At 50.3% G+C, this 232,855-nt stretch overlaps 10 protein-coding genes and 1 pseudogene across 24 annotated transcripts in view; 5 read left to right on the plus strand and 6 right to left on the minus strand.

Moving 5' to 3' along the window:
* The window catches only part of Sema4a (semaphorin 4A), a 24,647-nt gene extending 8,080 nt beyond the window's left edge, over positions 1 to 16,567 (minus strand). Inside the window, exons 1-12 of one of the 7 annotated variants that reach the window (XM_057794171.1) lie at positions 16,528 to 16,567; positions 14,575 to 14,873; positions 11,500 to 11,628; positions 10,660 to 10,826; positions 8,956 to 9,116; positions 8,042 to 8,104; positions 7,727 to 7,825; positions 7,413 to 7,518; positions 6,664 to 6,780; positions 6,177 to 6,301; positions 5,889 to 6,061; positions 3,750 to 3,900 (exon numbers count right to left, since the gene is read on the minus strand). In XM_057794171.1, coding sequence (XP_057650154.1) covers positions 3,750 to 3,900; positions 5,889 to 6,061; positions 6,177 to 6,301; positions 6,664 to 6,780; positions 7,413 to 7,518; positions 7,727 to 7,825; positions 8,042 to 8,104; positions 8,956 to 9,116; positions 10,660 to 10,798 — 1,134 coding nt within the window. In that variant the 5' untranslated portion in view covers positions 10,799 to 10,826; positions 11,500 to 11,628; positions 14,575 to 14,873; positions 16,528 to 16,567. Of the gene's footprint in view, positions 1 to 3,749; positions 3,901 to 5,888; positions 6,062 to 6,176; positions 6,302 to 6,663; positions 6,781 to 7,412; positions 7,519 to 7,726; positions 7,826 to 8,041; positions 8,105 to 8,955; positions 9,175 to 10,659; positions 10,827 to 11,499; positions 11,913 to 14,444; positions 14,539 to 14,574; positions 14,874 to 16,243; positions 16,325 to 16,527 lie in introns of those variants that run through there. The other 6 variants (XM_057794174.1, XM_057794173.1, XM_057794175.1 and 3 more) reach the window with 6 other exon arrangements.
* Positions 16,568 to 25,711: 9,144 nt separating this feature from the next.
* On the minus strand, positions 25,712 to 26,093 carry LOC130890068 (elongin-C-like). The gene has a single exon (XM_057794012.1). It carries the CDS (start codon positions 26,091 to 26,093, stop codon positions 25,755 to 25,757), a length of 339 nt encoding a protein of 112 aa, XP_057649995.1. The 3' UTR covers positions 25,712 to 25,754.
* A 24,621-nt stretch (positions 26,094 to 50,714) lies between these two features.
* On the minus strand, positions 50,715 to 79,269 carry Lmna (lamin A/C). Its single transcript, XM_057793675.1, has 13 exons — positions 79,181 to 79,269; positions 70,750 to 71,548; positions 58,287 to 58,443; positions 56,875 to 57,000; positions 56,547 to 56,717; positions 56,269 to 56,394; positions 54,790 to 55,010; positions 54,483 to 54,705; positions 53,553 to 53,660; positions 53,351 to 53,470; positions 52,805 to 52,894; positions 51,868 to 52,134; positions 50,715 to 51,630 (listed from the first exon to the last, which is right to left on the minus strand). The coding sequence occupies exons 2-13, from the start codon at positions 71,103 to 71,105 to the stop codon at positions 51,604 to 51,606; spliced, it is 1,992 nt and encodes a 663-aa protein (XP_057649658.1). The 5' UTR covers positions 71,106 to 71,548; positions 79,181 to 79,269; the 3' UTR covers positions 50,715 to 51,603.
* A 22,183-nt stretch (positions 79,270 to 101,452) lies between these two features.
* On the plus strand, positions 101,453 to 110,121 carry Mex3a (mex-3 RNA binding family member A). The gene is made up of 2 exons (XM_057794260.1): positions 101,453 to 102,005; positions 105,009 to 110,121. The coding sequence occupies exons 1-2, from the start codon at positions 101,552 to 101,554 to the stop codon at positions 106,109 to 106,111; spliced, it is 1,557 nt and encodes a 518-aa protein (XP_057650243.1). The 5' UTR covers positions 101,453 to 101,551; the 3' UTR covers positions 106,112 to 110,121.
* A 564-nt stretch (positions 110,122 to 110,685) lies between these two features.
* Positions 110,686 to 117,847, minus strand: Rab25 (RAB25, member RAS oncogene family). Its single transcript, XM_057793398.1, has 5 exons — positions 117,610 to 117,847; positions 114,254 to 114,449; positions 112,087 to 112,280; positions 111,402 to 111,482; positions 110,686 to 111,082 (listed from the first exon to the last, which is right to left on the minus strand). Exons 1-5 carry the CDS (start codon positions 117,647 to 117,649, stop codon positions 110,955 to 110,957), a joined length of 639 nt encoding a protein of 212 aa, XP_057649381.1. The 5' UTR covers positions 117,650 to 117,847; the 3' UTR covers positions 110,686 to 110,954.
* A 1,059-nt stretch (positions 117,848 to 118,906) lies between these two features.
* On the minus strand, positions 118,907 to 121,626 carry Lamtor2 (late endosomal/lysosomal adaptor, MAPK and MTOR activator 2). The gene is made up of 4 exons (XM_057793399.1): positions 121,459 to 121,626; positions 120,990 to 121,152; positions 119,281 to 119,370; positions 118,907 to 119,063 (listed from the first exon to the last, which is right to left on the minus strand). Exons 1-4 carry the CDS (start codon positions 121,524 to 121,526, stop codon positions 119,007 to 119,009), a joined length of 378 nt encoding a protein of 125 aa, XP_057649382.1. The 5' UTR covers positions 121,527 to 121,626; the 3' UTR covers positions 118,907 to 119,006.
* A 690-nt stretch (positions 121,627 to 122,316) lies between these two features.
* Ubqln4 (ubiquilin 4) lies at positions 122,317 to 142,866 on the plus strand. 2 transcript variants are annotated; one of them, XM_057793552.1, is made up of 11 exons: positions 122,317 to 122,486; positions 124,151 to 124,302; positions 124,627 to 124,826; positions 125,231 to 125,493; positions 133,820 to 133,978; positions 137,701 to 137,926; positions 138,929 to 139,068; positions 139,455 to 139,538; positions 139,627 to 139,742; positions 140,107 to 140,290; positions 141,221 to 142,866. In XM_057793552.1, the coding sequence occupies exons 1-11, from the start codon at positions 122,379 to 122,381 to the stop codon at positions 141,371 to 141,373; spliced, it is 1,785 nt and encodes a 594-aa protein (XP_057649535.1). In that variant the 5' UTR covers positions 122,317 to 122,378; the 3' UTR covers positions 141,374 to 142,866. The 2 variants fall into 2 exon arrangements, with proteins under 2 accessions (XP_057649535.1, XP_057649536.1); XM_057793553.1 differs by having other exon boundaries at positions 122,354 to 122,486; positions 124,215 to 124,302.
* An 8,197-nt stretch (positions 142,867 to 151,063) lies between these two features.
* Ssr2 (signal sequence receptor subunit 2) lies at positions 151,064 to 157,548 on the plus strand. The gene is made up of 6 exons (XM_057793389.1): positions 151,064 to 151,117; positions 151,328 to 151,482; positions 152,039 to 152,137; positions 152,940 to 153,048; positions 155,448 to 155,525; positions 157,031 to 157,548. The coding sequence occupies exons 1-6, from the start codon at positions 151,097 to 151,099 to the stop codon at positions 157,139 to 157,141; spliced, it is 573 nt and encodes a 190-aa protein (XP_057649372.1). The 5' UTR covers positions 151,064 to 151,096; the 3' UTR covers positions 157,142 to 157,548.
* A 4,825-nt stretch (positions 157,549 to 162,373) lies between these two features.
* On the plus strand, positions 162,374 to 215,099 carry Arhgef2 (Rho/Rac guanine nucleotide exchange factor 2). Of its 8 annotated transcripts, none has more exons than XM_057792947.1 (27): positions 162,374 to 162,568; positions 171,893 to 172,191; positions 173,754 to 173,889; positions 181,855 to 181,927; positions 182,832 to 182,874; positions 183,871 to 183,964; positions 196,819 to 196,963; positions 198,952 to 199,019; positions 199,264 to 199,327; positions 200,142 to 200,271; positions 200,455 to 200,564; positions 200,707 to 200,853; positions 201,822 to 202,072; positions 202,517 to 202,642; positions 203,521 to 203,638; positions 203,767 to 204,015; positions 205,814 to 205,890; positions 206,671 to 206,840; positions 208,269 to 208,336; positions 210,894 to 211,094; positions 211,420 to 211,536; positions 211,646 to 211,713; positions 211,850 to 211,885; positions 212,099 to 212,149; positions 212,328 to 212,771; positions 213,561 to 213,744; positions 214,317 to 215,099. In XM_057792947.1, the coding sequence occupies exons 2-27, from the start codon at positions 171,914 to 171,916 to the stop codon at positions 214,388 to 214,390; spliced, it is 3,522 nt and encodes a 1,173-aa protein (XP_057648930.1). In that variant the 5' UTR covers positions 162,374 to 162,568; positions 171,893 to 171,913; the 3' UTR covers positions 214,391 to 215,099. The 8 variants fall into 8 exon arrangements, with proteins under 8 accessions (XP_057648930.1, XP_057648932.1, XP_057648931.1 ...); XM_057792949.1 differs by having other exon boundaries at positions 199,264 to 199,321; XM_057792948.1 differs by having other exon boundaries at positions 182,835 to 182,874.
* A 5,218-nt stretch (positions 215,100 to 220,317) lies between these two features.
* On the minus strand, positions 220,318 to 223,114 carry Rxfp4 (relaxin family peptide/INSL5 receptor 4). Its single transcript, XM_057793804.1, is given in 3 exon segments — positions 220,318 to 220,775; positions 220,777 to 221,615; positions 223,010 to 223,114. Coding segments are annotated over 3 exon segments (1,116 nt in total). The 3' UTR covers positions 220,318 to 220,603.
* An 8,517-nt stretch (positions 223,115 to 231,631) lies between these two features.
* LOC130890186 (RNA-binding motif protein, X-linked 2-like) lies at positions 231,632 to 232,149 on the plus strand (annotated as a pseudogene).
* Positions 232,150 to 232,855: the final 706 nt, after the last annotated feature.

The following is a 232,855-nucleotide window of genomic DNA, read 5'->3' on the forward strand; positions in this document are numbered from 1 at the left end:
AGACCTTATTTGGATCTTGAGTCAAGTAAACAAACCACATTTTTAAATTTTGGGGGCTGGGTAGCCAGATGGGGCAGAGGCAAGCAGATCTTAGAGTTCAAGCAAGCCTGGTTTACAGAGTTCCAAGACAGCCAGGGCTACACAGAGAAATCCTGTCTGAAAAAAGAGGGGGGGGGGGGGAGGGGAGAGGCTGGGGAGATGGCTTAATCAATAAATATGCAAGCATAAGAATCTGAGTTTGGGGGGCTGGAGAGATGGCTCAGAGGTTAAGAGCACTGGCTGCTCTTCCAGAGGTCCTGAGTTCAATTCCCAGCAACCATATGGTGGCTCACAACCATCTGTAATTTGATCTGGTTCCCTCTTCTGGCATGCAGACAGAACACTGTATAAATAATAAATAAATAAAAAAATTTAAAAAAAAAAAAAAAAAAAGAATCTGAGTTTGGGTCCCCAGCAGCCCCATAAAAGCCAGGCGCAGCGTGCGCCTGCAATTCCAGTGCTGCCTAGGGCTTGATGGACAGCCAATCCAGCCAATCAGTGATCTCCAGGTTCAGTGAGAGATCAGTCTCAAAAACAAAGCAAAGAAAAACAAAACAAACCAAGATGGAAGGGAGCTGGAGAGATGGCTCAGTGTAAAGAGTACTTAACCGCTCTTGCAGAGGACCTGAGCTCAGTCCCCAGCACCCACATAGTGGCTCACAGCATCTGTAACTCCAGGTCCAGGTCCATGTCTGGACTCCTCGGGCAGCCTCTGAAACTGTAAGCAAGCCCCCCAATTAAACATTTTCTTTCTTAAGCTTCCTTGGCATGGTGTTTCCTCACAGCAATAGAACGGTGTCTGAGGTGAGGAACACAAGGATATTTCTTAGAACTGAAGGAAATAAATAGAAGTTCCTGGCTAAAGAGGTCACTGGGTGACCATGAGAGCAGCAGGGACTGGCAGGTGGCTCAGCAGGAAAAGGTGCTTGCTGCCGAGCCCGAGGATGGCCTGTGCTCGTGCTGTCTCCCTAATGGAAGAAGGGAAGTGACGCCTGTAAGCTGACCTCTGACCCCTCACACAGAACAAGCAAACAACAGAACAAATGCATAATTTAAACATTAGAAGAGTCCAGTGAGACAAGTTACATCCAAAGGGTTAGGTGCCCAAACAGCTTAGGACATTTACAAAGCAGCTCTGGAAGTTACAGGTAACAGAGTGAGCCTTGCCTGGTGGTGGTGGCGCACACCTTTAATCCCAGTGCTCAGGAGCAGAGGCAGGCGGATCTCTGTGAGTTCGAGGTCAGCCTGGTCTACAGAGCGAGTTCCAGGACAGCCAGAGCTACACAGAGAAATCCTGTCTCAAAAACAAACAAACTTTAGAAGCAGAATGAATCTTTCAAAGTTTGCAGGAAATAGTTTCAGTTCCAAAGTTACATATTCCTAGCCAAACCATTAACCACAAGAGTGGAATAAATGTGGTTTTCAGCATCCAACATCTCCAAAATCTCAGCTCCTGCATCTTTATTTTGTCAGAGTCTATAGAGGATGACTTCTACTAAAATGAGGTAGTTAGCGGTAGAGGGTGGGGACAGCTCAGTTAGGAGAATGTCTGCCTAGTATGCAGGAAGCCTTGGGTCACAGGAACCAGTCCTGATGGTGCCCGTTTACACGCCCAGTACTCAAGATGGAGACAGGAGACCAGAAATTCAGGTTATCTTCAACTACATAGAATTCAAAGCCAGCCTGAGCTACAAAAATTCTGTCTCCAAAGAAAGAAGGGGGAATAAGCCATGGTGACGCACGCCTTTAATCTCAGGACTTGGGAGGCATAGGCAGGGGATCTCTACAAGTTTGAGCCCAGCCTGGACTACAAAGCGAGTTCCAGGACAGCTAAAGCTGTTCTGCTGTTACACCACAGAGAAACCCTGTCTCAAAAAACAAATGGGGGAAGCTGGGCGGTGGTGGTGCACGCCTTTAACCCCAGTACTCGGGAGGCAGAGGCAGGCGGATCTCTGGGAGTTCGAGGCCAGCCTGGTCTACAAGAGCTAGTTCCGGGACAGGCACCAAAAGCTACAGAGAAACCCTGTCTCGAAAAACCAAAACCAAAAAAAAAAAAAACCAAAAAACAAATGGGGGAGAGGAGGAAAAACAGAAAAGGAAGATGCAGCCCTGGTATGCGTGCAAGAAACAGAAAATTGGTCACTGGAGAGTGACCAAGGGAAGAGGAGGAAGTCAGCAATCTCAGCTGCAGCCAATAGGTTTTCGTAGAGACTGGAATTATTTAGAGCCAACAGCCTGACTTGAGGTCAGGAAGGGGTTGAAATGAATCTAAGAGCATAGAAAAGGCCAGCAAAAAAGATTAGGATAACTACTAACCCCAGGAAAGCAAAAAAGTATATGAAGAGGAAAAGAAATTGTAGCTTACTACCTGGCTCAGCTATGGATATATTAATATATATTATTAATCTCGCCAAAATTACTATGATGGGAGCAGGTGAGATGGCTCAGGAGGTAAAGCCGACAATGGCAGAAGGAAATACACTCCCTAAAATTGTCCCCTAATCTTTAAACATACGCCACGGCACACATGCACCTATACACGCATTCACAGACATCATACGCCACGGCACACATGCACCCACACACGCATTCATAGACAACAAATAAATAATTAACTGAAAAAAGCTACAGAGAAACCCTGTCTTGAAAAAAAATAATTAAAAAAATTACTAGGGGTGGTATGTGTGGCTCAACGTTAGAGCACCTGCCAGGCACACGGGCGTGTGCGAGGCCCTGGGTTTGTGGCTCAGCATTAGAGCCCCTGCCAGACGTGTGCGAGGCCCTGGGTTTGTGGCTCAGCATTAGAGCCCCTGCCAGACGTGTGCGAGGCCCTGGGTTTGTGGCTCAGCATTAGAGCCCCTGCCAGACGTGTGCGAGGCCCTGGGTTTGATTCTCATCTTACAAAGCTCGCACAGAGGTTAGGACCAGGACACTGGGAAGGAAGGGACTGGAAAGCTGATTTGCAGAGTTTGCTAATTTCCAAGATGCACACAGCCTTTAAAATGATTTCAAGCTGCCAATGTTGTGACACAGCAGCTGAACAGGAAGGAAACTGGGAGGGGCGCAGCACTTGATGTTGAGGTGGGAGGTGAGTCTGAGGCCAGTCTGGGATGGGACTGGAGGTTCAGCACCAGTCCGGTAGATTTCCTTGATTTTGTATTTATTTACCCATTCTGTCATCTTTGGGATAGAATCCTGCTGTGTAGCCTGAGTTTGCCTTGATCGCCCTGCTTCAGCTTCCACTGGAGTGCAGAGACTACAGGCGTACACCAAGCACTCAGCATGTTTGACTCTTGAATATGCACACACAGAATTTAGAGTTTTAAAAAGTTACAGGAAAATATGCAGGTGAAAAGCTGGGCATGGTGGCACATGCCCGACATCTAGGCATTTGGGAGGTGGAGGCAGGGTAATCAAGAGTTCAAGGCCAGCCTGGGTTATGTGAGACCCACTTTGGGAACAACAAAATGAGGGCAAACTGCCTAGGACTGTGCTTAGCGCCCAGCCCATGTGCTCTTAATTCCTCGGCGATACAGCCCAGCATCTGGTGTTCACTTAGCACTGAAAAGAGGTGACCCTGGCGACCGTTCTGGACGTAGGGCGGCATGGGACATCTGCGGCACATGGGTTGGTGGGTGGGCATTTACCGTGCCAAGGTGTTGCTTTTACGTGTATTCCGGGAGGCTCTGGGACAGGTAGGCGGTACTCACGCTGCCTGGCCTCGGGTTGGCCTCCGGGCCCCTGTAAGTGGTCCATCGGGAAGTTTCCTTGTTCAGCTCCTTGAACTTTCCTTTAAAGACATGCTCGATGTCGGCAAGAGAGAAGGCGCAGACGGCTGAGCTCCTGGTCCCACCAACCTGCCTGAAGATAGTGGGAGCAGAGAGCACTCAGTAAGGGTTCCTCCCCTTTACAATCCCTGCCCTCCAGCTGCCCCCCCCCTCCCAGAGCTCAGTGGGATCCCAGCAGGCCTGGAGGGCAGGAGACAGGCCAAGCGCTGGAGGGTTCCCTGGCTCTGGGTTGAGGCCTGGCTGGAAGCCCATCACAGGATCTGAAACATGACTGTTCCTAATGAGGATTAATTGGGGCATAGGCCCTGGGGTGGCCCCTGCCTGTCTTGCCCAGGCTGTGTCCACAGGAAGAGTGGTAGAACCGGCTGCAGGCTGGATTCACAGGTAGCCTTCTTTGGTCCCTGGATTTTTGGTCCTCAGAGAATGAGCCACAGCTTTGCTAGTTCTTCTGTGAACTGAACTGTGCTGAACCACAGGCCTCTCAGTCTGTAACACACTGGGCTCTCAGCTCTGCACCTCACTTCACCAGACCCTGCACACCAGAAACCTTTGCTTCCTGGCATATGATTGGCAGGTGCCTAAATATGGTGATGGCAGACCATGGCTGTGGTTTGGCAAATCAGTTAACCTTTCTTGGTCTGTAAGCAAGGCCTTCCTGTTGATTTCAGTCATAGCAGCCTCCCTTTCGGCTCTGGCCAATAAGAAGTTGTTCCTAGTATGGCCACAGAATTTGTGCTACACAGATCTTCTCCCTGCCTGAGGGTGATTTCCTTTTATTTCCACTTCTTTACCTAATTGATGGGGTTTTTGTTTGTTCGTTTGTTTTTGAGACAGTCTCCAGTAGTCAAGGCTCTCCTCACAATGCACCTGAGAACGACCTTGAATGTCTGATCCTCTCGAGAGCCTTTTCTTCCCCCAGTCTTTTGTCCCACTACCTCTGACTTATGTTGTATGTCCGAGGATCAGGGCTTTGTTGGGGATTATTATTTTAAGGTACGTTCCTGTTGTTTATGCTGCATTTGTTTAACTCTGTGAAGTTGTGATTCTTTGCCCCTCTAAAACACCTAAGGGTCTAATGAAGAGCTGAATGGTCAAAAGCAAGGAAGGAGCAAGGTTAGGCAGGGCTGGCAGGCAGAGAAGATACAGGAGAGAACTGAGGAGCAGGAGGAGCTACGAGAGAACAAGGAAAGACGTCAGGGGCCAGTAAGAGCGAAAGTAAGATACACAGAAGTAAGAAAAGGAAAAAGCCCAGAGGCAAAAGGTAGTCAGGATAATGTAAAGTTAAGAAAAGCTGGCAAGAAACAAGCCAAGCCAAGGCTGGGCATTCCTAATAATAAGCCTCCATGTGTGATTTATTTGGGAGCTGGGTGGTAGGCCCCCCAAAAAGCCAAAAGAGTAAACCATCAAATTACAGGTCTTTGTACACGCTAGACAAGCCCTTCACCGGCTGAGCCCACTGCAGTCCTTGCTTATTTCGGAGACATCAGTCCTTGTACTGAACCTCCTCTCTCACCACCCAGTTTAGCGTTTTCTTTTTTCTTTTTTTTTTTTTGTTTTTGTTTTTGTTTTTTGAGACAGGGTTTCTCTGTGGTTTTTGGAGCCTGTCCTGGAACTAGCTCTTGTAGACCAGGCTGGTCTCGAACTCACAGAGATCCGCCTGCCTCTGCCTCCCGAGTGCTGGGATTAAAGGCGAGCGCCACCACCGCCCGGCTAGTTTAGCGTTTTCATCCATGTTTCGTTGGAGACAAGCTCCCTCCAGACTGGCCTCCAATTCCCTTATTCTCTTGCTGAGATTACAGGCATGCACCACCATGCTGGGTATATTGCTGATTTTTAGTGTCTGCCTTCTGTAAACTTTCATCCTTTTTTGGAAGTAGCCAAATAAAGCTAGTCTCTGTGCTTGTTTCTCCTGATGCATAAAAGACAGCAGGATCCCTGCACCCGAACACCTTTGGAAGGCTCAAAGCTTTCCTGTGTAAAGTTCAGTGTATAAAGTAGACTTTCTCCAGATCCCGCCTCCCTGGGATCCCGGAGCCCCCTTTGCCCTGCCCCGCTGCTCACCACTGGGAGGTAAAGACTGCATAGATGCGGGAACCGGAGGAAGGATCGGCGGGCAGCAGGACCGCGTGGCGGATGATGTTGAATGGCAGCTGGCCTGGCTGGGTGCAGAGCAGCTGGGCCTTCAGGAAGGTGGTCCACTTCTTCTGCAGCAGCTTTTCACCACCCACGTCGTTCTAGGGGAACCAATGGAGTCACGGGGGTGGTCTTTTCACGCTTGGCCCTGCACCCGCCTCTCCCCACTCCCATTGGCTCCGTGGCAGCCAGCCCTCCACCAGACCAGGGGCAGACCTTGCAGACTCGAGCCACCCTGGATATGTACAGCTCCTCAAAGAAGTCAAACTCGCTGGCTGTCTCCTCGAAGAAGAAATAGACGACCTGGCTAGATGGGATGGCTGCCACGAAGGAGGCATCCGCTGTGGAGCAGGACAGACAGGCTTAGGGGACTGAACATCAGGATGCTCAGGTCCCCTCGGGGACACATTAGGTGGGCTCTGAGGCCAGGACGGAGATCGCCTCCCATTCCACCGCTGAGACATATGTACTCTTTCTTTTAGAGATGGTATCTCACTATAGCTTTGGCTGGCCGCCCTTCAGGGTCCACTTGCTGCTGCCTCTGCCTCCCAAATGTTGGAATTAAAGTCGTGCGACACCCCAGCCAGCTGTATGTACTTCTTTGATTCATTTTCCCAAAGAGAGCTGAGTGAATTAAAGCCAATCGCAGACCCAGGGGCAGGAAGGGGTCCCAAGCTCATGCTGACTGGAGTCAGGGCCTTACGGTGCAGCCAGCGGAGGAAGATGTCAGTCTTGAGAACGGGCTGGGAGCCCAGTGTCCGCATCAGGATGGGCTCACTGCCCAGGAAGTTGTTCATGGTGCCAGAGTAGAGCATCCCATCTAGAACCGGGGAGAGCAAGGAGAGGCTGCCTGCCCTCCTCCCATCCTGTACCCTCTGCAGAACCCCGAAGCCCAGCTCATACTGTCTCCACACACACAGCAGGCCACCCTTAGATCGCTCTAGCCACAGTGGCCTGTGGAGCCTTTTTCTGGTCCTTCTTTAAACACCAATCCCAGAATGACTGTCTTGTGCTCCTACACCCTGGGTCCCTGCATATATTTTAAGTCTGCTCAAAAGACAATGGTCATCTCCTGTAGGAAGCCAGGGTCGGAAGTCTGAGATTCTTTGTGTCCATGGAGAGACACATGACTTCCTTGTAGCCCCTCAGTACCTGGCTCAATGTGGAGAGCGTTAGGAGAGGCCTTCGCCCGTGTACAGATAAACAAGCGGCTGAACCTCAGGGCTCACCTGGAGACAACCAGACCTGCTATCTCCCCACATGAATTTCCTTGCACCCCTTTGGGGACGGTTTCAGGAGGGGTAATGGCTGGGTTTTCTGGCTCTCCCTATGATCTTGCCCTCCGAAGCTCCTGGTCCCCCAGTCCGTTTCTTTGGACAACTGTCGTGCCTCGCTTTTCTCAGTGACTAGAAAAGGCAAGTTTTAGCCTGGTTTAGGAAGCCTGGTACTCACCGACCAAGACAGCTGTGTGCTTGTGAGCCGGGTCAAAGGGGCTTTGACCCTTCCCGTCCATGACCTTGTCCTTTAGGATGGGCAACAGGTGGGAATCTTGGAGCTCCTAGAGGGGGGGAAGAGGCTGGGAGCCCGGAATGCCAGGGTCGCACATCTCATAGATGAGGAGTACAAGGCACAGAGAGGGACATTGGTCTGGGGCCAGGAATCTTACGAGGGTCCTCAGGGACCCGAGATTCCCAAAGCTATAGGGCGGGGTGGGTGAGAGACACAGGTGCTGGGAGCCTGTGAACAAGCCGGCTCAGAGAACTCACAATGAAGGCACAAGCAGGGCTGAAGGCAAAGGTCCCACAGGCGTAGAGGTGGGTGGCGTTGAAAGAGACCAGGACTCGGATGAAGTTGAAACACTGTGTCTAGGGGAAGCAGAGAAACCAAGTTGCCTAGCCTGTCACCCCAAACTCCCTCCCGGGGGGTGGGGAGGATGGGGGAGTGGAGGGTGGGGGTTGGGGGGTGGGATGTGGGGGAGAGGATAGGTGGGGGAGTGGGGTGGAGGGAGGGGATGGGTGGGAGTGGAGTTGGGTCTTACAAGCTGCTCCCCCATGCGCAAGGGTCACCCGCACTTCACTCACCTCACTGCTCTTCTTCTTAAAGGCACAGTCATTCTTTTTTCTCTCACTAGCTGGCCAGGATATCTAAAGTGGAGAGTTAGGAGGAGCAGATGAAAGGAAGTGAGGTCTTTGGTTTTTCTATAAGCCACCATCCTCTCTCCGGCTCTGGTGTAAAAATACCAGTAAGGTAGGTAGTGGTGTTCTGGTAGGCAGTCACAACGCCAATTGGATTGGAACTATAGCTTCCAGGACATGGCTCTGGCTGAACCGGACAGATCAGAGTTCAAATCTAGACTCAGCAACCAACCGACTGTGCACTCTGGCTCAGGTCACAGGCTGCTGGCGGTTGCAGTTAGATGGCATGCGTAAGTGCCTGGCATACACAGCAGTGGTTATAACCTACACGTTTCCTGGGGCAAACTGTCAGCTCCTGAGCCACCCATTAGAGATGCCACATAGGGGTACAGATATCAAACTCAGGGCCTTCCGCACTCCAGACAAGGTGCTCTGCCACAGAACTACATTCCTAGCCCAGGACTCTGCAAGGTTAACATACCCCATATGTGCAGATGGCCAAGAGACCACACACCAGGAAGAATCCACACCATAGGCCTTCCTCCCCTCCCTCTTTCCCTTGTCTTGCTATCATTGGGGTGATGATAGCTCAAGAATCAAGGACTTCTCTAGTAGGTAGGTGCACATCAAATTATCTGAGTCACTGATTTGAGTCAATGTTTTTCTCTTTTGCCAGTGATTTCCGTATCAGCCATTTCAGCAGCTAATGTTACTCAATCGGTATTCAGGGCCTCGATAAACAGCAAGACCACAGTGGTATTTCCATCCTGTCGCTGCTGAGTCAGAGAGTGGCAGGTGCTCTTCTCAGCAAGCAGAATTGTCTTTACTTTCAGTCAGACCCTGAGCTCCAGCCTCCTCACCATGTTCCTCAGCTGGGGGATTCCTGGGCTCTGGATATTCAGGGCCAGGATGGCCTCTCGAGCTCCCACATAGAGAGTGTTGCCATCGGCACTCAGGAGCAGCGTGTCAAAGTCTCGGAGGCCTTTTTGGTGGAAGAAGCTGAGGGCTCTGTGCCCATCTCCTGTTGGGGCGCAGTGATAAGAAGAGAATGGGGAGGAACTGTGAACAGCAGCCCATTCCTGAGGAAAAGGTGGGGAGGGGTGGCAGGCCTCAGTAGTTGGGCCAGCTCTTATGCCCACAGCCCCCTTTTCCCTGAACCTCCAACAGCAGACACCTGTGCTTTGTGTGTTGAGTCCCCAGAAGAGAAGAGTGCCAAGGACATGGTAGTGACAGCCTGGGGCTAGGGGGTAGTGGGGAAGCCTGCTCAGACACAGACGGGAAATGAAGTGAAGTTAGACAATGCATTCTCAGGCCTGGCGGGGCTGCAGTGAGGCAAGCAGGGATAACAGCTGACAGGTAGACACAGGAAAGAGTTCTCAGTCACAAGCAGCAGAGGTGACTACTGTCTGCTTCAAGACATGTCATGGTTACGGACCCCCGCCACCTCCACTTCCCCTGTTCCCTTCTCTTGCTCTGTCATAGGACTCGCCCACCACCAGCAATACCGTGATTAGAAAGGCCTCATCCTCTCCCTCTTGAGCCCAGCAGTGTGGGCATGCCTCAATGCCACTGGGACAGGCTAAGTATGTTGGTTACTAGGGCCCATTCACTGCCTACTGTGGTAGCATGTGTGCCCTTGCACGTGTGTGAGTGTGTGAGCCCCCACTGAACTGGCACATCAACCAGGAGTGAGCACTTTAGCCCCCCCCCCAATTGACACATTTGGTTAGATGTGCACAGCCTGTTTCTTACCATGTTGGTATCAAGGAATCTTAGGACCAGGAGGAGTCAGAAGACCAAGTGGGAAAGGTACTCATGAGCTGCCCTGCCCTGAACTCAGTGCTCTCCTCATCCTGAGGCCTCACCGGCTTCCCCTCGAAGCCCAGTCTTGCTTGTGTCTGCACTCCCATCCACCTAGGGATGCCCCTCTTTCCACCGACACTTCATCACCTTTGCCGTTCTGCCTCGGAAGGCTGCTAAACTGTGAACAAAACTGCCTAATTTCTACACGGATGGTGTGTGGAATGTGTGTGTGTGTGGTGTGTGTAACACTTCCCTTGGGGTATTTCCTAGAATAAGAGGGTTCAGAGCCCCACAACCCCAGCAGGAAACCACTGAGGCTGGGTGCCATGCTCCAGCTCACCCCCAGATGAGCTGGTGCCTTCTCTTGGTGCCCCTCCTATGGACACAACCTGGCCTTGTATGATCTCTGCAGTTGGCTTGGAATGACCAGTTCCATAGACGTTTAGCATGGGCTTTAGCTTTGGGACACCTGGAGCTGTGAAAGCAGTCAGGAATTTAAGGTGTCTTGCTTGGTGATAGGAACACTTGAGAAGAGGAAGAAAAATCACTGGCTTAGCAGAAGAAGGGTAACGGCAGCCATGTCTTCCTTTCCTGATCAATTTGTGCCTCAAGTGGTCTTCCCTTCTCCCAGGCCCCCCACTGCTCCCTGGTATCTCTGTTTCTCCATTCCATTGCCCTCCCTCTGACAGCCCCTTCCCCCTTCTTGACCCCTGCATCTTTATCACACTAACATCCATGCCTCCCAGTTACCAGGCGCTTACCTGCGTGATATCTGACTCTGGGCGTGGGCCCCTGCCCTCCAGTCCCAGTGGCAGGTGGCAGTGGCAGCATCAGGAGCAGTTGGAAGAGAAAACCACCCAGGAGACGCCAGGGGTCCGGGCCCGGGGATGGTAGGGCCATGGTCAGAGGAGACTGTCACCAGATGGCTCTGAGGAGACAGGCACTTTCTGGGTGAGCAGTGCTTACCACACCCTTCCTGAGGGCCAATAGGAGAGCCCCAGGGGGTAGAAGTTCCTCTCTGGAAGGGCCCTCAGAGTCTCGCTTCCATTCCATTCCCAGCCTCACTGCTGCCTCCCCCTCTCCTCTAGATAGGGGTGCTGGCATGGCCCATGCTGTACCCCTGCTCTCCTCTGACTAGAATCCCACCTCTCTTTTCTCACCTAGGAGTACCTTTCCGCTCTTGCCCCTTAGCATCTCCTGCCCCCATGGTCCAGAGCCCTGATCATTCCTGGCCCTGGATAAAAGGCATAAAGTTCCTGTTGAAAAGGGTAGATCCCCAGGCTGGCCTGTCACTCAGCTGTGGCTACACATTTTGCCTGCTACTCATCCCAACCCAGACAAGCAGCCCACTCTTTCCCTAGCCCCCAGGGGCTCTACTTTTGTTTAATATCTAGCCTTCTTCTTCGGGGCACGGGCATGCCAGTTTATCTGCCAGCTTGGCCATCTGCATTTCCTGGCAGTGGCCTGGGCAGGAGTCCCTGGCAGACTCCCAAACTCTACAGCCCCCTTGTCTCTGTGCCTCTGCTGTCTGGCTCCCTGGAGTGTGGCATCACCCTCCCCCATAACCACCGAAAGCAAGCTGCCCACCTCATCCCACATACCCTTGAGCCAGTCACACTGAGAAGTCCCGAGTTCAAAGCCTGAAGCATCCAAGGCAAAGGAGGGGGTTCAGGCAGATAAAGAAGGCTCAACCTGGCTGGAATGGGAGTGCGGCCCTCCAGGCACCCATCCTGCGAGAGCCGAGAGCCGCTGTGGGTTCCAGGCCAGGGAAACCTGAATTTCTACCTCGAGTTGTGACAGATCCTGGCTTGGGCGGAAGTTGATGAAGGGTGGATCAGGGCGGGGAGACTGGAGGAGGGGGAGGCTCGCAGGCTCAGTAGGAGACACACCTCCTCCCCAGCTTAGTCTATCAAGAAATTAAGAGTTTCTCCTAAGCCATTTCAGTGATGCCCCGTCTATCACTTTCGCTCTAGACAGCCCGAGCTGCGGTCTCCTCTTGCTCAACACGCTCAGTGTGACACCATCTTTCATATTCCTCTTTTTCACTGACCCTGGAGTGGGTCCCCCGCTGCCACCTACTGAGAAGTAGCTGTAGGGGCCCAACCTTGGCACCTCCCACATCCTCAAAAGGTAAAACATTAAAGCCAGGCATGGTGGCGCCCGCCTTTAATCCCAGCACTCAGGAAGCAGAGACAGGTGGATCTCTGTGAGTTCCAGGACAACCAGGGCTACACAGAGAAACCCTGCCTCAGAACAAACAGACAGCAGCAACAACAACAAACTTGGGTCTGTATTTGTGACTCTGCTGAGGACGCTCACCGGCAGATTGATCTCCCCACACTTAGGGCAGCATCAGGCCAATGGGAACTTCGAGAATTTCCCATTTGAGCTCATGCCTCATAGGATACATGAGGCGCCCAGCTGGAATGGCGGCTGGTCTTCCTCCCCAGAGGCTTCGGAGTAGGCCTCGTAATGCAGGGTTAATGAGGCACCAAGGGTTCAGAGGCCAATAAAGAGTGGTTGGGCTCCCTCCCACTCATCCAGGTCAGCTGACTTCAGGTTGATGGGCACAATGACCCGGACTGCTCTGTCTCCAGTAAGTACTCCATCTCCATCCTAAACGCATTGTTCAATGCCAGGATGGTCCTTCCTGAAGGAGGACCTCTACCCTGCCAGCTCCGGGAAGAAGCATTCCTTGGTGGAGAGAGCGTCTCCTTCTGCTCCCATCTCTGCCATGGCTCAGGAGCTGGGCTCACACAGACCCCTCATGAGGACTAGTTCTGTCAAAACTTACTAAGACTCCCCCAAACCCTGACGCTGATTGTCACGACTGTGCCAATCTCTCTGCTCTCCTGACATCGTCTTCTGAGTCTCCTTGACCTCCAGCTTAGGCTTGGGAAGCCACCACCCAGGGCCTCTCTTTGGGGACAGACTGGCCTATCTGGGTCACAGGGAGGAGCTGTGATGGGGGAGCCAGAGAAGCAGCTCCAGCGCTCTTCCTATCTCTGCTCCCCACAAGCCCCAGTGCCCTCCTGCTCCCACTGAACAGGGTGAGGCATTGAGTGGGGCTGCAGGCCTCCCAGCTTTCACAGGTTGGGGACGCTGTCGGCTGGCTCCCACTTCCTGCCCTAGTGGGTTAACTTAGCTCCCATCAATGGATGGAGTAAGCAAGCATCAGGGTGGAGGGTCAGGGACTCTCCAATCTCTCCAGTCACTCTGGGATGATTCCTGACTCAGAAGGAAGAGAAACCTCCTCTAAGAGAGGCCATCTGATCTCAGCCCAGGTACTTTCTGTCCCGCGGTGCCACCCACTCTCTCCTCACAGAGCCTTTCAGGTCAAGCTGAGAGCAGAGGAAGGTGGGAGAAAGGCACAGAACCCCAACAGCACCCCTCACCCTTGAACCTCACAGTTTCGGTCACATAGGGCTCTGTCCTCAGGAGAGGCTGCGCTTAGTAAGCGTGGAGGCTCACTTCACTGCTGCTGTCTTGAAAGTCCTCAACGTTTTCTTTTAAAGAGGACTACATTTTCATTCATGCTGGGCCCCACAAATTATGTATTGGGTTCTGCTCCCAGGAAGTTCCCAGCTGGGAAGCCACACACCCTCCCTTGCTACACAAATGAGGAAACCAAGGCCAGTGACCGGAAGCATCTGAGCCAGGGCTGGCGTCAGGCAGCAGGCGGTCTGTAGAGGGAAACACCATCTTCACTGCCCCACTCCTGTTCCAGCAACTCAATTCTCCATAAGGCCTGGAGCTCAGTCTGGGGAATCCCCAGGAGTATGTCAGCCCCCGGAAATAACAGTATTAAACTTAAGCTTCCCCATCAAATTCCAGTCCCCCCAAGTCCTCCCACAACCCCTAGACCATAAAGGAGAGTAGCTACTTCCCGTGGGACTTGATCAACAAAAGTAATGGACACAGGAGTGAGGAGGGAGGGATGCTGGAGGGTTGACTCCTCACCCTACCCCTGCCTTGCACTGAGAGAAACCACTCCAGGCTTCACCAGTGACTGACAGGTCCAGTTTTCCCAGCCTCCTTTTCTTCCTAGCCTTAGGGGCAGCCCTCAGGAGAGCAGGGTCTTGGGGATATCCTTTTCCTGCTCCTCTTTCAACCCATGGCCCTGACCTTCTCTTATGATTATAAATCAGTCAAATCAACTTACATGGATTGAGTGCCTTCTCTCTCTCTCTCTCTCTCTCTCTCTCTCTCTCTCTCTCTCTTTCTCTGTGTGTGTGTGTGTGTGTGTGCTTGCACGCATGTGAAGGCACTAAGGATGTCCCCAGACCATGTCCCCATCAGCACCCCCCACCTTTTCCTGTCCCTACAGGTCTCCAGCATTCTTACCACCCTCCCCACTCCATCCGCCTGACCCCTTATCCAGTACCTCTAGGATTCCCTCTCCCAGTCTGGCTAGTGCTGGAAGCTGCATTGAGCATTACACACAATGGTCTGACTTCTCTGTTTTCCCCTCCTCAGGGCAGAGTCAGCGCCAGACAATGGCCCGCCCCTCTGTTCCGCACTGTCTGTCGGCTCTCCCGCTTCTTACCTGGAGCTGAGGATGCCTTTGAGCTTCCCTCCCCCTGGAATGCCAGGCGGCTTGGCTTTCCGGTCTCCCGGTGCCTCCTTCCCGCCACCCTCCCGCCACCCTCCCACCCCCATCCCCAACCCCATCCCACCTCACTGGTCCTTAGTCACCATGGCGACCGCATCTCTAAGTGGGAGGGACTAGAATCTCCCCATATTCTTCCTCCTCCTCTCCTGTCCCGCTGTGCCCCACTCCTGTGGCTCCTGGATTCTCATATGTGTAGGCAGGACTCCAGATGTGGCCGGGGGGGGCATCCTCTAACCCCCGTGGTCCTTACTCAGCTCCTTTGTCACCCTCAGCCGTCACCAGTGTGCAGGTATTGGGCTCAGGAGACCACTGAGACAATCCCCTTCATGGCCAGTTTGTCTTCATCTCCAGCTTTCCGAAGTACTGTGAATGCATCAGGAAGATGCACCTGGATGCTAGCCAGTCACCGACAACTGGAGTTTACCAATGAGGATGTATACAAAGACATATATGGATGCAGAGGGTCTCCACCAAGATGCTTAAGAGACCATCTTCACTGATACCCTGACCTCTGAGGGAGGGGCTACTCTTCTCAGGTTCAGGTACTGCACTCCCTTCCTGAGCCACCTTACAGCCACCTTACAGGAAATGGTGTCTCCAGAAGTCATCAGTTAACCCCCTGAGCCCCAAGGTCTGTGTTGTAAGAGGTGGATAGGAGGCAGACCAGAAAGAACTTCCCAAAAGTCTAATGGTAAATGGGAACAAAAGATTAGACACAGCACTCCTCTGGACTCTTTCTCATTTGGAGAACAGCGAAAGCAAGCAGAGAAGCTTTAGAAGACGCCCTGCTCCTGAGTAACCCTGTCTTCAGAACTCCTGTCTCCGCAGAACCTCAACTTCTTCAACGAAGGGAAGAACTAGGAAAGACCCTGCCGGTTGGCTTTCTAGGAGCTCAGAACTGCCCACTGGGCACCATGGACCTAGGAAGCAGGGTCTTTGGGTGCCAGCCTGACCGTCTATAACTTTCTATGTGATCCTAGATTGGCCCCTTGCCCTCTCATGCTCGCATAAATAAAAGAAGGGCTCTTCAGGCCACCTGCCAGCAGCCTGGCCCTGCTGCAAAAGTCATAGTATTTTTAGGAAAGGGGAAGTGAGTGCCCTGGAGGGGCCAGGCAGGGCAGGAGGTTTTACCAGCCAGTGCTGGTTCCTTGTGGGTCTAGGTTGAAATGGGTAAACATTGCCTTTCAGGGTGGGACTGCCAAGGAGGAGATGCCCTGTGCTGAAGGTAGAAGTGGACTCAGCAGGGTCACTCACTGTTTCTAACCTCCACTGTCACCGTCCCTGCCATACTACATGGGGCATGAGTCCGCATGGCTGCAGGTACTAGCCCCAGGCACTTGAAAATCTGTAGTCAGGGCAGGAAGCAGAGGTTGAGGCACAGAAGGCCCCATCCCCATCCAGGTCCTTGACTCTGCTGCCACCACCTTGGCTCTGAGGGAGGTGAGCCCAGTCTCTGTGGCAGGATTGGAAGGGACGGCCTCCATAGCAATCCAAGAAAAAGGGTGCCTACAGGTCTACTCAGCCCACGGTGTCCCATTCCTCCCTGCTTTACCCTGGAGCTAAGCTTCCAAACAAGAGAACAAGGCTTTTAGTTCCCGTGTGGCCGTGGTTGGAGAGGGGACCAAAGGACTGGTCGAACACCTGGCTCTCTTGTTGACAAGGAAAGGAAAAAGCCATTGCCTCTACTGCTATGAATGCAGTTCCCTCTGATTCTTTAGCCTCGGTTTTCCTACCTGTGGGAAGATGGAGTAGCCGCCATTGTTGATGGTGGGAAGGACAGCGAGTGGCTGGTGGACTTTAGCAAATGAAAGTCCCTGGGGGAAAGGAGGTGGGGAGGGAGGTAAAGAGCCCCAGGCAAACGGTGGCTCCTGGGAATGCCCTGCCCCCAAAAGAGGTAGGAGAGACAGACTTCACCCCACCATGGCACCCTGGCTGGCACACAGACACTCCATGCTGTGGCACCCACCCCCACCCCCAGGGATCATGGTCCCCTCCCGAGGACCACTTTACACCTTACCCCCTGCAACACAGACCCTAACCCAGGCGACCGAGACTTCCAGCAGAATCTGTACCCGGCAGGGGCGGAGCAAGGGCAAGCATGGTAGGGGAGAGGGCCTGCCAGCCCCCTCCAGTGCCCCAGTTCCCAGGCAGCTCTTAAAGAGACCAGGAAGAATTAGCCACAGGCAGCTTAAGAGGTGAATGTAGAGGAAAGGAGACAGCAGGGACTGGGGAGCAGTGTGAGAATTTGACATCACCCCACCTTCCCTGAAAGCCCCCAAACTTCTCTACCGGTCCTGAGCCTCACTCCATGAGGACTGCCATGCTGGCTACCCAGTTCTGACCACGGCCTCCCACATCCAGGCCCTTGTTCCCCTTGGGCTCCTGCCGACTTCCTCCCCTCCCCCATATTCCTGCCACCTCAGTCTCTAGTGAGGGATGCCAGCTGGCACTGACTGGAACAAGATATGGAGAGCAAGCCCAAGAAGTGGAAAGACCTGGGACCCAGCGTCAATCTGGAGCTGGCATAGGCACTTATCTGTCCCTCAGGCAGAGAGAGGGGAGACCCTGGGTAACCCTGCTTCCTACTTCTGATGACCATCGATGTTGTGACAAGTGAGGAAAAACGAAATGTGGCGTAGAGGTACAAGCCTGTCACCCCAGCTCTTGGGACGTAGAGGTACAAGCCTGTCACCCCAGCTCTTGGGACGTAGAAGCAGAGAGACTAGTATATGGAGTGACACACACCCCTATTTCTAGCAGGCATAGGCAGATCTTTGTGAGTTCAAGGCTAGCATGATCTACATAGTGAGTCCAAGCCAGCTAAAGTGCCTGGTGAGATGCTGTCTCATGACAAATAAAAAAAAAAAACAAAAAAACCCACAACAAACAAAAAGGGTGCTCCAGGCCAGACTGAGCTACAGGAAACCTCATCTCTAAAGAAAAGAAAGCTGAGGAGACAGCTCAGCGGGGAAAGCTATTACCGTGGAAGCGTGACTGCCTAGCACCATATGAAAAAGTCAGGTGCGGCAGTGTGCTCCGGGGAGGAGGAGACAGAAAGTCTCTGGGTCTTGCTGGACAGTCAGTCTTATCCAGTTGCTGAGCTCTGGGTTCACCTGTCTAGAAAACTAAGACAGAGAATGAGGCTGGAGAGAGACGGCTCTGCAGCAGGGACTGGGGAGCAGTGTGAGAATTTGACATCACCCCACCTCCAGAGGACACAGGCTTGATTCCTGGCACCCACATGGCAGTTGACAACAGTCATAAGAGAATCTGATGCCCTCTCCTGGCTGCCACAGGCACTGCATGCACATGGTACACAGACATACAGATGGGAGAGGCAGCCCATATCTGTCCTCTGCTCGGGTGGTTAATTCTGAAGCAGGTTTCGCACTTCCTGCCTAAGGAGACAGTTGTAGTACCATGGTGCCCCTGTGCACTCTGGGCTCTGCCTCTCTTTAAGTTCCTGTTGAGTCTGTCCCCGACTTGGCATGCCTCTGCTTCCCTCATTCAGCTCACACCCAGCGCAGAGATCCTCTCCCTCTGCAAATCCCCCCACGATTTCCCCACTGTGCTTTGGATTGCCAGAGCATTCTGCGAGTCGGGCACCCTGAGGGACTTGACAAGCCCAGTGCATGCACCCTGTTGCCTCACTTAGAAGGCGCAGAAGCAACCAGTCTACCAGAGCTCGCTCTTTTCTTTCTTTCTTTATGTTGTTTGTTTGTTGTTTATACAAGGTCTCGTTATATGGCCTGGCTGTCCAGAAACTTACTCTATAGACTGAGCTCCGCCCACCTCAGCCTCTGGAGTGCTGGGATTAAAGTCCAGCGTGACTATGCTGGCCAGAGGCAGGGTTTTATGTTCGTCTTTGCCCTGCACTGTCAGAACTGGAACTTTTATACTGTGCCCTTTGAGAAGACATTGAGGACTTTGAGCAAACAGCCGCCGCGCCGCCCTGCTGCCCAGTGAAGACTAAACTGCACGGGGGTATGGCTAGGGTCGGGTTTAGGAGACTGGGGTGGCGGTTCGGGTGGTCGTGGTGGGAGCAGGAGAGCAGTGAGAATAAAGTGCAGTCCCCGCGGATGTCAAAGATAAAAAACGGGATTTCGGTTGTTGGCCTTTCCACCTACTAGTCCACTCTCATTCTTGGGAACATTTTCCCTTTCTTAAAAAGCTGTCTCTATGTCTGTTCACTTAAAAAGAATGACTTAAATAATGGCCTGGAGTTGGGCATGATGGCACATGCCTATGGGTCCCAGTTACTACGAGGGTGGAGTAAGAAGATCTGTTGAGTTTAGGAGATCATTCTTGGCAACAGAGAAATCAAATCTAAAAAGTGGAAGGAGGGGCTGGAGAAATGACCCAGTGGTTAAAAGCACTGGCTCCTCTTCCAGAGGCCCTGTGTTTGATTCACGGCACCCAAATGGTGGCTCACAACTGCCTGCACCTCTAGTTCCAGCGGATCCAACACCTTCTGTCCTCAGGTCCCAGGCACACGTGTGCCATGAACCCAAACCATAAAAATTAATAAATATAAAAATTAAATAAAAAAGGAGGGAAGGATAGAATAAAATAGGAAAGGAAGAATGTTTTCTTAGAATTCCTAGGACCCTGACCTCAGGGTCTAGAGCGATAGCCCAGTCAGTGGTTTGCCTTATAAACATAGGGACCTGACTTCCAACTCTACAATCCCGGTAAGAATACCAGTGATGCATGCTGGTAATCCCAATGCAGACGGAGGGGCGGGACTCTAGATATGCCAATCTAGACCAATTGGTGAGCTGTAAGCCAGTGACAGACCTTGCCTCAAAGGAGGTGGACTGTCTTCCTGAGGGTGCCACCTGAGGTTGTCCCTGGCTCTATGCACGTATATGCACACAGACACACACACACCAATTCCCAGCACAGAAAATAGTGCATACTGCTCTTCTAGAGGACCCCAGTTGGGATCCCAGTACCCACAGCTGGTGGCTCACACCATGAATCATGACAGCTCCAGGGATCTGACACCCCCTGGTCTCCACAGGAACCTATATGCATATGTGCATATATTCTTGCATATATATGTGTGTGTGTGTGTAAATAAAAATAAAATAAATACTTTTAGCTGAATGGTGGTGGTACATGCCTATAATACCAGCACTTGGGAGGTAGAGGCAGGGGGATCTCTGAGTTTGAGGCCAGTTTGATCTACAGAGGGAGCTCCAGGACAGCCTGGGCTGTTACACAGAGAAACCTTGTCTCAAAAAACAAAACAAAACAAAATACAGATTGGTTTTTCTTTTTCATTATTGTTTCTTTTTTTGTATTGTTTTTTCAAGACTGAGTTTCTCTGTGTAGCCCTGGGTGTTCTGGAACTCACTCTGTAGACCAGGCTGGCCTCCAACTCACAGAGACCCACCTGCCTCTGCCTCCTGAGTGCTGGGAGTAAAGGCGTGGGCACCACCGCCCGGCCAGATTGGTTTTTAGTGAGCTCATATTGGATAGAGGAGGCAGCAGAATCAAGACTCTGGGTTCTGAGCCTAGGGGGCTGGACAGAAGGGCAGGGCCATTGGTGCTTGTGGGGTGATTAGAAGAGCATTTGAGGGACTGGAGAGATGGCTCACAACCATCTGTAATGAGATCTGGTGCCCTCTTCTGGCCTGCAGGCATACAGGCAGGTAGTACATGGTATACAAAATAAATCTCTCTCTCTCTCTCTCTCTCTCTCTCTCTCTCAAAAAAAAAAAAAAAAAAAAAAGAGCATGTGCAAGTTGGGGATCAAGACATCCTCTAGGATCAGGGACACTTAGCATTTTTATATTTGTTTAGATTTTTCTTGGGTGGGGAGTGTCTCAGACTTGTTCTGTAGACACGGATGACCTTCAAATGCCTGATCGTCTGCAGCCATCTCTCATGCACTGGAATTACTGTGGGACCCATGATGTGGCTTGGTCCCATTAACTTTCACATGCTCTTAGGTCTTCAAGTGGACAATCTAGGTCTTCAAGTGAGTACTAAAGCAAAGGAATGGCCCGAGAGTTACTGCTGGATGCGTGATATTGAAAGCCACTAGCCTGGGGGAAGCCTCTTGAATTTGAGCGTGGACAGAAAACTTAGCCTGCGTGCCCCATACTCCAGTGGCCGGGGGGTGGGATCGGTGAAGCTGTCTAAGAAGGATAAGTCACTTGGACAAACAAGGTCAGGTAAACTGAGGACTGAGAAGTGGCCATTGGGCTATTGGGGCATTGGGGAACTTGACAAGGGCACAGGAAACAGCATCAGTCAGTGAGGATGGGGAGTCTGAAGAAAAGGGGCCCAGGGGTATAAACGCCTGAGCTAGTGATAGCAGTGCCAAGAGAGTGTGCTCAGGACTGAAAAACCAGTCAACTAGCTGGGCATTGGTGTGGGAGGTCCTTTTGGGCATTGGTGTGGGAGGTCCTTCTGGGCATGTGTTGCTTTATTGGTTGATGAATAAAGCTATTTTGGCCAATGGCTTAGCAGAGTAAAGCCAGGTGGGAAATCCAAACAGATAGAGAGAGTAGGAAGAGGCAGATGCCATGTAGCTGCCAAAGGAGAAGGACATGCCAGCTGGAACTTTACTGGTAGGCCACAGCCTTGTGGTGATACACAGATTAATAGAAATGGGTTGATTTAAGACATAAGAGCTAGCTAGAAATATGCCATTGGCCAAGCAGTGTTATAATTAATATTGTTTCTGTGTGATTATTTGGGTCTGGGTGGCTGGGAAATGAACAAGCAGTCTCTGCTTACCAATTTTTCTGAAAAACTATAATGGAGATAAATTTATTTGAGTAACAAATAAAAAGATTTAAAAATTGTAAACAGGCCGGGCGGTGGTGGCGCACGCCTTTAATCCCAGCACTTGGGAGGCAGAGGCAGGCGGATCTCTGTGAGTTCGAGACTAGCCTGGTCTACAAGAGCTAGTTCCAGGACAGGCTCCAAAACCACAGAGAAACCCTGTCTCGAAAAAACAAAAACAAAAACAAAAAACAAAAAAAAAACAAAAAAAAAACAAAAAACCAAAAAAAACCAAAAAAAAAAAAATGAAAAGGCCGGGCGGTGGTGGCGCACGCCTTTAATCCCAGCACTTGGGAGGCAGAGGCAGGCGGATCTCTGTGAGTTCGAGACTAGCCTGGTCTATCTGGTCTATAAGAGTTAGTTCCAGGACAGGCTCCAAAACCACAGAGAAACCCTGTCTCGAAAAACCAAAAAAAGCCGGGCGGTGGTGGCGCACGCCTTTAATCCCAGCACTCGGGAGGCAGAGGCAGGCGGATCTCTGTGAGTTCGAGACCAGCCTGGTCTACAAGAGCTAGTTCCAGGACAGGCTCCAAAACCACAGAGAAACCCTGTCTCGAAAAAACTAAAAAAAAAAAAAAAAAACCAAAAAAAAACACAAAAAATAAAAATTGTAAACAAACCCCAAGATAATTGCAGACAATGTTGCCATCCAGGAATTTTTTTTTAAATAAATTTATTTATTTATTTATTTATTTATTTATTTATTTATTATGTATACAATATTCTGACTGTGTGTGTGCCTGCAGGCCAGAAGAGGGCACCAGACCCCATTACAGATGGTTGTGAGCCACCATGTGGTTGCTGGGAATTGAACTCAGGACCTTTGGAAGAGCAGACAATGCTCTTAACCTCTAAGCCATCTCTCCAGCCCCATCCAGGAATTTAATAACCTTTTTGTTTCATGGATAAAATTCTTCAAGGATTATGTGGTCTTCCTAGTACATCCATTTTTGTGATCATGGGACTTAGCCTTGTTCTCCATATTTTATCCTTAAAGAAATGGTTTGATAGGAGAGTAAAGAAATGATACAGTCTCTACAGACTAAAAGTGAAATGCTGGCTGACAGGATTTATACCATTGAAAATCAAAAGTTAGATGAAAAATTAATGCCATTGAAAAGGATAACGTTAATGTGACAGGCACAATCCAATCCATGTCAATGAGTTATGAAACCTCACAAAACGGTAGTGATCCGCAGTCATTTGCATGTGTCGGGAACTGGAACCGAATCCAGCAGCCATGAGGCCCAAACACGCTTTACGTCTGCATTTATAGTACGTGAGACCATGCCAAGAGTTGCCTGGTATCTTAAAGGCTATTGGCTGAAGGAGTTCCCACAGCAGGGAGTGGTGGCTCACAACTGCCAGCAGTTGGGAGGCAGAAGCTGGTGGATCTTCATGAATGTGAGGCCAGCCTGGTCTACAGAGTGAGCTTCGTGCCAGCCAGGGCCACATAAGGAGACTGTTTTTAATAAAGGAAAGAAAGAAAAATAAACGAAAAAGGAAGAAGGAAATTCAGCAACAGAATTGTCAGGATTCTGTCCTGCAAATTTACCTGTCATAGAAATGTGTGCTCGTGTGTGTGTGTGTGTGTGTATGTGTGTGTATATGTGTGTATGTGTGTGTATGTATGTGTATGTATGTGTGTATGTGTGTATATGTGTGTGAATGTGTATATGTGTGTGTGTGTGTGTAGCAGAAGCAGAGAGAGAGAGAGACTGTAATGTAATGAGTCTGTCAAATTCCTCCTTAACATAGATTGTATAGATTACTGTTGTTGTAAAGCCTTAGTTGGTCCTATAGGGAAATGTTCTTTTTTATTATTATTATTTTGTTTTTGTTTTTCAAAATAAGGTTTCTTTGTGTAACAGTCGCTCTGTAGACCAGGCTGGCCTTGAACTCACAGAGATCCACCTGCCTCTGCCTCCCGAGTGCTGGGATTAAAGGCATGTGCCACCATACCTGGGGGTAAATGCTCTTTTTGGTAGTGAGGAGTATCCTGCAGAGACTCACACTGGTCGGCTCCTAAGACTGAGTGACTGATACTGCGCCACAGCTCACTACTGGGCCACAAACACCCTTCCTGAGGAAATGTGAGATGTCTGCTCGCCCCAAATAGGGGATCAAAGACAGGTCCAAGTATGACTGGCACCGAAGTCCGGCTAGGTGAGCAGACGAGCTTTACCAGAGGTTTCAGGGTTACTCATCACAGCGAGGGTGGCTCAAAATCTGGGAAGCTGAAATGCATTCACAACCTGTGCAGTGCAACATCTTAGAGAGGGTCCCCCACATCGTAACTGAACCCCTTACATCTTAGAGAGGGTCCCCTACATCGTAACTCAGCCTGTGCAAGCCCCCTACATCTTAGAGAGGGTCCTCCACATCGTAACTCAGTCGGTGCGAGTCCTTACATCTTAGAGAGGGTCCCCCACATTGTAACTCAGCTGGTGTGAGCCCGCTACATCTTAGAGAGGGTCCTCCACATAACCCAATTGGTGCGAGCCTCTTACATCTTAGAGAGGGTTCCCCACATAACTCATTCGGTGCGAGCAAGCCCCCTACATTTTAGAGAGGGTCCCTCCACATCGTAACTCAGTTGGTGCGAGCCCCCTACATTTTAGAGAGGGTTCCCCACATAACTCAGTCGGTGCGAGCCCCTTACATCTTGTTGTCGCCCAGGTTATGCTGGGCTTCCCAGGGGCACAGGTGCCTTTGAGTTACCCATCCTCCTGTAAGTAACCCCAACGAAACCATTGACTGGCCAAGCTGGACTTCGCTGGAGTCATTCACTTGGTCTGTTGTTGATTCCCTGTCTGGAGCCAGTAGATCTCCCTGGTGGAAGAAAAAATTCACACAATGTGCTGTAGGACCAAAAAACCCAGTCCAGCATGATAGACCATGAAAAGTCCTGGCCTGGATCTCTGTGAGCCATTCTTAGGCAGCTGTGTGGGTCTGCCAGTCTCCTCTGCCCAGCTACTGTTACTGCCTATATCACCTTGGGACGTTGCCTTGTCAATCTTCTGTGTTTTGGGTGCTTCCTAGGACTTGTGAGTTTTACTTCCTGGGTCTTAATGAGTTTTCAGGAGGGAAGGGATGTTTCAGCTCTGAGTAAGTAGCCACCAGCATCTCACCGCCTCCGTCTCTTACACTCTGTCTTCCTCCTTTTCGTAATGTTCTCGGAGCTTTAGACAGGTGATGGAAATGTTCACTTTTCCCCCACCTGTTGCTCAGTATTGGACAACTAGCTGCATAGCAGTGACTTAGTCCCAGGAGCTTGACACATTAGGAGTCTCTGTAGGACACCTCTCATCCCCCCAAAAATAAGTTTCTTGGGGCTGGAGAGATAAGTCAGTGTTAAGAGCACTGGCTGCTCTTCCAGAGGACCTGGGTTAGGTTCCTAACACCCATTGAGCAACCCAGAGCTCTAGCCCCAAGGAACCAACAGACTCTTGACTTCTGAGGCTACCAGGCACACATGTAGCACACATACACACATGCAGAAAAAGAACCCATACGACAAATAATTTTTCAAAAATAATTTTTTTTTGCAATTAAACAATACTGCAGTTTATCAAAAAACACATAAGAAATTTCAACTCTTATTCTTTGAGTTACAGAAATCAAGGTTTAGCTAAGTTATAAACATGGTTTTTTTGTTTTTTTTTTTGTTGTTTGTTTGTTTTGTTTTTTTTGAGACAGGGTTTCTCTGTGGTTTTGGAGCCTGTCGTGGAACTAGCTCTTGTAGACCAGGCTGGTCTCGAACTCACAGAGATCCGCCTGCCTCTGCCTCCCAAGTGCTGGGATTAAAGGCGTGTGCCACCACCACCCGGCTTATAAACATGTTTTTCTCATGTAATTATTTGCATAACTCTAGTAATGCCCAGTGGCTGTTAAGATCAGAACTGGTTCTTTTTTTTTTTTTTTTTTTTTTTTTTGCTTTTTTGAGGCAGGGTTTCTCTGTGGTTTTGGAGCCTGTCCTGGAACTAGCTCTTGTAGACCAGGCTAGTCTTGAACTCACAGAGATCCGCCTGCCTCTGCCTCCCAAGTGCTGGGATTAAAGGCGTGCGCCACCACCGCCCGCAGAACTGGTTCTTAAACAAACACTAAAAACATAAAAATACTTAGCCCCTGTATTCACCTGTAGAATATGCTCATTTACGCGTACTCCAGGATTTGCTATGTTACTTATTATTGTAAAGGTCACATCCAAAGGAGAAAGCAAACCACCTACAAACTGGCATTATTTGTTTATTTCTTGGCTTGTAACGTCCTTAACTTGTTGATGTAGCAAACAAATTTCAACTCTGCTATGCAAATGACAGAAGGAATCTGCTCAGCAATTAACTTTGGAGTTCATAAGGCAACATGCTATATGTGAAAAATTACTAACTCAACTACAGGTATTAAATACTGAAAAAATTAACAGTTTATTATAATTTATTTTATTTAACAATCTAGGAAGTTCGCAGCCATGAGCAGTTCCAGAGCTATTTCAGGTGCAATTGGGAATTCAGGAATCTTGGTGGAGCTGTTAGTGTAGCGGACCTTGTAGGTAAAGTACATGCACACTTTTGAGAGCACGTGCGAAGGGATTGCTCTAAAATTGACCTCATTGGTTTCATTTTCGGCAAATTGACCTGGTCCACTCAACATGGCCTTTATTGTTCCTGATGTTAATGCATGTTCTCTTTTTACAATAAATTCATGGCCATCAGAAGATATTAATTTGACGTACATGGCGTCAGGGCCTTCACAGCCACCACAGGTTTTCTCTTCTCCATCCATTATGTTCTTACAGAATTCTACTTGACCCCACAGGAACTTCAGCAGTTTCCTGGCGAGGCCGAGACGCAGTTGGCTCACAGCTCCGTCTGGAGGAAGTGTGTTGTTGTTCTCGCCTCAAAAATAAAATTTTAAGTTAAAAAAAAGCTAGGCAGTGGTGGCACACATATTTAGTCCCAGTACTCAGGAGGCAGAGGCAGGTGGATCTCTGTGAGTTTGAGGCCAGCCTGGTCTACAGAGTGAATTCCAGGACAGTCAGGTCTCCACAAAGAATCCCTGTATCAAAAAACCAACCAACCAACCAACCAACCAACCAACCAAAAAACAAACAAACAAAACAAAATAAAAATACAAACAAAATAAAAACTCTCAGCAAAACCAAAAAGAAAGGAAAGAGGCTGACAGGAACAGTAAACTATGAAGACAAATACTGAGAGGCATTTTGGTTTTTATTTCTTGTGTACTACTGTTACCTACCTGTATGTATGCAAACAACCTCAGGGCCCCTTGGTCGACAGCTCACAGGGCCGCAGCCTTCTCCGGCACCACTCGCACCCAACAGCTTCGTTCCCCACTCACACAGTGTCGTCACCACTGTTCTGCTCTTCCAAAGGTTTTACCAAATCCGTAAGACGCTGAAGAGATAGAGTCACAGTGTTGGGTCCGAGGAAACACTGAAGGAAGAGCCTACACTCAGGTATTATGTAAGAGCAATACAGGCAGGCTTGTTCACCTGTCAAAATGGTGACAGCCACGAGAAGGGCGTGAAGGCTCCTTTGAAGCACAGTTAATGGGAGTTTCGGGGACAGTTAGGTCATCTCAGATATAATCGGTTATGCCGGCTGATAGCTGCATTTTAATTGGCTGAGGTTATGGTTTTACCATATTGGGCATACTTGGGCAAGCTGGGGTGTGTTTTCAGGAGACAACAGGAGCTGTCCCTTTGGTCAGTGCTTGAGGTACTGTGGGGGCTGACTCAGCACTGGTGTGTGTCATCTCCCTTGCTGTCCTTTTAGGAAACTGAAACTCGGGCCCAGCTGTTAAACACGGAAAGTTCAGACCTTTCAACATAAAGAAATGTTTTGCTGGTCATGGTGATACACACCTTTGATCTAGCTAAAAATATGTCTAAGCTATTGACCAAGCAGCGTTAATAATACAGTTTCTGTGTGATTATTCAAGTCTGGGCGGCCAGGAACGAATGAGCAGCCTACAATGCTGGGTCCAACCTAGCTTCCATAATCCATAGACATTTTCCACAAGCCATCTGGCCTGCTCCTTCTGCTAAAAGGCCACTGCACATCTTTCCTCTCTGATGGTCTCCACAAGGCTGGCTTGGACTGCTCAGCTCAGACGTGCATACCTAATCCAGACTGCAGTGCGCAGACCTAACCCAGGCTGCAGGGCTTGTCTCTGGAACACCCCCCCCCCCCCCCCCCCCCCCCCCCCCGTTTTCGTCTCTGGCCCGCTCCTCTGTGGCCCTTCGCTTTCCGGCAGCGCCACCTGGTGGCTGGAAAGGTCTTAGTCGAGCAGACAATCTTCATCCCCACTATACTTTTTCTTAATTTTATTTTATTTTAAGGTTTATTTATTATATATACAGTGTTCTGCCTGCATGTATGCCTGCAGACCAGAAGAGGACACCAAATCTCATTATAAGTGGTTGTGAGCCACACCATATGGTTGCTAGGAATTGAACTCAGAACCTCTGGAAGAGCAGCCAGTGCTCTTAACCTCTGAGCCATTTCTCCAGCCCCCCACTATACATTCTTCTTCAAAGAATCACTTCTGCTTTATTTTATATCGTTTTCTGGGTTTTATTTTTGTTATTATTTTATGTGTACAGCATACTGTATGTATTTTATGCTCACGGAGGCCACAGCTATACAACTCATTGTAAGAGCCTGAACCTGGATTCTCTGGAAGGGCAGCATGTACCCTTAACTACTAGGGCACCCCTACCCCAACCCATATGCTTTTTGGTTTGTTTGCTTGCTTTTGGTCTTTAGTTTTTCAAGACAGGGTTTCTCTGTGTAGCCCTGGCTGTCCTGGAACTCACGCTATAGACCAGACTGGCCTCGAACTCAAACATTTGCCTGCTTCTGCCTCCCTAGTGCTGGGACTAAAGGCTGCACCACCGCACCTGGCTCGCATGCTTTCTTGCAAGGAAGAAGTATACATGCTGCATGCACTGGGGTGATAGTGGTCCAGTCCTAACACAAGCTAAACCTTTCTTTATGTTTTTAAGATTCATCTTATTTCAACTGTGTAGGGGTAGGTACACAGGAGTGCAGCTGCTGGAGGCAGTCGGAAGCGCTGGGCCCTGGTGCTCAGTTACATCACTGATGTGGGTGCTGGACATCGAATTAGGGTCCTTTGCAAGAGCTGTATGGTTCCCTATCCTCCAATTCATCTCTTTAGCCCCCAGGCGAAGTCTTTACTTTTTACTGAGTGTGTGTTTGTGCCTGTGTGTGTGTTTGTGATGCGTGTGTGGGGCACACCCATACCATAGTGCCTATGTGCAGGACACTCTGGCGTCGGGGCTCTCGTTTCACCAGTGATAGAACTCAAGTTGTTGGGCTGTGAAGCAAATTCTTTGCCCACGGAGCCATTTTTAAAAAAAGATTTATTTATTTATTTATACAGTATTCTGCCTGCACCTATGCCTACAGGACAGAAGAGGGCACCAGATCTCATTACTGCTGGTTGTCAGCCACCACGTGGCTGCTGGGAATTGAACTCAGGACCTTCAGAAGAGCAGGCAGTGCTCTTAACCACTGAGTCCCATGGAGCCATCTTGATGGCCCATGCTTAATCATTTTTACCTGTACAGCTTTCTTTTTTAAGGATGAATTTATTTTATGTGTATGAGTGTTCTGCCTGCATTATGTACCTGTACCACATACGTGACTGGGGCCTTCAGCGCTCTGAGGGGCATTGGATGCCCTGGAAGCGGAGTAGTGGAGGATTGGGAGCCACCTTGTGGGTTCTGGAAAGCAAACCCAGGTGCTCTAACTGCCGAGTGTCTCTGCAGCCCTGCTCTGTGCTGTCTTGTTCACCCACCCGTGAACTGCTGTGCAGGTTGTAAGTCATCCAGTGACTTTGACTCTATGCCCCACCCCCGCCCACTGCGTAGGTCCTCCAGCTTGACATCACATTTCCTTCTGGTGAGCCAGACAGAACCTTGTCTGAGTGGCCCCTCTCTAATCCCTCCGATTGCTATACATTAGTTTTTCTTTCTGAAAGCGACACAAAACTTTAATTCCAGCACTCAAGAGGCAGAGGCAAATGGAACGCCAAGCCAGCCAGGGCTACTGCCACAGTGGCCATCTCAGAAAAAGAAACAAGCAAGTGGGACCTGGTGACATGGCTCAGCGGGTCACATCCATGTCCCACAGCCTCATGGCCCAGGTCACGGGAGCTCTCCCAGTGCTTCTTTAAGTTGTTTTAGCCCAAGCAGCTCAGAGCCGAGACTTCCCTGCTTATCACAGTACTGGACCACTACTCATGCCCCATCGCAAGCTGAGCCATGAATGTGTCTTACTCTGTATTAGAGCTAAGCCCTGAGAAGTTGAAACAACTCGTCTCTACCATATTCTCTTCTTCCTCGACATCTTAGTTAGGTTACCGTTGCGGTAATAAAACACCAGGACCAAAGCCTCATGGGAAGCAGAGGTTCTATTGGCTCACACTTCTGTGTCACAGTCCATCCGTGGGGAAGTCAGGGCTGCGACTCAAGCAGGAGTCTGGAGTGAGGGGCTGAAGCAGAAACAACAGAGGAACGCTGTTTACTGGCTTGCTCCTCATGGCTTGCTTAATCAGCTTTCTCACACAGCCAGGACACTTCCCAGGGATGGCATCCCCCACAGGGGGCTGAACTGACCTGAGCCTGCAGGAATAACGGTCCCTGAATGGCGAGGTGTTGAGTGGGAAGACTGGATATAAGAAATAAAGAAGACAAAAGCAATAGCCGGGACCAGCAGATCTTCCCTGGCTGGTGACTGTGCCGAGAAGGAGCTCTTCCGTGGCTGGTGGCTGTGCCAAGCAGGAGCTCTTCCGTGGCTGGTGGCTGTGCCGAGCAGGGTTATTAGGAAGTACAGCATCATATATACGATTTGCAGGGGGCGGATAGTCAAGGTCAGCATAGAGCTGAGTCAGACGAGACGTTTTCTCAGTTGAGGTTCCTGTCACAGATAACTCTACATTGTGTCAAACTGACAAACCACAGCCAAGATACTCAGTATCTGGTTCTTTCTGAGTTCCTAGTTTGAAGTCCCAGGAAAGGCTGTTCAGCACAAGCTTAAATGGCATTCTCTGCCCCTTGCATCCTGCTGGCTGTAAGGCATGGCACACAGCATCTCATGCTGTGTGCCCCCCCGCCCCACGCACTTCCTGCCATGTCAGAGGCTAAGGCAGGGGACAGCATCTGATGGTTCTTTCCTGTTGTAAACCTCCCTTACACAGGAGCACATTAACGTCTTCATCTGGGAGTACAGATGTCTTTTTCCTTTTCTTCTTCTCTATCTCTCTCTCTTTTGTTTTTGTTTTTGTTTTTTGAGACAGGGTTTCTCTGTGTCGCAGCCCTAGCTGTCCTGGAAATCGCTCTTGTCGACCAGGCTGGCTTCAACCTCACAGAGATCCTCCTGCCTCTGCCTCCCGGGTGCTGGGATTAAAGGCGTGCGCCACCACTGCCCAGCCTCCTCTTCTCTTTTTTATATCTGTTTATTTTATTGTATGTATGTCCCTGAGTGTATGTATCACACCACATGCATGCAGGAGCCTGCAGATGTCAGAAGAGGGTATCAGATCCCCTGGAACTTGAGCTGGAGGTAATTGTGATCCACCCACCGCATGGGTGTTGGGAACTGAACCCGGGTCCTCCGCAAGAGCTCTTTACCACTAAGCCATCCCCCAGCCCTGTTTCTGGTTTGTTTTAAGTGTGTGCATGTGTGTGGCAGGAAGCTTGGTGGCAGCAGCAGACACAGTGCTAGAAAAGCAGCTGAGAGTTCTACAACTGGATCAGCAGACAGCGGGGAGAGAGCGCGACACCGGGCCGGGCTTGAGCATTGGAAACCTCAGAGCCCAGCCCCAGTGACACCCTTCCTCCAACAGGGTCACACTTCCTAATAGCACCATTCCCTATAGGGCCATTTTCTTTCAAACCACCACACTTTCTATTACTATAACTACGATCATGAGCAAAAGCAACTTGGGGAGGAAGAGTTTATTTGGCTTACGATCCATTCTCAGGGGAAGCCAAGGCAGGAACTGAAGCAGAGGCCACGGAGAACGCTAATACTGGCTTGCTCCTCAAGGCTTGCCCAGTCTTCTTTCTCACACCACCCAAGACCAACTGCCAATGGTTGGCACCCCACAGTGAGCAGGTCCTTCCATATCAATTACAAATCAAGACGATGTCCCATAGCCTTGCCTACAGGCCAACATAATAGATGTAGTTTCTCCAGTGAGATTCCCTCTTCCCAGACAGGAGTAGGTCTGTGTCAAACTGACGAAACCTTACAGCATAGAAGAGAACATGTGTCTCCCACTAGAGCAGCACACACCCTTACTCACCAGGCAGTCTTCTCCACCACGTTGTCCGGTTTTGAAGTGACATAGCATGTCTTATTGCTCACAACTGCTGCCAAGGCCTGTGCTCATCCTGTACCATATGTTACTTTTAGAGTGGTAATATATTCTCTAGTTCACTAATGGTTTGGGGCGTCACCATAGTCACATGGCATCCCATTCATCAAGGAGGAATATTACGTAGAGAACAATTGCACTGGGTGATACCCCACACACACCACAGCGGTGCTCCCCTCTCGGCGACCTCGGCTGCTCGCTTGTTCTATCACCTAACTCAGGGAGCGTTGACTCCAGCCAATAGACACAGCACTCCACACTTCGTGAGGGAAGGGAGCACACGTGGAGTGCTTCCAGGGATGATCCAGCTTTACACGGTTCAACCACATCTTCCTGCAGGACACACAGAGCTCCTTGTGCTCGCAGAGAAGCACTGGAGCCTGAAATGTTAAACACACAGGGTTATTCCTCCAGGGGAAGGAATGCAGCGCCTTTTCTGCCCAGAAGACTGGGAATAGACAGTACCCTGGTGACCTTTGCTCTGTCTGCGTGGCTAGAGACTTTTATCCCAGACTCTTATCTGTCTATAGAACCTATCTTCATGAACCTTACACAGAGTTTTGATGTAGTCCTATCTAATGTGCATTTAGCTTACTTTGTTCCTCAAAGAGATTCAGGTGTGCTTTGGGATTCAGGTGAACTTGGGATCGAGTTAATTATCACCAAAATAAGTTTTTACCAAATCGTGCTGTACTTAAATATGCCTAAAATAAACTAGTTGGAGTTGTACTCCAGAAGTGTGAGCCGGCACTAGCTGCTGAGCTGTGCTGAACCCAGCTGCCGGCTTCCTTCCCTCGCAGCATTATTCTGCTGGCCGTGGTGCTAGCAGAGATCCCAGAGTTTCCCAAGCACTCACTGCAGGGGCTTTGCGACCACTTCACCACAGCCCATTGTGCCGATCATGTTGTGTGGCTTTTCCTGGAGAGATGCAAACAAATGACATAAACAAGTGTTTGTTCACCGCAGATTTAGCAATAAGGACAAAGGAAATTGCCAGGCACAACGGTATATTCCTATAGTCCTAATAATTGGGAAGCAGAAGCAAGTGGATCTCTGTGAGTTCAAGGCTAGCCTGCTCTACATAACAAGGTCAAGTCAACATGAGCTACAAAGTGAGACCCTGTCTCAAAAAAGAAAGAAAAAAAGAAGTTAAGTCTATTTTATTGAGGTTACTTACAGAACTAGGGAAGAGAGCCCATAGTCACAGAAGCGGGGTGGGAGGGTGATTCAAAGGCAGCTGCATGAACTAAAAGTCACCACCAGCTGGGGAGAGGACTCGGGACAGTTGCATGCCTAGAACTCCATGCAGAACTTGCAGGCAATGCAGCAGGTCTGCAAATCTCTTCTGCCCATCACTACTGTTTATACTGCTTTGTGAAGCTCCTAAGTTTCAGGAGCTTCCTGAGAACTCCAAGCTTTGCTTATTGCCTGAGTCTTATTTCATTTACTTCCTCCTTAGTAAGGAGCCTTCTTCCAGGAGGGAATGCTTCAGTTTGGAAAAAATAACTGAACAACAGTTAATTAGCTTGATAATTGTTTTACAGTGATTACATATCTTAAAACCTCACATTGCATGTCAAAATTATTAAACTATGTCATAATTATTGTCTGTCAATTATACTTCAATAAAGTTGGGAGCACTTCTGAAACAAGCATCCTTTATGAAATGTTTGCATGTGTGTAGTTAGATAAAGATACACTCCAGAGGGGAAAATCCTCTCTTAACATGAAAAACAAATAAACTTCATCATGGTGGCTCATGACAAAACTCCCAGAAGTCAGGAGACTGAGGCAGGAGGATCAGTACATGTTGCAGACCAGCCTTTGATCAGTGAGGTTCTGTCTTACAGAACCAACTGTATTAGTTACTTACCTTATTGACTTGCCTTGTGACTTTGACAAAACACCTGGTAAAAACAACAAAAGGCAAGCTGGACGGTGCTGGTGCACGCCTTGCCTTGTGTTGTTTTTATTCCTAGACAGCCAGGGCTACACAGAGAAACCCTGTCTTGAAAAACAAAACAAAACAGACAACAACAATGAAACAAAACTCAATTTAAAGAAGGAGGGGTTTAAGCCCGGCGGTGGTTTGTTGTTGTTTTTGACAGGGTCTTACTACTTAGCCCAGGCTGGCCTGGCGCTCTTAGAGATTCTCCTGCTTCTGTCTCCAAGTGCTGGAATTGAACTGTGTGGCATCGTACCTGACACTTAATTTCCCATCGACATTGTTCTTCCTTCATGGCAAAAAGTGACGAAAATTCTGGCATTGGAAAGACTTCTTGGGGAGTGTGATCTCTTCTGGTAGCAACCACAGAGCCCCGTTTTCTTTCTTTTTGGTTTTTCGAGACAGGGTTTCTCTGTAGCTTTGGTGCCTGTCCTGGAACTAGCTCTTGTAGACCAGGCTGGTCTTGAACTCACAGAGATCCGCCTGCCTCTGCCTCCCAAGTGCTGGGATTAAAGGCGTGCGGCACCACCGCCCGGCAGAGCCCTGTTTTCTTTTTCTTTTTTTTTTTTTTTTTTTGGTTTTTCGAGACAGGGTTTCTCTGTGGTTTTGGTGCCTGTCCTGGAACTAGCTCTTGTAGACCAGGCTGGCCTCGAACTCACAGAGATCCGCCTGCCTCTGCCTCCCGAGTGCTGGGATTAAAGGCGTGCGCCACCACCGCCCGGCTAGAGCCCTGTTTTCTTTTTTTTTTTTTTTTTTTTTTTTTTTTGGTTTTGGTTTTTTGAGACAGGGTTTCTCTGTGGTTTTGGAGCCTGTCCTGGAACTAGCTCTTATAGACCAGGCTGGTCTCGAACTCACAGAGATCCGCCTGTCTCTGCCTCCCGAGTGCTGGGATTAAAGGCGTGCGCCACCACCGCCCGGCCTAGAGCCCTGTTTTCTTATAGGAAACTGTGGGTGTCCTGTTTTATCAGCAGCCTTTACACGTTATCTTCCAGATTGTTTTTCGTCGTTCTATTTAGCGGAAATGCCTAGACATGTGGAGAAGTGTGCAGTTGCATATCCCAAGAAACATTTTTTGTTTATTTTCTAGTGCTGGGTGATGCCTAAACAGTCTGACAATGGTCTCTCCTTATCTAAGGTCTATTCCGGCTCACAAAGACTAATTTAAGAATATTTCTTCTAATCTTCTTACTTTTACTAACACTGGTTAGCTGTAACTGATTGGGCAAACTGTTTGTCCAGATTTAACTTACATATGCTTCCAAAGTTAAGCCTAAGCAACATTTGTCTAATTCAGATATACCTAACAGATAGTTATACCCTATCTTTCATCGCATTCAGAGAGATGAGAATATGGCATTAAAAAAAAAAAAAGCTTTCTACGATAGCAGACACGCCAGCTCCTGGCAGCATCCTGCCTCTCCTCCAAGAGGACGGATGGCAGCAGGACAGCAGAAGAACTTCTACCTGCAAGCTTGCTTTATAAATGTAGCAAAGTCAATAAAGCAGCAGAAAACTGCTGCCGAGATCCTGTCCAGACTGAGCAAGAGGAGCAATGCGGGACCGACTGTCCTTCTCTGCCAAAATCTACTCAAATTCCAGCTCCACAGAGAAGTCTGTCAGGCCTCCTGGCTTAGCAGCTAGAGGCAAGCACTGCCTCTGGGACGTGTCCCCCAGTGACCATGGAGAGATTTGGGATTGCCGCCTAGATAGCTGGAAAGCTGCCTCACTGCTGCTCAAATTTATCTCTCTCAGATCTGATGGTGTTTGATGACTAGGGTACCGTCAGGTTTACCAGTTTAAGAGCTCTCCTCTGCCCCCAAGGCAGAGTACTTTGGTAGCTCATTAGTTTCCTGTTAAAAGTACAGATGGGGGGCTGGAGAGATGGCTCAGCGGTTAAGAGCATTGCCTGCTCTTCCAAAGGACCTGAGTTCAATTCCCAGCAACCACATGGTGGCTCACAACCATCTGTAATGGGGTCTGGTGCCCTCTTCTGGCCTGCAGGCATACACACAGACAGAATATTGTACACATAATAAATAAAAAAAAAAAAAGTACAGATGGGTGTGCCTCATTGACAGGCTTCGTAGCCCAGTATTAACAGGTTTCAGATATAACTTCAGAGGTTCAGAGTTTCAAATTTCCTCTGGTTGTCTTCTAAAAATGTTCATGCTTTTTTATTTATTTGTTTTCAAAGCAAGGTTTCTCCGTAGCTCTGTAGACCAGGCTGGACTCGAACTCACAGAGATCCACCTGCCTCTGCCTCCTGAGGGCTGGGATTAAAGGCGTGCGCCACCACCACCCAGCAGCAACCCTCCTTTTCTGGAAAGCCAGGAGGGCAAGGAGGCCGACCTGTGAACCAGTGCATGGATCACAAGCCTTTCTTTCTTTCTTCCTTTCTTCCTTCCTTTCTTCCTTCCTTCCTTTCTTTCTTTCTTTCTTTCTTTCTTTCTTTCTTTCTTTCTTTCTTTTTCGTTTTTGTTTTTTGGTTTTTTATTGATATTTATTGAGCTCTACATTTTTCTCTGCTCCCCTCCGTGGCTCTCCCCTCCCCCTTCAACCCTCCCCCAAGGTCCCCATGCTCTCAATTTACTCAGGAGATCTTGTCTTTTTCTACTTTCTACTTCCCATGTAGATTAGATCTTTGTAAGTCTCTCTTAGGGTCCGCATTGTTGTCTAAGTTCTCTGGGATTGTGATTTGTAGGCTGGTTTTCGTTGCTTTATGTTTAAAACCCACCTATGAGTGAGTACATGTGATAATTGTCTTTCTGTGTCTGGGTTACCCTCACTCAAAATGATGCTTTCTAGCTCCATCCATTTTCCTGCAAAATTCAAGCTGTCGTTATTTTTTTCTGCTGTGTAGTACTCCATGATGTAAATGTACCACATTTTCCTTATCCATTCTTCGGTCAAGGGGATTTAGGTTGTTTCCAGGTTCTGGCTATGACAAACAAAGCTGCTATGAACATTGTTGAGCACATGTTCTTGTGGTATGATTGAGCATCCTTTGGATATATACCCAAAAGTGGTATTATTGGGTCTTGAGGAAGGTTGTTTCCTAATTTTCCGAGAAATCGCCACACTGACATCCAAAGGGGTTGTACCAGCTTGCATTCCCACCAGCAATGCAGAAATGTCCCCTTTTTCCCATAAGTTGTCATCAGTGTTTTTGATCTTGGCCATTCTTTCAGATGTAAAATGGAATCTCAGAGTTGTTTTGATCTGCATTTCTCTGATGACTAAGGATGTTGAACATTTCCTTAAGTGTCTTTCAGCCATTTTATATTCCTCTGTTGAGAGTTCTCTGTTTAGGACTATACTCCATTTTTTTTATTGGATTATGTATTCTTTTGGTGTTCAATTTCTTGAGTTCTTTGTATATTTTGGAGATTAGACCTCTGTCTGATGTGGGGTTAGTGAAGATCTTTTCCCATTCTGTAGGCTGTTGTTTTGTCTTGTTGTCTGTGTCTTATGCTTTACAGAAGCTTCTCAGTTTCAGGAGGTCCCATTTATTGTTTCTCTCAGTGTCTGTGCACTGGGGTTCTATTTAGGAAGTGGTCTCCTGTGTCAATGCATTCAAGTGTACTTCCCACTTTCTCTTCTATGAGGTTCAATGTGGCTGGCTTTATGTTGAGGTCTTTGATCCATTTGGATTTGAGTTTTGTGCATGGTGATAGATATGGGTCTATTTTCATTCTTCTACATGTTGATATCCAGTTATGCCAGCACCACTTGTTAAATATGCTTTCTTTTTCCCATTTGATATTTTTTGCTTCTTTGTCAAAAATCAGGTGTTTGAAGATGTGTGGATTGATATCCAAGTCTTCTATTTGGTTCCATTGGTCCTCCTGTCTGTTCTTATGCCCATACCAGGTTGTTTTCAGTACTGTAGCTCTGTAGTAGAGTTTGAAGTCAGGGATTGTGATGCCTCCAGAAGTTCTTTTATTGTACAGGATTGTTTTGGCTATCCTGTGTTTTTTGCTTTTCCATATGAAGTTGAGTACCATTCTTTCAAGGTCTGTGAAGAATTTTGCTGGGGTTTTGCTGGGCATGCATTGAATCTGTAGATTGCTTTTGGTAAGATTGCCATTTTTACTATGTTAATTCTGCCTATCCAAGAGCAAGTGAGATCTTTTCACTTTCTGGTGTCCTCTTCCTTTTTTTTTTTTTTTTTTTTTTTTTTGCTTTTTTCGAGACAGGGTTTCTCTGTGGTTTTGGAGCCTGTCCTGGAACTAGCTCTTGTAGACCAGGCTGGTCTTGAACTCCCAGAGATCCGCCTGCCTCTGCCTCCCAAATGCTGGGATTAAAGGTGTGCGCCATCTGGTGTCCTCTTCAATTTCTTTCTTCAAGGATTTAAAGTTCTTGCAGGGTGGTGGTGGCAATGTGGTGATGCTCTGAAATAAGTTGTATTCCTTACGAATGATCCTGTTCCAGTAGGTACCATGGATTCTACTCGCATGGCCAAGGTAGTAACATTTATGGCCGATGCATCACTACCTGACCCAGACCCTTGTGATGTTCCTGATGCTACCTGACTGAGTGTTTCACTCAACATATTTTTCCCTATCTTGCTATGCACCAAAGGATCCATCCAATTAGTAAGATATTTACGTCGGAGCCAAATGCAAGGGGGTTTCTTATCTAAGGAAAAGCACATGGTTCCATTTAAATCAACTCTGGTTGCATTGCATTAAACTTTTCTGATTTTGGTTCTGGGCTAGGTAAACAGGGTGCATCCATATCACAGGAGGTGGAGAATAATGTGGGTAAAAGGGATGAATTATCATGAACTGGTATTGGTACGGGCCATGCCCTCGTCACCGCCCAGAGTGTCATCTTCTTCACATCTGTTTGAGTCACCCACAGCAGGGTGATCAACATCCACTGGGTTGTCTTCATCCTCCGCAGTGATCTTCAATTCTCTGGTCAGTCTTACTGGCACCCAGATTGGGTCCTCCTGGTCCTGTGGGAAAACACAAACAGCTCCCCTGGATCTGGCAATCACCAGATCCGGTCCACTCCATTTATTTTTCAACACATCTTTCCACTTTACTAGGGTGGATTCTATGGCGCTCATGCTCGCATGTTTATCAGCAGGTGAGCGATCTTTATCATCCAAGGTTAAAAAATTCAAGGTAAATGTTGCCAAGGATATAGCATTCCTTGGTAGTAGGCCATGGCCTATTCCTCCTTTTTGTTTTTGTAAAAGTTCCTTCAGGGAGCGATTAGCTCTCTCTACTATTCCTTGTCCTTGTGGGTTGTACGGCAGGCCGGTATGATGTTGAACACCCATGCGTTCACAGAAACCTTTAAATGTTCTGGATGTATAAGCCGGGCCATTGTCCATTTTTAAACGCCGGGGCTTGCCCCAAGCGGCCCAAGCCTCCAAACAATGTGTTACCACATTGGTGACCTTCTCCCCAGTCAGGGGTGTGGCATGAATAACCCCTGAACAAGTATCTACTGATACATGAACATATTGAAGGCGCCCAAAGGCGGGCACATGGGTGATGTCCATCTGCCAAAGGTCCCCAGGGTTAAGACCCCTAGGATTGACTCCAACATGGGGAGGATGATGAAAGGAAACACATGCTTCACAAGCCTTAACTACTTCCCTGGCATTTTGTCTGGTTATGCCAAATTTTAATCTCAAGACTTTAGCAGACACATGATATAATTGATGGAACTGCTTTGCGGCCGCTAAGGGGTCCATAATTAAAGATGGAAAAGCTTTTGTTGCATCATCAGCTTGCGCATTAGCATCTGCCAAAGGGCCGGGCAAAAGGGAATGAGCTCTAATATGGGTAATATAGAAGGGATATTTCCTGCTCCTAATCTCTTGACGAAGAGCCAGGAAAACACAGTATACAGGACTAGTAGTTGATATTATTGCTGAGGCCTCTAGACAGCGGACCACATTAACTACATAAAGAGAATCCAAATAGATGTTCAAGGGTCCTGGGAAGTTGCGAAACACCTCCAACACCATTTGACACTCAACTATTTGCGGTCTGTCGGACTGGAAACACTTCGTCACTGTCTCTCCTCCCAGGATCACATAAGCTCCTTTGCCTGTGCTGGAACCATCAGTAAAACCCGTAACCGCTGCCTCCAGCGGATGTGAGACTGTCATTTTAGGAAAAACCACCGGATGGTGCGTAATAAATTGTAACAATTTATCTGATGGATAGTGATTATCAAATCTGCCATTAAAAGTGGTAATCAACACGGCCTAGTCATCTACGGTGGCACATAAAATTTGAATCTGTTTAGGATTATATGGCTGTATAAGCAATTGAAGCTGTATAGCAAAATATGTCAAAGACAATTTTATGCCTATCATAGCAATTGTAGCGACTGCAGCAGGATAATATTGAATAACCTTAGGGATGGAGGTATGGGCATGGATCCACAACAAAGATCCCTCCTGCCAGAGTACTGCAGTAGGGGCTTCTTCAGTTGGCAAGATACACAATAGTAAGGGTTTGTTGTAGTCAATGTGTTGTAATTGTGCCTCTTCAATAGCCTTTTCCACCTTTCTGAGGGCCAACCTAGCTTCCTCAGTTAGATATCTGGGAGAGGTAACTCTGGAATCCCCTTCTAATATTTTAAACAGCGGCCGGAGTTCCGCAGTGGTTATTTTGAGGTACGGACGAAGCCAGTTTATGTCTCCCAGGAGACGTTGAAAATCATTTAATGTCTTTAAGTCACCCACTCTTAGCTGTACCTTTTGAGGGCGTGTATACTTTGGACATATAACAGCTCCCAAAAAACGGCCCACGAGATCTCTCTGTACCTTCTCAGGGGCTATTAACAACCCTCTGGCCTTAAGAGCTTCTGCTGTACTGGCAAATACTGTTTCCAACACATCATTGTATGGAGCTGCTATCAAAATGTCATCCATATAATGGCACATCCTAACAATAGGGTAAGCCTTTCGAATGGGCTCAAGTGCTAATTGGACATATAACTGACACATGGTAGGACTATTGGCCATTCCTTGAGGTAGACCTCTCCATTGAAACCTCTTGTCAGGTTCTTCATGATTGACAGATGGAATGGTAAAGGCAAAACGCTTACAGTCCTCCCTCGCTAGCGGGATGGAAAAGAAACAGTCCTTAATGTCAATAATAATTGTTGGCCAGTCCTTAGGAATGCTATAGAGTAATCCTAACACCCTGCGGAGCCTGAGGTTGCTCTTCTGGCTTCTGTGGGAAATGTTCTGTCTGACCCTGCAATGCCCCATACATTTGAGGGCCCTGGGGACGAGGGCCCCGTTTGCCATTTTTTGACCCAGGTGGTGTTGTTATGGGTCGCCCATTAATGTCCTTGACTGATCTGCATTCATTGGCCCAGTGTTTCCACTTTTTACATCGAGGGCATAAGCCTGGTTGACGGCCTCCCTCACCAATTCTCTGGCCTCCATTTGGGCAATTCTTTCTCACGTGTCCAGGTTTCCCACACTTAAAGCATGCTCCATTCTTTCCCCCTGTGGTCCTGGCAGCAGCTAGTACTGCGGCCGCTATGCCTGCGTTGGATAGTGGCCCTCCAATTTCTCTACATGCTTTCATCCAAGCCTGAAGGCCCTTCCCCTTCCAGGGTGTAATAGCCCTCCGGCAATCTTTAGTGCATTGCTCGAATATAAGCTGTTCGATCAAGGGCATAGATTGATCTGCGTCTCCAAAAATTCTTCCTGCAGCCTCCATCATATGAGCCATGAAGTCCGAAAACGGCTCTGTCGGCCCCTGAATAACTTTAGTCCAGTTGCCAGACACTTGCCCTCTATTGGGCAAAGACTTCCAGGCCCTAATGGCCATTTCATTAATCTGCTGATATACTTGTATTGGAAAAACTGTCTGGTTATTAATCCATTGCCCTTGTCCTAGCAACATATCAGCCGTCCAAGCGGCATTGCCATTAGTCGCATTAGTGCGGGCCTGTGCGATGGCAAGATCACTATATATAGATTTAAAATCCAGGTACTGTCCTAAAGAAACACATGCTTTCACTGTGCTCATCCAATCAGCGGGGGTCATAGCTGACTGCCCTAAATGCTCCACCAACCCTAGAGTAAAGCTGGCTGATACTCTGTAAGTCTGTGTAGCCTCCGCCAAATCCCTTAGTTGTTTATATTCTATTGGCTCGTGATATCTCTGTCCAGTATTGGGGTCTTGAAAAACAGGGTAAGTGCTGGCCAATTTGTTCCAGGTACTATGCTTGATAAAGGAAGCAGACGCCGCTGAAGGCGCCGTTGGTCTACGACAAACATCGTAGGGCGGAGGCTTAGTATATTCCAGACTATACCGTCTCTCTCGCACTGTGCCGCTGCTTCCTCTAAGTCTTGCTCCTCCTCCTCATCCAACCAATCCTCCTCATCCGAAGATCGGTCAATAGAAAAATTAGCAAACTCATCCAAAGGTGGATATATACTTTTCTTTTCTGGGGTTGCGCTATTCTGGAATTCCTTTTCTCCGTTCCGAGAGCTATTTGTCGCTCTCCTTGGTTTCTTTCCTTTTAGGTCCTCCCTTTCCTTTTGATTCTGACTCAGACATGCTGTCCTGGTAGGCAGAGAGTGCTCTGCGGCCTTCCTTCAATGCCTCAACACACTTACCTTCCTTCAGACAAGCCCTCACTAATCTCCATAGGGGAAGTGTCCCCCGTCGGAGTGTGCCTTGTTCTTTGGCTGCCTCAAGATCTTTACCCAATTTCTCCCAGCAGGGAAGATTAATGTCCCCCGAACCGGCGAACCAAGGAGCTGCTTGATACACGTCCTCCAAGAACTTCCTCAAAGTTCCCTCCGAGACTTTCAGGTCTCGGGTTCTCAGTAGTCGCTGGAGTGGACACAAAAATGAGCTCACATTCGTTGAACCGGAGGCAGCATTCCCCATGCTGTGTGCTTACCTATGCACAACTTATACACGGGGGAAATGCCGACCTATCTACGCCGGACTTACTTTTGCTTTGCCTATAACAGGTTCCAGCGGACACACTCCCGTCCCGGCTTATGACAGGATAAGAAGAAACAGCACAACAAAACAGCGATGAGCGCAGGAAAAGGGCCAGAGCACAGATCAGTGGATCGACTCCCCCATTGCACGTCAGGAAACTAATTTTCGGAGGACTTACCAGAGCCACCGCTCCGCACGTCCAAGTTCTGAATCCTCTCACTGACGCGAGGGTCTTTTGCCTGGTGCCTGGATGTCAAGGTCCCCGGTTTCAGCACCACTTGTGGCGCGCAACTCCGCCAGCAGAGAAGACAACCACAACAGGATTCTTCTTGGAACGTACTTTATTGGAGCACAGAAGACTGAAGATAAGATGGAGGCGAAAAGACCCTGAGCCTGACCGCTCGGGGAATATATACAGTGCCTGGTCCGCCTATGATGTGTCATTGCTTGATTGGCTCGGCCCACACTGAGGCGATCGCGTGAGCAAGACGTGTGAGCAATTGATAGGGGGAATTCAAACCACTCTTGGGCCAGAGGCAAGCGTGCGCAGAAGTTGTTTACCACTAGGGACAACTAGCAAATGGCGGTAACGGGCTTAGTGCCAGACCCTGAGAACATGACAGCGCCGTGGCGCGCAGAGCGCTGTGGCATGCTACAATAGGGTTGGCTTTAAAAATCTATTTTTTTCTCCTAGCAATCTGCCTTCTCAGCTCCCTCAAGAAACAGATGCCTGCCGGGCGGTGGTGGCGCACGCCTTTAATCCCAGCACTCGGGAGGCAGAGGCAGGCGGATCTCTGTGAGTTCGAGACCAGCCTGGTCTACAGAGCTAGTTCCAGGACAGGCTCCAAAACCACAGAGAAACCCTGTCTCGAAAAACCAAAAAAAAAAAAAAAAGAAACAGATGCCTGAGGTCTCCGGGATGGTGGCTAATCGAATGCTTCTCCATCCATACCTCCCACTGATCCCCGACGTCCCCCGCCATGTCACTCCCTTGTCAACAGGAAGCAGCCAGACTTGAACCTGTACTCCAAAAGATTGGGTTGTTGGGAAGCTCACCCAACCTCACTCCTCCCATTCCAGACCCCTCCCCTGGAACTGCTCCAGACTGCCTATAGGATATTAAGACCCAGCCCATAGATCTGCCACGTACTGTCATGCTCTCCCTCCTGCCTTACCGAGAGTAACGCAGAAGTGATCTGCTTTGCTCCACTCTGCTTATTAAATCTGGATTTAGTAATTCAGTTTGATCTGGCTATTACTTTGGTGGAAGAACCCAATAACTGGGGGATCCAATACTTATCACTGGGCACAGAATCTTTTCTCTTTTTCTTTGTTTCTTCTTTGTTTTTTTTTTTTGTTTGTTTGTTTGTTTTTGAGACAGGGTTTCTCAGTGTAGCCCTGGCTGTCCTGGAATTTGCTCTGTAGACCAGGCTGGCCTCAAATTCACAGAGCTCTGCCTGTCTCTGCCTCCCGAGTGCTGGGACTGAAAGGGTGTCCCATCACACCCAGTGTGATGATCTCCATTGTCACCTGCCTACATCTGGAGTGACCTCAGATCCTCTGGGGTGTGCAGAGTGGGATGGTTCTAGAGATGTTTAGCTAAGGCGGAAGCCCAACCCTGAGTATGGGCATCCCCCCTAAACTGAAGAGAAAGAAAAAGGACAAGGGGTGAGGTTGCAGCTCAGTAGAGTGCTTGCCTAGCACGCACAAAGCCCTGCATTCGACTCCCAGCAGCAAGTACACCTGTGTGGTGGTATGGAATGCCATCTCCCAGGAAACAGAGGTAGGAGGTCATCCTCAACTGCACAGTGTGCTCTCAAAGCCTGAGACACAGGAGACTGTGCTGGATGAGCACTAGCTACAGTTCTTCTCTGCTTTCTGACCCAGAGTGAGCCTCTGCCTCCAACTTCTCCTGTTGTGTCTGACTGCAGCAAGGGACTGCACTCTCAAACTGAACCAAGGGGAGGGCTGGAGAGATGGCTCAGTGGTTAAGAGCATTGCCTGCTCTTCCAAAGGTACTGAGTTCAATTCCCAGCAACCACATGGTGGCTCACAACCATCTGTAAAGAGGCCTGGTGCCCTCTTCCGGCCTTCAGGCATACAAACAGAATATTGTATACATAATAAATAAAATAAATAAATATTTAAAAAAAAAAATTGGGCTCAAACTGAACCAAGGGTACAGTAGATGGCTCAGAGGTAAGGGCACTTGCCACCGAGACTGATGGCCTTGCATTTGATTCCCAGAACCTACATAGTAGGAAGAAAAAATTGACACCCACAGGGCGTTCTCTGACCTCTACGTCTGTGCTGTGGTGCCTCCTGTCTTCCTAAAATAAAGAAATAAATGTTAAAACAAAAGCAAACAAACATACAAACCTGGGAGGGGCTGGAGAGAAGGCTCAGAGGTTAAGAGGCCTGGCTGCTCTGCTAGAGGACCCAGACTTCTTGCCTAGGACCCACATGGCAGCTCACAATTGTGTATAACTCAGTTCCAGGGGATCTAACTCCCTCTTCTGACCTCTAAGGGCACCAGGCACACACGTGGTAACAGACATATATGTGGGCAAAACACTTATACATAAAATTTTAAAGGAATAGAATCTGTGAACCAAAAATGAACCTTTCTTCCCTTAACTTGCTTTCTCTGTTGTTCTGCTTTGGTTTTGGTTTTTAAGACAGGGTCTTCGCAGGTAGCCAGGCTGGCATGAAGCTGCTGTACAGCTGATGGTGCCCATAAAATCTTGCCTCCATACCCCACAATCACAGCCCACAATCACAGCCATGTGCCATTCTGCATACCCACCCTTAAACAGCTGCTTTTCAGGTGAATGTGACTAACAAAGAGCTGGAAATCTGCCGCTGTGCCCTGACCAGGAACCGAGGTGGTGTGCATGCACACTTGAAAACTGAGAAGTAGGGGCTGGAGAGATGGCTCAGTGGTTAAGAGCACTGGCTGCTCTTCCAGAGGGCCTGAGTTCAATTCCCAGCAACCACATGGTGGCTCACAACCATCTGTACTGAGATCTGGCGCCCTCCTCTGGCGTGTGGGCATACATGGAGGCAGAATGTTGCATACATAATAAATAAATAAATCTTAAAAAAAAAACTGAAAAGTAAACATACATAAAATGCTGAAATGATTGCCTTTTTTTCATTTTTCTACTCTCTATCATGGCAAAGTATCAGATGAACAGACAGGAAAAAAATAATAAATTGTTGGGGGTATTTTTGTTTTATTTTTGTTTGTTTGTTTTGAGTCTGGGTGTCATGTGACCTAGCATCAGACTGGAATCAAACTTGATATGCCCCTAAGATTGACCTGGAATTCCTGTTTATGTCTCCCAAGTGCTGAGATTCTAGACACAAGCCACTATACCTGTCTCTGTTTTAAAATCATGTTTACAAATTTTGAACTAACACTGCAAAATGAATATTCCTATTAACTGAGAAAAGCACAGTCAAATTCAATCCACAGTGAGACAGACATAGTGGTGCAGGCCTGTGAGTCTGCCACTTGGAGGTAGAGACTGGGATATCAGAAGTTCAGAACCAGAGTTTGGGGGCAACATGAAACCCTGCCTAGAAAAAAGATTAAATCACAATGGAAGGAGGCATGGTGGTGCATACCCACCAGCCCTCACCAGTGTAAGGAAGAGGAGCACACGTCCACTGCCAGCTGCCTCTAAACAGACAACTGAGTTTCACAGCAGCTGCGTACCAACACTAAGGGGGAGATAGGCGTTCAAGGCCATCTTCAGCTATACAACCAGCCTGAAGCCAGCCTGAGCTGTTGATTTACACACACACGCGCGCGCACACACACACACACACACACACACGCCATTACCCCAAACTGCAAACCAGACGGAAAAGAGAAGCCAATGAGCCCTGAGCCAAGTACACAAACCTTGAGGGAAGCCATCAGTGGCTTTCAATAGGTGATTGATGAGGATTTCCTCACAAAAGATTTACCTATGTTTATTTACATATATGTGTGTGTGCATGCGTTTGTGAGCACCACGGTCGTGAGTGTGCGCCCAGGCCAGAGCATATTTTATTTGTAAAGAGAAAAAGAAAAAAAAAAGTATGTCAGATTTAAAAGTTGCATTCTTTTTCTTTGGTTTTCTTTATTGGGTTTTTTGGGGGGTTCTTCTCATTAATTTCTTATTTTTCTTACTCATTTTTTTTTTCAATCCAAATATGCTGCTGCTTTTTCTTCCTTCCTTCCTCTCTCTCTCTTTCTCTCTGATTTTTGAAACAGGGTCTCTCTGTGTAACCACCCTGACTATCCTGGGACTCACAGAAATCCACCTGCCTCTGCCTCCCAAGTACTGGGATTAAAGGCATGTGTCACCAATGCCCAACTCTTTTCTTTTTTAAAATATTCATTCATTCATTCATTTTAGGTTTTTTTTTTTTTTTTTAGGCAGGGTCTCACGCTGTAGTCCTGGCTGGCCTCAAACTCATGGTAGTCTCCTCCCCACCCCCACCCCACCCCCTCTGCCCACCTCAGTCTTAAATGTTGGGATTACAGACATGAGGACCACATGCTGTTCTTTTCCTTTCTTTTTTCCATGCTGGGGATGGACCAGAGCAGCCAGGATGTTACGCAAGTGCTCCTGCCTACAAGCGGTACCATGGCACTCTCAATGAAATAAAGTGAATTTTTAAATTACATTTATTTATTGTGGGTGGAGACATTGTATAGCAGTTTCCTTTGAGATTAAAACCTTTCCTCTTGGGGCTGGAGAAATGGCTCAGCAGTTAAGAGCTCATACTTCTCTTGCAGAGGACCTGCGTTTGATTTCCCACATCCAGCTGCGTGTTAAGTCCAACCTAAGGAATCCAGCCCACTCTTCTGGGCTCACACAGAGACATGCACTCACATGTATGCACAAGCACACAGGCACACATACATACACAGTACACACTTCAAAATAAAAATAATTTTCAAAAAAATTTTCAGCAGATAGGTGATAGTGGCGCACACCTTTAATTCTAACACTCAGGAGGCAGAGCTGGGTGGATCTCTGAATTTGAGGCCAGCCTGGTCTACAGAGCAAATTCCAGGACAGAGAGATTTCAAAGCTACACAGAGAAACACTGTCTCGAAAAACAAACAAATGCCGGGCGGTTGTGGCGCACGCCTTTAATGCCAGCACTCGGGAGACAGAGACGGGCGGATCTTTGTGAGTTCGAGGCCAGCCTGGTCTACAAGAGCTAGTTCCAGGACAGGCTCTGTAGCTACAGAGAAACAAACAAATAAACAAACAAACAAACAACCTTTCATTTTGGAGGGAAGAATATTAAGACACAGGATATTAGGACTGGGCATGGTGACCCACATCTTTGATTCCTTTGATCCCAGCACTAGGGAGGGAGAGGCAGACACACCTCTATGTTCAGGGTCAGTTTGGTCTATGTAGGGAGTTTCAGGGCAGCCAGAGCTACACAGAGCCATTGTCTCAAAAAGGAGGTTGGGGGTAAAACCATAGAATGTTCAGTTTGTCTAACAGAAGGTGAAATACTTGCTCTTTGGGCTGACGAGGGAGGGAGACTTGATCGGGGGAGGGGGCGGGAAATGGGAGGCGGTGGCGGGGAAGAGGCAGAAATCTTTAAAAAATCAATCAATCAATCAATAAACAAAAAAAAAAGGTGAAATACTCCATCTTGTGTGTGTGGAGGAGAGAACTTGTTGAGCTCGGGAGTGTTGGGATAGTCTTTTTGTAATCTATGTGAAGATGTATCTCTGGCCTTTCTCGCCTGCCTAAGGCACTTTCTGATTGGTTTAGTAAAGACCTGAATGCCCAGTAGCTAGGCAGGAGGGGATAGGAACTCTGGGAAGGAATCTGAGGTGCAGGGCATTGGCCAGCCAGACACAGAGGAAGTTATGAGCCGTGTGGCAAAATGTCGATTAATACAAACAGGTTAATTTAAGTGCTAGTTGGGAACACGCCCAAAATAGGGCCAAGCTTTCACACTTCATAAGACATCTCCATGTCATTATTTGGGAGCTGGTGATACAAAGAAAGACCCAATACATTTGCCCTGATACAAGGACATAAACAACCCAACAGCTTCAGGAAGGCCCCCAAACTGACTGGTTTCACAGGCTCCTCCCTCCTCAAGTATATGTGAGTAGTAAGGACTACTCAGAGAATCAGTCAAACTAAGCTGCCTGAGAGAGGCCTGGGCGAACTGAGCCACCTAGAAAGGGCCTCTACAATCTGTGCAGCTCCCTGAAGTTAGGCAGGGGCTCCAGGTCTCTAGCTCTTAGGAGCTGTCATCCTCCTGGGCATTGGTGGGGCAGCCATCTTTGATTCATTAACTCCACCCATACTCTACCAGTTACCCCAATAAAACTCACTTGTTCACCAAGTTGGGCTTTGTGGTTCCTTGCTTTGATCTGCTGTCATTTCTCTATCAGGGGTCAGGGGTTGCCAGTGTCACAGAATTGACACATGCCCATGCAGGTCAGCAGGCAATGTGCAGGAATCACTAGGTGGGTCTTAGGGATGGAATTTAGGTTAGCAAGTGCCTTCACCTATGAAGTCATCTCATTGGCCCTCGACGTAGCCCCCCACCCCCACCCCCCGCCTGCTTGTTTTAAAGACAGGACCTCTTCTATGCAGCCCTGGTTGTGGAAACTTGCTAATATATAACAGGTTGGCCTTGAACTCGGAGATCCACCTGCCTCCACCTCTGGAATGCTGGGATTAAAGGCACACAACACCATACCTGACTCAATCATTTCTTTAAAAGAGTTTGTTTAGCCGGGTGATGGTGGCGCACGCCTTTAATCCCAGCACTCGGGAGGCAGAGGCAGGCGGATCTCTGTGAGTTTGAGACCAGCCTGGTCTACAGAGCTAGTTCCAGGACAGGCTCCAAAAGTCACAGAGAAACCCTGTCTCGAAAAACCAAAAAATAAATAAATAAAAATAAAAGTTTAACTCGAGTATTTGGGGGTGCATACATGAAGCAGCTGTCCTCGGGGACCTGAAGACTGTTGGATGTCCTAGAGCGGGAGCTACAGGCCGTCGTGAGCTGCCAGGCAGGAGTGCTGGGGATCAGGCCCAGGTCCTCTGCGAGGGCAGAACAAGCTCTTAACTTCTGAGCTGTCGCTTCAGCCTTTTCTTTTTGTTTTGTCTTTAGAGATAGGGTTTAGAGATAGAGTTTCACTGTATCTTTGGAGTCTAGCCTGGAACTACCTCTGTAAACCAGGGTGGCCTCAAACTCAGAGATCCACCTGTCTCTGCCTCCCAAATGCTGGGATTAAAGGCGTGCGCCGCCACCACCTAGCCTTCCAGCTCTTCTATCTAGGAAATGCTAACATTTTTTTTAAAAGATTTTATTTATTATGTATACAACATTCTGCCTCCATGTATGCCTGCAGGTCAGAAGAGGGCGCCAGATCTCATTACAGATGGTTGTGAGCCACCATGTGGTTGCTGGGAATTGAACTCAGGACCTCTGGAAGAGCAGCCAGTGCTCTTAACTGCCGAGCCATCTCTCCAGCCCGAAATGCTAACATTTTGTTTTCAAAACAGGGTCTCATATATCCCAGGCGAGCCTCAAACTCACCACACCCCGGCCTTTTCCTCCCTTTCTTCTTTTTGTGATGCTTGGAACTCACTATGTTGAACTTGTAGCAGTCCTCCTGCCTCTGCTCCCAGGTGCTGAGACCACAGGTGTGAGCCACACCTGACCCCCCCCCCAAGCCCAGAGTCTCAGCCAACCAGGGCGCCACAGCATCTAGAGCGCTGGACTACAGGCGTGGCCTCTTGTAAGGGAAGCTCTGCCGCCCCCTACCCAGTCGCTCCACCTGTGTTCCTGTGTCTTCCAAGTCACGCTTGAGGGCCCTGGTTAGAAGGTACTGGCTCAGCGCAGGGCGGACGAAGGTGAGGACGGAAATGCCAGTCTCCACAGACGCCCCCTACGGTGCCCAACATGCACCTTCACATCTTCCTAAGGCCCCAGGTAAGGGGGAGCCTGGGTAGCATGGATGCGGTGACGCAGCATCTGTGTGTGCATGTATCTGCCCCTCAAAACACACATGACACCCAACAAAGAGACACGACAGCATCCGAGAGGGAAAGAACTAGTGTATTGATTTGGAGGGAGAGCAGGGATGCAGATGGGACATGGGGCAAAGGGCTCCTTAGTGTTTGCTGTACCCACCAATCACCACACCCTCTATGCACCGGCCTCCCCTGTAGCAGGACCCCAGAAGGCTCTCGCCCTTTCGAGCACCCTAATTTCTTGCTCTTCCCTGTACCCCACTTGACTTTGCCTTCCAGTGACCGGACAGGGCCCACCAGGCTCTAAAGCTGGTAAAAAAAAAAAAAAAGGTGGGCTCAAACTACCCTCCTTCCTCCTTCTACCTCATCCCATCTCTTGTCTAAATAAAATATAGAAAAAGCAAGCAAGGCAGAGGTGCCTGGGAGAATCCATTGACTCCAGGCTCGGGGTGGGGTGGGGCAGGAAGAGGGTAAGGCAGGCTGAGCCTCTCAGCCATCCCCTCTGCATTCCTCTTCTCTGCAGCTGGCATGGCAGTGGGCCAGCTGTCTGGAGGAGGCTGATGAGAACTCCGCGCCTGCCTCTCACGCACCATATCACAGGGTTCCGGGAAGAGCGCGAGGCCAAGGCAGCAGGACAAAAACTAGACTCTATAACGGCGTCCTCGCCCTGGGCTCCGAGGAGAAGCCCTGGGGTTTTAAGGCAGATACAGAGGAAGCAAGGCAAGGACTGAGGACTGAGACAGAGGCTTTTCTGCTCCTGTTTTTCCTTCAGTATAAAACCACTGTAGAAAATAACTTCTCTTAGAAAAAAAACATAGAAGAAAAAAACCAAAAGCAGGGACTAAATTTTTCTTTGGCTTCAGGTCTGCTCCCACAAGGTGCAGAGCAGGAGGTGGGCATGAGGTGAGGAGGGAACAGGTGGCCTCTGCCCCCACCCCTGCCCGGCAGGTCCCAGATTACATGACGCTGCAGTTCTGGGGGCTCTAAGAGAGAAGAGAAGGAAGGCAGAGGTGTGAGCACAGTGGCGACCCTCCTCTCCCTCCCCGACCCCAACCCTCACACTCTGGCCCTGGCTCTGTCCTCGGGTCTGGGGTTCAGACAGGAGGGGCAGGGTGCCAAAGGGGCTGCGAGGAGGAGGGTCCCACTCCCGTGGCCTGCCCTGCCCGGCTGCTCAGTGAGCAGTGCCCTGCTGTAGGGGAAGAGACAATGAGAAGACTCACCTGGGTCCGGGGACTGGAGTTGCCCAGGAGGTAGGAGCGGGTGACTAGGCTGTCCCCGAAGCTGCCACCCCCACTGCCCCCCACACTGCGGTAGCTTCGAGTGACTGTGACACTGGAGGCGGAAGAGCCAGAGGAGATGGATCCGCCCACCTGGGCTCCCGAGCCACCGGCAGCCTTGTCGGCAGGCTGCCCACAAGTCCCACACAGCACGGTGCGTGAGCGCAGGTTGTATTCAGCGGGGTCCCCCGAGCTGCTGCAGTGGGAGCCCTGGGAAGGGAGACAAGGCTCAGGAGGTGACTGCTTAGGACCAGCACCCAGGCTCTGGGCTCATCTGGTTTCCAGGCTATTGGGCAGGAAGGTGGCCTCTGTACCCGGAGAGCCAGAGTGAATAGGGACTTGGGAGGCTTGTGCCTGGGAGAAAGGACATGGCAGAGGAAAACAGCCAGGAAGGCTTCGAGATGGAGAGGTGTGGCTTTCACTCTCTCTTGAGTCCTAGAAACTTACAGGGGAATTGAGAGGGAGATCAAAGGTGGAGATAGTTAATTTGTGAGGGGACAGGAACGAGAAAAGACATTGTTGCAGAGAAATCCGGGAAAAGAAGCGTGCAGCAGCAGGGGAAGAGGGGACAGAGAGGATGCAAGCAGTGGCAGTGGGGAAGAGGGCAGGGCTGGGGCCATCTCTGTCCTCCCCTCCTCTCCCCAGAAGACAAATCAGATCCCTGTCCACTGCCACCGTGGGAAAGTTCCCAGTCTCTTCCTTACCAGACACCTGGGTTCCCTGTTCAAGGTAAAGGAAGGAAAGAGAAGAAAGGCCAGGGCAGCGAGTGGCATTCCAAAACATTTTTTAATGAAAAGACTTTGGCATGGTGGCGGGAGAGCTGCCCTAGGCTGGTAGGGCTACCCATGTGGGCTGGGTCTCAGCGGCGGCTGCCACTCACGTGGTGGTGATGGAGCAGATCATCTCCATCCTCATCCTCATCGTCCTCAACCACGGTCACTGAGCGCACCAGCTTGCGCATGGCCACTTCCTGTGGGGACATAGACACAGGCGCGAGAGTCAGGGGTGAGGGCTGCGCTGCCCATCTAACTAGGCTCTGCCCTCCATCTTCCCGGGCTGCGCAGCCTATCTTCCCAGCTCTGCCCTCCATCTTCCCGGGCTGCTCAGCCTATCTTCCCAGGCTCTGCCTCTATCTAACTGGCTGTTTGCTCCGAACTAAGGGATGTGCTTGTACACACGTGTAGGAAGGACACCACTGGGATCTCGGTGCACTTAAGGCTGGAGTTTGTGGCTAGCACCATTCACTGGCTGACTTCCACCCATCATCCTACTGGGGAGAGATTTCTAGCTTGCTTCCTGGGTGGGCACTTGGGCTCAGGAAAGCAATCCTAAATGGGCAGGTTGCATTGGGTTTGGGGTAGCTGGCTCCCATTACGGCCACCAGGGGGCGCCTCCTCCAGCAAGAGGCCGGCTGCAGCACACTCACCTCTCCGGTGGAGTTGATGAGGGCCGTGCGAAGGCTGTTCCCACAGCCCCAGGTGTTCTGCGCCTTCCACACCAAGTCAGTAGGAGGGCTATGGGTGGCCCCAGCTCCTGAAGCCCAGATCTGGAAAAAGACAGTTTAAGAAGGGTGCTTACTGTTAATGCCAACTTCTCCCCTCCCGAGTTCCAAACGCCCTTCCGCTCACCGTCACCACTTGGCCAGCCTTTAGAGTGAACTTTGGTGGGAAGCGATATGTCATCAGCGGGTCATCACCATTCTGACGCTTGATCTGCCAGTTGCCCATGGACTGGTCCTGCCAATGCGAGAGGAAGAACAGGAAGGCTCAACCTGGTGCTTGGCTTTTTTCACATAAGATCGGAAATAGGCTAGGTGCCATAGCGTACACCTATAGTCCCAGCTACTATGGAGGTGAGGCTGAGGCAGGGGAATAGCTTAATCTTAGAGAATAGAAACCAGTCTGGGCAAGATCCCATCTGAAAGAAAGAAAGAAAGAAAGAAAGAAAGAAAGAAAGAAAGGAGGGAGGGAGGGAGGGAGGGAGGGAGGGAGGGAGGGAGGGAAGGAAGGAAGGAAGAAAGAAAGAAAGAAAGAAAGAAAGAAAGAAAGAAAGAAAGAAAGAAAGAAAGAAAGAAAGAAAGAAAGAAAGAGGCCGGAGGTGATGGCGCAGCCTTTAATCCCAGCACTCGGGAGGCAGAGGCAGGCGGATCTCTGTAAGGCCAGCCTGGTCTACAAGAGCTAGTTCCAGGACAGGCTCCAAAGCTACAGAGAAACCCTGTCTCGAAAAAAAGAAAGAAAAAAGGAAAAAGGAAGGAAGGAAGGAGAGAGAGAGAGACAGAGACAGAGAGAGAGAGACAGAGAGAGAGAGAGAGAAAGGCAGGACTGCGACCACCATCTCCGGCCTTCAAGCCCTCCACCCCCTCTAGCCTGTCCCTCAAGAGTCACGCTGTGACCATGTGGACATGTATGCTGTGCCACACACACTGGTATCTTTCATCTTCCCAACAATGTAGAGATGTAGGGACTGCCACACGCTCCAAAACCCAGACAGAGACGGATGCTCCACTAGCACCAAGGTCTCCCAGCCACTGAATACAGGACCCTGATCCAGAGGCTCACCTCGTTGGACTTGTTGCGCAGCCGCACAAACTTTCCTTCCTCATCGACTTCCTCCACAGCCACGCGCCCGCTAGTTCGAGCATGCTGTGAGAAGCTGCTCCGGCTCTCAGAGGACTCCAGCTTGCGCTTTTTGGTGACGCTGCCTCCACCCTGGGATTGGGATGAGTGGGAGGAGGTGCGGCCACGGCTGCGCTGCGAGGTAGGGCTGGGGGACAGGCGTAGCCTGAGAAGGTAGAGACAAGGCGTTAGTCGTGGTAGCTGCAGGCCAGGGGCTCCTCCCAACGTCTCTTGACCCCTCCTGGCTCACCTCTCCTCCTCGCCCTCCAGCAGCTTTCTATAGGCATGGATCTCCATGTCCAGGGCCAGCTTGATGTCCAGCAACTCCTGGTACTCGTCCAGCTGCTGTTGCATCCTTGCCCGCATCTCAGCCATCTCTCGCTCTTTCTCAGCCAGCAGCCGCCGGCTAGTATCCCGCTCCCGGGCCAGCGAGTCCTCCAGGTCACGCAGCTTTGCCTCCTTGGCTGCCAGCTGGGAAAGGCAAGGTGTGATGAGTTCCCAAGGGCCAAAAGTACTTGAAGAGGGAGGGGTACCAAGGATCTGTGGGCTCTCGTTAGAACACTTATCCAGTGGCCAGGAAGCTCTTTCTAACATCTAACTGAAACCTCCCATTCTGAGGCTAGACCCCCATCTTCTTTGGTCACAAATAGCACAACCATCTAAAATAATATCACTTGTGACATTGCACACCACAGTGTTATGACAGACCTGTGAAATGGGGAGAGCAAGAACAGCTTTGGAGCCTGTTCTGGAACTTGCTCTGTAGACCAGACTGGCCTCAAACTCGCAGAGATCCGCCTGCCTCTGCCTCCTGAGGGCTAGGACTAAAGGCGTGCGCCACCACTGCCCAGGCTGGCTTCTTTTCTTTGTTTGTTTGTTTGTTTGTTTTTTTTTCGAGACAGGGTTTCTCTGTAGCTTTGGTGCCTATCCCAGAACTAGCTCTTGTAGACCAGGCTGGCCTCGAACTCACAGAGATCAGTCTGCCTCCCGAGTACTGGGATTAAAGGCGTGCGCCACCACCGCCCGGCAAACAAGGTTTTCTGTTTTTTTTTTTTTGTTTGTTTGTTTTTTTTTTTTGGTTTTTCGAGACAGGGTTTCTCTGTGGTTTTGGAGCCTGTCCTGGAACCAGCTCTGTAGACCAGGCCAGTCTCGAACTCATAGAGATCTGCCTGCCTCTGCCTCCGAGTGCTGGGATTAAAGGCGTGCGCCACCACCGCCCAGCTTCTTTTCTTTTTTTGAGACAGACAGGATCTCAAGTAGTCTAGGCTGGTCTCAAACTTGCTGCATAGTTGAGGATGACCTTGAATCTCTGCTACTTCAGCCTGAAAGGCATGCACCTCCATGCCCAGTTCTGCATCATGCGAGGGGTAGAACCAGGGCTTTGTGCATGGTAAGCAAGCACTCTACCAACAAAGCTGCAAGTCCAGTCCAAGGTAATCTCCGTTTTCAAATAGGAAATGAAGCTGGGACTTTAACTCAGTTAAAACAACTGTTTATCATGCACGAGGCCTCGGGTTCAATCCCCAGCATGCACAAAATAAACAGGAAAAACCTTTCATACACAGATGGTAAAATGGAGGCCCTGAGGATCAAGGTAAGCTTACGGGAAACACCAGGCAGGCATCAGACTCCAGAGTGTGTGGTCCTGGGGTCTTACCCTCCACTCCCCTCTTCCCAGTGGGCTTCTGCAATATCTGCTCAGCCCAGTGCCCTAGAGGAAAAGGTTCACCTGTTTCTGGAGCTGGCTGAGCTGGGCCGAGAGGCTGTCAATGCGGATTCGAGACTGCTGGAGCTCCTCATGGGCAGCCCCCACTAGGTTGCTGTTTCTCTCAGCAGACTGCCTGGCATTATCCAGCTGCAAGGAGCACACAGTATTAGAACAAACTTGAGGATGGTGTCGCGCTGCAGCCTCGGGTCCTGTCCCGGCTACCCATCCCCAGGCACAACCAGCATGGGTAGGATAGGCTGCTGGGGCAGCACTAGGAGAGGATGGGGTGAAGCCAGCACCTTGGCCGAGTATGTCTTCTCTAGCTCCTTCTTATACTGTTCCACCTGGTCCTCATGCTGGGCCCGTAGCTCCTGCAAGGCGTCCGCCAGCCGGCTCTCAAACTCACGCTGTTTCCCGTTATCAATCTCCACCAGCCGGGTCTCATGCCGGCGCTTGGTCTCACGCAGCTCCTGAAAGAGTTCAAGACAGGAATGCACATCAGAATGGCTCCTCAGAAGCTGAGACCCCGAAGCCCTTGCCTTAACCACGGGCAGCCCTCCATTAGCCTGGGAGCTGGGCTGCAGGCAGGTTAGCTGCAGCTCTCTGGCCCATGCTGCAGGCGCTCACCTCACTATAGATATTCTTCTGGAAGTCCAGCTCCTCCTTCAAGGTCTGCAGCCTGTTCTCAGCATCCACTCGCCGCAGCATCTCATCCTGAAGTTGCTTCTTAGCCTCACCTAGGGCTGCCTCAAGCTGAGAGGACAAAAGCTGAGGTCATGGACATACCAGAGAAGCCAGCCGAGGGAGAACGGGGCTACTCATGGTAGCCAGGGCGCTAAGAAATCACAGGTGAGGCCCAGGGAGATGGCTCAGCAGATAAGGATGCTGGCCGTCAGACAGCCTAAGTTCTATCCTTAGGGCCCACGTGGCAGAAAGAGAGAACAGATCCCTGCTGGTCCTCTCAACGTGTGTTGTGGCATCCGGGAGCCCACAAAATAAAAGAAAAATAAGCGAAAAGACAAAAACTTCAATAACATCAATAATAAGCTCCCCTCTCGGATCTCCCTTTCTTGGTGCCACACAGCAGTTAGAGGGCCACAGGGAATGCAGAGGGGCAGGAGGACAGAGCCGGTGTTCTGGGGAGGAGCCTAGCTCAAGGCTAGTGAGTCTGGGGCCGGACACAGTAGCTGCAGGAGCAGCGGCACACAAGTGGGAAGGCACGGGCATCATCTTAAGGTCAGAAAGACCAGCACTGAGGAAGCTGATGGAAGCTGATATGCGGCTGGGGAGAGGGGGTAGGACCAACAGGCAGGGGCAGGCCAGGAAGTACCCTTATCTGCCCTGGAAAAAGTTCCCGCAGGAAGCACAGCTAAGCCATGCATCTTGGAATGTGCAGGCTGGTCAGCGGGCCTGGAAGAGCTGGGGAGGGAGGAGAGGGGCCAGCTTTGGCTTTGGAGTCAGCCTGCTGGCTTTTCCTGTGTTTCAGAGTGTGATGGGGTGAGAAGAGGACCAGGAAGGAAGAACACCGGGTGCCAGCTTGTCGTGGGCTCCAGGCCTGGCCCACTCCGAGCAGGCAAGAACATGATACTGCACCACTAGCTCCTTCAGTCCTGTCCCTGTCATGGAGTCTGAGAGATGAGAGGACCAGAGAGGAGTGCTTCGGAAGTGGTGGGCCCTGGGCACACACAGCAGTACTGACCCACACCTAGGGATAATGAGCCATCGGTGCTCAGCTATGGCCTCTGAAGAGGTTAGGCAGTCTAGAGGAGACAGGCAGGAGGGTCTAGGGCTATGCAGAGCACACTCTGCTGCTAAGTGGAACTGGTTTGTGGATGGTTTAAATTCACTGTGCTATGTTCCCTGAAGGCCAAAGAAGGATGAGCAAAGGTTTAGACTAGCTAAGTGACAATAGACAGGTGAATGGCCTTGGGACTGGGTGACAGGTCAGACCCCTCCCAAGGGCAGGCTAAGGAAGAGTCCATATCCATCCATCAGGCTGGGTCACTGGGGTCACAGGAGGGCCCCAGACAGTGGCCTACCTTGGCTACCTGCCCCCGCAGGTCATGGAGTTCACCCTCTAGTGTGCGCTTCTCGCTGAGAGCGGTGCTCAGTGCAGCTTCCTTGGAGTTGAGAAGAGCCTCCAGGTCCTTGAGCCGAGCCTGAGCAGCCAGCAAGTCGCCCTCCTTCTTGGTATTGCTAGAAAAGAGAAGCATTGGTTTCAGGACCCTGCTTGGCTAGGACAGGACCACCCTGTGGTCCTCCCAACTGTCAGAAGAGGGCATCCTTATCCTAGCTTCGGGGGCTGGGTTCTCACCTCCCAAGATTTCCCAAAAGCCCCTTTTTGCTTCTCTACCCTTCCCATGACTCAGGGCCCAGGAACGTGCCTGGGGCCAAGAGCAAAGCGAGATCCCATGATATAAATGCTGGCCCTCTTCCCTTCCCATTCCCTCTAAAATAGACAGGGCACCTTTGTCTCCCACCCCCTTCCCACACACAGGGCCTTAACCTTTTCCTCCCCTGGACTCCACCCGGCTCCCATTCAGTTTGCTTCCCTCCCTGGGTGCAAACAGACTGGGAGTGTCTTCTTGGCCACACACACACACACACACACACACACACACACCAAAGCCCAATACCTCTTGGCCACACACACACACACACACACCAAAGCCCAATACCTCTCAATTTGAGTTTCAAAATGGTCTAATCCCTTTTGCCTACATGGGACTTTGGGGAAAGCAAGTCTGGCTAGGGAGACCAGGGACAAGGACAAAGAGGCACAGCGTGAGACCATTCTCTTCTTAGGACTTAATCTTAAGGCCCCTGCTCCTCCATCAGAGCCATGACAGAGGCTAAACCTTCTCACTCCAGATGTAGCTCTCTGGATCCCAGGTCCATGGGGCCCAGTCTGGAGCCACCCCTGATCTGTAGCTTTAGCAAGACTCTACCATGGGAGGCTGCCTCCGCCTCTCCCACATTCCTGATTCTTTCTGCTAGTGAGCGAGAGAAGCAGAGAGGCCCTAATTTCCTGAAAATCTCTGGAAAGTCTGAGAACTTTCCAGACATAATTCCTTCACAAGTACCAAAGAGGGCGGGGAGCAGTAGACCCTAGGAGTGGCAGAGAAGCCCACTCTCTAGCAAGGACCTGTTGCTAGCAGCCACCTGCAGCTTTCTCAGGTCTCAGCTGGAGCCCGCCACAGAAAAAGGCACACCAGGGGCTGAGGAGGCGGCTCTGGGCAACTCACTTGGTCTGCAAGCATGAAGAACTGTTTGGAGCCTCAGCCACATAAAGTGTGTATGGAACCCCAGCATTATGGAACCCCAGCATTTCCACGGCGAGATGGGAGACCGAGAGCACATCCCTGGAAGCTTGCAGCTCCGTTACCCCCTTTATGCAGCAGCAAACAAGAAACCATGTTTCAAACTGGGTGAAAGGAAAAGGGACCAACACTCCAGGCTCCTCCAACCTCTACCCCAACTAGGCAACTAGGCCAGTACTCATTTGTCATCCCCCCCCCCCCAGATTAAAAAGGAAAGAATGTGGGGAACCCACTCCAGCAAGAGCAGCCCTGCGGGGAAATCCCTCAGCAATAACTGGCCTAGCAGGAAAGAAAAGGCTAGACCTGGGGAGCTACAGACGGGGAGCCATACCCTCCCACTGGGCTCTACTGATCTGGGAGGGGGCAGAGGGCCAAAGAAGAGTGTGAAGTCCCAGAGGGTGTGGTTGCTCCATTCACAAGGCAAAACAATTTATTTAATGTAATAGTGTCTTTCTCCTGCAGAGACCCTTCCAGAACCAGAGACGACTTCTCCTCCATCTTAGCACGAAAAGCTAAAAATAAAGTCAAAACCCAGCTCAGGTTTTGGCTGCCATCCGGCCAGCTCTGGCTAGAAGCACAGCCCCAACTTTCCATGACTTCAGAACTTTTCCAAAGCTGAGGCAGCTGCAGGGGAGGAAAGAAAATGAAAAAACCCGGGTGAAGCAAGTTGCAAACCAAGCATCTGAGCTCCAAGGCACAGTGTCCCAGAGGGGCCTCTTCACCATGAAGGCCTCTGCTGGGCTGCTGCTGCTGAGACTCACTCAGGAGGAGTCCTTTCAGAGAGGAGGACACTGAGGCCCAGAGGAGGGGACAGCAAACAGCGGCAGGGGCCACGTTCTCACGGATTTACCCTCTACCTCACTGCCTTCTTTTTTTTTTTTTGTTTTTTTTTTGTTTTTTTTTTAAATATTTATTTATTATGTATACAATATTCTGTCTGTGTATATGCCTGCTGGCCAGAAGAGAGCACCAGACCCCATTACAGATGGTTATGAGCCACCATGTGGTTGCTGGGAATTGAACTCAGGACCTTTGGAAGAGCAGGCAATGCTCTTAACCTCTGAGCCATCTCTCCAGCCCCCTCACTGCCTTCTTAAGCCACCAGTGTATAAAGAATGAAGAAATAAGCCAGGAGAGAGAAGAAAGCAGAGCCCATTGAACAAATCCATCCCTGATGGGGATGAGGCTGCTTTTGGAACACACTCCAGGACACGTCCTAGTTCAGCCTGCTTGGACACCTAGAGGGGGAATTCCCAGGGTCCCCCTTGTCCTTGGCTGTGGTGCAGCGGCCCTGTCTTCCTCCTGTCCTGAGTTACGGTCTGATATGCACAGGGTTGGGTTTATGATAATATAGTCAACTTAACAATGGAGTGGGTTGTGAGTTGTTAGTTTCATCATTATAGAAACATCAGAGTGTGCTCACACAAGATGAGAGAAAATTTTGGGGCCCTCCTCATATGTGACCCGCCACTGACAGAAATATTGTGTAGCATATGACTGTAACAGCAAGTACTTCTATGGTGGGCACTGCTTGGCCCATGACAGCGTTAACTCCGCTAATCTTCATAGCTGCCCCTGGAGACAGTCGCCATCACCAGTGTGATTACAGACAGGGACAGCAGCCTGACAGAGCTCCAGCCAGGGCCCTGAGGAAAGCAGGGTTTGAGTTCCTCTCTGTACCAATTCAGCACATGCCTTCAATGAAACCAGGACTGTTTCCCTTCCTCTGCCCAGCACCGAAGAGACTCCATTAAAGACTAAGACACACCCTGTAGCCGAGGGAAACCTCAAGCAGATGGAATCAGGGAAGAGCTTTTGTGGTTTTCTTCGTCAGGCATGGGGAGCCTCATCTAGGGGAAGGAGCCAGCCACTGTCACCCACAGGCTCATGACTCAGACCTTAGGAGCTTAGTAGACAGAAAGCCACAAGCACACCCTAAGAATGTGGGGGGGACGGGACCAGAACCCACCCTCTTCTCTAATCCTTTTTTTTTTTTTTTTGAGTTTTTTGAGACGGGGTTTCTCTGTGTAGCCGTGGCTGTCCTGGAGCTCACTCTATAGACCAGGCTGGCCTCAAACTCAGAGATCTGCCTCTGCCTCCAAAGGCTGGGTGGCATTTGTGCGCCATCAGGGCCCAGCTTATCTGGCTGGCTCTCTCTCTCTCTTAAAACCCTTTCTTGGCCGGGCAGTGGTGGTGCACGCCTTTAATCCCAGCACTTGGGAGGCAGAGGCAGGTGGATCTCTATGAGTTCGAGACCAGCCTGGTCTACAAGAGCTAGTTCCAGGACAGGCTCCAAAACCACAGAGAAACCCTGTCTCGAAAACAAAAACAAAAACAAAACAAAACAAAAAAAAAACCCAAAACCCTTTCTTAAGTCTGGCATCGTGGTGGATACTAACTTCAGCTCTCAGTGCTTGGGAGCAGAGGCCGGGATCTCAGTGAGTTCCAGGCCATCCCGGTACACCTAGAGGGTTCTGGGCAGGCCAGGATTACATAGTGAGATACTGTTCTAACACGTGTATCTCTGAGTTCTAGGCCACAAACAGAAAAAGAAAAAGAAAAAGAAAAAGAAAAAGAAAGGAAGGAAGGAAGGAAGGAAGGAAGGAAGGAAGGAAGAAAGAAAGAAAGAAAGAAAGAAAGAAAGAAAGAAAGAAAGAAAGAAAGAAAGAAAGAAAAGCATACTTTATGGACAGCAACACAATTTACATCTTTAAATAACACTATAACAGAATTGTTTGATATTATTTAAAATAGATAAACAAAAGAGAGAGAGAAAAGTCTCGAGTTACATGACTGTTCTCTACCAAACACTATTTCCTTCCTAGGAGAGGAGGGCCTCAGCCTGGACAGGCCTTGAAGACACTGGACGGGACTAGGCCTCTGCGGCTGGGCGCTGCCGTAGAGGTGTGGTCCAGCTCCTGCCCACTGGGCGTGGTAGTGGGAAAGCTGGATTTGTGCTGGGTTGGTATGGAGGACTGGGTGGGGCGACCAGGGGATAGAAACCGGGGCTCCTTGGGTGACTCATGCTCAGACCCACAATAACCAGGGCAGGGGGGTAAGCCGTCCAGTGCTCTCAGGGGCAGGGAGACCTGCCTGCCTGCGTCCTGTTCCAGGCCTGGTGTCATACGAGTGTTCTGCGTGAACAAAGGAGTGGCTGCATCCCCACTGCCTCTGGGGGTCAGGGGCAAGAAGGGCTGGGTATCCGGTTTAACTCATCCCAATGGGCAATCCTGGCTCAAAGAGGGGCGTGGGGGAGGGGAGCAGAGCAGCCAAGAATAAGGTAAGTGAGAAGCCTTGGGGTGGTGAGGGGACAAGGCTGGGGTCCCGGGCTGCTTTAGGGAAGAAAGACAGCAGTGGCAGAGGGGCTGGATGGGCACAGGGCCAGGCTCTGACCCGCCCACTGAGTCATCCTCCTCAGTAACCTCAGACGCCAGATATGGAAGCCGCGCGGCCTGTTTGGCCTGGTTGCCGGGAGCAACAGCCTAAACCCAGAGGGAGTGGCCTGCATTTCCTCCTCTGTCCTGGGGGAGGGACCAGTCGCTCAGACTCTACACTGGGCTAAAAATAAGGCGCAGGAGGGGAAGACGGACCGGCCCACGCCCCGCCCGCCCGCAGCCAGCCTCACCGGCCCTCGGCGTTCCCCATAGCTGGACCAGAAAGAGCGAGCGAGGCCTCGCGCCCCTGGAGTTCCGGAAAGATCCGGTGACCCCTGTGGCTGGGCAGGGTCCTGAAGCGCTGCTCCCAGATTCTCAAGGGGACAACCCCTACCTTGATAACTTCCGGCCTACCCTGCCCAAGCCCCTGCGCGACCTAGACCCTCACTCGTTTATTTACTATTTATTTTTATTCATAACAGGGTCTCAAGTTCCTAAACTGCCTCGAATTTGCTAAGTAGTCAAGGATGACCTTAAACTCCTGATCCTCCTGCCTCCGCCGTCCAGTGCTGGGACTACATGTGGTTTATGGGGTGTTGGGGATCAAACACAAACCATTAAGTTACATTCCCAGGCCCTATTTTTTTTCCATTAACGACGCAGTGTCCTTTATCTTAATCATGAATGATGCTTGCGCTGCATAAATAAAGAGGGTTCAGTAGCTAACCCTCCACAGCTCCCCACCCATTCCCCACGCCCACTGAGCTCCGCTTCAGTCCAGGTTTTATCTGCGGGATCTTTGACTTTTCTGCATCCCTTGATAATGTAGAGCTCAGGTGCTCGGGGCTTCTAGACTGACCTTTGGCCTTATTTCTGCACTTTCACAGACGTAAGACTGGAAAGCTGAGAGAGGGCCAGGTCCAGACACTGAAAACCTACCCACCAGGGGCAAGCAAAGAAGGGGGCGCGGGGGAGGGGGGGCGGGGGGAGCGCGGATTTCCTGGGTTCAGTTCCCAACACAAAAAGAGAAGGGAAGAGAGGGTTTGGGGGGGAGAGGCAAGAGGATTACTGGAAGGAAAGGGGGAAAAAGGAAAGGAGATATTAGAGTACAATTGGTCTGAGGAGCAACAGAGATGCAGGCAGTTCATAAGGTGCAATCTCTGAATCTCTGTCCTGGGAGATCCCAAGGAAAAACCACCCTTGCCCACCTCTAACGTCTCTAATCCCAGCAGTCAGGAGGCAGAGGCAGGCGGATCAGCCTGGTGTGCAGCGTGCGCTAGGACACACAGTCCCACACCTCCCCACGCAGGCACATGTGCCCACAGTTGGCAAAGTCCAGCTTCCTCATGCCTCTCTTGGACTGCTAAACAGGCCTGGGATCCGAGGCGGCTCAGATCCACTTCCAGAGTAGCCAGGATCTCAGTTGCTCTCGCCAAAGACAAAGCGAGTCTTAATTCCAGGAGGAGGGAGATTCTGGTAGCATTCTGGTGCCCAGAGCAGGCCAGGAGGCCTGTTGACATGTTCAGACACTTCTCCAGCAGAGGCAATGGGCTTGGCAAGGGGCCAGGCCTGAGTCACAGCTGCTATGTGTATCAACGTGGCATTGTACAGAAGAGAAGCTGAAGCCAGAGGCCAGAGCAAAGGGGTCCTAGATACCCAGCAACCAGCTCCACCACAAACTACGCCCTTCTGTTCAGTCCCCTGCAGAACTTCACATCTTTCCAGCCTGTCATTCCAAAAGTCAAGCTTGTATTGTCACAAAATGTCAGGGTGGGGACAGACAAGAGGAGGAGAACAGAAAGGCAAGGAGGGTGGCCTAAGAAAACAGGATGCCCCAAGGGGACTTGAGGGACTCCTCATGAAGTATTACTCAGCAGCGACTTCTTGGAACTTAGCAGCCCTCAGTCTGGTCACACTTATTAACCCTCACTGTCCCAGGTAGAGAGTCAGCCACGCCCAAGTCAGGAAAGGAAGTTCTACTTTGGACTTTAGGTCTCATTGCATTTCAGTGATAACCTGGGAAGATACAACATGGTCTCCCAGCTGCTGAGGTGGCAGCCGCTTCTGTTTCCAGAAGCATCCTCACCATGCTGCACATCCGAAAGGCCTACCCGGCTTCTAACTCCCCGGGCTGGCCCTGAAGAGATTCTGTGTCCCCCACGACTTCCTGCTGTGTTCGATGTGATCCTCAAGGAAGCCCACCTCAGCAGTTTCTTTACCGACCCAACAAGCTCTGGGGCTCCCTTCCCTCTGAACCCTGTACTCCATCATGACTCAGCTCCCCCATCTGGGCCCAGAATCCTAGCCAGAATTATTCCCGGCTTCAGCAGACAGGATTCTATAACTAGACAGTAAGGTAGAGAGACCCCGCCCAAATACTGTGCCCTTTCTTAAGGGATCTGTAAAGGCCGAGACCAACTTCAGGCTGGAGACGCCGATGTGAGTGGCAGGTGAGCAGGTAAGGTCACTGTGCACCATGCACTGGCTGCTGGCATGTGATGTCTGACCCTGGCAGTTGAAGAGGTCACTCCTGTCTTTCCTAGGAGCTTCCCTTCCAGTCCCCCAAACTGGTCAGTCAATGCCAGGGGCAGACTCCCCTGCTAAATGATAGGGCCCTTTCTATTGCCCTGAAGGTAGACACACTAAAATGAACTTTCTTTTCCCAACGGCAGTGAAGGCAGAACCTATGCCAAGTCAGTAATGTCACAATAATTAACCATTTCTAACAAACTCTCTTTGAGAGACAGGAAGACCTGTGGTTTTAATCCCACCGCTGTGGGAAATAGTTCTATAAACAACTGCACTGGCTCTTAACTAGCCTCCAATTGATTGTGCTTGGTTTTATTACTTCTCACGTGGTATTTAGAGGACTTTTCCTCACTTTATGGGTCATTGAACTACTTTGAAACCCAAGGTCTGTGTCTGGAGAGCTGACCTAACTCCCTTTCTTTCATTGTTAGGCACTACAGGGAGGGAAGTTGATCAATTCAAAGTCACACAGCAATTTAGAGACAAAGGTGAACCTAGAATCACAGACACTGAGGGCAGCAGCTGTTTTAACTGTGTCTTCTGGTGGAACACCTTACGAAGAGATAGCAGATCCTGCACATCTCCAGTGTCTCCGTATGTATGCTAAAGCTTGTGGGGCCAAGGAGGAGAGCACAGAAGAGACTCCGCCTAGTGTCTGGGTCTCCAGACAGCCTCCTGGTGAAGCTGTGACAGGTGTTAGAGCTGGGCGGGCTGGGAAGAGGGTGTGAGAGCAGAGGACACAACTGTAGGTGTCTCCTCCCAGCTGTCCTCCCAGCTGTCCCTGGCTTCAGCCTTGACAATGAGCTACTGAGTTGCTCGCAGGGGTGTCATTGACCGCTTGAGGCCGGGGAAGGCGATAGGGGCCCTAGTGAGGAATGGCTTTTCTGTTCCCCTTGGGCTCCTGAAGCACTTTTCAGCCCCCAGGTTTAGTTGCACATCTTTCCTTGTAATCAGAATGTGGATGGGGTCCCCTAGGGCCCAGGTACCCTCAAAGACACCTGTCTCTATCAGTGTGACAGTTCTGCCAGAGGGCACAGCCTCCTTCCAATCTGGGCAGCCAGGTCCCACTCCAAGTGTCAAGACTGAAGGCATATTCACCGTGCTCCCAGAGTTGAACTGTTTCATAATGGTTAGCCTAGCAAGTTCTGGGTCTTTCCAGGTACAGACTGAGGCAAATGTGTCATGGGTCTCAGAACAGGATCTGTAGGCAGCAGAAGTGAGCTGTCTTTCATGCTGGAGAAGGTGTAATAGAGTAACCACCGGAAGTCAGACACTCACATCCTGGCCTTTCACCCCTCGGGGTATGAGACAAGCCTCTGCCGTTGTTCCTGTGACCACAGCCCCCACAGTCTGCACCAGTCACCGGAGCCTGCCAATCCAGGGGCCGCAGCACGAAGGCCTTGGGGGGGACAGGTGCTTCTGCACTGTGGGTCTGACCCAGACCCAGTCCAGCAGTTCCTCAGGGAAGGCACACTCTGGTCACACTCTGGGCCTCTATGTAGCCCAGACCAGCCTTGATTCACCGCACTCCTGCCTCAGTCGGGAGGGGATTACAAGCTGTGCTACCACACCTGACTAGTACTAGAGACTGAACATAGGGCTCCAAGCGTGTTAGACAAATGCTTTACTGAGCCTTAGCTACAACCCAATATACAGCGTGTGCGACAGGGATGGAACACGGCCCGGGTGTGCTAGGGAGCCATTCTAATTTCATATGCTCAGTGCCTGTTCCAGATTCTACCAGTCTTTTTTTTTTTTAATAAAAATTTCAAAATGTGTGTATGTAGAGATTACGATGTATTGTGTGGTTGCCCACAGAGCTGTGGAAACCAGAAGAAAGTATCAGATCCCCTGTCGTCACAGGCAGTTGTGAGTTGCCCTTGGGAACCGAGCGCGGGTCTTCTAGAGTGTTCTTAACTGACGAACCGTCTTTCTAGTACCAATCATACAGTCTTCAGAGTTTGAGGGATGGCCAGGCATGGCGACGCATGTACTTAACCCCACCACTCGAGGCAGAGTCAGGTAGATTTTTGTAGTTTGAAGCCAGACTGGTCTATATATCTGGTTCCAAGCCAGCCAGTACTACAAAATGAGACCCTGTCTCAAAAAATAAACAAACAAAAGAGTGGGGGTGGTATGTGCGCGTGTGTGCATGCGTGTGTGTATGCGTGCATGCGTGTGTAGTGTGTGTGTGTATGTGTGTGTGTAGAGCTGGCTCAGTGGTTAAGAGCACTTGTTCTTACAGAGGACTCAGTTAAGTTCCCGGCACCCACATGGTGGCTCACAGCCAATTTCAGAGAATCTGAGCCTCCTCTGACCTTCCCAGGCATCAGGCATGCAAGTGGTGCATAAACGCAGGCAAAATACTCGTACATCTAAGCATTTTAAAGAGCAGAAGAAAAATAAACGACTAGTTTATTGAGGCTTGGCAAGATGAGTCAGTGAGTGAAAGTGTTTGCTACCACGCCTAACCACCCCAGTTCCACAAGCGCTTGTGTCGTGGAAACAGACCCAGTTCCGGCAAGTTGTCCTTGACTTCCATTGGTGTCATCCCTCACAAAGAAGAAAGAAAAGAAGATTGAGCACTCAGCAAGCAAGCAGTGAGTTGGGAGGAACTACAGGACGGCCAGTATCCTTTTCTTGTTTGGCTTTACTCTTGTTATGCTGTGAGATAGCCCTGACTAACCTTGTAAGTTCAGCTAACCTAACCTAAACTCAGTCCTCCCCGCCTCTGCCTCCCGAGGCTCCCAGGAAAGGAGGCAGGGGACTATCAAGATGGCTTGTGGAGCCTGATGACATTGAGTTCAATCCCCAAGCTCCACATTAAGAATAAAGAGAGAACCAAATTTCCCAAGTTGTGCTCTGCCATGCACACTGAGGCACATATGCACACTCACACATATGCACACTCGCACATGTGCACACTTGCACATACACTTAAATAAAACTAAAGAGGGAGGCAGGGAAGAGGCCCCTGGATGCTTCAGAAGAAAGCAGAAGATGCAGACATTCAGGCCCCTATCCTTCCCTTTTAAGACATCTGTGGTCTACACCCCATCTCCTTCTGGCTCTTATAAAGTCACTAGGGTGGAAGAGGCTACATCTGACTCACCCATGCAGCTATCCTGCTTGGAGTAAGGCCTACTCACCCCTAAGCGTGGAACTGGTGAGCCTTCCCCACGCTTCCAACCGTCCCCTTCTCCCAGTTTAGGTGCCTAAACCCCTTGAGAAGAAGAAAGAGGGACCCTTCTTTCTTTCCCTCCCCTTGAAACTTTTAATCCAGCTGTAAAAGAATGGGCCTGTGGGTGTGGTTGAGAGACCTGAGCTGGGTTGTGTCAAAGACTGTCACAGGGTCTCGCAGACAAGCTGTATCTAACTCCAAGCCTGACCCTGAACTCTGAGCTCCAATTAAACATTAAACCAGTCACCTTTCCCAGCCTTGGTGCAAAGGCTTGGTCAGTTCCTTTCTTCCTCCCAAAACTTCATTCAGGCCATTTTTCTACCTCAGCCTGAGCTCAACAGCCACACCAAGGAGCAGCAGCCATTTGCCTTCCTTCTACAGACAGAAGGGCAGACACCCCATCTTAGCTCCCTTTATCCACCCGGTCTCACAAGCCTGGGCCCAGGTGTGTATGCCCACCCGCCTTCCCGGAAGCCCCACCTCGCTCCTCAGTTAGGATCAGGAGAGAACAGAGGCAGGTGGCTAAATATAACAAGTCCACACATCACCCGGCCCCTACCCCACAAGTGCACACACCACCTGGTGTCCCAGGCCTGGACAGCTGCATGGAGGCAGAAGACAAGATGAACAAGAAGCAAGAGACACCACCCGCCCTGTTTCCGATCAACGCTGTCCCCAGATTCACTACACAGTTTCTTCACTGAAGAGCGTTGGTGGCTGATTGAACGAGTTTAGATGACAGCTAACTACTTAACACACTGGGACTCTTCTAACCTTGCCTCATACATTTCTCACTAAGTTGTTCGTTTCCCTCATGGAAAAAGACTGGACCCATAACTTCTGTTTGCACTTGAGGAAGCGATGGGTCGGCCATCCTTACCCCTGGGATCTAGTAATGACCAACCACAGACACACAGAGTTTTGCCAGAAGATAATGCAAAAGGAGGAAAGAGGAGAAGTTAAAGCTACCGCCCGTAGGTAGGTAGGCATTTTCAAAGCTGTGGCTTGGGTCTACAGCATAGAAAAAAGGACCAAGAGCACAGAAGCAATTGGGAGTCAAGGAGGAAGAATGCGGCCTAGACTTCCCAGGCTTTGGAGGGCCTTTTTAGAAAGAAGGTGGAGTCAAGAAGGGTGGGGTAGGGTGGAGCAGGGATGGGTGAGGCGGGAGTGGCCTGAAGCTCTCTTAACGGCTGGATTTCAAAAATGTCATTGTATTCCAGCAGTTTAATAAGGCAAGATCAAGAAGACATCAGCAGCCGAGAGGATGGGCCAGAGAGAAGTCTGGCTTGGCTAGGAAACTGAAAGTGGCTTGCCAGCTGAGGGAGAAAAGGTCAGAGCTTCCAAACCTTGAAGTCTCCAAGCAGAGAGGCCCTGAAGTGGGGTGCCCGAGACCCAGGCATAACAGTATTTCCTGAGCCATTAGCCTCTGTGCCCAGCCTCCCTCCCCTCCCTCCCTTGCATTCCTGGGCCAGGCAGGCCAAGGGCTGTGGGATCTGCGGGGGAGCAAATCTCCTGGTGTGCTTCTTTCTGGTGGGCCTGAGAGTCTAGGAAAAGTCCCAGACATTCCCAACTCCTAGAAAGAAGCAGGAGGCCATGCTAACACAGGCATGGGGGAAAGGAGATTATGGTGCCTTGGAGAACCCTCTATAGTACCACTGGACAAATGTCAGAATGGGAGCTATGTTTCACCAGACACCATGTGTTCAGAACCACGTTGGGCAAATTGGTATAGTGCCAAGACTCCCAAGAAAGTTCTACTAAAACCCTTTCACCCATTCTGATGTGTCCCGGGTGTTCAGAGTTCTAAGACCCGGTAGAGCCAGTTCTGCCTTGCTCAAGCCCATCCCCCAAACTCCAAATGGCCATAAAATCCCACCTTGACAGAATGAGGCCCTGCCATCAACCACACTTGATCCCAAGGCCCCTACTACTCTTTATATCCCCCACCCTCTCACAGAGACCCCTCCCTTCTGTGTCCTGTCTCGACTATTCCCCTTGGCACTGCCAGTCACCCGCGGGCAGTTCCGGGGAGGGAGGGGACTAGGTGGCCAGTTACTGGTGACTGCTGCCTCTCTGGTGCCGGCCTGGCCTCACTCACCGAGCCTTCAGCTCCTTGAACTCCTCACGCACTTTGCTCAGCTCCAACTGCAGGCGGGCGCGCTCCTTGGCCACAGAGTCGAGGGTCTTGCGGGCATCCCCCAGCTCGGCCTCGTAGGCCGCCTTGATGCCAGACACCTCACGGCTGACCACCTCTTCGGACTCAGTTATGCGAAGGCGCAACCCTGCATTCTCAGTCTCCAGGGAACGCACGCGATCAATGTACACGGCCAGACGGTCGTTGAGCTCCTGAAGGTCCTCCTTCTCCTGCAGTCGTGTGATCCGAGTGGGCGACAGCGGAGTAGAACTGGCCTGCGCCCCACTGCGGGTGGCGCGCCGCTGGGACGGGGTCTCCATGGCCGGCAGGGTGGCAATGCTGCCCGCTGGGCAGGGGTCCCGAGAAGGGCGCGGGACTTGGACAGAAGGACAGAGGCTGCTCAGGGGCACAGCGAGCCGGCGACTGGTTCTAAGCTCGCTCCTGGCAGGCGTGGAGATCTGGGCTGGGCGCTGGCGCACCTCGGGATCTGGGTTGGCTGGTGTCAAAGCTGAGGCTGCGTTCCCGCGAACACTGAGTCACTGACAGCCGGGCAAAGGCTCTAATAGGCCCTCCTTTACAGGGGGTGGATCCGCTGTTCTTAAAGGAGCCATCCCAGAAGCAAAGGGGCGGGGGCAGGTATGGTGAGGAGGGGCCAGGACCGCCAAGCCTCACCCTGTCCAGCACACCGCTTTCTGGCCTGGGGCTTCACAGTATAGGTTCCTGCCTGCTCAACTCTTTCAGCTCCAAGCTTGCCTTTGGCTTTCTGGGGTAAAGAGCAGAGCCAAGGAATGAGAGTGGGTAAGCAAAAGGTAGTGGTGAGGGACGGGGTAAGTAGGTGCAAAGTGAGGGAGAGAGCCAGGCATTGCCATGTAGTCAGGAAATTGGGGGGTAGGGCTGAGGCTGGTGCCCATCAGTGAGTCACTCAGCCCTCTTCCACCACCGCTCCCCCCTCCAGTAGTAACAGTGAGTCACCTCTCCCCCACGCACTGGGACAGACCATTCAGGGCTGCATTTCGGCATGCCAAGAGTGGGATGGCGAAGGAACGTCTGGATTTTTAGGTGGCTGAGGAACTACTTTATGTCCTCAACTTCCCTATATTTCTGCCTTTGAAACCAAGCATTGGGTTTTAGACCGAAGCAATAAGCCTTCCCCAGAGATGGCCAAGAATAGAAGTCAGGAGCTGGTCCCCCCATCTCCTGCCCCTTTCCTTTGAACCCAGACAGTTGGAAAAAGTCTGCTGAAATCCCTCCACTTCAGCCCCTTTCTACAGCTTACCCCACCCAACCAATTCCAGGACTGTACTTATTTTAGTGGCTAATTTAAAACAGATACCAGAGCTGTACACGCATTCATGGCACTGGCCAGGACACCAGGCTCCTTTTGTGACTGGAGGAAGGGCCTGCAAAGAGGACCAGGGTGGGGAGTGGGGACAGCTACCACAGGCTCTCCATCCTGCTTACCCCTCCTCAGCCGCACAAGCCCCCACTGGGCTTGTTACAGGAGAGCCCAGACTGCCTCCCAGAATAGTTACCCTCATCCCAGGTTCAATCTCCAAAGACTCCCCGGATCAGCGGCCTAGAGCTCTCCTGTAACCCTGGTTACACCAGCCCTGTCAACGTCTTCTGCAGTGAGGAGGCACTGGAACATTGATTAGGCTGCCAGTTCCTGGATTTCCAAAATATCAGGGCTGGGTAGGTTCTGGGCCATGAGCTTAAGTTAGAACTCTAAGAGAGCTTTCTCTTTCTTTCTTCCTTCCTTCCTTCCTTCCTTCCTTCCTTCCTTCCTTCCTTCCTTCCTTCCTTTCTTTCTATTTATTGGGCTCTGGTTTTTTGAGACAGGGTTCTCTGTGTATTCCTGGATGTCCTGGAACTCACACTGTTGACCAGGCTGGCCTCAAATACAGAGATTCACCTGCTTCTGCCTCCTGAGTGGTTAAGGCGTGCACCCCCACCACCAGGCTCTGGGAGAGTTCTTACTCCTGTGAGGGTGTCTGGGCAGTGTGGTCAGGATACAGGATGCACCTAGGTGAGGGACCTAGAACACGCCTTCCTCTCCCTGCAGTCCTCTCCCTCAGGATGTGGCACTGACACTCAACGTCACAGACATAAACAACAGCAAAAAAGTTTCTTCTGCCTCTCCTGCTCCTAGTTCCAGTGAGCAAGCCAGTGAGACGTGAGGGCTGGGGCTCGTGCTGTTCCTGCTCCCTCCTTCCCCCTCCCTGGCCTGGCTTCCCTTCCTGGCTTTCCTAACAAAACCACACTTAACCCTTCTTATCCTACCAGTCCCCATTTTTGGGGAAAAAAAAAAGGTATAGAAGAGGGCTTTCACCCCAAACTGTGCTCATTGCTCACCGAAGGATCTGTGTCACCACCATAATCAAGGCGGCCTCAATCCTAACCTGAATTTCAGAGGGCTCTCTTCCTGAGGGTCCTATCCTGTTCTGGCTCTCAAAGACCCGAGTCTGTTCCTTCTCTGTGAAGACATCAGTGTCGATGCTGGAAGCCACAGGAGAGAGTGGGAGGCCAGGGGCATGGCCAGCTCTCATTCCTGCCTGCAGCGTGACGTGACATGAGCTCTGCACTTGCCTTCCCTGCTCCTCAACTGTCACGTGAGCAAAGTAGCCACCAAAGACCTGGGAACTGGGCTCCCAGAGTGTGGAGTTCTCCAAGCCATACCACAAGGCCGCAGTATTACTCAAGGGAGCCTCCCACTGGCAGAGAAGGGTGGGGAGGATCAAAACTAATAGCCGGGGCCGGGCGGTGGTGGGGCACGCTTTTAATCCCAGCACTCAGGAGGCAGAGGCAGGCTGATCTCTGTGAGTTCAAGGCCAGCCTGGTCTAGAAGAGCTAGTTCCAGGACAGGAACCAAAAGCTGTGGAGAAACCCTGTCTCGAAACAAAAACAAAAAACAAAAACAAAAAAACTAATAGCCAGGAAGTGGCGGCACACGCCTTTAATCCCAGCACTCAGGCAGAGGTAGGCAGATCTCTATGAGTTTGTGACCAGCATGGTCTACAGAGCTAGTTCCAGGACAGTTAGGGCTGCTATACAGAGAAATTCTGTCAAAAAAAAAAAAAAAAAAAAAAAAAAAAAAAGGAAAGAAAACAAACAAGAAGAACCTATGGTTAAAGAGCAGCCTGGAACCCTGGAGGTGGTGGTGTACACCTTTAATCCCAGCACTTAGGAGGCAGAGGGCAGAGGCAGGCGGATCTCTGAGTTCAAGGTCAGCCTGGTGTACAGAGTTCCAGGACAGCCAGGACCATTACAAGAGAAACCCTGTCTCAAAAACAAAACTTTAAAAAAAAAAAAAATAAATAAAAAAAAAAGAGCAGCCTAAAACTCAAAACTGGATAATGAGGCCGGGCGGTGGTGGCACAAGTCTTTAATCCCAGCACTCGGGAGGCAGAGGCAGGCGGATCTCTGGGAGTTCGAGGCCAGCCTGGTCTATAAGAGCTAGTTCCGGGACGGACACCAAAGCTACAGAGAAACCCTGTCTCGAAAAACCAAAAAAAAAACCAAAAAACTGGATAATGAGCCGGGCGGTGGTGGCGCATGCCTTTAATCCCAGCACTTGGGAGGCAGAGGCAGGCGGATCTCTGTGAGTTCGAGACCAGCCTGGTCTACAAGAGCTAGTTCCACGACAGGCTCCAAAACCACAGAGAAACCCTGTCTTGAAAAACCAAAAAAAAAAAAAAAACAAAAAAAAACTGGATAATGAATTCCACATGGAACCCAGAAGTCTGGGTGCTGAAGCATTATGGGAATACAACCCTGGAGTCTAAGAGATTGGGCACTTGCCATAGGAACCGGCGGTCTTAAAGAGGGTACTGGCCTCTTTCTGTGACTCCTCTTCCTTCTGGGAGTGCCGGGAGGGACCTGAAGGACTGAGCCCTGCTCACGTGTACTGGCGCACAGGAGGCTCAGTGTCCTCTAAGGGACAATGCATCTAGCCCTGCAATGCATCTAGCCCTGCCATTTCTGGGAGGGCAACTCAAGTAAGTTATCTCATTCGTAGAGTCTCAGTTCCTCCGTCTGTAAAATGAAATGGTTCTGTAGGCAACACACATTGCAGGAAAAGTTCCTTCTGAAGGTAGGTTTGGGGCTGTTACAGATGTGCTGCAAGTGTTGATGGAGAATTTACTCATTCAGCAAATATTTATTTATTTATTTAAAATATTTATTTATTTATTTATTTATTTATTTATTTATTTATTTATTATGTATACAATATTCTGTCTGCGTGTGTGTGCCTGAAGGCCAGAAGAGGGCACCAGACCCCATCACAGATGGTTGTGAGCTACCATGTGGTTGCTAGGAATTGAACTCAGGATCTTTGGAAGAGTCGGCAATGCTCTTAACCTCTGAGCCATCTCTCCAGCCCCTCATTCAGCAAATACTTATTGAGGACCTACTATGGGCCAAGTTTTTCTGGCACTAGGGATATAGTAATGAATAAAACATAAAAACTGGAACTGGGGAGCCAAGTGTGCTGGCATGCACCCTTTTTTTGTTTTGTTTTGTGTGTGTGTATGTGTGTTTGTTTTTCGAGACAGGGTTTCTCTGTAGCTTTGGTGCCTGTCCTGGAACTAGCTCTTGTAGAGCAGACTGGCCAGGTCACAGAGGCCAGCCTGCCTCTGCCTCCCGAGTGCTGGGATTAAAAGCATGTGCCACCACTGCCCAACTGGAACTAGCTCTTGTAGATCAGGCTAGCCTCGAACTTGCAGAGATCCGCCTGCCTCTGCCTCCCCAGGGCTAGAATTAAAGGCATGCGCCACCACCACCTAGCTTTGATATGCACCTTTAATCCCAGCACTTAGGAGGCAGAGGCAGGAGGATCTCTGTGAGTTTCAGGTCAGCCTGGGCTACAAAGTGAGGCCCTGCCTCAAAGTAGACAGACAAATGGACAGAGTAAAACAGAACGAGTTGAAAGTATATAGACAGATAGACAGATGGACAGAGTAGACAGATAGACAGATGGACAGAGTAAAACAGAACGGGTTGGAAGTATAGCTCAGCAGTAGAGCACTTCTGTCACATATGTTAGGCCAGGATTCCATCCCTAGCACCACACACATCCATGTGACACACAGACACACACACACACACACAAAACCAGTAACAACTATGACAAAAACGAAAAACAGTTAAAAAAAAAACCTTCCCTCTTGGAGCTCTAGTAGAGGTAGCTGGTAAATAAAGGACAGAATTCCAGTTAACAAGGCAGTGAGTGTCAAGAGCATAAAAATGCAAAGCGAGCAGGCAGGGTGGCTCACACCTTTCCTTTATTCCTGGCTGGGGTGAAAGGCATGGGCCACCACTGTCTGGCCTGTTTTGAGACAGGGCCTCACTATGTAGCCCTGGATGGTCTCAAACTCACAGAGATCTGCCTGCCTACTGAGTGCTGGGACTAAAGGCGTGCCCCCATCACATCCGGCTCCTACAATTGTTTTAGAATTTCTTGTGTGTCTGTGTGCACCATGTATGTATGGGCACCCATGAATACAGAGGTCAGAGGGCAACTTTATGGAGCAGGTTCTCTTCTGCTTTCATGTGTGCTCTGGGAATTGCTCAGGCTGCCAGGCTTGTGTGGCTATTCCTTTACCTGCCGTCTAGTCAGCCCCTCTATAATTTTGTGTTTTTATACACATTCCCAACATGAACCACAAAGTAACTGAACAGGTTGGACATTCATGCCCTACACTACATGTAAGTCTGCCATTCCCCTAATCAGATAGCAAGGAGGCTGGAGCAGGTCAGCTCGGACACAGCCTCATCCAAACCTAGGCCTGCTTTACTACCTTCTGCTAGGACTTGTGTGGGAGGTGCAGGGCAGGGAGGTGCCAGAGGACTTCTGTGCACAGGTCTAAAATGGAAAAAGCAGAGGGTGTGTCCTGATCCATGGTGGGAGGAGTGAGTCTGGGAGGTGTGAATGAAGGGATGGACAAAGACATGAAGGTGGAAAGGGACCTGATGCTGAGATAGAGTCCTAAGGTGAGGATTCGAGCTGCTAAGTGGGCTTGAAGTGGAGGTGAGAAGGAAAGCATTGAGAACGCAGAGGCAGGGACAGGTGTGGTTGTAGCTACTCAGGAGGTGATGGCAGGTAGACTTCTCGAGTTTTCTGTACATAGGGAGACCCTGTCTCAAAACAAACAAGATGGAGGTACTGGCCTTGGCTCAGCAGAGGCTGCAGGGTCCCGGAGGCAGGGTAGTAACAACTGGTGCAGGAGTGTTGAGGGATGCCTCCGGCTGCTCGGTACCAGGGATAGCTCAGCAAAGCAGAGACGTTATTAGTTCTGTTTGACAGATGAGAAAAGCGTAGTCCTGAGATTTAAGTTACCTGTGTAACACAGGGCTTCCCAACCCTGGCACCACGGCTGCTTCCAGCCAGATGGCCACTTCCCTGTCCTGGGAGAGACTGCACAGAGTGGGTGTTTCAATATCTCAGAATATTACTTACCGAATGTCAAGAGTACTTCTGTCCCCAGTTAGGGCAATCAGAAAACATCTCCAGACATTGCCAAATCTCCCTGGGGGAGGACCAAATCACCCCCATCTAAGAATCACTTGTCTAATGTCATATGGTTAGTAGCAAAACTGGAACTTTAATACAGGTTAGTCTGGCTCCAAAGAATGAGATCGTAACACTAGGCTATGATACTGTGACTCTGGGTCGGAGGCGTGAGAGGTCAGGGGACCTCAGACCACTGGACAGTGGGGCAGGGCTGACTCAGGAGAAAGGAGGTGACGGTGATTTAGAAACCTAAGTCATGGCTTGGGAATCCCTTCAGTGTGAGCTCCTGAGGGCTGTCCTTGACTTATTCTTCCTCTGATTACAGGGTACCTGTGCGCAAACACTGCTGAGTGGTGAACCATGTGTGCACCGGTGATAGTTATAGCCCCTACAGTGGGAGACCTCACCCCTCTTTAATGGCTGCCTGTGGCAGGCTCCCAGCTAGGGGCCCTGTGGAGGTGACCTGCTTAACCTTCACTTTGACCTTGTGACTTAGGCATTGTTATCTGTACTTGGTCTGCCAGGAGCCCCAAACTCTTGAGAGGTTGAAAAACTGGCAGGAAAAGCAGGACTTGTTCCCGCTGGGACTCAGGAGTGATGAAAACCAGCTGATTGGGGCAGAGGTGGGCCGGGCCGGGCCTTTGGAGAAGTGGCTGATGACTGTTTGTAAAGCCTGCAGACCTCTTATCTAACTGGTCTCATCAAAGCTCCAGTTAGTTAAGCAACAGATGCAGAAACCTCACTAGTTGGCCATTTAGAACCCCTTTCTGATAAACCCTTACATCCTTCAAGAGGTCCCCAAACCCCAGAGAATAGGCCCTTACTCTTCATAAGTGGGCTCCTGCACCCCGGCATGGTGCTAACCCTCGTATTTGGACGGAAGCAGCAGAAGGGCTGGGAGTTCAAAGCCGTCCTTGGCTACACAGCAAGTCTGAGGGCAGCACGAAGTAAATTCGACTTAAACAAGACTATTATTCTTCTGTCTTCTTTTCTTTTTTGCTGTTTGTTTGTTTTTTGAGACAGGGTTTCTCTGTGTTTAGCTCTGGCTGCTGGCTGTCCTAGAACTTACTCTGTAGACAAGGCTGGCCTTGAACTCACAAATGTTGGCCTGTACCACCTCCCTGCCAGAGAATCTAACTTAAAAAAAAATTAAAAAGTAAGTTTGATGGTGTCACACCTTTAATCCCAGCACTCAGGAAACAGAGGCAGAAGGATCTCTTTGCTAGAGGCCAGCCTGGTCTATAGGGCAAGTTCCAGGACAGCCAAGGCTACACAGAGAAACTCTGTCTCAAACACACACACACACCAACAACAAAAGTTGGCATCTGAGGGAGGGCTGAGGATCAAAAGACTTGGCCTGGGTGTGCCAGACTCCCCAGATTCCCCCAAGATAGGCTCTGCTCCTTTATCACCCGACCCTAGCAGAGAGGGCAGCTGGCTGGAGCCAGTCCACTACCAGGCTGGCACTGCCCTTCCTAAGAAATTGGAGGCAGCTGACCTCACTGCTCCAGACAGGAGGGTAGGTGCAGCTAGCTGAAGGAGAGGGGTCGATCCACTCACACCTGACACCTGGGTGCGTCTCTGAGTTGGCAACCATTTCACAATCAAAAATCTCTCCAAGGAGCACAAACAAGTACCATCATCCCCTTATTACAGATAAAAGAATGGGAGGCTTGGCCAGGTTAACTGATTTGCTCAGGGCCACATAGCTGACAGGTGACATAAGAGAAAACCCCAAACACTAGGCAGGAACTCAAACCAACAGCAAACTGTGGTGTGCCCAGGAGCCAGCTAGCTATTACCTAGGAGGCTCTGGTCTCTGCGTTCCAAAGCACGTCCCCCTCCCTCCACTTGGGTGCCTCGAGCTACTGTAGGGACACTCACCGCTCTACACAACACACACCAGACTAGATCAAACAAAGATCAGCCTGGGGGCTGAAGGCCTTCCACAGAGCCTGCTTTCCTCTCCCTCCCCGACTCCACCGCACCAGCTGGGAGTTGGGGGTAGGGTGGGGGTGGGGAATATGAACGGAAAGGGCAGGCCGGGGGCGGGGCACACGGCTGTCCGTCCTACAGCCACTGTGTCGGGGCGGGCGTCCCGGCTGCTCCTCGGCGGGCCGCTCCCTCCCCAGCCCGCGGCTGCTGTGCAGAAGGCGAGTGACGCACGCTATTGCGTGTGGGCGGCCGCATGTGAGCATGTGTGTATCTGTGTGTGTGGTTGCTGGGGCCTCCCCGGCCTCCTAAATGGGGGTTTCCTTTCCCTGTTGCTAAGGAAACAAACAGAAGCGCCACAACTGCAGAATGCCAGCAAGAGAAAAGGGTCGGTTCCCCGCAACCCCCAACATTTTCCAGGAAGTGTGTGTGTGTGTGTGTGTGTGTGTGTGTGTGTGTGTGTGGTGGTGGGGGGGGTCCTTGTCTAGGTGACCAAAATGTTTGTGAGGCATGGAACGAGGATGAACAATTGTTCTGTTCTTCTCAGGACTGAGGGGCTTCCTAGCAAAAGGAAGGTTTATGCTAATCTTGGGGTGGGCTGGTCAATTTACGTAAAGCACAAGAGTTTTGTAGGGGATGCCCTCTATAAGAAATAGAACCCTGAAAACCACAGAGAAACCCTGTCTCGAAAAACCAAAAAAAAAAAAAAAAAAAAATAGAACCCTGGTTGGCGCCTTTAATTCCAGCACTCAGGAGGCAGAGACCGGTGGACTCTGCGTTCGAGGCCACCCTGGTCTACAGAGTGAGTTTCAGGACAGCCAGAGCTACACAGAGAAAACCAAAACATAAAACAAAATTCAACCTGGCAGGGCATGGTGGGGCACGTCCTCTAATCCCAGAATTCCCAGGCAAAGTAGGTGGATCTCTGAATTCTAGGCCAGCCTGGCTGGACTGCACATCCCAGCAGGTGGGAAGCTGAAGACCAGACCATGTCATGAAGGCAGTGACTTCACATGTCCAGATGAAGTCAGCTTGGGCTACGTGAGTGATACTGTTTTGTGTGTGTGTTTGTTTTGTTTTGTTTTTTGTTTTTAAGGTATGTGTGTTGGGGAGGGACTGGAGAGATGGCTGAGCAGTTAGAGCCCTGGCTGCCCTTGGAGCTGTCCTGGGTTTGGTTTCCAGTGCCCACGTGATAGCTCTCAGCCATCCAGAACTCGCTTGAGATAATCTGATGTCCTCTTCCAGAAGCCACAAGTGTCGGGCACCCATGTGCAGGCAAGCGTTCCTACACAGAAACAAATAAATCTTTTTAAAATGTTTAAAAGAAAGACAAGCCAGGCGGTGGTGGCCCACACCTTCATCTCAACACTCAGGAGTCAGAGGCAGGAGGATCTCTGTAAATTCAGGACACCCTGGTCTACAGAGTGAGTTCCAAGACAGTCAGGGCGACACAGAGAAATCTTGTCTCAAAAAAAAAAAAAAAAAAGCCGGGCGGTGGTGGCGCACGCCTTTAATCCCAGCACTTGGGAGGCAGAGGCAAGTGGATCTCTGTGAGTTCGAGACCAGCCTGGTCTACAGAGCTAGTTCCAGGACAGGCTCCAAAACCACAGAGAAACCCTGTCTCGAAAAACCAAAAAAAAAAAAAAAGGGGGGGGGGCTGGAGAGATGGCTCAGGGGGTAAGAGCATTGCCTGCTCTTCCAAAGGTCCTGAGTTCAATTCCCAGCAACCACATGGTGGTTCACAACCATCTGTAATGGGGTCTGGTACCCTCTGCTGGCCTGCAGGCATACACACAGACAGAATATTGTACACATAATAAATAAATAAATATTTAAAAAAAAAAAGAAAAGGAAGGAAGGAAGGAAGGAAGAAAGAAAGAAAGAAAGAAAGAAAGAAGGAAAGAAAGAAAGAAAAGAAAAGAAAAGTAACTTTTGGGCTGGAGAGATGGCTCAGAGGTTAAGAGCACTGGCTGCTCTTCCAGAGGTCCTGAGTTCAATTCCCAGCAACCACATGGTGGCTCACAACCACCTGTAATGAGATCTGATGCCCTCTTCTGGCCTGCGGGCAAACACTATGTACATAATAAATAAATCTTAAAAAAAAAAGCCGGGCGGTGGTGGCGCACGCCTTTAATCCCAGCACTTGGGAGGCAGAGGCAGGTGAGTTCGAGACCAGCCTGGTCTACAAGAGCTAGTTCCAGGATAGGCTCCAAAGCCACAGAGAAACCCTGTCTCGGAAAAGGGAAAAAAAAAAAAACTTAAAAAAAGAAAGAAAAAAAAATAACTTTTTTGTTGTTTGTTTGTGCTACCGCTGCCCTAACAACTCTGTTGTTTTGCATCCTGTGCCGACTTAAGACCTTGTGGGAACTGGCAGGCTCCTCTCAGAAGGGCAGAGAGGAGCCCGGGAACCAGGGACTGAGATTTTGCCATTCTAAGTCTCAGGGTCCCTCTGCAACTGTCTTAGCCCCCAAACCCCTCAAAGTCGGCCTCCACAGCTCCCGTTCCTAGAACCTGGGAATGCTATTTCTTCCTGAAGAAATAGGGAAGAGGAGTTGAAAATGGGAGATCAGTAGGTTGGGCTGGGGGATGGGGACCAACAAACAATGTTCACTTCTAGAACACAGAAAGAGCTTCACAGTTGGGAGGAACCCAGGTCAGTGAAGTCCACTGTCCCTAAGCCAGCCTACAGGCTTGCCCCAGAGGGATATCCGCTGGCCATCTCTGTCCAGGAAGCTCCCAACTCACAAGGTACCCTCACCTGAGCACATTGGTCTAAAGTGCACCTCATCACAGAGACAGGTAAAGAAAGAAACACTGAAGAGGTTTAGACCCTAACCTGGGAGTCTGGTCACAGGTGCAAACAGGTTCTCTCTAGCCATGACCCCCAGGCTCAGGGAGGTCCATAACCTCTTGCCTGTGATCCCCTCAAGCCTACCTCAGAAAACAAAGTGGCATTAGCTTTCCTGATGGGGAACTCGGTGCTAGATGGGACTCAGTGCCTCTTCCCTTTCTCGGGAGTGTAATAATAGAGTTGAAAGACATTTGAAGGCAGGGCATATTTCCTGTCGGAGGAAAGAATCCCAGGGCCTAGTGAGCACCAGCAGTGTCAAAGGAACCACACTCAGGTGACGCATCCACAGGCATGTGCAGGGCCAGAGGACCCTCTGACTTGGAGGTAAGCCCTTGCTCAGTCTCTTAGAGAGAGGATGGAGAGGTGAGAGGGAAGAATGGTCAGAGTGGGAAGAGAGAAGGCTGGGGCGGAGCAGGCACGAGGGAGGGAGGGCCAGAACCACATCTGGTGGGCAGGCTCCGGCCTGGAGTGGAGCTGGGTATGGAATTGAGGAGAGTGGCAACTACTCTGGCTGCCGCCAGTGCATCAGCTCCAGATCTTGGTGGGGCAAATATTTACCCTATGACAACAGTTGCTAGGCAGACAGGATGGACGCCAATAGCTAGAGTCTTTTCCAGGCTCCTCCTTGTCCTCCTTTTAAAAAAAAAAATAGTTTGGAAGGTGAACCACACAGGCTTTCTTTCCTCAGGTCTTCACCATAACACTTGGAAGGTGAACCACAGGCTTTCTTTCCTCAGGTCTTCGCCATAACACTTGGAAGGTGAACCACGGGCTTTCTTTCCTCTGGTCTTTACCATAATGCTGGAGGCTTCGTGAGGCCCTTAACGCACCATACCTGGCAACGGGCAGGAGAGCTGGGCAAGGGGAAAGTTTTACCTTTGTGTAGCCTTTCCTGAGACTCAGACACGTTTTGGGAAGCAGAAACTGTATGAGTACCCGTCTCAATCTACTGCCAAGTCAGGACTGGGGAGAAAGCTGTCAGGAAGCCAGGATCTGGTGAGGGATGGATGCTGGGGCACCAGGACTTACTGGGCAGGAGGAGGGAGAAGCATGCTCCATCAGAGGCTTCAACAGGGTAGGGGTGGGAGTCCTGAGGTCTGGCCCCCCAGAGGAAGAGGGGAGAAAAAAGGCAGGGAAGGACAGGGTGTGTCCAATGGCGCCAGATGTAGCCCATGTGATATGGCCTGTCGCTGGCATGGGTGCAGCAACGGCAGGAAGTGCCATGCAGCTGGGAAGGATTAGTCAGTCACTGGGAGGGGGCTGGTCTAGAACCCCTGAGGAGCTCGGGTCTGCAAACCAGGCTGGATAAGGACATGGATAAGGATAGGGAACCTTCTTGAGAGGTCGGCCATTTCCCACTTGTTCAGGTCACCCCGCCCCCATTTCCCGTTCTGAACTGTATACAAAATGGAACTCCTGACTGCTCGCCCTGGGGCTGTGGGATGAGGCACTGGCACAGGATATGTTGAGGGCTATGGGTCCAGGACCCAGAGGGACCCACAGCAGATTCTCTTTTGTGCCTACTTCTCCTGGGCGGGCGGCAGTGTGTTCTCATCCTTGTACCTGGCCCTCTGCAGAGATGGCAGGATGGGAATGGTAAAGAAACTGAGGCTAAGGCTTGGTGGTTTCTAAGGTTTGGCGGTTCGGACAGAGTGACCCCAGTGACAAAGTCCCCAACTCTACTTGCGATCTCCATGTGTCTACCCAGAAGCATAGATAAAATGGGTAATCGGCAGAAGAGAGACTAAAGCTAGACCACAGGAGGGACTTTCCAGAACCCTCACCACAGCCCAGCTCTGAAGAGAGGGAAAGGAAGGATCCTAGCCAGCCAAGCAGAATTCAGAAGTGGATGCAGGCAGTAGTTAGGACTAAGTAGTTAGGACTAACATGGGCAGCGCATAGTGGCACAGGCCTCTAAATCCAGTACTCGATGGAGGCAGGCTGAGCCCTGTATTTCAAGACTATGCTGCTCTAGGCCTTGAGCTCCAGGTCATCAGCCAAAGCTAGAGCGAGACCCTGTCTCAAAAGAGAGAGAAAAAGGAGGCTAGGGCACTGCCGAAAGGCAAATCCCAGCTGGCAACCAGAAGGCTGTTGTTCTCCAAACTCCCATCGGAAAATCTGAAAAATACCCATAAAAATGTGACTCACATCCCCTCCCCATGGGCCTCTTTCCTGCTTTCTCTGATTTCTCTCCCAAGAGTTAATCCACTGGAACCAAAGCCTGAAGAGAGGCTGGAAGTGGGGGTGTATCCTAGGCCAACAGACTAGGGTGTGGCAACCATGGCAGCCTTGGGACTGCCAGGGAGTGGAGCTGTGGTGGAGACCGGAGACTTCAGCCATACAGCAGCCAGCTAGAGCAAACGGCCTGGCAAACCCACACTGTTCAGTCTCTAGTGGGGTGTCCTTCCATATGAGCTGCTGCCCCAGAAGGCTCACCCGTTCCCAATAAGCTGGGAGTAGAGCGTATCCCCAGACTTGCTCCCTTCTGCCCCAAGGCCGTGCCATAGAGTAGCTATCTGTGCCAAACAGGCTTGCCCCAACAGGGGATCCCAGAGATGAAGGAGACGGGAGGCTGGGCCCTGCCCGGAGCTAACTCAGTGCCCTTCCTCTCCTTTGAACTCTTGGCCCTTGCTCCTCTTAGTGTCCTCCATAAATGATCTCAGGGCCTCATATATGTTTTTAGTTTTTGTTTTGTTTTGAGACAGGTTCTCTTTATGTAGCCCTGACTCTTGGACTATGTAGCCCACACTAGCCTTGAACTCAGAGCTCTGAACTGTGATCACAGGCTTAGACCACCACACCATTCAGATGGAGTATCTCAGAGAAAGGGCCTCATGGAGAGCCCAGGGAGCCTCAGACTGGTGGCAATCATCCTACTTCAGCCTCCCAAGAGCTAGCATTCCAGGCATATGCTACTATGCCTGGTCCAGATGGAATCTGTTCTTTGTCCCCATGCAACTCTGCTCCCTCAACCTCATCCTCACCATCTCTCTGGGTCAAGGGAGCCCCAAGTCATGTGATTCTTCCTTCAACTTCCTCTCCCTTTCAGTACCATCTCCAGCCCCCTGGATTTTTTTTGTTGTTGTTGTTTGTTTTGTTTTGTTTTGTTTTTGCCTGTCCTGGACCTGTCCTGGAACTAGCTCTTGTAGACCAGGCTGGCCTCGAACTCACAGATCCGCCCGCCACCACCACCACCCAGTCAGCTACCTGGTTTTGATCCCCTTGGCCTCACCTGGGTGATATACCCTTCTCCTTGCTCCACCCTTGCTTCTGTCCTTTTTTTATTTTTTTCTTGAACATCTGCTAAAGAAAAACTCATTCGTGTTTCTACAAGACTTCAAACCAATAGTGTATTCTCCCTGTGTTTGGGATGAAGTCCAAATTCCTTGGCCTGGCTTACACAGCCTCTGTAGTCCAAGCTCTGCCTGCACCAGTACAGCACTTGCCCTCTGAATGCCAACAATCCCAGCCTCTCTTGTTTCAATCTAAGATAACATTCAGGATTGGGCATATACTTTGCCCTTAGAACAACTCCTACGTTATCCAAGGATGACAAAGTCTAGGTTCAGAGTCTCCACTAAGCCTCGAAACATCCCTTTTCACAGGACAGAAAAGCTACCTGTTCATGCCCCTTCCCCTAGTAGAGCACCTCCCTGAGGGTTGAGGCTGGGTGTCCCCAGAACCTGGCATGTGTGGAACACGGAAGAGCTCAGCACCCCCAGCCAGTGTGCTCAGTGTGCTCTCGGCCTCCTCTCCTCTCCTCTCCTCTCCTCTCCTCTCCTCTCCTCTCCTCTCCTCTCCTCTCCTCTCCTCTCCTCTCCTCTCCTCTCCTCTCCTCTCCTCTCCGTGTCACCCCTGTTTTGTCTGCCTGCCTTCTCTGCTGTTCTCCCCTGGAGCTCTGCACTTATGCCCCACCTAAGCCTCTCTCCACACCCAGCCCAGGTGTGCTCACAATAGCAATGGCTCTAAGAGCCACTTCGGTGTCAGGGCTTGTTCCAGGCGCTTTCAATCCCCTGCAAAAGCTAAAACCCAAATCAAACCAGAGGCTGGCCCAAGAACCTAACTTGTCTGATGATTCAGAACTGTGTTCTGTAGGCACCATATATAACTCCATAGTCGCCGTGGTAAAGGAAATGGGGTGTAATGGTAGGCCTTTGGTAAATGCTTATCAAGAGAATGAGCAATATAATCGCCTACTTTTATAGCAAGTCCTATTGCCAGTAAAACATACTGTCGGGGCAGCCTTGAAAGTGAGCAGAGCCCAGGGAGTGTTCTCATTTTATAGAAGACTCTGAGCGAATGGAGAGGGACCTGCTTCCAGCCACGCAGGTGCCTATGAGTTCTTGTCCAAACTGCAGGCAGAGGGGAGGAGCTATGCCAGACCTGGGGATCCTTCTAGAACATCCAGTGCCTTCAGCCTTCACTGATCATCAAAACTGCTCGAGGAGCGTTGGGGTTGGGGTGTAATTTAGTTGATAGAGTGACTGCCCAGCATGCATGAAGCCTGGCTTTCACTCCCAGCACTAAATAAACTTTTTGTGGTGGTTCATGTCTGCAACCCCAGTCTTCAAGAGGTGTGAGAAGATCAGGAGTTCACGGTCAAAGCTGCTGATGGAAAGGACATATCCACCTGCTTGAGGAAAGCACACACACACACACCAGTGGTCGAGACCCCGCCTATTTGGTTTGGTAAGTAGGGTGAGGTTGGAGGACTTTTTGGTACACAGCACTTTTACCTGTCACCCTAAAGTGAGGAGATGGAGTTCCAGTGTGTTCCCAATGCCAGGCACTGTGGTAAATGATGTTCACTTGGATCCCTGCTCAGAAGGGCTGTTATCAGCTCAGCAGTTCAGGTAAGCAAAGCACAGTAGGCCCAAATCACACAACCAATCCATGGGACTGGGCTTCAAATCTCACACTCTCAACCTTCACCCCATAACAAGCAAACCCAAGAGACCAGTGGGGAGCTCTCTGAATAGTGAGGTCAGAGTACACGTGAGTAAAAGAGGGTCAGAGAGGGCAGGCCAGGCAAGGCCTATGGCTCCAGTTCCATGGCTGCATGGAAGGGGCTGGCAGTGGGACCATGTCCCCTGGGGCCCTTCTTCTACCTGTCTTCCTAATGGGCTCTGTCCAGCAGAGGCTGAGTTATCACCTCCCAGTGCTAATTGGTGTAGCCTCTTAATTGCCCATCACAAGGAGTCCATTAAACCCAATTAGGGAAGCCAGTGCTAATTAGTGCCCAGCTTCCACAGCCTCTGGGTACCCCTGGGGTCTGCAGTAATCTACTACCCACCTCCCCTCCATCCCCAGGGAGGACTGCCTTGAAGTTCATACTCTTTGGTGCTCTAGAGGGACAGGGGTTGGAGACTCTTGGTCTGTGGTCCAGCTGGGTGAGACTTGTCTTCCACCGCATGGCCTTCTTCCATCCCACAGGCCTCCCTGAGAGCCTGAAAATGGGTCGCTTTCACTAGGCTCAGAGGCAATCTGACTGCTTTGATTTAACCCCAGATCTTGTGCTACAGCATCACCTAATGTGCTCCCTCTCCCTTGGTTCCTGAGCCCTTCCTGGAATCTGCAGGTAAGAAGCTAGCTCATTTTCCATGAACTCCCTGTGACCTTGCATGTCTGCTTCCTTTCTTTGGGCCCCAACTGCCGTGAAACAAACAAACAACAACCACCAATATCAAAATATTTCAGAGACAGAAGAAGGAGGATTGCTGTGACTTTGGGGCCAGCCTAGTCTACATAATCGACCAACCAGGGCTCCACAGTGAGCTCCTTAAACAAAGGACCAGAGAAAGGGCTCACTTGGTGGATAAAGGTACTTGTCACGCTTAGGATTGGTGACCCGAGTCAGAACCAATGTGAAAATGGAAGCAGAAAAGCACCTCCACAGAGCTGTCCTCTGACATTCATGCGCTGACTGTAGCGTGTACCCAACCCACATCATGTACACAATAATGATAAAACAAAACAAGGCTTTAAACCAGCCTCATGCCCACAATCCCAGCAATCAAGAGGCTGAAGCAAGAGGACCACTGGGAGGTTGAGGCCAGCCTGGTCTACATAGTGATACTCTGTCCCAAACCAAAATAAAAGCAAACAGACAAAAACAGAACAAGGGAGGCAGAGGTGGCTCAGCTGGTTAAGGTTCTTGGTGCCAAATCCGATCACCCCAGCTACATCCCTGGGACCCATAGAGCGGAAGGAGAGAACTGGCTCCCACAAACTGCTCTGATCTCTGCACATGCACCGTGACAAATGTCCTTTCAAGCGACAAATAAATTTATGTATTATGTATGTATGTTTGTTTTTGTTTTTTGAGACATTTCTCTGTATAGCCCTAACTGCCCTGGAACTTACTCTGTAGACCAAGCTGGCCTCGAACTCACAGAGATTGCCTGCCTCTGCCTCCAAGTGCTGGGATTAAAGGTATGCTCCACTACCACCTGGCATTTTTTTTTTTTTTTTTAAGTAAAACAAAACCAGCCACTGGTGTACCACTGCCTCCCGGCTAAGAATATTCTGAAGGCTCTTCTACCTACATCAGTAATCTTGCTGGGGAAGGGGAACTGGGGGTTAGCCTTCTCTCCATCAAGACTGGGGTAGGGGCTAGCCTTCTCTCCATCAAGACCGGGGTGGGGGCTAGTCTTCTCTCCATCAAGACCGGGGTGGGGGCTAGTCTTCTCTCCATCAAGACCGGGGTGGGGGCTAGCCTTCTCTCCATCAAGACCCGAGTGGGGGCTAGCCTTCTCTCCATCAAGACCGGGGTGGGGGCTAGTCTTCTCTCCATCAAGACCCGAGTGGGGGCTAGCCTTCTCTCCATCAAGACCCGAGTGGGGGCTAGCCTTCTCTCCATCAAGACTCGGGTTGGGGCTAGCCTTCTCTCCATCAAGACCGGGGTGGGGGCTAGCCTTCTCTCCATCAAGACCGGGGTGGGAGGGGGATACTCATTTTGTTCTGAAACAATAGGGGCCCCACTGCTGAAAAAGAATGAAACTGTTTTGACAACAGCTCGGGGAGGCTGGGAACTCCCCGTGCTGTCTACGGCTGGGCGGTTGGTAGGCATACAGACGGGTGACCCCTCCCTTTACCATCAGTCCTGCCCCACTAAGACAGAGAATGTGGGATAAGTGATTTGGGTTGGAGCGGAATTGGGTCTGCTCTCTTGGGATGGAGAGAGGTGGGCTTACTGCAGTTTCCAGTCTTCCCCAAGACGGTGCTCATGCGTACAGGCCAGGACAACTCTCTGGATCCAAACTTTACGTGGCTTCTAGGACTGGGACTCGGGCCTCCGCTCACACGTCGTGCCAGCCCCTTATTTTAGGGTCTATAGTGTGTATCAGTGTCTCGCCTGTGCACCACATGCCTGAGTTACAGATGGCTGTGGGGAGCCACCAAGTCCTTGGGTGCTAGGAATTGAACCTGAGTTCTTCAGAAGAAATCTTAACCACTAAACCATCTCTCCAGCCCCTTTATTTATTTATTTTTTTTTAAATATTTATTTATTTATTATGTATACAATAGTCTGTCTGTGTGTATGCCTGCAGGCCAGAAGAGGGCACCAGACCCCATTACAGATGGTTGTGAGCCACCATGTGGTTGCTGGGAATTGAACTCAGGACCTTTGGAAGAGCAGGCAGTGCTCTTAACCTCTGAGCCATCTCTCCAGCCCCCTTTATTTATTTTTTAATGTGAAGTTAGAGATAGTTTGTTCAGTACATTTTTTTTTAATAAAAAACTTCATTTATGAGTGTTTCGCCTGCACGTATGTATGCCCACATGTGTGTGCCTGGCTATTTCTACAGGCCCTTGTTTTGTTTTTATTTATTTTTTAGTTTCTCTGTGTGGCCCTGGCTGTCTCACTCTTTAGACCAGGCTGGCCTTGAATTCAGCCTTTGTCTCCCACATGCTGGGATTAAAGGCGTGCATCATGACTGCCAGGCTTAATTGTTATAAATTTACTTTATGTGTCTCCATGTATGTCAGTCATGTTGTATCCCCTGGAACTGGAGTTACAGACCATGCTGTGAGCTGCCATGTGGGTTCTGGGAATTGAACTGAGGTCCTCTGGAGGAGCAGTCAGTGCTCTTGACCACTGAGCCACCTCTCCAGCTCATCCCTATGCCCCATTTTGCTTTCTGAGACAGGATCTCCCTGTGTAGCTCTAACTGGCCTATAGCTCATTATATAGACCAAGATGGCCTCAAACTTGCAGTCATATTCCTGCTTCTGCCTCCCTAATTGCTTTTGTTTGTTTATTTTTGTTTTTCGAGAAAGAGTTTCTCTGTATAGCTCCAGCTGTCCTAAAACTAGCTCTGTAGACCAGGCTGGCTTCGAACTCAGAGATCCTCTCACCTCTGTCTCCCGCATGCTGGGATTAAAGGCGTGCACCACCACCGCCCGGCTATTTGTTTTAACGACAGCAATTTCCCGTCTAGTTCTCTTATTTTGCAGGTGTGCCAAATGGGGTTCCCCAGAGGAAGCTGTGTTCGGGCAGGGCAATAGAAAAGTTGGTTGAAGACCCGTGGAGTCCTTCCCAGTTCGCTTGCCTTTGTCTGCTTTCTGGGTCTCCTTAAACGTGGTATGGGCCACAGTGTCCTGGGCTCTTAATCCCAGCTTTACCGCTCATGTTCTCACTATGCAAGTATGGACCAGTGTGACAGTTTTCTCCCATGTCCAGTGGTACAGTCATTCTATTTTTATTTAATTAATCAACTTATTTGGTCTTCCCAAGACAGGGCTTCTTTGTGTAGCCCTCACTGTCCTTGAACTTGCTCTGTAGACTAGGCTGTCCTCAAACTCACATCTGTCTGTCTCTGCCTCCCGAGTGCTCCTGAGTACAAGCCAGTAATTCTAAAAAGCGCTGTGCCGCGGGGGCTGTGGTGTGTGTGGTGGGCAGAGCGCTGGGCCGCTGCCCGCTTCAGTTCTTCCAACCTTAAGTTCCTTTCCCAGTACCAGGTGCGGAAGAATGCAGGAGCCACAGGGCATCCGGTCGGTCCCCAGCACCAGGTCCCTCTACAGCCTTCCTTTCCTGTGGTGAGTCACTGTGCACGGGCACTAGAGACCTAGGAGTCCCCAGCTTGCCGCAAACAATACTGCTGCCATGGAAACGGGGCCTCCCCTTTCCTCTTTCGATGATTGATTTCACCGCATCTTCTCCCACAAAGTGTCTGTTTCCTAGATCTCAGCTTTTGACTCACAGATTGACTTAGGTGCCTCTCATTTCATGTCCCCAAGAAAGCTCGTCTCTTCGGGACTCTCAAGGTCTGTCTGTGCCCCTTATTCTCCGAAATGATACTTCATTTCTTTCTGTCTGTCTTTCTTTCTTTTTTGTGGTTTCTCTGTGTATCCCTGGCTGTCCTGTCTAGACCAGGTTGATCCGGCTACCTCTGCCTCCCGAGTGCTGGGATTAAAGGTGTGCACCACCACCCGCCCGGAATGACTTTTCTCCAGCAGTATCCTTTTCCTTTCTGGGCATCCCACAGCTGCTCTCAGGACCCCATCTTTCCAGAGCAAGCTCAGAACCCTTAGCTTGAGTAGAGTAAGCACAAGGGAGTTGGCCAGGGAAACAAATTGACAGGGACTGGCGCCACCTGCTGACAGGGTTGGGAGAAACTCTACCTTCTCCGCTGGTCTCGCGGTTTTCAGGGAGTCACCCCCAGTGTTGGGTCATTCATCCATTCACAGAACAATGAATATCCTATCCTCGTGAAATCTGTGTGGATCTCTTACTAAAGGGAAGGGAGGGCAGAGACAAGCCCCTTGCCTATTGAGGGATTAAACTGAGGTCTGAATATTAGCCAACACAGGGCTAGCAAGATGGCTGATGGGGTAAAGGCTGAAGACCCTGGGGCTCCCACAAATTTTCCTCTTACCACATGTGACATGTAGGCACCCACATACACAAAAAGAAAAAAAAACTTTTTAAATAGTCAATATAGCCAGGCCAGGCAGCTCACACCTGTAATCCCAGCATTTGGGAAGCTGAAGCAGGGAAATCATTGAGTTTGAGGCCAGAGGAAGACCTTATCTCAACAAAACACAAAACAAACACCAAACTTATTAAACTTTTTTTTTCTTTTCTGTGTAGTCCTGGCTGTCCTGGAACTCACTACGTCGACCAGGCTGGCCTCAAACTCAGAGATCCGCCTGCCTCTGCCTCCTGTGTGCTGGGATTAAAGGTGTGCCCCACCCCCGCCCTACTCACCATGCCTCTCTTACTAAACACTTTCTGTGTACTCAGTGCCTTCAGTACTTTGCACGTTGCTTCTCAATGACCACAGTAATCCCTCCAAATAACTTCTACTCTTATTTTCACTTTTTTTTTTAAAAAAGAGACAGGGGTTTCTCTGTAGCTTGGGAGCCTGTCCTGGAACTAGCTCTTGTAGACCAGGCTGGACTCGAACTTGTAGATCCGCCTGTCTCTGCCTCCCAGTGCTGGGATTAAAGGCGTGAGCCACCACTGCCTGGCTATTTTCACTTTATAGACATGGAACTTGGGCTCAGAGATGCAGAGAGAGTGGTCACTGGTGAGGAACAGGTACCCTCCAGCCTGAAGCTCCTGTTTGAACAGCCATGAAGGAATGAGATGGTGAGTTACATGGACAAAGGAAGGCTAGGTAAGGGAGGGAGGCTAGTGAGGGAGGAAGGCTAGGTGAGGGAGGGAGGCTAGGTGAGGGAAGGAGGCTAGGTGAGGGAGGGAGGTTAGTGAGGGAGGGAGACCAGGTGAGGGAAGGAATGAGGCATTCTGAGGAAACTGACATCAGTAGGGTCAGAGGTCGGAAGTAAAAGGAGTTAGAAACTGAGCCTGAGGGGCTGGAGAGATGGCTCAGAGGGTAAGAGCATTGTCTGCTCTTCCAAAGGTCCTGAGTTCAATTCCCGGCAACCACATGGTGGCTCATAACCATCTGTAATGGGGTCTGGTGCCCTCTTCTGGCCTGCAGGCATACACACAGACAGAATATTGTATACATAAGAAAGAAAGAAAGAAAGAAAGAAAGAAAGAAAGAAAGAAAGAAAGAAAGAAAGAAAGAAAGAAAGAAAGAGAAAGAAACTGAGCCTGAACTCCAGCCTAACAGGGTAGACAGGTCACATTACACAGAACCCCAAGATGTTTGTCAATATCTGCGTGCCTAGCTTTGAAGGACTTGGGCCAATCAACAGTGAATGCTGCCAGAGACATGTACAGTCAGCTACCTGACAGAGAATACAAGTGGTCTGAAGGTATGAGCCAAGTGGCACCAAGCAGCCTCTCTAACTCCTGGAGCTGTGTGCAGGAAGCAACCTGACATCTAACCCTCAGGCTCCTGGGGCAACTGCAGCCAAGCAGAGAAGAGAGCAGAACTAGAAGCTACCCAGTCTGTCTCTGTCTGATGGCTGGCCCGTGTGTGCTAGTGACGGCCCATTGCTTACACCGCAGTCAGTCAGAAGGAGAAAATCTATGTTGGTAACTGACAATTGCTACAAATCAGGCTTTGTCCCTTCCTGGTTGCTAAACACCTGTTGGAGTGCTGAACTCCAGAACAGGACACCCCGTGCTTCTCTTGTCTTTTCTTTTTTTTTTTTTTTTTTTTTTTTGGTTTTTCGAGACAGGGTTTCTCTGTGGCTTTGGAGCCTGTCCTGGAACTAGCTCATGTAGACCAGGCTTGTCTCGAACTCACAGAGATCCGCCTGCCTCTGCCTCCCAAGTGCTGGGATTAAAGGCGTGCGCCACCACCGCCCGGCTTCTCTTGTCTTTTCACAGTAGAAAAATCTACAGTCAGGGCTGTGCGTTCCTAGCCAGGCAGCCTACAGATTCCCTGCACACGGCCGTGACTCCATCACTGGTGTGTGCGGGCTCTAGCTCAGGGTGAGGGAGAAGCCATCTCCAGGGAGTAAGGCAGAGGTACAGAGCAGGACACTGGTGGTCCCCTCTACCTCCCATGCTGTGCCTACTCACCCACAAACACACACACCCTGTTGTCAGAGGATGACAAGAGGCTTGTTCAGAATCACACATTTTTTCTTTCTTCTTTTCTTTATTCATTGACTCAACAAACACATTTGTCAGCAGTGGCTGCCGTGTGTAGAGACACTGCGTGAGGTCCCTAGACAGCTTCTCTACTGGTGTGGCGTGCAGACCATGCGGAGTGCTCTTTAATACACGGGCCGAGTGCAGATGAAGGGCAAGCACAAGGGGCCACAGCCACCTCAGGATACATGGTCAGGTCATCCCAGAGCATGGGATTCCCAAGCTGAGGTCCGAAAGGGAAAGCAAGCCATGCCTACTTTGAGTTTCTCTACCTGCCAGGGCTGAGGGAAGGCTCTAAGATAACTTCTGAGTCATCACCCAAGAAGAATGCACACCACGGATGGCATTTGTAGTTTAGGGGCTGCAGGGCAGTGGGACCCTAGGACCCTACATGCCAAATCTCATGCAGATAGCACCCCCTTGCTGGTCTGAGGGCAGAATGCCAGAGGGTGGAGATTGGGAGGTGCCAGGATGGGAAGAATGGGAGAAAGCATCAGTTGAACATTTGGCAGTAGGCCTGTGACAGGGCATGTTCAAGGAGAGGTGAACATGTTAAGCTTCTATACAGCGAGTGTCTATGTACCCAATGCTGGGGTCACAGGGGTGCACTAGAGCTAATCCCGGCCTTCATGGTGTTCCCAGTGCACTGAGGTAACAGATGAAAGAGTCATTGCACGGTGTGGTAAGCGGTAAGGACACCCAGAAGTGACAGGGGAGATGCCATCCATGTCACGGTCCATCCTGCAAGGTCAACAGGGTATACAAAGGGTAGAGTGGGGGGTTCAGCTGATGGGGATCAGGTCACAAAGGACATTCTAACCACCAAGGAGCTGGACTCAGGGTGTTTGTTCATTTGTTTTTAAATATTTTTGACAGGGTCTCATGTAGCCCAGATGGCCCTCAAGGTTGGTACATAGATACAACATCCTTGAGCTCCTGATCCTCCTACTGTTGGGATTACAGATTACACTACCATACCCGACAGGAAATTGTTTTTTCTATTTTAAATGCATGGTTGTTTTGCCTGCATGTATGTGTGTCCATGAATATATGTATGGTGCCTGGTGCCCAGAGACAAGAGGGCATTGGGTCCTCTGAAACTGAAGCTTGTGAGCCATCACGTATTGGTGCTGGGACTTGAACTCAGGTCTTCTGGAAGAACAGTCAGTTCTTCTAGTGTTCTTAGCCTATGAATCATCTCTCCAGTCTGGCAGGAAATATTCCGAGGTTTAACTGAGAGGCCTTGTTGAAGCACTGGGTACAAGTTATAGAAAGGCAGAAATCCAGATGACTTAGTTTTCAGGCTTGAGCAACCAGGTGGGTGGTGACATCATCTATTGGAAGTTAGGAGAGCTGGGGGTGGGGACAGAGCCAGAACTAAAAGTTGGGGCTTTTAGTTCCTAAGCCAGAGTCTGTTCACCCCATAGGGCTGCTGGGAGAAGTGGTAGTGTGGGGAAGGGAAGTGCAAACCAGAAACAAGCTAAGAACACTAGTGCCAGAGACAGCCACGCTGCTGCTTACGGCACCCAGACACCGCCCCAGTGCCAACCTTCCTCAGGCAGGTGTGGTGGAACATGCCAGAAATCTCAGCATTTGGGAGCTGGGCACAGGAAGGTCCGGAGTTGCAGGTTCAAGGCCAGACGGGGCTAAAAGAGGGCCCCTCAAAATAAAACAAAACAAAAACACACCTTTAATCCCAGCACTTCGCTAAAGACAGAGGCAGGCAGATCTGAGTTGGAGGCCGGCGTGGTCTATTTAGTAAGTTCCAGGCCAACCAGGGTTACGCAGTGAGACTTTGTCCCCAAAACAAACTACTTCAAATCATTTGGCCTCCATTCTCTGCTTTATTGTCTTCATCGTGACTGTCACTACCAGAAGGACACCACCTACTTCTTCATACTCTGCCACCTACCCAGCACCCTATAGAACCCTGGCTTCGGCCGGGCGGTGGTGGCGCACGCCTTTAATCCCAGCACTTGGGAGGCAGAGGCAGGCGGATCTCTGTGAGTTCGAGACCAGCCTGGTCTACAAGAGCTAGTTCCAGGACAGGCTCCAAAACCACAGAGAAACCTTGTCTCGAAAAACCAAAAAAAAAAAAAAAAGAACCCTGGCTTCCCCCCCCTGGGTCCTCTGGGGGTCTGCCCAGTGCTCACTGGTGAGAAACTTCAGATCTCTATGGTAGTTATTATTTCCCTGCAGACCCAGCCAGCTGGACTTCACAGTTCCCCTGAACAGTGTCTCCAAGGGGCTCAGGAAGCCATGGGAAAGAAGGCAGGGTAAACTGCTGGAAGGTCTCTGCTACCTAGGGTTTCCATTCAGAATCTGGAATAGACTGCTATCAAAGTCTCCTGATTCCACGGGTTGAATGTCCTGTCGAAAACGGGAGTGGAGGATGGGGTGGGGGTGGGGTTGTGGCTTGAGACCAGATCTGACCTGTGCAGGGGACAGCACAGAGCAATGGTTCTACAGGGAGGCAGACCTGGGCCCCTGGCAGGCTGACCAGTGGGCAGCCGAGGAGACTGTCCTGCAGCGCCACCTGGTGTCACATATACTCAATGCTTCTCAGAATGGGTGAGAGCAAGCCTCCCTAGCCACCTCCCACACAACCTCCAGAAACACTCCCCACTGCTCTCTTTTCCCGGGACTTTACTCCTTCAGTGATTCCAACAGAGCCACCTCAGTCAGGAAACCTCCCCAAGCTGCCCCAGCTTTAAACGCCACTCCCTCCAAGGTCTCCAAGCACGGAATGGCACTGTCCACCTCTGGGGACCCAGGGCAGGAGTCACACAAACTCTAATTTTGAACAGAGGAATTTCCCCTTAACAGCTGTTGTGAGCCGCGGATATCTTTATGTCAAGCACTGATAGAAATTACAGTTCCATGGAATTATGAAGATTAAATGATATCAAAGGTCATATGAGGTGGCCCAAGGGAGAAAGGTGCTTGATGCCACGCCTAAGGCCTTGCGTTCAATCCCCAGGACCTTTACAATAGGAGAGGAACCCTGACCTCCATTCAGGATAAATACAGTACATGTACACATTAAATACATGTAATAAAATAATGATAGATTAAATACAAAGTTTGAAGAGTCTAAGAGGAAAACCTTCAGGAAATGAAGGAAACAGAATGATAAGGAAACAGAATAGTCTAGGAGGCAGAAGGGAGCCACAGACCCCTTCTCTGGGCTGCATGTGTTCTGCAAAGGGGAAAAGGGTTGGCCTCTTCAGTCACCTTCCCCTTCCACTCTGACTTCCTGCAGGTAACTGTCTGCACTACACATCCCAGCCAAAACCGTCCTCACATCTAAACTAGCCTTCTGCCCGGGGAGGAAAAGTCCTCACAGGGAGCCATGTTTACTGCTTCTGCGTCCCAGGAGGGCAACTAATCCCCTCCCTCATGCAGCCCGAAACCAGAGCTGGCGCCACTGGGTGGGGATCCAAGGACCAACTGTCACAGCTCCAGTGTCACCGCCTCCTACATGCCAGGGCCCAGAATGGAGTCCCAGAGGAGCCTTGTTAGCCAGCTGTCCTGGGGGGCCCAGGCTCCACCCCAGCCCCTCGGAGTTGCTCTGAGGAGTCTGTAGGAGATCAGGCAGAGAGACAAAGGGACCAATGACCTACCCTTCCTTCCAATTTTGGTGGCTCTTCAAGCCCCAAAGGTGATTTGGCCTCACACTTATTCTCTTTGGCCATGTAGGTGAGTTTCTGTTTTCATGAGAGCAGGGATCAAGTCTGAAATCACTTTTACCCAGAATGCAGAAGTTTACCCAATATATTCTCATCAGCTCAAATAAGTTGAGGGCCGGCAAGAAGGCTCACAGGTAAAGGAGCCTGCAACCAAGTCTGGGGACCTGAGTTTAACCCCTGGAACTTCTTCAAGTCTGTCTCTTGGTCTCCCGCATGTGTGTTGTAACACACACACACACACTCCTCTCTCTTTCCCACACATACACTCACAACATAAATACTAAAAACTATTCTAAAGAAATTAGCACACTGAGTACATTCCAGCATAAAGGAGAAAACTAGCAGCACATTCAGCAAGAAAGGCAGAGGCTGGACATCTAGGTATATTTTCAACAAGAGGTATCAAGGAAGGAAAATATGATGCCGGGTGGTGGTAGTACACACCTTTGATCCCAGCACTTGGGAGGCAGAGGCAGGCGGATCTGTGAGTTCGAGACCAGCCTGGGCTACAGAACAAGTACTAGGACAGGCTCCAAAGCTACAGAGAAACCCTGTCTCAAAAAACAAAACAACAACGAACAAACAAAAAGTCATTAAGCCTACCTCATGCCTTTAATTCCAGCAGAGGCAGAGGCAGACAGATCTCTGTGAGTTCGAAGCCAGCCTGTTCTACAGAGCGAGTTCCAGGACAGTCAGGACTACAGTACAGAGAAATTCTGTCTTGAAAAACCAAACCACACAAAAAAGGCCATCAAGATGGCTCAGTGGATAAAGGGACTTGCTGCTAACCCTGAGGACTCACATGGTGAAGAGAGACAGAACCTGTTCCCACAAGTTGTCCTCTGACCTTCATGCATGTGTTGTGGCACGTGCACAGCCATGATATATGAAATACAATCTAATAAAAACAAAAAGGAAAGCATGGGAGGGAGGCTGAACTGACCAGGACAGACGGAGGAAGCCTGTGAGAAATACAGCAACAGGGTAGGGGGATAAACTGAGGCTAGCCTGCTTGGTGCGGCTTCCTTACCAACTTCCTGGTCTCCCTTTCTCCAGGGCTGCGGTGTTAGGTGTGTGCTCCTTCTTCAGTACTTACTATGTAGACAGCCAAGCACGGGTACTCGAGATTGCTCAGAATAGACGGGAAAACGGTCTCACAATACTTTCTACCACACTCCTGTCCTCGGGCTTCCACAGGGACCTTGTCCCACTGGGTCACCTTTCCTGCCTTGCACCCATGCATGCATACATGCACACAAATACTCGTAAGGATTCAACGCTCACAGTCAATTCAACAACTCAATAAGGTCCTTTGGTTCCATAGCATGAAAATAGGAGTCAGGACAGTAGAGGAGGGTAGGAGAGGGGAGAGACAGGATTAGAGACACACAGAGGCAGGAAGGAAAGCTAAGCAGGACCATGCACAGCAGCCCAGACTGGGTGGCATTGGCCTGAACAAAGGAGACCTCAGCCTCAGGAGCAAGAACAGTTTTCTTGTCCCCACAGCTGCTCTTCACCTGCGGCTCTGCAGACACCTGTTCCTGGGGGTACACCTGAGTCCACACACACCTTACCCTCCAAGTGCCGGGTTCGCACTGCCTTGGAGGATGTCTGGAGTCACCGCGTGTGACCTTGAGTGGGGGGTACTAAGACACCCTGAGGATTGATGCATCCCGGCTGCATGGGGGCTTCCGTGGGGTGCCACCTTGCCTACTCCAGCTTTAGTCTGTCCCGTTCTCCTTTAGCAGCCACCCACTTCCCACTCAAGATTCTGCCCTTTGTTCCCCTCCCTGACCAAATCCCCAAGGCTTTTTTGGTCATTAACGTCCTGCCTTAATTGGTTAAGTGGGGAAGAAGACAGAGGCTGGGCAAACTGGGGGGGGGGATCTTGTTTCAGTGAGAGACAGGAAAGCTCAAAACAGCTGTTGGCTCCACTAGTATGTGGTCCCCAATAGGGGTAGGGAGGTGACCCCACTCTGCGGTTCACTCTCTCCACTCCTGCTGGCGGGTATGGACATCCAGCCCAGAAAATGTGTTGATAATCTGTACAATCTTCCATGCAGGGGCAGCCCCTCCCTTACTCAGCTTCCCAGATCCTCTGTCCAAGATTCTCCTTCATAGAAAGGGAAAAGTCTGCCTGCTGGGCATGAACCCTCAGACCCTCCCATCACTTAGCCCTCCCACTTATGGGCAAACTCACTCTTTCCAAGAACCAGTTTAGGAACAGGGCCTAAAAAAAAAAAAAAAAGACATCCTACACCCCGAGGCAAACCTACTTACTGCTATCCAGTTTGGAGAAGGTGGCTCTTAAGAGTTTGACCTCAAGGCCTCTAGACCCTGTCCTATTCCTTCTCTTGGACAAAAGGAAAGCCGAAGAAGATACAGACTAGGGCCGAAGAAAAGACTGCAGTAAACCCAACTCCCTCTAAACTATCTGTCAAGTCTCAAAAACTTAATTCTGATCTCTCTTTATATATTTCTAGGGTCAAAGGGGCTGAATTACTGGTTAATAAAAGAAAGAGGCGGGCATGAGAGTCCTAAGGGGCAAATGACCTCCTCTGTATTCGTGGCTCAGGAATGAAGGGTTCCCAATCTTACTCCCGTTACACCCAAAGTTCTAGGCCCCAAACTAAGTCACACGAAGCCTTTACGGCCCTTCCGGGCTCCCTGCTCAGCCCTTCACCCCTATCCTCTCTCTCCGCGCCTCCTCTTCCACACCCGGTCACTGCACGGTCCACGGGGGCGCGAACTAACTCACCTCCCAAGCCACGGCCTCTGAGATCCTGGAACTGGGGGGCTGGAGGAGGGGGATGATTTACTTAAGAGATGAGGGGGTCCCCATCCTCTACCAGGGATACCTCCTCCACCCCAACGCCCTTTCCCGGACCCCACGCAGCTCAGAGACTCGTTCCTTCTATCATAGCGGCCCGCGGGCTTTGTTTGCTCCGCGAGCGCTCCCCCTGAGGCCTGAGCCTGTGGACTCCGCGATCGCGCGCGGAGGAGGGAGGACACCGCAGCCACGCGGCCGCTCCGCCCCGCTCCTCATTACCATAAGAAAAAGGCCCGGGACCCGCGGGGCCGGGGGCCGACGTCTTTCCACGCCCGCTCCCTTCCCGCATACCGCCGGCTCCAGAAAATTCCCGGACCACGACTCCCCGCCCACCCGAGCTTTGCCCGCGAGCGGTAGGCAGAACCCAAGGGGCGCATCCCCTTGCCCGAATTCGTCCCCGAGCCCGAGGGCGGGAAACTACAACTCCCGGCATGCCCCGGGCGCCCCCGGCGCGCCCCCCTCCCGTCAGTTCCATGCTGCTCCATCCAGTTCATTTAAAACAAAAGAGTTTGAGCGCTGGAAGGGGCTGGGCTCTATTGGGGGCCACTGAGCGACGCTCCGGGACTGGGGCTCGGTGCGGGAGCCTAAGGGGGCGTCTGCTCGGCGGAGGGTAGACACTCCGGGTCCGAGGCGGAGGGGTGGGGGCCAGGGCCCGCAGCCCCCCACCCCACCCGTTACCCCGGAGCGAGAGGAGATCTGCTTTCTTGGTTTTGCTTCTTTTCCCCCACCCCCACCCGGGGGCTGGGGCGAGAGGAGTCAGGTTACAGGGTGCTTGGGGAGGGGGGCTTAGGGGTGGGTCTATCTTTCTATCTCGCTTTCTTCCCCCCTCCCCAGCTCTTTGTTCCCCCTCCCCACACACCCCCTCCTCTCTCCCCTCCCCTCCTCTCTCCTCTTCTCCCTTCCACCACCTCTCTCTCTCTCCCCCAGCTTTTGTTTCGCCATGCCTAGTCTAGTGGTATCTGGAATAATGGAAAGAAATGGGGGCTTTGGAGAATTAGGATGTTTCGGGGGAAGCGCTAAGGACCGAGGGCTGCTGGAAGACGAGCGCGCCCTTCAGCTGGCGCTTGATCAACTCTGCCTCCTGGGTTTGGGGGAGCCCCCCGCCCCCACGGCGGGCGAAGACGGGGGAGGTGGGGGGGGCGGCGCCCCCGCGCAGCCGGCCGCCCCCCCGCAGCCGGCTCCCCCGCCGCCGCCCGCCGCGGCCCCGGCCGCCCCGAGCGCGGCCCCCGCGGCGCAGACGCCCCAGCCCCCCGCCGCCCCCAAAGGGGCGAACGACGCCAAGCTCTGCGCGCTCTACAAAGAGGCCGAGCTGCGCCTGAAGGGCAGCAGCAACACCACCGAGTGCGTTCCCGTGCCCACCTCCGAGCACGTGGCCGAGATCGTGGGCAGGCAAGGTAAGCGGGTGTCCGGACACTGCGAGGGTTGGAGTGGGGGCTTGCTGTCCCCGGCGCTGAAAGTTCATCGCTTCCCTCTTTGCCCGCCTCTGGCTCTGTCCCTTCCCGACAAAGGGGGCCCCGCCCCCTGCCCAGATTCCAAGTGCCACAAAGTTCCCTGGTACCCCTAGTAGGGACGACTCTCGGGACCCTTCCTCCCCTGGGGCTCCGCCCGTAGACAAAGAAATATCCTGGAACTGGGAGAGGAAAGGGGAGGGGGAGCTGCCTCCCAATCCCGGGGTCTGTGCGGAGGGGGTGTCGGCTCCGGGCTGGAAGAACTGACGGAATGTGCAATTACTTGGAAGTCCTTACTCTGGTATCTGCTTGTAGACTGGGGAGGGGGCACTCCTGGGACCTTCTGCCGTTGGAGTTAGGGACTCTGAGCAAGACCCGGTCCGTGAAGCCCGACTGAGGATCTGTCTCTTTGTTGGGCTGAGTGTAGGAATGAAAGGGGGTGTGGCCCAGGGGAGGGTCCCAGTCTGGGGAGAGGTGATGAGGAAGCCCTTAGCAGAGAGGGGTCCTGTGGTCGTCTGCTGGTCCTTGCATGTGTGGGCCCTTGTGTTTGGGGAGGGTGTCTCTGAAGTGGTACCAGCCCTGGCGTGGGCCTCTCCTCCGTCTTGCTTTTGTTCTGGGCTGGCCACGGCCTGGAGCTAAGGGTCTAAAGAAGAGTCTCTGAGTGAATGCGTGGGACAAGGCAGGAGAGGCATGTCGTTGAAGGAGGCAGAGAAACCTCCACTTGGAAATTTGGTGGTGGGTGCATGTCTGGGTGTGCTAGGAGGGGTGTTGGATTAAGCCAATGGAATATGTTACCACACCCTCCTCAGCCCGGCATCCCTAGGTGGGTGGGAGTGTTGGTAAGTACCCAAATTGAGCAACCTGAATCTTGGGGACCCTTCCCCTCCCAGCTTGGGGGGGGGGGAGGAGCGGGATTTGGATATTGCAAAGGGGCTGGGCTGAGAGGTGGAGTGGGGGAGGAGCTGCCCCACTGTGGGGAACAATGGAGGGGCTGCATTCCGCGGGAGTAGAGGAGGAGGGCAGTTCCTGGCGGTTGGATGGGGAGGCAGGCTGTGGCCCCTACTTCATATCCCACCTCATCCACCCTAGTATTAGAGCTGGAGGATTTGGAATGGGGAGCTGAGGGGAGGAGGGGAGCTTGCCACTCCCCTGCACAGCGCCCCCTCCCTCAATCTCTTGGGGTGTCTGGTTTAGAAAGTTGGATTTCCCTCCGTCAGAGACACGGGGGATCCAGAGCCTGGAACTGGATGGGGATATTAATATCTCTGCTTGGGTGAGGTCTTGGAAGGCACCAGAATTTAATGGAGTCCTTTTCTCTTCTGCCTCCTTAGCAAATGTGTCTATCCATCATCAAAGTAGAATTTCTCTTCTTCAGAAAACATGTGTCCTCCCGTCCCCATTCCCGAGTAGGTGGAAGTCGTCTCTGGTCTGCTGCCACAGTTTGAGCATTTCTCTGACTCCGACCTCCTTTCTAAAGATGCTTCTGTGTTGCAGAAGCCAGGAGGACGAAGCTCTGGGTTCTCTACTGCCTGGCCTCTGGCTTTTTTCATTAGTCTTATACCAGGGCTTGACCTCCCAAACTCCCCAACTCTCAAGACACCTAGCTCCCACTGAAGTTTTTGGTTCCAAAACTTAAGAGCCGGAGCCTAGGTGCCCATGAAATGGCATATAAGTTGAGATGGTAGAATGTACTGTGCTTTGGTCCTCCAAGACTCACAGATTGAACCATTATCTACTGCCAATAAAGCAGCAAGGATGTAGGCTTGACAACAAGTAGGACTTCTTAACTGCCAACAGGTCTGAAAAGAAGCTCAGGAGTCAAATTTTCCTTCCTTAAAGATATGTCCTTAGCCCACCGTGTCCCTCCAGTATGTTAGGGCTAGAAAAGACACTATTTGGAGTGGAGAGGGAGGAGAAAGAAAAAACAAGTTCACACAGAGGCCTGCAGTTGAGGGTTGGGAGAGTCAGAGAGTGGGCACTTGTCTTTGGATTGCTAGTGTGTCAGCGGGGAGATGTGCCTGGGGAGCCCAGGGAGTTTGTGCGAACGTGGCAAAAGCCGTACAGTCTGTGTGCTGGGGAAGACTGAGTTAGGGGACGGTCTGTGTACATGTGAAGGGCGTTCTGTCACCCCACGGGATTGCTTGCTTGGACGGATGCACTCTGCCCACTGCTTTAGTATCCTTAGGGACATGTCCTCACACCCGTCTGGAGGACAGCCATTGGGGTCTACAGCCCACAGGCACAGCCTCTCTCCGCAGCCCCCCAGCTCTAACCTGCCACTCCTTCAGAGCAGGAGCGTGGGTCCAGAAATGCCCACTTCCTCCCTTCTCAGCCTCCGGGGCATCTCAACCCTGCCTGGGACAGAGAACAAGAACACAGCTCCTCCTCCTCCAGATGATGCGAACTTGTACTGTTCTCTCTTGAAATTCTCACTCCTCGACCCCCACCCCATCCTGTCCTCTCCCACAAGTCCCACACTGAGTGTCAGGTGCTGCAAACTTTATGACCTGGAGACTCACAGAGAGGATATGGGGCAGATGGCATGGGAGGTCACAGCACACGATGGTCAATGACCCTGGGTGAGCTAGAGGACACTTTTAGTGAATGGAGGTCACACAGTAGACTGTGTGCATTGGAGTTTTGAGCAAAGATCAGGAGAGGTGACTGAGAGGTTGGTGAGGTGGAGGGAACGGAAGGGCGGGTTCTTAGGGGAGAGTTTGTGAGCAGGTTTTGGGTTAGCCGCTTTTCTGAAAGGCTCTGAAGGAGGCGGTTTTGGAGGAGTGTATTTGGAAGGCCCAGAATGGTTGGCACACAAGAGAAACATGGGGTGGCTGTGCGTGTGGCTATGAGGGTGTCACTGGGACAAGTGAAGGGTTCCTGGGAGGCTGAGATTCTGGAGACATCCCAGTACATCCCTGGTCCTGTGAATTTCTTTCCCACTCTGCTCAGGCTGCAAGATTAAGGCTTTGAGAGCCAAGACCAACACCTACATCAAGACACCTGTGCGAGGTGAGGAGCCCGTGTTCATGGTGACTGGGAGGCGGGAAGACGTGGCCACAGCCCGGCGGGAAATCATCTCAGCAGCTGAGCACTTCTCCATGATAAGAGCCTCACGCAACAAATCTGGCGCCGCCTTTGGTGTGGCCCCTGCTCTGCCGGGCCAGGTGACCATTCGTGTTCGAGTGCCCTACCGTGTGGTGGGACTGGTGGTGGGCCCCAAGGGAGCGACTATCAAACGCATCCAGCAGCAGACCAACACATACATCATCACCCCCAGCCGGGACCGCGACCCGGTGTTCGAGATCACCGGCGCCCCAGGCAACGTGGAACGTGCGCGGGAGGAGATCGAGACGCACATCGCTGTGCGCACCGGCAAGATCCTCGAGTACAACAGCGATGGCGACTTCCTGGCTGGCAGCCCCGACACTGCGCTGGACAACCGCTACTCGGACGCCTGGCGGGTGCATGCTCCGGGCTGCAAGCCGCTTTCCACCTTCCGGCAGAACAGCCTGGGCTGCATCGGCGAGTGCAGTGTGGACTCGGCCTTCGAGGCCCCGCGCCTAGGCGAGCAGGGCGGGGACTTCGGCTACGGCGGGTATTTGTTTCCGGGCTACGGCGTGGGCAAGCAGGACGTGTACTATGGCGTGGCTGAGACGAGTCCCCCGTTGTGGGCGGGCCAGGAGAACGCCACGCCCGCCTCGGTGCTCTTTTCTGCCTCCTCCTCTTCTTCAGCCAAGGCACGGGCAGGCCCACCGGGTGCACACCGCTCTCCAGCCACCTCTGCGGGGCCAGAGCAGCTGGCCGGGCTCCCTCGGCGACCGCCTGGAGAGCCACTGCAGGGCTTCTCTAAACTGGGGGCGGGAGGGCTGCGGAGTCCAGGCGGCGGGCGGGACTGTATGGTGTGCTTTGAGAGCGAAGTGACAGCAGCCCTGGTGCCCTGTGGACACAACCTTTTCTGCATGGAGTGTGCAGTACGCATCTGCGAGAGGACGGACCCAGAGTGTCCTGTCTGCCACATCACCGCCACGCAAGCCATCCGAATATTTTCCTAAGCTCCCTGTCCCTGGTCTGGGCCCGCTGCCCAGGGTGACACCCTGGACCTGTAGGGCCTTTTGGAAAATCAGTGACTACAGGGCAAGGTGCTTAGAAATATTCGCTCCCTGGGGTGGGAAAGGGAGGCATGAGTGGCTGGGGGGGCAGCCACTTTCAGAACCTCTGGTTACCCTTTGGGAGGGGGCCAGACCGTAAGTTTTACTAGAGTTACAACTCTGATACCTCAACACACCCTTAAATCTGGAAGCAGCTATGAGAAGCTTTTGTTTAGCCTGGTGTCCACCAGGGCATCCTGACCTTTCCCTTCTCCCCATCCGTGTGTCATTTTGCCCCTTCCTCTGTGGAGGGGTAAGACAACACAGGAGGGGGAGAATTGCCATCTGTAACCAGAGGTGCTCTTAGTGATCCCCGCCCCTCTGGTCCTGACCTCCCACCTCCTAACATAACCCTTTATCCCCTCTCCCCACTGGTATCCTGAGTTCCCAGCAGTATGAGGGAGATGGGGGCCTATCAGATCTGGAGTGAGGAGGAGGTCAATCAATAAAGGGCTCACAACTCATCTGTCTTACAAAGCTGGGCTGGAGAGATCTGGAAAGAAGCTTCCCTTTCCCTCCAACTTTTTGCTTGGCTTCCCCAGCTTTTCTTCTGGGTTTGCCCCTTGCTTTTTTCCGTTCTTCAACCCCCCTCCCCTGGCTGTCCTCCTTGTCTATCTTCCTTTCCCTTTCCTGCCCCTTCTAGCCCAGCTTTGGGGATACCATCCTCCTGGGGAGAAGTGCCCCCAGTTCCTCTTCATGTACTGGATAGCTCTGTCCCCCACTCCTCCAAAGAACCCGTTCCAGTTCTTGATGGAATGTAGCCGTAGACTCAGTGACAGTTCGAGAGGGAAACCGATAATGGGGGTACGTAAGGGTTGAAACCCCTCCTTTATCACCTATGGGCATTATACTTAGGGAGCACTTCTGGGTCTTCTGGCCAAGGGAAGGGAAAATGGGAAGTAGGAAAAGTTCTGGGGCAGGAAAGATATGGATGGACGGCTCCCCCTCCCCCTCACCTGCAGTGGCCTACCCCCTGACCTCGCTGCACCGGCTGGACCATTATTGAATCCATATTAGCCACAAATCATGAAGTCTCTGTCTTACCCACTGGCTGAGGAGAGAGGCCAGATCTTTGGTGAGGGTCAAGCCCAGGCAAAGCATTGAGACGCAGCAGGGCCTGTTACAAGAATCAGGTGTTGTGATAGGGCCTGGCACCCTTTGCTGTTCCCATTGCTCACTTGTCCGTCTGTCCCGCAGCCTCCTACCCTCCTGGTTCCGCTGGCCGGGCCAGGAGAGGATGGGTGATCGGGAGGCCCAGGAGATGCTTGTATATAGTCAGGTGAGCTCTTCTAGCGCAGAAGTCCCATTCTTCCCGGATGGAGAAGGGTGTAGGATGAGGGCACAGAGGGAGGGCCTCTCTCCCCTTTGCCAATTGTGAATTAACTTGTCTCTCCTCAGCCTTCCCTTCCAGACCACCAGCCTGGGAGGGGAGAGGAAGGAGGCTACAGCCCAGAAAACTGGCCTGTGGCAGCTTCCCTCCTCTCCACCAATGTGAGCCATCTTGAGATGTCTGTACAATAGAAACCAAACCAAATGGGCACCCTGGGTTGCCCAGGGGCAGGGGACGGGAGGGGGTGGGAAGAAGGGATGTCTGTCTGTCGACCCCCTCCCCCTCTCCACTCCTTACCCACAAAGGCAAAGACTGTTACAGTAGGGGCTCCACAGATCCAGTCCCACCCTTGCAGAGGAGCCTTTCCTAGAAACTAGCGCAAAACGCAAAAGTGAGCGACAAGAGAGAAAGCAATGAGGGGGTGAGATGGTGACCAACAGGAGAGGAAACAAAAATAGCAAAAAAGAAAAAAAGCAGTTCTTTATAATTTAATATTCTATTTTAATAAAGGCATTTATTACCGTATAAATGTAGCAAAGAACCTGGGCTAATATGAAAAAAAAGACTTTTTATTAGGTAATTTATTATATGAAAAGGATATTTTATTTTATGATAAAGTGATCCTTAAAAAAAACTTTAGAAGGTTTAGAATATATGTAGGGAGAGAAGAAAAAATACATTTGTATTCAGAGTTAAATCTTAAAAAAGTTTTTAATATATGTTCGGGTTTATGTTCTTTTTTTCCCCCACTTTTTTTTGGGGAGAAATATCATTTGCTTTTCTTGGGGGAGCATCCTGGGATGGCTGGTGGAGAGAGGGGATGGGGGAGATGGTCCCTTCTGGGGCCCCCACCAGTAGATTGGATTTCATTCCGTGGGCTCCCCTCCCCCTCCCCCTCAGGGGAGCCGGCAGAGCCAAACAAAGGAAGGGATTAACCAGAAAAGAAGCTTTGGGACTAAGGACTGAGGGTCCTGGGGTGTCCCCTCCTTCCCCTACCCTGTGCCAGGGGCAAGTGAGGGGGAAGGCAAAACTGAGGCCTAGTAGGCCTATGGAAACCCTCAAAGGTGTGAGATTTAACATAAATAAATTTTTTTTTAACCAAAAAAAGAGAAAAAAAATGAGAAAGAAAAACCGAGGGGTTTAAAAGAAGAGAATACTACAAAATCAAATTTATTTCATATAATCCTAGAGAAAGAAAAAAGAATTACTAGTTACTTAGTAGACGATACTCAGATAGCTTAAAGTTTAGTAGCGTTGTGGGCCCCTGAGCCCAGTAGGAAGTATAAAGGTATGGGAAAAAATAGAGGCCGGTGGCTGAGCTGCCCTACCCTGGGGACAGGGCTGGAGCAGGCTGCTAGCTCAGATTGGGAGCTTCCAGTCTGCTGGGGTTGATTCTGAGAATCCTTAGGGTTTTAAGTGTGGGACAGGTACACTTGGGCGTCTGTCCCAAGGTCTTTGCCAGGGTACACACTGGGCATCTGAAGCCAGGTGAGACTGGGCATCTGCTGGGAAACCCCTACTCTTAATGCCCAACCCTCACCCAAGACAGCTTCTCCCAGGCCACACTGAGGAGGTCCTTGAAGTCACCTCAGTCCATCTTGCTACAGGTTGGTTCAAGAGCAAGGTACAGCTGTTCACCAATGAGCGTGCAATGCTTGTCGGCCCAGCTTTGCCCGCCCGTGCCGCAGTGGGAGCGGCAATGCAATCTAGTGCTGTTTTCCTCACAGGTGCAGTGTTCTTTTTTATTTTTTGACACAGGGTCTCTAGCCCAGCCTGGCCTTAAACAAGCAGCCATCCCCTTGCTGCCTCCAATTGCTGGGACTACTAGGCATGCCCTACCACACTCGGCTTTGTGGAGTCTCAGAGAAAGTCACATCCCAAGAAATACTTTCTACTCAGGAAGTAGAGTGCAAATATGGCCTGGGAGAACCTGCCCCCCCAAAGTACAGCGGTTAAATTAAGAAGGGAGCTTTGGTGAGCCCACTGTAGCCCTCGTGTCCTAGCCTCCCTCCTCTGTGTTTAGATAGGGGTCACCCACTGGCCACATCGCATCACCTTCCCTGCAGAAAACTGGAAGCCTGGCTTTTGCATGTGAGAAATAAGCATTTTTAAGCACTTGCCTTGCATCAGCCCCCACTGGCAATCAGATCAGGGTGGGGAGAGGCCTCTTGGCTTTAGTCTGAGCAAGCAGTGCAACGGCTATGGACCCTAGAGCCCAGACACAGCTCCCTCTCCCCAGTTACTCTTTTCACCCCATCTAGAGAGTAGAGGTCCCCCTGCCCTCTTTGCCCTAGGACCCTCGATAGTTTGAGATGGTAGCATCTGGGCAAGGGAAGAATTTGCCCTTGCCTACCGAGGGTGAGTGCTTGAGAGGTCAGGTGGGTGGGTGGAGGCGGCCCTGGGGCAATAGAGTAGGATTGTGGTCAGACTTGACTTGAGGCACCTAGTGACCCTTGCAAATCACCAAGGAAGATGTTCAAATGCAAAACAAAGGTGGGAAATAAAACAGACCCATGAATAATCAAGTCGAAGTGATGCTGCACACCACGCAGAGAAACCAAGGAGGGGGAGGGTTAATGTATTAAATGTGCGATTGAGAAGTTAATTTTATTAAAAGTATTATTACTTAAGGCTCTGTCTTTCTCTGTACGGCAGCTGGGATTGCACTGGGATTGGTACTCTGGTGTGGGAAATGGGGATTTCCAGGGTTCCCCCGCAAAAGATGTTGAGAGACAAAATCCTCCCCTACTCTACAACTTCCGTTCTTCCCTGTTTCAGGATAGGGAAAGGGCTGGATGGGGTACTCCCCTCCCGTCTTAGGCCGGCCCTGCTTTCTAGAATCTCTCTCCCACCTCTTGCCCATGGCATTAAAGTGACCTCAGTTCTTGGCACCAGAGCTTTGGGTACCAGATGGTGCCGGAGGATGGTTTCTTTTGTTTTGTCTTCCAAATACCCCTCCCCTCCACACAATCTTCCATCCCCCACCTGCCCTAGGGGTTGGCAGAGGAAAGGGTGGGCAATTCCTGCCCCCTTGGCACTGTCCCCAGACAGAACTCCAGAAACAGGCCCTGAGGGGCAGTGGAGATGGTAGAGATGACAGAGGGATGGAGAAAGGAATCAGGGACTCAGGAGAAGTCAAAGTTGGAAGGGCAGCACTGACAGTTCAACAAGGGGCAGATGGAAGGCAGCGGGACAGCCAGGCGTGATACAAAACAGCTTTATTTGGGGGCCCTAGCCTGTGAGGGGTGTGGGCGGATGCTAGAGACGTGGAAGGGCATGAGGGTCCTAGCCTGTGAGGGGTGTGTGTGCTTGTGAAGTGGGGGGAGGGAACGACTCAAGGGTAGAGAGAAGTCCTGCAATTGGGTGGGAGGGACCCGAAGGCTGAAGGCAGTGACTCATGGTTGACCATGACTGAATTCAGAGGTTGATGCAGCAAGCCTTCTTCTCCCCAGGGCCAGAATCCTGTTCAGTTTGGGCATTGCCCAGGGTGATGGCATTGGCCCGGGTGCTGTTCTGTCTCTGCTTGGACACCTTTGCAAAGATCTCTAAAGACAAAGGGCAGTAATCAGGCCAGAAGTTTAATGTTCCACCCCCTAACCATGCCATTTCTGAGCATAGGTGGCCACCCCAGAGTTTTTGCTGGAAGGAAGTAGTTTTGACACCTGGGTCTTGTCTGGGTAAACAAAGAGCCCAGACTCAGCCCCCTAAAGACAATGAGGCCTTCTGGTTCCTTCCTTAAACTCTAGGATGAGTGGAGGTATAGAGGTGGGACCAGTGGCTCTGAGGAGGCTGGAGCCCTCAGTGGACTGGAGCTAGGACAGGGTATCCCACCTGAAATGGAGCGCCCAATGTGAGTAGACTCACCTTTGAGGACAGTCTCAAAGGCCAGCTCCACATTGGTGGAGTCCAGTGCTGAGGTCTCCAGGAACAGCAGACCGTTGTTTTCTGCAGGAAAGGAAGCACACGTTAGTCGTGGAGAATGGCAACACTAGTGACTTTTATTTAGGGCTTTCTATGTCTTTTTTTTTCTATATGCAAAACCCTTGGTAGATAGTATCTCATCTAATCCTTTATACAATCTATAAGGTAGATTCATTTAGGAAAGTAAAGCCTAGAAATGCAGAGAGAATGAAGAAGGAGCCGGGCAGTGGTGGCGCACGCCTTTAATCCCAGCACTTGGGAGGCAGAGGCAGGCGGATCTCTGGGAGTTCGAGACTGGCCTGGTCTACAGAGCTAGTTCCAGGACAGGCTCCAAAACCACAGAGAAACCCTGTCTCGAAAAACCAAAAAAGAGGCCAGATGCTGTATATGAGTAAATGAGATGTCCACCAGGAGCCCACAAGGGGCCCTGATGGAGTATTGCAGGATCGAGGCTGTCTTACAATCAACTGTGAACAACTGGGAATGAAGCCAGTCTCACAGCAGGGAAGCAGGGGAGGCTCATGAGTTCCCAAGGGGACTGGAAGCAGTGAAGCACCTGGGGGACAGACCCCTCCGGCCCTAATGTGTGAGTAATGGAGAAGCTGGACTGAGTGGGGGCGGCCCTCACCAGCAAACATGCAGGCCTCCTCCGTGGGCACCTCCCTGGCCTGGCTCAGGTCACTTTTGTTCCCCACCAGCATGACAACAATAGTGGCTTCAGCGTGGTCATAGAGCTCCTTGAGCCAGCGCTCCACAACGGCGTAGGTCTGGTGCTTCGTTAGGTCAAATACCAGGAGCGCCCCTACCGCTCCGCGGTAGTACCTGTGTGGGGTTGAGAGGAAGGGATGGACAGAGCATAGTAGTCAAACTAAATGCCTGACATCAGTGTGCCAGCAGTGTGCAGGGCACTTAAGGTCCCTTGTGCTGCAGAGATGCTGGTCTCAGAGTGCAGCGTCACCGCCCAGCTCCAAACCCTACCAGCTCAAGGCCTCCTCAATCTTCTGCCTGACTTCAGCCTTGCCCACCCACCAATGCCCACATGGACTCTGAGCAGGTATGCACCTGGATCTTCCACTTTTAATGTCCTCCTCACACAGTGGCCTCTTCTTTTGGCATCTTTTCAGGGTGAACCACATGCCTGCCCCTTGAGCCAGTCAGTACCTGGCCTGAATTCCGAGTTCAAAAGGCCATCTTCAGATTGGGGGCATCTAATTATTCCTTGTTTTGTTTTGGGACAAGAACTCAATATGTAGCCGAGGCGTTGGTGGCGCACGCCTTTAATCCCAGCACTCGGGAGGCAGAGGCAGGCGGATCTCTGTGAGTTCGAGGCCAGCCTGGTCTATAAAAGGAGTTCCAGGACAGGCTCCAAAGCTATAGAAAAACCCTGTCTCGAAAAAACCAAAAAAAAAAGTAAAAAAAAAAAAAAAACTCAATATGTAGCACAGATCGGCTTCAAACTCAAGGCAATCCTCCGGCTTCAGCTGTTATTACAGCTGTGAAACACCATGTGTGGTTTATTCATAGTTTATTTATTTCTTTTAAAGATTTATTTATTATGTATACAGTATTCTGCCTGCATGTATACCTGCAGACCGGAAGAGGACACTAGATTTCATTACAGATGGTCGTGAGCCATCATGTGAGTGCTGGGAATTGAACTCAGGTCCTCTGGGAGAGCACATCTCTCCAGCCCCTTATTCCTAGTTTATTAACAAATCAACCAAGTCTTGTTTTTTTGTTTTGTTTTGTTTTGTTTTGTTTTTGTTTTTGTTTTTTTTGAGACAGGGTTTCTCTGTAGCTTTGGAGCCTGTCCTGGAACTAGCTCTTATAGACCAGGCTGGCCTCAAACTCACAGAGATCCACCTGCCTCTGCCTCCTGAGTGCTAGGATTAAAGGCGTGCGCCACCACCGCCCAGCCTCAACCAAGTATTATAAGAGGTCAAATAATTAGAAGTAGTGGGTGAGTGTGGCCCTTTAGTCTGCATAACAACCCCTGCTTCCTGCTTCAAGTCTCTTGCGGTCCTGTCTTCCATCATATACGACAGATCAACCACATCTCAGACAGCAGGACCTGACACTGACCAGGAGTTCCTGAATATGGTTCCAGAAGGCCTAATTCTCTGAAGCTTTATAAACTGCATATTCCAAGCTGGGGATATGGCTACTGTATGGGAAGCCATTCGATTCTGAGTACAATCGATCTATCCAGCCATTCATCCATCCACCCACCCATCAATCAATCAATTAATCAACTAATCTAATTTTAAAAAATAGTGATCAGGAATGGTGGGGCACACCTTTAATCCCAGCATTTAAGAGGTAGAGGCAGGCAGATCTCTGTGAGTTCCAGGCCAGCCTAGTCTACAGAGTGAGTTCCAGACCACCAAGGACTACATAGTGAGTTCCAGGTCTACATGTGAGCTGACTAGCCTGATCTCTAAAACTTACACTGAAGTCCAGCTAGCCCTGTCATTTGTGACTGGACACATTGCCGCCGAACAGAGCACTGAGCTGAAGTCAGGGGGCGCTCTTAGTTCATGCACCTATTTAAACAAGGCACCTCACTTTTTCCTGTAATACTTTAAAATGACGGGTACAAAGGGCTTTGTGTCTTCCTGGGCACAGGAGAGGCTTAGTAAGTAGGGCCATGACTTGCATTAACAGTCATTACATCCTATCTAGCCCTGTTGTCAAACATAGAACTTGTGTCTTCATGATTCCCATCACAGGGAACACACAACACACTCCTGCCTCACGTCCTCCCACATCTCGAGTCCCCCCAGGCCTGGGCTCACGCAGAGGTGATGGCTCGGTACCGCTCCAGGCCAGCTGTGTCCCAGATCTGCGCCTTGACAGCTGCGGTGCCCAGCATTACAGTCCGGGTGGAGAACTCAACCCCGATGGTGGTGCGGCTGTCGTGGCTGAACTCATTGCGGGTGAACCGGGACAGCAGATTGGTCTTGCCCACGCCTGACTCGCCGATCAGCACCACTGAGGAAGTGGAGAGAGGAGAGCTGAGCCAGGGCAGAGCGGCTCTGAGCCTATCTGAGCCAGAGAGTCTGTTCAACAGGAAAGAAAGGGGCTCAGAAAAGCAAGATGGCAGAGGCTGTGGTTGGCCACACTGCATAGGGCATCTGCGGGGGTGGGGGGATGGGGATGGACAGACGGACACAGAAGGCCAGGAGTATTCAAGGCAGTGGCTGCTGAGGCAAGAGTCTGCCTGTGACTCTGGTAACGCAGTGACAGTAACAGCTGTGGGCTGCTCACAGGGGACATGGGAATGACAGGCACGGGAGTTCTGGGGTGCACATTTCCGAACTAGGGGCATAGGAAAGTTGCTGATGTCTGTATGTGAGGTGGAAGGACAAGGAAGGGGGCTTGGGTATGTTATATGCTTACATGTAAGAAGCGAAAGGTTGGCAGGTGACACTTCTGTGAGTGACAGGAAGGTGTGGAGTGCACCTGTGTGTGTGCGTGTGTCACTGCTTTTCCTGTAAAGGTGTGGAGTGCACCTGTATGTGTGTGCGTGTGCCTCTCCTGTGAAGGTGTGGGAGTGCACCTGTGTGTGTGTGTATGTCACTGCTTTTCCTGTAAAGGTGTGGAGTGCACCTGTATGTGTGTGCGTGTGCCTCTCCTGTGAAGGTGTGGGAGTGCACCTGTGTGTGTGCGTGTGTCACTGCCTCTCCTGTGAAGGTGTGGGAGTGCACCTGTGTGTGTGTGTCACTGCCTCTCCTGTGAAGGTGTGGGAGTGCACCTGTGTGTGTGTTTGTCACTACCTCTACTGTGAAGGTGTGGGAGTGCACCTGTGTGTGTGTGCGTGTGTGTGTCACTGCCTCTCCTGTGAAGGTGTGGGAGTGCACCTGTGTGTGTGTGTGTGTGTGTGTGTGTGTCACTGCCTCTCCTTTGCTAGGAGAAGGGTCTCCATTTATCCATCCCCAGCCCTGTCTTCAGACCCAGGGCAAGGGTTTTAGAATTAGACTTTGTGGCCTTTTTATTTTTTATTTATTTTTTTTTGGGGGGGGGTGTTTCTCTGTGGTTTTGGAGCCTGTCTTGGAACTAGTTCTTGTAGACCAGGCTGGTCTTGAACTCACAGAGATCCACCTGCTCTGCCTCCCAAGTGCTGGGATTAAAGGCGTGCGCCACCCGCCCGGCCTGTGGCCTTTTTAAATTGTTTCATTTTAAGATGTATTCATTTTATATGTATGAGCATTTTGCTTGTATATATGTTTTGCTTGTACATATGGGTACTTGGTCAGATGTCATATCTCCTGTGAACCACCATGTGAGTGCTGGGCATTGAACCTGGGTCCTCTGCAAAAATATCAGGGCTCTCCCCTGTTGAGCCACCTCTTCAGCCCCTGCGTGACTTCATCTCAGCAAGCTGCTTACTTTCCTCCTCTGTAAGATGGAGGTGCCAGTTGCTGACAATTTTTTGTTTTGTATTTTTCTTTTCTTTTCGAGACAGGGTTTCTCTGTAGCTTTGGAGCCTGTCCTGGAACTAGCTCTTGTAGACCAGGCTGGCCTCGAACTCACAGAGATCCGCCTGCCTCTGCCTCCAGAGTGCTGAGATTAAAGGTGTGCCCGGCTTGCTTTCTTCACATCGGCCACTATCCAAGCCTTTATGTAGCCTCACCCAGAGGTGCATGTCACCACTATTCCCATTTTATAGACAAGGAAGCCCCCCCGAGTAGGTCTATCACCCCAGTAGGTCTATCACCCCAGTAGGTCTATCACCCCAGTAGGTCTATCACACTGTACTAAACACTAACGTACTGCCCACTCCCACCTTTCAGGAAGAGTTTGCCCCACCCCCTCACTGCACGGGGTGGAGCAGTGGCAGTGACAGTTCAGTGTGCATGCATGAGTGCCGTGAGCCCTCGTGAACATGGGATGTCATGCCTCTCCGGGACAGCTCCCTGTTCTCCATGGCAGGTGGCTACCCTCTGCCCTGTCCTGAGTCCTCCTGCTCATCTTCACATGGTGGCCAGAGTCAGCATAGTCCCCCCCCACTTCTCCATGGTGGCACTGGAACCCCATTTGTGCCAACTGGTAAGTGCCAGAGAGGCCATGAGATCACTCAGAATGATGGACCGCACCAGGCATGTGAAGATAGTTTGGCACTGGGGGCTCAATAGTTAGGAGTCAATATACCACGGCCAGGCCACAGTCCTACCAGTTTCCTTGGGAAAATGCCAGGAGTACAGGCTCCCCAGCTCGGCCAGGGTGGGGCTGAGGTTGGGAGAGGCTACAGGGTGTGGTGCAAAGGGAAGGAGAGTGCCATCAGGCCACTGTGCCATCAGGAAGTGGGCTATAGACCCACAGAGGGACCAAGCACTTGGAGCTGAGAATAAAGAAGTAGGAAGAAGCCAGGCAGTAGTGGCGCACGCCTTTAATCCCAGCACTCGGAAGGAGAGGCAGGTGGATCTCTGTGAGTTTGAGGCCAGCCTGGGCTACAGAGTGAGTTCCAGGACAGGCTCCAAAGCTACAGAGAAACCCTGTTTCGGGGGAGGGGGAGCAGGAAGGATGCACGCTTTCAGAGACAGCCTGGTGGATACCTTCACACAGGCTCAGCGCAGGAGTCCCATGGAATCCATCAGCCAGCACCTCCCTCTCCATCAACTACCTCGCTCAACAATGGTCTCCCTTTCCCCTTCTATGCACCTGCTCAGAAAGATGGTGACTTTCTTCCTTTTTTTTTCTTTTCTTTTTTTTTTTTCTTTTTCAGTTTTGTTCAAGACAGGGTTTCTCTGTGTAGCCCTGGCTGTCCTGGAACTCACTCTATAGACCAGGCTGGCCTCAAACTCAGAGATCCGCCTGCCTCTGCCTCCCGAGGCTGGGATTAAAGACATGTACCACCACAGCCTGGACAGACTTTCTTCCTCTTAAATTGGCTTTCTTCTCCCTCTGCCCTGAATGCAAGTCCTTTCTAAATCAGACTTCCATCTCTTGGGCCTCACCGGCTGACATTCCCAGGGACCCGAGCATTTATTACAGACTATACAGCTTCGGAACATCTGCACCTGTAACACTCCTGCCTATACTCCTAGATTCCAAGTAAGAGATAAAACACAAGAAGACACCCTGTCTCCTCTGGAAACAGCCTCTCTCCCGCCCTCTCTGGAGCTTTCCCTTCGTAAGATCCCCAACTTACCCTTGAAGACAAAATTATAATCATCGTCCTTTCCGGTCATCTCGATTCAGCATGGAGTGAAGGTGTTTGCAGGTGCAGAGCTCACTGTTTGTTTATTGGTTAAATGGCCTCAACTCTCAGCTCTTAAGAGACTTGCACCTAGCTCCCCTCTCACTGGGGTGAGGGACAGACAGCTGAGTTGAGGCCAGGAAGAGCCCCAGAGGCTCAGCTTTGGCGGGTTGGGCTACTCTGTGGGAGCTGAGAGGACGGAAGTTGAGAACAGGAAGAGCTAGCCAGCTCGACTGGGGACCTGGGCACAGGTGGGTGGAGCGAGATGACGTCAGACAGGTTAAACAGGTTAGGTGTCTGCTTTCAGCCCACACTCCCTCAAACAGGAGAACCTTCTAGAGTTAACAGGGGGTGAGGTTGAGCTGAAGGTTCCTAGGGTTTGCAGAAGGGGAGCTGCCACTAGGCTGAGAGAGACAGATTTGTGGTGGGGCACAAGCTACTGGCCTCCAGTTTTCCCATCTCAGGTTCTGGTAGGCATCATACTGGAGGCATCAGGCAAAGGGCTATTAGGGCAAGAAATGCAAGCTGGGCACCGCATCTCTGCAGTGCAGAGTTGTAGGAGCTGCACCAGCGTACAGCTTCAAGCCCTTCCTTAACAGCTTCAGGCCAGGGATGGGCAGCATTTCTCACTCAGGTGGAGCTGGGATGCTACCTGCCCAGATGGGTCCCTTCCTACTTACCTGCACAGCCTCCCCCCTTCCTACTTACCCACAGGGCTCCTCCCTTCCTACTTACCCACACAGTTCCCCCCTTCCTACTTACCCACAGGGCTCCCCCCTTCCTACTCACCCACACTGCTCCCCACTTCCTACTCACCCACACAGTTCCCCCCTTCCTACTTACCCACATGGGTTCCACACCTTTAACCAAGCACTTTAGAGGCAGAGGCAGGCAGATCTCTGAGTATGAGGCTAACCTGGTCTACAGAGTTAAAATTGTTTAAAGAAAAGCAATTGTTTTTCTGATACTGGGAATGGTAGCACACAACTTTAGTCCCAGCACTTAGACGGCATATCTCTGAGTTCAAGGCTAGCCTGGTCTACAAAGCGAGTTCTAGGACAACCAAGGCTACACAGAGAAACCCTGTTGGCAGGAGTTAGATGAGGTCCTGCACTGGAGAAGTCTTGCCAACAACTGCTGGGAGATTTGGTGATGGGGAGGAGGGAATCCTCTTAAGTAACCCACCCCACTCCTTCCCGCGGCCCAAGTCTTCCAGCCAAGAAAACAGCTGAGACACAAGACAAGAATTGAAATTTATTTGGAAAAAGCCAAAGTCCCACCTCCTGTAAGCGGTCCTGCTCCCCCAACCACCATCCCCCCCTTCTCTGACCCCAGCGTCTATCACACTACTATGATGCTGCTACTTGGGTGAGGGGATCCTCCAGGTATTGCACCAGGGCCTGGGCCTGCAGGGAGAGAGCACAAGTCAGGTCATACATGGCTCGTGCTTAGAGGGATCTCAAACTGGCTCCAACCAACCCCAGACTACCCCCACTGCCCTTCAGACCATCCCAGGGACTGGGGAGAGCTGAGAACTCCAGGAATGGGGAAAAGTAGGGTGTGGACACCGGGAACAGGCGCTGTGGTGGGGCCCAGGAAGGTGTGACTGAGGAGTGTACTCACTTTGGCCTTGAGCATTCCGAAGCCCACAGTCTCCTTGGCGTACATACATAGCAGAAGGTTAGCCACCCGAGTAATGGCTACACGGCCCTCCTAGTGGGGATGATAGATTGAGACATTCTGCTTGGCACCCTTAGTTCCTACCTTCCCTGGGCGCCTCTGATCCTAGAGATATTGTCTCCCAAGCATGGCAGAGCAGGAAGTTCATCTAGGAAGCTTTGCCCCGCCCTTCAGACATGGGGGTCTGACACTGGATTCCACCAGCCTCAGACAGGCAATTCCTAATCAAGTTATTCTGGGAAACCAAGTCTCCCAGAAACTGGGGTTTTCTTCTCTAATACTAAGAATTGTCTCGACAGGTAAGGGACCAGGAATAATAACCCAACTTTTTTGTCACTCTTGCAAAAGACTTGGATTCAATTCCCAACGCCCACACTGTGCTTATAACCATCCAGTTCAGGGGACCCAATGTCTTCTTTGAGCCTCCTTGAGGGCCATGCATGTACATGGTGCACATATATAACACCTGGGCAAAACTCTCATACATACAAAATAAAATAAATAAACCTAAAAAAAACTTAAGAGCAAAAAAACAAAACAAAAAACAACCAAAAAAACCACAACCCAATTTACATGTCTCCTCTTTTCCCATAGTATAGCTTTAAATGAAGACCAACTAAGAAGGTTGATCAACATTTAAAATAAAAATGACAGATGTCACATTAAAGTAAGAGAAGTGATGTTTCATGAAACTTGTTTTAGTGTGTGTATCAGTGTGGATACTAGGCTCTGACTCAAAAACAAAACTTGTGTTTCTGGGAACGGATCCTCAGACCCCAAAGTGCTTTACCACTGACTTCACCCTCTGTTCCTTAAAATTCATTTATTATGGCTGGGCTGTTGTGAATGTCTCTGGGCTTCCTCCCTATGGCACCAGCGCTAGATTCAGCACCCAGTAGGAGTCAGCAATGGTTGGGAGGGTGCCTGAATCACAATGAAGAGCTTTCTGAGGCACATTCACCCCAGGACCAACTGATTTGTCCTGCACACCATCAAGGTCCAGGGTGCTGGGAACCAGGCAGGCCTCTTGATGCCTAAATCATGCTACTTTCCCGACTCTGTGACACTCCATCCTTACTGACCTTTGTCCAAGCATCACTCAGCCCGAGGCCCTTTGCAATTGCTGTTCTGTCAGAAATACTTGCAGAGGCCGGGCGGTGGTGGCGCACGCCTTTAATCCCAGCACTCAGGAGGCAGAGGCAGGCGGATCTCTGTGAGTTCGAGACCAGCCTGGTCTACAGAGCTAGTTCCAGGACAGGCTCCAAAAAAACCACAGAGAAACCCTGTCTTGAAAAACCAAAAAAAAAAAAAAAAAAAAGAAATACTTGCAGAGATCTACCTGCCTGCATCAGTCTCTCAAGTGCTGGGACTAGAGGCATAAACCACCATGAACTGTTAGAAATCTTTTCCCAGCAGACAGAGGCAACACATATCCGCTTCCCCTCTCCCATCTTCCTGCAGATCTTTAGCAAATGTCACCTTTTCAGTGAGATTGACCGTCATATATGTCTGCGCCCTACCTTCACTTTTTTTTCTTCCTTTTTAAATATCTATGTGTTTTACTTATTTGGCAAGGTGAGGCGGAGCACACCTGCAATCTCAGTAATCAGGAGGCAGAGGCAAGTTCGAGGTCAGCCTACTTTACTTCATACCATGCAGTCCATGAGGATAAATTTGAGATTGTCTTCATTAAACGCTTGGTTCCCGTTCCGGTCATACGCGGCCCAGATGTTACTGGCGATGGCCGCGGTGACCCGGGCATCTGTGTCCCCATAACCGGAGTAGGCCAGCAACGATCCCTCGTTATTCAGTAGCCTGGCGAAGATGGGGCAGGATATCGATTTTTAAAAAAAGGAAGGAAGAATAAAAAGTCTGGGTTCCTATCTCAATTCCCTCTACTGTCGTTTTTAGAAAGCAAGGATCTGCGCTGAATATATCCTAGAGCATGCTCTAAGCACTCATCGACTTCCCTCTCCGAGAGAGGCCCTCACGTAGGGTTCCCGAAACGACCGCTGGCAGCACTAGCCTCCAAGCGTAGGGCTCCTTCCCTACCCCTACTGCAGGCAGCCGCGCGCCGCCCCATTCCAGCGCTCGCCGCTCGGGTCCTTGCTGTGCACTCACAGGGTGCTCTGAACTCCTCCGGTGTTGGCTTGGCTTAGCACCTGCGTCAAAGCCTTGGGACGCAGCATGCCTGCGTCTCCTAACCCTGATCAGCACCCCAGACAACCCCAGCCACAGCCCGCCGCTCTCCGCCAGCCGCTTCCGCTGGCCCAGCAGCCCAGCGACGAGGCGTCCCGGGAGTTGTAGTCTCCGAGCCTATCCACTGAGGGTCTGGCCCAGTCCCCGCCCCGCGCGAGGGGAGCTGGGAATGGTAGTTTCGTGTTACCTATCAAGGAATTCTGGGAACTATAGTTCGGCTTCCATTTCAAACCAGGAGGCTGGGGGGGTGGAGGGGAAGAGCGGGAGTGCAATGCTAGTAGCAACATTGGAAGAACTTTTAACCCGTTCCACGAAAAGGGCGCCTTCGTGCCTACTGGTCAATCCGCGATTCAATAATAAAGATGTGTATTTGTTAAGCACATCCTTGGCCATGTTTCAAAGCAGTCACAGTTCTGTGAGGTACGGCTGTCTTGACACCCAAGGCTCAGAGAAGGCACGCAGGCAAACTCCCGGTCTCTGAAATTGTCCTTAAGGGCTATTTCTGCAGAGGTGTTAACATCCAGATCCAGGCTCGAGCCCAGGCCAGGCAGAGATTCCGCCTCCCAAGAACACCAAGTTACTCCAGGGAACGGAGACGAGGCGGCGGCGGGAGGGAGCGGCGGGCGAAGACTGGCGGGACCCGGCGCCGCGCCGCTCGGCCCGGGGCCGCCGCAGCTGCAGTGCCCCCCCAGGCCGCCCGGGGCGCTGTGGCTGCGGCTGTCCGGAGGGGGCGGCGGAGCCTCGAGGAGGGCGGGAGGGGGAGTCGGAGGCGCCGGAGCCGAGCCGGGCCGGGCGGGCCGGGAGGAGGAGCCGGGCGGGCTGGCGGGCGGCCGGGCGGCGGCATGGCGGAGCCGAGCGGGGCCGAGACGAGGCCCCAGATTCGGGTCACCGTCAAGACCCCCAAGGACAAGGAGGAGATCGTGATCTGCGATCGAGCCTCGGTCAAGGAGGTAGGACGGCTGGCGCTGGAGGGAGGAGAGCGGGAGCAGTGCGCGGAGGGGTCAGCGCTGAGATGGAGACCTCGGGGCCGGCCTGGCTACGGTACGGGCCCCTGACCGGGGCGGAGCCCACGGGGATCCCGGCAGCGCGAGGGCAGACGAGGCGGGTAGGGGGCGCCCTGCCTGGGCTATTCCAGCCAGCGTGGAGCGGCTTGGGACCGGTTTTGGCCGCGCTCCCAGGGCTGGGGGCGTGGTGGGTGAGTGTGGGGAAGGGACACCTTGCAGGCGGGCACCCGAAAAGGTCTGGGCTTGAGGGGAGAGTGCGCCATGGTTACTGGTGGAGGTTCCAGGAGCTGAGGCACAGTGCGGCTCGAGAGAGTTTGCGGCTAAGCTTCCCCGGGAGAGTCGCGTGGCGGGGGTGCTCTCTCCGCACAGATCCTTCCTGCTTGCAAATCGAAACGGTTGTGTTGTTCGTTCAGTTTTCTGCTGTATAGGATCTATTGAGCGCAGTAGAGGATCAACAAAATGATGCTGAATGAGTGAGGGACTGTTTGCTTGTGTTTCCCCACTGCTTGAAGCTGCTCCAGAATTGCACATTGGGCGGGGCTTAGGATAGGCCATCTGGTTGGAAGAGAGGAATCTTTTGCTTAGCAAGTGCACTGTTTATAATTAGAGTACATGTTGTGTTGTGATTTGGAGGAGCTGGTAGACTCTAGAGAGTCTAACTCACCCAGAGTAGCCTTTGGTATCACTACTGCTCTCCCATGCAAGAATTTACAGTAAGCTAGGCGGTGGCAGCACACGCCTTTAATCCAAGCACGCGGGAGGCAGAGACAGGCGGATCTCTGTGAGTTCGAGGCCAGCTTGGTCTACAAGAGCTAATTCCAGGACAGGCTACAAAGTTTCAGAAAAAAAAAAAAATACAGTTCTCCTGGAAAGGCTGAATTGGAACACAACTCTTATTGAGAGTATGGAGTATTGAGAGATGGAGACATTGATGTACAGACCTGAGTTCCTAAGCCCTCTCTGATCTTAATCTTAAAAAGTCCCAGCAGAGGGGATCTCTGTGAGTTCGAGGTCAACCTGGTCTATAGAGAGAGTTCCAGGATAGTAAGGGTTACATAGAGAGACCCTACCTCTAAATGAACAAGTGATATGGAGATAGTAACACACTGACTTACTCAACATCCATATCTATTATAGTTCTGAGGAAGCTGGGGCTAAAGTGCCGAGAGAAACTGCAAGTCGAGGGAAAGCTGGAGAGACAGCCCGAGCCCAAGGCAAGCTGAAGGAGTTAGGGTTGGGAAGGCTGCCCAGGAAGTAAGCCTCTCAGAACTGGGTGGCGGGCCAGAAGCTGTCGTGGTAGATAGCAGCAGGGACTTGCCAGAGTTGGGAGACTGTCGTGGAACTAATCGAAAAACAGATCTGCCAGGCAGTGGTGGCGCACACCTTTAATCCCAACACTCGGGAGGCAGAAGCAGGTGGATCTCTGTGAGTTCAAGTCCAGCCTGGTTTACAGAGGGAGTTCCAGGACAGGCTCCAAAGCTACAGAGAAACCTTATCTCGAAAATCAAAAAAAATTGTTGCTTATTGCAGCTAGAGGGGCAGAGTTGAGAGTAGAGTCCTGGCCGTGGAGTACAGGCAGCCTCCTAGTGACCTCTGCCTCTTGACCCCAGTTCAAGGAGGAAATCTCCCGGAGGTTTAAGGCTCAGCAGGATCAGCTGGTCCTGATCTTCGCAGGCAAGATCCTCAAGGATGGAGACACACTGAACCAGCATGGGATCAAGGATGGGCTCACGGTCCATTTAGTCATCAAGACCCCTCAGAAGTAAGTTCAGTAAGGGAACTGACCTTGCTCCTAAACTGGGACTTCTCTTCTGATCCTTCTTACCTGTTCAGCTGTGCAGACAGCTGTTGGCCAGGCCTAGCCTGGTGCAGGTGGAAAAGGTCTTTCCTCTAGGGGAGCCTGACTGAACACTCCCAGCTTGCCTTACTGACACCATTCCTCTCTACTGATTGTCCCCCTGCATCTTACCAGCCTGGGGTAAGGGTAGGGTAGGGCTGCTCAGGTGTGGCTTGAACTGGCAGCAGCTACACAGCCAGCTTCCCACTGTTCGCTCTCCGACCGTGGTTTTCTGTTGTTTGTCCTCAGGGCTCAAGATCCAGTGGCCACTCCTGCTTCTCCCCCATCCACTCCTGACTCTGCCTCTGCACCCTCCACCACACCAGCCTCCCCTGCTGCCCCCGCCCAGCCCTGCGGCTCTGGCAACACCACTTCAGATTCTGGCAATGGAGGAGGACCCTCTCCAGTGGCTGCAGAGGGGCCCCCAAGTGCCACTGCATCGATTCTCTGTAAGCCTTTAGGGAGGAGAGCACAGCTTGTATTTATTGGAGAGGGGAGTGAGTGGGAGTGCACAACGGTCCCTGCTCCTACTCCCACGGGGGTGCTTACGCCAAGCCTGGGGGTGGGGGACCAGTTTACGATGGTTTCCAGGATTTTAGCAGCAAAAGGAGAGATGGGGTGAGAGTCCTGGTGAAGAGCGGAGAAGAGAACGGCAGGTGGCTGCTACATTTCTACCTGTGGATTGTGATGCTCGGCTTGACCTCTGCCTTTAGAGAGGTTTCTTTGCTGGAGCTGTGGGTGTGGCTGCAAGAGGGACCTGTGAGAAGCAATGAGGGCCTATCCTGGATTCCCAGGCTCTGCTAGATCTGAGAAGGGCCTGAGAAGTGGACACTGACCCTACTCCTTCCCACAGCTGGCTTTGGGGGCATCCTTGGCCTAGGCAGTCTGGGCCTGGGTTCTGCCAACTTCATGGAGCTACAGCAGCAGATGCAGAGACAGCTCATGTCCAATCCTGAGATGCTGACACAGATCATGGAGAACCCCTTGGTCCAGGATATGATGTCAAACCCTGACCTGATGCGCCACATGATCATGGCTAACCCCCAGATGCAACAGCTGATGGAGAGGAACCCTGAGATCAGCCACATGCTCAACAACCCTGAGCTCATGAGACAGGTGGGTGTGACAAGGCCGGAGGGAGGAATCTGGGGTCCTCTGTTCTGGGTCCCTGTTTCTTCATTCAGCTCATTTTATATTTTTGAATACTTGACACAGCGATGAACAGATACAGGCCAGGAACTCCTTGTCTCTAAATGAAGTGGGACAGATATGCAGGTAGCACCATATTAATAGGTTTCTCCGCCAATGCAATAAACCAGATCAAGCCAAATTGAAAAAGTAAAAGAACAGGTATATTGGAGCAAAGCAGCCAGGTGAGCCTTTCAGCTCCAGAGAAGAGCCGGAGAAATCACACAGCTGAACTACAGCAGGGAGCTTATATACCCTGTAGGCAAAGGGTGCTGCTGTGTCCTCCACAAGCGGGGTGTATGCCCAGTACGGTCAAAAGCTGTCCATACTTTAGGCAGGGTCTCGGGCTCCTGGCGACTTCAGGGGAGGAGCTGCTACAGCCGCCAAAAATGCAGAACTGCTTTTTGGTGCCTTTTCTTTGTTGAAGATTCTCTGAGTGGTGGGGTTTGGAGAGAGAAGAGAGGCTTTCTGGATCAAGCAAGAGTGAGCCAGAGGTTCCAGCCGAACATCTCGACGTCTTTGGGTATATGGGCACCAGTTCTGTCTGCCTGTTTCCTGTTAATATGGGACAGTGTGGGGGGCAGAGTCAGTGGGCTTGTGTTCAGTGGGAGTTACGGGTGAAGACGCATTGGTTAACCACCACTCTGGACACCCGAGGAAGCAGAGAAGGCGAGTTGCTAGGAGAAAAGAAATGACAGATTATTCCCACCAGCCCTCTGAATGGGGCTAGCCATGGGAAGATGGAGATGAAAGAGCAGAATAGAGATGTGCCCTGGTTGTGTTGGTGGAGTGACTCAATACCAGTTTCCGCCAGGCCAGATTTGTGGATACAGTAGCAGCACTCTTTCCCCAGGAAAATGCAGGTGTCTGCATAGCAAAGGCTATAACTTTGGGTTAAAAGGCATGGACATTTTGAGGGAAAAAATATAACCCAGAGATAAAGATGAATGAGCAAGACACAAGAGCAGGTAGGGTGACCATCATGGCCCCTCCCTGGGACATTCTGGAAAACGGAGGGTGTAGGGTCCCAGTTCCTGGACAGACTGTTGATCCTGGGTAGGTGCTTGCTGCACCCTGGAGAGGTGGCACCAGCATTGATGTCCCAGGAGGTTGGCTGTTGTAATATGGAGCGGCGGGGCTGCGTCCCCAGCACCCGGCCGCCCGCATGGCTTTACCCGAAATAACAACACACAAATTGTATTCTTTTGAACACTGCCTGGCCCATTAGTTCCATCCTCTTATTGGCTAGCTCTTACATATTGATCTAACCCATTTCTAATATTCTGTGTAGCACCACGAGCTGGCTTACCAGGAAAGATCTTAACCTGAGTTTGTCTGGAGTATGAGAATCATGGCAACTGCCTGACTCGGCTTCTTTCTCCCAGAATTCTGTTCTGTTTACTCCACCCACCTAAGGGTTGGCCTATCAAATGGGCCTAGGCAGTTTCTTTATTAATTAACCAATGAAAGCAACAGATTAGAAAGAAATCACTCCCACATCATTTCCCCTTTTTCTGTTTAAACAAAAAAGAAAGGCTTTAACTTTAACATAGTAAGATTACATATAACAAAACAGTTATTAAGCAAGAATTAAAGTTATAATATTTATATCTATTTTATCCTTTATCATAACTAAGGAAAACTATAACTAACCATTCTTCAACTCCATCAAAGACTCCAGAAGGATATAATATTTCCTAAACAAACAAGAAATAAGAAAACTCTAGAAATGACAGAGACATTTCGCTGCCTGGACAGTCACCCAAAGTTCCTCTGTATCGTTGGGGCATCCATCTTCGGCCTCCAGTCCCATAGTGTTCAGCAGACATTTCCATGAAGCAGGAAATTTCAAAGGCAGTTCAGTCACTATCTGCTGTGTCCTGCAGAATGTCTCGCAGACTCTTTCATGAGTCAGGAACCCTGAAAGATCATTTCACCTTTAGGCAAGTTCAGCAGTCCTCTCTGCGGGTTCTTTGTGTCCAGTTTATACATCAGTCCAGGCAAGAGCAGTTTCTTGCCCAAATGGCTATCAAACTCCATAAGGAGCCTCTTCGATGCCCATCTCCCTCTTGAAGTGTATTGGTGCTGCCAGTTGCAGACGTGTCTCATTGTCATGAAAAGCCCTAAGTTATTAAAATATTTTAAATGCCATATTCTGCAGTCTTTGAAAGATATGAAGAATGCCTATCTAAAATATATCTATGTACATCTTGAAAATCTAACTAACATGACTACAAGCTTGACTATTATTGATGATTAACAACCTATATACGTTACATTTTTAAATGAACTACACAATCACAATACCTTAATCAATATCAGAAATACATATACATATAACAAAATTGACCTTAAAATCCATACTAATGCAAATTATTCATATCTATATCACTTGGCAGCTGAAGGAGGTGAGGATAATGGTTAGGGTCCCACCTACCGGGGGCTCTAGAGAATTAGGGGGTAACTGCTTGAGCAGTACCAGGTTCCAGGGAGAGTGGCACGGGCAGGCTCAGGGCAGTTGGCTCCGTTGGCGTGGGGGCAGGGAGATAGCTGACAGCACGTGAGCTGAGGAGGGACCTTAGAAGGGAGAGGTAGGCTGGTTGAGGAGGAAACGGCCTTCAATAAAGGAGCTCAAAATGGCCTAGGCCTGTAAGAGAGCATGGGATGACCCGGGGGTGGGTCAAGACAACCGGAGTTCAACAGAGACTTTGGTGAGTTGTTCCATGAGTCCCTTGGCCCTCTCAGCCTTTCCTGAGGATTGTGGGTGGTGGGGGATGTGGAGTTTCCAGGAGATGCTTAGAGTTTCAGGTACTAGCTTGATGGCTGACCCTGGAAGTGAAAGCTGAGCTGTTGTCTGTTTGGATGGTCTGTGGCACACCCAACTGAGGGATGATGTGTTTGTGGAGAACCTGAGCCACCAAATTTGCTGTTTCCCTGGAGGTGGGGAACGCTTCTATCCATCCTGTAAAAGTATCAACAAGAATTAGGGGATAGTGGGGCTTTTTATGAGTGACCATGTGGATGAAGTCAATCCTTGTCTGGTTGGTATCCTTGGAGCTGGTGCAAGGGCTGGTGTGTCTGGAGGGAGGGGCCCCTGTGGGTTGGCCTCAGCACACTTTGTAAGAGGAGTGGACCTGTAAAATATGAGCTCAAAAATGGGTGGGGTCAAAGAGGGGCTCTAAGAAGAGGAAAAAAGCCTTGGGTCCTGTATGTAAGGTTTGCTGAAGGTCTGAGATGGAGAGCACCTGGTCCTGGGGAAGGATGAGACAGCTATTTAAGTAGAACCGTCCGTCCTCTGTCTGCGTGGCCCCTTTATTCAGGAGTTGTCTGTCTCTGGCTGGTAGCAGGGCTGATAGGAAGGTGTCAAAACAAAATGTGTCCTGTGGATCTGGTCTCCAGGCCACTAAGTCAGCCTGGTATTGCCTAAGGCCACTGGGTCCTTGGAGGATTGGTGTCCTCAAGCAGTAGATTATGGCTACCTTTGCAGGGAGCCAGAGGGTTCAAGAGCTTGGCTATAGGGGGGTCAGTTGACAATGGGAGTGCCCTTGGTAGCGAGGAAGCCCCTTCCCTTCCAAAGTATAGAATGGGCATGGTCTATTAAAAAACATATTTAGATAGTTCCAGGACAGGCTCCAAAACCACAGAGAAACCCTGTCCCGAAAAAACAAAAAAAAAAAAAAAAAAAACATATTTAGAGTCGGTGTTGATGTAAGCCCATTGACCCTTACCTATTTGGAGTGTTCTCATCAAGGCAGTTAATTTGGACTCTTGGGAAGAGGTCCCCACTGGCAGGTGCATTGCTTCAACTGTTTTAGTAGAAGTGACCACCACATAAGCCGCCTGGCAGTTTTCTGATCTGTCTATAAGAGAACTTCCGTTGGGGCTGGAGAGATGGCTCAGAAGTTAAGAGCACTGGCTGCTCTTCCAGAGGTCCTGAGTTCAATTCCCAGCAACCACAGTAGAAAGAACACTGTGTACATAATAAATAAATGTATAAATGAATTAATAAATGAGAACTTCTATCAACAAAGAGGGTGAGTTGGAAGTCTGTGAGGGGTTGGTTTAGGAGACCAGGCATAAGGCCTTCACAGCCTCTGGGCAGGAGTGGGAGGGGCTATCAGGAGGAAAGGAACAGGGAACCCGTGAGGCAGTTAAGGGAAGAAGAAGCTGGGAGTCAGAAAAGAGTTTGGGACCAAGGAGAGGTTGGCCCCAAAGCTGTGGATAGCACCAGGCACACGAGTGTGACTGGAAAAGCGTGTGAGAACCCTGCAAGAATGCAGGGAAGTGACGAGGTCTCAGGCAGAAAGGAGGAGTCCCTTCCACTCCCACCCCGCGACAGGGACTTGAGTGAGATGTCAATAAAGAAAAGGTTGCCCCATTTTTAACAGGAATGCGATAGACTTCCCGCTACCCAGAGCATTACTCTGGGCTCGGCCAAGGTGATGGGAGTCTCTGAGTCTGGGTGCTGCCAGTCCTCTGCCAGGCTGAGGAGCTCAAAGGCTGGAAGGGTCTCAGGTGCCTGTGCTGGTGGGGCTAGGCCTCCGTGGAGGACAAGTGCATTCTGACTTCTAGTGGCTGGGCTGCCAGCAGACAGGGCCATTGGCCGAGGGTTGGGGCAGCAATGGGACCAGTGCCCTTCCTGACCGCATTTGAAGCAGGCCACTGGAGGAGTTGACTGGCTGGTCCCCAGTGGCAGAGCCTTGTGGACTTTCCCTGTTATCTTTGTGGGAATGCCGATGGCCTCAGGGCAGTTTCCTAGGCTTGAGCTTGGCACACAGCCTTCTGTTGCAGCCAAGCTGCCCAGAAAGACTCAGCTGCTTCCTCTCGGGTGTTAAAAACCCTAAATGCCACAGGGAGGTGGTGGTGCACACCTTTAATCCCAGCAGTTGGGAAGCAGAGGCAGGCAGATCTCTGTGAGTTTTGTGGCCTACAGAGAGAGTTCCAGGACAGGTTCCAAAACTACAGAGAAACCCTGTCTTAAAACAAGACAAAACAAAAACAAAACAAACAAACAAAAAAATCCTTAAAAGCCATTTTCACCAGTTCCTGTATGAAAGTTTAAGGAAGATTTTCAGCCTCTTTTGGTTTTTGTTTGTTTGTTTGTTTGTTTGTTTTTTCTAGTACCTATTCATCACAGTGAACCGGGACTGTGGCTCCCACTGTGGAGGCTGGATCAAGGCTGGTAGAGCAAACTTTTATGATCTCAGCACGGTAGGGTGGAAGAGCAGACAGGGAAGACAATCAGGGAGAAAGGATCTGTTGCAGGTGGAGTGGGCATGTAGGATCCTATCATGGCTGGACTAAACACTAGGAGAGCCTAGTTAGTAAAAGAGGCAAAACGGGTACCTTTTGGGGGGCCCTGCCAAGGTGTGCCTGAGAGAACACACCAGGAACAACAGAGTTAGTGTGAGAGGTTTACTGGGGAGGGGGAGCGGAGACGTGAGAGAGGCAATGGTTGGACAAACAGGGAGAAGAGAGGTGGGGAATTCCAGTGTCTCAGGCAGCCCAGCTGGGGTGTGAGGCTCAGGATTAGTCCCTGGGTGAAAAGGCCCCTAGAGCTGCCACAACCCCAACCAACAAAACCTGGGCCACTGAGCACTGGCTATGAAGGGAGGGGTGGGAGTGCAGAGCTCAGAACCCTGGATAAGGGAGCTCAAACCATTTGTCATTTAGTGTGAGATAGCCCCAATTTGGATAAATTTTGCAGCAGACACCCCAGGGGTCAGGTTTCCAAGCCTGTGGCGAGGCATTCCCCCACAATAGCCTGGGATGCAGTGGTGGGGGTAGGGGGTCTTTGGGAAGGACATCTCCTTAATACAAAGAGTGCCCTTGCTCCAGAAACAAATTGGGATTGCCCTGGCGAAGTCACGGCTTGACCTGGGAAAGGTACCCGGTATCTCTTTTAGACGGTGGCTGGGAAATGGGTGACCCCAAGTTGAAAGTCAATCAGGTCTAGTGGAGAGGAAGATATAGGGAGAGGAGTGCCCCCCATGGCTGTAGGACCCAGTCTTCCTGTCAGGAAGGCTCAACTCCAGGGTTTTAGCTCCAAGATAAATAGGTTTCTCTACCAACACACACTAAACCAGATCAAGCCAAATTGAAAAAGCAAAAGAACAGGTATATTGGAGTAAAGCAGCTTCCGGGTGAGCTTCAGCTCCAGAGAAGAGCCGGAGAAGTCACACAGGTTCCAGCCGACACATATGACTAGTGATCCCAAAGGATAATCCCAGAATTGCCAGGAACATAATAAGAAAGGGCTTCTGGCCCTACTCAGGGGTGTATTGAAGGTCTTCTAGAAATGTCACCAGGCTGGGCAGTGCTGGTGCACTCCAGAGACAGAGATCTCGTGAGTTCAAGGCCAGCCTGGTCTACAAGAGCTAGTTCCAAGACAGCTAGGGATGTTACACAGAGAAACCCTGTCTCGAAAAACCAAACAAGAAAAAAAAGTTTCACCGAGTTGGGACCCAAAGAAGACAGTGGATGACCAAGGAGAGAAAAATAATGTTCAAGGCCCAAGGAGCCCAAAGGAAGGGCCAAGACAAGGAATCCCAAAGAAAGGGCCAAGACAAGGCCTGGAAACAGTGGCTGGACTGTCCAGCAGGGAAGGACACCTAGTGGAGGTCGACAAGGTTTCTTCATGTAGTCCTGGCTGTCCAGAAACTCACTCCGTAACTAGGCTGGCCTTGACAGAGATCCACCTGCCTCTACCTCCTGAGTACGGGAATTAAAGGCGTGAGCCAATATTCCAGTTGAAGACTATTTACCAGAAGACAAGAGAGATAGCTCAGAGGTTAAGAGCACTGGAAGCTCTTTCAGAGGGCCTGAGTTCAATTCCCAGCAACCACATGGTGGCTCACAACCATCTGTAATGAGATCTGGTGCCCTCTTCTGGCCTGCAGGCATACATGGAGGCAGAATGTTGTATACATAATTTTTAAAAAAAAAAAAAAAAAAAAAAGACAGGGTAGGTGTTCTTACCATCAGGGGTGTGGAGACCAGAGTCTGATTCACTGGCAGGTAACTCCCCTGAAGATAAAGGCTTTTAAATTGTTTTTCAATTAGCTGATTATTTTGAGACAGACTCTTACTATATAGACCAGGCTGGCCTCAAACTCACAAGAAATCTGCCTACCTCTGCCTCCCAAGTGCTAGGATCAATGGTGTGCACCACCACATGGCCATGTCTTTTTTTTTTTTTTTTTTTATGGTGTAAGGACTTTTTGATCATTTGGTATTTTTTTCCTGCCTAGGACCGTACCTGTTCCACAACAGATTCTTATGGGATGATAAATTATAGGACGAGATCAGAGTCCTGTGAGGCTAGGTTTATTGGCCTAGAAAGGTGTCTTAGAGGACAGGAACAGGTTTGGGGAGAAGATGGCAGTCCACAGTACAGGAATAAGGAGCTTGCTGGCTTCACCATGACAGCCCTGAGGCTGAAGTGCCCCTGCCAGCCACTGCAGAGAGCCCTCACCCTCAGTGTTGCAGAGGGGTCAGTTTGGCTGATGAGTGAGAGGTAGGGTTAAGGGTATTCGGCCTGAATCCTTTCCCTACCCAGTTTGATTTACCAATCTCATAGTGTGGTTTGGGTGAGACCTGGCCTAGAAACCTGTGTGTGGTTAGCTTCTGTGTTAGGAGACAGCAGGTCTGTGATCCTCTCTGACGCCGTTGTCAGCTCCCTCGCCTGGGATGGTCATTGTGAGGATGATGTGACTTCGGTTCTAGCTTAGTTAGTCGCTGTCAGTGTCAAGCCTGGTGATGTCATGATGAAGCCGGCAAGCTACTTCTTATTCCTGTTCCTTGGACTGCTATCTTCTCCCCAGATCCACTCCAATCTCTGCAGTACCTTCCTGGACTGATGGAGCTAGCCTCATGGACCGAATCCCTTACCCTAGAATCTCTCGTCAAATAAGCGGTTTTGAGTCACCACAATGGAATAGGTCCAGTTAGGCAGGGAAAAAAAACCTGGGCTTCTTCACATCCTCATTTTCTTACACTCTCTGGCAACTCTGTGGACCCTCTGAGCCTGAGAGAAGGAAAATGCCGCCTAACCGTGTCTAGGAACATCATCCCTCAATTTGAAAAAGCGCAGGTGGAGTCCAGATTACAGGAAGGAGGGGATCTGGTTTGCTGTACTCCCTGCCGCTGTTGGGTGGTTCCCGCATCCCTCATGTAGACCTGCTCCTCAGGTCCCTTTTCCTAGCTTGGTGTTCCTCTGGTTCCAGGGTCCATCTCATATTTTTCCCTTCACCAGACTATGGAGCTTGCTCGGAACCCAGCCATGATGCAAGAAATGATGCGGAACCAGGACCGGGCCCTCAGCAACTTGGAAAGCGTTCCTGGAGGATATAATGCCCTCCGCCGCATGTACACAGACATCCAGGAGCCCATGCTCACAGCTGCTCGGGAACAGGTGGGGCCAGGAGGCAAGCAACAGGAGGGCTGGCTGGGATCGGGATTCCCTACTCCCAGGCTAAGCAGGCCCCAGTGCTTTCTGAGGTTACTTGCCCAGTCTCCTGCGGGCTTGAAGGCATTTCAAGTGCAGATCCAGTGACGGCCAACTCGTTGAGGGCAGAATGAATAGAGGTCCCTAGGAGAGTAGGTAAGGTGGTGTCGAAGGGACATGACATTGTTCTGATGAATTCTTATGCCAGAGGCTCAAAGGTTGGGGGGCTGACCTGGGCTCAGGAGTTAACCAACCCAAGTACAGTGTATCTCAGCTATTACCATGTTTCGTCCATCGGGATCACTTGGGGAAATTTGTTAATAACAAGGTTCCAGAGCCTACTTAGGACTGCTCATCGGGTCAGTCTCTACAGGCTTCTGTCTTGTTTTGGAGACAGATCTCCTTATGTAGCCCTGGCTGTCCTGGAACTCTGTAAAACAGCTTGGCCTCTGATTCATAGAAATCCACCTGCCTCTGCTGCAATTAACTGCTCACTAAAACCTTGTTTTTGTTTTTGTATTTTTTTTTAAGATTTATTTATTTATTTATTTATTATGTATACAGTGTTCTGCCTGTGTGCATACCTGCACCCCAGAAGAGGGCACCAGATCTCATTACAGATGGTTGTAAGCCACCATGTGGTTGCTGGGAATTGAACTCAGGACCTCCGGAAGAACAGTCTATGTTCTTAGCCGCTGAGCCATCTCTCCAGCCCCCTTGTTTTTGTATTTTCAAGACAAGTTTTCACTATAGAGCTCAGGGTGTCCTAGAACTTGAAATCCTCCCAAGTCAGTGTTCCAAGTGTTGGATGTGTCATCATGGTCAGTGGGGTTATATACTTTAAAAAATGTATTTATTGTATATGTTTGGTGTTTTACCTACATGTATATTTGTGCCCTACTTGCGTGCAGTGCCTGTGGAGGCTGGAAGACAGGGTCAGATACTCTGAAACTAGAGTGAACCACCATGTCGGTGCTAAGAGACACACTCAGATCCTCTGAAAGAGCAGCCATTGCTCTTAACTGTCTGAGCCATCTCTCCAGCTCCACACATCTCTAGGATTGGACACTTTTAAAAATGCTTTAGGGCTGGGTGATGGTAGCGCACGCCTTTAATCCCAGCACTTGGGAGACAGAGGCAGGTGGATCTCTGTGAATTCGAGGCCAGCTTGGTCTATTGAGCAAGTTCCAGGACAGCTAAGGCTATACTGAGAAACCCTGTCTTGAAAAACAAAATACAAAACAAACAAACAAAAATTCTGTGTGGAGAATATTGCTCACTGGTAGAGCACTTGCCTAGAGTGTGTGAGGCCCAGGGTCAGTTCCTAGCACCACCAAAAGGGGAAAAAACCAACTCTATGAATATGCGGTGTGGTGTCCCATATCTATAGTCCGGTATTTAGGGAGATCAGGAGTTCAAAGCCAGCCTAACTACATGTAATTCTGTCTCAAATCAATGAATAAAGTAGCTCAGTTGGTAGATTGCCTGGCTAACATGCACAAGGCCCCTGAGTTTGAGCCTCAGCAACACAAATCCTAGGCATAGTAGTAATGTCTCTGTAATCCAGCACTCAGGAGGACCCAGAGGCCATGGCCTCCTCAGCCTCTGTAATCCCAGCACTCAGGAGGACCCAGAGGCCATGGCCTCCTCAGCCTCTGTAATCCCAGCACTTAGGAGGACCCAGAGGCCATGGCCTCCTCAGCCTCTGTAATCCCAGCACTTAGGAGGACCCAGAGGCCATGGCATCCTCAACTACAGACCAGGTTCAAGACACTTGAGAAACATGATATTCTGTCTCCAAAACAAAACTAAACCGAATAGTCGAGAAAGGCAACAGTCCAGCTAATTCTGAGCGCACACAGTGACGCAGGAAAAACACTGGTTCTGCTAAGAGAACAAAGCATTTGGCATCCACAGACCTGGCTTCACACACCTCTTTCCACTTTCTAGCAGTGTGACTTTCTGTGCTCTCCCCGAGTCTCCCTCCCTCCCTCTCACAGCAGTAGTGCTCACACGCTGGTCTAGACGATAAGGTGAGCGTGGATCTTCTGAGGAGAGAAATCACTGCCTGTAACCCCGGCTTCCAAAAGGCAGAAGGAGGAAACCACTAGCTCTGAGGCCAGCTAGGCCTACTGGTGGCACACTCCCCCCCCACCCCAGAAAAAGATGCATTTATACCTGTAATCCCTTTACTCTAGAGATAGAGGCAGGAGGATCAAAAGTTCAAGGCTAGCCTGAGCTACAAAGGACTATAAAAAACGAGCATACGAAAGTTACAGAGGGCCCTGAAGAACTTTGTTTTTGTGAGTTGGACCCTATCAGTATTCACTGCCAGAAACTAAAACCAAAGTCTGGGCGAGGCGAGAGAGTGAGAACAAACTCAGAAGAGAGTGTGGCCTTACCCCAGATATCTTTAATGTCTGATCCTGTAGGACAGTTGCCTTGCTAGGTCTGTATTCATTCCATTGAACATCCCCTACTATACAGCTTTCATAAGAGTAAGGAAAAAGAGCAAATTAACACTTTGTAGAGTTAATGAAAACTTCCTAACCTTACAAGGGTCATAGGGCCACATTTTTGAGAGCTGGCGTATAGAGGGATATTATATAGAATAAATTGCCCAGGCATATAGTAGGTGCTCAATAAATAGTGGGTAGTTGCTCTGGTGGTTCAGGGCAAGAGATTTAGTCTATAGGTGTGCTAGGAAGCACAGAACAAGTTAAGGAGTACAAGTTGTGGAGACACGCCTATTGCAGCAGTGGAAATCTGAAATGGCAGTAGCCTGGTTTGTGAGGCCAGTTAACTAGTCTGTGGAAGCCAGCAGCGTCTGTCCTCAGCTCAGCAGCGTGACTCACTCTGAATGACAGGACGGGTGGGAGGGGCTAAGCCGCTCAGCTGGCGCCCTGGCTTCAAGGTCTTAAGTGAGCCTCTGTGAATCAGAGCAAGTGAAGGAGGGTCCAGAACCACTTGGCACATGTGACCCTCTGGGCATACAGGTCCCTAGAGAGACCTCTCTGTTCTGGTTGCTGGAGGGATCCATCTGATGAAGTACATCCCGAGTAGTCTTTGCCAGCGTGGGAGACAGACTGGGGACTCACCCAAGGGATAGAGGAAGAAGAAAACCTCAAGGGAATCCTTAGCCAGAGCTCCACTTCCCTAGGGTTCCGTCATGACTTAATTAGATAGCTCAAATGCCTCTCGGGGACTGAAAAGTGAGGAAGAGAGTTCTGGGGTATCTTGGGGTCACATTAGCTAGTTCTGACAGCCTGTAGCCATGAAGCTAACCATTCCTTACTGAGTTACTAGTGTCAAAGCTGAGGGTGAGAAGGTGAATCTGACATTACCTCAGCCCCTTAACTACTCCAAAGCAAAAATACCTCATCAGAGCACAGGAAAGCCTTGTGTGAAGCTCTGGGTCCTAGAGGTGAAAGCAGAGGCCCACACTGAGCACATGCAAGGGAAACAACATCGTTTCCTGCGGGCGTTGGCTGCAGTCACCAGCGTCCTCCAGTTGCCCTCTGCAACTGGGATGAGAGTGGAGCTCGTCCTTCGGGACAGAGCAGAGGAGGCTGTCTGGTGTCTCTCCTTTGCCTGGGGAGGGGAGGCTGCTACGTGTGAGCAGAGAGGGAGCCTCTCCTTCGTCCCTCGTTTGTTTCAGTCCTTAACCCAAAACCTTTCCCTCCTCCCAGTTTGGCAACAATCCCTTCTCTTCCCTGGCCGGGAACTCCGACAGCACATCTTCCCAGCCTCTTCGGACTGAGAATCGAGAGCCCCTCCCTAACCCCTGGAGCCCCTCGCCCCCCACCTCCCAGGCCCCCGGGTCCGGTGGGGAGGGCACCGGAGGATCGGGGACCAGCCAGGTGCACCCGACAGTCTCGAACCCCTTTGGGATCAATGCGGCTAGCCTGGGGTCAGGTATGTCTTAGGGTGAAGGAGCTTAGTGGGGTCACACCAGGGCAGCCCCTCTGCCCCAGGACTGAATGGGGTTCACACTGCTTCAGTGTATTGAAAACAGGTGAGACTGAATTAAATCTACAGAAGGGCTGAGCAGCCTGGGGTAATGGCCCCATCCTGTGTAGGAGGAAGGTTTGTTCTGGCAATGTCCCATGTCCCTGGTAGTGACCTAAGTAACAGCTCATGAGTAAACCAAGCCAACCTCCCAGCTCCATGAATACCTCCGGTACCATCCAGTGTAAATGGGTCAGCATGGGAGATGAGAATTCAGGGAAGGGTTGCAGAGGAATCAGACCACATTCAGGGACAGGCAGATGTGATGTTAGAAGAGAAAGATACGCAGGGTTATCATGTGCACAGATACAGGACACACGCTGCTAAGCCCTAGGGAATTCTCTGCATTGGGACAGGACACGTGGCTCTGGGGAACTTTTGGTAGATTCCCTGATTTCTCTGCGTTCCTTCCCCTTAATGTGCTTCTGTTTCCTGATTTATTATCTGTGGTTTGAACGCTATTCCTAAGCGTTGAGGGATCTGGGCCATCTCCAGGAGAGGGAAGGACCAAATAGGAGCCAGCTCCACGTCTCTGTGCTGGCTTCAGTCACACCATTACTGTACCTGAGTGGGACTGGCTTGAGAAGCGGGCCTCTGCTGCTAAGGCAGGTTTAGGAGTCCTCGCCGTTCAGTTCTTTCTGGCTCTCACTGCTCTGAGCCTGAGGCAGGCACAGTCCAGAGGGACGTAACTCAGTCTTGGTTTCTAGCCAGTTAGCTAGCCCTTAGTCAAATCGGTGGGACAGGTCCAGGAGAGGCAGGAGTGCTTGGACCCGTGTCATGTGCTTGGATGCCTATTCACTGTAGCTCCTCTGTTCCTGACCACTCAGTGAAGTAAGGTAGATGAAATGAGGTATCTAGTTTCCATGTGGACCCCTTTCTTCCTGTTTTGTTTCTCCCTCTTTGTTCTAGGGGTGTTCAACAGCCCAGAAATGCAGGGACTCCTCCAGCAGGTCTCTGAAAACCCCCAGCTGATGCAGAATGTGATCTCAGCCCCTTACATGCGCAGCATGATGCAGACACTTGCCCAGAACCCTGACTTTGCTGCTCAGGTATGAGTCTGGTCAGAGGAGGTGCTACTGGGGAAGGGTTCCCTGTGACCTAACAGTTGCCACTCCGGGGCCAGGCTGCCTAGGTTCATACTCAAATTTTGCTATTTTGCAGCTCTGTAAACTAAACCAGTTAGTTACTCCACCTCCTGATCTCTGCACTGGAATGGGTGGCGTGGCTCACGGGAGGCACCATGTGCCGCCCGTTACTGCTGGGCACATGTCCGTTCCTTCTCAGCGCTCCGTATGTGCTTTTGGAGTACTTTGAGATTTCTTGAAATGCTGGTCAGATTTTTTGCAGTGGCGGGAGCACTGAGGAGGGTCTGAAGCTGTGGGGGCTTCTTAGGGAAGGATGACCCAAGCCTCCCCTACTCCCTTCCCTCTGGCAGATGATGGTGAATGTCCCGCTGTTTGCGGGGAATCCACAGCTTCAGGAGCAGCTCCGCCTGCAGCTCCCTGTGTTCCTGCAGCAGGTGAGTGAGGGTCACAGAGGGGAGACCTGGAATCAGGTGACAGGCTATGGCTGCAGCTTATTTGCTCTTCCTGCTCGTTTCCCAACAGATGCAGAACCCAGAGTCGCTCTCCATCCTCACCAATCCCCGGGCCATGCAGGCCTTGCTGCAGATCCAACAGGGCCTGCAGACCCTACAAACTGAAGCCCCTGGGCTGGTACCAAGGTAAGGAGGGTTGTGGGCATTAAGGTTCTGTCTGTCTGTCTGTCTGTCTGTCTCTCTCTCTCTCTCTTACACACATATACACACACGCGAGAGCGCGCACGCCACTGCACCACTTTTCCTTGGGCTGGGTCCACTTTCCTATTTTGTTCTGATTACTTTTCCTTCTGGATCTCATTTTTCTTTTCCTTTTTTTTTTTTTTTTTTTTTTCTTCTCCAGATTAAATGTCCCTTTTGTAGCCTCAAGCTTATGGTCCTCTTACCTCAGCCCCCTAAGTGCTAAGGTTGCAAGCATGTTTCTTCATGTTCATTTCCCATCCTGTTCCAGACTGCTGGCTCCTAACTCTTATTCTTTTCCTGCCTCCAGCCTTGGCTCCTTTGGGACATCCCGGACCCCTGTACCCCTGGCAGGCAACTCTGGGTCTGCAGCCGAGGCCCCCACGCCCTCCCCAGGCCTACCAGGCACGCCTCCTCCCACGGCAGGTTCCAGTGCCCAGCAGCAGCTCATGCAGCAGATGATCCAACTTCTGGCTGGAAGTGGAAATTCACAGGTACACAAGGCAGCCGCCTCGGGCGCCAGGGGAGCAGAGGTGGCTGTACAGGGTTTGCAGGAGGCTAGGCTTGGCTCCAGGCTCTGATCTGCCACTCAGTAGCTTTGGGCAGGTTACCATATGTCCCCAAGTTCAGTGTCTTCAGCTTTAAAATAGGGTAAGAGCAGGCATTGAACACTCAACCCATGCCTAGGAGCCAAATGCTCTGACTAGGGAGTCGTCTACACCATTTCCCGACGTGCTGGTGTTTGTACAGATGGGGAAACTGAGGGCAAAGAGATTGGCTGGCTGCTCACTTACATAGCTGGTTGATTATGAAGGTGAAGGGCAGGGTCTTAGGTAGGCACAGGCGCAGAGATGACTTGGGGGTATGACCTCTGTGACTCTACTGGAGAAACCAGTCTACAAACATTTGTGTAAACTCTGACAGGGCTGGGTCAGGTTGATCTCCAAGGTGCATCCAGTATAACTCTGTGACTGAGAAGCATCAGCATGGCACTGGGAGGGGCTCTGACGGTCGGGCTGGTTGTGTTGTCCTAGGCAAGTATCTCTAGTGGTCGGCAGTGACGCCAACCTGCTGTAGCTGGCTTTCTTGACAGACTGCCTCCCGGGCCTTCATTTGTAATTCTCTTTCCTCATGCTAAGCACCTGGCTCTGCTGAGGGTGGGGCCAGACCAGACAAGTAGACACAAGGGCACCCTTGACCATGGGGTACTAGGGACCTACTGGTGTTGTGTAAACACTCATTCAAACTGACCCTCTAGGAGACAGTGCTGCAATCCCAGCACTCGAGAGGCTGAGACAGGAGAATTGCAAGTTCTAGGCCAGCCTGGGCTACATAGCAAGACATTCTCAAAAAGAAAGGAAGGAAGAAAGGGGCTAGCCCTAGAATTGGGTCCATGCCCACTTGCCAAGGCCTGCCTTCTCCAGGTGCCGATGCCAGAAGTGAGATTTCAGCAGCAGCTGGAGCAGCTCAATTCCATGGGCTTTGTCAACCGTGAAGCTAACCTACAGGCCCTGATCGCCACAGGCGGGGACATCAATGCGGCTATTGAGAGACTCCTGGGGTCCCAGCTCTCCTGATCCCTTGGCCCGTGCCTCCTCCTTCCCCAGCTCTCAGTGCCAGCCTTTAGCTCCTCTGTCAAACCCTACCTTCTCTAGCCTTCTTTGACCTCTACAAACAACAGGGTGATTCTGGAGGCCTGGGCCCAGCCCCATAGCTCTGTTCAAGGGTTTTGATTTTGTTGCTGTCTTATGAAATCCTTCCTCCCGGGCCTCCGAGCAGAACTATTTAGTTTGCACAGTTGGGTCATTTGGCCCTACCTCCTTGCCCACAGTACTTTGGCAATGTTCAGTCTTCTCCCAGGGTCTGAGAGGAGGACCCCCTGTGGCTCCCCAGAGTCTTCCGTCGGCACCACTAGGCTTTAGCTTGCCTTACATTTGCTCTTGCTCTCCTCCTCTCCTCCCGCACCTCAGCCCAGCCAGTGTGTGGATTTTACTCTCTGGAGAGGAGCTGACGAAATGCTGTAGTTTTCTTTCTCTACCCCTCTTGCATATTCACCCAGCATTTTCTCATGGACTCCTTTGGGACTCTTAGGCAGGGAGAAAGATTCCTGTCCTCTTGCCCAAAGGGAGCCATGAGCCACCACTCTGGGCCAATAACATACAAGACCAGCAGAGGCTGATGCTGGGGAGTTCCTGGAGACAGGGACTTGGGGAGACAGCTTGAGCTGAAGGCTGGGAAGTTCAGATTGAGAGTTGGGGTCTAGAAACACCAATAGATTTCAGGTTGGAGAACCAGACCCAGGCCTGACAGGAGAGAGATGGGCTGATGAAATTTGAATTGAAGAGCTCAACAGAGCTGAGCAGTGTGGCCCACAAGGAGCCAGGTTGGTTCTATTGTCTCCGACATATGTGTTTATGCACACACACGTTTCCATGTGCCCAGGACCTACCTCCATCCTCAGGCTCCAGTACTTCTAGCCCCACTCCTAGAAGACACGGGGATTGGACCTTTCTTAGCAGTGTGAAGAATTTGTATCTGCGCATACATGTGCATTCACCCAGGTTGAGGAAAGTGTGTTCTTTGTTGGTTTCTGGTTCACAGCTTTGTCAACAGAGATGAGGGGGTAACAAGGGCCAGTCTACTGGAGAAATACAGCATTGGGAGAGCTGAGTCTCCTGGGTTCCTGGGTGTTTCTCCTAAAGACAGTGGCTCTGACTGAGACCCTTGCCACTATTACTCTTTTGCTGGAAAAAAAATAGTGAGGTTTCTCTTCCAGAGCTTGTGCTTTCCATTCCTTGCTGTTTCCCTCTAGGCCAGAAAGTTCTATCTGAGGAAGGGATGGGAATGATGATGGAACTGGGCTTAGCTCAGCTGGAGTACTGAGAAGGCTCTCAGCACGTCCTCTCTGCCTTGTGGCTTGGCTACTTGGAGGAGCTCTGGCTGAGAGGTAAAGAAGGAAAGGAATCCTGCTCCAGTTGGGGAAGGATCCCAGCAGTTCAGACATGCCTGCCCTTTGCTCTCTTACTCCCATCACCTACCCTGACCTTTGTAAATAAATGATTTTTGTTGTGAGCGTATATTGGTGTTGTTGGTGTTTGTTTTCTGAGGGAGGAATCAGGCTGAAAACAAGGTTACTGTCTTGAGTTTGGTGTTCTGAGAAGGTGCCATTGTAGCCCAAGGTGGCCTGGCCCGTGCAGCAGCCCTCTGCTTGGTGTCCAGGTGAGGGGACGGTAGGCTGAGCCACCACACTTACTTGTGTGCAGTGAAGCTGTGAGTGGAGTCTGGTGGTGTAAGAATGAACCACGCATGGGAGACTATGCTTCAGGCCAGGGCTCAGTACAAGTTCCAATGCTGGGTGAAGGGGGAAAAAAGACTTAAAGCATCCAGGAGCAGGGAGACTGGCACCTAAAGGCTGCCTTTTTTTTTTTTAACAATTGTTTTTATTTAGTGTGTGTGTGTGTGTGTGTGCACAAGTGTGCCGTAGAGCACATGGAGGTCTGAGGTCTGGGAGCTGACCCTCTCCTCTCATCGTGTGTATCCTGGACATTGCAACTTTAGTCATCAGACTTGGTGGGAAAACATCTTTACCCGCTGAGCCACCTTGCTGAGAGGCTAAGCTGTTTGCCTGCAGACTTTGGAACTGGAAGCTAAAAGGACAAAAAGTTAGCACTTAGGGAATAGGAACCTTGATACACGCAGCACTTACACTAGGTGAACTGGGAGTTCACCAGCCATGTTCTGCAACATGGTCAACCCAGGGGTCTCTGGACCCTTAGCCTAAGCTTCGATTGAGAGGTCAGATTGTTGGCATCTGCTTGGTAAAAGTAAGCAAAGGGCTATAAGAAGCCCCCTCCCTCCTAGACCTTGGAAGTGTTACCAGGCTGGCTGAGCATGGTGGTATGTGCCTGTGACCCAAGTGTTAGGGAGCTGGGACAAGGCTAGGGGTAAGGCCCTGTTTTACTCACACGCACAGACCCAGGTCAGAACTGTGAGAGTGATACTTACAGTAATAAGAGGCAGAAAAGAAAGCAAAGGGGCTGGAGAGGTGACTTGGCAGTTAAGAGCACTGGCTGTTCTTCCAGAGAATCCGGGTTTTATTTCCAGCACCCATACAGTGCCCAAAACCTTCTGTAGCTCCAGTCCCAGGGCATCTGGCTCCTGCTTATTCAGGCCTATGCAGGCAGTGATTGTGTACGTGCTACACAGACATACATGCAGGTAAAACAAACATCTTTAAATAAATAAAAGCTGGGTGGTGGTGGCGTACACCTTTAATGCCAACACTCAGAAGGCAGAGTCAGGTGGATCTTTGTTTTAGGAGAGGGAAACTGTTTTGCATATTAAAGGAAATGCGGACACACTAGCACACACCATCAATCCCAGCACTCAGAGGCTGGCAGATCTGCAAAGCTCATAGCCACCCTGATCCACACATAAGTTCCGGGTCAGCCAAGCATACACAGAGAGACCCTGTCATAAAACAGCAAGGTGATAATGGGCCCATAGCTATACAGTTACCAAAAGCTGAAAATCTGTGACAAACACTGAAAGTTAGGGAACAGCATCTTAGGCTACAGGCACAGGACACGGTTGTAAAGAATGACCAGGGGAGGCGTTTAAAGGATAGGGAGTCTACTTTGATATTATACTATGCTCACTGACGGTGGCCGTGAAATATGGAGTCGAAGGTTCAAGACCGAAGAAGCCACACGCTGCACTGTGGTTAAAAGAAAGGTTGCTCTGTGTGGACAGAAGTCTCCCACAGTGGAAGGAGAGAACTGAATCCTGTGTAGATGGAGCTGAGAATGACCTTGAACTCCAGGCAGGCCACTCCTGCAGCTACTAAGAGCTGAGAGTGGAGATCTGCACCACTGGACTATACCTGGCTGGTCTTTTTTGGCATTTATTTATTTATTTATTTATTTATTTATTTATTTATTTTTGCCCATCTTATTTATGTGCGGATGTTTTGTCTGTGTGCTACCTGTGTTCAGTATCCACTGACACCAGAAAAGGGTGTTGCGTCTCCTAGGTCTGAAGTTAATATGGTTATAAACCATCGTGTGAGTGATGGGAGCCAAGCCCTCTTCTCTGGAAGAGCAGTCAGTGTTCTTTACCACTACGCTGTCTCTCCAGACCCTGTACCTGGCATTTGTTGTTGTTTTGTTTTTCTTAATAATAAATTTTAATTTGTTTATTATTGTATGTGTGTGTGAGTATTTCGCCTGTGTCTGTTCATCATGTAGACACTGTGGAAACCAGAAGAAAGTGTCAGATTTGCCCTGGAACTGTAGATAAAGATGGTTTTGACCCAACATGGGGGTTCTGGGAATCTACCCTGAGTTCTCTGCAGGTGCAGCCCCCGCTCTTAACTGCTGAGCCATCAGGAGAATGTCTGTGAGTTCGAGGACAGGTTCCAAAGCTACAGAGAAACCTTGTCTCAAAAAAAAAGAAAGAAAGAAAAACAAGAAAGGTGGAAGCTGTAGCGATGGCTCAGAAGTTCACATCACCTGCTGCTCTTCCAGAGACCTGGGTTTGGTTCCCAGCACCCACATCAGGCGGCTCACAAACACCTGTAACTCCAGCTCCAGGCGGTCTGATGCTCTCTGCTGGCCTCTGCAGGGATCCATATACAAATTCACCCACATATTCATAAATAATATTAAATCCTAAAATGAAAAGGAGTCGGGTACCACCACACGAATGAGTTTTTCTTTAGCAGATGTTCAAGAAAAATAAAAATTAAAAAAAGGACAGAAGCAAGGGTGGAGCCAGGAGAAGGGTGGGACAGGGAGAAGGGCAGAGCCGGGGAGAAGGGCGGAGCCGGGAGAAGGGCGGAGCCGGGAGAAGGGCGGAGCCGGGAGAAGGGTATATCACCCAGGTGAGGCCAAGGGGATCAAAACCAGGGAGCTTCCCAGGTGGCGGTGGCTCATGACTTTAATCCCAGCAGAGGCAGGTGGGTCTCTGTGAGTTCGAGGCCAGCCTGGTCTACAAGAGCAAGTTCCAAGACAGGCTCCAAAGCTACAGAGAGACCCTATCTCGAAAAAAAAAAAAAAAAAAGAAAAAATTAAAAGGGCCAGGCAGTGGCCTCAAATCCCAGCACTTGAGGGGCAGAGGCAGATGGTTCAAGGCCACCCTGGTCTACAGAGTGAGTTCCAGGACAGTCAGACCAACACAGAGAAACCCTTTCTCAAAAAAAAAAAAAATCAATAAAATAAAATAAATATAACCCCAGCAGCACAGACACTGAGAGAAACAATTAATAAATGGGGCCTCCTGAAACTGAAAAGTTTCTCTATAGCAAAGGACATGGTCAACAAAACAAAACGACGGCCTACAGAATGGGAAAAGATCTTCATCAACCCCACATCAGACAAGAGGTCTGATCTCCAAAATATACAAAGAACTCAAGAAATTGGACACCAAAAGATCACATAATCCAATAAGAAAATGGAGTATAGCCGGGCGGACGCACGCCTTTAATCCCAGCACTCGGGAGGCAGAGGCAGGCGGATCTCTGTGAGTTCAAGACCAGCCTGGTCTACAAGAGCTAGTTCCAGGACAGGAACCAAAACCACAGAGAAACCCTGTCTCGAAAAACCCAAAAAAAAAAAAAAAAAAAAAAAAGACCCAGTAATCCCACTTTTGGGTATATATCCAAAGGATGCTCAATCGTGCCACAAGGTCATGTGCTCAACTATGTTCATAGCAGCTTTGTTTGTCATAGCCAGAACCTGGAAACAACCTAAATGCCCCTTGACCGAAGAATGGATAAGGAAAATGTAGTACATCTACACATTGGAGGACTGGAGAAATGGCTCAGTGGTTAAGAGCATTGCCTGTTCTTCCAAAGGTCCTGAGTTCAATTCCTGGCAACCACATGGTGGCTCACAACCATCTGTAATGAGGTCTGGCCTGCAGATATACACACAGACAGAATATTGTATGCATAATAAATAAAATATTTTTAAAAATTTACACAATGGAGTACCGCTTGAATTTTGCAGGAAAATCGGTGGAGCTAGAAAACATTATTTTGAGTGATTTAACCCAGACACAGAAAGACAATTATCACATGCATTCACTCATAAGTGTTTTTTAAACATAAACCAAAGAAAGCCAGCCTATAAACCACAATCCCAGAGAATTTAGACAACAATGCGGACACTAAGAGAGACTTACATAGATCTAATCTACATGGGAAGTAGAAAGTAGAAAAAGACAAGAGCTCCTGAGTAAATTGGGAGCATGGGGACCTTGGGGGAAGATTGAACGGGGGAAGGGAGAGGAAGGGATGGGAGCAGAGAAAAATGTAGAGATCAATAAATATCAATAAAATATAAAAAGAAAAAAATGAAAGGTAAAAATTACTAGGCAAAATTTACAGAGTAATACCTGTACAGGACACAATCACCTAGGTCCTGAGTGTAAAGAAGGACAGCTTTTCTCTCCTTTTTCTCTCCTTTTATTATTTTTTTTTATTTTATTTTATTTTATTTTATTTTTTTGGTTTTTCGAGACAGGGTTTCTCTGTAGCTTTGGAGCCTGTCCTGGAACTAGCTCTTGTAGACCAGGCTGGTCTCGAATTCACAGAGATCCGCCTGCCTCTGCCTCCCAAGTGCTAGGATTAAAGGCGTGCGCCACCATCGCCCGGCCTCCTTTTTTTATTTTATTGTTTTATTCTTTTATTTATTTATTTATTTATTTTGGTTTTTCGAGACAGGGTTTCTCTGTAGCTTTGGTGCCCGTCCCGGAACTAGCTCTTGTAGACCAGGCTGGCCTCGAACTCCCAGAGATCCACCTGCCTCTGCCTCCCGAGTGCTGGGATTAAAGGCGTGCACCACCACCGCCCGGCTTCTTTTATTTTTTGAAACAGGGTTTCACAGTAGCATTGGAGCCTGATCTTTGAGACCTAACACTTCCCAGCAGATTAGAAACTGTCCAGTCAAGCCCTCACACCTGCTCGTTTATCTGGGAACTGCCCTGCAGGAATTGGTTCTATTCTCCTATGCGGGGGTTCTGGGGATCAAACTCAGCAAGTGTCTTCACTGTACTGAGCCATCTCACTGGCCATAAGATTTTTATTTATTTTTTATGTGTGGGGTGGTGTGGGGGGTGTTTGGGCTGCATATATATCTGTGCACCACATGCTTGGTGCCTTAGGAGGCAAGAAGTGGACATCAGATCCCCTGGAAGTGGAGTTAAAGATAGTTAGGAGCCATCATGTTGATGCTAGGAACCAAACCTTGGTCCTCTATAAGAACAGAAAGTGCTCATAACCACTGAGCCATCTCTCCAGCCCCAAGATTTTTTTAAGTCCAATAACATGCTCTAAGCAAAGATCTGAGAGTTAGAAAGCAGGCAAGAGGGAAAGTGGTCTGTCGGAGGAGAAGGAACAGAGTGCTTGGTGAAGAATAGCATTCTCCTTGACAAAGGAAAGCCATTGGTGGGGTTTTCTGCTGAGGGTGTGGTACCCCCTTTGCCTTTCAGGGGAGTCACACTACCTGTTTCCTCCCTGCTGCCAGGTCCTCAAACTCTCTGAGAGCAGCTAGCCCTATTTCTTTCTTTTTTTTTTTTTTCTTTTCTTCGAGACAGGGTTTCTCTGTGGTTTTGGAGCCTGTCCTGGAACTAGCTCTTGTAGACCAGGCTGGTCTCGAACTCACAAAGATCCGCCTACCTCTGCCTCCCAAGTGCTGGGATTAAAGGCATGCACCACCATCACCAGCCCTATTTCCTTTGTTTGTTTGTTATTGTTGCTATGAGACAGGGTCTCTGCTCTGACTGGCTTGTAACTCACAGAGACCACCTACCTCTGCTTCAGAGTGCTGGGTTTAAAGGCGCGCACACTGTGTTCCTCTGTATTATCCCACAGGGACAGGGACGACCACAGTGCTTGCCGGCTTTGCTCTGCACTAGGGTGGGGCTCAGAGGTAGAGCTAGTGCTTAGCTTGTGCAATGCCGTGTATGAACCCCAGCCTCCCTTCACCCCGGGCTCAGTGTCCTAAAGTGTGGCTAAGTGGAGAGGCTGGAGAAAGGTCATTGTAAAGCAGCCAGAGAAAAGATGAAGACATTCCTCTTCTGAATTTGGAGGCAGCTGTTTTTGGGATTTCCGGACAGTGGGTGCTGAATATATATTTGGTTTTATCAGGTTCAAAGGAAATTCCAATTCCCCAAACTCCAAAAGGCAGTCTCAATATCAGAAATGAGTTCAACCTGGACTATAGGAGAATTTCTGGCAGTTAGGTTGGAAGGAAGGAAGGAAGGAAGGAAGGAAGGAAGGAAGGAAGGAAGGAAGGAAGGAAGGAAGGAAGAAAACAGCCAGTCTTCCTCTGTGTGTTCTGGACACCTCTGAATGCCTCTGGGTAGTCTCTCTGTCTCAGTCTCTCTCTCAGATTTATTTGTTTGTTTATTTTATGCATCTGGGTGTTTTGCCTGCATGTGTGTCTGTACAGTGTGTGCATGCAGAGGCTGCAGTCCTGATCCTGGAACTGGAATTTCGGGCAGTTGTAGCTGCCAGGCTGAGAATTGCCCAGTTTACTCGTTCTTATTTACAATAAAACAAAAACAAAACCTTTCCCTTGCTGGGCGGTAGTAGCACACACCTTTAAATCCAGTACTTGGGAAGCAAAGGCAAGCGGATCTGAATTTGAGACCAGACTGGCCTATAGAGAAAGTTCCAGGTTAGGGCTACAAAGAGAAACGGTATCTCAGAAAACAAAACAAAAACAAAAAACCAATAAGATTTTCCCTTAAACACACCATGAAGCATTCACGTTGGCAGTTTCTTTCTTTCTTTCTTTCTTTCTTTCTTTCTTTCTTTCTTTCTTTCTTTTTTTTTGGTTTTTTTGAGACAGGGTTTCTCTGTACCTTTAGGAGCCTGTCCTGGAACTAGCTCTGTAGACCAAGCTGGCCTCAAACTCAGATCCGCCTGCCTCTGCCTCCCGAGTGCAAGGATTAAAGGTGTGCGCCACCACCACCTGGCCAGCAGTTTCTTTAGTGTATCCCACCTACCCACTCCACCCCACTTACGGTTTAGGTAGTTTGTTAGAAATAAGTTCGGGTCTGCAAAGAAAAAGACCCTCATTCCAACTGATGTGTGTGAGCAAGGCACACTTTATTCTTAATTTTTTTTGGTTTTTCGAGACAGGGTTTCTCTGTGGTTTTGGAGCCTGTCCTGGAACTAGCTCTTGTAGACCAGGCTGTTCTCGAACTCACAGATATCCACCTGCCTCTGCCTCCCAAGTGCTGGGATTAAAGGCGTGCACCACCACCGCCCGGCTGGCACACTTTATTCTTGACCAAGGATGAGTGAACACACCAAGACAGGACTGGTTTTTATCTTAACTCAGTTGGTGGTTGTCTTTTAGTTATTGCCTGATGCCCTCTTCTGACCTCCATGAACACTGGGTACTTGCAGAGTCTAGAGCAGTGGTTCTCAATCTTCCCAATGCTGCAGCCCTTTAATACAGTTCTTCATGTTGTGGTTGTGAGAGCCAGCCATGATACGCTAAGTATGGGCAGGTCACCCAAAGGAAGTTCTTTACTTCCAACCATTATCCTGCCATCAATAAATTTAACAAGTGGCCTGGGTCTCAGTAGTTTACCCTGAAGCAGTGCCTGGTTGCAGGAAGAACCACAAGCTGAGATTACCCGAGCACCACCCAAAAACAGATCATCCAAAGGAAATGCCTAACATTCCAACCTCTGTAGATTGGTCCACCTGCCAGCACACACTCACCAGGACACCCCTAGACAAATGTCAGCCAATCAGGAGTCCTGAACCTCAGAAACCCCTCACCCCCACCTTTACTACTATAAAACCCAATCTAACTGAGCTCGGGGCTCTCCGGTTATTCCAATACGTTGGACATGCGGAGAGACCGAGTTTGCAAACTTGATTAAAATAAAGGCTCTTTGCTTTTACATACAGGACTCTGTCTTCTTGTTGGCTTTTTGGGGGACTTCGCGGATTTGGGCATAACAGTGGTGACCCCCAACCATAAAATTATTTTATTGCTGCTTCCGAACTGTAATTTTGCTATTGTTATGAATCATAATATAAATATCTGACATGCAGGATATATAATATGCATCGCCTTTGAGAAAGGGGTCATGACCCACAGGTTGAGAACCGCTGGTCTAGATGCCTTCTCTTGGGTGGCAATTGCCACAAAGGGAACTGTGTGACTTGTAGAACTACAACAACCACAAGGCACTTGGCGGGACATCAGGGTTTCCGGCCAGATCCGCTTCCGGTCTTTCGGATGCTGACGTTGTCTTCCGGTTGTCTGTAGCCAAGGATGGCGTCTGGGGTGCCCACGGTGAGTCCGGCAGTGGCGGTGTGACTGAGGGTCCCCGAGACCCAGGCTGACCCGAAGCGCGGTGCACACAGCTGTGGCTTGGGCCGTCTCCGGAGCCTGCGGCTGCAGACGAAGTCGTGGAGCTGGAGTGTGGTTCCGCACAGGGTGCCTGCCTGCCTGGCGTTTCTTTCCGTACTCGGATGATTGCTCACTCTGCTCTTTTTTCCAAAGATGAGGCCGCTGGCGTTTGTGGTGTTGGCTCTGTTAGCTGTCAGTCAAGGAGAAGAAGGAGCCAGGCTTTTGGCCTCTAAATCATTGCTGAACAGATACGCTGTGGAAGGGCGGGACCTGACCCTGCAGTATAACATCTACAATGTCGGCTCCAGGTAACGGTTTGGGCTGAGCATGCTCCTTCCTGGGTCCTGAGCGTCCACGTGGGCATAGAGAACTTTGTGGAGGAGCGAATTCTCTTTTGGAGCCCTCCAGCATCGGGTGCCGTGAGTGAAGACATGAATGACTCCACTAGAGGGCTTACTTTGGCCGGGTGCTTTTTGGAAGTGAAGGCTTCCTTGAGTGAACTGCCATCTTCCATTTTCGGGGTCTGGAAGGCTTTCAGAGAATGCACATCTCGTCCTAACCTCCGGGGCCGACTCCCGCTCCCTTCCTCCACGCATGAGCACTTTTATTGCTGTTCTTTCATTTTATTTTTCTTTTCCATCTTCATCTTACTTCTCCAGTCCAGAAATTAGAGTCAGGATAATTTGGGGCTCATTCACTTCTGGATATTTGAATATTCTGGTGTTTCTGAGTAACGGAATCCCCAGGCTTTGATCTGGCTTCTTTAAAGCCAAGTTACTGTGGGGCGGTTCTTTTGACCAGCAGGTAGATTTTCTAGTTAACTGCCTTAATTTTATATCCCTTACTCTTGTGTTTGCTTTCTAGTGCTGCGCTAGATGTGGAATTGTCTGACGATTCCTTCCCTCCAGAAGACTTCGGCATCGTCTCTGGTATGCTCAACGTCAAATGGGACCGGATTGCCCCGTATCCTCTTTTTCTAGGTAATGAGGGCTGGGATGGGGCATTGCTTCAAACGGTGGGTGTGTGGCTCATTTTCTTGCCATCTGTGTGGATAAGATGACACAGGAAGGCAGGAGCCAGCTGTGTGAGCGTGCCTTGTGTGGGCTGTGAGCCCTGTGGTCCAGCAGCAAGGTGTAGACATTTATAAAGGTATCAGTGGCCACGTTGAAAGGTGTGTTTTTCTTTGCATTGCTGGAGAAACACTCACGCACTCACACACACTGAGTAAATGCTCTATACCCGAGGTTCTTTCAGAATAGGTTCAGGGCTGGAGAGATGGAGGTTAAGAGCACTGACTGCTCTTCCGGAAGTCCTGAGTTCGGTTCCCAGCGACCACATGGTGGCTCACAACCATCTGTAATGATATCTGCTGCCCAGAACATTGTATACATAATAAATAAATCTTTTAAAAAATGGTAAAAGGGCAGATTCTTAGCATAGAGAAGCTGGGTAACCTGTTGCCCCGCCTCTTTACTCAGTGACTATCTGATTTCTTATTTTTTGATTTTTTGAGATAGGATCTCACTCTGTAGCACTGGATATACTGGAACTTGCTCTGTAGACCAGGCTGGTCTTGAACTCACAGAGATCCACCTGCCTTTGCCTCCCGAGTGCTGGGGTTAAAGGTGTGCAGCACCACCGCCCCACCGTATGCTATGCTTTTAAAAAGTGGGCTTGAAGCATGAAGAGGCGTGCGGTCACTGCAGGTGTTGTTAACTGTTTCATGAATGGCACGTCTTGTTCTACTTCCTTGACCCTGGGCCAGTGCTAGCAATGTCTCCCACACAGTGGTCCTTCGTCCTCTCAAAGCTGGTTATTTCAACTTCACTTCAGCGACTATTACCTACTTGGCCCAGGAGGATGGGCCTGTTGTGGTAAGTTGTCCAAACCTTGAGCTCTGTGGGGCTCTCTCTCTCTCTCTCTCTCTCTCTCTCTCTCTCTCTTTCTCTCTTTCTCTCTCTCTCTTTCTCTCCCCCCTCTCTCTCTTTCTTTCTTATTTCATTCATTTTCGTTATCATGATACATCTCACTACACAATCCTGACTGGCCTGGAACTCACAAGAGAGCCACCTGCCTCTGCTTCCCAAAAGCATGTGCCACCACCTGCCTCTGCTCCCCAAAAGCATGTGCCACCATGCCCAGCCCTGAATTGGTTTCATTTTGTTTTCCAAGACAGGTTTCTCTGTGTAGCCCTGGCTGTCCTGGAACTTGCTTTGTAGACCAGGCTGGCCTTGAACTCAGAGATCTGCCTGCCTCTGTCTCCCCTGCTGAGGCTACAGGTGTGATCCCCTGCACCCTGCTTTATTTTTAATTAACTGAGTGATTGAATTTTTTTCTTTTACTTCTTTTGAGACAGATTCTATGTAGCTCAGGCTGACCTTCTTCAAACTCTAAAGGAGTTTGAACTGATCTTTCTGCCTCAGTTACCCAAGTGCCGGGATTACAAGTGTGCGAGCCCAGAACTCCCTGGTACTTAGTGGGTTAATAGACATGAGAATCAAAGGCTCGCCTGCCCCTGGGAACAGTTCTTCGCGGTGAGCTCCAAACTCTTGGCCCCTCTTCAGACAGCACAGGAATGTGTGGCAGCCCCAGCCCTTCTCTGGTAATGTACATTTGGGTAGGGCGTTAACATTTTCAGAACGCTTCTTACTACTTCATCTGAGTCAGGTCGGCCTTGTGACGTCAAAAAGAGTGTTTTCTCTTCAGGAATAAGTAAATGATTGCCGAGGCCTGCTAACTCCATGATGCACCCTGCCATGCAGACAGACGTGGTCTGTATCTGATCCTGGTGGATCAAGGTTTGGTTTTAGTTGTGTAGCTAGCGTGTCCTGTCTAACAGATGCTCACTGCGCGGGGGGGGGTTCAACTCTGCTGGCTCCTAATCTACTTTTCTCTATAAAAGCCTGAGGGAATTATCTCTCTGGTATTTATTTATTTATTAGCAGTTGTTGTTGTTTTTTTTTTGGTTATTCGAGACAGGGTTTCTCTGTTGTTTGGAGCCTGTCCTGGAACTAGCTCTGTAGACCAGGCTGGTCTCGAACTCACAGAGATTCACCTGCCTCTGCCTCCCGAGTGCTGGGATTAAAGGCGTGCGCCACCACCGCCCGGCTATTTATTAGCAGTTTTTAAAGGCAGGGTTTCTCTTTATAGCTCTGGTTTTCCTGGAACTCACTCTGTAGGCCAGGCTGGCCTCTTACCGATCTGCCTGTATCTGCCTTCTGAGTGCTGGAATTAAAGGCATGTACCACCATGCTTGACTTCATCTATCTTATTTAAAAATTTTCTTTAAAAAGAAAATTTTGTAGATTTATTTATGTATATGAGACCTTTTTTTTTGACTAATGCAATGTGGTTTTTTTTTAAAATATTTATTTATTATGTATACAATATTCTGTCTGTGTGTATACCTGCAGGCCAGAAGAGGGCACCAGACCCCATTACAGATGGTTGTGAGCCACCATGTGGTTGCTGAGAATTGAACTCAGGACCTTTGGAAGAGCAGGCAATGCTCTTAACCACTGAGCCATCTCTTCAGCCCCCTGTATATGAGACCTTTGCCGAATTGTATTCATATGCACCATGTCCATGCCTAGCGCCTACAGAGGTCAGAAGAAGGGCTTGGATCCCTTGGGACTGGAGTTAGAGGTGGTTGTGAGCTTCTTTGTGGGTTCTGGTGACCAAACCCAGGTCATTTGCAAAAACAGCCAGTCCTCTCAACCACTGAGCCATCTCTCCAGCCCTCAGTAGCTTCTTTCCTCCTTTCTTTTCTTTTCTTTCTTTTCTTTTCTTTTCTTTCTCCCTCCCTCCCTCCCCCTCTCCCTCCCCCTCTCCCTCCCCCCTCTCTCCTTCCCTCCCCCCTCCCTCCCCCCTTTCTCCCTCCCTCCCCCTCCCCCTTTCTCCCTCCCTCCCTCCCCCTCTCCCCTCTCCCCTTCTCCCTCTCTTTCTCTCCCTCCCTCCCTCCCCCCTCCCCCTCTCTCCCTTCCTCTCCCCCTCCCCCTCTCTCCCTCTCTCTCTCCCTCCCTCCCTCCATCCCCCCTCTGTCCCTCTCTCCCTCCCTCCCTCTCTCTCTTCCCAGTACTGGTGATCAAAACCGAACCGTCTCCCGTGCTCTATGAGAACTCTCCCGCTTGAGCTATAACCCTGCTCTTTCTGCATTCTCGGCTGCGCCTGGTGGTTGCTCTGTCTAATGCTCAGAGCTCTGTTGGCTGAACAGCCTGTTCTCAGATGAGGTAACTTTGAAGCTTGCCTTAATCCCTTCTTTTTTTCTTTCCAGATCGGCTCCACCAGTGCACCTGGACAGGGAGGAATCCTTGCCCAGCGGGAGTTTGACCGGAGATTCTCCCCCCATTTTGTAAGCCTTTCTTTCTAGTATTGTCTCTTATCCCCTGGTGTGAGAACATTCTATTGGTTCTGGAAACTCACAGTCTCCTTAGAAAGTCGATTAACTTGTTCTTACCTTATCTCTTGCTTTCATATGAGAGACAGACAGAGAAAGAAAAAGACAGAGACCGTTTTAGATACATTCCTGAGGTAATCCTGCCCAGATTTTTGTCAGGTGAGCTCACAAGAGCCAGCACCATGAAGCTGGCCTTGCTTTTTGCTCAGTCTGGAGTGGAAACCAGTCGGGCTCAGTAGACTCAATGGGTCATAATGTTGAGATAGCTGCTTAAACTTAGCCTTGGTTTCATTTTCTTTAGGTCCTAGCTGGCCTGGAACTCACAGAGCTCCACCTGCCTCTTTCTCCTGAGTGCTGGGATTAAGTCATGCACCACCTCACCCAGCTGGAGCTTGGAGAGAATTTTCCAGGGCTGAGTGAACACTGAATGAGGGAATCCATTTATTCATCCAGAAGCTCCAAATAAGACAGTCTCTCTCGTTACAGATTACCTGGCGTGAGGATGTGGCTCAGTCAGTAGCATGTTTGCCTGGCATGCACAAGGCCCTGGGTTCTACCCCAACACTATAAAACCAGCCCTGGGGGCTGGAGAAGTGGCTCAGAGGTTAAGAGCACTGACTGCTCTTCCAGAGGACCTGAGTTCAATTCCTAGCAACCACATGGTGGCTCACAGCCATCTGTAATGAGATCTGGTGCCCTCTTCTGACCTGCAGACATACACACAGACAGAACACTGTATACATAATAAATAAATAAGTCTTAGAAAAGAAAACTCAAAAATAAATAAATAAACAAACACAATGCCGGGTAATGATGGCAAACACTTTAAAAAATTAAAAAAATAAAAATAAAGCCAGCCCTGGTGGCACACCTATAATCCCAGCTTTTGGGGGAATGAAGGCAGGACGGTCAGGAGCATCATTAACTATTTAGCCAGTTTGAGGCCAGCCTGGGCTACAAGAGACAGTATATAACCTCAGCAACAACAAAATTCACCTGCTGTCATAGACTCGGTGAGGCCGTGGCGGGAAGCGCTGCGGTGAGGTGTCACACAGGGTCCTGGAGCAGCTAGGAGCTGGAGCAGCTAGGAGCCGCACCAGCTGTCCCTTTGGGTCCGGAGAGGGTTCAGCCAGTCAAGAAGCAAGGAAGGCAGACTGAGAGCAGCAGATGTGGCTGAAGACCTGGGAGGTCCAGTGCTTAACTAGGCTGGAAAACAGAGCAAGGTGAAGTATGAAGGGTATAGTCCAAACTCCCAGGAGGCTCAACTGTTAGGGACTTCTAGAATTTGAGTGAGGTGAGGATTGGGCTCCACACCCTGAGAAGTAGCCGCTGGTCTGGGCAGAGGCTAGAACTCTGCTGCCAGAGTCCTCTGCTCCCTTCTCATCCGTCATTCCCTTGGTCCCTGTTCTGTCCTGCATCTGCATCCAGACTCCTAAGTGAGCTCTTGTTTTCCTCCACAGCTGGACTGGGCAGCCTTTGGAGTCATGACCTTGCCCTCCATAGGCATCCCCCTTCTCCTGTGGTACTCCAGCAAGAGGAAATACGATACTCCCAAACCCAAGAAGAATTGAGTGCAGCTTCCTCGACCCTTCTCTCTCAAGAAGCCAGGTGTTACTAGACCCCATAGGGTAGCAGATGTGTTCCCTTGGCCCGTGGCCATCTTGTCCTGGATCCTGACTGCAGAGGGCAGACCTGGGAGTTGGCGAGCCTCCCTGTCCTCACTGAAGCCATAAAACAGTACTGCCTTTAGCCACAGCTTTGGGCTTGAGGATCCCATCCGGTGCTGTTGGCATGTTACTGCAATGTGAACTCTTGGGGGTCCAGGAGAGGCCTTTGGACTCTGCCTGGCATCCCCATTCCCTGGCAGCTCCTCACAGGAGGGTAGAAGATTAAACGAGAGCTGTGGGGCCTAAACAGGCCCTGTCTGCCTGCGTTAGGGGCACTCACCTAATGGGTTTTCTAATAAAAACAAATGCTACACCAGTGTGCTTGTCTTGCTGGGAACCCATGTCCAGGGCAAACCCAGACTTTCTGGGCCTTGGGGTATGGTCTGCTCTCAGGGATGCACCTGTTTGCTTTTGAACTCTGGTCGTCTTTTTTTTCTCTGCTTTCACCACACAGTCTCCTAAGTCTTCCTTGCTAGCTCTCCACAGCTGGAGAAGGTTTGCAGAGGCTCTCATGCCCTGAGGAACCTGATGTGTTTACTGAATCTTCTAGAAAACAACCTGTTTCTAGCTCACTAAGTCAGTGGTTCTCAACCTGTGGGTCGGGACCCTTTTGCAGGGGTCACACATCAAATACCCTACATATCAGACATATTATGATTTATAACTAGGAAAATTATGAAGTAGCAACAACATAATCTGGTGGTTGAGGGTCACTGCCCATGAGGAACTGTATTAAAGGGTCGCAGCGTAGGTGGATTGAGAACCACTGAGCCACATAGTGATTTTAGGGATGGAAGAAGCGGCTTAGTGGGTAAGAGCACTGGCTCCTCTTCTGTTGGATCTGGGTTCGACTCCCAGCATCCACATGGTAGCTCACAGCCTCCAGACTACTGGCAGAAGGTACCCAATTGATACAATTGTGATCTTTTTTTTTTTTTAATATTTATTTATTATGTATACAATTTTCTGTCTGTGTGCATGTCTGCAGGCCGAAGAGGGCACCAGACCTCCTTACAGATGGTTGTGAGCCACCATGTGGTTGCTGGGAATTGAACTCAGGACCTTTGGAAGAGCAGGCAATGCTCTTAACCACTGAGCCATCTCTCCAGCCCCCAATCGTGATCTTTTTAAAGTTATGTTTTTTATTTATTGTGTATATAACATATAGCCTGCATGTATTCTTTTTTTTTTTTTTTTTTAAAGATTTTATTATGTATGCAACAGTCTGCCTCCCTGTATGCCTGCAGGCCAGAAGAGGGCACCAGATCTCATTACAGATGGTTTTGAGCCACCATGTGGTTGCTGGGAATTGAACTCAGGACCTCTGGAAGAACAGTCAGTGCTCTTAACCTCTGAGCCATCTCTCCAGCCTTAAAATTACACTTTGAAAAATCCAAATGCCACCAGGCAGTGGTGGTTCATGCTTTTAATCCCTGCACTAAGAAGGCAGAGGCAGGAGCTCTGAGTTCCAGGACAGCCAGGACTATACAGAAAACCCTGTCTCGAGAAACCAACAAAGATAGCTCAGCAGTTAAAAGCACACACTGTTCTTGCAGAGTACTCAGACTTTGAAACTAGCGTCTATGGCAGGTGGCCTGTCTAGTCCCAGTGGGTCCAACACCCTTTGACGGCATCCACACACACACCTAAAAGTAACAGTGCTATTATTAAAGGAAATGGCTTCTCGAGGTTGAATTTGTTTTGAGATGGGGGCTCCATATTGCATAGCTGTGACTGTCCTAGAACTCACTCTGTAGACCAGGCTGGCCTCAAACTCGCAGAGATTCACCTGCCTCTCTGCCTTCTGAGTGCAGGGATTAAAGGTGTGCATCACCACTACCCAGTAATGTTGCCTTTTCAGGCCTGGAAGAAGTTGTGGGTTTCCTTCCTTGGGTCTTCATGCAGCCCTGTGGAGAAGCTACTGTGAACGGACTCTGGCCGGCCCCGGAATGCCGTGGTGTGAGAACACCCTCCCAAGCGGGAGGGAAGCCCAACAAACACTGGCTTTGTTTCTCCTACCAAGTTTCCCCTTTAGATTCCGCTCCTCAGCTCCCCTGCCCAACCGGCTTAACCTTTCCTTCACCCAGCTATAGGCGCCTCTGGGTCCCTGGAAGATGAAAAGGACATGGAGACAACGGGAAGGTCCAGATGGAGTGGTCCTCAGCCAGCTCACATCTTCCTTTCAGGCCCTGCAGCTTGGACACCCCAGCACCAGCCAGGTCAGAAAGCAAGATGCTCATCGTGTGCCAGTGGAACCTGGGAACGCCCAGACTGGGACCCGAGTGAACAGGTGTAGGGGCGTAGAAAGGGGCAGCCCATTTGCTGGGGAGGACCTTGCTGTCTCGTTCTAAGCAATTCATTTCCAGAAAGGGGAGCGCTGTTTCCCATGGGTGAAGACAGAGTTAAGCCATAGGAGGAGGGCTCTCCCTGCCCAAAACAGGATGGATTTGGGCAGGTGACATAAAGCTTTCTTTTTCTTGGCGTTCAGTCTCAGCGGTCCCTTCCGGAAAGCTGGGGAGCTCGCTCCTTTTCCCCCCCACAGCTCAAGGGCACTGTGGGGAAGGAGGTGAACCGGGAACCCAGGAGCTCACAGATGAGGGCAGGGTGAAGGCAGTGAATGTCGGGTTCTTGGAAAGAGGCCAAACAGGAAATTTCATCTCTCGAGATCAGCTGCCTTGGAGTCAGGGTGGAATTTGAGCCTCCCTGGAGTAGAGGCCGCGGGGAGTGTAAGGGCTGCTGGAGTCTGTAGACAGACTCAGCTGAACAGTCGGCTTCCGGACTGCCCGTCTCCGCCTCAGGCTGCCCGGTAGGAGGACAGGTGCCGACAGGCTCCTTCACACACACAACCTCCCTCACAACCTCAAGGCTGCGAACCGTCATCTCAGGTTGTGTGCACATCTGTGAGAGGAGAGGGGAGCACCTCATCACCCCGAAGACTAAGTGCCCAGACTGAGGCTCCACCCTAAAAGGAGAGAGTAATTCTGCAGGTGCCCCGGTCCCCTCTGCCTTCTGCAGCGCAGCGGGCTAGCCCTCCTGTAGCACCCAGGCGGCTCGTCACCTTCTGCAGTGCAGCGGACTAGCCCTCCCTTAGCACCCAGGCAGCTCATCACCTCCACTCAACTTGGTACCAGACGCAGTCAGTTGCCTTCAGATCTGGTGAAGGAGTCTATACTGCAGAGAGAATAGGGCAATCCAGGCACAGGACATTGTCTCTTGGATGCACAGCTGGGCCATGGGGAGCAGCACTGACCACACAGAACAGCTGGGTCCCAGTCCCAAGATGGCCACTAGTGTTAACCTCGCTCATCTCGGAGCCTGCATTCTTATCTGGACATCACAGATTGTTTAATGGATTTCCATGACCCTCCTTGCTAAGATGACAGGCATCTCCCCTGTGTTACCTTCCTGGTTGCTATTGCCTTCTCATGTATGGTTGGTAGGAAAGGGTGCATGGTTCCTTCTGGCAGCAGCTGCCTTCCTCTACCACAGCAAGGACTTCAGAGCAAAGAATGACAAAGGAACGAGGACTGGCTTTCCTGCTCCCGGGCGTGGTGGAGGGAAAGTTTATTACAGATTTTACAGAGCATAGCCAGAGACAGGCATCTCTAGGGGAGTCTAGAGTGGCCATGTCTATACTGAGCTGGGCCGTGTGGAGAGACGGAGGAGGGAGAGATGGGAATCAGGTACAACATCCAGGAGGCCCAAAATACAAAGAGATTAGGTAACCAAATGGTTGGATTATATAGGGAAGGGCAGCCTAGCCCCCCTGGCTGGAGGGTATGCCAGCCAAAAGGGCCTTGTAACAGGGGGCTGAGGGATACAGGGAGACCCTGGTGGCCAGGTCCACTTTGATGTGTCCTCAGCCATTTGTTCCTGTTTGAAACCTAACAGCCATAAGACAGCTAGTTGAATAATTTTATTCAATAGGTCATGAAGGGCAAAGAAAATCGGCCTACCCAAGGATCACCAGCAGATGGCTGTTGGCATGGGTTTGACTCGTTTTAGTTTGGTTTTGGAGACAGGGTTTCTCTGTAGCTTTGGAGCCTGTCCTGGAACTAGCTCTTGTAGACCAGGCTGGCCTCGAACTCACAGAGATCCGCCTGCCTCTGCCTCCCGAGTGCTGGAATCAAAGGCGTACGCCACTACTGACCGTCTGGCAGTTAGCATGTTTATTTTCACTTGCTTTTGAGACAGAATCTCAAAACTTGTCTCTGTATAGACACGACTAGCCTGAACTCACTACATAGCTCAGGCTGGCCTTGCCTGAGAATACTGTGCGCCATCACACTGGCCCATAGCACATTTACTGCGTGGCTACTACAGATCCGTGCTGTTTCCCAGACTGCCCCTCTTCACAAATGGCGGAGAAAGCATTTAATACGAAATTTGTCCAAGGCCCTGTAAAGAAGGAGTTGTCAGAGCGAGCAGTTCTTCCAAGCCCTTTCCAGTAGCCACAGGATCCTTAGAGAGTCACGTTCCTAGTTACCTCAGGAAGCTGAGCTGCCCTCTGCCCTGGAGGAGAAAGTGAGGGTGAGTCCACCACACCCCCTCAGTTACCAAGGAAAGGGTGGGGGAGCTGGCCAAATATCCTGTCGCCTGGTATCCAAAACAAGCTATGCCATGTGTATGTGTGCCAAGCTGCTGGTCACCCTCTTCCTGTGAGACTAGGGCCCTCCTCACCTGGACTGCCTTTGTAATCTCTCCTCCCTGCACCTTATCACATAGAAATACCGGCTTTCCTCCTCGCTACTGTGACCTGCCCCTTAAAGGAACCTAGGAGCAGTTTTTTAAGCCAAATTGAGAGGACAGAGGTCCCTGCTGCCCTCTGGAAGACCTTCCTGTTAAGTCGGTCTCCAGCTGTGACGCCTGCCCTTTCCCTCCTCAGTTTCTCCCTGTCCCCTGATAGAGGGAAGATAAAAGTTCCCTAGTTGGGGTCCCACATCCTGTCCCCTCAGGGAGACTGTCCCCACGGGAGCCTGAGTCCTACAACTGCCCTTTGCTCAGGGAATGCAGAGGGCAGGGCAGTGGCACCAGGAGGGTTAAAGGCCTGGCCACAGAACTGTCTAGTGTGTTTGAAGTAGGGTGGAGAAGGGAAGGGCTTGAGCAGTTGAAGAGGCGGCTGGTCAGGACTGGAGTGAGTGCTCCCTGGCCCCTATGCAAACTTCTGGATCATGAACAGTTCCTGGAGAGGGACCCAGACAGAGGCACCCCCGCTGAGGTGCTGGGATCCACCCTTAGAGGGGCTGTCTGAAGCAGGACTTGCACGCCTATTGAAGTTGCCATCTGAGGGCAAGAGCAGGTTTCCCGTCTTCGGGACCTCTCCCAGGTCTGGTGAGTCTATTCTTCCTCTTCCTGGGTCCTTACTTGACAAATGTACATTACTCAGAAGGACAGATGGGCAGATACTCCTCGGCACCCCAGGAGTGGCAAAAGAACATAGAGTTCTCTCACCATTGTCTGACACTCTCTTCCCATCTGTGATCAGGGAGCAGTGTGTGTGTGTGTGAGTGTGTGAGTGTGCACGAGTGTGTGTGTCTGCATGCGAGTACGCAAATGGAAGACGGAATCACAACAGTGGTCAATGGTTAACACGGCTTGTGTAACAAGTGTTTCTAAATCCTTTCTACATTTTCTCTCTTAATCTTTAGAATCTTGTAGGGTTAACCTACTCACTTTAAATAACTAATCTATGTCAATTAAGAAGTAAGTTGTAGACTAGGTTTTAGATTCAAGTTTATTCAACATTCAAATTCATTGTGTTGTCATTAAGAGAAAAAGCAAAACAAAATCCCACTATCATTTTATGCTTATGGTGCTGGCACCGGAGCCCAGCACCTCTGTAAGCGAGGGAGTGCTCACCACTGAGCTACAGCCCACCTGGAACCTGGAGACTGTTACTTTTTCTTTTCATTTTCTTTTTGGATATTTTGAAATAATATCTTACTATGTAGCTCCGGAGGTCCTAGAACTTACTATATAGACCAGGCTGGCCTCAAACTCACAGAGATTCACCTGCCTCTTCCTGCAGAGTGCTGAGATTAAAGATGTGTGCCACTATGCCAAGCCTCTATCATGTTTCTAGCAGTGTGCACACCAAGGATGGCCACAGGATCTGGGAAGCTGGAGGCTCGAAAGTCCCAGTGACTCTTGTGTCGCTCGGTACTCCTCTCCCGACAGAGAGCCAGGAGATGTTCCATGTCACCTGAAACCTTTAAAAGATTTTTCCCATATTTTGAAAAGGAATCACCAAGGATTACGATGTAATAAGACATGACATTTCCCTTAATTTTTAAGTGTGGGGGTAAGAGGGACAACCAAAACATATTTTGTTTGAAAAATGCCATAATAAAATCTAATTCCTGATAAATCTGTAAATTTTAATGACTGTGTGGGGTTAAGAAGCTGCTGCACATCTGTGAGTCAATAAAAATGAGTTTAGAGGGGAAGCGAGAGCCAGGCTGGGGATGGGGCCTTGTTATAGCATACATAAGGGCTGCAAAACAACACAGGACTGCAGGGCGGAGGTGGCGCACGCCTTTAATCCCAGCACTCGGAGGCAGAGACAGGTAAATCTCTGTGAGTTTGAGGCCAGCCTGGTATACAAGAGCTAGTTCCAGGACAGGTTCTAAAGCTACAGAGAAACCCTGTCTCAAAACAAAAACAAAAACACAACACAGGACCACTCACTCATTCCTAAAGCCAGAGTCTAGACTTCGGAGTCTAGAGCAGTGGTCTCGACCTTCCTCACGCTGTGACCCTTTAATACAGTTCCTCATGCTGTGGTGACCCCCAACCATATAATGATTTTATTGGTGCTTCACAGCTGTAATTTTGCTACTGTTATACATCGTAATGTGAATATCTGACATGAAGGATGTGTGACCTTAGGGGTCGCGCCCCACGCCCCACAGGATGAGAAACACTGGTCTAACCTGTACTACTCTCCTGTTAGGAGTTACCTACTCTGCCAACTACTTTTAGCATTTCCTGGGATCTTCCGGGTTAATTCCCCGTGTCACCTCTGGTCAAAGTCTTCTTAGACGTCTCTGGACCTCACAATTCTTGCCCCACCCTTTTGGCACAGATGCCACAGTGCCTGCTGAGAAACTGGCAGGAGGTGACTCCTTAGGATAGCTTGGCTGCATAGGTCTTTGCTTCCTTATCCTATGCCTTGCTGTCTGGACTGGGACCTAGGGTTCCTGTTGAGAAATTCAGTTACAAGCCCAGGGGTGGGGTGGGGTGGGGAGGAAGACAGGATCCCTAAATTCAGTTTGCAAACAAAACAAAGCAAAGCTGATGATCACCTTCAGAAACGTGAGTGCTGAGTGTTACAGAGCACAGGGTGGGTGGGGCGGGAGATGCCTGCTCAGTGACGTAGTGGAGTGTGTGGTTAGATTAGGGTATGGTGCAGCCTGGAACTTCTGGAATTTACTAACAGTAAAGTCAATAACTCTGCACTGTGGGCCTGGCTGCCAATGGGCAGGGCCACCCCGGAAGCTTCTCTAGGTGGAGGGATTTTAGCCACACAAGCTTCTGCCTGCCCTTACATTGATATATTGGTCCTTCTGGGTCCTTTTCTCTGTGCTGTGTGGCTGCTGGATGAATGGTCTCCTTTACCCCTCACCCCCCACACCATCCATCACCCTTTGGGGGACTGACTGTACTACTATTCCCTGGCATTGACAGGAAAGTCAGAGAAAGTGATGGCTCCAGAACACCACCACTCAGCCTGTCCTAGCCCTGCTCCTCTACTGGACTCAGGGCTGAATCAGGACTATAAGCAACCTGGCAGAGAAGAGTTCATTTCATCTTACAGCTTATATCATTAGAGAAGTCAGGGCAGGAACTGACCCAGAGGCCATGAAACAACACTGCTTGTTCCTCACGTTCCTTGTCCGCGTCCTTCTTTCCTTCCTTCCTTCTTTTCTTTCTTTTTCTTTTTCTTTTTTTGGTGTTTTGAGACCTGTCCTGGAACTCACTCTGTAGACCAGGCTGGCCTTGAAATCACAGAGATACGCCTGCCTCTGCCTTCCAAGTGCTGGGATTACAGGTGTGTGCTGCCACCACCACCCACGGCTTCTGCAGGTTTTTTTTAATTAATTAATTTATTATGTATACAATATTCTCCCTCCAGAAGAGGGCACTAGATCTCATAGAGGGTTATGAGCCACTATGTGGTTGCTGGGAATTGAACTCAGGACCTCTGGAAGAGCAGCCAGTGCTCTTAACCTCTTAATCTCTCCAGCCCATCCTCTGCAGGTTTTTTTTTTCTCCTCTGTAGGTTTTTTTTTTTTTAAAAGATTTATTTATTTATTATGTATACAACATTCTGCCTCGATGTATGCCCACACGCCACAGGAGGGCGCCAGATATCAGTACAGATGGTTGTGAGCCACCATGTGGTTGCTGGGAATTGAACTCAGGACCTCTGGAAGAACAGCCAGTGCTCTTAACCTCTGAGCCATCTCTCCAGCCCATCCTCTGTAGGTTTTTAAAATATGTTAAGACTTACCTGTGTGTGTGTCCTTGAATTTAACTCAAAAGTCTTGGTGACAAGCATCTTTAGCTGCTGAGCAATCTCACCCACCTACGATGGTTACTGTTTTTGTTGTTGTTGTTTCTTTGTTTGTTTTTTAAGACAAGGTTTTTCTATGTAGCCCTGACTGGAACTTACTTTGTAGACCAGAGTGTCTTTGAACTCAGAGATCCCCCTGCCTCCACCTCCTAAGCGCTGGGATTAAAGGCGTGTGCCACCACTGCCTGACTGTTACTGTTTTAATTTTAAATTTATACTTACGTCTTCATTGGGGGGCACACAAGCTAAGGTTCATGTGGAGGTCAGAGGAACCCTTTCAGGAGTTCTAGAACATGTGGTTCTCAGGGATGGATTGTCAGGCAAGGCAGCTTGCTCTCCCACTGCGCCAGCCTCACTGGCCCTGACTGGTTTAGAAGTAGGGTAGGAGACGAACACTGTGGCTTGCTCTCCAGGAGCTTGTGTTCTGGTTTCAGAAGACAATGCAGGCTCCATAGTGTGATGGGTCAGCTTTGAAATCTCACCGCCTGCAGTCAACTGCGTGTGTGACTTTGAGCAAGCCCCTGAAGCTCTGTACCCTGTGCTGACAGTTCCTCAGGGGTAAGCTGTAGAGGTTGCTGGCCGGCACCTGCAGCCACTCCTAAACTGACTTCCTCTGTGGGATATGTAGGAAACAGATATGTTGGGATAATCAATGTCTCCTCCCTGAAACCATTGCTGATTGGTATATAGATAGCAGATCTTTAAGTTTTCTCTATAAAGACCCAGAAAAAAATATTTTAGGCTTGTGAGCCATATGGTCTCTGTCATAATGATCAACTTTGCTGACGATATGTAAATGAGTGAGCATGTTTAAAAAATCCTATGAGGGGCTGGAGAGATGGCTCAGTGGTTAAGAGCATTGCCTGCTCTTCCAAAGGTCCTGAGTTCAATTCCCAGCAACCACATGGTGGCTCACAACCATCTATAATGAGATTTGGTGCCCTCTTCTGGCATGTATGTATACACAATAAATAAATAAAGTCTTTAAAAAAAAAAAATCCTATGAGAAGCCGGGCAGTGATGGCGCACGCCTTTAATCCCAGCACTCGGGAGGCAGAGGCAGGCAGACCTCTGGGAGTTCGAGACCAGCCTGGTCTACAAAAGCTAGTTCCGGGACAGGAACCAAAAAAGCAACGGAGAAACCCTGTCTCGAAAAACCAAAAAAAAAAAAAAAAATCCTATGAATATGGAATTTTGAATTTCATGAAAATTATATATATATGTATATACATATATTTTTTGAGACATACATAGTCTTATGTATCCCACATTGTCTCAAACTCACAGTGTAGCTGGCGATGACCCTGACCTTTTGTGTTCCTGTGTGTGTCTATTTCTGTGTGTACAGAGGCCAGAGGCCCTGAGGATCTGTGTGCCTTCTGTTTTTGTTGCTTGTTGGTTTTTAACTTTTTTTGAGATCTTGTTTATTTTTGTTTATTTCTATTTTGTGTGTAAGAGTGTTTTTCCTGCATGTATGTCAGTGCGCCATGTGCATACCTGATGCCTGCAGAGTCCGTCGGATTCAGAGGGCGACAGATCTCCTGGAACTAGAGTTACAGACACTTGTGAACTAGGAACTGAGCTCCGGTCCTTGCAAGAGCAGCACGTTCTCTTAAGCACTGAGTTCCTCTCCTGCTCCTCTGGTGGTCTTCTGAGACAGGTCATCACTGTGTAGCCCAGGCTGGTCTGGAGCTAGCCGGTTCTCTTGCCTTAGCTGGTCACGTGCTGGGATTAGAAGCAGGTGCCATCAGGCCCTCCTTCAGTATCTTCTTTTTAATTTCTTCAACAACAATTTAAGAAAGACAGGGTGGGGCTAAGAGCTGGGAAGGTGGGTCAGCAGTTAGAGCGCTCACTGGTGTCGCAGACGACTCTGTAAGGGTAGACAGTGCTCACTTGATGTCCACAGTCTTCTGTGAGTCTAGTTCCATGGGATCCAGGACTCTCTTCTGGCCTGCATGTCCACTACACACGCAAGGTGCACATCCATCTATGCAGGTGAAACATTCATATGCATAAAATAAAAATTATTCTTTTTTTTCGATATAAGGTTTTTCTGTGTAACAGCCCTGGTTGTTCTGGAACTAGCTCTGTAGACCAGGCTAACCTCAAACTCACAGAGATCCACTGCCTCTGCCTCCCAAGTGTTAGGATTAAAGACGTGCACCACCACTGCCAGGCACTCCTCAAATTTTTTTTCTTTTAAGAATTATTTAGTGGGCTGGAGAGATGGCTCAGAGGTTAAGAGCACTGGCTGTGCTTCCAGAGGTCCTGAGTTCAATTGCCAGCAACCACATGGTGGCTCACAACCATCTGTACTGAGATCTGGTGCCCTCCTCTGGCATGTGGGCATACATGTAGGTAGAATGGTGTATACATAATAAATAAATAAATAAATCTTTTAAAAAAAAGAGAGAGAGAATTATTTAAACTGGCCGGACAGTGATGTTGCACTCCTTTAATCCCAACACTTGGGAGGCAGAGGCAGTGAATCTCTGGGAGTTTGAAGTCAGTCTGGTCTACAGAGTGAGTTCCAGGACAGCCAGATCTGTTACACAGAGAAACCCTGTTTCAAAAAACAAAACAACCAAAAAAAAAAAAAAAAATAGTTAGGGAGCGGCAAGTCTTGCTAGGAAGCCTAAGTTCAATTTCTGGAGCCCACATGGCAAAAGGAGAGAATCAATTCCCAAACTTGTCTCTGACCTCCACATGTGTTCTGTGTCACGCTTGTACCTGTTTGGATGGTCTCTCTCTCTTTCTCATGCATATACACAAACTAAACAAAATGCAATTTAAAAATAAAGACGGGTCATTGACAAACACAGCAAAGCTAAACACCTGGTCTCACTCCCCAGGACCCACACGGTAGCAGGTTGTCCTCTGACTGCTACAATCACTCCACGGCACTTGTGTGCCCACACATCTGCACAAATCAGTATTAAAAATAAGTATGGCCAGCAAGATGGCTCCATGGGTAAAGCCATCTGCTGAGCGAGCCTGGGGACGTGACTTCAGCCCCCAGAACGCATGGGAAGGTGGTAAGGAGGGGACCGAATCAGCACTGTGGTTCTCTGACTGCCTCCATATACAATAATAATAAAATAATAATAATAATAAGAAGAAGCCAGGAGTGGCTGCAGGATGGCTTGGCGAGGCCTGGGTTCAATTCCCAGCATTCACATGGCTGCTCACAAATACGTTTCACTACATCCTGGTCTGATGCTGTCTTCTGGTGTTCAAATATACATACAGACAAAACACTTACTTACATATAATACATAAATAAAAATTTTAAAAAGTCAGGCATGAGCTTTTAATTGGGGCTTGCTTACATTTTCAGAGGTGCGTCCGCAGGCAGGCAGCATGGCCGCAGGCAGGCAGCGTGACCAACAGGTAGGCAGCGTGGCCAAAGGCAGGCACGCACCGTGCTGGGGCAGCAGCTAAGAGCTTACATCTGACCCATAGGCGGGACAGAGAGAGAGAGAGGCTGGACATAGTGTTGGTTTTTGAAACCTCAAAGTCCACCAGCAGTGATGCACCTCCAACAAGCCACACCTCCTAATCCTTCCTTAAACAGTTCCACCAGCTGGAGACCAATTGTTCAAATACATGAGCCGATGGAGGCCTTTCTCATTCAAACACCACAGTCAGAAAATAATTTTTTCTCTTTCATTTTTTATTTTTATTTTTTATTTTCTTAGTTTTTCGAGACAGGGTTTCTCTGTGGTTTTGGAGCCTGTCCTGGAACTAGCTCTTGTAGACCAGGCTGGTCTCAAACCCACAGAGATCTGCCTGCCTCTGCCTCCTGAGTGCTGGGATTAAAGGTGTGCGCCACCACTGCCTGGCTTCTTTCATTTTTTTAAGACAGGGTTTCTCTGTGTAATAGTCCTGGCTGTCCTGAAACTCACTCCGTAGACCAGGCTGGCCTTAAACTCATAGAGAGTTGCTTCCTGAGTGCTGGGATTAAAGGTGCACACCACCACCACCCAGCTAGGAACATCGTTCTCTTATTTTCTGAGACAAGAAAAGAAAAGAAAAGAAAAGAAAGAAAGGAAAGGAAAGGAAAGGAAAGGAAAGGAAAGGAAAGGAAAGGAAAGGAAAGGAAAGGAAAGGAAGAAGCAAGCCCACCATCACGAGGTTTAGGAAGGTTGTACTTACAAATCTAATGGATTTCAAACCCCAATCACACCCGGAAAAAGCAAGGGCTTAGCTTTGCTCTACAGCACCCCCTGCTGCATCCAGTTACTCTAAGTTATCCTATTACTGTCTGTGAGTCAGTGGTGAGACAGACCATCTAGGGCTGTAGGAGACAGGGTTAGCTCTTTTTCCTGCTCGGCCCGCTTTCTCTGTGGTTTTGGAACCTGTCCTGGAACTAGCTCTTGTAGACCAGGCTGGTCTCAAACTCACAGAGATCTGCCTGCCTCTGCCTCCCAAGTGCTGGGATTAAAGGCGTGCGCCACCACCGCCCGGCCTCTCTTGTAGCATTTGGTAGTTATGGAGGCATTTTTAAATTGTGCTTTAGTCTGAACACATGTATACACACACACACACACACACACACACACACACGTATGAACACCTAAGGACAGAAACCGTATCTGCTCTTCTTAGCATGGTTTCCTACAATATAAATGCTCAATGGGTGGAATAATAATGAACAAACAAGATCTTCTTTTAAAGTTTTTCATTTTGAAACAAGGTTGCCCACAGCAGCCTTGAACTCTCAATTTCCCTGTTCTGCCGTCTGAGCACTGAGATTACAGACATGAGCCACCACGCTCAGTAAAGGTCTCCACTGGACAGAACACTGGACTAGTAGCCAGAAAGTTGTCCTACACTCAACCCTGCATCCTCTGGCTCTGCCACAGCGCGGTGGAGGTGCAAGGAGCTCAGCAGCCTGGTTGCTCTGCATCTCCATCCAGGCTGCCCTTTCTGTCTTCCTTTCTTTTTTTTTTTTTTTTTTTTCGGTTTTTCGAGACAGGGTTTCTCTGTGGTTTTGGAGCCTGTCCTGGAACTAGCTCTTGTAGACCAGGCTGGTCTCGAACTCACAGAGATCCACCTGCCTCTGCCTCCCAAGTGCTGGGATTAAAGGCGTGCGCCACCACCGCCCGGCTGTCTTCCTTTCTTTTTTTCCCAAAGATTTATTTGTTTATTTGTTCTGTCTACATGGCAGGCAGGCCAGAAGAGGACGCCAGATTCCATTCCAGATTTGAGTTGCTGGGAATTGAACTCAGGACCTCTGGAAGAGCAGCCAGTGCTCTTTACCTCTGAGCCATCTCTCCAGCCCCTTCCTTCCTTCCTTCCTTCCTTCCTTCCTTCCTTCCTTCCTTCCTTCCTTCCTTCCTTTCTTTCTTTCTTTCTTTCTTTCTTTCTTTCTTTCTTTCTTTCTTAAGATAGGATCTCACACACCTTTAAACCCCAGCACTTGAGAAGTAGAAGCAGGCAAATCTCCATGAGTTCGAGGCCAGCCTGATCTACACAGTGAGTCCCAGAACTGGCTTCATTGCTACTGAGAAACCCTGTCTTGAAAAATAAATAGATAGATAGATAGATAGATAGATAGATAGATAGATAGATAGATAGATAGGATTTCACTATATAGTCCTGGCTGACCTGGAATTTGCTATAGGCAAGCCACGCTAGCCTCGAACTTGCTGAGACCAGTCTGCCTCTGCTTTTCCAGTGCTGGCGTTGAAGGAATGTGCCAACGACTCACAGCTTCCTTCTTCTTTTTTTTTTTTTTCGGTTTTTCGAGACAGGGTTTCTCTGTGGTTTTGGAGCCTGTCCTGGAACTAGCTCTTGTAGACCAGGCTGGTCTCGAACTCACAGAGATCCGCCTGCCTCTGCCTCCCAAGTGCTGGGATTAAAGGCGTGCGCCACCACCACCCGGCTTTCCTTCTTCTTTTTTAAAAGACAGGGCCTCACCCTTAGCCCAAACTAGCACAAACCTCATCATGCAGCCCAGCTTAGCTGGCCCCTACTCAGGGCCATCCTTCTGTCTCAGCCTCTTGAAGGTCTGTAGCACCATCCCTGGTTCCAAGGTTCTAGAATGCTGCTTACCCTTCTCTTTCTTCTCTGTTCAGAGCTGTCTCTGTGTACCTTCCATGAACAAATCGGCCCCAGAGGAGTCTCTCGTAGGTGAAGGCCCAGTGTCCCAAGGCCACACTCAATGCTGCCTGTCTGAAGTTGAATCCAGAGAGCAGCTGGAGGAAGAGGAGGACAAGGAAGAGTCGGGGAGAAAGAGAAAACAGGAAGACAGTGATGGAGCCCACGCCTCACCCCTTAGAAGATGTGGGGCTTTCCGCACCCATAACCACACCAATGAGTCCTTCAAAAGACACAGTTGGGGACCTGACAAGGATTTACAGGACCCAATGAGCAGGTGAGTCCCAGGTCACCTCCTGACCCTCCCTTCCACTCTCTAAACCTTGGAGAAAGTGTTCAAATAGAGAGATCCCGGTGTCTTCGCCCCACCCCCTTCTCTGCCACTGATTTCTCTGGAGAAACAAAGGTCTCTGAGAAATGACTGAAGCTCCGGAGAATCAGGGCCTGGCCTGTGGAGAGGCTAACCAAGGGCTCTCCATGGTGATAGCTGGGAGTGGGAGGGAGGGAGTGCTGAGTGGGTCCCCTTTGAGTTTCATAGTCCCATTTGATGGTGCCAAAAAATCTGGAGATTATTATGTAACCCAGCCTCTCCTTTTTACAGACAGGAAATAGGCCCCGAGAACTTTAGGTTTCTTGAAGGAAGCTGGTAGTGTCTCCCCAGGCTCCGTCACCCTACTGGTTTCAGGCAGAAGCCGACTCATGTCCTGGATGCAGCTGCAGCCAGCAACACCTGGAGTTTTATGCCTGGTAGTTTGTTAGTTGTTTTTGTTTATTTTTGTGACAGAGTTTCAGGTAGGTCAGGTTGGTTGCAAATTTGCAATCCCCCTAATCTCCTCTCAAGTGCTGAGATGACAGACATAGACCACCATGCCCGGCTGGGGACAGCTGCCTTACTCAGAGCTCTGCATGTGCTTAGCAAGCTTGGGGAGGGGGACCCTTGTGTTCCCTATCTCCTGGAAAATCCCTGACCACTTCCCCAAAATAGAGGAAGTAGAAAAAGAGAAGGTCGGGGAGGGGCTTCTCCCCGTGAGGGTCCAGGGTCAGCCACCACCGAGGCACGGACAAGCCCTTAGCTCTGGTGAGTGGTTCTGCAATCTTCAGTGCTTGAGCATGGCACAGGGGCTTTGCTGAACAGGGGAGATGCCCCCTGAGACTTTGTCCCAGCATTGGTTTTGTTGTTTTAAAAAATATTTATTCATTTATTATATATACAATATTCTGTCTGTGCGTATGTCTGCAGGCCAGAAGAGGGCACCAGACCTCATCACAGATGGTTGTGAGCCACCATGTGGTTGCTGGGAATTGAACTCAGGAACTTTAGGAAGAGCAGCCCCCTCTGAGCCATCTCTCCAGCCCCTCCCCCACCCCCTAGCATTAGTTTTGTGGGAACTTGGTGAGCAGCAATGCCTTCCTACAGGCCTGGATGAACGTCTCGAGTGCCTTTCGTGATGCCTGTCTATAGTTTTTCTGGATGTCTAAAGTATAACCCACCCTTCATGAACAGACGTTAATTCTGAGCCTCAGATGCAGCGGGAAGGAACGCTGGCTTCTCCATAGCTGAGTAAGAGGGGAGGCTGTCATCAGAAACCAAACAAGGAGAATTCCCTTGCCCTTCCCTTCCTTTCTGGAGGACAGTACTGCTTTTGTACCAGCAGGGGTCAGTCTTGTCTGAAGCCCGCTGTGCCAGCACGGAGCTCAGTTTGGGTTTGAGCTGTGCCTATGCTAACAGGAAGGGCTGGGCTGGGACCAAACAACAAGGCTGGGCTGAGGAACTGTTCGTTCCTGGTGCCCATCACTGACTACTGGCTACAAGGGCAGTGGTGGCAATGTGTGTTTCAGGAGGAGACTGCAGTCCTTGGGATGCCCAGGTTCCCAAGAAGACCCCTTTCTGCAGAGCCACAAGGAATTGGACACCTTTCTGGGAGCGCAGCAGCCGCCGCAGCAGCCGCAGCTGTGTTATCAACCCTCCCACCCGGTATGACAGACCCTGGCCAGGCCACTGCCTGGCTTCCCCTCCTGACCCTCCCCTGCCAGGAACCTCTCTGGGCTTCTTCTGTTCCATCAGCTGCTGAATCTCTCTGTGCCCAGACCTGGCTCTGGCTCCATCTGGGTCCATCTGAATCTATCTTCTGTGGCCCTCTGTCTGCTTTGTTGAGTCTGTGTGCGTATCTCCGACGCTTGGGAGCCTGCCTCTGTCTCTGTAGCGCTGTCTCTGTATTGATACGGGTATCTGTCCCCTTCCCTTACTTATAAGACCTCTGTCCCTCTGGTGGCTATAATTACTTCTTTCTGTGGGCCCCACATCTCCCAGAGTTGGAATTGAACTTATTATTGTGGGAATAAACTCAGCATCTTGTACTCTGAGAGACACAGCAACCCTCTAAGAAAATCTCATAGAAACAGCGATTGAGAAAGGATACAGAGCCTCGAGTGTAGGTGAATACCGGAGTCACTGTATATCAAGAGGGCCCCTGGATTTAGCCCCCAGCAACAGAGGAAGGGTGGGAAAAGAAGCTTTCCGAATGGGGAGGAGCACAGCTAGTAATGGTGTTCCCGGCTCTAAGACCACCGAGGCTGAGAGGAACATCTGACACACAAGCCAGTGTCCTGCACTCCAGAGAGGCCTCAAGCCTATGTGAGATCCCCTCCTGAACTATCGTTCCCAGGAGCTCCAATCTGACCCTCAGTGTTGTGAAAGAAAGGGTTGGCTGGGAGAAAGAGACTATGTCCACCCTTTTAGGCAGGTAGCAGGACCTCATCTTACTCCGGCTCCTGGTTTCCTCCACTCTGCTCTGGAAGTTTCCTCCCGACTCTTCCATAAGTGAGAGGATAAAGATCAGGTTCTCACTGCTAGATCTTCTTCACTTGGCAGTTGGTGCATTCATCGCATCTTCCAGCAGCTAAAGCTGCCTTCCAGTTGCAGTTATTAGAAGAAAGGTATTAGGCTGCCCGAGCCAGAGGCTGGCCCTCCGATGTGAGTTCAGGAAATATTTTTTCTCTTCTTTTCCTTTTTTTGTTTCATCCTTCTTTTTTAAAAAATAACTTATTTATTGGTACTTTATGTGTACTGGCATTTTGCCTGCATATATGTCTGTGTGAGTGTCTGTCAGATCCCCTGGAACAAGAGTTCTGAGCTGCCATGTGGGTGCTGGAATTGAACCAGAGTCCTCTGGAAGAACAGTCAGTGCTCTTAACCACTGAGCCATCTCTCCAGCCCCTCCCTTCTCTCTTTTCATCATACTCTCTCCCTTCTTGGTATCACAAGATGTCTTCTCACCCTGGGGCTCCCCTATTTGCTGCAGACCTCTCCTCCCCTCATCTAATCCTTAAGGCCTTGCCTTAATAGTCTTTTTGCCTCAGGGTTTGGGGTTCTGTTTTTCTTCCTTGTGGCATTCCTCCAAAGCCTGCAGACCAAAAGTTCGAATCACTGGGGGTTAGATAGGGGCTGCAGATGATATCTATAAGCAAAATTTCATTCCAAAATTGATCTTTTAACACCGTGTGCAGGTGCACATGCCTGTGAGTGCGGTGCCTGACTGGCCATGGGGTGCTTGGACCTGAACTCTGGTCCTCTCACTTGTGAAGCAATCATTTCATGACTGCACAGCCACCTCCATGGCCCCGAACAACTGTCTCTGCTCTCCAGCTGGCTACAGCCACTGATATATGCTTCGATTTTCCCTTTGTTTTTGGTTTTATCTCATTATTTATTTTATTAGAGATAGATCTATTTTATATAGCAGACTGCCCCCCCAGTCCTCCTGCCTCTGCCCTTCCTAGCTCTGGGACCACAGGACACACCACACCCGGTCTTTTCTGTTTTTTTTTTTTTTGTTTTTTTTTTTGTTGTTTTTTTTGTGTCTGGAGACTATGTAGCATTAGCTGGTCTGGAACTTGGCATGTAGACCAAGCTCACCTCCAATTTGTGACGATTTCCCTGCGTCAAAGATTACAGGCATGAACCACTATCCCAGCCCTGCTTTGTTGTTTTTAGAATATGATATTTACAAGACAAGATTTATAAGGGTCAAAGTCAAAGCTAAAACCCTTCCCATCCCACGACATCACCAACAAACCAAACCCTTCCTCCCTTGCTGACTGCTGACAGGGACTGCCCTGGAACTTGCTCTGTAGACCAGGCTGCTCTGGAAAGGCCTCCCAGAACCCTCAGACTGCCTCTGCCTCCCACGGGCTGGGATTAAGGATGTGTGCCACCAAGCTTAGATTAGCTTTTTTCTTCTTTATGAACATCTATTCATTTTACGTGCCTGGACATGCACACACATGCTACGGTGTCTATGTGGGAACCAGAGGACAGCTTTCTGGTGTTGCGCTCCACCCACTACCCAGCCTTTAAGGCTCACACTTAGGTTAACAGGCTCCACCCATTGAGTCCTCTTCTAGTTCTTTCTTTCCTTCCCACCGTAGGTAACATTATGATGAATATTTATCATTTCCCTTGTCAAAAACTGTCTTAATACGAATGTATATTTTGTCTATAGTGTAATATGTTTTTATTGACGAATTTAAAAGCAATGATGACATGTTTTATAAAAGTTTCTAGATCTTGCTCTTTCTTTTTTTTTTTTTTTGTTTTTTTTTGTTTTTTTTCGAGACAGGGTTTCTCTGTGGTTTTGGAGCCTGTCCTGGAACTAGCTCTTGTAGACCAGGCTGGTCTCGAATTCACAGAGATCCGCCTGCCTCTGCCTCCCAAGTGCTGGGATTAAAGGCGTGCGCCACCACCGCCCGGCGATCTTGCTCTTTCTTGTGTGTTGTGTTTGAGACCTGATTCGAGCCTGTGATCTTCCTGCCTCAGCCTCCTGTGCATTAAACTTCACAGGGTACGTCCTCGTGCCCGACAACATGGCTCACGGTGATGTTGTTATTTATCTTTTATCTCTGTGTTGTGTCAAGTTGTTGCAGTCACTCACTTGTATTTTATTTTATTTATTTATTTATTAATTTTGGTTTTTCTTTTTTTTTTTTTAAATATTTATTTATTTATTTATTATGTATACAATATTCTGTCCGTGTGTATGCCTGAAGGCCAGAAGAGGGCACCAGACCCCATTACAGATGGTTGTGAGCCACCATGTGGTTGCTGGGAATTGAACTCAGGACCTTTGGAAGAGCAGGCAATGCTCTTAACCTCTGAGCCATCTCTCCAGCCCCTTTATTTTGGTTTTTCGAGACAGGGTTTCTCTGTAGCTTTGGATCCTGTCCTGGAACTAGCTCTTGTAGACCAGGCTGGCCTCGAACTTACAGAGATCCGCCTGCCTCTGCCTCCCGAGTGCTGGGACTTGTATTTTATTTATACTTCATTTTTGGGATAGGCTCTTATGTACCCCAGGCTATCTTGGAAGTCTCTATGTAGTGGAGGATGACCCTGAATTCCTGATCTTCCAGCCTCCACCTCTCAAGTTCTGGGATATTAGGCACAGACTGCCATGCCGGTTTTCTCTGGTGCTAGGGATGGGGATCAAGTCTTGGTTATGCTGAACAAGCACTCCACTGGCTGAGCTACATCCTAAGCCCTATACTTTCCCCTAAGTTTATTATTATGGAGGTCAGAGACAACTCTATGCTCACACAGTATTTACTTGCTGATCACTCTTTCCAGCCCTCGTTTTGTTCTAGAAATTGTTCCTTCTATTTTAATTCCTCTTCCTCCTTCTATGGAGAGAGGTCTCTCTATTGTGTATCTCTAGCTGTCTTGGATCTCACTCTGGAGACCAGGCTGGCCTCGAACTCAGAGATCTGCCTGCCCCTGCTTCTTGAGTGCTGGGATTAAAGCTGTGCACTACTACGATGGTCTTAGATTATTTCTTCTTTCTTTCTTTCTCTCTCTATTTTTTTTATTTTTTTGAGACAGGGTTTCTCTGTAGCTTTGGATCCTGTCCTGGAACTAGCTCTTGTAGACCAGGCTGGCCTCGAACTTACAGAGATCAAACTGCTTCTGCCTCCCAAGTGCTAGGATTAAAGGTGTGTGCCACCATGGCCCAGCTCTTTCTCTCTTTCTTTCTTTCTTTCTTTCTTTCTTTCTTTCTTTCTTTCTTTCTTTCTTTCTTTCTTAACATTTTTAATGATTTATTTATTCTTATTTCGTGTGCATTGGTGTTTTGCCTGCATGTGTGTTTGTGTGAGGGTGTCAGACCCCCTGGAACTGACACATTAGTGCTAAGAATTAAACCCAGGTCCTTTGGAAGAGCAATCAGTGCTCTTACCCACTGAGCCATCTCTCCAGCCCCCTTTATTCATTTATTATTATTTTTTTTATGATAACCACTTTGAAAGAGGTAAGATAAAGTCTCAGTGTGGTTTTATTTCCCTGTCCCGATGGCTAAGGATGTTCAACATTTTTTCGTAAGTGTACCATCATTTGTGACCGGTTCACTTGTCCATTTATTGACTGATTATTCTTTTCTTCATGCCTGTTTTTTCTCTTTATGTTTAGATATTAGTCCCATCATTTGCATGTCTAGCTCTCTCTCACTTGTAGGTTGTCTGTTTTCCTCGCTGTGCTGAAGCTTTCCAACCTTCACGTCATTCCACCTGTCCGTTCTTACTTTATTTTCTGTCCTTTACAGAAAGAGAGTCCTCTGCCCGGGCTGAGGATGTAGCTAGAGGTGGCTCAGCAGTTAACAGTACTGGCAGAGGACCAGTATATCTGCTTGCATTGTTTATAACTCCGGCCCCAGGGGGTTTAACGCCCTCTTGTGGCCTCTTTGGGAGCCTGCACACATGTGGTACACACACAATAAAATAAAAACAAACTGCAAAAGTAAAATAAAGTGAAAGCAACAGAATAGAAAACCAACTACAAACAAACAACTAGACATGGTGCTATAAGCCTGTGACTCCTGGCGCTCCACGGACGGGGGGGGGGGGGTCAGCAGCTCAAGGTGGCCCTTGGCTATGCTGCAGAAGACCCTGTTTCCAAAAAGAAAAAGAAAAAGATTTGCCTGTATCTGTGGTTTTTCTTGCAACAGTTTCAAAGTTCTAGTCTTTTTTTTTTTGTTGTTGTTGCTGTTTGTTTGTTTTTCGAGACAGGGTTTCTCTCCATAACAGTTCTGGAACTCACTTTGCAGACCAGGATGGCCTTGAACTCATTGATATCACCTGCCTCTGCCTCCCAAGTGCTGGGATTCAAGGTGTGCGCCACCACCCGGCACAAAGTTCCAGGTTTTTTGTTTTGTTTTGTTTTGTTTTTTGAAACAGGGTTTCACTGTGTAATAGTCCTGGCTGTCCTGGAACTAGCTCTTGTAGAACAGGCTGGCCTCGGACTGACAGAGATCCACCTGCCTCTGCCTCCAGGTGTGTGCCACCACCACCACCACCAGCAAAGTTCCAGATTTTATTTTAAGGTCTATCATTCATTTGACATATCTTTGTGCAGGGTGAGGAAGAATCTAGAACTTTCAGGAACTTTCACGTGGCCCTTGGTGATCTCATTTTCACGACCCTGAAGCAGCCCATGCTCTTTCCTGCCCTGCACTGAATGTGTCCTTTAGACATTTTTGACTATGATTGTTGTGTATCTGATGATTTATGTCAGTTTGGGCTCTGTCTTTCATTTAAAAAAAAAAAAAACTGGAGTTTTCATTTTGTTTGTTATTTATAGCTGCTTGTGGTGGCACAAACCTTTAATCCCAGCACTCAGGAGGCAGAAGCAGGCGGACTTCTCTTAGTTCGAGGCCAGCCTGTCTACCTAGTGAGTTCCAGGCCAGTCAGAGCTACACAAGAGATCCTACATCAAAAAAGAAACCAGCCCTAGGGTCAGATATGGTGCTACAGGTCTGTAATTCCACCACTAGAGAGGTTGAGGTAACAGAATCATGAATGTAAGACCAGCCTGAACTACATAGGAAGATCCTGTCTCAAATCAATCGTACACACACATACACAAACACAAAGGAAGCAAAAAAAGGGGGCAGGATATGGCTTAGTGAGTAAAGACTCCTGATGACCTGAGTTTAATATCTAAGAAACATATTGTAGAAGGAAAGAACTGACTCCTGCAGGTTGTCCTTTGACCTCTACAGGTGTGCACACACACATACATACACACACACACATGCACACACACATGCACAAAATAAAATCTAATTAAAAAAATAGAAAAAAAAGGCTGGAGAGATGGCTCAGAGGTTAAGAGCACTGACTGCTCTTCCAGAGGTCCTGCGTTCAATTCCCAGCACCCACAGGGTGGCTCACAACCATCTATAGTGGGATCTGATGCCCTCTTCTGGTGGGCAGGTGTACATGCAGAGCACTCAAGAAAAAGCAAGCGTGGATATACATATATCAAAACATCTCATTGTGCCCCCCAAAATATAGTCTATATTTCTGTGCTGATTTAAAAAAACAAAAAGATGTCTTGAAAAACCAAAAAAAAAAAAAAAAAAACACAAAAAAAAACTACACCCCAATTTTCAAATGAGCTCTAGTAACACAGGCCTACTGAGGTTGTGGCACTCAGAAGGTAGAGGATTGGCACAGGCTTTTAATTCCAGGACTCAGGAGGCAGAGGCAGGTAGATCCTTTGAGTTTGAGAGTAGTCTGGTCTACAGAGCAAGTTCCAGGACAGCCAGGGCTACACAGAGAATCCCTGGCTCAAAAACAAAAAAGCAAAAAACAAAACAAAAAACAAATTCAAGGTCATCTTCAGCTACTTGATAATCTCAAGGCCAGCCTGAGCTACCTAAGACCCTTTCTCAAAATAGAGTTTAAAAGAAAGAGGTTGGGCTGGGCAGTGGTGGCGCACTCAGGAGGTAGAGGCAGGCAGATCTCTGTGAATTCAAGATCAACCTGGTGTACAAGAGCTAGTTCCGGGACAGGTCCCAAAGCTACAGAGAAACCTTGTCTCGAAAAACAAAACAAAACAAAACAAAAAACAAGGACTGGAGAGATGGCTCAGTCGTTAACAGCACCACCTGATCGTCTAAAGGTCCTGAGTTCAATTCCCAGCAACCACATGGTGGCTCACAACCATCTATAAGATCTGGTGCCTTCTTCTGGCCTTCAGGCCATGTAGGCAGAATACTGTATACACAATAAATAAATAAATCTTTTTTTTTTTTTTTGGTTTTTTTTTCGAGACAGGGTTTCTCTGTGGTTTTGGAGCCTGTCCTGGAACTAGCTCTTGTAGACCAGGCTGGTCTCGAACTCACAGAGATCCGCCTGCCTCTGCCTCCCAAGTTCTGGGATTAAAGGCGTGCGCCACCACCGCCCGGCAAAATAAATAAATCTTTAAAAAGAAACAAAAACAAAAAAAAATAAGAAAGAAAGAAAGAAAGAAAGAAAGAAAGAAAGAAAGAAAAGAAAGAGGCTGCAGACCTGCTCAGCAGACAGAAGTGCTTGTTGTACAGAACTCAACCTGGTTTGACCCCTAGATCCCATGATGGAAGTCGCAAACAAACCCTGAGAGTGACCTCTGACCTCCACACCTCCTGCTATGACACATGCACAATAGAAACACAAAAAATAACAATGAAAAATATACAGGATTGTGTTTTATTTTTTCTTTTTTTTTAAAATATTTATTTATTTATTATGTATACAATATTCTGTCTGTGTGTATGCCTGCAGGCCAGAAGAGGGCACCAGACCTCATTACAGATGGTTGTGAGCCACCATGTGGTTGCTGGGAATTGAACTCAGGACCTCTGGAAGAGCAGGCAATGCTCTTAACCACTGAGCCATCTCTCCAGCCCAGGATTGTGTTTTCTGTCCAGGGTAATGGATAAGCCTCCATCCCAACTATTTCCTGTGAAATAACCTAGATTGGGTGTGGAGAATCTTGGGAGGCCTGGTGGGAGGGTGAACTGTGGGGAGGGGAACACATTTGAGGAGGTGGACAACACGTGGCCTTCGTGTGAGGACTGCACAATTCCAGGGTCAGTGTTCCTGCCTGCTACTTGCTGCCTCTTTGGTTCACTAGGCCCCTGGTCTGCTGCCCAAGGCTGTGTCCATGAGCGGCATCAATTTCCTCTTGGACTGCTTAGATTCAGATGGTAAGTAAAAGTGGAACTCAAACCACGGTAGCCCAGCAGTGCCCAGCAGAGCGCAGCAGAGCCCAGCAGTCCCCAGCAGTGCCCAGCAGTGCCCAGCGGTGCCCAGCAGTCCCCAGCGGTGCTCAGCAGTGTCCAGCAGTGCCCAGCAGTACCCAGCGGTGCCCAGCAGTACCCAGTGGTGCCCAGCAGTGTCCAGCAGTACCCAGTGGTGCCCAGCAGTGTCCAGCGGTGCCCAGCAGTACCCAGCAGTGCCCAGCAGTCCCCAGCAGTGCCCAGCAGAGCAGGCTGTTCTGAATCTCCATCACCTGCATTATGTGTAGTTATACACTCTTGGGGCTCCAAAAATTCCTTCAAGTGAGGGTTCTTATTCAGGACATCAGCGTCCCTGAGACTGTCCTGAGGTCTTTCCAGGCCCCCCATCACTAGAAATGGGGGGCAGTTTCTAGAAGTGCATCTCTGTTCTGAGGATGGCACATGCAGGGGCTGGTAAGATGGCTCACTGGGTCAAGGTGCTTGCCACTAAGTCTAACAGCTTGAGTTCAGTCCCTGGGAAGGAAAAACGTCTGACTCCACATGCCTGCCCCCACTCCACATACTCACAAATAACTGCATAAAAAGTAAAAGATGGAGTTTCGGGCAGCTCCCTGCCGAGCTTCGGCCTCTCCGTTTACCAGTGGGGACGAAGCCTTCGGTCCAGCTACTTCTCTTCAGCTCCTTCTCAAGTTGTTCAGCTGCGCTCTCCTCAGACCCCGCCCTCTGTCCCTGCTCCCCAGTGGCCGCCCTCAGGAATGGCGTCACAGGCACCTGCAGCCTGGGAACCTGATCCAGGTGGAGGGGGTTGGGAAGGCAGCCCTGGGTGCCTTTGTCTGGCTTTTCCTAAACACGTCTCTTCCTTGTACATTAGCAGGTAACTCGTTCCCGTCCTCTGCCACAGACCTCAGCAAATGGTGAGTTTCGGGGATTCTGAGCCCATCAAAGGCCTAGATGTAGGAGTGATGGGTGTGGCCATGGATTTTGTAGCCTTAAAATTCCCCACTGTCCCCATGATGCTTCTGAGGAGGCCTTCAAATAGCTCTCTCCCCGAGCGAGAGAAAAGGAGTAGGAGCCAAACCCTAAGGAATCTAACAAACAGCGAAGAGAGAGAGAGAGAGAGAGAGAGAGAGAGAGAGAGAGAGAGAGAGATTGATTTGCTTGCTGCTGAATGGCCTGGCCACCGGGGTGAGCTGTGGATGGCAGACAACCACTGAAGGAAAGCAACTCGAAGGAGAGCTAGCTGAGGGCTGTAGAATTCCCAGCAGAGCGGCCTGGAGTGGAGCTTAGAGATGGAGATGGATGCTGGACATTTCAAGAACTATACAAATAAGCATGCAAAATCAGCACCTGTTTCTCTGGCCTGTGTGGCCAAAGCCTTGTTAGATGGGGCAGCTCACTCAGTGTGCCTGTGTGAACAACACATGGGCCCTTTAAGAACTGGGCTCTGATTTGTGATCCTGAAATTCTCTAGCTGACACAGCCTTCTGGCTCCGGTTGGGATTAGCTCATGGGATGGGCTGATGAAATCTCAGGAAATTCAGTTCTTATTGGCCTTAGGCCCAGGGGCTTTTTCCAAATAGCAGAGGGTCTACACAGGGCTCTTGTTCTGAGAGGGGGAGATGCCCCTCAAGGACCTTCTCTCCAACCACATCTGATGGAGAACAGTTTGAGAGGGACTGGGCCCACCCATCTCCAGCTGGAGAGGAAGAGGGTGGCTGCCTTTATCTGGGAGGAGCCCGGAGTTTCCTCATAAATAGGGGAATCTGGAAGCTTGAGCATCCTGACCCAGAAGAGGTAGGAGGTGGGAACCGGGGAGTGTGTTTCCAGACTTCTACTTCAATGGCATGGGCCACCTGTGGTCGATTTTCTTTCCCAGTTCCCTCTCCTCACCTCTTCCCTGTCTTTTGCAGTGGTAACCAGCTGGAAGAGGACTCAGGGGCCTGGGCAGGCTCCTCCCTGCGACGAACCTTCAGTTTCCTCTTGGGCATGACAGGCAAGGCCAAGGTAGGAGGCAATCCGAGAAATAGGGGCAAAGCTCTGCTTACCTCCTCACTTCTCTTCCTCCCCCATGTCTCAGCAGGTCACCCCTCCCCAACTTTCCTGACAGAGATTCTGGGCCCGGGCTTTCATTTTAAGAGAACACATGATGTGCCTTCAAAGCTCTGAGTGTCCCAGTAAATCAGCCTTTCTCTGTTTCCCTCCCCTCCAGCTGAGCAGACAGCTGCTGCAGACAACTGGGAGAGAAATAGGGCCGGGAGCTGAGGAATGGCCTAAGGCTCCTCACTTCAGGCCACCCATAGCTAAGATGGGCAGCAGGAGTCTTGCCCATCAGACACAAGAATGATAATTACAGCAACGCCTTTCGCTTATTCATAGCGCGTTAGCGTTTTCACAATGCTCGCACACTCATAATTTTATGGGTGGATACAGCAACCGAAGGAGTTGAACTAAGACCACAGGCAGAGTGGGCGCCAGGGAGGGGTGTGATTGTGTGGCACATGTGTGGCCTTGGGACGCCAGGAAGCGAAGGTGTCCGGTCCGGCTCTGCCTTGGTTGGTACCCTTGACTCTGGTGAGGCAGGGAGCTTTGACTGCAACCCGCCTGAATTGTTCGTTTTTTTCTTTCTTCTTTCTTTTCCTTTTTTCTTTCTTTCTTTTTTTCTTCAAGACAGGGTTTTTATGTGTAGCTTTGGAGCCTGTCCTGGAACTCGCCCTGTAGAACAGACTGGCCTCAAATTTACATAGATCTACATGTCTCTGCCTCCTGAGTGCTGGGATTAAAGGCATGCGCCATCACCGCCTGGCTCCATTTTCTTTCTTTTTAAACTTCTCGTTGTTTTGAAATAAGGTCTAACTCTGTAGCTCAGACCCCCCCTGGAACTCACTATGTAGGCCAGGCAGCCTCAACCGTGACTTTCCTCCCATGTCGGCCTCCAGAAGACTGAGATTCTGGATTTTAGGCAGGAGACACCACACATGACCATTTGTTTATATTTATTTATCTTTGAAGCAGGGCTTTATATAGGCCAGGTGGGCCTTAAATTGTATAGCTGAAGATGACCTTGAACTCTTGATCCTCTGTGTCTATCTCAAGAGCTGGGACCCCAAGCATGCACCACCACACCTAGCTGCAGTGCCTGCCTGCCTCTCTCTCTCCCTCCCTCCCTCCCTCTCCCCTTCCCTCCCTCCCCCCTTCCCTCCCTCCCTCCTCTCCTTCTCCTTTTCCTTCTCTGGCAGTTACTCCCCAGTCCTATAGCCTGGGTTGGCCTTCATTATCCTGCCTCCAGCCTTCTGATTCTGAGCTCCAGGCTCGCAGGCTCTACTTACTGTGGCAACCATAAATCCGTCTCCTTTTCCACTAGTGTGCATGTGCTTTCCAACCCGAGGTGGCCTCTGGTCACTGAGGGGAGCTTGAAGGAGACACCATCCTATTCGGCTGGCAGAACCATGGGTCACTCCAGTCAGGTTGTTACCATGGTAGCCAAGTGCAAAGCAGGGTTCTTGGGGGGGGGGGCAGACTCTGAGGGCAGAATTTCCTCAGCTGGGCAGGCAAGGGAGTGATGGAAGCAGACCCCTTGCTAGGACCTTTTTCCCAGAGAGGGAGTTGAAGGTGATGAAGAGGAGACATGAGAGGACATATCACAATCTTTTTAAATATAATTTATTTTTATTTTATGTATATTGGCGCTTTGCTTGCATGTATGTCCGTGTGAGCTGTAACATCTTGGAGTTACAGACAGCCGTTAGCTGCTTTGTGGGTGCTGGGAATTGAACCTGGGTCTTCTAGAAGAGCAGTCAGTGCCCTTAACCACTGAGCCATCTCTCCAGCTCCTGGCATATCACAATCTTAAAATCCCTGGACATGGGGGAGGCAGGCAGGGTCAGCAATCAGATTGCTTAGAAAACGAAGCAAGCAGAAAGCCCTTAGGATCTGAATCCTGTCAGGACATAGGCTTTGTCAGGCTGTCGTCACCCCCGTCAGGACACAGGCTCTGTCAGGCTATCACACAACACTTGCTCACCCTTGGCCTAGAAGCCTGGTAGGAGACTGAGGAACCTGAAGAAAGGGAACCTGGGTAGAGACTCTGGAGCATGGACAGGGACCAAGAAGAGGCAGCATGGACCAGTGTACTGTTCTGCTTGTTGGCCTGTCTTCACCAGAGTCTTCTCTGTGTCTCTCTTTGAAACCCCATCTCCCTTCTCTACACCCTCCCTGAATGGGTATGCCTACATCATGCTGTCCCTTTCTCCCTGTTCCCAGCGTGGGTACCACTGCTGCATATTGCTAGGGATGAAGAGGAGGAGGTAGTCTGTTCCTCCCCACTTGACTGGCATCCCACTTTTGTAGAGCTTTTTAGGATGGCTGTGGCAGAGACAGGTGATGGCTACACATTAATCACCATTTCACAGACAAGAGAACCTAGGAGCTGGGTCACTTAGGATCTCAGCTTGCTTGAGGAGCAGCACTCATTAAGAAACCTGTGACTCTCTCACAGAACCCAAAGCCTTCCTCTACCAGCTCTTGCTGGGAAGCCACTGTGGTCATGTATGCCTTAGTCATCCCCAAGTCATGTCTAGGGCCCAAACTAATCAGCAGAAAGGTCGATCTGTGGACGATGCGTCTTGAGTCTAGACGGCTGGACGCACTCTTGGTTCCTCGAATGGCCCTTCGGGAATCAGACCCTTCCCTCCCTTCCTAGCTGGCAATGGGAATGGTACCTTTTTCTTTTCTTTTCTTTTTTAAGTTAAATGGTTCAACAAGGGCATTGGCTACTTTTAGATTCTGGCAGAGGGTTTCTTTTTTTTTTTTCTATATAAAAACAATTTCTGAAAGGCTTCACTGGACAGGATCACGTGGGGCTGGAATGAAAGGGCTTGGGAAAAGGGAGGACCCAGGAGAAAGGAAAACATTCATTGTTCCTGAGGGTGCAGAAACCAGAAACTGAGTCAAGCTGATGATATAACTCATTCAATACAGGTGGTTTTAAAGGTTTGGTTTTCAGAGCTCAGAATTGGGTAGCAGCAGTGAGAACGGGTGGGATGGGAAAGCACAGTAAAGGCTTGGGGGTCAGACGCTCCACGTGGACTTTATATACTGGCCAGTCCCTCAAAGGGTCTTGGGGTCAAATCCTAGATTTTTGCTCACTCAGGGTTTGACTTACAACACTTTCTGGCCCGGGCCTTGGAGAAAAGTGAGGTTCCAGACTAACAGAGGTCTCTGAAACCCCAATGGTAAAGACAGGCAGCTAGGAGTCTGTTTTTAAAGTTAGTACACTTCTTAGCCACGGCTGATCTCTTAAAGGAGCGCCAGTCTGGAGTCCCAGAGTCAGATGCTCCTAAGGCCGTCCTTAGGCTTCCTTTAGAGGAAGCAGAATTGGCCTGGGAAAGTCCTTTCTGCTTCTAGGTAGCCTGGCCTGGGCATAGCTCTTTTTTTCCCGCCCCCCCGCCCCCCCCCCCCGGCCTTTACTATAAAAGGATCTTAGCTGGAGAATGGGTGCAGAAGGTGAGGAAGTTGCTAGGCAGGGGATAGGTCAGAGGAATGAGTGGGCGTGGTTCAGGGGTGAGGAGCCCAACCAGCACAGCCGTGGTTGAGGCAGTAGAGCCCAAAATAGCGATGGAGGCTAAAACTGGCACCACGAGAGTACCAGTGCCGAGTTGGGCTGGAAACCTGCAGCCCAGCAGCGTTTTGTCTGGGCAGGCTACGGAGAAGGCCAGGAAGCTAGTGGTCGTGGGCGGGGCCTCATTCCCTTCCCTCGTCTCCATCCCACCACACACCTTTTGGGACTAGATTAGGCAGGACCCTGAAATTTCTACAAAGTTTTGTCCCAGGGTGCTCTGGTTTTTACAGGGCAGTGGGAGACCTTGAAAGTGGAAACAGACTGGAGAAAGAATTTCCCCGATGGCAGGAAACTCAGGTTGACGCAAAAGGTCCAAAGAGATGAAAAGCCACCCACACTCCTTAGCAAACTCCAGCTACTTCCTGACCGGGGCAGGTTGTGTCGAGTCTTCCAGGTCTTGCTGAATTGGCAGCGGCAGGAACTGATGTCCAGACACAAGGAAGGATTTCCTCAGTTAGCCTCGGGAAAGGTGCAGACTTCTCACTTCACTGCCAAAGTGGTTGGTAGAGGTGGTGCTGGGAATGACGGTCTGAGTGTGGTCCCAGAGGTGTGAGAAGCTTGCGGTGGTGGTGGGGAACCCTCTCCTATGGTATTTGAAAATGGCTCTTCCTTACTTTTTTGGAGGGGAGGGAGTGAAATTTACTGGTGCAGCTTCTAGTTCCCTTTTGACTTCCTCCTCCCTCTTGTCACACCAGTCCTCAACTGTAAAAAAGATCTGTGTACTCAAGTCTGTTTGATAGGCCCTTAAGGCTGGTTCCCCCCAGCGACCGACGAGGTAGGCGACAGAATCCTCCAACCGGAGGGTCTTTAAAGAGTGAAGTTACTCGGAATGGGTGCCAGTGTTTTTTTAGGGAGAGGCGAACTAAGAGGGGTCGCTGAGGTCAGAGCGTGTCCCTAAGCGCTAAAGGGAAAAGGCAGAGGACGCCTCGAACCTATCCAAGGACCTTGTCCTCCAGGCGGTAGCAACACTAACCCTGGCGTCCCGTCCGGTGCGCGGGTACCCCGCCCTGCCTCCGCTCCGCCTCCCCCCTTCCTGAGCCCGGGCGAGGGAGGAGACTAGGGTTTGAGGAACTGGCGCTGGGTGCCGGGGCTAGGGGACTCAGACTTCCTGTCCCTAAGGCCGACGCGTGCGGCCGGACCCCTCCCCCGCCGGAGCTGGACGCCCGGGTCCGCCGCGTCCGACCGCGGCTCACGCTGGATTATGTCTCGGATCGAATCCCTCACGCGCGCGCGGATCGACCGGAGCAAGGAGCTGGCGACCAAGGTGGGCTGGCTCTGCGACCGAGCGCCCTGCCGACCTCGGGCCTCCACCCCGCGCCCCATCTCCCCCCGCCGCCCGCTCTGGGGAGCGGGAGTCAGCGCGCAGCGGCCGGACGGGGTGGGTGGGGCTGCGAGCGCGTGGGGAGGGGGCTGGAGGACCGCGACGTGACCCGCGTCTGCAGCACCCGCGCAGCTTCTGTGCTGGGATTCTAGGAGAGCGGAGCTGGGTCATCAGTGGTTCGGCGGGACCGAGTGTTTTGGGCCGCTCGGAAGAAAGTTGCTTTGGTAAGGGACCGGGCGGGAAAAAGGGGGTCGTGCGTGTCGGGCTCCTAGGGGCGACGCTGTTGGGTATCCCTTTCCGCGCCCCAGTTCCGCCCGGTTGCTCGCGGCGGTGCCCCCCAGCGCAGGCTCGGTCGTTTTCCCCTTTGTCCCCACCATCGGTTGGAGGGGGCGGGAGGGGGTGGTTTCCCAGCTCCCTCCCCCACCTTCCCGCCCCTCCAAGACAAAAGTCAGCTCCTCCTCTTCTCGCCGATGGACTTTCCAGCTGTGATTCAGTTCTTGCCTGGGGTGGGCGGGTGGCTGGGGTCAGGACAGCAAGCGACAGCCCATTTCCCCCGCCAGGCCAGACCGACTCCCTCAGGTGAAGGGAGCTTGCCTTTGTGTAGCTGGGATGCCTTCCTCCATCCTGAGCGCCGAGGTGTCTGAACCCAGAGTAGTTCCCACCCTTATCTGTTCCTTCATCTTACAGGCTCCTGGTCCTCCAGTCGCCTTGGCTGACCCACTCCCCACTCCCCTCAGCCATATTTTGATTATGGCCTCGGGTTGGGGGCCCTTCACCTGTCATCGGGGTTCTGGGTGTGTAATTCTCAGCACAGACTGCTTGACGACCCCTCCGCCGCGCTTTTACAAGTGTCCTTTATTCCTGCCTTTGTATTCAGACCCACTCCCAAATGCCATGACTTTCCATACCTCAGTCTCCAGGAAGTGGTGAACCGGAGGACTTGTAGCCGAATGTGAAGCTGGGAGGGACCTGGTGCTGGCAGATGGGGCCTCCCAGTTCCTCAGGGCACCCACATTATAAGGTTCTCAGAAAGGAAAGGCAGGAACAGTTTTAATCTTAATCCCTGTTCTCCCTGGGAGCTCATGGACCCTTCTGCAGCCAGCCAAGCAGATCATTTATTTTCAGGCTGGGAAGCCACTCTGGGGATGGAAACCCCTCTCTCTCCCTTCTTGCTGGTTCCAGGCTTTAGCGACTGTCTTAGTGGTAACCGCGAAGCTGGTCTGTAGGTTGGCTAGCCCAGGGGAGGCTTAGTTTGAGGCTTTTCTTTTTTTGGGATGGGAGTCTGCTAACCGGAAGGAAAGCTAGCAGGACTCTGAGTAGCTCCAGGGTGAGGTGACTGAAGTGTGAACTGTGGGGGTGGCAGACAGGCTCTTATCAACCCCAGCGACAGGCCAGGCCCCAGCTCCCAAAGTCTGTTTATTTTTTCAACCGTTTGAGCGAAACCCTGGAGTAGAGCCAGGGGGGGTGGGAATGGGACCTTTTTGAAAGCACGGAAATTTGGTTCCACCCTAAAAAGGAAAGTCATGGGGGAGCTTGGGGGGCAGATCTGTGACACTTATGAAGACATTCTTGGAGGGCCTTTCTCTAATCCAGACACCTGGCGTCTCATGCCCTGTTTTTTTTTTTTTTTGTTGTTGTTGTTTTTGTTTTTATCATATCATGGTAACTGGTTCTTTATCCTGTGACTAGCCATGGAGGGGGGATTGGGGGATCTGACTGGGACCAGGACCAGAGTGGTTCTGAGAGGGCAGGGAGACCTTGGGGAGGAGGGAGGTTGTCAGTTTGAGCTGGTCGGAAGGGGAGGGACACCTCCGGAAAGCTGTGGTTACCGAAGTGGGGGAGTTGGTTCTCAGCCAACAAACCCTGGATCTTCCCCCTCCCCCTCCCCAAGCACACCAGCTGTCTCCTTTCTTTTTATACTGTGGTGGGAAGTAGAGGCCCACTGGAAATGAGATTATTTGAGGAGCATGGTCTTCCCTGCTGCCTCTGTGGGAGATGGGTCAGAGCAGAGATCTGTTGTCCTCCCCCCATCTCTTTCTTTACTCTTAGGACATTTTCACAGAAGGGAGAATTCAAGCTCGACCTGCCCTTTTTCCTTCCGCAGGCATAGGATCTGTCCGTGCGCCCTCCGCACTTCCTTTTTCTCCTCATTGTTTCTGTCCTGCTGGTTCCCCAGCCCTCAGTAATCTCGGCCCTACTTCCTACCTCGTCTAGCCTAAAGCTGCTCTTTGCATCTTTAGACCCCTCATCTCCTCTCCCGATCTTCCTGAACCCTGACTGTCTTGGCCCTCAGAACAAAGCAGGGGCCAGAGATCAGAGCTCTGGGGATGGCTTTGGAGGCGGGAGCACCGTGGGTTTTTCTGAACCCTGTGTGTGATGGGGAGCCGGGAGAGAGGCCGCCTTTGTTCTGAGTACCAGAGAGGTGGCTGGCTTTGTGTGCAGGACCAGGAGGGCAGGGCTGGGGAAGGAGGGAGAGGAACTAGAATAGTTTGGGAGACTTGAGGAGTTGGGGTTCCTCTGGGAAGCTGGGGTTTGGAGCCATCCAAAAAGATTTTAGGGGTAATGGGTTCCAGGAAAGCACTGAAGCTGGGCATAGGGGGATGAAGCCTTAGAGAGGTCACCTAGGGACTGCAAGATGGTTGCAGAGTACCTAGGGAAACACCCAGGGCACCAGAGAAGGTGGAGAAGGGTCTGGCTCTGTCCCACTGGCCCGGGAACTGTGACCTTGAGTCAGAGAGAGGACAGATGAGATGTGATTCCCACGTGTTTACGTTCCCTGGGTTTGGGGGTGTGTCTCTCCGTCAGAGATGCACAGGGGTGCTTTTTGAAAATTAGCTCTTCCCATGCTCTGTGGACAGAAGCAAGTGGTTCCCATTTTAAAGTTCAGCCTCTGTTCTGATGTAGGATGTGGGCGCTGAGTGGATTTGTCATGGTTTCTGGAACTGGTAGAGCAATGGCTGAGAGGTGCTGGCTCGACCCTTCTGGGTTTGTTTTTGTCTCCTTGGGGAGGTGGGGGTAGGGCTTGAAGGCAGCAGCTACCCCCTCCCAACTCAGCTGGCCTGCCCTGTGCCAGGAGGGCAGGGAGTCTGGCACAGCTATTGTTTGCCTGTACAAATGCCCGTCTGTCTGTGTCTGGCCTGACAGGTGTGGCTGAGGGGAGCAGGCTGGGCTCGGGGGTACCTGGGTCGCAGGGGCTCTAGCCAGATTTTAGTGCCCATGGCGTAAGTGCCCCTTTTCTGCTTCACCTGTGTGCTGTCCAGTCCCCCTGCCCAGTGGTTTACCACCCTTCGCCAAGTGCCTTTGCGTGCTCAGTGATGTCTTTTCCTTTTGTTTCTGCTTTAAGCTTTAGTGTCTGCATTTGGCCATCTTTTCTCAGCTCCCAATCTTCCATTTCCATCCCTGGAGCTTCTGAAGGAGCAGGGCCTTCCACAGTCTATCTAAAGCCCTCCTCCTGGACTCACCTCAGGAATCTTCTCTCTTCACTCCCAGTCTCAGAGATTTCCCCTTGTGGAATTGAAACCAAGTTTGCAAGTTCTGCAGCTCTGACCAGCAGCCCTTCCCTTCACAACCCAGTGACCCTGTGTCTCGGCTGTCCAGGGCGGAGCCACAGGCTGTTAGTCCCAGTGGACCTCTCCTCCAAGAGCCCTCTGAGGTGATTGTGAATGCCACACAATTCTCCCAGAGGCCTTGGTACGGAGAGAGGAGGACAGTGAGAACTCAGGCCTGGGGAGAGCAGCTGTGACACACCCGAGTAACTCTGCAGCCCTGAGGAGCTTGGGAAGCCTGAGTCTAGGTTTCCTTACTTGTCTTGCCTCATTGGTTTTCTTTTCTTTCTTTTTTTTTTTTTTCTTTCTTTTTCTTTTTCAAGACAAGGTTTCTCCATAGCTTTGGAGCCTGTTCTGGAACTAACTCTGTAGAACAGAACTGGCCTCTGTCGGTCCACCTGCTTCTGCCTCCAAAGTGCTGGGATTAAAGGCCTGCTCCACCACTGCCCAGCTATCATTGTTTTCTTTTAGCCTAGAGTACAGAATGGAGAGAACTTGTCAGCACTCAGCTCCCTCCCTGCATGGAAGGAGGTGGAAGGAGGTTTCCCATTGTTGGTGTTCTGACCCCCAGAGGAAACCCTCTTGGTCTCTGTTAGAGGAAGTGGGGTGCTCCAGAGGAAAGACAGGAAAGGAGACTGAAGTTCTTAAGGTTCTCATAGGCTAGCATAGGGTACCCACAGATGACGGTGCTGCTGGAGACCCTGTCTTTTCTTCCTTCTGTACCCCCATTTCTGAACATACATTGGGTGCCTGCTGTACTTGAGGCTTTGTGCTAGGTATGGGTCTATTTTTGAGACAGGGTTTCGTAGCTTTGGTGCCTGTCCTGGAACTAGCTCTTGTAGACCAGGCTGGCCTTGAGCTCACAAAGATCCCCCTACCTCTGCCTCCCGAGTGCTGGGATTAAAGGTGTGTGCCACCACAGTCCAGCTGCTAGGTATGGGTCTTAAGATGAAGGTTGACCTTAACCCCAGCACTTGGGAGGCAGAGGCAGGTGGATCTCTGTGAGTTTGAGGCCAGCCTGATCTACAAGAGCTAGTTCCAGGATAGGTTCCAGGTTACAGAGAAACCCTGTCTCGAAGACCCCCCCCCCAAAAAAAAGACAAAGTTGACCTTGAACTCCTGATTCTTCTGCCTCAACCTCTCAGTGCTGAGCTTATTGGTGTATGCCCCAACCCCCAGCCCTGCTCATTTTTATATTCAGTTAACCCGACATGTAGCGTTAGTCTGGATAATATCAGTGAGCGGGGAAGGCTTTCCGGATCTGTGGAGAGGAAGCAGAGCACACTGAGCTGGCCAGCAGAGGGTTGGGTCCTGCAGAAAGGGCTCTGAACACTGGGTTGGGTGTTTGGATTGGGGAATGACAGGTCTTTCTAGCCTCTGTGGTGCTGGGATTGAACCCAATGTTTCATGTCTACCAGACCCTTGAACCTGGAGCCCTTTTTAGAGTTTTCTTTTGAGACAGAGTCTTGCTAAGTTGCCCGGGCTGTCTTTGAACTGTCCATCTTCTTACTTCGACCTTCCAAATAGTTAGACTTCCAGATGTGCACACCACCCCTAGCTGTGATAGACCTTTTCCTGGTGAACATACTGGGGCCTGGAGGACATGAAGGGCTGTTGTGCTTGCTGTGTTTCCCCTGGTAAGCACTTCCCAGGCCATTGCATTCTCCACAGCTTGAGCCTTGGGGCGGTCTCAGTACAATAGTGCCAGGCAGTGTCAGGCCGCTTGCTGCTGGGCAGTGCCCGTGCTGGGATGTGCTGCTGCTGTGGCTGCTGCCCGCTGCTCACCCACTCAGAACAGGGGCCGCTTCAAGAGAGGGTGAGTGTTGGCAGGTGGAAGGTGGGGACCAGAGCAACTGGGGTCTGTATGGGCAGTGGTGCCGAGAAGGGGAAGGGCTGCTGGAACCCTTTCCTGGCCCCAGTCCCTGGTCCCTTCCCACTTCCAGCAGAACTGTCTAGGCAGGTAATACAGGGAACCATGAGGACAGACTGTGTCTATAAGCACACACTTGTGTTTGGAGTGGCCCTTGCCAGCCAGGCATGTTGTTCTGTTTACTGCTGCTGTCGTGTCTGCTTGCTTGTCTGTCGGACATGCTCGTACTTTCTATAGATCAGTGTCCTTGAGATGGCGGGGAGGGCAGAGAGGTGGAGAGAGGGAGAGTATATGCCAGCAAGAAGAGATATTTAGACTTGGCCTTTGAAGTCCCATAAGGTGAATTTGAGGTGACTTTGATCTATAAACAATCCAATTAAAGAGCTATACTTCCCTACACGTCGGCTGGAGAACAGACCAACGGGACATTTTGCTAGTGATGCAGGCAGGAAGGCAGCTGCCACTAAAGAAGAGTCTGAGGGAGGGGTGTCCCTTAGGAGAGGAGGGGAGAAGTAGTTGCAGGGCTGATAGAAAGAAGTCTGAGGACAAGGAGAGACCAGGGCGGGCAAGGAGGACCGGCAGGACAAGGAGAGAAGCCTGGCCTGGTGATGCATGCCTGTAAGCCTAGTACTTGGACGGCTGAGGTAGTAGGATTGCCTTTAGTTCAAGGCCAGACAGGTTACACAGTGAGATCCTAACTTAAAAACCAGTAGAGTAACTGGGGTAGAGGAGGAAGCGTGAAGAGGAATGGTAGGGAATGACCTCCAGACCACCCGGCTCTGTCATCTCAGGTCACTCTAACTAAGGGCCAAGACAGAAGGATCTTGGTCCAGGACACCTCAAGACCTAGGGCACTGTGGTCCCCTGCTCTCTGGCCCCTGCACTGTTGACTCAGCACCTCCACACTTCCCCTTTCCCCCATCCTCCCCCACTCCGACTGCCCGTGTGGTCAGTGGTGTGGCAGGCCCAGGCTGGCATCCTCCCCAACTCCGACTGCCCGTGTGGTCAGTGGTGTGGCAGGCCCAGGCTGGGTGTTTTCGTCACTGAATTATAATTCTCTGTCTTAGGATGCCCGCCCGTTTCCTCGGTTCTGTTTCAGCTGCCTGCATGGTTTTGTCCTTGTCCTCTAACATCTTTAATTAAATTGATTAACTAATTAATTTAGATGCTGGGTCTCACTGTAAAGCCCCGACTAGCTTGGAATTTCCTATGTATGCCAGGGTGGTCTTGAACTCATACTACTGCCTGCCTCTCCTGAGATTAAAACCACGCTCCAGTATACCGGCTATCTTGCCCTTTCTAATTTACTGGGTATATGCCATGGTTGGAATGTGGGTGTCAGTTCGGTTCTTCCACCGTGTGGGTCATCAAGTTTGGCAGCAGGTGCCTTTGCTTTTCTTCCTCTTCTGACCTGTTTGTTTATTTTGGTGGTGGTGGTGTTTTGAGATTGGCCCTCACATCATCCATATCACTAGATAGCTAAAGATGTCCATACTCCAAGCTTCTCACCTCCACTCTGTAAGTGCTCTGTGTGTGTCTGTGTTTGTGTTTTGGGTTTTTGTTTTGTTTTGTTTTTTGAGAAAGTTGTCTATAGCCCAGGCTTGCTGCAATATTCCTGTCTTAGTCTCCCAAGTGCAGGAATTCATAGGCATGAGCTACCACAGCCAGTATTGTCTTTTCTGGCTCTTGGAAAAGTCAGGTGCTTGGGGAGGAACAGAAAGGAAGTTAAGGACTTTTGCAGAAGCTGGATGGAGTGGGAGAAAAAGGCAAAGGTATTCTTCAGGGACAAATGGGGCATTACAGTGCTTTATCCCAACACTGAGCAGGGGAGGCCGGAAGATCCAAAGTTCAAGGGTATTCTTGGCTACTTGAGCACCCACACACACACAGGCACACACGCACACACAGGTGACCAGAGGTGGATCTTTTGGGCTTTGACTGATTGAGTATAAGTAGAAGAGTTAGAGGTTTGGGGTCCTGACCTCTGGGTTGGGGTGCTGAAGATGCATTCTGTCCCCCCAGCCAATCTAATAAGGGAATCTCCTGCATTCCCACCCCTGTTTCCTCATGACTGCTTTGAAGACAGCAGCTCCAACACCCGTTGTCATGGTTATGAGAGGAGCTAACTCCCATAGATTGGAAAGCGCTGGTGAGCTGGCACCCTCTGCTTCGCTGGTCCTCCCCTCCTCTCTGCGCATCTTCCCCCAGCACAGAGAAAGCATCTAGCAGCCGGGGGCGAGCAGAGCTGAGCCTGGGAGGTGGAGTGAGGACGCAGAGATCTAGAGCTAGGAAGATGAGTGGCAACAGGAGGCAGCCCAGTCGCCGGGGCCAGGTGGGCCAGAGGCCTACAGACCTTAGGGACTGATTGCCCTGTGCTTTGGCCGCTGGGGCCATCCACCCTCTCTAGGCGGCTTTTCCTCCGTGGCTCTGCTTTCAGCCTGGGTCTCTGGAAGCCAGTGCTTTGGCTTCTCCTGGCCTCACTTCTATCTTTCGACCTTTCTGCAGACCCGGGAAAAGGAGAAGATGAAGGAAGCCAAGGATGCTCGCTATACCAACGGCCACCTCTTTACCACCATCTCAGTCTCGGGCATGACTATGTGCTACGCCTGTAACAAGAGCATCACAGCCAAGGAAGCCCTCATCTGCCCAAGTAAGTTGTTGGTCCCTGCAGGTCACTCAGACTGGGTCGTCATCAACCCTAGTCCCTTCCATCTGCCCTTTCCACCCCGGATCCTTAAAAGGGACTCTTTCTGAGCCCCACCTGGACTCAAGTCCCATGTCCAGGTGCCTGGTCCCTCCCTTGCTGCCCTTCCTCTGGGTGGTGGCTGTTGGAATGTGGCATGGTCCGGTCTCTTGGGTGTGGGTTGGCAGAGTCTGGGATTCCTGTCCTTCCAGCTGTCACTTTCTGGGTATCCCCCTTGCCTTCTGAACAGCTGTTGACAGTTAGGGGAACTGTCTGGGAAAGGAGCAGGAATGTGTGTTTGAACCAGGGTGGGAGAGGAGCTAGGGAAGAGGGAAGCTGCCAACCCTGCAGCTGCCTCTGCCCATCTTTCTGGGCCCCACTGGACATTTTCGACTTGGGGATCCCCTTGTTGCATGTGGGTGGAATCTGAAGTCTGCTGATTCAAGGACAAGATGGAATTAGGCCTTGTCTATTTCTTTAACCCTGATAAAGAAATGCAACAGAGACCTGTGTGATGGAGGGAGAACTCAACATTCCTAATCTTGCGCGTATCCAACCTTCACCCTGTCCCAGGGTGGCTCTGTACTAAAGGAACACAGAGAGGAATTGCTGCCTCCTTGGGTCACCAGTGCAGAGGCTGCAGCGCTGCCCTGCCCCCCAGCCCCATGCCTCCTCCTTTAGTATTACAGGGGTGTTGTGGCCTGACTCTGACTCCCTTTATGACTTTGGGAGGAACCCCGGGAAGAACTAATGGGACCTTCCTCCCTACTTCTTTACCACTTGATTTAGAGCTAAAATCTAGATCCCTCTGGAGACCTGACAAAATACTCAGTCCGGAAGCTTGTTGCCAGGGGAACAGGGGAGGTGGGTAGCACTATTTTGAGAGCAGGTGGAAAGCGGAGGTTTGATCCAGAGACACTAGGTGTTGGGGGTAGGAGAAGGGAGCTCCAAGGGTAGGCACTGCCACAGCCCTGCTTCCTTCGTCCCCTTCTGCCTCACCCCGTGAGCCTTGTATTTGTGGAAGTGAGCGTGGTATTGGGCATTGTCTGCACGAGGTAGCCGTTTCCTGTGGTGTTGGGGGGGGGGGTCGGGGTGAGCTGTAGCACTGAAGGAGACAGTCCATGGTCCTAAGCCCAGGCTCTGCTCTTCCTTTTTCCTTTCCTACTTCATGGAGAGGTGGGTGGGGGATGGGTGGAAGCAGATGGAGTGTGGGAGCTGTAGTTTGCCTTAGTGGAGGAACAGAACTTCCCAGGCCTAGAAGGGAGAAGCAGCCTGGATGGAGTTAGTGCAGAAGACTGCATGCATGTGTGCGTGTGTGCGTGCGTGCGTGCGTGTGTGCATGCATGTGTGCGTGCGTGCGTGTGTGCATGTATGTATGTGTGTGTGTGTGTGGTTTTTTTGAAACAGCGTTTCTCTGTGTAGCCCCGACTGTCCTGAAACTTGCTTTATAGACCAGGCTGGTCTTGAACTCTCAGAGATCAGCCTGCCTCTGCCCTTCGAGTGCTGGGATTAAAGGCGTGCGCCACCACCACTGGGCAAGAGTGTGGATTTTGGATTAAGACACACTGAAGTTTAACTTGTAATTCTTCACCAGCTGGGTGACCTGGGCTAGGGAACAGTATCCAGACCAAATTCTTCATCTGTGAAGGGAGCAGGGAGCTTTCCTCAGGGGGTCAGGGCCAGGGGCATCCCCGCTCTCTGCCGCCCTCTGGTCTGGGGAGGCCCCGTGCTCATCAGCCAGCCTCATCTCCTCAGCCTTCTGGGTCGCAGACCCCTCTCACTTCCATTCCTGCTGAAGGATGAGGGAGGCAGGGGAGGGATTGGCATGAGATTCTGGGAAGCTGGGAAGAGTGTCTGCAGAATGCATGGCCTAGGAAGTTGGGTGTTTACATGTGGGTGTGTCTCCTCCTGTGCCACCCAGCCCTCCCTTCACCCTCTCTACCCCACCCTCCCAGCCTGCAATGTGACTATCCACAACCGCTGTAAAGACACCCTGGCCAACTGTACCAAGGTCAAGCAGAAGGTGAGAGGGCAGGGTGGGCCGAGGGTTGGGGGAGAGGGCAGGGATTGCAGTATCTGTCTGTTTTTCTGTTCATTCCCTCCCCTATGTCCCTGTCCTTGCCATGGGGCAGCCCAGACCTGCCCCCTTAGGTCACAGCCCTGCCTAACTAGAGGGCAGGGCAGCCGCTAGGTCCTGGCTTGTCCTGGGTGTGGGGGTCTTTGGGTGACAGCTATTCTTGGTGTCTCTCTTTTGCTCTGTGCCACAGCAACAGAAAGCTGCTCTGCTGAAGAACAACACTGCCCTGCAGTCTGTTTCTCTCCGAAGTAAGAGTGAGTAATTGGGAAGTTCCCATGGGCCCCAGGACCACCGAGCTCCTGAGCCCATGATCTCTACTGCCCCCATGAGGTCATACCCAGGAACAGACAGCTCATTTTGATCGGAAGTGTCTTGGGGGGTGACGTAGGGATGGTCCTTAATCTTGGGGTTACTGTCAAGACAGACAAGTCCAAATAGGTTTGAGGGACAAGGATGGCTGGTTACTTGAGCCTTGCAGCATCCTTTCATGATTGCCGTTTATCTATACTTCATTTGGGAATTGTCTGTGGCGACTGCCACACGTCAGATCAGAAGAAGCACAGCGCCCAGGTTCCTTCTCCAGCTTGTCACTCCAGACCGGTCTCACCTCTCCAGCCTTCGCTTTGCTCACAGGCTTCTCTGGGGTTGAAGAACAAATAAGAACAGACTCCTTTTTTTTTTTTTTTTTTTTTTTTAAAGACCTTTATTTTTATGTATACAGGGTTCTTCCTGCATGTATCCTACCTACAGTACAGAAGAGGGCACCAGATCTCAGTACAGATGGTTGTGAGCCACCATGTGGTTGCTGGGAATTGAACTCAGGACCTCTGGAAGAGTAGCCAGTGTTCTTTACCTCTGAGCCATCTCTCCAGCCGCCAAGAACAGACTCTTAATTCATGCTGAGGGGTTGCGCAGTGGATAGAGACATTCTCTTGATTGGTTTGCCAGTCTCTGTCTGTAAGGAGCAGAAGACAGGCCGTTCACTTCACCTTAGTTCTACTTGAGGAGCCTGGGAGACCAAAGAGCTGAGCAATTCAGTTTTTTCCTGTTTGGCCTCCTTCCTTACAGCAACCACCAGAGAGCGACCAAGCTCCGCCATCTACCCTTCTGATAGCTTTCGGCAGTCCCTGCTAGGTTCACGGCGTGGCCGCTCCTCCTTGTCTTTGGCCAAGAGTGTTTCCACCACCAACATTGCTGGGTGAGCTTCTGTTTGGGGAAGAGGGGTCCCAGCAGGAGAGCACCACTTCTGCCCATGAATTCGGAACTGGAGACAGATATGTGAAAGATAAATTCAAACAGAGTAGCTGTCCTTAGGGGCCCTACCTGGGGAGGGACCTCTTGCCCGAGTGGGGGTGATGTAGATGGCCTCCACTTCCTTCAGACATTTCAATGATGAGTCTCCCCTGGGGCTGCGTCGGATCCTCTCCCAGTCCACAGACTCCCTCAACATGCGGAACCGAACCCTGTCCGTGGAATCCCTTATTGATGAAGGTGAGCAGGCTCAGCATGGAGGAGAGGCATGCTGGCGTGGGGGTGTGAGAAGCCTGGAAGGGAGGAAGGGAGAGGATCCAGGGAAGGGCCCAGGTCCGAGAGGAGAGCTGCATTCTGAGGTGGCTCCTGCACCGATACCCAGGTGCAGAAGTGATCTACAACGAACTCATGAGTGACTTTGAGATGGACGAGAAGGACTTTGCGGCAGATTCGTGGAGCCTTGCGGTGGACAGCAGCTTCCTGCAGCAGCATAAGAAGGAGGTGATGAAGCAGCAGGATGTCATCTACGGTAAGCCCCAGGGACACACAAGCTTCTACCAGATCCTGCTTGACTGCATCTGCCCTGTGCTACCCACCTGTAAGGACACCTTCTTCTGTCCTTGGCCACCATGTCCCTGTGCACCTACTTCTTGGTGCCGTTCGTTTTTTTTCTGTTTGTTTGTTTTTTGTTTTTAATCTTATTTTTCTTAGAGAAGAGTCTCGGGGTATAGGCCAGCCTGGTCTCAAACTCTCAGTCCTCCTGCCTTGGCCTCCTGAGTTCTGGGATTACAGGCATGCACCACTACACCCAGCTCCCAAGACCTCGCCTGGATCTTGTCTTCACTCGGTCCCCAGTCTTCACTCTGCCTCTTCCATGCCCAGCGCCCAGCCCTATGCTGGGAACAGGGAAACCTTCACACTTGGCACACATGATTCTTTTTTTTTTTTTTTTTTTAAGATTTTTATTTATTAAGCCGGGCGGTGGTGGCGCACGCCTTTAATCCCAGCACTCGGGAGGCAGAGGCAGGCGGATCTCTGTGAGTTCGAGACCAGCCTAGTCTACAAGAGCTAGTTCCAGGACAGACTCCAAAACCACAGAGAAACCCTGTCTCGAAAAAACCAAAAAAAAAAAAAAAAAGATTTTTATTTATTATGTATATAGGTTTCTTCCTTCATGTATCCTGTAGTACAGAAGAGGACACCAGATCTCATTGCAGATGGTTGTGACCCACCATGTGGTTGCTGGGAATTGAATTCAGAACCTCTGGAAGAGCAGCCAGTGCTCTATTCCTCTGAGCCATCTCTCCAGCCACCGGCACACATGATTCTTGCCCTCGAATTGTTCCCAGCTTGAAATGACAAGGCATAGAGATACAAACAAACTCGAAAATGACCTAAGATGACAGTGATGCAGGAGTTAGCTACCAAAAGACCCTGGGGCATCATGAGTTGTGTCTGAGGTAGGGTGCAGAGACAGATGTCCCTTTGTCTCTGTAGAGCTGATCCAGACAGAGCTGCACCACGTGAGAACACTGAAGATCATGACACGCCTCTTCCGCACCGGGATGCTGGAAGAGCTGCAGCTGGAGCCGGGAGTAGTCCAGGGCCTGTTCCCCTGCGTGGATGAGCTCAGTGACATTCACACACGCTTCCTCAGTCAGCTGTTGGAACGCCGGCGTCAGGCCCTATGTCCAGGCAGCACCCGGAACTTTGTCATCCATCGTCTGGGTGACTTGCTCATCAGTCAGGTAGGAAAAGGCTCCTAGGTGATGTCTGTGGAAGGGGCTAGGACAGAAATGAGCATTTCTTGCTTTGAGACAAAGTCTTATGCAGCTCTGACTGTCTGGCAACTCGTATGTAGACCAGGCTGGCCTGCAGCTCACAGACATCCATCTGCCTCTGCTTCCCAAGTGCTGAGTTAAAGATGCACGCTAGTGTACAGGGCTCTGTCGTTAAGAAAAATTATGTGCGTGTGTGTGCCTGCACAGGAATGCGCGTGAGCGTGCGGTGGTCCGAGGACCATTCTGGGAGTCAGTTCTTTCCCACCATGTTGTTGGCCAAAGAGTGAGCAATTCTTACCTCCAACCAAACTCTGGTAGCAGGAAGGGAAGCTGAGGAGAATTGGAGAGGAGGAAGCTGACTGTCAGGAGGCCGGAGGTGTGCTGACCTGGTCTTGCTGTCCCGACTTCTAGTTCTCAGGTTCCAGCGCAGAGCAAATGCGCAAGACCTACTCGGAGTTCTGCAGCCGCCACACCAAGGCCTTAAAGCTCTATAAGGAGCTGTACGCTCGAGACAAGCGCTTCCAGCAGTTCATCCGGGTAAGCAAGCATCTCCAGCCCAGGCTCAGCCTTCTCATGGCCCAAACCTCTCCCGCCCCCGGGGTAGCATATGCCCTCTGTGCTTGCGTAAAGGGAGGCACTTCAACACCCTTGTGGAGCCTGTGTGCTCTTAGATCTCTTTGGGTTTCTTTGTTTTTTTGTGTCGGGGGGGAGTGTTTTTTTTTTCTTTTTTTTTTTTTTTTTTTTTTTTTGGTTTTTCGAGACAGGGTTTCTCTGTGGTTTTGGAGCCTGTCCTGGAACTAGCTCTGTAGACCAGGCTGGTCTCGAACTCACAGAGATCCGCCTGCCTCTGCCTCCCAAGTGCTGGGATTAAAGGCGTGCGCCACCACCGCCCGGCGGGGGGGAGTGTTTTGAGAAAGGGTTTCTCTGTGTAGCTTTGGTGCCTGTACTGGAACTCAAGCTGTAGACCAGGCTGTCCTCGAACTCACATAGATCCGCCTGCCTCTGCCTCCTAAGTGCTGGGATTAAAGGTGTGCGCCACCACTGCCTGGCCTTTTTGGGTTTTTTGTTTTGTTCTGTTTTGTTTTGTTTTGAGACAGGGATATGAGCCCTGGCTGTCGTGGAACTCTCTATGTAAACCACAGTGGCCTCGAACTCACAGCGAGTCCCCTGTCTCGCTGCCTTCCATGTACCATAACCAGACCTTGTCAGTTGCCACTCCTCACTGGGCAAGATGACACTGGACTCATTTTCATATCCTATTGAGTTGGTCATCACCACAGACCTGTGACATTCTCTTCCCCATTTCCCAGAAGCCTTCTACCCAGGCCAGCATGGGGCAGATGCCAGGATGGGCCAGCAGCAGAGCTTGGGCTCCCAGTCTGTCTGTCCCCTTAGCCGTTCATCTTCCCTTACAGAAAGTGACCCGCTCAGCTGTGTTGAAGCGACATGGGGTCCAGGAGTGCATTCTGCTGGTGACTCAGCGGATCACCAAATACCCAGTGCTCATCAACCGGATCCTGCAGCATTCTCACGGTGAGGAAGAGCATGGCGGTCAGGGCCTCCCTGGGGAAGGGTGGGGAGCTCTGAGCAGTCTCAGATGGATTGGGGTTGGGATGGCACCAGCTAAACCTTCTCTCGTGCTGGGCATCTGGTGGTACCAGGCATTGAGGAAGAGTGCCAAGACCTGACGGCAGCACTAGGCCTGGTGAAGGAGCTGCTGTCCAATGTGGACCAGGACGTGCACGAGCTGGAGAAGGGGGCCCGCCTGCAGGAGATCTACAACCGAATGGACCCTCGGGCTCAGACCCCTGTGCCTGGCAAGGGCCCCTTCGGCCGAGAGGAACTTCTGCGGCGTAAACTTATCCACGACGGCTGCCTGCTCTGGAAGACAGCCGCAGGTCGCTTCAAAGGTCAGTGGCCCTGCTGGCAGACCTGGTAAGTCATGGTTAGATTGTCTGAACGGGATTTGCGGCCACCCTGCGGGACTGTTTCTACAGCCTTCCACCAAGCGTGAGATTCCGGAGGCAAAGAGGTAACCAACCTATGGTTGCCGAAGTCTAAACTCTGCATTTGACAGTATGGGCCAACAGGGACGTCTTTATCGGAATGCATTCATTTCTGTGGTCTGTGAGTGGCCAGCGAACTACCTGTCCTAACCAAAGGGACATAGAGACGCAGATGAGAAGGAGATTCCTCCAGCCACAGTCCCTACTGCTAAGACAACAGAGATACATCTGGGAGGCCCACAGTGGGGCCTGAACCCTGAAGGGCAGGGAAGTTGGAAAGAGAGAACCGGCTACAGGCCTGCATGGGGGTTGGGCACTCTTCCACAGGCTCCCTTATTAGAACTTATCTGCACTGATAAAGTCCTTGCACCTAAATCAGCACAAGAAAATAGCAACTCTAAACTTGGATTTTAGAGGTCAAGGATGGGGGGATACCCAAAGCCAGAGCCCTTATGAAATTCCAGCTGTGCTGTGAAATTCCTACTCCTAGGGCCTGGGTACTGTCAGTCTTTAGCAGGCTTCTTCCTCCATCCGTTTCTCTCCTTCCCATCCCTCCCACGCAGCAGCTAAGAATATAAAGCATTGAGGGTTAAAAATAGCAAGGCTGGAGAGTTCCATTTCTGAGGGATTAGCAAAAGCCCTCCCCTCTGTGTCCACAGTTTAGTAAAATCCCCACAGGCCATGGGTGGCTGTGTGGTCTTGACTATGGCATTCAGGTCTTTGTAGACTTGGTCATTGGTTCCTCCCTTCCTGGGAGTGCAAGGACCCATAGGCTCTGAGAGCCTGGAAGTGAAGCAGGACTAGCTGGGGTTGGAGATGGGATGAGTCCAGGCTGGTGGGACGGCCTTGCAATGCCGCTTTCCTGGAAGCTAACTTTGTCCCTCTGCTGTGTAAGAGTAAGAAGCAGAACTGTGTCGGTTCATTAGAATACCTAAAAAGGGGCCTTGGGAGATGGCTCAGTGGTTAAGAGCACTGACTGCTCTTCCAGAGAACCTGGGTTCAATTCCCTACACCTACACGGCAGCTCACAGCTGTCTGTAACTCGGGTTCCAGGGAATCCGACACCTTCATACAGACATGCATGCAGGCAAGAACACCAGTGTGCACACCTTTAATGCCAGTACTTGGGAGGCAGATGCAGGTGGATCTCTGTGACTTCGAGACCAACCTGGTCTACAGAGAGAGAGTGCCAGGACAGGCACCGAAGCTACAGAGAAACCCTTGAGAAATCTTTTGTTGTTGTTGTTTTTGGTTTTGGTTTTTGGAGACAGGGTTTCTCTATAGCTTTGGAGCCTGACCTGAAACTAGCTCTTGTAGACCAGGCTGGCCTCAAACTCACAGAGCTCCGCCTGCCTCTGCCTCCCAAGTGCTGGGATTAAAGTTGTGCACCACCACCGCCCAGATGAAAAATCTTGAAAAATCAAAAAATATAGATAAATAAGTAAATAGAAATACAGAAAGAAAGAAAAAAGGAAAACAACAGCAACAACAAATATTTAAACAAACAAACAAATAAATAAAATGATTACCTAAAAAGGTTCTGCATTAGTCAGATGCTGGACATGGGAATTAAAGGCTTAGAATACCTCCCTTCTTGTTAGGGAATCCAGACACTTCTGATTATGGAGCTGGTCCTCGGGAGGAAGGCAAACAGTTGCTTTACCTTAGTGCTGACCATTTTCCAACTTTGTATCTTGGCCAGATGTGCTGCTGCTGCTGATGACAGATGTGCTAGTGTTTCTCCAGGAAAAGGACCAGAAGTACATCTTTCCTGCTCTGGTGAGCCTTCCTTCTGTTCTCTTACTCATTGTTCTTATCAGACCCAAGAAAGATATAAATATCTGTTATACCTGTTAATTCCATATAATAAGTAAGAGCAGCTACCAGGTGTTAGTGCCGTGCACAGGCATGCTTGTCCTGTGAGGAAAGCCCATCGTTAGCATTACTTTGTAGAAATGAAGATAAAGCTCAGAAGCCAGATACAGTGGTACATGCTGTAACGACAGCACTTGGGAGTTAGAGGCAGGAGGATCAGGAGTTTGAGGTCATCCTTAGCCCCATGGTGGGTTCAAGTCTAGCCTAGACTATATGAGAGATCCCAACTCTAATAAATAAATAAACTCTGCCGTGGAATGGTGGAACACACCTTTAATCCCAACACTTGGTAGGCAGAGGCAGGTAGACTTCTGAGTTCAAGCCTATCCTGGTCTACATAGCAAGTTCCACAGTGAGGCCCCGTCTCAAAAAGCAAAACAACAACAACAAAAGCGTAGCTGGCAGAAGCTTGTAATAGCAGTACTGGGAAAGCAGAGGCATGAGGATCGCAACTGTGTAGCTGTCCTGGGCTACATGAGTTCAATACCAGTTCAGGTTATATATTGGGACCCCTGGGGGGATATGAATATCAAGGGTCTCACATGCACTTCTAAATCTTGGCTGGTACTGGCCTGTGATCTTACATACACAGCATTATCTTCAATCCCTTTGATATTCTAGGACTGAGAACCAAGATATGAAGGGCTAACATTCCTAGTCTTAATTCTTCCTTTTCCCTGACAGGACAAGCCTTCGGTGGTATCCTTACAGAATCTGATCGTAAGAGACATTGCCAACCAGGCGAAAGGGATGTTTTTGATCAGTGCTGGCCCGCCTGAGATGTACGAGGTGCACACAGCGTCCCGAGATGACCGTAGTACCTGGATTCGTGTCATTCAGCAGAGCGTGCGCGTGTGAGTGTGTGCCTGTTGTCTGTGTGTATATATGGCCTCGGGGTCTCATGGTCTTAGGTCCTAGGCAGAATACTTCTTGGTAACAGAACCCATCATTAGAGACTGGGGCAGAGGTTGGAGGAAGACAAGATGAGCCAAGATAAATACATGAGCCAGGCGGTGGTGACACACACCTTTAATCCCAGGACTTGGGAGGCAGAAGCAGAACTCTGTGAGTTTAAGGCTGGCCTAGCCTGGTCTACATAGCCAGCTCCAGAACAGGCTCCAGAGCTACACAGAGAAACCCTGTCTAAAGAAGAAGCAGAAAGAAAGATACATGAAGTTATAGTTTATGGTCAGACAACCCTGCTATTCCTCAAAGTATTCTGCACTGATAAGGAGTTACGTAGCTCTTCGTGATGACTTCCCTACCAGCTAGTGATAGTGTAACCTCACTAACAGCACTGGCAATAGGAAAAAGGCTCTTATTTGCATTGTAGCATTTTATCTTTATTTTCTAAAATTGAAAGAATAGGATAATTAAAGCATTGATATTAATGAGTTGAGTATGGTTTATCCATAAATTCCACACAGTAGATTCAAGAAGTAAATCAGTTGTGCTAAAGCAGTAAATCCTTAGGACATTGGATTTGAAGTCATCAGCCAAATGTCTAACTAAATGGGGAAAAAGTAGACGCTCAGGCAGAAAATGTTGAAAAAGCCAGGTGTGGCATGGATGTCTATAACCCCAATACCTGGGAAGCGGAGGCAGAAGGATTCAGAGTTAAAGGTCAACTTTGGTGCATAAGGATTTCAGGACCCAGCCAGACGGTGGTGGCGCACGCCTTTAATCCCAGCACTCAGGAGGCAGAGGCAGGTGGATCTCTGTGAGTTTGAGGCCAGCCTGGTCTACAGGAGCTACTTCCAGGACAGGCTCTAAAACTACAGCGAAATCCTGTCCCGGGAAAAAAAAAAACACACACACACACACCAAAAAAAAAAAAAAAAAAAGGATTTCAGGACCCACTTTACTTGGGCTGAGGTCTTAAAAAACTACAACAGAGTTAGTGATGTAACCCAACTGATAGGGTGCTCACCTGGGAGCCCCGGGTTCCGTCCTGAGCACCACATAAATCTGGGGACGTGCAGAGGATCAGAAGCTGGAAACACTAGTAACAACAAGAAAGTTGACTAATGTGTTCTTAAAGACTGTTTCTACAGAATACCCACCCCCAAGTTAGAGATTGTGTCCAAGACCCAGAGCAGCGTCCTCAGTGCAGGCTCTATCTAACCTTCCGTAGTGGTCGGTGGGGAAAGTTGGTGCACAGCAAAGGGAGCCCCAGTGGGAGAGGCCGTCTCCCTAGAAGGGGTCTGTAGAGTGTGTGCGAAGGACAGGATGGTTGCTGGTGTCTCTTCCACAAACTCAGCCTGCTATTTGCTATTCTGCAGATGCCCCTCTAGGGAGGACTTCCCTCTGATCGAGACAGAGGATGAGGCCTACCTCCGGAGGATCAAGAGTAAGTTCCCTGCAGGGCGTGCGTCGGTTAACAGCGTAGCCATACAAATATGCAGCTCTGGAAAAGATGAGAAAGAGGTTGATGAGGTGGCTCCAAGGTTCAAGAAGTTCTGCATCTCTTTTGGGGGACCCAGATTCAATTCTCAGTACCCACTTGGTGACTTACAATTGTCTGTAACCCTGTTCCAAAGGCCTAATGCCTGCTGGCCACCTCGGCCACATATATTGTGCACATACAATCACGCAGGCAAAATTCTTTTCTTTCCTTTTTTCTTTTTTATTAGATTTATTTATTTACTGTGTACACAGTGTTTTGTCTTCATGTATGCCTGCATGACAGAAGAGGGCACTGGATCTCATTACGGATGGTTGTGAGCCACCATGTGGTTGCTGGGAATTGAACGCAGGACCTCTGGAAGAGCAGTCAGTGCTCTTAACCTCTGAGCCATCTCTCTAGTCTAACAGGCAAAATTCTTTTTTTTTTTTTTTAAGATTTATTTATTTATTTTAAAATATTTATTTATTTATTTATTTATTTATTATGCATACAATGCTCCGTCTGCGTGCATGTCTGCAGGCCAGAAGAGGGCATCAGACCTCATCACAGATGGTTGAGAGCCACCATGTGGTTGCTGGGAATTGAACTCAGGACCTTTGGAAGAGGAGGCAACGCTCTTAACCACTGAGCCATCTCTCGAGCCCTATTTATTTATTTATTTATTATGTATACAACATTCTGCCTCCATGTATGCCCGCACACCAGAAGAGGGCACCAGATCTCATTACAGATGGTTGTGAACCACCATGTGGTTGCTGGGAATTGAACTCAGGACTACTGGAAGAGCAGCCTGTGCTCTTAACCACTGAGCCATCTCTCCAGCCCTAGGCAAAATTCATTTTTTTTTTAAAGATTTATTTATTTATTATGTATACAACATTCTGTCTCGATGTATGCCCGGGCGCCATATCTCAGTACAGATGGTTGTGAGCCACATTGTGGTTGCTGGGAATTGAACTCAGGACCTCTGGAAGAGCAGCCAGTGCTCTTAACCTCTGAGCCATCTCTCCAGCACCCCCCAGGCAAAATTCTTATACACATAAAATAAAAATAAATCTTAGGGGAAAAAACATGAAAGCTTCATGTGGCCTGATATATATCTAGGATTTTAAACAATGTGAAGTATATGCTACAGTTTTGTAAGACTGGTGCAAATAGATATTCGTGTGTATGTATGTGTAAATAAATATGTGTGTGTGTGTAAATGTGTGTATACACATATATACATACATCTATACATATACATGTGTAGATGAATACATACACATGCATACATATATGTGCATACACATACGTAGTATTTATATGTGTATATATGAATATACATGCATACATGTGTGCACGTGTGTGTGTGTGTGTGTGTATGTGTGTGTGATCTCTGTCCCAAGGACATCTGATGCCCTCTTCTGGCCTCTGATGGCACTGCATGTACATGGTGCATAGACATAAATGCAGCAAATACCTATATGCATAAAAATAAATGTTGTGCACACTTTTAATCCCAGCACTCAGGTGACAGAGTCAGGTGGATCTCTGAGTCCGAGGCTAAATCGAGTTCCGGGGTAACCAGGGCTGTTACACACACAGAAACTGTCTCAAAAACAACAACAAAAAAACCCAACAACCAAAAATGGTTACACAATTTCTTAAAAAATGAGAATAGGGTGTGTGATATGCACTTGTAACTCCAGCATTTGGAAGACTGTCTTAATTACATTTATATTGCTGTGGTATAACCCCATGGCCAAGGCAACTCAAAGAAGGAAGGACTTTTTTTGGGATTACAGTTCCAGAGGGTTCATAATGGTAGGAACAGCAGGTGGCAAACGAGACATCTGGAACAGATGAGAGAGCTGGAGTCTTTTGAAACTCCAAAGCTCTCCCTGAGTGACTAACTTCCTCCAGCAAAGCTCCACCCCCTAACCTTCCCCAAATAGCCACCAACTGGGTACTAAGTATTCAAATTCCTGGTCCTTATGGGGGAGCAGAGCATCCTCGAGACCAGCCTTAGCTACACACGAGGCAGGAAGTCGGTCATGTAGCAGTGTCTAACTGCAAATCATTCTGGGAAGCACAACTGAGTGCGCAGGGAGCCAGGGACCAAATGAAATTCTGCGCGGGCTCTAAATGAGCACGGAGAGATTGAGATAGACAGCCTGAACCCTTTTCGCAGGCTTGGTTTTGTTTGTTTTGAGACAAGGTTTCTCGGTGTAGCCCTGGCTGTCCTGGAACTTGCTCTGCAGAGCAGGCTGGCCTTGAACTCACAGAGATTCACCTGCCTCTGCTTCCTGAGTGCTGGGATTCACGAATTTTTATAAACAAAATTAACAGTGATTTATATCACACACAAGGTTTTTGGGAGGTGGGCAGGGGGAGGCTCCAAGTCCAAAATTAAGTCCTGCCCCTCTGCCTGTGCTGACCCTGTGCCCTGGGATGCCCCTTCACAGGCTCTTTGGGTCCTTGGGCCTTTCCTTCCATTCTTACCTCTTCCTGTCCACAGTGGAGCTGCAGCAAAAGGACCGGGCGCTGGTGGAGCTGCTGCAGGAGAAGGTCGGACTGTTTGCTGAGATGACTCACTTCCAGGCAGACGAAGATAGTGTCAGTGGGATGCCCCTGCCCGCCCTGCCCAGGGGCCTTTTCCGTTCTGAGTCCCTTGAGTCCCCTCGAGGCGAGCGGCTGTTACGAGATGCCATCCGTGAAGGTGAGGGCTCTCATTCTGAAATGTCAAGGCTGTCACTCAGACCAGGGCCATCTCAACCCCACAACCTTTAAAGGCCCCTGATGATTTGTCCTGGTCCGGTTCCTGGGAAGGGGGGGCGCGGGGAAGAGCTGACCTTGCTGTTGGATGCCCCTCCCTCTGTCAGGCTTGCTGCCCCTTGGACATCTTTGGGTTCCCTTGGGTGCAACATGGCTGACTGAAACCCCACAGCCTCAATGTTGACTCCCTAAATACTTGAACAGTCACTGTTTGTCGTATGAATCCCACTCGGTATTGTCTCCTGCCCCTGCCTCCTCTTCCCCTTCAGTGGAAGGCCTGAAAGACTTGCTGGTGGGGCCTGGTGCTGATCTGCTTTTGACACCCCGAGAACCAGCTTTACCTTTGGAACCTGATAGTGGCAACACCAGTCCTGGGGTCACTGCTAGTGAGTATAGGGCATGAGAGCGAGGTGGGAGTGGCTAGACGGGGCGGTGGGGGGGTATTATAGGTCCCTAAGGAGGTAAGTATACTCTCTTCTTTCTCTTCTGCAACAGATGGAGAGGCCAGGACTTTCAATGGCTCCATTGAGCTCTGTAGAGCAGACTCAGATGCCAGCCAAAAGGTGGGTTCTCAAGAGAGTCAGGGAGTGGCTAGAGGAAGGGCACAGCTAGCGTGTGGCTGTTCAGTAGAAAGCTACTGGGGACGGCCCCCAGGTGTGTCTGTGCCTGCTGACTCCCCATCCTTGTCCATTTCTGCAGGATCGGAATGGAAATCAGTTGAGGTCACCCCAGGAGGTAAGGTGGGGATTCTGCGGTAGAGGAGATAGAGGGAAAGGGAAACTGGTCTCTATCTGAGAAATCATCCCCTAGTTTGGGTGATTTGGGTGGGTGGGGGGGCGTCTGGACTTAAAGTAAGTCTCTAGGCACTACTGTTTCCGCAGCTTCTTTACAACTTCTGGTCACTTCCTAAGCTTGTGCACTGGTGCATCATCCTTTCTCTGTCCACAGGAGGCGTTACAGCGATTGGTCAATCTCTACGGACTTCTTCATGGCCTTCAGGTTAGTGAGCAAGGGCTGGAATGGGGAAGAAGGGGAGGAGCCAGCCCGAGGTGTCCCTGTAGGTGACAGTCATCCTAACAGGCCTACATACTCCCCCAAGCCGAGCTCTTTGGGTCCCCGGGATTGAGAGACAGGTAGGTGGCTTCTGAAACACCTTTTGGCCTCATCCTATCCTCAGGCTGCTGTGGCCCAGCAGGACACTTTGATGGAAGCCCGATTCCCCGAGGGTCCTGAACGATGGGAAAAGCTATCCCGAGCCAACTCTAGGGATGGCGAAGCTGGCCGGGCTGTGGTTGCTCCTGCGGCTCCTGAGAAGCAGGCAACGGAACTGGCCCTGCTGCAGCGGCAACACACGCTGCTTCAGGAGGAGCTGAGACGCTGCCGGAGGCTGGGTGAAGAGCGGGCAACTGAAGCTGGCAGCCTGGAGGCCCGACTCCGGGAGAGTGAACAAGCCCGGGCCCTGCTGGAGCGGGAGGCTGAAGAGGCCCGCCGACAGCTGGCAGCCTTGGGCCAAAATGAGCCACTCCCAGCGGAGGCCCCCTGGGCCCGCAGGCCTCTGGACCCTCGGCGACGCAGCCTTCCAGCAGGCGATGCTCTCTACTTGAGCTTCAATCCCCCTCAGGTGAGGCTCCTGGAGTGGTGGAGTGAATCTCAGGAACAGGAGAGCCTGCAGAACCCCAAAGACACTTAGTTGTTGGGCATAATCTCCAAGTGACAACACAAGGGACTTGAATGACAATACTAATAGGGCTGCAGGAATGCCTCAGTTGTAAACGTGAGATCTGAGCTCGATCCTTCAGAACCTTCTTTTGTCCTAAGCCTGATGGTGCCTTGCTCACCATCCCAGTGAGGGGAGGCAGAGACAGGCTCTCTGGCCAACTCACCTCGTCTCTTTGATGAGTTCCAAGCCAATAGCAGGCCTGTCTCATCAAACAAGATGAATGCCTCTTAAGGAAAGACCTCTGAGGTAGACCTCTGGCTTCCTCCTTATACACAACTGTGCACACGTACAGACAAAATCATACGAGTTAAACTGAAAAGAAGTTTGAGGCAAGTTCAGTGGTAGAGGCCTGTGCAAATCTCCAGCACCTCAACAAGCAAATCCGCTCTGTTCTCCCCAGATTTCTCCTAGTAGTCTGTGTGGGGCGCTGCGGGCATTGTTATACCTGGAGTCCTTGTATGTAAGCCTGAGGCTGGAGAGCCAACTGGACCCAGCAGTTGTAGAGATGAGCCTTGAAGGAAACAATATGGTTGTCTCGCTGGGAGGAGAGCCAGTTGGTGGTCAATCTACTGATGGGGGGGTCATTGGTGAACCTCAAGAGATGAGGTGTGTTGAGATCCTGGAGGGCTCGCTGCCCTCGCTCACCAGTGCCTGCTCCATCTCCTGGTCTTGTCCTTTTGTTTTCCATAGCCCAGCAGAGGCCATGACCGCCTGGATTTGCCTGTGACTGTCCGTTCCCTCCCTCGACCCTTTGAAGACCGAGAGAGGCAGGAGCTTGGTAGCCCCGAGGAGCGGCTGCAGGACAGCAGTGACCCCGACACAGGCAGTGAGGAGGAAGGTGGTAGCCGCTTATCCCCACCCCACAGTCCTCGAGGTGAGACCCTCTGGGGTCCTGGTCTGGGACTGCGGCTTCTGAAAGTACTGCCAAGTGGCTCCTGAGGTTCAGTTATTCCGAGATGTTCAGGGAAGGTTCCTGCTGTGTGGTGACAAATGGGGGATGAAGCTCTTTTTCTGCTGTTTTTCTTGTTTATTTGTTGAAACTGGGTCTCTCTGTGTAGCCCTGACTGTTCTGGAACTCCCTCTGTAGACCAGACTGGCCTAAATTCAGAGCTGCACCTGCCTCTGCCTCCCAAGTACTGGGACCAAAGATGTGCGCCGTCACCGCCCAGGATAGTAGAACTCTTGAGAGGCAGTTTTTCTAATTGGTTGGTGGCTCCCAATCTTTACAAGTAGAAATTCATTTTAAAGTAAAACAGTTTAAAGACTGCCACCTCCTAATGGAGAGAAAACAGTCAAACCCCTCTCGGGGTTTCGTGTTGTAACAGTGACTTTGCTGCCTGAGGGGTTGGTCATCCCGCCAGGGTGCCCAGAGGCCGCACCCCATGTCTGCATAGGGGCCTTTGTATGAGCTACTCCTCACCACCTCTACCCTGTCTCACTCTCCAGACTTCACCCGAATGCAGGACATCCCGGAGGAGACAGAAAGCCGAGATGGGGAGCCTACAGCTTCGGAGAGCTAAGGGGACCCCACCACCTGCCTGGTGCCCCACTGAAGAACATTAATTAGTAAAGGGGTCAAACCTTGGGGTCCCCATTCTGCCAATAATGAGGGAATATTTGAAAGAACTGCTGATTGTCCTTGCCAGCTCCTGGGATCCTTGGATGCCTATGGCCATGTGGGACTGGGGAGTTAGAGGCCACAGCCCCCAGGTGGCATCCAAGAGCTACACCACAGATGCCAGTTTTCATGCCTTCTTCCCTCTACTTAGGAAAAATTATTTATTTATTGTTTATTGGTTATGTGGGGGAGAGTGAGACTTAAAGGGCCAGGGACATGGGAACCAAGCCATAGGGACCAGGGCCTTTCCTTTCGCACCGCTGGGACATGTGTAGCTTAGCCACGAGCTGCTGCTCCGGGCTAACACCCACTCCAGCGACTCCCGTCCGTGGCCACAGAATCTACTGCCCCTTTAAGGAGGGCTGTGGGTAGGCCTGTGTCCCTTTCCCCACTCTCCTTAGGCTCCTCCTGCTGGTCTTCCTTCTCTTCATCCTCCATGGAAATCCGGCTCCTTGGGGTTGATGGAGTCGAGGCTAGGGTGGCCATGATGTATTGGGGTGGGGGAGGGAAAATCTACAGGGACCAGAATGTTTTGTTTTTGTTTTCTTTTTTTGTACCAAAGCCAACTGCACGTGTTTTATATTTTTAAAAGAAGATTGTAGGTACTTCTAGCCCCATGTCTTTGAACTTGAGGAACTGGGGAGACAGTGGCTTCTTTCACCTACAGTCAGGGCTCTCCTGTTCGGAATTCTTCCTCAGCCATTTGAAAGAAGCTCTAAGGTGGGTTAGGGAACCTCGAACCCACCTCATCTCCCACCACGGCAACTGTGGTTGAAACGTAAGCAAGAAAGGGGGGAGGTTCAATGCACCCCTAATACCCACCAGCAATAGCCATTTGTCGGCCAATTTAATTGTTAAAAGCAAAAAGGGACAGTAACAACAAACAAAGAAAGAAAAACCCAAGCAGGGAAAAAATTAAAGACCTGAAACGCACCAGGGGCTGTCTCTCTGGCCCACTCTAAGGATTGCGGCGCCTGCAGCCAGGCAGTGACCACGGTTTCTATAAAGGGGCTGTCACTACCTCACTGAAGAGGCCACTAAAAAAAATGAAGCTGTCCAAACCCTCGTTAAGATCTCAAAATGTCAATGATGAGAATGAAGCCGCGCCAGGCTCCAGGGGCTGTCGGTGGCTCCAATATCAGAAAACTTGTTCGCATCTTGTTTGTGTGCTGTGCTTGGATGTCACATCTGGCTCTTGCCACCTCTCTAGTCGCCCCGCCCCCACGCTTCATTCCCACAGAGTCAGACTCAGGGCTGAGTTCTCAGAGGAGCAGCCCTGCTCGTGCTGCCCAGTGGAAAGGCAGTAAGTGGTTTCAGTTCTTGGTTTTGGTTCATCCCACTTCCTGTCTCTAGGCCATAGGGCAGGGTCAGTGCATGCACACCCCCACAGCCTGTGATGCAGGGTGAGAAGAAGGGTCTCAGGACCCCAACTAAAAAGGAGGATTGGCATTGCATGGGCAGCAGGGTTTGAGATGCTGCCAATACTCCCCTCTATAAGCCTCTGGCCCTTACGAGACACTTTCTAGCCAATCATGGGATTCTTGGGCCGTAGGAGTTGTTTTATATGTTTATTTATTTACTTTATTATTTTTGAGTCGAGGTCTTGCGGTGAAGCCCAGGCTGGCCTTGGACTCACGTCAATCCTCTTGCCGCAGCCCCAAGTGCCGGAATTGCAGGCATGAGCCAGTATGCCCAGTCCCAGCCTCTGCTGTTTTCCTTTGCAGGACGGGTGCAGATCGGTTGCCAGGCCCTCTGCCTTACAAATAGCAGCACAGTTTCGAGCATTCCGATGGCTCAGTAGCTGCGCTCCAGGTAGCACTAAGCATGCAGAGGTCAAGTAGAGGAGACAGCAGTAAAGTCAGGAGAAAAGGAATGCAACTCCCCAGCATTCTCGAGGGGAGAAAACCTAGGACCTGGAGACTGAGTCCCAGAGTATGAGTTCTGAGAAGCTGGGGTGCTTCTGCTGCCTTATTACCATAATCCCACCCCATTATCAGCACAGAGCCAGCCCCATCCTCTCATCTCTCTGTCCGAAGCCGTGCTTTCTGAACCTGGAGTCTTAATTGTTCTCCCCATTGCTGCCATTTCAAACCTTGGTGGCAGTGTGCTCTGGGGGCCAGGGTTCAGCTCCTTACCTAAACCATACTGCTCCCTTGGAGGGGGCTCTAAGCCTGGGTGCCCAGCTTTCCGTCACCACTCCCCACCCCACCCCCTCATCCTCCACCCCCCTACCCTCCCTGCTCCATCAGAAGTAGGGCCACACGCAGCTACTTGAGTTGGTCTTGTCGATATTTGACCCCGGGGTTCTGTAAAGCAGATGCCCCCAGAGAGGGCAGTATCCGGCCCCAGCCAGGCCATCAGAGGCCCTGCTAGGGCAGTGGGAAGAAAGCTCAGGGAAGGGGAGATTTCTCCCCTTCCTGACGGCTAGTAAAAGGCCTGGCGTTTTGGAGCCAGTTTAAACATTATCAAAAAAGAGGAAATTAAACATCAAGAGGCTAATTAAATCTCGTTCCCATCCTTTAATATGTCGTGAGTTGGGCGACTCCTCAAAGCTTCTGGGCGACTGGGTGGAACGGGCAGTGGCACCTGGAGGTATTGTGGCGTCCCCCACAGGGTGCTGCCTCCCCCCCACACAGGGTGCTGCCTCCCCACACACACAGGGTGCTGCCTTCCCCCACAAGGTGCTGCCTCCCCTCCCCACAGGGTGCTGCCTTTCTGGGATTTTGAGTGACTGGTCATCCCAGAGACTGGTCCTGAAGGGAGGGCCTGGAGTAGGGGGCTCCATCCATCTGTACCTCCCCTTCATTCCAGAAGCAGACCCCAGTAAGATCCCTCCTGGTGGACAACTTAGGTCATTATCGTTTAAATGAAGACGGGAACCAAGGGGGCCCTTCTGCTCAGAGACACTTGCAAAGGAGGTTTTTGAAGGACTAACCCTTTAGTTAGGGTCTCTCTTCGCAGAGTTTGGTGTTGGTTTCGTCTTTGGTTGCTTTTCACCTGGGTTTTTGAGACCAAGTGTGTCCCTGAAGCTAGAGCTTGCTGATTTGGCTAGAGTACTCAGTGAGTCTGGGGCTCCTCCTCTCTTCCTCCCCTGCACCACAGTATCCGTGTCTGTACACTGGGTAAAAGCCACAGCCGGAACTCCAGTCAGGTGCTCCGCATCTTTGCTCCTAGCACCTCACTCACAGCTGCTGCCTGGATTGGTTTTTGTTGTTGTTTCTTTGTTTTGTTTTTTGTATTGTTTATTTTTATTTTCCAAGATAGGGTTTCTCTGTAGCTTTTGGAGCCTGTCCTGGAACTCATCTAAAGACCTGGCCTTGAACTCACAGAGATCCACCCGCCTCTGCCTCCAGAGTGGTGGGATTAAAGTCGTGTGCCACCATGTCCAGCTATTTGTTACCGTTTGTAATTTTAGGAAGTGTTAGTGTGTGTGGTGACATACATGTCAGGGCACATATGGAGGTTAGAGACCAACTTTGCATACTTAGGTCTCTCAGTTCACCTCTATGTGATTTGACAGTCCAACCCAGGTTGCCAGGCTTGTGTGCCAAGTGTTTTCCCTGCTTTGCTTGCTATCTTGCTGGTCCTTAAAAAATTATTTTATTATGTATGTGTTCTATGGTGTGCATGTATGGGTATGCATGACCATATCTCTTTTATGCGAGACTTTCATTATACTCCATATACCAGGACACACAATAGACAAGACCTCCATGGCGTCCTGTATCTGTCAGCTGCCCTATTTCCTCCTTTCCACATTACATGGAAACTGCAAATAACAGTAACACTGCCTCCTCTGGTACTGCTGTCAACAGCCTTTCATTTTTGAGATAGTTTCTACCCCAAGCTGGTTCTGGACTCTATGTAGTTTAGGAATATCTTGAATTCTCCATCAACTAAGATTCTGTCCCAGCCTTTAGAAAACTGATAGAAAGCTGGGCATGGCAACACCCCAATACTTGGGAGGGAAAACAAGAAAATCAGGAGTTCCAGGCCAGCCTTTATGGAGTTGGAGGCCAATCTGAACACACACGGCTGAGTTACTGTGTTTGTCATGCAGCCGTGAGGTCCTGAGTATTGATGGCCCCTGGCACCTACAGAAAAGCCAGCTGCAGCAGCACCTGGTTCTCACTGCTCAGCCAGCTGCAGCAGAACCTGGTTCTCACTGCTCAGCCAGTCAAGCCAATAGGTCAGCTCCGAGGTCAGTGTGAGACGCTTTCTCAAGGGAAGATGGGGCTGGGGAGCTAGTTTGGTAGTCAAGAGTGCTTGCTGATTTTCCATAGGACTGAATCTGGCTCCCAGCACCCTGGACTGGGTAGTTTACAGCTCCCCGAAATAAGCCCCAGAGGAGCTGCTATCTGGGCACTCACACACATTTACATAATTATTTTCAATTAAAAAAATTTGACAGCCAGGTAGAATGACACACACCTTTAATCTCAACACTCAGAAGACAATGGATCTCTGAATTCAAAGTCAGCCTGGTCTACAGAGTGAGTTCCAGGACTGCCATGACCACACAGAAACCTTGTCTCAAAACAAAAGCTTGGTTTTGGGGCAGGGGTTCAACAGGGTCTGGAGAGAGCTTAGTGGTTAAGAGCACTGGCTGCTCTTCCATAGGACCCAGGTTTAATTCCCAGTACCCATATGGCAGCTCGTACCTGTCTGTAACTCCAGTTCCAAAATATCTGACACCCTCACATAGACATACATTCAGGCAAAGCACCAATACACAAAAATATATATTTAAAAAGGAAAACAAAACCCAACAAACTACTATTCATGCAGGCAAACACTAATACACATACAAAAAAATTAAGAAAAAATACTTGAGCAGGTAGAGGTCCTTGCTACAAAGCTTGGTAGTCTAGATTCAGTCCCTGAATCTCAGATGGCAGAAGGAGAGAACTGACTGTAAGCTGTCCTCTGGTCTCCACGTGAAAGTAGCATGTCTCCTTGCCCAAACAAGTATAACTTGTAAAAGGAGAGCAAGTGTGGCAACACATGCCCATAACCTGGCACTTGGGAGGCATAGGCAGGTGCATATATGGACGGCATAATGAATTCCAGGAAAGTCAGGGAGATGTAGTATGACGCCGTCTCTGAGAGAGAGAGACCTTACATCTGCTTCTGGCGTTCACATATGCAAGTGTGAGCACACACATGAAGGAGTAAAAGGAAAGGAAGCGAGAATAAACAACTGAGAAAGCTACATGTGTCGGCACATGCCTATACTTCTAGCATTTGGTCAAGATTAAAGAGTTCAAGCTACCCTCAGCTACACAGTTTGAGACCAGCCTGAGTCATATGAGACCCCACTCCAACTTAAAAAGAAACCTGAGGTGGGCACGCCTTTAATCCCAGCACTTGGGAGGCAGAGGCAGGCGGAACTCCATGAGTTCGAGGCCAGCGCTGGTCTACAATGTGAGTTCCAGACCCAGGGCTACCCAGAGAAATCCTGTCTTGAAAAAAGCAAACAAACAGGAAGAAGCTGATGTATAGGTGTAATTCGCCCAAGGGGGATGGGTTAGACCACAGGCTCTGGCATGCTACTGAAACTCAGCCTCTGGTTCCTGATTCTTCCTGATCCTTTAGACCTCTTCTGTACCCCTCACCTTTGCCCCACCCCACCATGTCTTTCCCTTGTAATTGCCTCCCTTCCGTGCTTGACTGAAGGACATGGATCTATTCACTATTCTCACCAGGCTACACATCCAGGATCTCCTGACTGGAACCACAGGTTCCAGCAAGCTCCGCTCTGGCATCTTCCTGCTACAAAAGCAGAGGCTTATGTGTCGTTTCTTTGGCTACCCCTGAGATGATAAGAAGCTGAGTGGCCAGAGAAGGCATTTTTGGTTTTGGTACCAAAGAGGGATTAAGGGATGCCCTGTTTTGAAGAGAGTGAGACAAGGAGAACCCGTGTCTGATTTGGTCTAGACCCCATCAGGGAAGGTATCCCGTGCTGTACCGGCACAAAAGGTCAGACAGTCTGGATGATGCAGAGGTTTAGTCCCTGTTTCTCTTTGCCATCTCTAGGGACAAGCTTTGCCACACCCACTTTCGGCCTGGGCCCCAGCTTCTAGGTCCTGCCACACCCACAGTTGGTAATCAAAGATCAGACTTTCCCTGGGGACCCTACAGACTGGCAGAGAGCACGGCTTCTCCCCAGAATCTGTGGGTTCTGCCCCCCGTAGAGCTCAGAAAAGGGAATGGGACCATCCAGGTGGCATCCTTTATCCAGGTGTCCCTTTGTGTTTCTGCTTGTCGTAGAGAGTCCACTCTCTGGGTGCTAGCTACCCATCTCCCACTTCCACACAGGCCTTGCTTTGGGGCCACACTCTTGACCAAGGGTCCCTGAAGGCACTGCTCAGAACTTGCTGAGGCTGGCACCGGAGGAGACATAGAGCAGGGTTGAGGCAGCTTTTGCTGTGTGCCAAGCGGGTGATGACAGGAAAAAAGCAAGTATGGATGATGTAGAAAGTGCTGTCCCAGGGCACCAGGTAAAACACTACCAGAATGCCCCAGAGGGTGACTGCATGGTTGGGAAACCAGCAGAGGACGAAGGAAGCCACCAGGACACAAACAGAGCGGGCTACCATTCGGCTGTCCTGCCACCGTGGAGGCCTGCATCACTGCGGACTCTGTAGAAAAGCCAGCAACAGCAGGTAGCTGGTGGTGATGGTGCCCAAGGACATGACGAAGGCCAGAACCACCCTCTGTAGCTGGTATGCTCCCAGCCAGTATCTGCTGGGGAAACGCAGAAGGCAGAGGCACACACCCCACAACCCACCCTCAGCCCCAAAGGTTGCTCTGGGCACAGTCACCAGGGTAGCCGCCACCCACACTGCCAGGGTGACCATACTTGTCCAGAGAACAGACAGGTGCCTGCCTGGTCTCACAACCATGGCCAGCACCCAGTATCTGACAACACTCAGCGCTGTGATTAGGAAGGTGCTGGCATGGATGCTGAGGCCAGGGGTCAGGACTACCTTGCAGAGGGCACTTCCGAAAGGTCAGTGTGAGTCCAGTGCTGACTCAGTTGCCCAGAAAGGGAGAGTGAGGGCCAGCCCCAGGTCTGCCAGAGCCAGGCTGAAAACAAAGGTATCAGAAGGTGGCCCAGGCACATGCTGAGCACAGTTACCTGGTACTCACAGTGTTGGGTAACAGGGACAACTGTGCAGGAAACCGACCAATGTCTGAGCACCCTGGCTCCGAACCCAGAGACCTGGGACAGGGAGAGAAACATCTTCATCCTTGAACCCAGGACTAAAGACATGTTTCCTGGCTCTGAAACTCGTGTCAGAGAAACACACTTTGTCACTAGAATCAGAGCCAGAAATATGCCCTGGTCCTCAGATTGGAGTCAAAAAGCTAAAAAGAACCAGTGAAAGAAACACAGTTTGGCCATGAAGTCAGAGCCTTCTCTGCCTCTGACCGGCTAAAATGACCAATCCCTGAGCAGGGAAAAACTAACCAATCCCCCTTCTCCCTGGGAAAAAGCCATCCCTAAGAAGTCCTATATAAGCCTCTTCACCCTTCAGTTAAGAGCTGCCAGTAATCCCTCCCTGGTAGAGGCAGCCACCCTCTTGGACTCCTCCTTCCCAAATAAATCTTTCTCAAAATTTTGAGTCTTCAGTGACAACCTTCATTCGCCAACGCTGAGCAGGAGAACCTGGCTGGGACATCCCTTAGGGAACTGAGCTGAAAAGCCTTGCTGAGACACTCCCTAGGGGGCCTCAGCAAGGCAGAACAGAGAGAAAGAACCTTGCTGGGACGCTCCTTAAGGGGGCTGAGCAAGGCCAGTGGAGAGAAAGTAACAACGGAGCCAGAGAAGATAGCTACATTTCTGCAGGGGACTTCCTTTTAGTAGAGTGTTGGCAGAAGAAACCTTCTGGACCAGAGAAGCAGATAGGCTAGCTCAGCTAGGATGCTCTCCTAAGGGAACAGAGCAGAACTCGGCTGTAGCGGCCCTCAAGGAGAAGAGCAGGATCCCTATATCCTGCGGGGAGACCATTCCTCACCGCACCCCAGCTTCAGGTAGCCTGGTTTCCCCATAGTCAGGACACCTTTCCTCCTTTCCTCCAGGGCTGAGCTGTCCTATTGCAGCTCTAGGTATCCTGGCTTCCCAACAGACACAGGACACCTTTTCTCCAGGGCTGAGCTGTAGCATTGCAGCTCCAGCCTCTAGAGCAGCTGTCTATTGCGGCCCTCTCACCCCCAGCTGTCCTATCGTGACAGGATATACCAACACCCCTACTGTACCACATTGCCCTACACACACAGCACAGCCAAATTTCCCAGCAAGCCAATGATACCTACAAGTCCATAGGCCAGTGTGACCACGATCCTCTCAGAGCAAGGAGCTGAACGGGCATTGTAGCACCCTCAATACTCAGCACACTGTCCAGAGCCACTGACCCAGAAGAGGGTGGGCAGAGAGGCAGGAGAATTGATGTGGCCATTGTAAGGCATCAGAGGTTGCTGGAGCTTGCTGGAGTGGAGCAGAAGAGTCAGCAAGTACCTGTTTGCTGGACTGGCAGGTGCTAGAGCAGCTAGCAGGAGAGCGGAAGAGACCTGGAATCTGGGTGTTGGTCTGGAGCTTTAAGTTGCAGGAGCCTCTGCCCATGCTCACAACTAAGAGGGAAGGGTGTGGATAGAACAGCCTGCTTCTTCCCTGTTGGACAATTGTCCTGGGTGCGGCAGCACAAGGGAGTGACGCGTCCGCACTGCAAACATGTATAACAGGGAGGAAAAGGAGAAGCTAGAGACATCTGGAGCGACGGAACCAAACCAAGAAGTCCCTCTACTCTGGGCAGGGTGTTCAAAGAAGTCTTGGAACAGGCTAGGGAAGGAATACGGGGATAGAGGACATCAATGGAAGTCAGAGACAGAGAAGAAGAAATGTGTCTCGTGTCCTATAGCGGCTGTGTCTTTGCTCTGTCCCTTTGAGTGAGTTACACTGACTCCCCTGCATGCGTTTCTGTGCTTCAAGTGTCAGTGTGCAGGCCAGGGAGAGAGTGGCTCTGTGGGTAAAGGACCTGCTGCCAAGCCTGATGACTTCAATCCCCAGGTTCCTCCACACTCGTGCTGTGGCCTGTGTGTGTGCCCCTCCACTAAATGTTAAAAAGAAAATATAGAAAATAAATTCAGCGGGGTGGCAATTGCCTGTGGTCTCTGCTATCTGCAAGGCAACTGGATCAATGGAGCCCAAGACTTGAAGGCCAACCTTGGCAATATAACAAAACATAATCTCAAAAAACTTAACAATAGGGTCATGGGAATGGTTGCACAAGGCTGCTGAGCACCACAGAGTTCTCTCTTGACCTTTATACATGCACACTGGTATGTGTCCCCCAGCACTAAGTTTAAAAAGTGAGATGAAGTAATTTAAAGACCAGGGTTGACAGTGTACTGACTCACCTCAACCTGGTCCAGGCTAGCCAAGGTCACATGGTAAGACCCTGTCTCAAAACAACAAAAAACCTAAACAGGTTTTGGAGTTGATAAAGGGGCCTGCTTGCCAAGTCCGACAGCTTTACCTGGGTCCCTGATCCTCAGGCGGAAAGAGATGACAGACTCCTGAAAGTCGCGCTCTGACCCTGTGTGCTCGGCAGCACAGCGCACACCGTGCCCATGGCTGCACAGAAATACTGTCTAAATCAGCAGCTCACTGCACACCGTGCCCTAGAAATACTGTTTAAATCAGCAGCACACTGCACACCGTGCCCATGGCTGCACAGAAATACTGTTTAAATCAGCAGCTCACTGCACACTGTGCCCTAGAAATACTGTTTAAATCAGCAGCACACTGCACACTGTGCGCTAGAAATACTGTTTAAATCAGCAGCTCACTGCACACCGTGCCCATGGCTGCACAGAAATACTGTTTAAATCAGCAGCTCACTGCACACTGTGCCCTAGAAATATTGTTTAAATCAGCAGCACACTGCACACCGTGCGCTAGAAATACTGTTTAAATCAGCAGCTCACTGCACACCGTGCCCATGGCTGCACAGAAATACTGTTTAAATCAGCAGCTCACTGCACACTGTGCCCTAGAAATACTGTTTAAATCAGCAGCACACTGCACACCGTGCGCTAGAAATACTGTTTAAATCAGCAGCTCACTGCACACCGTGCCCTAGAAATACTGTTTAAATCAGCAGCTCACTGCACACCGTGCCCATGGCTGCACAGAAATACTGTTTAAATCAGCAGCTCACTGCACACTGTGCCCTAGAAATACTGTTTAAATCAGAAGCTCACTGCACACCGTGCCCTAGAAATACTGTTTAAATCAGCAGCACACTGCACACCGTGCCTATGGATGCATAGAAATACTGTTTAAATCAGCAGCACACTGCACACCGTGCCCATGAATGCATAGAAATACTGTTTAAATCAGCAGCTCACTGCACACCGTGCCCATGGCTGCACAGAAATACTGTTTAAATCAGCAGCTCACTGCACACTGTGCCCTAGAAATACTGTTTAAATCAGCAGCTCACTGCACACCGTGCCCATGGATGCATAGAAATACTGTTTAAATCAGCAGCACACTGCACACCGTGCCCATGGATGCACAGAAATACTGTTTAAATCAGCAGCTCACTGCACACTGTGCCCGTGGACGCCTAGAAATACTGATTAAATCAGCAGCACACTACACACCGTGCCCTAGAAATACTGTTTAAATCAGTAGCTCACTGCACACCGTGCCCATGGATGCATAGAAATGCTATTATTTTTTAGTTGGGGCTAGAGATGCCTCAGTAGTTAAGTATTTGTTGCTCTTGAAGATGACCTGAGTTTGGTCCCCAGCACCTGTACAGCTGTTCACAACCATCTTAACTCCAGTTCCAGAGACTATGACCCCCTTTCTGGTCTCCATGCGCACAGGGCTTGCATGTGGGGCACACATACATGCAGACAAATACTCATGCATATAAAATAAAAACAAGTTCTAGCAAAAGTTAAATTAGATGAAAATGTCCAATTGTTCTGGCGTAAGGAGCTGATGTGAGCTGATGCCTCGTATGCCTTGGCATGGTGACAGCCAAAGAGGCACCTGGAGCGTCTGTAACCAAAGGGCGTAGGACAATGAGCAGCCATTGTCGTCATGTCCAGGGAACACTGCCACCTAAAATTCAGAATTCACTGCAGTACCAGGTGACTTTTATGCTAAGAAGGGGAGGGAGAGGAAAAGGAGGAAGTCATAGCTTCCCGTGTACCCCTCTGTGCACATTGGAACTGTGAGGCCATAGGTGGATGGCCCGGGCATGCTTTCGGCTCTCCTGCTCTTTATCAGTAAGCAGTCCTGCCAACCTGTACCACCCGCACCCCACTGCCACTTCATCCTTCTGGTGGAGTCAGAGCTCAGTCACAACCACATTCCTCAATGCAGCAAGCCCCATGGTGGAGTTCTGGACCCTGAGACAAGCTCTTACCACACCTCATTCTTTCCCCCCCTGAGCTCGGTCCCAAGGAGGTCATCTGCTTTCCCTGCCCACACCTCTGTCCACTGCAGGGGCTGTGATGGAGAGAGCACGGAATGGGAAGCTAAGAGTGAGACGGGTTTTCAGGGTTCTGAGAACACCGTGCTCCTTTCCGCCGGCTCAGATAATATCCGATACTCAGTTCTCTTGGTGTTCTAGAGGAGCGGGGTGGGGGTGTTTTCAGTGATGCTTGAACCCATATGAGAACCCCAGAGGTGAGAGAGATGCTCTTTGGGAACTGGGATGTTTGAGGTTTTGAGTAAAAGGAAGGTGAGACAAGGTTGGTAGAAAGGTAGTGCTTAGCCCCAAGCCTGGTGAGGCCAGAGCTACCCTGCCGACATCATAGACTGAGTCTTCCTTGGACATGTTTTTTGGTCAGAATTAAGTTCCCAGTATAGCAGTTCAGGTAACCTAGTTGCTGGTGTAACAGCTCAACAATAGAGTGCTCCCTTGCTTGCTAGAGTCCTCCAATCCCTTCACTTGCACACAGATGAAAAACCAAAACCGCAGATCTTAGATTGGGGAGGGAGTTTACTGAGGAGATATCATGCAAGCATGAGTATCTCTGTTCAAATTCCTGGAGCCTATGTAAAGTCGGGCTCAGGAAGAGCTCCTGTAATCCCAGTGCTTCCCAGGCAAGATGGGAGGCCATATTAGTCACTTTTCTGTGGGTGCAACGAAATGTCACCTTTTTAGGGAAGTGTCTGGTTCCTGAGGGTTAGCGTCCAACACGGTGGGGAAGCTGGGCAGCAGGCGTGGTGACAGTGGCGTGGGACTGAGGGATCAGGTAGTGGGGCAAGACTATACATACGCTAAGGCTGTCCCTCAGTGGTGTTTTTCTAACATGGCTCAACATCCCGAAGGTTCCACAGCCTTCCCAAACAGCGTCACTAACTGAGGACCCAGTGTTTAAATATCACCTTCAAATCACTACAGAGGTGGTCCTGGGAAATTCAGGGGTCAGCTGTGGGTGTTGCCAAAAAGACCATCTCAGGGTAGAGAGTGAAGACCAAAAGCCGGCATTCCCCTCTGAATTCCACATAAGTGCCATGGTAAGTATAAGTGCACACACACATACAAAAAAAAAAGATGTAAACATCATTTCAATATATTGAATTTATTTTCTCTTGATTAGAAAGAAGATTAATGGGTGTGGCTGTAGAGATGGCTCAACAAGGGTGCTTGCTGGCCAGATGGTGGTGGTACTCACCTTCAATCACAGCATTCCAGAGGCAGAGGCAGACAGATCTTTGTGAGTTTGAAGCTAGTTTGGTCTACAGAGTGAATTCTAGGACAGTCAGGGCTGTTACACAGAGAAATTGTATCTCAAAAATCAAAAAAGAAAAACAAACAAAGAGTGACGGAAGAACCACCAGGACAGACAGAAGGAAAAACCACCAGGAAAGAGAGAGAGAAGGAGCCGGGCGGTGGTGGCGCACGCCTTTAATCCCAGCACTTGGGAGGCAGAGGCAGGCGGATCTTTGTGAGTTCGAGACCAGCCTGGTCTACAAGAGCTAGTTCTAGGACAGGCTCCAAAACCACAGAGAAACCCTGTCTCGAAAAAACAAAAAAAAAAACAAAAAAAAACAAAAAAAAGAGAGAGAGAGAGAAGGAAGAACCACCAGCACAGAGTGAGAGCGAGAGAGAGAGAGAGAGAGAGAGAGAGAAAGAAAGAGGGAGCCCCACAGAGCTCAAGCAAGAACCACCAGGACAGACAGAAGGAAGAACCACCAGGACAGAGAGAGAGAAGGAAGAACTATCAGGACAGACCGACACCAATACCTTCTCGTGAAATGGGTTCTTCATTTACACTCGCTGGGGAATGAGAAACCAGGGTCAACAAAAATACTTTTGTTAGCCCTGTCTTCGTATCGCCTCATGGCACAATAACTTACGGCCTAATTAACTCTCTTGGTTACAGTTGGAGAACTGGTACCAGCAGGTCCATGGTCCCAGCCTCATAGGAAGGGACTCCCACTAGCCCAACTGAATAGCCACGCTCTCCTTTTCTATCACTGAAAGGAGTCAGGGCAGGAGTCAGTGCAGACGCAGAGGCTGTAGAGAACACTGCTTGTTGAGCCTCATGGTCATGTGACTTGCTCGGCCTGCTTTCTGCTTTCTTTTCTCTCTTTTTTCTTTCTTTCTTCTTCTTTTCTCTCTCTCTCTTTTTGGTGTGTGTGTGTGTGTGTGTGTGTGTGTGTGTGTGTGTGTGTTTGAGACAGGTATTTCTGTGTAGCTTTGGTTGTCCTGAAACTTGCTTTGTAGACCAGGCTGGCCTCGAACTCAGAGATCCTCCTGCCTCTGCCTCCTGAGTGCTGAAATTAAGGTTTGCGCCACTGCTACCTGACTCAACTTACTCTCTTTTTTATTTTTTTCCAAACGCAGGGTTTCTCTGTAGTTTTAGAGCCTGTTCTTGAACTAGCTCTTGTAGACCAGGCTGACCTAGAGCTCAAAGAGATCACCTGCTTCTGCTTCTGCTTCCCAAGTGCTGGGATTAAAGGCGTGTGCCACTGCGGCTGTTGGCCTGTTTTCTTTTCTTTTTTTTTTTAATTAATTAATTATGTATACAACATTCTGCCTCCATGTATGTCCGCACGCCAGAGGAGGGTGCCAGATCTCATTACAGATGGTTGTGAGCCACCATGTGGTTGCTGGGAATTGAACTCAGGACCTCTGGAAGAGCAGCCAGTGCTCTTAACCACTGAGCCATCCCTCCAGCCCCCGACCTGTTTTCTTATAGCACCTAAAACCACCTGCCCAGAGATGGCATTACCCACAGTGGACTGGGCCCTCCAACATCAACCATCAAATCAAGAAAACAGCCTTTAAAAAAAAGATAAAGATAGAAAAGAAATCCCTTATACAGCTGCCAATACTACGGAGAAATTGTCTTAAGATTACTTTTTCCCAGGTGACCCTAGCCTATGTCAAGCTGACATAAAAAGTAACTAGCAGTGCCTGGCAGTGGTGGCCCACACCTTTAATCCCAGCACTAGGGAAGCTGAAATCTCTGTGAGTTTCAGGCCAGCCTGGTCTACAGAGTGAGGACAGCCAGGACTGTTTCACAGAGTAACCCTGTCTGGAGAAAAAAAAAGTAACCAGTAAGGTATCTTTATTGTCAAGATTTGCTAGAAAAAACTCTCCCCTGTTCTGTTCATGACAGGGCAGCTCCAATGCTAGGAGACAAGTGTGTTGTTTTCTCTCTCCCTCTCTTCTGCTTCCTAAATTTTGGAAAACTTTCAGATTTATAGAAAAATTGTAAAGGCATTTTCAATACTATTGTCCCTAAAGCTACAAAGCTGAGAGGCTGGAGAGATGGCTCCTACAGAGGACCTGGGTTCGAGTCCCAGCACCCACATCAGATGACTCACAACTGCCTGTGTACTGGCTGGTTTTGTATGTCAACTTGACATGAGCTAGAGTCACCAGAGTGAGATCCAGTTGTAAGGTCTTTTCTCACTTAGTGATCATTGAGGGAGGGCCCAGTCCATGGTGCCATCTGTGGACTGGTGGTCCTGGGTGCTATAAGGTTACTGAGTGGGCTAGGAGAAGCAAGCCAATAAGCAGTTCATTTCCATGGCCTCTGCATCAGCTCCTGCCTCCAGGATCCTGCCCTGTTTTGAGTCCCTGTCCTGACTTCCTTCAGCGATAAATAACAAGGCTGAACTATAAGCCTAATAACCCCTTTCTTCCCCAACTTTGGTCTTGGTGTTTCATTGCAGCAATAGAAACCCTACCTAAGACACTGTATCTTCAGTTCCAGGAGATCTGATGTCTTCTGGCATCTCAAAGCACTTGCATGCATGTAGCATGCAAAAACTCACTTAGGCATGCAGACATACAGAATAAACAAAAGTCTCACTGTAAAGAAGGGCTGAGTGCAGTGGAAACAGGAGATCGGGGAACTGAAATAAGGGCATCTGAGTTCAGTTTTTAATTCTTATTTATTTTTTAGCCAGGCTGGGCAAAATAAACAAATAAATGGTAGATAGATAGATAGATAGATGATAGATAGATAGATAGATAGATAGATAGATAGATAGATAGATAGATAGATTTAAAATAATTGAGCCAGGTATTATGGAACATCTTTTTTTTTTTTAAATGTTCATTTTCCTGATAGAGGACCACCAGGTTGATCTAGAACTTAGAGTTTCATGTAATAGTTTACCAAGGAGAAGAAAGACAAGAGAGCAAGGGCAAGAAATACACAGGAGCATAACAAGCCTTTACTTGTTAAGAAGTAGTACATCCAGCTCATTGAGGCAGAAATGTCTGTTATGAAGATCATGTCCATCTGTCCTTACTGTACCAAGGGTTAGTGTGGGCTTAGCCAGAGAATGTGTTTCTTTCTCAGAGGAGGCTGCTGGCAACAGTAGTGCCCACACCTAATCCTGGCGTTTAGGAGAGGGAACCAGAAGGATCAGGAGTTTGAGAAACGCTTGGATACATAAGATCTGGTTACAAAGTAGCAATAGCAGCAGCAACAAGAAAGCACCGAACTGCTAGAAACTGGGCATGGTGGTCCACTCCCAGAATTCTAGCACTTGGAGGGTCACAAGTTGAAAGCAAAGTTAAGACAGGTAATGAATTATGAAGTTGGGATGTTCAGCTGCTGGTGAGACTTTATGGGTGTAGCTTCTGACATTCCTAGGAGACACTCACTGCAAAGTCCCCTGATTTCCCTGCTCTTTGAACCTGTCTGCCCTCTCTTCGGCAATAGCCTCTGAGCCTTAGGTTTGGGAATGTTTTGTAGATGTATGTGTAGCCCTGGCTGTCTTGGAACTTGCTTTGTAGACCGGGCTGGCCTCAAACTCAGAGATCCTTCTGCCTCTGCCTCCTCAGTGCTGGGATTCAAGGCCTGTGCCACTGCAGCTGGCTGACTTTCTTTCTTTTCTTTTTTTTTTTTTTTTTTTTTTTGGTTTTTTCGAGACAGGGTTTCTCTGTAGCTTTGGTGCCCATCCCGGAACTAGCTCTTGTAGACCAGGCTGGCCTTGAACTCACAGAGATCTGCCTGCCTCTGCCTCCCGAGTGCTGGGATTAAAGGCGTGAGCCACCACCGCCCGGCTGCTGGTTGACTTTCTTATCTATCTATCTATCTATCTATCTATCTATCTATCTATCTATCTAGCTATTTATTATGTATACAATATTCTGTCTGTGTGTATGCCTGCAGGCCAGAAGAGGGCACCAGACCCCATTACAGATGGTTGTGAGCCACCATGTGGTTGCTGGGAATTGAACTCAGGACCTTAGGAAGAGCAGGCAATGCTCTTAACCTCTGAGCCATCTCTCCAGCCCCCTGGCTGACTTTCTTGCAAAGAAATATTTCCTTGACATGGGGTGAGGTCAACACTTAACTCTGGGTAAAATGATAGTTGTTTAATTGTTGTTATGAATTATGTTTTTTCTTTTTTCTTTTTTTCTTTTTTTCTGGTTTTTCGAGACAGGGTTTCTCTATGGTTTTGGAGCCTGTCCTGGAACTAGCTCTTGTAGACCAGGCTGGTCTGGAACTCCCAGAGATCCGCCTGCCTCTGCCTCCCGAGTGCTGGGATTAAAGGCGTGCGCCACCACCGCCCGGCTATGAATTATGTTTTTTAAAAAAGATTTACTTATGATGGTTTGGAGAGAAGCGCAAAGGCGCGAATATGAACCCTTTAACCAAGGTGACGCTGATCAAGGAACTGAATGAGTGAGAGGTTCAGCTTGGGTGGCAGAAAAGCTGTCTTGGCACTCGGAGTGCAAGGACGGCGCCTGGCTCTTTCTTGGAGGGCTTCCTTCAGAACTCGCAGAAGGAGACAGCATCTGTGTCAATATGGGGAGATTGTCAGCATTTAAATCTTGTGAGAGACAAGAAGCCTGGGAAATCCAAAGGATTCTGTTTCCTGTGCTTAGAAGATCAGAGGAGCACAGTTCTGGCTGTTGACAATTTGAATGGAATTAAGAATAAAGGAAGAACTATCCATGTGGACCATGTGTCAAACTACCGGGCTCCTCAGGAATCAGAAGATGTGGATGACGTGACCAGAAAGCCCGGAGAACGGCTGTGGGGCTGATATGCCTCCGTCAAGTTCTCCTGAGGCCTCTGAAGAGGAAGATGTCAAACCCTCAAAAAAAGCATATAAAAGACAAAAAAGAGAAAAATAAAAAAAAAAAAGAAAGAAAGAAAGCCGGGTGGTGGTGGCGCTGGCCTTTAATCCCAACACTCGGGAGGCAGAGGCAGGTGGATTTTTGTGAGTTTGAGGCCAGCGTGGTCTACAAGAGCTAGTTCCAGGACAGGTTCCAAAGCTACAGAGAGACCCTGTCTCGAAAAACAAAAATCAAAAGCAAAAAAAAGAAAAAAGAAAAAAGGAAAAAAAAAAAAGCTTGGCGGTGGTGGCGCATGCCTTTAATCCCAGCATTTGGGAGGCAGAGGCAGGCGGATCTCTGTGAGTTCGAGACCAGCCTGGTCTACAAGAGCTAGTTCCAGGACAGGCTCCAAAACCACAGAGAAACCCTGTCTCAAAAAACCAAAAAAAAAGAAAGAAAGAAAGAAAGGAAGGAAGGAAGGAAGGAAGGAAGGAAGGAAGAAAGAAAGAAAGAAAGAAAGAAAGAAAGAAAGAAAGAAAGAAAGAAAGAAAGAAGACTGGACGCAAGGACGCAAGGAACTAGCAGAACCACCTTCCTGCTCTTTGTCCTCCAGCAGCAAGACAGCAAGAGTGAAGGATAGAGGAGGAGCTCAGGTGCTCATTCCAGCAGGCATGGTGGAAGGGCGGAGTCATAGAAGCAGAAGTGGGAGTCCAGGGAAGTCCCATAGGCATAAAGAGCACAGGCACTCCTGGGAGCGGGAGTCCTTCCATGCCAGTGACCGTAGACATTACTGAAGCCTGCGC

Source organism: Chionomys nivalis, chromosome 18, assembly GCF_950005125.1.
Source record: "Chionomys nivalis chromosome 18, mChiNiv1.1, whole genome shotgun sequence".
Taxonomy (NCBI): Eukaryota; Metazoa; Chordata; class Mammalia; order Rodentia; family Cricetidae; genus Chionomys; species Chionomys nivalis.

Coding starts and splice junctions, on each gene's coding strand:
- Ssr2 (XM_057793389.1), top strand. CDS start 151,097: ATGGCGTCTGGGGTGCCCACG. Junction 151,118..151,327: donor TGGCGTCTGGGGTGCCCACG/GTGAGTCCGGCA, acceptor TTTTTTCCAAAG/ATGAGGCCGCTGGCGTTTGT. Junction 152,138..152,939: donor AAATGGGACCGGATTGCCCC/GTATCCTCTTTT, acceptor ACCCTGGGCCAG/TGCTAGCAATGTCTCCCACA.
- Rab25 (XM_057793398.1), bottom strand. CDS start 117,649: ATGACCGGAAAGGACGATGATTATAATTTTGTCTTCAAGG. Junction 112,281..114,253: donor TACCGAGCCATCACCTCTGC/GTGAGCCCAGGC, acceptor AACCCCACACAG/GTACTACCGCGGAGCGGTAG. Junction 111,483..112,086: donor GGAGGCCTGCATGTTTGCTG/GTGAGGGCCGCC, acceptor CCTTTCCTGCAG/AAAACAACGGTCTGCTGTTC.
- Mex3a (XM_057794260.1), top strand. CDS start 101,552: ATGCCTAGTCTAGTGGTATCTGGAATAATGGAAAGAAATGGGGGCTTT. Junction 102,006..105,008: donor CGAGATCGTGGGCAGGCAAG/GTAAGCGGGTGT, acceptor CACTCTGCTCAG/GCTGCAAGATTAAGGCTTTG.
- LOC130890068 (XM_057794012.1), bottom strand. CDS start 26,093: ATGGATGGAGAAGAGAAAACCTGTGGTGGCTGTGAAGGCCCTGACGCC.
- Ubqln4 (XM_057793552.1), top strand. CDS start 122,379: ATGGCGGAGCCGAGCGGGGCCGAGACGAGGCCCCAGATTCGGGTCACC. Junction 124,827..125,230: donor TGCCACTGCATCGATTCTCT/GTAAGCCTTTAG, acceptor TCCTTCCCACAG/CTGGCTTTGGGGGCATCCTT. Junction 140,291..141,220: donor CTGGAAGTGGAAATTCACAG/GTACACAAGGCA, acceptor TGCCTTCTCCAG/GTGCCGATGCCAGAAGTGAG.
- Lmna (XM_057793675.1), bottom strand. CDS start 71,105: ATGGAGACCCCGTCCCAGCGGCGCGCCACCCGCAGTGGGGCGCAGGCC. Junction 54,706..54,789: donor CTGGAGGGCGAGGAGGAGAG/GTGAGCCAGGAG, acceptor CTACCTTCTCAG/GCTACGCCTGTCCCCCAGCC. Junction 52,135..52,804: donor ATCTGCTCCATCACCACCAC/GTGAGTGGCAGC, acceptor CTCCCTTCCCAG/GGCTCCCACTGCAGCAGCTC.
- Arhgef2 (XM_057792947.1), top strand. CDS start 171,914: ATGAACAAATCGGCCCCAGAGGAGTCTCTCGTAGGTGAAGGCCCAGTG. Junction 202,643..203,520: donor GCTTCCAGCAGTTCATCCGG/GTAAGCAAGCAT, acceptor CTTCCCTTACAG/AAAGTGACCCGCTCAGCTGT. Junction 205,891..206,670: donor AGTACATCTTTCCTGCTCTG/GTGAGCCTTCCT, acceptor TTTCCCTGACAG/GACAAGCCTTCGGTGGTATC.
- Lamtor2 (XM_057793399.1), bottom strand. CDS start 121,526: ATGCTGCGTCCCAAGGCTTTGACGCAGGTGCTAAGCCAAGCCAACACC. Junction 121,153..121,458: donor GGAGGAGTTCAGAGCACCCT/GTGAGTGCACAG, acceptor CATCTTCGCCAG/GCTACTGAATAACGAGGGAT. Junction 119,064..119,280: donor TCGGAATGCTCAAGGCCAAA/GTGAGTACACTC, acceptor CTCTCCCTGCAG/GCCCAGGCCCTGGTGCAATA.